The sequence below is a fragment of the Apteryx mantelli genome, chromosome 36 (genome assembly GCF_036417845.1).
Source record: "Apteryx mantelli isolate bAptMan1 chromosome 36, bAptMan1.hap1, whole genome shotgun sequence".
NCBI lineage: Eukaryota > Metazoa > Chordata > Aves > Apterygiformes > Apterygidae > Apteryx > Apteryx mantelli.
In genome coordinates, this window is record NC_090013.1 from 999323 (window position 1) to 1266731 (window position 267409).

At 61.8% G+C, this 267409-nt stretch overlaps 19 protein-coding genes across 37 annotated transcripts in view; 11 read left to right on the forward strand and 8 right to left on the reverse strand.

Moving 5' to 3' along the window:
- The window catches only part of EVI5L (ecotropic viral integration site 5 like), a 13830-nt gene extending 13250 nt beyond the window's left edge, over positions 1-580 (reverse strand). For both annotated transcript variants that reach the window (XM_067314668.1, XM_067314667.1), the window contains exon 1: positions 519-580. The gene's annotated coding sequence lies outside the window, so the exon portion shown is untranslated. The remainder of the gene's footprint in view (positions 1-518) is intronic.
- Positions 581-3631: 3051 nt separating this feature from the next.
- LOC106487485 (uncharacterized) lies at positions 3632-6256 on the forward strand. The gene is made up of 5 exons (XM_067314693.1): positions 3632-4294; positions 4683-4793; positions 4903-5001; positions 5091-5141; positions 5499-6256. The coding sequence occupies exons 1-5, from the start codon at positions 4105-4107 to the stop codon at positions 5729-5731; spliced, it is 684 nt and encodes a 227-aa protein (XP_067170794.1). The 5' UTR covers positions 3632-4104; the 3' UTR covers positions 5732-6256.
- A 1-nt stretch (position 6257) lies between these two features.
- LOC106487495 (C-type lectin domain family 17, member A-like) lies at positions 6258-8615 on the forward strand. Its single transcript, XM_013946261.2, has 4 exons — positions 6258-6327; positions 6410-6561; positions 7397-7503; positions 7980-8615. The coding sequence occupies exons 1-4, from the start codon at positions 6279-6281 to the stop codon at positions 8110-8112; spliced, it is 441 nt and encodes a 146-aa protein (XP_013801715.1). The 5' UTR covers positions 6258-6278; the 3' UTR covers positions 8113-8615.
- Positions 8616-9303: 688 nt separating this feature from the next.
- Positions 9304-16247, forward strand: LOC106487486 (C-type lectin domain family 17, member A-like). 5 transcript variants are annotated; one of them, XM_067314659.1, is made up of 10 exons: positions 9304-9352; positions 10701-10751; positions 11665-11790; positions 11918-11968; positions 12358-12483; positions 12976-13029; positions 13732-13821; positions 14417-14586; positions 15055-15164; positions 15610-16247. In XM_067314659.1, exons 1-10 carry the CDS (start codon positions 9349-9351, stop codon positions 15743-15745), a joined length of 918 nt encoding a protein of 305 aa, XP_067170760.1. In that variant the 5' UTR covers positions 9304-9348; the 3' UTR covers positions 15746-16247. The 5 variants fall into 5 exon arrangements, with proteins under 5 accessions (XP_067170760.1, XP_013801705.2, XP_067170759.1 ...); XM_013946251.2 differs by lacking the exon at positions 9304-9352 and adding an exon at positions 9916-10061; XM_067314658.1 differs by lacking the exons at positions 9304-9352; positions 10701-10751 and adding an exon at positions 10381-10618.
- Positions 16248-17724: 1477 nt separating this feature from the next.
- On the reverse strand, positions 17725-22191 carry LOC106487487 (adhesion G protein-coupled receptor E3-like). Its single transcript, XM_067314595.1, has 10 exons — positions 22149-22191; positions 21896-22068; positions 21480-21650; positions 21200-21394; positions 20412-20647; positions 20099-20165; positions 19680-19771; positions 19143-19311; positions 18880-18975; positions 17725-18538 (listed from the first exon to the last, which is right to left on the reverse strand). The coding sequence occupies exons 1-10, from the start codon at positions 22189-22191 to the stop codon at positions 18485-18487; spliced, it is 1296 nt and encodes a 431-aa protein (XP_067170696.1). The 3' UTR covers positions 17725-18484.
- A 4261-nt stretch (positions 22192-26452) lies between these two features.
- Positions 26453-41164, reverse strand: VAV1 (vav guanine nucleotide exchange factor 1). The gene is made up of 27 exons (XM_067314678.1): positions 39929-41164; positions 38570-38686; positions 38419-38477; positions 38025-38090; positions 37305-37398; positions 37108-37221; positions 36573-36641; positions 35881-35987; positions 34992-35088; positions 34349-34444; positions 34036-34104; positions 33316-33402; positions 32725-32810; positions 32024-32156; positions 31663-31772; positions 31475-31576; positions 30728-30825; positions 30319-30338; positions 30167-30212; positions 29795-29931; positions 29181-29246; positions 28957-28988; positions 28193-28309; positions 28000-28087; positions 27766-27880; positions 26786-26934; positions 26453-26668 (listed from the first exon to the last, which is right to left on the reverse strand). The coding sequence occupies exons 1-27, from the start codon at positions 40130-40132 to the stop codon at positions 26615-26617; spliced, it is 2532 nt and encodes an 843-aa protein (XP_067170779.1). The 5' UTR covers positions 40133-41164; the 3' UTR covers positions 26453-26614.
- C3 (complement C3) lies at positions 40702-60400 on the forward strand. Its single transcript, XM_067314597.1, has 40 exons — positions 40702-41297; positions 45060-45252; positions 45700-45859; positions 46408-46478; positions 46588-46682; positions 46760-46842; positions 47001-47091; positions 47185-47287; positions 47482-47602; positions 47800-47915; positions 48181-48327; positions 49003-49215; positions 49304-49498; positions 50134-50295; positions 50403-50532; positions 50642-50713; positions 50809-51009; positions 51127-51238; positions 51510-51595; positions 51937-52076; positions 52169-52381; positions 52672-52738; positions 53107-53193; positions 53286-53489; positions 53715-53790; positions 53913-54072; positions 54165-54260; positions 54378-54528; positions 54642-54805; positions 55780-55938; positions 56231-56381; positions 56580-56631; positions 57064-57151; positions 57250-57339; positions 57614-57719; positions 57969-58058; positions 58269-58352; positions 58619-58702; positions 59512-59647; positions 60228-60400. The coding sequence occupies exons 1-40, from the start codon at positions 40702-40704 to the stop codon at positions 60367-60369; spliced, it is 5487 nt and encodes a 1828-aa protein (XP_067170698.1). The 3' UTR covers positions 60370-60400.
- Positions 60401-70002: 9602 nt separating this feature from the next.
- On the forward strand, positions 70003-79394 carry ILVBL (ilvB acetolactate synthase like). Of its 4 annotated transcripts, XM_067314637.1 has the most exons (18): positions 70009-70081; positions 71436-71466; positions 71791-71935; positions 72526-72777; positions 72855-73056; positions 73657-73784; positions 73905-74043; positions 74846-74957; positions 75025-75124; positions 75222-75319; positions 76319-76455; positions 76548-76682; positions 76772-76886; positions 76966-77135; positions 77221-77291; positions 77362-77433; positions 78720-78825; positions 78910-79394. In XM_067314637.1, exons 3-18 carry the CDS (start codon positions 71816-71818, stop codon positions 79086-79088), a joined length of 2136 nt encoding a protein of 711 aa, XP_067170738.1. In that variant the 5' UTR covers positions 70009-70081; positions 71436-71466; positions 71791-71815; the 3' UTR covers positions 79089-79394. The 4 variants fall into 4 exon arrangements, with proteins under 4 accessions (XP_067170741.1, XP_067170738.1, XP_067170740.1 ...); XM_067314640.1 differs by lacking the exon at positions 71436-71466 and having other exon boundaries at positions 70003-70081; positions 72639-72777; XM_067314639.1 differs by lacking the exon at positions 71791-71935 and having other exon boundaries at positions 72639-72777.
- Positions 79395-79639: 245 nt separating this feature from the next.
- SYDE1 (synapse defective Rho GTPase homolog 1) lies at positions 79640-85994 on the reverse strand. Its single transcript, XM_067314641.1, has 8 exons — positions 85884-85994; positions 84080-84562; positions 82234-82950; positions 81946-82157; positions 81746-81872; positions 81506-81663; positions 80471-80684; positions 79640-79991 (listed from the first exon to the last, which is right to left on the reverse strand). The coding sequence occupies exons 1-8, from the start codon at positions 85969-85971 to the stop codon at positions 79681-79683; spliced, it is 2310 nt and encodes a 769-aa protein (XP_067170742.1). The 5' UTR covers positions 85972-85994; the 3' UTR covers positions 79640-79680.
- A 1553-nt stretch (positions 85995-87547) lies between these two features.
- On the reverse strand, positions 87548-91008 carry LOC136995044 (macrophage mannose receptor 1-like). The gene is made up of 7 exons (XM_067314726.1): positions 90947-91008; positions 90322-90591; positions 89907-89948; positions 89403-89798; positions 88485-88630; positions 87804-87913; positions 87548-87712 (listed from the first exon to the last, which is right to left on the reverse strand). The coding sequence occupies exons 1-7, from the start codon at positions 90999-91001 to the stop codon at positions 87586-87588; spliced, it is 1146 nt and encodes a 381-aa protein (XP_067170827.1). The 5' UTR covers positions 91002-91008; the 3' UTR covers positions 87548-87585.
- Positions 91009-93159: 2151 nt separating this feature from the next.
- Positions 93160-107637, reverse strand: PNPLA6 (patatin like phospholipase domain containing 6). Of its 6 annotated transcripts, none has more exons than XM_067314720.1 (37): positions 107579-107637; positions 106101-106170; positions 105933-105995; positions 105726-105813; positions 105539-105621; positions 105296-105393; positions 104934-105074; positions 104630-104789; positions 104450-104530; positions 104213-104341; positions 104048-104128; positions 103770-103920; positions 103601-103684; positions 103389-103495; positions 102944-103036; positions 102683-102760; positions 102188-102393; positions 101904-102035; positions 101677-101800; positions 101431-101544; positions 100573-100648; positions 100304-100444; positions 100025-100088; positions 99779-99947; positions 99519-99701; positions 99326-99444; positions 99084-99240; positions 98847-98963; positions 98694-98763; positions 97593-97709; positions 97173-97289; positions 96383-96531; positions 96156-96308; positions 95287-95403; positions 94070-94166; positions 93883-93986; positions 93160-93509 (listed from the first exon to the last, which is right to left on the reverse strand). In XM_067314720.1, exons 2-37 carry the CDS (start codon positions 106137-106139, stop codon positions 93444-93446), a joined length of 4068 nt encoding a protein of 1355 aa, XP_067170821.1. In that variant the 5' UTR covers positions 106140-106170; positions 107579-107637; the 3' UTR covers positions 93160-93443. The 6 variants fall into 6 exon arrangements, with proteins under 6 accessions (XP_067170821.1, XP_067170820.1, XP_067170822.1 ...); XM_067314719.1 differs by having other exon boundaries at positions 102845-103036; XM_067314721.1 differs by lacking the exon at positions 97593-97709 and having other exon boundaries at positions 102845-103036.
- Positions 107638-108251: 614 nt separating this feature from the next.
- On the reverse strand, positions 108252-115695 carry MCOLN1 (mucolipin TRP cation channel 1). The gene is made up of 14 exons (XM_067314581.1): positions 115650-115695; positions 115323-115522; positions 113111-113278; positions 112866-113025; positions 112676-112763; positions 111819-111915; positions 111625-111724; positions 111375-111481; positions 111063-111212; positions 110750-110851; positions 110349-110471; positions 109865-110071; positions 109636-109766; positions 108252-109241 (listed from the first exon to the last, which is right to left on the reverse strand). The coding sequence occupies exons 1-14, from the start codon at positions 115663-115665 to the stop codon at positions 109205-109207; spliced, it is 1686 nt and encodes a 561-aa protein (XP_067170682.1). The 5' UTR covers positions 115666-115695; the 3' UTR covers positions 108252-109204.
- Positions 115696-116646: 951 nt separating this feature from the next.
- CYP4F22 (cytochrome P450 family 4 subfamily F member 22) lies at positions 116647-122356 on the reverse strand. The gene is made up of 12 exons (XM_067314582.1): positions 122143-122356; positions 121113-121257; positions 120763-120816; positions 120555-120682; positions 119747-119868; positions 118815-119082; positions 118261-118327; positions 118046-118175; positions 117835-117968; positions 117690-117754; positions 117334-117416; positions 116647-116977 (listed from the first exon to the last, which is right to left on the reverse strand). The coding sequence occupies exons 1-12, from the start codon at positions 122314-122316 to the stop codon at positions 116746-116748; spliced, it is 1602 nt and encodes a 533-aa protein (XP_067170683.1). The 5' UTR covers positions 122317-122356; the 3' UTR covers positions 116647-116745.
- Positions 122357-124527: 2171 nt separating this feature from the next.
- On the forward strand, positions 124528-129477 carry PGLYRP2 (peptidoglycan recognition protein 2). The gene is made up of 4 exons (XM_067314681.1): positions 124528-124592; positions 126966-127805; positions 128830-129040; positions 129138-129477. Exons 1-4 carry the CDS (start codon positions 124529-124531, stop codon positions 129475-129477), a joined length of 1455 nt encoding a protein of 484 aa, XP_067170782.1. The 5' UTR covers position 124528.
- A 2805-nt stretch (positions 129478-132282) lies between these two features.
- RASAL3 (RAS protein activator like 3) lies at positions 132283-144873 on the forward strand. Its single transcript, XM_067314636.1, has 18 exons — positions 132283-132700; positions 133587-133711; positions 133803-133887; positions 135853-135932; positions 136052-136140; positions 136246-136378; positions 136634-136732; positions 138153-138707; positions 139428-139572; positions 139916-140060; positions 140678-140914; positions 141631-141832; positions 141984-142087; positions 142760-143069; positions 143149-143274; positions 143357-143556; positions 144392-144467; positions 144548-144873. Exons 1-18 carry the CDS (start codon positions 132283-132285, stop codon positions 144695-144697), a joined length of 3279 nt encoding a protein of 1092 aa, XP_067170737.1. The 3' UTR covers positions 144698-144873.
- A 9122-nt stretch (positions 144874-153995) lies between these two features.
- Positions 153996-203404, forward strand: WIZ (WIZ zinc finger). Its single transcript, XM_067314731.1, is given in 13 exon segments — positions 153996-154400; positions 178148-178208; positions 180988-183527; positions 183767-184132; positions 193884-194048; positions 195160-195669; positions 197619-198101; positions 199111-199647; positions 199886-200416; positions 201512-201952; positions 202750-202954; positions 203161-203185; positions 203187-203404. Coding segments are annotated over 13 exon segments (6324 nt in total). The 5' UTR covers positions 153996-154072; the 3' UTR covers positions 203319-203404.
- A 2424-nt stretch (positions 203405-205828) lies between these two features.
- Positions 205829-219257, forward strand: AKAP8L (A-kinase anchoring protein 8 like). Its single transcript, XM_067314555.1, has 13 exons — positions 205829-205907; positions 208103-208135; positions 208789-209029; positions 211385-211853; positions 212305-212428; positions 212600-212655; positions 213213-213249; positions 214713-214821; positions 215254-215395; positions 215882-215987; positions 216528-216658; positions 217487-217582; positions 218234-219257. Exons 1-13 carry the CDS (start codon positions 205895-205897, stop codon positions 218648-218650), a joined length of 1974 nt encoding a protein of 657 aa, XP_067170656.1. The 5' UTR covers positions 205829-205894; the 3' UTR covers positions 218651-219257.
- A 5943-nt stretch (positions 219258-225200) lies between these two features.
- On the forward strand, positions 225201-247404 carry AKAP8 (A-kinase anchoring protein 8). Of its 5 annotated transcripts, XM_067314716.1 has the most exons (16): positions 225202-225314; positions 229754-229792; positions 230857-230889; positions 231910-232005; positions 232680-232971; positions 234041-234303; positions 234406-234647; positions 235075-235216; positions 235646-235693; positions 238134-238230; positions 239058-239199; positions 239854-239947; positions 241335-241465; positions 242890-242985; positions 246356-246986; positions 247230-247404. In XM_067314716.1, exons 1-15 carry the CDS (start codon positions 225296-225298, stop codon positions 246962-246964), a joined length of 2343 nt encoding a protein of 780 aa, XP_067170817.1. In that variant the 5' UTR covers positions 225202-225295; the 3' UTR covers positions 246965-246986; positions 247230-247404. The 5 variants fall into 5 exon arrangements, with proteins under 5 accessions (XP_067170813.1, XP_067170814.1, XP_067170815.1 ...); XM_067314712.1 differs by having other exon boundaries at positions 225201-225314; positions 234041-234647; XM_067314713.1 differs by having other exon boundaries at positions 225201-225314; positions 234041-234647; positions 235649-235693.
- A 7130-nt stretch (positions 247405-254534) lies between these two features.
- BRD4 (bromodomain containing 4) overlaps positions 254535-267409 on the forward strand; it is a 62525-nt gene continuing 49650 nt past the window's right edge. For both annotated transcript variants that reach the window (XM_067314709.1, XM_067314711.1), the window contains exons 1-2: positions 254535-254583; positions 255249-255430. The gene's annotated coding sequence lies outside the window, so the exon portion shown is untranslated. The remainder of the gene's footprint in view (positions 254584-255248; positions 255431-267409) is intronic.

The window sequence follows — 267409 nt, forward strand, 5'->3', positions numbered from 1 at the left end:
CCCCCAAAGCCCATGGGGTGGCCACCCCCAATTGCTCCATAGCCCAAAAGGGGGGGGGCACCCCCAATAGTCCATGGGGGGCACCTCCAATTGCCACCCCATAGCACGGGGGGGGGGCACCCCCAATTGCCCCCGATAGGCCATGGAGGGGGTCACCCCCAATTGCCCCCCCACAGTCCATGGGGGGGGCACAGCCAGTTGCCCCCATAGCCCATGGGGGAGCACCTCCGATTGCCCCTCCATATCTCTGGGGGGGGCACCCTCAATTGCCCCCCATAGCCCGGGGGGGCACCCTCAATTGCCCCCAATAGGCCATGGGGGGGGCACCCCCAACTGCCCCCCCATAGGCCATGGGGGACACCTCCAATTGCCCTATAGCACAAAAGGGGGGGCACCCTCAATTGCCCCCCCCCAATATCCCATGGGAGGGGGAGCCACCCCCAATTGCCCCCTCCGCCCCCAGGGGCCCCTCCCCCCCGCCCCGAGGGGGCGGGGCGCCGCCGCCCGGCCCCGCCTACCTGCGCGGCGCTGCCATGGCGACGGCCGCTGCTCGCTGCCCCGCAGCGGGGGCCCGCAGCCCCCGGGCCCGGCGGCGCCGCCCCGCCGTCACCGCCTGGAGCCCAGCGGGAGCCGCGGCCGCCGCCGGCCCCGCCGCTGCCATCGGGGAGCCGCCGCCGCCGCCGCCCGCCCCGCCCCGCCCCGCCCGCCTGACTGACGGCCGGCACCCGCCAATCCCCGCGCCGCTCTCCCCGTGCTGCGCCCGCCTCCCGCGCCGCTTCCGCCAATCGCCGCTCGGAACCCTCCGCGGGGGAGGGGCTGCGGCGGGGCGGGGCGGGGCGGGGCGGGGAGGAAGCCCCGCCTGCGGTGAAGACGGCCAATGGGCAGGCCTGATACAAGTGATGGACACAGTCCTCGCCCTGTGGCATTCAAGGAGATGGTTTTCCCCCCCCCACGGTGAGAGGCGGAACACCGCCTTCCTCAGGGACGAATCGCAGATGCAGGTGGCTTTGATTGATAGGCATCGCAACCAATCGAATGCAAGGGCTCTTTGGGCGTGGTGTGCCTTGTGACAGGAGAGGGCAACAAACCACGCCCCTTTCTCAGAAGGCCAATAGACTCAGGGCTTGGTTTTGATTGATGGGGGACCTCACCCATTGCTTGCAGTGAACTGGCAGCTCGGTTAGCCAATGGGAGCGTGGTGACCGAGCAGACCCCCACCCCATCACCCTGGCAGCTCTTCCCGCCTCCCAGCATGCCTCGAGGCCTCTAATTGGCTGAGGGTGGATAATTGGCACAGACCCCCACCTATGGGGCATCGAGTGGCTGAACCCACCTTCCTGAAGTGCGGGGGGTGGCGGCTCCAGGGCACCTCGGGGTGTGTGTGTGGGAGGCTGGGATCCCTTGGGACGGGGGTGATGGGAGGGGGGGTCCTGGGATCTCCTGGATGGGGTGTTGGGGTGACAGGGGTCCCCATTTCCCCTAGGATGGGGTGTTGGGGGGGGTCTCAGGTTCCCCAAGGGCGCTGGTGTGGGAGCAGTGGGGGTCCCAGATCCCATGGGATTGTGGTGTCCCGGCCGTGGGGGTCCCGGGATCCCCAGGGCCCCAGGTTTGGGGACAGTGGGGGGGGGAGTCACCATTTCCCCACAGACAGGGTGTCAGAGTGAGGGGGCGGATCCCAGGTTCCCCAAGGATCCCAGTATGGGGGCAATGGGTGTCCCAGGATCCCCTGGGATAGGAATGTCAGGGGGTCCCAGCTTACCCGAAGATGGAAGAATTGGGGTGATGGGTCCCCCCACTCCCCAGGGATGCAGACACGGGAGGTTTGGGGGTCCCCAGGGACAGGGCAGTGGGGGCCACCTGGGGGGACTTGGGGAGGGTCCCCAAAGCCCTGGGGGTGCTGAGAAGGAGCTGAAGCATCAGCGGGGACAACCACGAGCTGGGAATTTGGGTTTTAATGCTTTTTTTTTTAATAAAAGGATAAATGTGTGAACACCAGTGAGGGGTGAAGGCTTGGAGCTGGCGTTTCAGTTCTCGACTTCCAACTCGGCCCTACCTTGGCCTTGCAGACTAAGCTCAATGCAGGGAGGGCAGAAAAATGAGAGGAAAAAACCTCCCTAAAGTGGAGCTGAGACCGTTGCGCCCCAGGACCGGGCAGTATTTCGCCCTGATGGTCTTGTCGCAGCGTGAACGACATGTGCAGAGCAAGGCTTGGTTGCAGTGACGCAGGTCCAACAGGAGGGGGAACAAGTCCTTCAGCTTAACAAGGGCCCCCCCTTGGATTTTTTAAGCTCTCCTTCCCCGGTAACAGAGACAAATCGGGCGAGAAGGGACTGGATGGGACAAATCGGTGGCGTCTCTGGCCGCGAAGCGTCCTGCCGACCAGCATCAGGAGCCCTGGCGGCATGGACGGCTGCTGCTCCGAGGATGGCCCCCGAGCCGGCCGGAGCAGAGGAGTTTTGCCTTGCCGACCGCAATTCCCCTTTGCTTGGGATGGGTTGTGCCCAGTGACAGGACTCAAAAAGGGGAAACCCGATGAAAGGAGGAAGCTTCTCATAGTCCCGAGCAGTGAATCTGGGAAGCTGGGTTGAACTCCAGCCAGGCTGGGCAAGGAGAACCAGCAGAGTGGGAAAAGGGTTTATGGGGAATGGGACTGGTTTAGCCTGGAGAAGCTCCTTTCCATCCTCATCATGTAGAGGATGAACGAGGCCAGATGCTTGGAGCCTAACGAAAGGAGAGGCAACAGGCACGAGCTGGAAATTCCCATGGGATGTAACGAGAAAAGAGCTGGGAGCCAGGCAAGCTGCGCGAGCTCCATCCTTGAAGATTTTCCCCATTTAGGTGGATGCGATCCCGAGCAACTGGCTTGAAACTGGCTCTGCTTCAAGCCAGAGGTCACACTGGGCTCTGCAGGTCCCATCGGGGGGGCTTCAAAATGGGTGGTATCACACCCACCTCACTCTTCATGTGGCCCATCGCGAGCCAGGGACTGCCATGCGCCAACAAATTTGGCTGGAATTGGTTAATGGTTTGGAAGTTGTTCACGGAAATGCCATCGGAAGATGTGAGTATTGTCAGGACTGCAAGCTTCTTGTGTGAAAAAAGGGCTGGAGACCTCGCGATCTCCTCGCTCCCAGTCGCTTCCACGGCTGGAAGAGCCACAGCCACAGCCCAGACCTCAAAGATGCCGGTGAACGGAGGGACCACAGTGAGAAATACCCATGGATCCCCATCCCGCCAAGCCTCCCTTTCCCCTCCCTGGCTCGCGGGATCTTTGGACTCGTGCCCTCACTCCGTCCTGGCTTTCCTTGGTGGCCACATCACAGCCGAAAGTGTTGGGACTGGCTTTGAGAGCGCTTCGTGCTGACCGTGTGGATTTGGCTCTCGTGACTGAAGTGAAAGTGCTGAGTTGTTTCCGTGTGTGACCGCGGATTCCTCCTTCCAGGGGCCTTTCTAGAGAATTTCGGGCACGAAGGAGAGCCACTGGCCACCTCCTCACCACCCTGCCAGCCTCGGGGGGCCAGGTGCCCCGTCCGAGGCTCTTGGCAGCTGGGCGAGAGGATTTCTGTGGCCCTTTTAGGCTGGAAAACAGGCTTTTGGCGTTCAGCAGATAGTAATCACCCTTCAGCTTTTCTCTAGGTAGCGCAGGAGATGTTCTGGAGGCCTTAACGGCAGACAGAGCAGGATCCAGCGTGTTCCCATCAGGCCTGAGAGGCCCAGAAGAAAGAAGGTCCAACCTCAAAGACTTCAGAGGCAAAACACACCCTAAAGTTTTCCTCAAGTGCTGATTCCTGCTCAGGGGTTAAGGTACGCGGGCAATAAATTCCCGCTGGAAATGCTAACAGCAGGTGCAGGAGCACGCCAGTTGCTGGAGGCCAGTCTTTGCTGCTTTGTTGTGAAGCCTTCAGCAGGTCCCATCTGGCGGGTCTTGGGCCTCGTCTCATGAGCGCGGCGTTTTTTTAAAGTCACCCCTGTAAAAATCAGCAGGGAAGAGTCTGAGGCCCACGGACCCAGCGCTGCAGGGTCTTCAGCTGTGAAATGACATTCACAACAGGCAGTCCAAAGCTCCTGAGTGTGCATTTTTTATTTTTTTTTTTAATATGAATTATGAAACACAAGGGTTCACTTCCCCCGGAAAGGCTGATGCACGTTCCTGACCGCATAAATTGGGACCATATCAAAAAAAACGGGTCAGAGATGTCACAAGCCGTAGACGATCACGGCTTCTACGAGGAATGGGAGACTGCCAAGATGATGGAGTTGCAAGATCAAGAGCTGAGGAGAGCACGTAAAGGAGGTAACAGTGAGATGATCTCGGGGATAAGAGGTCGAGGGCTGGAGACATATGAAACAGGAGGGCTTACAGCACTTCCAGAATTGCCTTTTGGTGAAATTATAATCGGATACTGCCCTAATCCATAGAAAGGCCTTAAAGCTCACGAGAGAAATGCTGCCATGTGGTAGCACTGTTGGGTTACGATAGATGGTTTCTACGAGTGAGAGGTCCGAGCACGAACGGGGCAGCAGGAGAGACCAGAACTACTTTAAAATATTATTCTGGGGGGAACCTGGCCTCTTTGTCCTCTTCCGGAGAGCAATGCTCAGGGTGTAAAATCTCTCTCCGTATGAAATGCTAACGGGGTGAGTTATGCCAAGTAGCCTAAACCTGCCGTCGCTTCCTCCAGCTTGGCGCCTCCCTGCCTCCTCCCAGGGGAAAGCCGTCGCGCTCCTGTACGTCCTCTCAGCCTTCTTCTTTGTGCTGCTCATGGCTCTCATCATCTCCAGTCTTCAGAAAAGTAAGTCTCCCCTCGGCTCGCATCGATGTCCCTCAGCACCGCCGAACCAGGGCTGTCGCCCAGGCTCCGGTGTTAACCCGAGGATTCCTTCTCCTCCCGTCTCCTCCAGTAACTGCCATGTGGGAGGCTCTGGAAGAAGCGAGGCTGAGGAGCGAGAAGGTCCACGCGGGTTCGTGGCAGAACCTGTCGCATGTCCAGCAGTTCATGGGTAGGAAGTGGCTGCCCCTTCCCGAAGTGGCCGCCTGGCTTCAGCGTGAGCCCCCGGCACGTCTCAAGCTCCTCTTCTTCTCCTTCCAGAAAAGCAGACGTCCGGCGAGTTCACGGCTTTTCGCAGGCATCTTCTTAACGGTACGTTCGGCAGAGCTCTCTCCCGCAGCAGCGCGTCCCACCGTCGGCACTGCTGTCAAAACTGCCGAGGCCGGGCCACCCATAGGCTTCGGGAGACGTGGGGAGCGCGTCCCGCCGTTCCGGGTCGCTGCGCCTTTAGTGGCGGCACTGCAAGGTGCGTCGCCTTTTCTCGGCGACGTTCGCAGGTCGGGCGCTCGCTTCGTCGCCAGCGGAGGCGAGATCCCGGGAACATGGCCTTAGGGAACCCGGCGCAATCCTGCGAGTCTCGCACAAAATAGCGGGAGCGGCCAACGTCGCCGCGGCCCGAGGCGCGATCGCAGCGCGAGCTCAGACGCTTCCTCCCTCTGGTGTTGGCAGTATCCAGAGAAGTGGAGAACATGAGGGCGAAGATGACGCAGTGTGAAGCGGATTGTGGGAAAGCCCTGTCGGATCGCCTCCGCGTCCTAGGTGAGAGATCTCCTCCCAGCGCCTGGCTGCTTCCTCTGATGGGAAATCCCTGGTTTGAGCTTTTTACGAAGCTGCAGAAGAAACAGCGCTCTTACAAGGCTGCTGTAAAAAGCCTCAGGCTTTGGAGAGCCCGATTTCGATGAATCGTGAGTTAAAACAGTGGCTTCAAGCTCTGAAGAGCTCAATTTTAATGAATTGCGAGTTAAAACGGTGGCTCTCAACAACTCTCCTAATACCCTACAGAAGGGGCATGTTATTGGGCTTTTCTAGACATGCCAAAGATGCCTAAAACATGCTGGAAGCAACAGGGGGGACTTGGGAGAGCCCCAACCAGGTCTTAATTAGTCTGATACGTTATTAGATATAATATATAGAGAGGAGAAAAGCCTTTATCAGTTACTTACCCTCTGATTGAGAAGCTGGCCGATACGCAGATGCGATTGTGGGGCTACCGGAATAAAAGATCGCTAAGCGTGAAAGTAGGGAGGTTTAATGCCTGGAGAAAAGGCTCAATAGGGAATAAAACCCCAGAAAAACCTCGGGCGTAGAATCGGGAGAGAGGGGCAGAGAGCTGGAGCGGCTCTCTGGGGAAGGGACGCGGTTCCACGCCGCCTGCCCCCTGCAGAGGAAAGGACGGCGGCGTGGCCGGCGCCGGAGGGTCTGGCCGAGCTGAAGCGCGAGCAGAGCACGATGCGGGTGCAGCTGGATGATGTGCTGAAGGAGATGCGCAACGTGTCAGGTGAGTGGACGCTGCCGGGGCTGGGGGCCAGGCTCTCGCCCCGCACCGGCTCTCTGCAAGGTGCCCTCTTCGCTTCCCGCAGAGACTATCTGCACGCGGTGTCCGGCTGGCTGGCAGCAGTTCTTGAGAACCTGCTACTTCCTCTCGACGGTCCGGAAAACCTGGCAGGATGCTAAGCTGTTCTGCGATAGCTACGGCTCTCACCTGGCCATCATCAACAGCGAGCAGGAGAACGTAAGACGAGCGCTCCCGCCGTGAATCCCTTGTGAAGGGCAAAGGCTCGAGTTGGGTGTCGTGAGCAGAAAGCGGAAGGCTAAAAACAGGCCATGCTGCATGCACCAAGACGGCCTGGGCAGCAGGGAAAAAGCCCTGAGGTCCCCGAATTCAAGGTGCCCTCGGGGTTCGGCTACAAACCTCGGCCAAATAGGGCAAGCCTGCCCCCAAAGTGCAGCTGCTGCCCTGATTTAAACCCTCTTTGGGAAACATCTGTGGGCAGCAGCGTCTGCAGGGTCTGTCCTAAACCAAGGGAATCCCAAACCCAAGGAAATCCCAAACCCAAGGGAATCCCTAACCCAAGGGAATCCCGTCCCCCAAAAGCTGCCCTGGCTGCTAAGCTACGGGAGCTCCTCGAAACGCAACCCAAACCGCACCCAAACAGGCGTCTCTGCCCCAATTTAGACGCTGCCCACCTTCCATTCGGAAAGGCATCCCTACCGACCCAGCACATAAAGCCTATCTGGTGTGGGAAAAACCTTCTCCCTCCAGATATCGGCAATTCCAGCAGCTCCCATCACTCCTGTTTCCAACCGGAGATGGGTTCCCCTTGTTACACCCGCCCTGAGCTCCAGCCTCGGCACCCAGAGGAGCTGGGCAACGCGGCGGGGAATCCCTTCCCGAGAAACATCCCAGCTGCACATCAACAGCCCCAAATCGCGATGACCGAAACACGGAGCGGGGAGGGGAAGGATTTGCCAACGCTGCTGTGGGCTGGCCGCAAATCCCAGCAGCTTCCTGCCCGCCATGTTGTATCACGATGCCTTTTTCCACCTTCTTTTCCTTCCCCATGTAGAAATTTCTGGCAAATCAGATCATGGACAGGCAGTTCTGGCTGGGCCTCACCGACATGCACAAAGAAGGGGACTGGCAGTGGGCGGACGGCAGCCCGCTCTCTCTCAAGTAGGTCTCGGTGGCCTTGCTGGGGGGGGGGGGAAATCGCCCTGCAGACTCGTGCCGCTTTGGCCTTGGCTCCCTTTTTGCTCTGGGGATGCTCTTAGCAGAGCATTTCGCCCCTATTAGCGCCGTCTCCTTCTCTGAGTGCGGTCTTTGCTCGGGGTCTCCCGCTGCCGATCAGCTCGAAACGGTTCTGGAGAGGGGAAGTGCTGGGTAGCACAGAAATGGGTGCGGAGCGGCCCTGGTGCAGGCAGGATTTGCCTCCGTCCCAAAACGCCATTTGGGAAAACCAAGGTGGAAACTCCGCACGAGCAACTGTGGCTCGTGCCAGGCCGCGTTCTCGGTTTGCCTTAGCGCGGTCAAACGTATCAAAGCGCCAGGGGATGCTGCTGGCACCCGGGCGAGAGCTTCCCCTGCCCCAAATCTCTGCGCGTCCCCTACCCGTTCGCGCATGGCGCTCCTCCTTTTTCCCCCTCTGCCAGGTTCTGGAACGCCGGCGAGCCCAACAACGTTGGCCACGAAGGCGAGGACTGTGCCACCCTCTATGGCAGCGGGCGCTGGAACGACATCACCTGCTTCGACACCAAGACCTGGATCTGCGAGCGGAGCTGCTAGCCCGCTCCCTGGTGCTGCCTTCGCATTTTGTGCATGGGGCCGCCAGCCTGGGGCCCCCTCCCTGTCTTTATGGACTTGCCAGGCAAAGCTGAGCTCGGTACCGGGCCTCTCTTGATCCGGAGCAGACTTTAAGCTTGAAAACCTGCAAAATGTGAGCACGGGTGGAAAACAGAGGCGCCGGGGCTAATGACAGCGCAGCGACAGGCAGCTACCGGTCACTGAGGAAGTGCAGCCTCACGAGCTGGAAAAAAAACACTTGAAATATGAGAAATGGAACAAAACGCTGCTAAGAAACAGGCTGAGGTGCCCGCACAGCCTGGATGCTCCAGCAGCTGGTATAGAAGGGCCAAAATTGGGTAATAAAGGAATCATGACGGGATTGCCCTGCGACCAGCCCAGGACCGCGCACCGCGCTGTGAACATTTCCTGCGCATTTCTGCCCCAAATTCTGTATGTTTCCCCCCCTCTAACCTCGCAATAAATCTGCATTGCATAGAAATCGAGTCTGGCTACTTACTGCCTTGGGTAAGAGCAGGAATTGGGGCTGCTTGCGGGCAGCTCTCGAGCGCATGGACTGACCTCGGAGGTGCAATAATAACTGCTGGACACGTTCCAGCGTTTAAGCCGTTGCTTATCCAGCGTCCTGGGGAAACAGCAGGGATTTGTAGGTGTTGGTCAACGTTTTGGGGGTGTTTAGTAGCGGGTTTTACCTGCTGCGCAGCTGAAGTCAATCCCGAACGCGGAGCTCCCTGCTTGCCAGTTGATTACGTCGGCAAGAATAAAATGCTTCGGGCGTGATGTCGTCGAATAGCTTCTCCCCGCGACGGCCGCTCCCAGCGCCAGGAAAAGAAAGGAAGAGAGAAAGGGGAATAAAACCCGCCCCCGTTATGCCGTGTTTTCCAGGGCGTGTAGGCAGATCGGCGGCTCGTGGGCACCAGAGCGTGATGGCACGCGGCTATTTTAGCAAGTGCCATGCAAACGCGTTTCCCTCGCTCCCCGGAGGAACGGGGGGGCGCTGGCCCGAGGCTCCTGCGCTTCCCGGCGGAGCGCTCGGCTGCCGGTGACCTGCGCGAACAGCACCCACTGGGCCTGGGCAGGGCGACACGGAGCCGGCGCCAGGAGGCAACGCTGGTGGGAAAGCACCTTGGGATTCGCCGAGGATGTTTTAGCGCCCGCGGATGCGCGCGCAGCTGCTGGCAGCCTCCTCCCTTCCCTCCCCACACTGCGGTTTGCTGCATGGGTGAAGCTTTTATTTATAGCACCTATAAACAACCTCGGCGAGGGGCACCCGCGGCGAATTCACGCCACCTTCCCAAGCCTGTCGCCTTCGCCGAACCGCGAGGGGGTTTTGTTTTATTTCCCCTTCTCCCGCCAGGGCACCCGCTCGCATCCCCCTTGGGCTCAATGAGGATGAGCGGCGGATTCAGCAGCGGCCGCTTCCGCGGATGCCTTTCGTGCTTCCCCGAGGCCCAAGCTGGCGTCGCTCCGGGCGAAGCCGCTCGCCCCAGTGCTCTTCCCCGCGGGAAACACTCGTGGCAAGCCGCCCTCGGGCCCGTCCTTCCGCTACGGATGGGCTCCGCAGCCCGAGGGTCCAGCCTCGGCCGGGCCGAGGGAAGAGCAGCGGGCACCTCTGGCCACCCGGCCCCCAGCGCCACGGCCGCCTTTCTCCGGTGATTTGCATGCTGCTCTTCACCGGGGCCCTGGCAAAGAGAGGAACCGAAACCCCGGGGTTAAACCACTGGCCAAAGCGAGGTGCCGGGAGCAGGCGCGGAGGGGGTGGACCACGCGGCCGGGGCACGCAACCCGGGGCCAGGTGACATAATTGCTCCCCGGCGCTGGCGAGCGCCCCGTTTCCCTGCCGTCCCGGCAAAGCATGGCCAGGCAGGAGACGTACGGGAACTGGCTGTGCCCGCCGCCCTCCCCGGCCAAGCGACTGGTGAGACAAGCAGGTAAAGACGCCTCCAAACGGGGTTTGTTTTTTTTTTTTCCTCCCGCGCCGAACTGTAAGGCGGAGGCGCCCGAATGGCTGCGCAGTCCCAGGGCCGCGGGTTGGCGATGGGCAGCAGCCGAAGCAAGAGCCGGGCTCGGCGTGTGTGATGAGTCTGCGGGTTTTTGCACACACACGCCTACGGCGCCGCGCAGCCGGGCGCCGCTTCCACCACGGGATTTCGTAGCCCTTCAGCCCTGCGAGTTTTTCTTTTCCCTCTCCGCCTCCGAGAGCCGGCGATCGGCAAAATGCACACGCAAGCCCTTTCGCAATTGGCACTCGCTTCCGCCTCGCGGCCGGGCTCCTCTCGTCCCTGCCTCAGTCCCGGCACTGCCGCAGCGGTCGCCGGCATGGCGGCGGTGGTGGCTGCCGGCGTGGGCGGCCGCTGGGGCCGTGGCAATACCAGTAACACCAGTTTGTACCGCCGCCAGCGGCCAGGTCGCGCGGGGCTTCACGCGCGCAAACTCCTTGCCCCGGGCCAGCCCCGGCGTCAGCAATTGCCTCCGAACTGCCGAGCAGGTATTAAGGGCCATCAAGAATCCTCTATTTCTCCTAAATCTTTTCCTTCTCTTTTCTTTTCTTTTTCTTCTTTTTTGGGCAGGAATTTACTCCATAGCAGGCAAAATGACCCCAGTGGGCTCCTTCCGACCAGGTAAGGCATCGTCTCCCCCTTTCGGGGCTTTTCAAAGCACGACATGCTGCAGAGCGCCCCGGGGCGCCCGCTGACGGAAAGCAGAACTCCCCGAGGTGCCTCCCTGGGGTTTTATTTTCGGCTCCGTTGCTAAAACGCACCTATAGCAAAAAACAAACAAAAAAATGGCCCTTCTCTCCGCCTCGCTCCGAACTTCGTTTCTGCTAGAACAGATCGGCTTGCAATGGCTTCCTGAAGATGCTCGGAGACCTGGCAGCAGAAGGCCGCTTTTTTTTTTTGGCATTTTTCGCCCTGTGCCCTCTTTTTGGTGTTTTTTTGCATCGTAATGGCAGCTCGAGGCGTGATGCCCTGCCGGTGCTAGCAGGGAGCAGCCGTTCTCACCGTCGAGGGCCGCGTTTGAGTGCCCCACGGCCACCAGCCCCTTGCTCAGGTGCCACCTGGGACCCTCCTTGCTCGCTCACGTGGCTTTTTGGCTTTGCCTTTCGAGCCAAACCCCCTGGCCAAGCCTGCTTGGATTTGCAAGGTTAGCGCGGCTCCAGGGTTCGGCCCTGGTGCTGGTTACACTGGATTCCCTCATCCGTTGTGTGGGGAGTCTGCGCCGGCCGCGCTTCATTCGCTCCCGCTGCTCCCGGAGAGCTTCTAGTTTCAGGGCAATTGCTTGGATTTGCACCGTTTAGTGGCGAGGAGAATCAGGCTCCTCAAGAACGGAGCTAGGAGAGTCCCCGAGGACCTCCGAAAAAGAAAAAGGGCGTAAGAGCTTGGCAGATGGGCTCTGAATTTACCAAAACCACAGGGAGAGCCACCAAGTAGGGGATGAGGACTCGCGTGCTCGCGCTTCGGGCAGGAACTGTCACGGAGCCGGCGCGCGCACGGGCGACAGCCCATTTCCTAAGGCGGCTCCTTCTCCGCGTAGACTCCCCCGACAGCTTCGTGGATGAGGACGACTACGACGATGTGTCACTGTCCGAGCCTGATCGCAACCACAGGAAGCCACCGGCTGAAGAAGACCTGCAAAGCCAGAGGAGCAAGGGAGGCACAGGTGACGCCCAGCTCCTCTGCCCTCATCTCGCGGGAAGCCGAGGGTCGCTGCCAGGCAGGATTCGGTTCCGCGGCCCTGGTGACACCGCCTAGAAAGGCCGCCGTGACACTTCCCTTCTTATCTCCAGGGGTTTACGTCCTAGCGGGGAAACCAGCATCTTCAAGTACCATGAGAATGCGTGAGTCCAAGTCCCTTCGGGTCCTTGTGCCCTGTTTCCTCCTCACACGGATTTGGGTGTCACACGGATGGATGTGAAGGTCACATGCAGGGACGTGGGGCTCACACACGTGGATACGGGGCTTCTCCACAGTGGTGGTGGAGCATGAAGCAGGAGGAAGGCCAACGAGGTCTTCAAGCACCCCCAGACCCGTAGCATTAAGGCTGCTCGGCAACGAGGTTTATCAGCCTCTTCCCCAATGAACCAGCAAGGAAGTCGCTGCCCGATTACACCAATTAGCTCCTTTGGGGGGAAGCAATGGGGCGTCATCTCCCACTCCTTCCTGGGGAAGGAAAGCAGAAGATACCGGTGGCCGCAGGCATGGCCCTGACGGATGCTGCTCTCCGCAGGCGACTCAGACGCCAGAGCCGGCGCGGGAAGAGGCTGCCGAGAGAAGCCGGTGGTGATCCTCTACGTCCTGGTGGCGCTGAGCTTCGCCATGTGGGTGGCCATCCTCTCGCTCGTCATGGTGAAATGTAAGTGCCGCCGTCGCGCACGTCGGCCCCGACGTAGAGGGGACCCAGCCTCCCTCGCGGAGGCAGGGGCTGAGGCCCGTCCTGTAGAGGAGCAGCCAGATGAAGGGGGTTAAACACCAAAAACGGGTCTTCCCTGCAATTAAAAACAAGGCGTATGTGTTCAGCTAGCGCCTAGGAGCCTTGAAGTTTAGGCACGGACAGAATGGGAAGTGTGTCCCTATCCATAAACCGGTTTTGGTTCTACTGTGGAGCAGTATGCATGCGTGACGGTATGATGACCCAATCGCCCACACGGCTCTATGGCTTGGGGACACCCGACGCAGCCGGTGATTTATCCGGCTGTAGCCCCACACGTTGCACCTCCCTGCTGAGTGTTATCCCAGCATCCGCGCAGCCTGAAGAGGCAAAATGGGACAAATCCGCTTTAGACGCTGCTCAGGGGAAGAGCCCAGCAGATCCCGTTCTTCCGATCTTCTCTGGTTTCCTCTCCAGACTCGGAGCTCTCGAGGGAGTTGAAGATGCTGAGCTCTAATTACTCTGAGAGTGGTAGGTTCTTGCGCTCTGACCTCCGCGGCCAAGGCGTTCCTGGTTATCAGTGGGAAGCACCGGCTCAAGGTGGAGGGTGGGAGGCTGGTTGGGACGTGCCGGCTCTTTCGGGCACCTTCCATCCCTGTGTTTTGTAAATGGAGAGGAAAAAAACCCATTAACCACGTTCTGCAAGGAAGAGCTGCTCCTTGCTCCGGTTCCTCTCTTACGGCAACAGAATGACACTGCTTCCAGCTGAATTATTTTTCCACCGAGCCATAGCTAGTCCAAAGTCATGCCAGGGCAGCATCGCAGATTGTTGGTGTCATACCGTTAAACCTGGCCACGCTCCCACGCAGTAGACTCCTGTGACACCCCAATCCCAAAGGAATTAGCCCCAAACGGTGCAAGTAGGAACAAATCAGGCATCAGGGCATCAGGGGAGTTAATCCTAATTGTACTAAGTGACGCGGAGCAGGGAATTAGTCCTGTTATCTTTGTTTGCTGAGATCCCGGGTTCCAGGAAGGGCTTAAGCCCAATGGAAAAATCTGCGGAAGTAAAACACGGTGGGTTGGATCCTCACCTAATGCAAAATGATCGGCTAGTTTATGTCGGATGAGGCACAGCCAGAGGACCCCGAACGAGGGGCGGGAGGAGAAAGCTGGGGCCGGAGACCGGGGAGGCTGGGCCAGGTGTCTCACCCGCTGCCCTGTGCTGCACAGTGCTGCAGGAGCTGGCGGACACACGACGGGGACAAGACCGCATGAGGACCAAGATGTCCACCTACTACCAAGAGCTACAGGATATCACGGGTAAGAGCCACAGGGCCGCCTCCGTCCTGACTTTTGGCCCCGTGCTGGGTGGGGGGAACAAAATTTTCTGTTTTTCCCTCGGAAAGTTGGCTGGTTTCTCGGTGATGGGGAACACAGGAGGGCTGCTGTAGATCTGCGTGACTGTGGGTGGTGAGGAGGCAGAGGTGTTGGACCATGCGCGGAGATGGGTCACGTGATGGACCAAGATGGGTTGCGTGATGGACCGAACAGCTCTTCCGGCACAAGAGGGAGAAAACCGGATAAGCCAGGACGCTCGTACGCCTCCTGGTCTGTCTCCTCTGTGGCTTCGGTGAAGCCGGCGAGAAACGGGGGAGTGAGAAACGCTTATGAGCTGTCGGTGCCACCACCAGGGAGGAGAAAACCCATCTAAAATCACCTAAACCTTCCCCATAAATCGGTGCCTAATGATTAAATGCAACAAAACCGTGGCAGAAATGTTTGACTTCCAGAAACAGACTGGATGCTACAGCCATCCTTGAAAAAAAAAAAAAAAAATATAAGATGTGTGGGCTCACTGAGAGGCAGCGTAAGCCAGGGGCTCCACCAGGATTTCAGGATGGATTTTGCCCTGCAGCGCTGATCTGCAAAGCCCTCCCAGATAGCAGGAGGTGCTCGGCCGGCTGGAAGATCTTCGAGAAGAGCTGCTACTCCTTCTCCACGGAGTCCCTGAGCTGGGAGGACGCCAAGCAGATCTGCTCAGATCAAGGCTCTCACCTGGTCATTGTGAACACGGAGTTGGAACAGGTGAGTCGGCCGGCGATCAGGACAACTGGGAAAACCCGTCGCGCCAGGGGTAGCGAGATGGACACAGTCCGGTTCCTGCTTTTTTGGTGTTTCTACTCTTGTCCACGTCGGACCGTCAAGAGCTCAATTCTTTGGGCAAAGCAGCCGAGATCGGAGCTGTTTGGGGGGCGGGGGGGGTGCGCAGCCAACCACTGAATTGGCTCCTGCATGGCTCCTTTTTGTAGGAAATGGGGCTAAAAGCGAGGCAGGAAGGGTCGGAACGGCTCATTTCCAGCAGGCTCTCCCACGCCTGGGAGACAAAGCCTGGAGAGAAGGCAGCGGAGCCGCGTTGCTCCCAAGCGAATGCTGCCGCTGGGCGCGTCCAAATTTCCGAATGGCCAGCGAGCCTCCTCGGTCCCTGGCTTGATCCCTTTTTATTTTTTATTTTTTTTATTTTTTTCGCTGTCTTCACGCGCGCTGCTCTTCTAGAAGTTCCTAAAAGACAATATTAACAGCAGCAGCACGTACTGGCTGGGACTGACCGACAAGCTGGAGGAAGGCACCTGGCTCTGGATTAACGGGGAACCCGCGAGCATCAGGTAAGAAGCGGCTCCCGCGCTCGGCTTTAAAGGGAAAATAAATCCCAGCAGTCGGTTCCATTGCAACGGCAAAAAAATAAAATAAAATAAATCAGCGTCGAAAGCTGGGAGGATTTTTCAATAGCCGCTGAGGGTGGAAAGGGGAGAATCAGCTCCGCGGTGCTTTATGGAGGTTCCCCCTGTTACACCGGACGCAGGTGATCATCCGAATGCGGCCCCGGCACGTTAGCAACGCCGAAAGCGCGGAAAAGGTCTGCCGGGGAAAGCACCGGCGCACCGCTTCCTTTTTAAGGGGAAACCAGCGGCCCCTTTCCCTCGAAATATGAACTTCCCCTCTTCCTTAGAAAAATTGGCCAGCGCTGGCGGCTAATTACCACTTAAAAAGGGAACGGAGCGAAGGGACGCGGGCGGGGGGAGGCCAGGGGTGACTTTTTGCTCCCGGCAGCTACTGGAACACCTGGAGGGAAAACAGAGACAAGGAGCAGCAGGACTGCGGCAGCATCGGGCCCGACGGCATCTGGACCGATGAGAGATGCTCTCGCGCCCACCACTGGATCTGCGAAAAGTCCTGGCACTGCTAGCTGGCGCTGAGTGACTCGTCTGGCGAGCGTGGCAGGAGCCGGCTGCTGGGGTAGGGGGGGCGAAAGGGGGAGCCGGCGCGTCCCGGCTGCACCTTGTCCTTGAGAGCCCTGGAAAAATTGCATTTTTCGGTTAAAATCGCTGGCGAGCTGCAGAGTTCAAACCCGCTTATGGCGCGTGCAAAAAAACCTCAAAAAACAACCCCCCCCCACTTTTCTCAGCATCCTTAAACCTCCGCTTTTGTCCCCTCCCCTCCCAAGCCTTTAGAGCCATGTAGCAAGCGGTCACGGCGTTGCATCACGATTTCTGCTAACTTCTCCGAAAAGCTGGTTTCCGTCAGATAATTTTGCCGCTTTAAATCCGCCCGGTTCTTCCTTATGTTAGCAGCGCCACTCGGTTGTGACTCTGCGGCAAAGGCCGAGCTTTGCCTTTTTTGGGGAGGACAAAAAAACCCCCAAAAAACAAAAAAACCAAACAATTCTCCTCAGTTGTAAATCTGTTAATTCAGCGAATTCTTATCAAATAAAACTTGTTTTCTTAAGAAACGCTGTGCAAACGATTTTTTTTTTTTTTTTTTTGGTCCCCACACTGTTCCTAAACAGATACGCGGAGCCTTCCGCCCTCTTCAAAATTCCTGGGTAAAATTGAAGCAGAGCGGAGTGAAAAATCGCAGTGCCCCCATTAATGTCAGTTAAGCACCAAAAAATACTGCTGACCTCCTGCAAAAACACCTTAAAATCCACAATTTTTTCCCCCTGTCACGCTCCCTCAGTCCATGGGGAAGGTCTCAAAGACCTTCTCAGGGTTTCTTCCTCGGCGCGGGTGGGTTGGGTGCGAGTTTAAAACGGGACGGAGGAAATTCCCTTCCCCACCCCCTCCCACCCCCAAAAGAGAAGAAAAACATCCTGATTTAGCACCAGGTTTGAGAAAGGCTGTTGCAAAATACGTAAAGAAAAGGGCCCCGCTGAGAGAAAGCGAAACTGGTTACAGCCATTTTCAGGGCCTCTGGCCCCATGGATGGGGGGGGGGGGGGCTGGGGAGTACTGGGAGCACTTGGGTGGGGGGTCTGGTCCCATGGATGGGCGGGGCTGGGGAGCACTGGGGTGGGGGTGGAGTCTGGCCCCATGGATGAGGGACTGGGGAGCACTGGGACAAGGGGGATCCCATGGTTAGGGGAGGACTGGGGAGTACTGGGATGGGGGGGGGGTCCAGCCCCATGGACACAGGGGACTGGGAGCACTGGGATTGGGGGGGGCAGGTCTGGCCCCACAGCTAGGGGGAAACTGGGGAGTACTGGGATGGGTGGGTCCAGCCCCATGGACACGGGGAGTACTGGGAGCACTGGGGTGGAGGGGTCCAACTGGAAGGTGACTGGGGGGACACTGGCGCAGGGAGGAGGCAGCTCTCTCCCATCCTCCCCCCGCCTAAAACCGGTCCCGGCACCGCCATCATCGCCTCCCCTCACCTCCCCTCAGCACCACCACAGTGCTTCCTCGACGCCCCATTGGCCGCCACCCCTGCCCCTCTGAGGCTCACAGCCAATCGCAGCCTTCCCCACCCTTGTGCTGGGGGCAGGCTTTCAGCACCAGGGCGGGCAGCCCAGTGTGAGGGGAGCACTGCCCATTGGCTATTCCTGCTGCCACTCAGTGGCCCCCCACATGCAATAGGCCACCACCTCCTCTGCTCCTGCCTGCCCTTCCCATAGGCTGCTAGCCCTGTCCGTCTTCCTGCTGCTCACCAATCAGACACCTCTCTAGCACTAGGGAGCAGGAGGATGCATGGTCAGCCCCATTGGCTGCAGTTCCTCTTGTCAATCAAGGGCTGGTGGGAAGCTAATTGGGCTCTGAGGGGAGAAAGGTGGGGCTTGGAGGGGAACCTGGGGCAGGGCCACACACCTGGGCCTAGTTGTGGGGGGAAGCCACAGCCCTGGGGGTCCCCTCCCCCCTTTCCGTGTCCCCCAGGAGTGGACTCAGGCATCTGGGACAGGCCATGTGCGTTTAATTGCCTCCTTTTAGCACAAAAAAATCCCCATGGGGGGCTGCGATGCAGCTGGAGACGGGTGGGATCCCCGTAGAAACATTGGGAATGGGTCAAATCCGTGTGGAAATGTGTCAAATCCTTGCAGAAACAGGTCAGATCCTCACAGAAGTGCTGGAGACTGGTTGGATCCTCAGGAAAGTGCTGGAAATAGGTCAGATCCTTGTGGAAAGTGGCTGGAAATGGGTCGTTCCTCGGGGAAATGCTGGAAAGGGGTTGGATTCTTGCAGAAGCAGCTAGAAACAGATCGAATTCTTGTGGAAAGCATCTGGAAATGGATTGTTCCTTCAGGGACATGTTGGAAAGAGGTTGGGTCCTTGAAGAAATGCTGGAAACGGGTCAAATTCTTGGAGAAATGCTGGAAATGGGCCAAATTCTTGTGGAAAGAAGCTAGAAATGTATTGTTCCTTGAGCAAATACTGGAAACAGGTCAGATCTTCATGGAAAGCGGCTGGAAATGGCTCAGTCCTGGGAGAAATCCTGGAAATGCTGCTGGAAATGGGTTGGCTCCTCATGGAAATGCTGGAATCGGGTTGTTCCTCAAGGAAGTGGCTGAAAATGGTTTGGATCCGTGCAGAAAATGGCTAGATATGGGTTGTTCCTCAGGGAGATGCTGGGAACGGGTTGGGTCCTTGCGGAAAGCAGCTGGAAATGGGTCTGTCCTCAGGGAAAGGCTGGGAATGGGCCCACATGGCTCTGAACCTTCATTCCTGCCACTTGCAGCCTTCGCTGCCCCGGGTCACGGGCCTGTCCCCTTCCTGGAGGTGAAAGGGCTGTGTCAGGCACTGAGGTCCAAGGGGAGCCATGGTGGAGGATGGGGCTCTGGGGTTTTTTTGCTCATCCCCAGCCCCACCACCCTCCCAGGGCTACTGGAGGACCCAGGTGTCTGGGCAACCCTCCCCTGGGCCACCCCATAGCCCCCCACCCCCTTTCTGGGGCCCCTGGAGGACCCAGGTGTCCAGGTGGCCCTTGCATCTCCTGGGGTCCCTGGGGGACCGAGGTATCTGGGCTGCTCTCGCAGAGCTGAGAGAGGACCCAGGCATCTGGGTCCCCTCCCTATACCCCAAGGGGACCCAGGCGTGTGGGCTGGTCACCGTACCGTGACGGAGGTGATGTTCATTGACGTCATCGTCAGCTCCGTGGTCTCCGTTTTGGAGCTGAATGCCTGTAGCCACCGCTGGTACTGCTCCATCACCTGCGGCCACGTGCACACGTGTCCTCGGGTGGCCGCTGACCCCCGGGACCCCCACAAACCCTCCCAGGACACCCCCAACCACTTTGACCAGCCCCAAACCAGTCCCGGTCACACCGAGGATTCCCCCACCAGCACCCCGGATGCTGGGATCCCACATGGCACCATACCTGCTGGTTGAGGAGGCAGTGCACGATGAAGATGAAGACTCCTTGGAGGCTGTTGAGGCCGGTGAAGAGGAAGGCCACGAGCAGGGTGCTGGAGCGTGTCTGCAGCAAGCCCAGGCCCCACGTGCAGCCCAGGAGGAGGACGTGGGCGAGTGCCTTGAACGTCAGCATCCTGCAGAGGCAAGTGCTGCTGAACCTCGCGCGGTGCTTTCACCGCACCTCGCCCGCCCCCAGGGCCCCCCAAACTGGACTGAACCAAATCGAACTGACTCAAATTGAACCCACTCAAGCCGAACTGATCTGCACCAAACTGAACCAACCCGAACCGAACTGAATCAAATTGAACTGAATCAAATTGTACTGAACCAACCTGAACCAAATTCAACTGAGTCAGACTGATGCTAATGAAACCAAACTGAACCAACTTGAACTGAACTGAACCAAACCACATCAAACTGAACCAAACCGGTGTTTCCTCTCCTTCATTGGGGCGAGAGTGTCCGTGGCAATGGTGCCGGCGGAGAAACCCGCTCGACCCACCTCGTGCTTTTGAGGGAGGAGACATCCTTGTTGAGGGTGGACAGCTTGTCCCGCAGGATCCAGAGGGTGGTGAGAAAAAACACCAGGTTAACCTGGGGAGAAAACGCCGCTTAGTGAGGCTGGGCACTACTCTAGCTGCTGTTGCTGCCTTGCTGGTAGATGGGTGCTGATGAACCTTGACGCCAACTTGAAATTCATCAGTTTTGGGGGAAAAAGGATATTTACTGCCTACAGCGCAAAAAATAGCACTAACGCAAAGGTGCACATCCTACGCGGAGCGGCTCTGTCCCATAAGACGTTAGCTTAAGGCCTTCCTGAACGCACATATCTCAACTTGCTCTTTTCTAACTCTTTTTTTCCTAGCTCCAACCTGTCGCAATCTGCCTAAGCTCCAAGAGAGGAGAAAGGGAAATACCCACCAGGATGATAGCACAGACCGGCCCAATGAAGCTCCACACGAATCCTCCCTCTGTGGTCAGCCAGCAGCTAAAAGGCGAGAGGGGAAAAAGGAGAAAAAAAAATAAAAAACCAACCACCGTAATGGTGGCGTGAAGAACCGGACCTGCTCCCTGCTCATGCGTGGCCATATTTGCATTTGCAAACGCTCTGAGGAAGGCAGTGCCTAGGGAAAGCAGCACCCACCCATGGCACCTTGAACCCTCTTCCCCAGGGTGGACAGGGAAGAGAAAAGCAGGCCGAGGAAGAGGAAGGCCGGCTGCAGCCAGCACTTACTGCTTGTCGGTCCCGTAGCCGCTGGGGTTGATGGCGATGGAGACTGCCACTATCAGGGCCGGCACGCCGTAGCCTGTGGGGTACATGTACCGCTTCTTGAAGCGGCTGGCACTGGTGTAGTTGACCACCCGTAGGTTCCTGACGGTGAGGAAGAGGTGCAAGCCCTCCAGGAACATCCAGGTGAAGCAGGCGAGGAAGAGGTAGTGGAGGAGGCTGGCCAACATGGCGCATGCCAGCTAGGATGAGAAACAGAGAGAGATGGAGGCTGTCGTGGTCTCCTGGAGAGATCTGCCTCGGCGAGGGTCCCGGGAGCCCCTGGCATCCCCATGCAGCTGCCTAGAGAAGTGGTGGCATCTCCAAACCATGGAGGAGTTGGACATGTGCCCAGATGTGGCCTTAGGGAACCTCATATGGTTGGACCCATGTTGAGTTGGGGTTGGACCAGAGACCCCCAAATGTCCCTCCAGTCCTGGATATTCCATAATGTAGTGCTCCACACCCACCCAGAGAGAAAAGGGTCCCCACAGCCCTGAGGAACCTCATGTGTTTGGACCCACATTGAGTTGGGGTTGGACTGGAGACCTCCAGACATCCCTCCAACCCCAGCTATCCCATAAGGCAGTATCCTGAACCCTCCTGGAGAGAGAAGTGACCCTCGACAAAGGGGCCAGTGAAAGTCCCAGGGCAGTGGCCAGAGCTGGACGCCCTCAGCCCCAGGTCCCTTTCCCCTGGAGCTCCCACTGCTTCAGGCCGGGGAGCCCCCAGAACCATCCCGGGGAGCCCTGTACCCGATTCCTGATGTGGTGCATGGCCACGAGGAAGAGGATGTCAGCCACGAAGAGGCAGATGCTGAGCTGCAGGTGGAGGGCAACGCTGACGTTCCAGAGGGAGCGGCACAGGAGGAAGGTGAGGATGGCAAGGAAGAGGCAGAGCACCGAGAGCGACAGCCCCACGTAGGTGACCAGTTTCAGGGCGAAGTCCTCCTGCAACGTGATGCCGTGTCAGCCGGTGGCCGGCTTCTCCTGGCTGCTGGCTCGGAAAATGCCGCCACAACAGAGAAGACCCTACCTGGATGTCGCTGACAGCCATGAGGATGGCGAAGCTGGAGAGATGCCAGCAGCCACAGGTGGTGTAGAACCGGTTGCCAGCCAGGCGCTCACAGTCCTTCTCTGACCAGTAGCCTTGGCCACCTGCCGACTGCCAGGACACGCAGCGCGCCTCCTCATCCTCGCGCTGCTCCTGCGAAGGGGACACGCGCCCGGGGCCGTCGCAAAACCCGCCGCCGCGCTCGCGTTCCCCGCCCCGGTGCCGAAAACGCTGCCACGAGCAGCTTGTGCACAGAGCAACAGGTTCAACACGGTTCCCGCACCCATTGCAAATCCCACCATGGTGTTTGGGCCCTCCCCGGTGCCGAAAACGCCTCCGCGAGCGGTTCACGCATGGAGCAACGGATTCGGCAGTGTTTCGGCAGCGCCGGCACCCACCGTCTTGTGCCGCAGGGTGAAGTTGAAGGGTTTGGAGAGGTTCGTGGGCTTGCCCACGGTGCAGCTGACCACGTGGGAGTTGAGGCGTCCTGGCGGCGTCCCCTCCTCGGTGCTGCCGACGTTGAGCACTGCCTCCAGCTCGCTGTAGGCGATGAAGGCCACGGCGCCGGTGCCTCCAGAAGAGCGGCGAGAGCGTTAAGCCAAGCGGCGGCCGCGATTTATTGCTTCTGGCGGCGCCGCGGGCGAGCCTCACCTTCCTCGACGTCGGTGAGCACCGCGTCGCAGCGGATGCTCATGGAGTCGTTGCTGGCCGTCAGCTCCAGGACCTGGCCGGCCAGCTGGCAGCCGTTGGTGACCAGCTGGGCCACGGCGCCTGCGGCGAGATGGGGGCTCAGCGGGCACCGCAGGGCCTTTGGGTGGGGGGCGAGGGGCAGCCCGCCGGCGCGCCACCTACTCAGGGTGTCCGTGGTGATGGGCCTGGACTGGCCGCTGCGCACGGCGACCTCCAGGACGAGGACCTCGGCCGTGTGCAGCAGCAGCTGGGCCACGGCGACGGCCTCAGGGTTGTGCTTGCTCTGCAGCTGGGCTGTCGCGTTGAAGAGCGGGGCGAGGGTCTCCTGGGGCGGCAGAGGGGCGCGCGTGGGGGGACGCACGGGGAGGATGCACGCGTGCATCAGGGGACACATGGAGCGGACACCCGCCCATGCATCAGGGGACGTTTGCATGCATCGGTGGACACACGGGGCAGGCGCATGAGGGGATGCCTGTGGCGGACGCCCGCGTGTGCGTTGGGGGACACCTGCATGCATCGCGGGACGCACGAGGGGGACACATGCACATGCATTGGGGATGCCCGCGCGTGCATCAGGGCACACCTGCAGCAGATGCATGCACATGCATCGGGGGACACATGGGGCAGGTGCACATGTGTGCATGGGGGGGGGATGCCCACGTGCATTGGGAGGGGTGCATGTGTCGGGGGGACCCACGGAGTGGACATGTGCATGAAGGGGGGGGGATGCCCATGGCGGATGCATGCGCGTGCATCAGGGGACACCCCGGGGGGGGGGAATGCATGCATGTGCATCGGGGGCTGCCTGTGGGGGATACATGCATCGGGGGGACACATGCATGTGCCTTGCAGGATGCACGGGGGGGGGACACCCGTGCGCATTGGGGGGACACATGGGGCGTACGCCTGCATGCATTGGGGAGACACATGTGCATGCATCAGGGGGATGCACCGGGGTGGGGGGGGGACGCCTGCGTGCATGGGGGGCCGGGGCGCCAGCGCTGACCTGCAGCTTGATGTCACCGCCGCCGCAGGCCACCTGCAGCTGCTGCACCGTGGCGTTGAACATGCGGCAGATGTCATCCGGGTCGCCCTGCCGGTGCCAGCTCTGCTCAGGCAGGCGGCCCCAAAACCCGCCCTTTCTGCCCCCAAACCCTCCCTACCCACCCCAAATGCCCGCTTTCCACCCAGAATGGACCCTTGCTGCCCCCAAATGGGCTGGCTCTGCCCCAAACGGGCCCTTTTCCACCCCGAATGCCCCCCTCACTGCACCAAGTGTGCCCTCCCCACCCCAAACACCCCCTTTTCCACCCAAAATGCACCCTCTGCGCCATGAACGGGCCTTTTTTCCACCCAAAATGGGCCATTTTCCACCCAAAACGCCCCCTCTGCACCCAAAGCGGGCCCTTTCCCACCCGAAACGCCCCGTTCCCACGGGGCCCACGTACCCCCGGGGTCAAGTGCTCACAGCGCCTCCGGAGAGCCTCAACCTGCGCAGTTTGGTTTTCGCAGACGAAAATCCGCTCTGGAAAAGGGGGACCTCAGCGCGCCAGGGCCGGACCCTGCACCGCACCCGGGGCACCGGGGGGGGGGGGGGGCAGATCCTGCACCGTGCCGCGGTACTGGGGGGGGAAGGGCGGATCCTGCACCCCGACAGGGTACGGGGAAGCCCAGGGGGCAGATCCTGCGCTGAACTGGGGGTCAGGACCTAGAGGCTGGATCCTGCACCAGACTGGGAACTGGGGGCCGGACCCTGCACCGAAATAGGGATCAGGGGAGTGGGACCTGGATCCTGCACTCCACTGGGGACCAGGGGGTCAGGGAGGGGATCCTGCACGCCACCAGGGGCTGGGGACATGGGGCCAGACCTTGCACTGAACTGGGGACGCGGGGCCGGATCCTGCACCCCACGGGGGACACGAGAGACGGGACTGGGGCCGGATCCTGCACCGAACTGGGAGGAAGGGGGCAGATCCTGCATTGCACCGAGGGGCCTGGGGGGCGGCGGGGGACACGGGCCGCATCCTGCCCCGGTGCGGCACAGGATCCGGCCGTTACCTGTGCAGTTGGGGCCGCTGTAGCCAGGCAGGCAGACGCAGGTGGCGGTGCCGGACTGGGGGACGCAGATGCGGTTGGGGCCGCAGCGCCCCGGAGTGACTTCGCACTCGTTCAAGGCTGCAAGGTGGCAGGCGTCAAGCGGGCTATCCCCCCCCCCCCCCCGGGGCGGGAAAATAACACCCCCAAGTCCCAAAATGCCAGAAACCACCCCAAAACAGCGGGCCTTACCGCGGCAGGCGTGCAGGGAGCTGTTGAGGGTCACCGATGTGAAGCCGGGGCGGCAGCGGCAGGAGTAGCCTTGGCTGCGCATCCCCACGCAGCAGGCGCTTTCGGCACAGATGTCACCCTTGTTGCCGCAGGGCACTGCTGGGGGGGGGCATCGCCGTGGGGCTGAGCCCCGCTGGGGGGGAGCACCGCCCAAATCCCCCCCAAGACTGCCAAACCCACCCAAAAGCCCCCAAACCTCCCCCAAATCCACCTGGAACCCAGGCAACCCCCACCAAACCTACCCCAAATCCAGCCAAAGCCCCCCAATCCCAGCCAAAATCCACCCGAAAGCCCCCAAACCCACCCGGAATCCACCCAGCACCCATGCAAAACCGCCAAAGCCACCCAAAGTCAAACCAGAACCTGCCCCAAAACACCACAAACTCACCCAAAATACAACCAAAACCCACCCAGAGACCTCCAAATCCACCCCAAATCCACCCAGAACATGCCCCAAAATCCCCAACCCACCCCAAAACCCCACAAACTCACCCCAAATCCAACTCAAACCCACCCAAGAACTGCCCAAAACCCACCCAGAAACCTCCAAATCCACCCAGAAACCCCAAACCCACCCCAAATCGACCCAGAACCTACCCCCAAACCCTACAAACTCACCCAAAATCCAACCTGAACCCACCCAAGAACTTCCCAAAACCCACCCAGAAACCTCCAAATCCACCCAAATCCCCTCCAAACCCAAATACCCACCATGAACCCCCCAGCCCACCCCAAAACCCACCCAAACCCCTCAACCCCCCCCCCAAAGCACCAAGCTGACCCCAGAACCCACCCAGAACCCCTCAAGGCCCCCAAAACTCCCCCTAGACCCCCTCCAACAGCCCCAGACCCCCCCAAACCTCCCCAAATCCCACCACCCCCTTCAACCCCCCAAATCCCTCCAACCTACAGCCGGCCACAGCTTCTGCCACGCGCAGGCAGCCCAGGAGGCAGCACAGACCTGCCCGGGGGGGGTCCAGGGAGTGTTGGGCCCGGTGAGGGGGGCACTGGGCTTGACACCCCCATCTGGGGGGGGGCTAAGACCCCCCCCCAGCTCAAGCCAACCCCCCAGACATCACCCCCCCCCTCCCCAAGGGGGTCCCAAACCCTCCTGGGCCTCAACTCCATCCCCAGGAGCTCCGGTCCTTCTTGCTCAAGGCTCAACCCCCCCCTCCCCCCCCCCGGCTCAAACCCCCTCATTGGGGCTGAAATCCCCCAAATCAGGGCTCAGACCCCTCCGTCAGGGCTGAAATCCCCCAAATCAAGGCTCAAACTACCCCATGGGGGCTGAAATCCCCCAAATCAAGGCTCAGACCCTCCTGTCGGGGCTGCGATCCCCCAAATCAGGGCTCAGCCCCCTCCGTCAGGGCTGAAATCCCCCAAATCAGGGCTCAAACTACCCCATGGGGGCTGAAGTCCCCCAAATCAGGGCTCAGCCCCCCCCCGTCGGGGCAGGCAGCTCTGGCACTGCAGTCCCATCCCGTGGGGGCAGGGGGGGCTGTTTCGGGGCCCTTATCGCCCCGCTGCACAACCAGTTTCCGCCGCGCACTTGGGCACCCAGCCCTCGCCCAGGTCGTCCCCCCCCCCCCTTCGCCCCCACCGTGCCTCAGTTTCCCCCCTTCGCTCCCATTTTGCAACTCACCCCCGAGGCAGCCGGCGAGCCCTCGCCGTCCCATGGCGGGACACCACCACCGCTCCCCCCCCCACCAACCGCTGCTTGACCCCAGCCGGCGGCTCCCACGGACGACACGGAGGTGCCGGGAGCCAGAGGGGAAGTGGCGCCCGCTTCCCCCCCGACCGCGGGACTGAGAACTGTGGCAGCTCGTGTCACGTAACACCGGGGCTGGCCGGCTCCAGCCGCGCCCTCATCCTGCAGCAGTTTGTCATCCCCCCCTCCACCGGAAAACTCCGACCCCACAGCCACTTCCCTCATCCTCATTTATTGCCCCTCCTGGGCAGGAGGGGGATTTAAGGAGGGTTATAAATTAATGGGGGGGGGGTGGTGGTGGTGATCTCCATGTCCAGTCCCTGATGTCCTCACGGGGGACGCGGTGCCGGGGCCCCCCCAATCCTTGGGGTCCGGGGGTGACGCGGGCTGGGGGTCAGCAATACTCCGAGTAATCTTCCTCCACGTAGTTTGCGGGAAACCAGCCGACCTGGGCAAGAGGTGGGGGGGGGGGGAAAAGGACATGGGGACATGTTAGGGGGAGGCCACATGCGTGCGCCAGGGCCCACACGTGTGTGGAGATGGGGGGGGTCCCGGCGGCCCCTACCCGCCCGTAGATCTCCCCTTTCCACCAGCCCGAGTGGCCCTTCTTGCTCAGGATGCGGATGACGTCGCCCTCCTTGAGCGTCAGCTCCGTGCGGTCCCGGGCGCAGAAGTCGTAGCGGACCTTGGCCGAGCCGAAGTAGCGCACAGCGCCTGTGGGGTTGGGGGAGGACAACTGAACCCCCAGGGCTGATCCCGCGGCCTGTCCCTGCACCCTGTAACCGTGGCCGTCCCCCTCAACCCGGCCCCTCAACCTTGGCTGGTCCCCTCAAGCTGTCCCCTTGGCCATCTCCTTGACCCATCCCTTGGCCATCACCCTTGACCTGTCTTTCTCAGCCCATCCCTTGACCTGTACCTCGGCCGTTCCCCTTGACCTGTCCCTCTTGGCCCATCCCTTGGCCGTTCCCCTTGACCCATCTCTCTTGGCCCATCTCTCAGCCCGTACCTTGGCCATCATCCTTGACCCGTCTCTCTTGGCCCATCCCTGGGCCATACCTTGGCTGTTCCCCTCGACACATCCCTCAGAGGTTCCCCTTGACCCATCTCTCAGCCCATCCCCTCAACCATCCCTATCCCTCCCCACCTCTCAACTGTCCCCTTGGCCATCCCCCTCAGCCCCATTAGCCCAGACCTGCCCTCTCAGATCATACCACAGCCGTTTCCCCTTGACCCAGCTCTCGACTGTCCCCTTGGCTGTCCCTCCTTGGCCAATTCATTCCCCTTGACCCATCGCTCTCAACGGTTCCTCTTGAGCCATCCCTTGACCATCCCACCTCAGCTGGTCCCCCTCGGCCATTTGACCCCCACAGCCAGTTCCTTTTGCTGCTTGTCCCCCGTGGCCCAACTCTTGACCATCCCCCTTGGTCATTTGTCCCACTTAGCTCCCCCAAACCCAAGGACATATTGAGACAAGAGATGAAGCCACCACATCCACCCCACCACCACCCTCATGGGATATCCCGCTGCAACCCCCGTGGGCCCTACCAGGTGGCCGGGGGCTGACCCGGTGCTCAGGCTCCTTGAAGGGGAACTGCAGGGCCGTGTCGAGGGCTTTGAAGCAGTCCTTGAGCGAGTTGCGCTGGTAAAACTCCACCAGCTCCTGGGGACGAAGCAGGAGAGGCACCAGGGTTGTCAGCAGCCCCAACCCAGGCTGGGGGGCTCCTCCCACAGGGACCCAGGCATCCGGGCTTGCCGGGGAGAAAGGGGATCCATGCTCACCACCAGCCCTTTGAAGGCCTTCTTCTCAGTGACACGATACAGCCCCTCCGCTGTCATGACCTTGATGTGTTTGATCTCTGCACGGTACCTGGACATGGGGACGGCAATGCCGGGCGCTCAGGCTGACCCGCCCCCCTCCGGCATCCCCCTCTGCCCCCCAAGGACATCCCCCTCCGGTCCCCATGGGCATTACTTGATACTGATGGCAAACTCGCCGGCGTCCTTCACCCGCTGCCGTACCAGGAAGGTGCCGTCTGAGCGGGACGTCAGCAGCTGCTCAGCCTCCCCACGCTCCATGGGGCCTGCGTACCTGGGGGGGCATGGGGTGGGGGGGCTGAGCTCCATGTCCCAGCCCAGGCAGGTGAATTTGGGAGGCCCCGAAGAGAAGGAGACCCTGTGGGAGGATTTGAGGGAGCCTGGGAGCTATGGGGTGATGCTGGGGAGGATTTGAGGGGCTGCATGAGGGATGGTGAGACCCTGGGGGAGGATCTGGGGGGCCCTGAGAGCTATGGGGCAACTCCAGGAGGGATGAGGTATCTTGGGGGGCTGTAGAGTGACCCCAGGAGGGTATTTGGGGGGCTCCAAGAGTGGCAGGGAGACCCCAGAGAGGGTTGGAGGGGGTAGAGGAGGATTCAGGGCCTGTAGGAGGGATGCAGTGCCCTGGGAGGTGATTTGGGGGGCTCCAAGAGGGATGGGGAGACCCTGGGGAGGATTTGGGGGGTCCCAGGACCTATGGAAAGACCCCAGAAGGGATGGTGGGGACCCAGAAAAGGATTTAGGGGGCTCCTGGAGGGATGGGAAGACCCCAGGAGAGATGGGAAGACCCAGGGGAGGATTTGGGGAGCCCTGGGAGCTTTAGGGTGACACCAGGAGGGATGGGGGGAACCAGGAGACAGTTTGGGGGGCCCCAGAAGGATGGGGCAACCCTAGAGGAGGATTTGGGGCCCCAGCACTGACCAGAGGAAGACAGAGAGGTCCGGGAGCGGCGTCTGGAGGCAAGAAGCAGAGCTGAGGGGTCAGGGTGAGGGGACAGAGGGTGTCCCCCCACCCTGGGACCCCCCACGTCCTCGCTGTGACCCAGGGATGACCCCATGGTCCCCAAGTCCCTCCAGTGGGATGCGGTGCCCCCCCCCCCCAGGGCGTTTTGGGGGTCCGCCCCCTGGCATGGGGTGGCTACTCACGCAGACGTAGGGCCGGACAGCTGAACAGGGGAACCAGCCGGCCTCACCGGTGGCCGCGTTCCTGCCCTGGGGATGAAGCACCATGGCAGCATGGGAGCCAGCACCATGGCCTCCTGCACCGCCACTCCCGGGGGACTGGCCGGGCACGACCACGGGGGTCCACATTGCCTCACGGGCAAGGCATGGCCATGGGGGACTGGCCCAACCCTGCTACCAGGGTCCGGCATGGCCGTGGAGGGTTGGACTGTCTCCATCGTGGGATCTGATCTGGCATGGCCACAGGTGTCCAGGATATTCCCATCATGGGGGTCCAGCCTGGCACAGCCACGGGGTCCAGGATGTCCCCATCATGGGGGTCCACAGGGCATGGCCACAGGCATCAGGGATGTCCCCATCATGGGGGTCCAGCCTGGCATGGTCATGGGGTCCAGGATGTCCCCATCATGGGGGTCCACAGGGCATGGCCACAGGCATCAGGGATGTCCCCATCATGGGGGTCCAGCCTGGCATGGCCATGGGGATCAGGGATGTTCCCATCACGATGGTCCAGTCCACCTTGGCCCCAGGGGTCCATCCCCACCATGGTGGTCCATCATCTTCACAGCAGTCCCTACCTGCCACCAGAGCTGCTCGACCTCTGCCTTCATCACCTCCACAATGTCCCCGGGACTGAGGCGCAAGGAGGGCCCTATGTTCCCCGGCGGTGGGGGGATGCCGCTGTAGGGCTGGCTCGCCTCCATCTTGGGCAGCCCTGAGGAGGAGGGGTCCCAGGCGTCTGGGTCAGAGACCCTCTCCCCACAACCACTCTTCCTTGGGAATGGCACCTCAGGGCATCCGGGACCCCCCCAACCCACCCCAGGTGCTCATAGACCAAGGTGTCCAGGAACCGACACCCCACTCCAGGCACCCATGGACCCAGGCGTCCAGGACCTGCCACACCACCCTGGGCAACCGTGGACCCGGGCATCTGGGTCCCCCACACTCACCCAGGTCACCCCGCTTCTTCTCCGGGCCCGGCCGCTGCAGCTTGTTCTGGGGAAGAGCGAGAGGCCAATAAACTCCCCAGGGAGGCAGCAACCTGCTGCCCCAGGGGGAAATTTGGGGCATTTTAGCCCATTTCGATCCGTTTCGCTGTTACCTTTCTGGCTGCAGCCGAATCTGGGGCAGGGAAGAGGAAAAGCTCGTTAGCGGGGGCTACTTAATTAATTTGGCCCTGATTAACACCTGGCCCTAACGGGGCCCATCTTGCCACATGGTTGGTGGGTTGCTACTTGTTAGCGCTGGCATCGTTAGCCAAAACTGCCAAGGGCATCCCACAATGCCCTGCTCTGCCATGGCCGTGGGTATCCCACAATGCCTTGCTCTGCCTTGGCCAAGAGTATCCCATTGCGCCTTGCTCTGCTATGGCCATGCCGTATCCCATAATGCCCTGCACCACCTTGGCCAGAAGTATCCCCCAACGCCCTGCTCCTCCTCCTCGGCCAAGGACATCCCACGGAACCCTGCCTATCCCGGCCCCGCTCCCTATCCCACAATGCCCTGCTCACCATGGCCGCTCTTGCCGCAGGGCCCCACGCGCCCTAGACATTCCTTGTGGGCCGGGGCCCGGCACCGGCTGCACCGATAGCCCTGGTAGAAGATGCCCCTGGAGGGTCCCGGGGCCGGGTCAGGGCGTGGGGTGCCCCCCAGTCCACCCTCGCCCCGACCCACCTGCCCTTGGCCCACCCGAGCCTCCACCTGGCCCTTGGCCCATCTTGGCCTCGACCAACCCAGCCCTTGGCCCACCCAGGCCACAACCTGTCCCTTGGACCACCCAGGGCTTGGCCCACACACCCTCGGCCCACCTGGGCCTCCACCCATCCATCGGCCCAACTTGGCCTTGAGCAACCCATTTGTCCACCCACCCAGGACTTGACCCACCAGCCCTCGGCCCACCTTGACCTTTACCCACCCAGCCCTCAGTCCACCTGGGCTGCAACTTGTCCCTTGGCCCACCCAGAATTTGGTCCACCCACCCTTGGCCCATCCATCACTTGACCCACCCAGGCCTTGGCCCACCTGGGCCTCAACCCACCAGGCCCTTGACCATTTCAGCCTTGACCCAATCCTCCACCCATCAGGGCCTTGACCCACCAAGGTGTCAACCCACCCAATTCTCAGCCCACTGAGTCCTCAACCCACCCCAGCCTCCCAAACATGCCAGAGACCCCTGAGACCCCTCTCTGAGGGCACCCCAACCCCTCCTCACCCCCTTTCCTCCCCCAATGCCCCAGGCCAGTTGGTGGGGACCCTACCGCAGCAACATCTGGCAGGCCTTGCAGGATGTGGTATCCTCGAAGGAGAACATCTGGAACTCATGCCCGTCAGCCAGGGCGTGCTCGGGGAAGATGTTGGAGCTGGTGAGAGATGGGACGGCCTGATGGGGGCTGTACGGCGCCTGGGGTGGGGCAAATCCTGCCCTCTGCCCAAGCTGGGGACCTACAGGGCCATCTCGAACTGCTCCATCCACTTCTTCTTGAGCTCGTGGGTCTTGAAGAAGAGCTCGTAGCCCTGCAGCCCAGCTGTGTCGATCAGCAGGAAGGTGTGGGTCCACTGTGGGCACAGCCGCACACCAGCGGTCACTGGGGGCCCGGGTGCACCAGGCCCAGATGCCTCGGTCCACCAGGGATGCCAGGGTTCGTTGAGGGATGGATCCCAGGGTCCACCAGCCCGGATGCCTACGTTTGTTGCGGCAGGGGCCTAGGCACCAGGTTTCCAGGGCAGGATAGCCCCGGACACCTGGGTCCCCTGGCCACCGGGTCCCACCGGGCTGGCATGGACACTTGGGTCCCCAGGAGTGGTACCTTCTTGCCATCGCGGGGGCCCAGCCCACCATCTCGCAGCTGGTGACTGTGAAGGTCCACGACGTCCTTCGCCTCGAACGAGTCCCCCCGGCGCTTGCAGATGATGAGGGCCTTGTCCAGCAGGAACCCGTACCTGGGTGCGGGGATGGGGACGTGGTCCGGTGTCCCCAAGGCCACCCGGCGTCCCCAGCATGTCCCCACCACAGCCCTGGCAAGTGCCCTGCCTTGTCCCCTACCCCATGCCCACGCTGGCCCTGTGTCTCTGGCCCCGTGTCCCCATCCCTGGCCGTGTCCTTGATGCTGTCCCCACCCCTGTCCCCTTCCTGTATCCCTGTGCCCCCATCTTCATCCTTGTGTCCGCATGATTGTCCCCACATGCTTGCGTCCCCATGGGTTTCCCTGTGGCTGTCCCTGCATCCTTGCAGGTGTCCCCACAGTTGTTCCTATGTCACCACAGCTGTCTCCATGTCCCCACAGACATCCCCACATCCCCACAGGTGTTCCCACATCCCCGTGGGTGTCCCCATGTCACTGTGGCCCCCTGGGTGTCCCTATGTCCCCATGGGTGTTCCTGTGTCTTTGTGGGTATCCCCATGGGAGTCTCCATGACCCTGCAAGTGTTCCCACATCCCCATGTCCCTGTGGGTGTCCCCATGTCCCCATAGGTGTCCCCAAGTCCCCGCATCCCATCCAGGTGCCACCTGTCAGCCTTGGTTCGCCTCTCGGTGCTGGAAACCTTCAACTCCCCGTCGATCTTGGGGCGCCCGAACTGGGCCAGCGACTGGGGCTGTGCCGGGAGCGTCAGTGGGGACACAGGGACACAGGGACATGGGACGACATGGGGGGATATGGGGAACACAGAGAGACACAGGGGCATGGGGGACAAGGAGGGGCACAGGGGGAAATGGGGAACACTGGGGGACGGGGGGACATGGAGACATGGAGGGACACAGGGGCATGGGGACATGGGGGGACAGGGGGACACAGTGGGATATGGGGTGATATGGAGGGGACATGGAGGGACATGGAGGGATGTGGGGTACATGGGGCCGGAGCGGGAGGACGTCACTGCCAGATGGGAGGACAAGGAGAGGGACACGCATGGGGGACTGAGGGAGGGATGGAGGGAAGGAGAGAGGGATGGAGGGAAGGAAGGAGGGGTGGAAGGATGGAAGGAGGGATGGATGGAAGGAGGGATGGATGGAAGGAGGGATGGAGGGAAAGAAGGAGGGAAGGAGGGAGGGAAGGAGGGAGGGAAGGAGGGAGACTGGGGAGGGGGGGCCGGGCAGCACCATGTTCTCGATGCTGAGCTGGAAGTTCGTGATCTGCTTCAGCGTCTCGTTGTCGCGCTTCACCTCGTTCACGCACTGCGCCAGGTCCTGCGGGAGCGGCCGTGGGCCAGGGACCCCCAAACCCTGGGACCCCCCAGGGACTCCCAACACCCCCCCCCGGGACACCTGGACCCCCCCAGGACTCTCCATGACCCCCCATGGTCTCCCAGGACCCCCAGGAACCCCTCAGAACCCCCCTGACACCACAAGGCCCTCCAAGACCCCTCTAGGACCCCCAAGACCCCTCCCATGACATTGAAGGACCCCCAGAAACCCCAAGACCACTCCAAGACCCCTTCCAGGACTCCCCAAGATCCCCCAAGACCCCTCCAGGACCCTCAAGATCCCCCCAGAACCCCCAATAACCTCCAAGACCACTCCAGGACCCCCAAGACACCCCCAGGATCCCTCCTATGACCTCCCAGGACCCCCAGGACCCCTTCAGGTCCCCCAAGACCCCCCCCCAGGACCCTCCCAGGACCCCCAGAACCATCCCCAGGACCTCCTGCCTTCCACAGCACCCTCCAAGACTTCCCAAGACCCCTGCAGGACCATCAGGACCCCCCAGGACCCCCCCCAGGACCTCACAGGACCCTCAAGACCCCTCCTTGACCCCTAGGACCCTCTCCATGACCTCCCAGGACCCCCCCAGGACACCCCCCTGGACTCCCCAGCACCTACCCTCATGGCATCCAGCGCGACCCGCAGGTTCTCCTTCTCAGTGGGATCCGGCGTGTGCTTCACCAGCTCCTGCCAGAGCCAGGTCAGGGCTTGGGGACCCAGGCATCCGGGATCCCCCACCCCCCACCTGGGACATGACCCAGGCATCCAGGCCCCCCATTCCTGCCTGGGAGAGGACCCAGGCATCTGGGAACCCCCATCCCCACCTGGGTGAGGACCCAGGCATCCGGGAAACCCCCCTCCCTGAAGGACTCAGGCATCTGGCCCCCCACCCGCCCCTGGCCCCCCGAGGGGACCCAGGTGTCCGGCGCACCTGGAGCAGCAGGTGGTACTTGAGCACCCGCTGCATGGGCACCATGAGCAGGTCCCGCAGCGAGAAGCGCCCGTTGTTGGCCCGCTGGGAGCACTCCTGGGGGGTCACAAGGGTCACAGGGGTCATGGGGGTCAAGGGGGGGTCATGGGGGTCATGGGATCCCAGGGGCCATGGGAGGATTGGGGTCATAGGGGTCATGGGGGTCAAGGGAGGACAGGCGTCATGGAGGTCGCAGGGAGTACAGGGGTCATGGAGGGGTCACAGGGGTCATGGGAGGGTTACAGGGGTCACAGGGTGCTCGCAGGGTCATGGGGAGGGGTCACAGGGGCCATGGGGGGTCAGGGGCCACATGGGGGTCACAGGGGTCATGGCGGTAGGGGAAATGGAGGTCATGGGGTCACAGGGACCAGGGGATCACAGGGACCCAGGGGTCATAGGGAAGGTCATGGGGGTCACGGGGGTCATAGGGAAGGTCATGGGGTCATACAGGGGTCATGGGGGCACACGGGGGTCATGGGGGAGGTCATGGGGGGGTCATAGGGCATCACATGGCTCCTGGAAGGCCCAGGGAGGTCGGGGGATCCTGGGGGAGCGTCGAGGACTCCGGGAGGGACCAGGGGCCCAGGCGTCCGGGCGGCCCCACCTGCAGCTTCATGCGGAGGTCGGTGGCGGTCGCCAGATGGTCGAGGCGGCGCGAGGCGGCTTCGACCTGGCTGCAGTAGCGGCCGTAGAGCAGGAACCTGCGAGAGACGCGTCTGGCCCAAAACCGGCCCAAACCGGCCGCCACCAGCCCCCAGATGCGCCTGGGCTGGATCGCACCAAAACCGGCCAAAACTGGCCCAAACCGGCCTAAACTGGCCCCCACCAGCCCCCAGATGCTCCTGGGCTGGATTGCACCAAAACTGGCCCAAACCAGCCCAAACCAGCCGCCACCAGCCCCCAGATGCGCCTGGGCTGGATCCCACCAAAACCGGCCAAAACTGGCCCAAACCGGCCGCCACCAGCCCCCAGATGCACCTGGGCTGGATCCCACCAAAACCGGCCAAAACTGGCCCAAACCGGCTCCCACCAGCCCCCAGATGCGCCTGGCCTGGATCGCACCAAAACCGGCCAAAACTGGCCCAAACCGGCTGAAACCAGACCCCAAAATGAGCCCCAAAATCCGAGCTGAGCCCAGACCTGAGAGGGGCCATGGCCCCCCCCAACGTGGGCCCCGAACTGGGACTGGAGCCCCCAAACTGGGGCCGGGACCCCCAAAGGGCTCTGGGTTTGCCCTGAAACCCCAAACTGCCCCCGGCCCCCCATTTACCCCCCATCGCCCTCCTTGGACCCCCCAGGGACCCTCAGAGACCCCCCAGTATCCTTCAGCCCCCCCAGGGACCCCCCAGGGACCATCAGGAACCCCCGAGATCTCCCAGGACCCTCCCAGAGACCCCCCCCCAGAACCCTTAAGGATCCTCAGGGACCCCCAGGGACCCCCCCCCGGACCCCCCCCAGCCCCCCCAGTCCTCCCGGTCCCCCCAGCCCCTCACCTCTCCTTGTAGGCGAGGAAGAGGGGGGGCAGCCCCTGGCCCCCCCCGGACCCCCCCAGCGCCGCCCGCAGCTCCTCCAGGAAGAGCCGGTGCAGCTGGAGCAGATCCTGGGGGGGGGGGCAGCGTCACCCTGGCACCCCCGGACACAGGGACCCCAGAGGACACTGGGACCCCCAGGGACCCAGGAACCCCCCCCCCCCCGTGGACACCGGGACCCCCCAGGCACATTGGGGACACCCCAGGGACATTAGGGACACCCCAAGGACACTGGGACACTCTGGGGATCCCCCCCAGCACCTCCCCAAGGACACTGGGACACTCTGGGGACACCAGGACCCACCCAAAGGACACTGGGATCCCCTAAGGACAGAGGGACACCCCCAAGGACATGGGGACACTGGGACCACCCCCCCCCGGGACCTTTTGGGCCCCCCCACCCCAGGGACCCCCACTATAGGGTCTCCCCGGGACTGGGGGCGGGGTGTTACTGGGAGCATTGGGGGAGTTACTGGGGGTGTTTTCGGGAGCACTGGGAGGGGTAACTGGGAGCACTGGGGTCACTGGGGGGGTTCACGGGAGCACTTGGATGTTACTGGGGGGGTTACTGGGGGTCACTGGGAGCACTGGGAGTTACTGGGGGGGTTATTGGGAGCACTGGGGGGTTACTGGGAGCACTGGAGTGACTGCGGTACCTCGATGTTGATGAAGATGCTCTCCAGGTCTTGGGGCTGCAGGAAGCGCCGGAGGGGCCGCAGGAAGTGCTGGGGGGAAGAGGGGGTCACTGGGAGCACTGGGAGAGGACACTAGGGGCACTGGTGGGGCACTGGGAGACTCCAAAGCCACTTGGAGGGGCAGATTGGGACCCCCCAAACTGCATCCCAGGCCTCTGGGCTGCTCCCGGGGGCTCCGTCCCTGTGTCCCCATCCCTGTCCCCATCCCCATGTCCTCAATCCCACCCCTGTCCCCTCTCCATGTCCCCATCCCTGTGTCCACATCCTCCCCATGTCCCCATCCCCATCACTGTCCCATACCTGTCCTGTCCCCATGTCCCCATCCCTGTGTCCCCATCCCCATTTCCCAGTGTCACTGTCACTGTGCCCATCCCTGCCTCATCCTCAACCCACCTCCATGTCCCCATCCCTGTCCCCACATCCCTGTGTCTCCATCCTTGTCCCTGTGTCCCTCTACCTGTCCCCGTCCCCCAGTGTCCCCACATCCCCATCCCACCTGGCAGATGGACTCCAGCGTCTCCGTGTACTTCTCCTCCGTCTGCCAGATCTCCTGGAGGCAGCAGAGCTGCTTGTCCACCCCGGGCGCCTTGTGCTGCGGGGACAGGGCAGGCTCGTGAGGGACCCAGGTGTCCGGGAGGGACTCAGGCATCCGGGGAACCCAGGCGTCCAGGCACTCACCGCCGGCCCAGGGGCCTCCGTCCGCATGAGGTCCTCATAGATGTCATCGCCGTCAGTGCCTTCGGCCTCGACGCAGTCGTAGAGATCGTCGTCCTCCTCCGCCGTGTCGCTGCGCCAGGTCCAGTCCTGCCCCGCTGCCACATCGCCGGGGCGGGACCCCCGAAGTACCCCGAGTACCCCCCGGTACCCCCCAGAACCCCAACATACCCCCAAGTACCCTCCAGTACCCCAAAGTGCCACCCACATACCCCCAAGTACCCCGTGGTATCTCAAAGTACCCCCAAAGAACATCCCGGAACCCCAACATACCCCCAGTGTACCCCCAAGTACCCTCCAGTACCCCAAAGTGCTGCCCAAGTACCCCCAAGTAGCTCCTGGTACCCCAACATGCCCCCCAAGCACTTCCAAGTACCCCCTGGTACCCCCAAAGTACCCGCGAGTACCCCCTGGTACCCTAACATGCCCCCTGAGCATCCTTGTGTACCCTCGCGTACCCCCTGGTACCCCAAAGTATCCCCAATGCTCCCTGGGCCCCATAATAGCCCCATAAATCCCTTAATGCCCTGTGTCCCTCTCTAATCCCCCTGGTACCCTGTAATACCCCCTAATGCCCCAGTTACTCCCTATTACCCCCAGTTACCCTCTTATACCCCTCAATGCTCCCTAATACCCCCGATACTCCGCAGTACTCCTCAATACTCCCCGGTACCTCCGTCCCCACCCGCCCCCACTCACTCGATGAGGTCTGAGAGGCCACTGTAGACGTCGTCGTCCCCAACGATGTCCTCGGCTGGGAAGGGCCTGCAGGTGGCGGGTGCTCGGATGCCTAGGTCCCTCCACGGGGGGGCGCTCGGACACCTGGGTCCCTTCGCGGGGGCACTCGGACACCTGGGACCCTTGCGGAGGCTTGGACACCAGGGTCCCTTTGGGGGTCAGACACCTGGGTCCCTTGGGGGGGCGTTCGGATGTCTGGGTCCCTTGGGTGGGGGACAGGGAGCCTGGACACTTGGGTCCCTCCAGGGTGCAGGGCTTGGACCTCCGGGTCCCTCTAGGGGAAAGAGGGGTCCCAGACATGTGGGTCCCCTGGGGGAGAAATGGGGTCCCAGATGCCTGGGTCCCCTGCACTCACGTGAAGCCTTTGCTCTGGGCGATGGGGGTCCATGACAGCGTTGAGAGGGTGTCAATCACCTGGAGACAGATGGGGGTCACGGTGGGGTGGGGCAGGTCCCGGACGCCTGGGTCCCCCGGGATGGGGGCATGGCCCAGACAGCTGGTCCCACCTTGCCGAAGTCCTGCACGTCGAAGAGGTCGAAGGCGCCGAAGAGCTGGTGCTTGCGGAGCCCGAACTTGTCGGCGCAGGCAGCCAGGAAGGTTCGGATGTTCTTCAGGCAGAGGAACTGTGGGCGGCAGCGTCACCGTCACATCACCATCATGGCACCATCACCATCATGGCGCCATCACCATCATGGTGCCATCACCATCATCATCACAGCACCATCACTGTCACAGCACCATCATGGCACCATCACCATCATGGCACCATCACCATCATGGCACCATTACATCACCACTACATCACTGTCACCATCATGTCACTGTCACCATCACTATCACTGTCACCAACACTGTTACCATCACTGCCACTGTCAATGACACCACCACTGTCACCTCCACTGCCACTATCAGTGTCACTGCTGCTGCTGCCACTGCCACTATCAAAGTCACCATCAATGGACCATCACCACTGATGTCACTGTCAATGGCACCATCACCACCATCATCACCACCACCACCAGCACTGTCCCCGCTATCATCACTAGCACCCCAGTCATTACTGGTACTGTTATTGTCACCGTCACCACCATCAACACCAACATCAGCACCGTTGGTGCCTGTCAGTGCCATCATCATCATCACCACCATCATCACCAGCACTGGCACCCCCACTGGCACCATTATCACCATAGTCACCCCCATCATCATCATCACCGCCATCACTACCATTGTCACCATCACCACTGTGACCATCATCACCATCATCACTGCCATTGTCACCGTCACCTCATCATCCCTGGTACCATCATTGTCACTGCCATCATCGCTATTGCCACCATTGTCTCTGTCACCAGCACCAGAACTGCCATTGTCATCATCACCATCACCTTCACTGTCACCACCAGCAGCTCCACCGTCACCGTCACCATCACCACTGCTCTCAACATCACCATTCTCATCGCTGTCATCATTGCTGACACTGTCACCACCACTGTCACCATCACCAGTGCCACAACCACACTGCAGCCCCCATGTCCCTGTGTCCCCTGACCACACCAGGGTCAGGGGTCGGGCTCCCGGATGCCTGGGTTCTCCGGCTCTGCAGGCCGATGGTTAGAGCTGGGGAAGCCCCGGATGCCTGGGTCCTCCCCCCATCCTGTTTCCTCTCCCCCAGCAGCGCTGCAGCCCTTCCCCCCCCCTTCCTGTTAACCCCGTCGGCGCCGCTGCCCCCTCCCCGGGCAATAACCCGGGGCAGTTACCCCTGTTGCCCTCCCTCTGGGGCAGTTACCCCTCCCTCCTTGGGGCAGTTCCCCCCCTCCCCCATTCACTCCCCACCCAGGGACAGTTGCCACCGCTGCCCCCACCTGGGACATCTGGGGCCGGGGGTTGATGTCACGGGGGTGCACGGCGTGGGGCAGCAGCGTGTTGAGGAGGTGGCAGAGCAGGACGCCGTCGCGCAGCGCCTGCGCCAGGTCCGACACCCGACCCCCGGGGCTGTTAGCCCGGTGGCCCGGGGGCAGCACCCGGGCGGCCACCAGCCAGTGGGTGCACTGGCGCCAGGTCTCCATGGCCCCTGGGGCGGAGGGTCCCCCGTGGCGCGGCCGAGTCGGGGGTGTGATGGGATGGCAGGTCCTCCCGGAGCGGTCAAGTCCTGGGAGCGGTGGGACAGCAGGTGCTCCTGGAGCGGCCAAGTCTGGGGGTGCGACAGGATGGAGGTTCCTCCTGGAGTGGTCAAGTTTGGTCTGTGGCAGGATGGCAGGTTTCTCCTGGAGCAGTCGAGTCCAGGGACCAACGGGACAGCAGGTCCTGGAGCAGCAGAGTCCAGAGTGCGGTGAGACGTTGGGTCCTCCCGGAGCAGCCGAGTCTGGGGAGCAGCGGGATGGTGGATCCTCCTGGAGTGGTTGAGTGCAGAGTGCAATAGGATTGTGGGTCCTCCTGGAGCAGTCGTATCTGGGCTGTGGAGGGACGGCAGGTCCTCCTGGAGCGGCCAAGTCCAGGGAACGTCAGGACGTTGGGTCCTCCTGCAGCGGTCAAGTCCAGGGAATGTTGGGATGGCGGGTCCTCCTGGACTGGCCAAATCCAGGGAACGTCGGAGCGGTGGGTCCTCCTGCAGCGGTCAAGTCCAGGGAATGTCGGGATGGTGGGTCCTCCTGGATTGGCCAAGTCCAGGGAATGTCAGGACGTTGGGTCCTCCTGCAGTGGTCAAGTCCAGGGAACGTCGGAACGGTGGGTCCTCCTGGAGCGGCCAAGTCCAGGGAATGTTGGGATGGCGGGTCCTCCTGGACTGGCCAAGTCCAGGGAACGTCGGAACGGTGGGTCCTCCTGGACTGGCCAAGTCCAGGGAACGTCGGAACAGTGGGTCCTCCTGCGGCAGTCAAGTCCAGGGAACGTTGGGATGGCGGGTCCTCCTGCAGCGGTCAAGTCCAGGGAATGTTGGGATGGCGGGTCCTCCTGGACTGGCCAAGTCCAGGGAACGTTGGAACGGTGGGTCCTCCTGCAGCGGTCAAGTCCAGGGAACGTTGGGATGGCGGGTCCTCCCGGAGCGGCCAAGTCCAGGGAATGTCGGGATGGTGGGTCCTCCTGGAGTGGCCAAGTCCAGGGAATGTCAGGACGTTGGGTCCTCCTGCAGCGGTCAAGTCCAGGGAACGTCGGAATAGTGGGTCCTCCTGGTCCGGCCAAGTCCAGGGAATGTCGGGATGGTGTGTCCTCCTGGACTGGCCGAGTCCAGGGAACGTCAGGATGTTGACTCCTCCTGGAGCGGCCAAGTCCGGAGACCGGCGGGACCCTGCGTCCCCGCGGGACGGCCGAATCCGGGCGCCGCGGCCGCCGTTGGGCCTTCCGCCGGCAGCCGGCCCTGGCGCTCTGCGCGGGGCCGGAAGCCGGGTCCCCACGGCGCTGCGCCTGCGCCCGGGGAGGAGCCGCCCGCCACCGGCAGCGGGGCCTTGTGGGTAGAGCGGGCCCGGATGCCGGGGTCCCTCCCGCAGGGCGACGGCGTCCGGGAAGGGGCGACGCCGCGGGGACGTCCCTGGGGCGTGACGGCGTCCGGGGCTCGCGGATGCTGGGAGGGACCCAGGCGTCCGGGCTGCTCCCGCCCCTGCTGACCCACCTGTTGCTCCCAAACTGGCGGGTTTTTGCCCCAAATCGCCCCCTCGGGCGGCCTCGGTGGGGCCAGCACAGCCCCTAGCAGCCCTCAGAGACTCCCCACCCCAGGCCACGCCCCCAGGCCTAGCCCCTCCCCTGTCCCTGCCCTCTTGTGTGGCCCCGCCCCCTGGTGCCACCCCCTTTTCCTCAACCACTCAGGCCCCACCTCTGCCCTTGGCCACGCCCCCAGCATGTCCAGGAGGGGGTGGAGCTATGAGGGCATGGCCTCATGGGAGGGGGTGGGGCCTCACAGGAAGAGCCCAGCAGGAGCCCCGCCCCCAAAGGCAGAGGGGGAGGGGCTTGAGGAAAGGGGCAGGGCCTGAGGGGAAGGGGCGGGGCCTGGCTCTGAGGGACATGGGGGGCGGGGCCAGACTCCTGGGTCCCCCCCGGGGCTGCTGGGAAGGGTCAGCACCCGCAGGGCCACCCTCGGCTCCGGCCCGTGTCCAGACATGTTCCCGTGTCCAGGCGTGATCCCATGGTCCCGTGTCCCACAGTACCAGGCGTGTTCCCGTGTTCCCATGTCCCCTGGTGCCAGGCGTGTTCCCGTGTTCCCAGTGCCAGGTGTGTTCCCATGTCCCCGTGTTCCCATGTTCCCATGTCCCCAGGGCCAGGCGTGTTCCTGTGTTCCCATGTCCCTGTATCCCCGGTGCCAGGTGCATTCCCATGTCCCTGTGTCTCCATGTTCCCATGTCCTCAGCGCCAGGCACGTCCCCCTGTTCCCATGTTCCCCTGTTCCCATGTCCCTGGTGCAAGGCGTGTTCCCATGTTGCTGTGTCCCTGCGTTCCCATGTTCCCGTGTCCCCATATTCCCATGTCCCTGGTGCCAGGGGGGTTCCCATGTCCCCATGTTTCTGGTGCCAACTGTGTTCCTATGTCCCCATGTTCCCATGTCCCCAGTGCTGGGTGTGTTCCCATGTCCCCATGTCCCCGTGTTCCTGGTGCTAGGTGGGTCCCCATGTCCCCATGTTCCTGGTGCCAGGTGGGTCCCCATGTCCCCATGTTCCTGGTGCTAGGTGGGTCCCCATGTCCCCATGTCCCCATGTTCCTGGTGCTGGGTGGGTTCCCATGTCCCCGTGTCCCCGGTGCCAGGCGTGTTCCCGTGTTCCCATGTCCCCCCATCAGGCGCCGCCGTCGTGTCGAAACGCCCTGGCCCCCCGCCAGGCTCCTTCCCAGAAATGAGGAAGGACCCAGGCGTCCGGGGGCCCCTCCCCCGACACCCTCCACCCCCCCACACCCCCAGCCCCAGGGAGGGACCCAGGCATCCGGGACCCCCCCCCCCATGACTCCCAACCTCCCCCCAGAGACGGACCCAGGCATCCGGGTTCCCCCCCCCCCCATGTGCTCCAGCCCCCCCAAACAGGTGGACCCAGGCGTCCGGGCCCCCCCCACCCCACCCCCGCCATGGGTCACGGCCTCTGCCAGGGTGGACCCAGGCGTCCGGGGCAGGCGGGGGGGGGCCGGGACCCCCCCCCCCCCTCGTTACCCATTAACTCGTCAGCGCTGGTCCCATAAAGAGTCTGCGGCCGCCCCGGCTCCCCACCTGTCCCGGACGCCTGGGTCCACCCTCCGCCTGCCCCTGCCACCATGGGGGCTCCGGCGCTCGCCCTCGTCGCCCTGCTGCTCCTGGGGGCCCCGGCCCCCGCCCCCGGGCAGATGTGAGTCCCCCCCCACCCCTGGGACCCCCCCCCACCCTTGGGGGTCTGACCCCTGGGCCCCCCCCCAACTCTGGGGTCCTCACCCTTGGCACCCCCAACCTTGGGTCTCCGACCCCTGGGACCCCCACCTATGGGATCCCCACCCTTCCCATTGCCATGACCCCCCCCCCACGACCAGGACCCCCCCCACCCCAGATGGGACCCCCCCCCCCTTGAACATGACCCCCCTGGACAGGAACCCCAGCCTAGATGGGACCCCCATAGCCAGGGACCCCCCCTATGGCTGGGACCCCCACCTAGACAGGACCCCCCCCCCCTTGATGGGACCCCCCCATGGCCAGGGTCTGCCATGGCCAGGACCCCCACCCAAACCAGGACCCCCACCCCAGTTGGGACCCCCTGGCCAGGACCCCCACCCTCGGTGGGACCCCCCTGGCCAGGACCCCCACCCTCGGTGGGATCCCCATGGCCAGGACCCCCATGACCAGGACTCCCACCCTGACTGGGACCCCCCCACCCTTGATGGGACCCTTCTTGGCCAGGATCCACCATGGCCAGGATCCCCATGGCCAGGACCCCCACCCAAACCTGGACCCCCACCCTCAGTGGGACCCCCCCCGACAAGGGACCACTCTACCCTAGATGGGACCCCCCCCCCCCATGGCTGGGACCTCCACCCTCAGTGGGACCCCCCTGGCCAGGGACCCCCACCCAAAGGGACCTGCCCCCCCCAATAGGTCCCCCATAGCCCGTCCCCCCCATGACCAGGCCCCCACATTTCATCCAGGACCCCAACCTACCCCCCACCCATATTAGCACCCCATTTCCCCCCAACCCCCCTGCAGCAGCGAGGGTCCTGTACGAGCTCAACCCCATACGAGCCCTTGGAGAATCCCCCACTCCCTCCTTGCCCCGTGTGCCCGCCCCCTCGGGGTTCCCCCCCCCCATCACCCTAAGGGGGGGCAAACCCTGCCCCAGGCCCTCGGACTTTGCCCCCCCGCCACCGGGGCCTGGGGCCATGCCAAGGCCAAGATGGCCGCCCTTGCTTGGGGGGGGGGGGGGTGCCCAGGGTGGAAGGGCTGGGGGGATACTGGGTGCCGGGGGGGATTAGGGGTCCCCAATGTGATGGGTGCTGGGGGGAATTGGGGGGGGTCCCTGGGCATTGGGTACTGGGAGATATCGGGGTGCTGGGGGGGATCAGTGGGGTCCTGGGATGGTGGGTGCTGGGAGGATATTGGGGTGCTGGAGGGGTCTCTAATGTGGTGGGTGCTGGGAGGATATTGAGGTGCTTGGGGGGATCAGGGGGGCCTCTGGGTGCTGGGGGATATTGGGATTCTGGGGAGCACTGGGGGGGGGTTCCTGGGTGCTGGGGGTAATGGGGGGTCCTGGGTGCTGGGAGGGATCGAAGGGGTCCTGGGGTGGTGGGTGCTGGAGGCAAAGGGGGGGGTCCTGGGTGCTGGGGATATTGGGGTGTCGCTGGGTGCTGGGGGCTATCAGGGTGCTGGGGGGGATCGAAGGGATCCTGGGGTGGTGGGTGCTGGAGGCAAAGGGGGGGTCCTGGATGCTGGGGATATTGGGGTTTTCTGGAGAACACAGGGCCACCCGGGGCAGTGGATGCTGTGGGGCACCCCGGGGTGCAGCTCTTCCCGGAGGGGACCCCCACACCGGCCCGTGTCCCCCCGCCCTTCCCCCCTCCCAGGCTGTCGATGGTGACGCCGGCGGTGCTGCGGCTGGACGCCGAGGAGCTGGTGGTGCTGGAAGCGCCGGGGCTGACCACTGCCACCGAGGCCACCGTGGTGGTGCAGGATTTTCCCCTCAAGCGCCAGGTCCTCTACCAGGTCCGCGTGGGGCTCAGCCCCGCCGACGGCATGCTGGGCAGCGCCGCCATCAAGGTGGGTGACACCCCCCCTGCCCCCCACCACCCCGGGGTGCCCGGCCCGGGGCGGGGGCACCCGGAGCTCAACCCTATACGAGCCAGCGGAGAAGCTCCTCAGAGCAGATGGGTCACCCCAGGGTGTGGGACATCACACGGGTGTCCCCAAGGTTTGGGACTGCCACATGGGTGTCCTCCAGGGTCTCTGGGGACTGTCACCCCTGGGTGTGGGGCTGTCACCCAGTGTCCCCATGCTCTGGGACCACCATTGCCCCAGGGTGGAGGTGCGTCACACAGATGTCCCCAGGGTCACCATCGCCCTGGGGTGCAAATGTCACCCGGCATCCCCCTGCTCCTGGGACACCGTCACCCCAGGGTGCAGGTGCATTGCACAGGTGTCCCCATGCCCTGGGGCCGCCCTTGCCCTGGGGCATGGGTGTCACCCGGCGTCCCTGTGTCCTCACAGCTGTCGGCCAAGGCGCTGCCACGGGAGTCGGGGAAGCAGTACATCTCGGTGCAGGCCCGCTTCCCCCAGACCACCCTGGAGAAGGTGCTGCTGGTGTCACCCCAGAGCGGCCACATCTTCGTGCAGACCGACAAGCCCATCTACACCCCCGGCTCCACGGGTGCGGGTCCCCCGCTGTGGCACCCCGGGGAGGACGGTCACTGCTAGGGGGGAGTGATGGGGATGAGTGTCTGAGCTGGCCCAGGCATGGGGAGCAGGGTTGGGGGGGGGAGAATCTGGCGTGGGGAGGCTGGAGTTGGGGCGGGGTGTCCCTGCTGACATCCCCGTTGTGTCCCTGGTGATGTCCCCCTCATGGGGTCCAGAGCCTGGGGTCAGGGTGTCCCCAGTGACATCCCCATTGTGTCCCTGGTCATGGCCCCATCATGTCCCCGGTGACATCTCTGTCATGGCATCCAGAGCTTGGAGTTGGGGTGCTCCCAGTGATGTCCCCAGCATGTCCCCTGTGAGGCCCTGCTCCCATCTGGGGATGTCCCCATTGGGGTCCAGAGCTGGGGCTGGGATGTCCACAGTGACATCCCCATTGCATCCCCATGAGGGTCCAGCTCCCATTTTGGGATATCCCTATGGCTTCCCCATAGGGGTCTGACACCTATTTCAGGATGTCCCCATCACGTCTCCACTCATCCTGTCCCCTTCATCCCTTCCCAGTACTCTGCCGCTTCTTCGCCCTGGGCCACCACATGGAGCCCATTCCCAAGACAATCATCGTGGAGGTCAAGGTGGGTCCGTGGTGGTGGCAGCAGGGAGATGGTGATCAGGATGGGGATGGGGACAGGGACGGAGATGGGGACCTGGCCTGTCATCCCTGACTGTCCTGTCCCTCCGCAGACTGCAGAGGGGATCATCGTCAAGCAAATGCCCGTCTCCTCGCCCATGAAGACGGGCATCTTCTCCCTCAACCACAACCTACCTGAGGTCGTCAGGTGCGTGGCCCTAACGAGGTGCCAGAGCTGGCTCGGGAACGTCCCCGTCCCGGCTGCTCACTCTGTCCTTTTTCCAGCTTGGGGACATGGACAGTGTTGGCCAAATTTGAAGACTCGCCAGAGCAGGTCTTCAGCACCCAATTTGAAGTCAAGGAGTATGGTACGGCGTGTTTTGGGGTGGAGGACCCACCTGGATGCCCGGGTCCCCTCCGGCGAGTTGTGATCTCCCAGGAAGGGTTTTTGGGGGAAACCACAGCACCCCAATCATGTGGGGGATGCCTCTCAATGCCATCCTCATCCCTGTGTCACCCTCCATAGTGCTGCCGAGCTTCGAGGTCATCCTGGAGCCGGAGGAGAAATTCCTCTACATCGACCGGCAGGAGGATTTCCGGGTGTCCATCACGGCCAGGTGAGACAGGGACCCCCAGTGTGGGTGATGGGACTGCAGGGTGATGGGGACGCCCACCCCAAAAGCTGACTCTCTCCGTTGGGGCTCCCGCAGGTACCTCTACGGGAAGCGCCTGCATGGCACAGCCTTCGTCCTCTTCGGTGTGATGGTGGATGACGAGAGGAAGAGCATCCCGCAGTCCCTGCGGAGGGTGCAGGTGGGCTGGCGCTGGCCCCCATCCCCATCCGCTGCTGAACCCTGCTGTCCCCTGTCCCCATCTCTGTCCCCCATCTGCATCTGTCTCTCATCCCTGTCCTCTGCTGAGACCTGCTGACCCTTGTCCCCATCCTTGTCCCCATCCCCTGATGAGCCCTGCTGTCCCCTGCCCCCCACTGAACCCTGTGTCTGCAGGTCACCGATGGGGATGGAGAGGCCGTGCTGCCCATGGCCGTGCTGCGACAACGCTTCGCCAACCCCCAGGAGCTGGTGGGCCACTCGCTCTACATCTCCGTCACTGTCCTCACCGAGTCTGGTGGGTCCCAGGGATGGGGGGGGACAGTGGGGACACATGGGAACACTCACTCTATGTCGCCATCACCATCTTCACCATGTCCACTGGGTCCTGGGGATGGTGGAACGGGGACAGCAGGGCACCCGGCCAGGTCAGCTGGGGCTGGGTTGCCCCATCCTGGCACTGGGTGACATCCCTGTCCCCGGGGCCACGCACAGGCAGTGACATGGTGGAAGCACAGCGCACGGGCATCCACATCGTGACGTCCCCATACCAGATCCACTTCACCCGCACGCCCAAGTACTTCAAGCCGGGGATGCCCTTCGAGCTCATGGTAATGGCACCCTGTGGTGGCCCTGGGGGACAGGGATGGGGATGGGGACAGGGACAGAGTCTGCCCAGACCTGCCACAGCACTGGGGTCCTGGCATGGGCTCGGGAACGAGGATGGGGTCAGCCCAGGCTTTGCAGGTGGAGGGCACCCGCGGGGACAGAGAGTCCATCCCCTGTACTGTGCCGTGTCCCCATACCACGTCCCTGTGCCGTGTCCCCATGGCATGTCCCAATGCCACGTCCTGTGCTGAGTCTGCTGCCCCACAGGTCTATGTCACCAACCCTGATAAGTCGCCGGCTGCGCGCATCCCTGTCAAGGCCGAAGGCTTCCAGGGCCTCGTGTCCACACAGCGCGATGGCACTGCCAAGCTCATCCTCAACATGCCGGCCAACATGGCCACCGTCCCCATCACCGTGAGCAGGGCCCGGGGAACCGGGGGACTGGAAGACAGGGGGACTAGGGTGGGCGGGATGGCCAAGATGTCCAGGGAGCTGGGGTGGGTGAGATGACCAGGGTGACCAGGGGACAAGGGTGGCTGAGGTGGCCAAGGGAGTGGGGTGGCCAAGATGGCCAGGGGACCAAGGTGACTGGGTTCAGGGGGGACCAGGGTGGCCGTGGAGCTGGGGTGGCTGTGGGACCAGGGTGGCCACGAGACGAGGAGAACCGAGATGGCCAGGGTGGCCATGGAACCAGGATGGCCAAGATGGGGTGGCCAAGGGACCAGGGGGCCAGGACATCTGAGACAGCTGGGATGGCCATGGATGGCTGAGATGGCTCGGGTGACCGTGAGACTGAAATGGTCGAGACAGCCAGGGTGGCCGGGGAACTGGGATGGCCAAGATGGCTGGATCGGCCATGAAACCAGGATAGCTGAGTTGACCGGGGGACCAGGATGGCCAAGATGGCCGGGGTGGCCAGGATGGCAGGAGGACCAGGATGGCCGAGACGGCCGGGATGGCTGGGGTGGCTGGGGGACTGGGCGGCTGAGATGGCCTGGGCGCCAGTGCTGGTGGGGGCAGCTGGGGGCTCCGTGGTGGCCACGGACCCCCTGCGAACACCCGCCCCGGTGGCCCCGGGATCCCTCGCAGGTGCGGACGGCGCAGCCGGGGCTGCCCGAGGGCCGCCAGGCCAGCCGCGCCATGCAGGCCGAGGCGTACCGCAGCCAGGGAGACTCCGGCAACTTCCTCCACCTGGCCGTGACGGCCACCGAGCTGCAGCCTGGTGACAACCTCCCCGTGAACTTCCACCTCAAGAGCAACAACCCCTCCGTCCGCAACGGCGTCACCTACTTCACCTACATCGTGAGTGCCACCTTGGCCCGCCCTGGGGACCCAGGCATCCGGGCACCTGCTGACCCCCCCCCCCCCCACCTTTGCTACCCTCCCACAGATTCTGAGCAAGGGGCACATCGTGCGTGTGGGGCGGCAGCGGCGCGAGGCCGGCCAGAGCCTTGTCACCATGTCGCTGCCCGTGACGACCAGCCTCATCCCCTCCTTCCGCATCGTGGCCTACTACCACGTGGTGCCGGGGGAGATCGTTGCTGACTCCGTCTGGGTCGACGTCAAGGACACCTGCATGGGCACTGTGCGTCCTGCTGGGAGGACAGCAGCGATGAGGAGGGGCTTGGGCATCCTGGGGAGCTCGGGCATCCTGGGGGAATTTGGACATCTCAGGGGGATCAGGCATCCTGGAGAGTTTGGTCATTGTGGGAGTCTTGGGCATCGTGGGGAGTCTCAGGTATCCCAGGGGGTTCAGGCATCCTTGGGGGGCTTGGACATCCCATGGGGTGCTTGGACATCCTGGGGAGGGGTGCTTGGGCATCTCAGTGGGGGCTTGGACATCCTGAGGAGCTCAGGCATCCCAGGAGATTCAAGCATCCTAGGGGGACTTGGACATCCCAGGGCATCCTGGGGAGCATCGGGCATCATGGGGGTCTTGGTCATCCTGGAAGAACTTGGTCATCTCCAGGGGTTCAGGCATCCTGGGGGACTCAGGCATCCCAGAGGGGCGTGGACATCCCATGGGGTACTTGAACATCCCAGGGGGTTCAGGCATCATGAAGGACTTGGACATCCCAGGGGCTCAGGCACACCACGGGCTCGATTACCCCATGGGGACTTGACCATCCGCATGGGGCTGGTCCAGGGGGAACTTTCCCAGCACCTGGAGACAAAGCCAGAGACAGTGGAGCCACAACTCTCCCTCTCTCCCTCCCACAGCTGGTGGTGAAGGGAGCCACGGAGGCAGACAACCGGGTGCACGAGCCGGGGACGCCCATGAGGCTCCGCATCGAGGGTGACCACAAAGCCCAGGTGGGGCTGGTGGCTGTGGACAAGGGTGTCTTCGTCCTCAACAGCAAGCACAAGCTGACGCAGTCCAAGGTGGGTGCCGGTGGATGCTGCAAGTGGGACTGGGTGGGATGCGGGAGCCAGGCTGAGCGCCTGGTGTCGTGGCAGTGGCTCTCACGTCTGGTCCCGGCTTGCTGCAGGTGTGGGACACAGTGGAGCAGAGCGACATCGGCTGCACGCCGGGCAGCGGGAAGGACAACGTGGGGGTCTTCGCCGACGCCGGCTTGAGCCTGGTCACCAACATAAAGATTGACACACCGCAGCGAGCAGGTAGGCGACCCGCCAGGGTGGAGATGTGACACCCCAGGGTGGGGATGTGGCACCTGGGGATGGAGGTGTGACACCCCGGGGTCCTCACCCGTGGCCCTTCTGCCCACAGAGGTCCAGTGCCCAAAGCGAGCAAGACGCAAGCGCAACTCCCTGCAGCTCATTGAGTACAAGGGCAACAAAGGTACGTGGCCCCACGTCCCTGGCAGCAGCCACAGCCACCGCCATGTGGGGTTGGGGGCTCCGCGTGGTGCCAGCTCCACGTCTTGGTGTTGGCAGCGGCCGAGTACGAGGATGGGCAGCTACGGAAGTGCTGTGAGGACGGCATGCAGGAGAACCCCATGGGCCACAGCTGCGAGAAGCGGGCCACCTACATCCTGGAGGGCAGCGCCTGCGTTAAGGCCTTCCTCGACTGTTGCAACTACATCAAGACCATCCGCGAGCAGAAGCAGCGTAACTTGCACCTCCAGCTGGCCCGAAGCAAGTACCGGGGCCGAGCCAGAGTTTTTGGGGGGGCGGTTAAGCCCCGGAGCTCAGCCCGGAGAGGGGCCACATGGCCAGGGCTGACAGGCAAACAGGCTCCGTGCTGTTCCCCAGGCGAGGTGGATGACCAGTTCTTGGCTGACGAGGACATCACCTCGCGGAGCCTCTTCCCTGAGAGCTGGCTGTGGCAGGTGGAGCCACTGACAGAGGCGCCCAACGAGCTTGGGTGAGCACCCGCTGCCGCTGACACCCGCCACCCACCCCACGGCTTGGAGACCCGCTGAGTCTTTCCTGGGTGGCTGAAGGACCAGCTATGACCTCCTGGTCCAGCTCAGGGACCACCTACAACCCCCATCCCAAGTCAGGGGCCACCTATGACACCCTGGTCCATCTTGGGAACCAGCTATCACTCCCCAGTTCAGCTCAGGGGCTACCTACAACCTCCTGGCCCAGCTTGGGGGCTGCCTAACCCCCTCATTGGTTCCTGTCCCCTCCAGCATCTCCGCGAAGACACTGCCCATATACCTGAAGGACTCCATCACCACCTGGGAGGTCCTGGCTGTCAGCCTCTCTCCAACCAAGGGTGCGCTATGGAGCTGTGGTGCTGGGCAGCGGGTGAAAAGGGGGGCCCTCAAGACCTGGAGGGGTCCCCTGGGGCTGGAAGGGTCCCCCAAGACCTTGGGGAGGGTCCATGGGACTTGAGAGCTCCCCCAAACCTTGCTGGGGGTCCCACGAGACTTGAGTGATCATCCAAAGCCAGGAGGACTTGCTTGGGACTTGAGGGATTCCCCCAAACCTTGGGTGGGGTTGCTTGGGAGATGAGGGATCTCCAATAACTTGGGGAGATCCTTGAGACTTGAGGGGCCCCCCAAGGACTGGCAAGACCCTAGCCTGGACTCTGCACGCCCCTTGGCCACACCACAGGACTCTGCGTGGCCGACCCCTATGAGATCACGGTGATGAAGGAGTTCTTTATCGACCTGCGCCTGCCCTACTCGGTGGTGAGGAACGAGCAGGTGGAAGTCCGTGCCATCCTCTACAACTACTGGGAGCGTGACATCAAGGTCAGCGAGGGCCATGGGGCCGGGGCTGAACAGGCCGGGGAGGTCTGAAGCCACCTGAGTGTCCCCCGCCAACGTCTCTTCGTGCCCCGTAGGTGCGTGTGGAGCTGATGCACAACCCAGCCATCTGCAGCGCCTCCTCCTCCAAGACCCGCTACCAGCAGATCTTTGTCCTGAAAGCCCAGTCGTCACGGGTCGTGCCCTTCATCCTCGTGCCCTTGCACCTGGGGCTGCATGATGTTGAGGTCAAGGCGGCTGTGTGGGGCAGCTTTGTGGCCGATGGTGTCAAGAAGAAGCTCAAAGTTGTGGTGAGCGGCCTGTCGTTGCATCTCGGAGACGTGGTGCCCGTCACCATCCCCCAGGATGCCCCCGTGGCATCCCCATCTCCACCTTCATCCTGGCGCTGTACCCAGGGATCAATGATCCCTTGACCGGGATGCCCAAGGAACCAAACTGGGTAGTCTTCTGGGGCTCTCCCAGTTCCTCCCATGACCTGAGGCTGCTGGTTTGCACTGGGACACATTTCCTGGATTGGAGCGGTTGGGAAGGGTGGCCCTAAGCTGGCCCAGCTTTGAGCATTGACATCTTGCCTCTGCAGGCCGAAGGGATGAAGCTGGAGAAGACAGTGAAGATTGTTGAGCTGGACCCAAAGTCGCGGGGAATCAGTGAGTGTCGTCCATCCCTCGCTGGGGATGTCTCAGCCATGTGGTGAAAACCCCTGTCCAAACCTGGGTGCTTGAGGCACAAGGACAGAGGGACATCTGATGGATCTGGGGCATCTCAGGGGGTGAGGGATGTCCTGATACAGATCTGGGGCATCTCGGGTGTTGAAGGATGTCCAACTATGGATTTAGGGCATCTTGAGGATGAAGGACATCCTGCTACAGATTTGGGGCAAGACTGGGACATCTCAGAGGGGGTGACAGGCATCCCACTGCAGACGTAGGGCAGGGCTGGGGCACCTCGGGGGGACGAGGGGATTTGGGACTGGGCTGGGGCCTGCTGGCTCCGTCATGGCCTCTCTGCCCCACAGACGGTGTGCAGGAAGAGAAGGTCTCGGCAGCAAACCTCTCTGACATTGTCCCCAACACCGAGTCGGAGACCAAAGTCAGCATCCAAGGTGAGAGCAGGGACCCAGGGATGCATGGGGATGCTGGGAAGGAGTGGGAGATGCTGCTCACCCCCAGCTTGATGTCATCCTTCCCTGGCCAGGCAACCCTGTGGCCATCATCGTGGAGAAAGCCATTGATGGGGCCAACCTCAAGCACCTCATCGTGACGCCGGCGGGCTGTGGTGAGCAGAACATGATTGGCATGACGCCCACCGTCATCGCCACCCACTACCTGGACAGCACAGCACAGTGGGAGACCGTCAGCATCGACCGCCGTGCTGAGGCCATTGCCTTGATTAAAAAGGGTAGGAGCACCCTTCGGATGAGCAGGGCATCTCCGGTCCACTCCTTCTTTCCCTCTGGGCATCCAGAGCTACTGGTTTGCACTGGGATGTGCTCCCTGGTCATGCTAGAGGAGTTGGTGGCCCAAAGCCAGCCTGGCTTGGCCCATGGCCAGGAGCTCCTTGCACTGCCTGTTCCCGCGCCATAGGATGTCCCCAGGTTTTGCTCAGCTGCCATCTCCTCAACAGGTTACACCCAGCAACTGGCTTTCCGGAAAGCTGACAACTCCTATGCTGCCTTCAACAACCGGCCATCGAGCACCTGGTGAGGGTCCTGGCTCCTCCAGCCACTGGGAGGGGGAACGGGATGGCGGGAATGGGATCAAACCCAGTGAAAGCGTGGGGAGGATGAGAAACAGTGCAGCTCTGAGGTCCCCGTGCCCCCAGGCTGACGGCGTATGTGGCCAAAGTCTTTGCTATGGCTATCAAGCTGGTGGACATTGAGCCTGAGGTGGTGTGTGGGGCCATCAAATGGCTCATCCTGGAGAAGCAGAAGCCGGACGGGATTTTCCAAGAGGATGCTCCTGTCATCCACAAGGAGATGGTGGTATGTGGGCACCCAAGCCTGGCCGCAAACCCTTTCCCCGCCAGGAGCCAAATCCCTGGTGCCAAAGTCTTTGCCCCCGTCTTGCCATGCAGGGAGGGTACCAGGGTGCCGAGCCCGAAGTGTCACTGACGGCCTTCGTCCTCATCGCACTGCAGGAAGCCCGGGAGATCTGCAAGGACCGCGTCAACGTGAGTGTCCCAGTGGGCACCACCAACCCCTGGAGTGGGGAGGTGGGGGGTGGGGGGGGAGATGCCAACCCTTAGAGCAGCCACCTGAGAATCCACATTACATTTCTCTGTGCCCAGAGCTTGGATGGGAGCATTGCCAAAGCCGCTGAATACCTGAGCCGGCAGTACCAGTCCCTGGCCAGGCCCTACACGGTGGCCCTGACCTCCTATGCTCTGGCCCTAACAGGGAAGCTCAACAGCGAGAAGATTCTCATGAAGGTCTCCAAAGGTGATGCCTAGGGGGGGTGGCATGAAGGCGGGTAGGGGGGGCAATTGTGAGGGGTGGGTCTTGGGGGCCCATGAAGTGAAGATGGTTTCCCCCCCCCCCCCACCCCTCTGTAGAGGGCAACCGCTGGGAGGAACGTAATGCCCACACCTACAACATCGAGGGCACGTCCTATGCCCTGCTTGCCCTGCTGCGTATGGAGAAGACGGAGCTCACAGGACCTGTTGTCCGCTGGCTCGCCAAGCAGAACTACTTTGGTGGTGGCTACGGCTCCACGCAGGTGGGCCATGGGCTGGGGGACGAGATGGGATGGGACAGAGACCTCCCTGGGGCACCCTGGTACCCCCCTGGTGAGATGGGGGGGTGAGCATCTGGGAGGAGAGATGGGTATTTGAGGGCTTGCTGGGGATCTAGGGGGGCTTTGGGGGACCCCTCTGGTGCCTGGGCATCTCCTCCAGGCTCTGTGTCTCCAAGGGATGTGGGGGACCCTTGCAACCCCTGGGGACCCACTTTGTCCCTGGGGACCCCCCAGGGCTTTGGGGGACCCTTCCTGTCCCTGGAGATCCCCTCCAGTCCCTGGGACCTCCAAAGACCCCTGCTGTCCTTGGAGGACTCATGTCCTGGGGATCCCCCAGGGCTTTTGGGGATGCCCTCCAGGGTTTTGGGGGACACCTCCTGTCCCTGGGGGACACCTCTAGTCCCTGGAGACCCCCAGGGATTTGGGGGAACTCATCTAGATCTTTGGGGGACCCCTCTGGTGCTTGGGGATCCCTTCCAGATCCTGGGACCCCCAGGGACCCCTCCTGTCTCTGGGGGACCCATATGGTCCTGGGGACCCCCAAGGCTTTTAGGGACCCCTGTGGGGTTTTGGGGGACACTTCCTGTCCCTTTGGGACTCCCCTAGTCCCTGGGACCCCCGGGGTTTTGGGGGACACCTGCTGTCTTAGGGACCCCTCCATCTCCTTGGGGCCCCTCAAGCTTCAAGGGGTCTCTCCAAGCTCCTGGGGACCCCTCCAGTACCCAGGTACTCCCCAGAGCTTTGGGGACCCCCCCGAGGGCATCCCAGATCCATGTACCCAAGCCCCCAGATGACATCACTGTCCCCACAGGCCACCAACCTGATGTTCCAGATGCAGATCCAGTCCCAGATGGCATCAGGGCTTTGAGGATCTCCGGGCTCAGGGATGTCCCAGGTGCTTGGGGACACCCTGGACCATGTCCCCAAGCCCCCAGGTGACACCATTGTTCCTGCAGGCCACCATCCTGGTGTTCCAAGCTCTGGCCCAGTACCAGATTTCCATGCCGCACCAGCAGGAGCTCAGCCTTGACGTGTCGATACTGCTGCCGCGGCGTGCCAGCCCCATCAAATACCGTATCGAGAACCGCAATGCCCTGGTGGCCCGCTCTGCTGAGGTATGGCCACCATCCCTGTTCCTGCCACCGCCACTATCACCATCACTGCTGCCATCACTGTCACCATCACGCCAGTGCTCGTAGGTGCCCGGCCGTGGCCTGGGTGGGGTGTTCCTGTCCCCTTGGTGTCCTGGGATGTCCCGGTCCCCTCCATGTCCCTCCATTCCCTGGATATCCTTGTCCCCTCTGGGTCCTGTGATATCCCTGTCCCCTCCATGTCCTGGGATGCCCTGTCACCACTGGATCCCCCCGGGGACATCTCCATCCCTCCCAATGTCCCCTGTCTCTGCAGACCAAGTGGAATGAGGACTTCACAGTGAAAGCTGAGGGCGCAGGCAAGGGGACGATGACAGTGGTGACCATCTACAATGCCAGGGTCCCTGAAAGGGACAACACGTGTGACAGCTTTCACCTGCGGGTACAGGTGGATGACGTGAAGACGGGTGAGTCTGTGCCATCACCCCCACTCCCCCCATGTCCCCTTGAGTCCCCAACATTCCCCCTGTCCCCCAGGGGCCCCCATGGCACTCCTGTCCCCCATGTCACCCTACAACCCCCATGACACCCCTCATTCCTCCCTGGCTCCCCCCATGCCCCCCATGTCCCATAAGGGTGACAGCATTGTCTCCCCCTCCCTCCAGGCAAGCAGCAGGAAGGGGTCATCCGGTCCGTCAAGATCACCATCTGCATGAGGTGGGGGACACCAGGGACACTGGGGCATCAGGGTCATTGAGAACATCAGGGATGGTAGGGAATTGGGGACCTGTGGAGCATTGGGGACACTGGGGACATCAGGGACATCGGAGATGTGAAGGAGGATGTTGGGACCAGGGATGGGGACACTGGGAACAAGGACATCAGAGATGGGTATAGGGAGGGGGACAAGGATGTTGGGGAAAGGAATGAGGACATCAGACACAGGGACTGTGACATGGACAGGACATTGGAGATGGGGGGGGAAGTTGGGGACAAGGAAGGGGACACCTTGGGGGGGGGGCACTGGGGACAGGGATGAGGATGGAGACATTGTCCCAGGGGGATCCCTGGGGACGGGGATGTCAGGGATGGGGTCTTGGGGATGTTGGGTATCTTGGGGACCTTGGGGACAGGCACCATCCCCCACAGGTACCTGGACAATGTGGATGCCACCATGTCCATCCTCGATATCTCCATGCTCACGGGCTTCACCCCTGATCTCGACGACCTGAAACGGGTGAGCACAGGGACATGGGAACAGGGGACACAGGGTCCCTGTGTGGCTGTGGCCCTGGTGTGCCCCATGTCACGGTGTCCCTGTGTCCCCGTGTCCAGCTTTCACAGGGGGTAGACAGATACATTTCCAAGTACGAGATCGACAAAGCGCCCTCGGACCGCGGCAACCTCATCATCTACCTTGACAAGGTGGGACAGGGACGGAGACGGGGATGGGGACATGGCTGGGATGGCCCAGGGATGGGAATGGGAACAGGGATGGGAACAGCTTGAGGTTTGGGGAAGGGGACACAGGGACTGGGTTGGGGACGAGGCTAGGGATGGAGAGGGAGCCAGGATGGGGACATGGATGGGGACAAGGATGGAGACATGGATGAGGACATGAACAGGCTTGTGGTGGCTGTGCAATGCCATTGTGCCTTGCTGAACCTGTCCCCATCCCTGTCCCTGTCCCCATCCCCAGGTGTCCCACCAGGACGAAGAGTGTCTCACCTTCAAGGCCCACCAGGTTTTCCAGGTGGGGCTGATCCAGCCTGCGTCTGTCACCGTCTACAGCTACTACAAGATTGGTGCGCCCCATGTCTCCCCATGTCCCCTGTGTCCCCCCGTGCCCCCCCAGAGCCCCTCCTCTGTGCTCCCCTCTGTGCCCCCATCTCCCTGCAGACCATCTCCCCCCATGTCCCCCCCCATGCTCCACAGTGTCACCAGGGTGTCCCTATGTCCCTGCCGACCCTCGCCCCCAAGTGTCCTCGATCCCCCATCCCCCTGCTGACTTTCTCCCCCGCCATGTCCCCCTGTGTCCCTGTGTATCTCCGTAGACGACCGCTGCACCCGTTTCTACCACCCGGACAAGAACGCTGGGCAGCTGAACAAGATCTGCCACGGGGACGTGTGCCGCTGCGCCGAAGGTGGGATAGGGACAGGGAGGACAAGGATGGGGATGGGGACAGGGACCATGACGTGGCATGATGGGACACATCCTTGCTGTGATGGGACGTGTCCCAATCATGATGGGGACATGTCCCGGTTGTGATGGGACGCATCCTGGTTGTGAAGGGGATATGTCCCTGCCATGATGGAGACTTGTCCCAGCTGTGACTCCCTCCATGTCCCCCCAGAAAAATGCTTCGTGCAGCACAAGGACAGTGCCATCACTGTCAACCAACGGATTGAGGATGCCTGTGAGCCGGGAGTTGACTATGGTAGGTCCCCAGGATGGGGGGACATGGAGGACATGAGAACATGGGAGGCATGAGGACATGTGAGACATGGGGGGATATGGGAGGACATGGGGGGGGGACGTGGAGGACATGGGGGAGATGTGGGCACAGAAGGGGACATGGGAACACCAGAGGGGGACACAGAGGGATCCAGGGGGAAGGGGGCAGCAGGGCCCATTGAGGGGATGGGCCCCGTGTGCCAAGGGGTGGCCCCGGTGCGGATGACATGGGGACATCCCTATCACCAGTGTACAAGGCAAGGCTGATGGAGGCGAAGGAGTTGCCAGCTTACGACAGCTACGTCATGACCATCCTCTCTGTCATCAAGATGGGTATGAGCACCCTAGGGTGCCAGTGCAGGGCCACTTGGGGTGCTGGGGATGCCCAGGGGGGCTGGGGACACCCAGGTGGTCTGGGGACACCTGACTGGGTTGGAGTCACCCAAGGGGTGCCGGGGACACCGGGGGCAGGGACATCCAGGTGGGTTGGGGTCACTCGGGAGGGGCTGGGGTCACTCAAGGGTGCTGGGGATGCTGGGGACACCCAGCTGGGTGGGTGTCACCCAAAGGCGCTGGGGGCACTCAGGTCAGTTGGGGGCACCCAGGCGGGCTGGTGACACTCAACGGTGCTGGGGACACCCATGGAAGGCTAGGGACACCCAGGTGTGTTGGGATTACCTAGATGGGTTGATGACCCCCAAGGATGCTGGGACACCCAGGTCAGCTGGGAACACCCAGAGGTGCTAGGGACACCCAGGGCAGGGACTTCCAGGTGGGTTGGGGTCACCCAATGGCTCTGGGAATATCCGGGAGCCGGGACACCAAGGTGGGTTGATGTCACCCAAGGCTTCAAGGGACACCCAAAGGTATTGGGGACACCCAGGTAGGTTGGGGGTCACCCAAAAGCGCTAGCGACACCCATACAGAGGTGGTGATCCCAAAGGGTGATGTCACCAATGTCAGGGCAGGGGACCCATGCTATAGACACCCATGGATGCTAGTGGCTCCTGGAGGCATCAGAGGTCCATGGGGAGAGGACAACCTTCATGGGGCATCCTGGGAGAGCTGGGCCGTGTCCATGGCATGTGGGAGGCATGTGGGTGGTGCGTGGGGACCATTTCACTTGCTGTCACCCTGAGCAGGCACTGACGAGGACCCGGCTGGGAGCAACCGGACCTTCGTGAGCCACTGGCAGTGTCGAGATGCACTGTCCCTCAAGCCGGGCAAGGACTACCTCATCTGGGGGCTCGGCACCGACCTCTGGAGCACTGGTGCCCAGTAAGAACATGGGACATGGGGACGTGGGACACAGGGACATGGGGACAAGGGGTGAGCTCGGCAAGGACTACCTCATCTGGGGACTTGGCACTGACCTCCGGAGTGCTGGCACCCGGTAGGGACACAGGACATGAGGATGTGGGGACACGGGGCATGAGGACACAGGGACATGGAGTTATGGGGACGTGGGGGACACAGGGACATGGAATATGGGGACACAAGGACATGGGACACAGGACAGGGACATGGGGACATGGCACATGGGGCCACAGGACATAGGGACATGGGACATGAGGACACAGGACATGGAGGGACATGAGGAGGACACAAGATATGGGACATGGGGACACAGGGACACATGGGGTACATGGGACACGGGGGAGGAGGACATGGGACATGGAGACACAGGAACGTAGAGATGAGCCCAGCAAGGACCCCAAGTGCCGAGATTCTCCAGGGTCTTGTATAGGGTTGTGCACCCCCGGTGTCCCTCACTCCCCACTCCGGGGCCACCCGTGGGTGCCAGGGCTGACACCCACAGGTGCCCCCCCCCCCACCAACGCACCCCTGTTTCCCGCAGCTTCTCCTACCTGATCGGCAAGGACACGTGGCTGGAGCAGTGGCCCAGCGAGGTCGAGTGCCAGGAGCCCGAGCTGCAGACCCTGTGCCAGGACTTCGTGGAGTTCGCCGAGGCCATGACCCTGTTCGGGTGCCCCACGTGACCGGGTGCCCCCCCACCCTGGGGACCCCCCCCCCGGCCTCCCCCCCCCCAATTTTTCTGCTATAAAAAGCTGCTTTCTAACAGCCTGGCTCTGGGGTGGTGGGGAGCCCCCGGAGCACAATAGGGGTGAGGGGGACAATGGGGACAACGGGGACAATGAGGACAATGCAGTGCACGGTGCTGCATGGTGCCACATGGTGCTCAGTGCACGGTGCTGCACAGCCCTCGGTGCTGCACGACACTCGGTGCACGGTGCTGCACAGCCCTCGGTGCACGGTGCTACAGGACACTCAGTGCACGGTGTTGCACAGCCCTCAGTGCTGCATGACACTCGGTACATGGTGTTGCACAGCCCTCGGTGCACGGTGCTGCAGGACACTCGGTGCACAGTGTTGCACAACCCTTGGTGCATGGTGCTGCACGACACTCGGTGCGCAGTGTTGCACAGCCCTCGGTGCACGGTGCTGCACGACACTCGGTGCACGGTGTTGCACAGCCCTCGGTGCACGGTGCTGCACGACACTCGGTGCACAGTGTTGCACAACCCTTGGTGCATGGTGCTGCACGACACTCGGTGCACAGTGCTACACAGCCCTTGGTGCACGGTGCTGCATGACACTCGGTGCGCAGTGTTGCACAGCCCTCGGTGCACGGTGCTGCACGACACTCGGTGCACGGTGTTGCACAGCCTGTGGTGCACGGTGCTGCTCGGTGCATGGCCCTCGGTGCACGGTGCTGCACAACCCTCAGTGCATGTTCCTACACGGGCCCTTGGCACAGGGTGCTACGCAGTGCCCGGTGCACGGCCCTTGGTGCAGGGTGCTCAGTGGCGGGTGCTCAGTGCAGGGTGCTCGGTGCACGGTGCTGCACGGCCCCCAGCGCAGGGTGCAGCACGGTGCTCGGTGCAGGGTGCTGCGCAGTGCAGGGTGCTCAGTGCAGGACGCAGCACGGTGCCGCTCGGTGCACGGCCCACCCCCCCCCCAGCAGCAGCAGCAGCCCCGCCGGGGGCGCGCATGGTGCTGCGCACCGCGGCGTTCCGGCCCGGCGGTTTCCGGCCTCCCCAGCCAGGCCCCACTGCGGCTTCGCTCCTACGGCGATTTCCGGTGCCTAATGGGACGCTCGCCCCCGCAGTCCCAGCACCCATGGGTGCAGGTGGGGGCGTGCGCGAGCGTGGGGCAGGGGCTGGGTCCCTCACGCAGTGGGGGAGGCCCCGGTTGCCTGGATCCCTCTCTGCAGGCCCCTGAGATCCCCTTCACCACCCCCAGCGAGCCCCAGGCCCAGGGTGGCACTCCGGGTGGATTCTCGGGTGGCTTGTATAGGGTTGTGCACAGGGCCTGACGCCTCCTGTCCTCAGGCCTGACACCCGGGTCCCTCTCTCTGGGCTTGCAGAGACCCCCTTCACCATCCCTGGCACCCCTAAGGCTCGGGAGAGGAGGGGTGGGATCAGGGTGGATTCTCAGGTGGCTCGTATAGTGTTGTGCACGAGGCCTGAACCCTCCTGGCCCTGGCCCTGACCTGCCCGGACACCTGGGTCCCTCTCTGCAGGCCCACTGGGACTCCCTTCACCACCCCCGGTGATCCCCAGACCCAGGGTGGAGATGAGGGTGGATTCTTGGGTGACTCGTATAGGGTTGTGCATGGGGCACCCATGGGCTGAGCCCCTCTCCACCCTGCCCGGACACCTGGGCCCCTCTCTGCAGGCCCACTGAGATCTCGCTCACCACCAAATTGGTGCAAATCTGGGATCGGGGCAAATTTGGGCATTTAGGGGCAAATGTGGGGGGTCAAAGGCAAATCCAGCCTCGGGGGGGCAACTGAGCCCTTTATAGCTCCCCAGGTTCCCCCATTTCCACCAGAAAGGGGAGGATTTAGGGTGGGAAAAGCTTGGATTCACCCCCAAAATGAGCCTGGTGACAACCTGAAGGGGGCTTTGGGGGGGGGGGTGTCGCATTTTTGGGGTGGGAGGTGAAGGACACCTGGGGCCACCCAGAGCCATAAATAAATTTATTAAGACAATAAATCACAATAAATAATGTACATTAAAGTGCCTGGCAATAAATTAGAGGGCCCCCCCCTCAGGCCTGCTGGGGGGGGGAGTCGGAGGATGGCTGGGGCACCCATGGGTGCAGGGAGGCTTTGAGGGTGGGGGCTGCTCAGGGTCCTGGGGCACCCCCAGATTTCCAGATGGTGAGGTCTCAGGACCCAAACTTCTGGGTGGGTGGGGTCTCCAGGGTCCCCCGATGTCTCTGGGGCCCCCCAAGTCACCTGGCAGGTGGGTCTCCAGCCCCACATCTCCAGGATGGTGGGTCTCCAGCCACAGATCTCTGTGCAGGTGGGTCTCCAGACCCAGATCTTCGGGAAGGGGGGGGTCTACAAGGTCCTTTGATGTTCCCAAATCTCCTGTCAGGTGGTCTCCAGCCCCAGATCTCCATACGAGTGGGTCTCCAGCCCCAAGTCTCCATTCGGGTGGGTCTCCAGCCCCACATCTCTGGGCAGGGGGGTCTCTGGACTGAAGTCTTTGTGCAGGGGGGGTCTGCAGAGTCCCTTGATGTCCCCACATCTCCATGCAGGTGGGTCTCCAGCCCCACATCTCCAGGAAGTTGGATCTCTAGTTCCGAACATCCAGGGACAGGGGTCTACAAGGTCCCTTGACGTCACCAAATATCCACGCAGCTGGGTCTCCAGGCCCAGATCTCCATGCAGGGGGGTCTCTGGACCCAAGTTTCTGGGCAGCGGGTGTCTCTGTCCCCTGCCAGCTGGCAGCAGGTGCTGGGCGTCAGTCGGTGGCGATGCGGATCATGCCCACGAAGTTGCCCTCACGGTCGTCCTGAGCCAGCTGCCAACTGTCCCCGGGCAGCTCACCGGCCAGCCTCAGCTCGAGGACATCACCGGTCTGCAGGTGCCCCACGGCTTGCGTCAGCTCCGAGTGAGCCGGCCCCGGCCCCGGGGTCAAAGTCAACGGTACGGCTAACAACGGCCGTGATGAGTTATCCCGGAGGACCTGGAGCGTCACGGCGCCGCCGGGACACGTGGCCTCCGTGCACGCCAGGGCGAACTGGCCGTAGAGGAGGTAGAGCCCGCCCGCATCCACCTGCAGCCCCTGCGCCACCGGCTGCACGTCCCCGCTGACGAAGACGCCGTTGATGCCTTCCTCGTACCGCCAGGCCAGTCGCGAGGGCACTGCCAGCGAGCCTGGAGAGAGCGGGAGAAAACGGGGGGGAAAAGGAAAAAAAAAGGCATCGTGAGCCTGGGTGGAAATGGGAAACGGTAGGAAAGGGGTGCTGTGATGCCCATGGGAATCATGGATGGGGCACCCAATTTTTTAGGGGGGGGGGGGGGAGCCCTGGAGACCATGGTATGGAGGATGCTCCATGATGGCCTGATGGACCATGGGATGGAGGATGCTCCGTGATGGCCCCATGGGCTGGAGGACACCCCGTGACATCCCTGGGGACCGTGGGATGGAGAACACTCCGTGACAGCCCTGGGGGCTGGAGGACACCCTGTGATGTTTCCACGGGCTGGAGGACACCCCGTGACGTCCCTGGGGACCATGGGATGGAGAACGCTCCGTGACAGCCCTGGGGGCTGGAGGACACCCTGTGATGTTTCCATGGGCTAGAGGACACCCCGTGACGTCCCTGGGGACTGTGGGATGGAGAACACTCCGTGACAGCCCTGGGGGCTGGAGGACACCCTGTGATGTTTCCGTGGGCTGGAGGACACCCCGTGACGTCCCTGGGGACCATGGGATGGAGAACGCTCCGTGACAGCCCTGGGGGCTGGAGGACACCCTGTGATGTTTCCGTGGGCTAGAGGACACCCCGTGACGTCCCTGGGGACTGTGGGATGGAGAACACTCCGTGACAGCCCTGGGGGCTGGAGGACACCCTGTGATGTTTCCACGGGCTGGAGGACACCCCGTGACGTCCCTGGGGACCATGGGATGGAGAATGCTCCGTGACAGCCCCGGGGGATGGAGGACACCCTGTGATGTTTCCACGGGCTGGAGGACACCCCGTGACGTCCCTGGGGACCATGGGATGGAGAATGCTCCGTGACAGCCCCGGGGGATGGAGGACACCCTGTGATGTTTCCACGGGCTAGAGGACACCCCGTGACGTCCCTGGGGACCATGGGCTGGAGGTTGCTCCGTGACAACCCTGGGGGACTGGGGACACCCCATGACGGCCCTAGGGATGGAGGACACCCCATGACAGCCCCGGGGACCACAGGATGCTCCGTGATGGTTCCGGATGAGCTGGCGCAGGGCCACCTTTTCCCCTCTGAGGTCGGAACATGGAAGGTGCCACCCTCCCTCCCCACACGGTGCTTTCGAGATGACTGGGCCAGGCGCTGGAGGAAGGACTGCTCCTGCCTGTCCCGGCGACCCCCCGTCCCCCCCTCTCCCCGTCCCCCCCCAGCACTTACCAGCGCTGAGCAGCACGTGGGCGGCCGTGGCACCCTGCGCGGAAGGAGAGCGGGTGTCAGCAGGAAGGGCCCAGGCGTCCCCAGTTCCTCCCACCCCCAGCGCAGGAGAAGGGGAAGTCTGGAACCTCTGGAGGGTTTCGGCTTGGGATTTGGGGACTTTCCAGAGCCCCCAGGGGGATTTTGGTGGGTCCCCGCCACCAGGATGGGGAGGGGACAGGGTCATTCGCCCCCTTTGAGGATGGGGAAACCGAGGCATGGGGGGGAGGGGGGGGGCACCAGACAGACAGACACCCCTTGGCCCCAGGGGACAGTCCCGGACAGGTGGACAGACATGTCCCTCCTGGATGGACACATGGACCCCCAGACGGATAGACAGGAGGCGGGAGGGATGGACACCCGGATGCACAGGTGGATGGACCCCTAGATGGACACACAGACCCCCAGATGGACATACAGACAGACGGACAGCTGAGTGGCTAGATGGACACGCGGACGGATGCACAGCCAGGCAGGCAGCCAGGCAGGCAGATAGATGGACTTCCAGATAGACAGATATGTGGACAGACACCTGGAAGGACAGACACTCAGACAGACACCAGGATGGATGGACACCTAGATGGACACCTAGATGGATGGACATCTGGATGGATACCTGGACACATGGACTCCTGGACAGACAGACACCTGGATGGATGGATACCCAGATGGACAGACATGAGGATGGACACAGTTGTGAGCAGCCAGACAGATGGAGGGACACATGGATAGACATATGGACACCTGGATGGACAGACACCCAGACAGATGGACACCTGGATGCATGGACATCTGGACAGAGAGACACCCAGATGGATAGACATAAGAACAGACACACATGTGCCGATGGATGAATGGAAACTGGGATGGACAGACACCTGGACGGACACCCAGATGGCTGGACACCCAGATAGACAGAGAGCCTGGACTGACACTCAGATGGACGGACACCTGGATGGACACCCGGACAGACAGCAGGACACCTGAGCGGATGGACGCTCAGGTGGACATCCAGAAGGACAGACACCCAGATGGACAGACAGGCACCCAGACAGACAGACACCTGGACGGATGGACAGAAACACGGACGGAAAGACAGAGACACGGATGGAAACACAGAGACACGGATGGAAAGACAGAGAAACGGATGGATGGACAGAGACACGGACGGCTGGACAGACACCTGGACGGCTGGACACCCGGACGGCCGGACACCCGGACAGCTGGACAGAGACCCAGAGAGAGAGAGAGACCCAGCTGGACGGACAGACACCCGGGTGGACAGACGGACACGCAGGCAGCCGCCCCGAGGGCCGGGCAGAGGCACGGACGGACGGACAGACAGACGGACGGACAGACAGACGGACCCCCCGACGGCCGGGCGCGGCGCCCACCTGCGGCGCGGGGGGGGCCCGCAGCAGCCCCAGCAGCGCGGCGGCGGCGGCGGCGGCGCCCAGCGCGGCGGCGCCCAGGGCGGCGGCGAGCGGCGGCAGCAGGCGGCGGCGGCGGCGGCCCCGCGGCTCCCCCGCGCTCTCGGCGTCGACGGCGGCATCGGCGGCGGCGGCGGGCGGCGGCATCGCGGCGGCGGCGGCGGCGGCGCGGGCGCCTTTATAGCGGGGTCGCCGCTGCCGGGCGGGGGGCGGGGCGACACCGGGGGCGGGGCGAGCCCGGGGGGGGGGGGACGGGGACGGGGACGGGGCGGTACCGGAGGGCACCGGCGACACCGGGGGCGGGGAGAGCCCGGAGACGGGGGACGCCGGGGGGAGCGGGGGGCACCGCGGGACACCGGGAGAGCTGGGGACACCGGGGACACCGGGGGACCAAAGGACACTGGGAGATCTAGGGACATCGGGGGACACCGGGGGGGACCAGGGGACACCAGGAGAACTGGGGACACCAGAAGGATCAGGGGACACTGGGGACACCAAGGGGCACCGGGTGACCGGGGACACCGGGGGGATCGGGGGCACCGGGGGGGACCAGGGGGCACCAGGAGAACTAGGGACACCAGAAGGATCAGGGGACACTGGGGACACCAAGGGACACCGAGGGACACCGGGGGGACTCCTGGGACACTAGGGGACACTGGGAGAACTGGTGACACCGGGGGGGACCAGGGGGGGACCAGGGGGCACCGGGGGGGACCAGGGGGACCAAGAGACACCGGGAGAACTAGGGACATCAGGGGACACCGGGGACACTGGGGGGGACCAGGGGGCACCAGGGACACCGGGAGAACTAGGGACATCGGGGGACACCGGAGAGGACCAGGGGGCACCAGGGTGACCGGGGACACTGGGAGAACTAGGGACACCAGAAGGATCAGGGGACACTGGGGACACCAAGGGATACCGAGGGGCACCGGGGTGACCGGGGACACCGGGAGGACTCCTGGGACACTAGGGGACACTGGGAGAACTGGTGACACTTGGGACACCGGGGGGACCAGGGGGACCAAGAGACACCAAGAGAACTAGGGACATCGGGGGACATCGGGGACACTGGGGACACCAACGGACACCAGGGGGCACCTGGGAGACCAGGGGACACTGGGAGAACTGGGGACACTGGGGGAGACCAGGGGGCACCGGGGGGAGGACCAGGAGAACTAGGGACACTGGGGGAGACCAGGGGAGACCCGGGAGACTAGGGGACACCAGGGGACACTGGTGGAGCTGGGGACACCGGGGGACACTGGGGAGGAGGGATGGAAAGAGGAGGAGGAGGAGGAGAGGGGAGGAAACCAGTGAGTGCGGTGAGAGGGAGGGAGGAAGAGAGGGACGGAAAGAGAGAGGGAGGGAGGGGACGGGGGGGGTGGAAAGGGGGAGGGAGGGAGGAGAGAGGAAGGAGGGATGGAAAGAAGGAGGAGACAGGAGGGAGGGAGGAGGAAAGGAGGGATGGAAAGAGGGAAGGAGGGAGGAAGAAGAGAGGGAAGGAGGGAGGAAGAAAGGGAGAGAGGGAGGGAAAAAGAGAGGAAAGGGGGAGGGAGACAGAGAGAGGGAGAGAGGGAGGGAGAAGGAGAAGGGAGAGGAGGAGGAAGGAGAGGGGCAGAAGGCTGGGAAGGGACCCAGGCGTCCGGGGCTTGCCCAGCTCCCCCACCAGGGCCGGGAAGGGGCCCAGGCGTCCGGGCGCTGCCCACGGGGACCCAGGCGTCCGGGAACTCAAAGCCCGGGGGGGGGGGGCGGGGTTGGGCTCCCGGACGCCTGGGCCCCTCCCGCCGTGACGTCCCCCCCCCCCCCCCCGGGGATTTCGCCTCCCCCGGCCCTGATGAGGCCTCGGAGTTTCCTACCCGGAAACCGCGGCTTCTCCCGGGGGCTCCGGGAAGGATCTGGCGGTGGCGGCGGCTGGGGGGGGGCCCGGACGCCTGGGCCCCCTGGGGGTGGGGAATATCCTCCTTCCCCCCCCCCCCCCAGCAAGGCCCGGACGCCTGGGTCCTCATTTCGGCTGGTGGGGTGGGGCCTGGACACCCGGACGCCTGGGCCCCCCTGGGGTGGGGGAGCAGGAGCCCCGGATGCCTGGGGCGGGTGCGAGGGTGCGAGCAACGGTGCGAGGGTGCGTGCGAGGGTGTGAGCCCTCGTGTGAGGGTGCGTGCGAGGGTGCGTGCGAGGGTGTGAGCCCTTGTGCGAGGGTCCGTGCGAGGGTGCGTGCGAGGGTGTGAGCCCTCGTGTGAGGGTGCGTGCGAGGGTGTGAGCCCTCATGCGAGGGTCCATGTGAGGGGCTGTGCGAGGGTCTGTGCAAGGGTGTGAGCCCTCGTGCGAGGGTCCGTGCGAGGGTCTGTGCGAGGGTGTGAGCCCTCGTGCGAGGGTCCGTGCGAGGGTCTGTGCGAGGGTGCAAGCCCTCATGCGAGGGGCTGTGCGAGGGTCTGTGCGAGGGTGCGAGCCCTCATGCGAGGGTCCGTGCGAGGGGCTGTGCGAGCCCTCGTGCGAGGGGCTGTGCGAGGGTCTGTGCGAGGGTGCGAGCCCTCATGCGAGGGGCTGTGCGAGGGGCTGTGCGAGCCCTCGTGCGAGGGGCTGTGTGAGGGTGCAAGCTCTTGTTGCAGGGGCCGTGCGAGCCCTTGTGCAAAGGTCCGTGCAAGGGTGTGAGCCCTCGTGCGAGGGTCCGTGCAAGGGTCTGTGCGAGGGTGCGAGCCCTCATGCGAGGGGCTGTGCGAGGGGCTGTGCGAGCCCTTGTGCAAAGGTCCGTGCAAGGGTGCGAGCCCTCGTGTGAGGGTCCATGCAAGCCCTCGTGCGAGGGTCTGTGCGAGGGTCCGTGTGAGCCCTTGTGCAAGGGTCCATGCGAGGGTCTGTGCGAGGGGCCATGTAAGGGTGCGAGCCCTCGTGCGAGGGTCTGTGCGAGAATCTGTGCAAGGGTCCGTGCGAGGGGCTGTGCAAGCCCTCGTGCGAGGGGCTGTGCGAGGGTGTGAGCCCTTGTGTGAGGGGCTGTGCGAGGGGCCGTGCAAGCCACCATGTGAGGCTCCGTGCAAGGGTCTGTGCGAGGGGCTGTGTGAGGGTCTGAGGGTCCATGCGAGCCCTCGTGCGAGGGGCCGTGCGAGGGTCTGTGCAAGCCCTTGTGCAAGGGTCTGTGCGAGGGTGCGAGCCCCCGTGCGAGGGCCGTGCCCGGTCCCGTGTGAGCCCCCGTGCAAGCCCTGCCCCTACCCCGTGCAAGGGCTCACACGAGCCCCCTCCAGGTCCCGTGCGAGGGTCTGTGCGAGGGTGTGAGCCCTTGTGCGGGGGGCCGTGTGAGGGGCCGTGCGAGGGTGCGAGCCCTCATGAGAGGGTCCGTGTGAGCCCTCGTGCGTGGGGTCTGTCCCCATGGTGTCCTCAGCATCAAGTGTCCCCTGCGCGAGGGCCGTGCCCGGTCCCGCGTCAGCCCCCGTGCAAACCCTGCCCCTACCCCGTGCAAGGGCTCACGCGAGCCCCCTCCAGGCCCCGTGCGAGCCCCGAGCCGGCCCTCGCACCGGGCCCAGCCGAGGCCCCCTCCAGCCCCCGTCCGGGCCCAGGCCCCGCTCCCGGCCCCACTCCCGGCCCCGTCGAGGCCGCCGCAGACCCCGCCCCGCTCCGGCCCCGCCCACGCACAGGCCCCTCTCCTTCCGCTTTGCCCCGCCCCGCCTCCCGCCGGCGGCGGCGGCCAATCAGCGCCCTGTGCCCCGGGAGGGGGGCGTGGCGCGGGCCGCGCGGGTCACGTGGCTGCGGCGCGGCGCGGCGCGGTGACGCTCTCGGGGGGCCGCGGCCGCTCGGGCCCGGCGCCCCCCTCCCCACCCGTTGCCGGTACGCGGGGGGCGGGGCCGGCGCCGGGGGGGCGGGGCCAGGCGGGGCACCCTCGGCACAGGGAGCCTCCCGCGGCGGGAGGCCGGGGGCGGGGGGGGGGGGGGGGAGAGGTAACGTGTGGGGGCGTGGCTGAGCGAGGTGGTGGGTGACGTCACGGCCAGGGCCGGGAGAGGCGGGGCACACGTGGGCGGGGGCGTGGTCCGGGTGGGCGTGGCCAGCCCGGGGCGTGGCCGGGCAGTGCAGGGCCTTTGGGGAAGGGCCGGGGGGGTGTGGGGGGACCTCGGGGCGGGGGGGGCACCGGGGGGGGCTACGGGTGCTGGGGAGGGTCATGGGATCGAGGGGGGGTTACTGGGGTGGGTCATGGGGGGGATTTGGGGACAAGGGGGGGGTCACCAAGGGGGTCTCAGGCACCAGGGGGGTCCCAGGGGGGCCTTTGGGGACCAGTGGGGTCACCGAGGCGGCCATGGGGGACTATGGGGGGGCCATAGGGCCAGGGGGTGGCCTTGGGACAGGGTGACCACTAGCACATGGTGGCCACAGGGACGAGGTGGCCACAAGGATGAGGTGACCTCAAGGACAAGGTGGTCACAGGAATGGGGTGACCACCAGGACAAGGTGGCCATGGGGACGAGGTGGCCACAAGGATGAGGTGACCTCAAGGACAAGGTGGTCACAGGAATGGGGTGACCACCAGGACAAGGTGGCCATGGGGACGAGGTGGCCACAAGGATGAGGTGACCTCAAGGACAAGGTGGTCACAGGAATGGGGTGACCACAAGGACAAGGTGGCCATGGGGACGAGGTGGCCACAAGGATGAGGTGACCTCAAGGACAAGGTGGTCACAGAGATGGGGTGACCACAGGGATGAGGTGACCCCAAGGCTAAGGTGGCCACAGGGACAAGGTGACTCTAAGAACAAGGTGGCCATGGGGACGAGGTGGCCACAAGGATGAGGTGACCTCAAGGACAAGGTGGTCACAGGGACAGGGTGACTCTAAGGACAAGGTGACCACGGGGGTGGAGTGACCACAAAGATGAGGTGGCCGTGGGAACAGGGTCACCATAAGGATGAGGTGACCCTCAGGAAAAGGTGGCCACGAGGATGGGGTGACCATGGTGTTGGGGTGACCACAGGGATGAGGTGACCCTCAGGACAAGGTGGCCATGGGGACAAGGTGGCCCCAGGGCTGAGATGGCCCCGTGACCACAGCGGGGGTGGTGGCCGGCCACCCACGGGGACAGCAGTGGCCTGGCGACCCCAGAGGGGCAGGTGGCCGCTGGTTGTGGGGACGCGGTGGCCTGGTGGCCCTGGGAAGCCACTGGCCCAGCCTGGAGCTCTCTCTTTTGCCGCAGGGACTCGCTGCCACGTTGGGACCACAAGGAGGTGACCCTGCGGTGTCCCCTGGCGTCCCTGGCCCCTGGCGTTGAGTGTCCCCCGTGTTGTCCCCAGCATTGAGCATTCCTCAATGTCCCTTGGCATTGAGTGTCCCTCAATGTTCCTTGGTGTCCCTGGGCATCGAGCATCCCCCAACGTCCCCCCTGGCATTGAGCGTCCCCCGATGTCCTCTGGCGTTGGGTGTCCCCCATGGTGTCCCCAGCATTGAGAGTCCCTCAATGTCCCCTAGTGTCCCTAAGCATCGCGTGTCCCCCAGCGTCCCCTGGCCTTGAGTGTTCCGTGACGTCCCCTGGTGTTGAGTGTCTCCTGCAGTGTCCTCAGCATCGAGCGTCCCCTGATGTCCCCAGCGTCGAGTGTCCCCCGTGGTGTCCCCTGGCATCAAGTGTCCCCCATGGTGTCCTCAGCATCGAGCGTCCCCCAACATCCCCTGGCACTGAGCGTCTCCCAACGTCCCTTGGTATTGAGTGTCTTCCATGGTGTCCTCAGCATCAAGTGTCCCCCGCGGTGTCCCCCAGCATCAAGTGTCCCCTGTGGTGTCCTCGGCATCAAGTGTCCCCTGATGTCCCTCAGCGCTGAGTGTCTCCCATGGTTTCCCCAGCACCAAATGTCCCCCAACGTCCCCCGGCGTTGAGTGTCCCCCGTGGTGTCCTCGGCATTGAGCGTCCCCTGACGTCCCCCAGCCTTGAACGTCCCCGCGTCGCGTCCCCAACCTCTGTCCCCACCCGTCCCCACATCCACCCCCATCAACCCTCCTTAACCCCAATTCTCCTTCCGTATCCGGCCCCGAGTGCCACCACTCCGGGCGCTTTTCCGGCCCTGGAAACCCGTGTGACACCGGCAGAGGACGCGTCTCCTCGGGGCCAATCCCGCCGACAACCTTGTTGGCCTTTAATTGGGCTTTTTCCCACGCCCGGGGGCCGGCACAGGAACGGGTTTTCCGAGTCGGGAAGCCGGGGCGCGTCCTGGCATGCTGCGGGGGATTTCGGGAACGCTGAGCAGAGGTCGCCTTGTTGCCTTCGCCTATTAATTATTAATCGTTCCTCCCAGCGAGCAGGCACCATCCGGCGGCTTTTTCCCCCAAAACGCAAAGGTATTTTCCCGCCGCGTTTCCGGCATCTAGGAAGGGTTTTGCGGGAGGGTTTTTTGCCTTTTTTTCCCAGGTTTTCCGGGGCTTTTTTAGCCCGCCGTTCCCGCATGGATGCCCTGGGTGGATTCGCTTGCGCCTGCGCCGGGCTCGTGCTGCTGCTGCTGCTCGCGGCCGCTCATCGCTTGGGTCTCCTCTACCAGCTGCGGCATAAGGTAGGAGGACACGTGGTTTTGGGGGGAAAAAAGCGCCTTTTGGGACAATTGGGACTTTCTGGTTCCTCGGTTCCCAGGTGGATCCCAAAAGCAGCCGGCACGGGGGCGAGCTGGTGGCGGAGGTGCTGAGGGCCCATGGCGTGCGCTGCCTCTTCGCCCTGGCCGGTGGCCACGTGTCCCCCGTGCTGGTGGCCTGCGAGAAGCTGGGCCTGCGGGTGGTGGACACCCGGCACGAGGCCACCGCCGTCTTCGCCGCCGACGCCGTCGCCCGCCTCTCGGGTGGGTGCGCGGGGAGCGCGTGGTCCCCGGGGTCACCCCCCGGCAGCGGGTTGTCCCCTTTCATCCCTAGCTGGGTGGGTTTTGGGGTGATTTCCCAGGGTTTTGGACCATCTGAGGTGGCTCCGCTCGGTGGTGGTCACCCAAACCCCATTAAATGGGGGGGTATCCGCAGCCAGGTGGGTTTTGGGGGGATTTCCCTGGGTTTTGGCCCCTTTGTCACCTCCCCAGGAGTGGCTCATCCCCTTTCATCCCTAGCTGAGTGGGTTTTGGGGTGATTTCCCGGGGTTTTGGGCCATCTGGGGTGGCCCCACTTGGTGGTGGTCACCCAAACCCCATTAAATTGAGGGTGTCCATAGCTGAGTGGGTTTTGGGGGGATTTTCTTGGGGTTTGACCCCTTCGTCATCCCTGGGTGATGTAGCTGGGTGGGTTTTGGGATGATTTCCCTGGGTTTTGGGGCATTTGGGGTGGCCCCGCTCGGTGGTGGTCCCCCAAAGCCCCATTAAACAGGGGGCAACCATCGCTGGGTGCATTTTGGGGCGATTTCCCTGCTTTTCGCCCCCGGGGGATGCCCCATCCCCACCGCCCGTGTGTCCCCGCAGGTCGCATCGGCGTCGCCGTCGTCACCGCCGGCCCCGGCGTCACCAACACGGTGACGGCGGTGAAGAACGCCCAGATGGCCGAGTCGCCCGTGCTGCTCCTCGGAGGGGCGGCCGCCACGCTGCAGCGGGTCAGTCCTGTCCCCAAAACCCCGGGGACAACTTCGGGGACAGAGGAGGAGGGAAAAACCCCTCTTTTCCAGGCGGCTTGAGCTGGATTTGACCTTTTGGGGGTGTTTTTTGTCGCGCAGGGGCGCGGAGCGCTGCAGGAGATCGACCAGCTGTCGCTCTTCAAGACGCTTTGCAAGCGGCGCACGTCGGTGCGCGCCGTGCGGGACATCGTCCCCGCGCTGCGCCAGGCCATCGCCACCGCGCAGTCGGGCACGCCGGGTAAGGGACGACGGCCCCGGGCGGGGGCGCGGGGGCCGTTTTCCCGCCGTTTGGCAGCTTCGGGGTGGTTTTTCCCGCGTTTTGGCCGCTTCGGGACAGTTTTTCCCGCGCTTTGGCCGCTTTGGGGCGATTTTCCCTGTGTTTCGGCCGTTTTGGGGTGGTTTTTCCCGCGGTTCGGCTGCCTCGGGGTTGGTTTTCCCACGGTTTGGCTGCTTCCAGGGTTTTTTTCCCGCGGTTCGGCCACTTTTTTTTCCCACAGTTCGGCTGCTCCTGGATGGTTTTTCCCACAGTTTGGCCACTTTGGGGCAGTTTTTCCCACGGTTTGGCTGCTCCAGGGTGTTTTTTCCCACAGTTTGGCCACTTTGGGGCCGTTTTTCCCACGGTTCGGCTACTCCAGGGTGTTTTTTCCCACAGTTTGGCCACTTTGGAGCAGTTTTTCCCACAGTTTGGCCACTCCAGGGCGTTTTTTCCTGCAGTTCAGCTACTCCAGGATTTTTCCCACAGTTTGGCCACTTTGGGGCAGTTTTTCCCACGGTTTGGCTGCTTTGGGGCAGTTTTTCCTTCAGTTTGGCTGCTTCGGGGTTGGTTTTCCCGCAGTTCGGCCACTTCCAGTTTTTTTTCCCGCAATTCGGCTACTTTGGGGCAGTTTTTCCCACGGTTTGGCTGCTCTGCGGTGTTTTTCCCTGTGGCCCGGATGCTTCTGGGCATTTTTTCCCACGATCCGGTTGCTTCCAGGGTTTTTTTTCCCCCATGATCCGGGTTTTTTTCCCGCGGTGACTGAGCCTGGCTGGGGGTCCGGCAGGTCCCGTCTTCGTGGAGCTGCCCCTGGACGTGCTTTACCCCTTCCACGTGGTTGAGAAGGAGCTGGGGCAGGCGACGAGCCCCGGCGGGCTGCGGCGGAGCCTCGTCCACTGGTGAGCGGCGTCACCGGCTGCGTCACCGCGATGCCACCGCCGCTGTGACGCCGGTGGCTCCTCGCAGGTACCTGCGCAATTATGTCCACAACCTCTTCGCCGGTGCCTGGGAGCCCCGGGACATGACGCCGCTGCCCGTGCAGGTGCCGCTGGCCACCGCGGAGCAGGTGAGTGTCACCACGGCCGTCCCCACCGCCGTGCCACCGTCACCGCCGCGCCGCTGCCGCGTCCCCGGCGGGGCTGACGGCGGCGGGGCGGGCGCAGGTGCAGCAGGTCGCCGAGCTGGTGAGCCGAGCCTCGAAGCCGCTGGTGCTGCTGGGCAGCCAGGCCACGCTGCCACCGACCCCTGTGGAGGAGCTGAGGTGAGCGGCCGCGGGCGCCCGGCCTCCTCTTCCTCGCCACCGCGCGCCCATGGCCGGGCCGGGGTGCTGCGAGCCGCAGGTGAAAGCGGCAACCGGTTTGCAAAAGCGGCGGTTGCATTTGCAAAAGGGGCGGCTGCAGTTTGCAAAACTGGTGGTTGCAGTTTGCAAAAGCAGCGGCCGCGGGTTGCAAAAGCGGCGGCAGCAGTTTGCAAAAGCGGCGGCAGAAATTTGCAAAACTGGCGGCTGCAGTCTGCAAAAGCAGCGGCTGCGCTTTGCAAAACCAGGGGTTGCATTTGCAAAGGCAGCGGCTGCAGTTTGCGAAAAACAGCAGCTGGGATTTGCAAAAGCAGTGGCTGCTGTTCGCAGGAATGGCGGCAGCAATGTGCAAAAGTGGCCGCAGCTTGCAAAAGCGGCGGCTGCAACTTGCAAAACTGGTGGCTGCAGTTTGCAAAAGTGGTGGCTGCAGTTTGCAAAACTGGCTGCAGCTTGCAAAAGTGGCGGCTGCAGTTTGCAAAAGTGGCGGCTGCAGCTTGCAAGACTGGCGGCCGCAGTTTGCAAAAGCGGCTGCAGTTTGCAAAAGCAGCAGCCGCAGTTTGCAACAGCAGTGGCTGCGGCTTGCAAAAGTGGCGGCTGCAGTTTGCAAAACTGGCTGCAGCTTGCAAAAGTGTCGGCTGCGGCTTGCAAGACTGGTGACTGCAGCTTGCAAATCTGGTGGCCGCAGTTGGCAAAACTGGTGGCTGCAGTTTGCAAAAACTGGCTGCAGCTTGCAAGAGCAGCGGCCACAGTTTGCAAAAGCGGCGGCTGCGGTTTGCAAAAGCAACGGCCGCCGTTTGCAAAAGTGGCGGCCGCAGTTTGCAAAACTGGTGGCTGCAGTTTGCAAAACTGGCTGCAGCTTGCAAAAGCAGCGGCCACAGTTTGCAAAAGCAACGGCCGCCGTTTGCAAAACCGGCTGTGGCTCGCCCAACCGGCCCGTTTTTTGCGGCGCCGTTGCCCCCGCAGGGCGGCGCTGGAGGCGCTGGGCCTGCCCTGCTACCTGGGCGGCATGGCGCGGGGGCTGCTGGGCAAGGCCAGCGCCCTGCACGTCCGCCAGAACCGCCGCGATGCCCTGCGCCAGGCCGACCTCGTCATCCTGGCAGGTACGCGGGGCGGGGAAGGGTGGGGGGCACCCACGGGGGAGGCGGGGGGCACCCCGGGGCGCCGCCGCTCACCTGCCGCCCCCCCCCGCCAGGCACCGTGTGCGATTTCCGCCTCTCCTACGGGCGCGTGCTGAGCCGCCGCAGCACCGTCGTCGCCGTCAACCGGGACCGGGCGCAGCTGCTGCGCAATTCGGACGTGTTTTGGAAACCCCGGCTCGCCGTGCAAGGTGAGGGGGGACCCGAAAAGCGCAGCGGGGAGAGGGGCGCCACCAGGATGCATGTTGGCACATGTGACGAGCTGCCCCGTTCTCTGCAGGCGACGCCGCCTCCTTCCTGGTGAAGCTTTCGCAGAGCCTCTGCGGCTATTCGTGCCCCCGCGAGTGGCTCGAGGGGCTCCAAGAGGGCGACCGGCGCAAAGAGGCGGCCAACAGGTAAGCGGGGGACATGGGGGACCCACGGGGGACGTGGCGAGGGGACGCGCTTGACCCCGGCGGTGGCCCCCTCCGGCAGGGAGAAGGCGGCCGAGCCGGCGTCGGCGCATCTCAACCCGCTGGCGCTGCTGCACCGCCTGGACGCGCTGCTGCCCGACGACTGCCTGCTGGTGGCCGACGGCGGCGATTTCGTGGCCACCGCCGCCTACGTGGTGCGGCCCCGGGCGCCCCTGGGGTGGCTCGATCCCGGTAAGGGCTGGCGGCGGCGGCGGGTCCCCGCGCTGGGGCACCCACGGGTGCCGGCGCCTCGGCACAGCCGGTGGTTTCTCCGCAGGAGCTTTCGGGACGCTGGGTGTCGGCGGAGGATTCGCGCTCGGCGCCAAGCTCTGCCGGCCCGAGGCCGAGGTGGGTTGGGGGGTGGCGGTGGCGGGGTGGTGACGACAGTGACGGTGGCGGTGACGGTGACGCCCGGCAGGTTTGGATCCTCTACGGGGACGGCTCGCTGGGCTACAGCGTCATGGAGTTTGACACCTTCGTGCGGCACAAGGTAAGGGCGAAGCGTGGCGGGCGGTGCCACACCGGGCCACGCTGCACCGTGCCGTGCAATGCCACGCTGTGTCGTGCTGCGCTGTGCTGTGCAATGCCACACTGTGCCGTGCAATGCCACGCTGTGCCATGCTGCACTGTGCCATGCAATGCCACGCTGTGCTGTGCCGCACCATGCTGTGCAACGCCACGCTGTGCCATGCTGCACCGTGCCATGCAATGCCACGCTGTGCCGTGCTGCACTGTGCCATGCAATGCCATGCCGTGCTGTGCTGCACCGTGCTGTGCAATGCCATGCTGTGCCATGCTGCACTGTGCCATGCAATGCCACGCTGTGCCATGCTGCACCGTGCTGTGCAACGCCACGCCGTGCCGCACCACACTGTGCAATGCCACGCTGGGCAATGCCATATCATGCTGCATCATGCCGCGCTGTACCGTAGCCATGCTGCACTGTGCTGTGCAAGGCCACGCCACGCTGTGCAATGCCACGCTGTGCCGTGCTCTGCTGTGCTGTGCTGTGCAAGGCCACGCTGTGCAATGCCTCATCGTGCTGTGCTGCATCGTGCTGTGCAATGCCACGCTGTGCCATGCTGTATCATGCTGCACCATGCCATATGCTCCATGCTGTGCAATGCCACGCTGTGCCATGCTGTGCCGCTCCATGCCGTGCAATGCCACACTGTGCCATGCCGTATCATGCTGCACCATGCCATATGCTCCGTGCTGTGCACGGCCACGCTGTGCTGTGCTGCGCCGTACTGTGCTATGCCACGCTGTGCAATGCCATATTGCGTTGCACCATGCCGTGCTGCACCACGCTGTGCAATGCCACGCTGGGCCATGTTGCACCGTACCAGGCGGCTGTGCTGCAACATGCTATGCTGCACCTTGCCGTGCTGCGCTGTGCCATGCTGCACCGTGCCATGCCACGCTTCGCCGTATGTGCTGCACACCATGCCACGCTGCACCATGCCACGTTGCTCTGTGCCATGCCATGCTACATTGCACTGTGCTGTGCCACGCTGCACCGTGCCACACCGTGCTGTGCCATGCCGTGCCATGCTGCACTGTGCTGTGCCACGATGCACCATGCCATGCCATGTCACACTGTGCCACGCCATGCGACATTGTGTCAGGCCACCACCGGTACCAGGAAGGGCCAAGCCAGGGCTGTGGCTACTAAAGAACTGGACCTGGGTGGCGGTGGGGGGGGAGGTTGCTCCCGGGTTTGGGCCACGGGCCGCCCCCGTGGGCCACCCCGTGGCTCAGCGCCTCGCTCCACAGACGCCCGTCATCGCGCTGGTGGGCAACGACGCCTGCTGGAGCCAGATCTCCCGCGAGCAGGTGGCTCTGCTGGGCAGCAACGTGGCCTGCGGCCTCGAGTACACGGGTGAGCCACGCGCGGCGGCGCGTCCCCGTGTCCCCCCCGCCTTCCCCGGAGGCGGCGCGGAGCTGAGCCGAGCCGTCCCCGCAGATTACCACGCCGTGGCGGAGGGCCTGGGCGCCAAAGGCTTCGTGGTGGGCAGCGACGCCGGCGAGGGGCTGGACGCGGTGCTGCGCGCCGCCCAGGCCACGTGCCACCAGGGCCGGCCCGTCCTCGTCAACGCCCTCATCGGCAAGAGCGACTTCCGCCAGGGCTCCATCTCCGTGTGAGGCCACGCGTGGCACCGCCGGCCTTCAGCGCCGCCGCGGTGGCCTGTCCCCCCCGTCCCTACCCCGGCGCGGTGACACGGAGGATCCCGGCGGAGCCGCTCGGCTCGGTGCCACGGGCCACGCCGAAGTGCCACGACCCCATGGCCGGACACTCGGGGACAGGACAGCCACCGGCACGGTGCGTAACCCCGCGGTGGCTTCGTCCCCGTCCTTTCTCCCCCTACTAATAAATCGACCCCGTGTGATACGTGGCCGCGGCCACGGCGTTGCCTCCGCGCACGGCCCCCGGCGCACGCGTTGAGTGCAGCTTGTGTCCTTTATTGCTGGTGATGGTGGTGGGGCCCCGGGCCCAGCCGGACGTGGCGGGCAGCCACGCGAGGCGGTCGGGGTAAGGCCGTGGCGGCGAAGCTCGAGTAATAAATAACAGCTCCCGTGCCGTGGGACGGGGACAGGCACTTGGCGGCGGAGTTTGGCCGTGAAAAGCGTCCCCCCCCCCACCCTTTCTGCGCGGGGCCACGTTTGTGGCCGGGGCCTCCCCGAACGGGGGCGAAGGCCGCGGATTTGGTCCGAAAATCTCGGCCGTGGCCGTGGCTCACAGACACACGTTGATGGGCTTGGCCAGCTCCCGCTCCAGGTCGAGGATGAGGGCGTCGAAGTCCTTGAGGTTGAGCCGGGGGCCGAAGGGCGCCTCGGCCTCCAAGTCGGCCACGAAGACGCTCGTGGCTGTGGCTGTGGCCGGCAGCACCTCCTGGCCGCAAATGCTCCAGTCGCCGGCGTAGCGGTTGCTAGGGGGGCTCTCGGGGCCCCGGGGACGGTGGCGGGCCACCACGGGCCGCTCGGGCGCAGCCGGGCCACGTTGGGGACACGGGCAGCCGGGCTGGGGGGCCAGATCCTGCTGAGGGGCTGCGGAAGGGAGAGAAAATAGGAGGTTAAGGCCACGGACCCGCTGCCGAAAATGGGTGGCCACGGGGAAGCCACGTGGGATAGAAGCCACGGATTGGATGATGAAAACAGGCCACGGACCCACTGCCAAAAATGGGTGGCCATGGGGCAGCCACGTGGGATAGGAGCCACGGATTGGATGATGAAAACGGGCCACGGAGCAGCCACATGGGGCTGGGGGCCACGGACCCACTGCTGAAAACAGGTGGCCACGGGGAAGCCACGTGTGGCTGGGGGTGGCAGGCAAAAACGGGGCAGAAATAGGTTCTTTGGCAGAAATGGAGCCACGGCACAGCAGCCCACGGACAACCTCGTGGCCCGTTCTTTTCCCCAAATCCCAAGAGCGATCCTGGGCCGGGAGCGAAGCAGCACCACGCGGATCCCCACCACCACCACCACCACCGTGGCCACGTGGCGTGGCCCGTGGCCGCCCCGCTCACCCGGCCAGGCCCGCAGCAGGTAGTGCAGCACCTCGAGGTGCCTCTTGAAGTCGACGGTGCCGGCAGGGTGCTGGGCGCGGGGCGAGCCGGGCTCGTGGCCGCGGCCCAGCAGGACGGGCCCGAAGCACACGGCGATGTTCTGCGGGTTCATGCGGTTGAAGGCGTGGAAGGAGGCCACGAGGCTCAGGTGGTCCAGGAGGCGCGTCAGCGTGGCCTGCCGAGGGGGGCGGCGTCAGCCATGGAGCGCCCGGACGCCGGGGCCCCCGGGAAAAGGGCGCTCGGGGAAATGGGGTGCTCACGGGACACGGCGCGATTCGGCCACCACGGGCTGCGGGCGGTGACGTGGGAGGGACGATGTCCCAGGAGATGGACCCTCCTTGGCCCTCCCCTTGGCCAACACCACTTCCTGGGTGCCAGCACCCATCTTCTCAGCACCATCACCCAACTCCTCAGTGCTAGCATCCACCTCCTTAGTGCTGTCACTCATCACCTCATTGCCAGCACCCACCTTGGTGCCATCACCCACCTCCTTGGTGCCATCACCCACCTCCTTGGTGCCATCACTCATCATCTCATTGCCAGCACCCACCTTGGTGCCATCACCCACCGCTTTGGCATCACCACCCACCTCCTTGGTGCCACCACCCACCTCTTCAGCGCCATCACACATCTCCTTGCCTTGAGCACCCACCTCCTTGGTGCTGTCACTCATCATCTCATTGCCAGCACCCACCTTGGTGCCATCACCCACTTCTTCAGCGTCACCACCCACCTCCTTGGTGCCACCACCCACCTCTCTGGCGCCATCACACATCTCCTCGCTGTGAGCACCCACCTCCTCAGCGCCATCACCCACCTCTTCAGTACCATCACACATCTCCTTGCCACCAGCACCCACCTCCTTGGTGCCACCATCCACCTCTTCAGCGCCATCACCCACTTCCTCGGCACCAGCACTCACTTCTGCACCAGCACCCACCTCCTTGCCACCGCCACCCACCTCCTCCGCACCCGCACCTGGCCACCAGCACCCACCTTCTCGGCGTCGGGCAGGCAGTCGAGGAGGGCGACGGCGTCCCGCCGGCCCGGCAGCACCCCAGGCGCCCGGGCACCCATGGCCTCCAGCACCACGCGGTAGAGCGTGGGCGTGATGAGCGGCGTGGGCAGCTCCCGCAGGTAATCCTTGAGGATGCCTGGGGGCAAGCGGCTGCCGTGTCAGAGCACCCAAGGGTGCCACCACCCCCCCACCCGTCACCCCAGCACCCCAGCGCTCACCCGTCACCACGTTGATGTCGGGGTAGAGGCGCTCCGAGAGCGTCACGGCACCGCTGTCCCGCTCGAAGGCGTCGCGCAGCTCCTTCTTGACGGCGGCCGAGCCACAAAGCCGGTACAGACCCACCACCTGGGTGCGAGGAGGGCGGCGTCACCGGTGTCCCCGAGAGGCCACCACCTCCCTCGCGGTGCCACCAACCCACCTTCAGCCCCCGCTTCTCGATCTCGGCCAGGCACTTCTGCATGAGCAGCGGCACCTTGGTGGCCGCCCGCTCCCGCTCCACCAGCCGCCGCAGCTCCACGCCGAAAACCTGCGGCTCCCGCTCGCCGCCAGCCCGCCGCTCCGCCAGGGTGACCTTGCAGAAGAGGACGCCGCCGGGGCGCAGCCGCAGGGCCAGCCGCCGCGCCTGGCCGCCTACGGGTGCAGAACGCCGCCCTGAGCATCGCCTCCCCCGGGCGCGCCCGCCGCCGCCCCGCGTCTCCTCGCTCACCCGCGAAAACGTGGGGCAGCCCGAGGGCGCCGTGGCAGCAGAGGCGGTTGCGGCCGGCGGCCGGGTCCCAGGAGAAGAGGAGCACCCGAAGGTGCTGAGCGCCCTCCAGCTCCAGGTTGAAGGTGTGGTTGAGGGTGAGGAAAGGCGCTTTGCAGGGCAGCGGCGCCGTACGGCCCCGCTTGGCGCCGTCCACCTGCAGCACGCAGAAAACCTCGCCGGCGCCCGCCGCCAGGTCCCGCACGCCGCACAGGTGCACGCTCAGCAGCCCCGAGACGGGCCGGCCGCGCCGCGCCGCCTCGTCCTCGTCGCCGTAAGGTTGGAAAGCGCCGGCGTCCAGGCCGCCCTCCTCTTCCTCGGCCTCGGCTCGTCGCTCCGGCGAGTCGCCGTCGCTCAGGTAGCCGCCCTTGGCGGCCGCTTTGGCGCGGGGCGGCGGCGAGGCCACGCTGCTGTCCAGGTGGTAGCGGCTGATGACGTTGCTGGATTCCTTGGCGGAGGGCGAGGCGAGGCCGGAGCCTTCGGCCTCGGCGCCGCGGGGGGGCCGGGGCCCGCGCAGGCTCAGCTTGCGCCGCAGCTCGGGCAGCTTCTTCATCTTCAGGGAGAGGCGGCGCACGGTGCCCGGCGACTTGGCCTTGCTCGGCGAGCGGCTCTTCTTGGAGGCGTCGGGGCTGCAGGGGGGCGACGGGGGTCCCGGCCCCACGCAGGGCAGCGGCACCTTCCCTGGGGGGGGGCGGGGGGGGTGAGTGGGTGCTGGGTGCCCCAGGGTGGGACAGGGGGCAGCGTGGGGAGCCGCTGAGGGGGGGGATGGGGACTGGGGGGTCTGAAGGACAGGGAGGAGATGGGGACTGAGGGGGCTGGGCAATGGGGTGGGGACAGGGACTTGGGGGTCTGGGGGACAAACTGGGCGCACCAGCCTGGGGGACGGGGACTTTGGGGTCTAGGGGACAGGATGGGGACAGGGACTGGGGGGTCTGGGGGACAGGGAGGAGATGGGGACTGGGGGGGCTGGGCGATGGGGTGGGGACAGGGACTTGGGGGTCTGGGGGACACTGGCCTGAAGGACGAGGTGAGGACAGGGACTTGGGGGTCTGGGGGACGGGATGGGGACAGAGACTAGGGGGTCTGGGGGACAGAGAGGAGACGGGGACTGGGGGGGTCTGGATGATGGGGGGGGACAGGGACTTGGGGGTCTGGGGGACGCTGGTCTGGGGGATGGGGTGGGGACAGGGACAGTGGGATCTAGGGGACAGGGAGGGGACAAGGACAGTGGGGTCTGGGGGACGCTGGCCTGAGGGATGAGGTGGGGAAAGGAACTTGGGGGTCTGGGGGATGGGGACTTTGGGGTCTGGGGACGGGGAGGGAACAGGGACAGGGGGGTCTGGGGGACACTGGTCTGGGGGACAAGGTGGGGACACCAGCCTGAGGGACGGGGACTTTGGGGTCTGGGGGGCAGGGAGGGAACAGGGACAGGGGGGTCTGGGGGACACTGGTCTGAGGGACAAGGTGGGGACACCAGCCTGGGGGACAGGGACTTTGGGGTCTGGGGGACAGGGAGGGAACAGGGACTGGGGGGGTCTGGGTGACGCTATGTTGGGGGACAAGGAAGGGACAGGGCCCTCGGGATGCGGCGGCTGGGGATGGGACAGGGATGGTGGCACCCGGGGGACGCTGTGCTCGGGGATGGGGACCTCAGGGTGCAGCGGATGGGGACGGGACAGAGACGTTGGCACCCGGGGGACATTGTCCTCGGGGATGGGACAGGGACAAGGGGACCTCGGGCGACGCGAGCAGCCCACAAACCCCGCAGGGGACAGCTGCCCGCCACCGTCCCCAACCCGTCGCCCCTCACCGCAAACAGGGCTCCCGCCGGCACCCGGCTCCTCTCCTCGGCCACCGGCGGGCGCCCGCGGCGGCTCGTGGGTGCTCTCAGGTGACACCGGGTCCCCACCCGGGGTCCGTGGCGGGTCCCGGGCGCCCCAGGGCCACGGCTCGTCCTCGTCCTCGGGGATGGGATTGTACCAAATCTCGCCGCCCGCCGCCTCGTCGCCCGCCAGCACCCAGCGCCGGCTGCTGGGCTCCAGGCTCTGCAGGTAGGCGCCGGCGCTTTTGCCGGAGCCTCCGGCCGCTTCCTCGGAGGGCGGCGCGTCTTCGGCGCCATCACCCTCCTCCTCCTCCTCCTCCTCTTCGTCCTCGTCGGTGTCCCCGGCAGCCGGCGGCCTCTTGGCACCGGGCTCCTCGCGGGCACCGCGGGCGAAAGGGGCCCAATTCTGCCGGCGGGGCGGCTCGGGTGCCGCGGCGGGGCTCACCGGGGGGGGCTCTGCCGGGGGGGGCTCTGCCGGGGGGGGCGCGGAGAGGGGTTGGGTGCTGGGGGGCACCCGGTGGTGTCCCCAAGCGCTTGGGGGGGGGGGGCTGTGTCACCCGGACCTTGCCGGTTTGCACGTGCACCCCGGACCCCCCCCCAGCACCCATTTGGGTCGTATGCCCCAAATCCCTGCACCCGTGCCCCCCCCCGGCTCAGATACCCATCCCGGACCCCCACCCGTGGGGACACCCCTGCTTGAGACCCCCACCTGGATCACCACCTTTGGGGACCCCCCTTTGGCTCGGATACCCACCCCGGACCCCCACCCATGGGGACACCCCTGCTTGGGACCCCCAACCCAGACCCCCACCCTTGGGACACCCCCAGGGGCAGAGAGATCTGGAGGGGGGAGCGGGGGGGGGAGCCCGTCCTTGGGGGACAGGGGGGACCCCCCCAAAGGGACCTGGGGGAGTCCTGAGGCGGGGGGGTCCCCAAAAGTCTCTCCTGGGGGGGGAAATCCTGAATTGGGGGGCTTGGGGGTCTCTCGGGGGGGGGCCCTGAGTCAGGGGAGCCCCGAGGGTCTTTCCAGGGTGGGGTCCTGAGTTGGGGGGGGCCTGAAGGTCCCTCTTGGGGGGGGGGGTCCTGCGGCAGGGGAGGGGTCTCTCGGGAGGGGGGGGTTCCTGAGTCAGGGGTCCCCCGGGGGGGGACTTGGAGGTCCCCAGAGGGTTCCTCCGGGGGGGGGGTCGCTGAGTCGGGGGTCCCTGGGGGGGGTCTGTCAGGGGGGTCCCTGAGTTGGGGGATCCTCGAGGGTCCCTCTGGGGAGGGTCTTTCGAGGGGGTTCCTGAGTCAGGGGTCCTGGGGGGGCTTGGGGGTCCCTAGAGGGTCCCTCTGGGGGGGGGGCCCTGAGTCGGGGGATCCCCAGGGGTCTCTTGGGGGGGGGGCCCTGAGTTGGGGGATCCTCGAGGGTCCCTCCGGGGGGGGGTCTCTCGGGGGGTTCCTGAGTCAGGGGTCCCTGGGGGGACTTGGGGGTCCCTGGGGGTCCCTCTGGGGGGGGTCCCTGAGTCAGGGGTCCCCGGGGGGGTTGAGGGTCCCCGGGGGGGGGGTCTCTCGGGGGGGGTCCCTGAGTTGGGGGTCCCCGGGGTCCCTCCGGGGGGGGTCTTGAGGCAGAGGGTCCCCAGGAGAGTTTGGGGGTCGCTCTCGGGGGGGTCCCTGAGCCAGAGGGTCCCCGGGGGTCTCGGGGGTCCCTCCGGGGGGGGGGGGTCCCCGGGCGGCTCCCTCTCGGGGATGGCGGGGAAGGAAGTGTGTGGGGGGGGGGTCCCGGTGCCCCGCGGGGTCCCCGGTAGCTCCGTACCTCGCTCGCCGCCCTCCGGCTTCTTGCCGCGCGGCCGGTCCCTGCCCCGCAGCCGCGAGAAGGTGCGTCGCAGCAGCGGCTCCGCCATGGCCCGGTAACGGCCGGGGGGGGGGGGGGCCCGGTGCGGCCCCCTCAGCGCCGCCCGGCGCGGCGGAGCCCCCTCAGCCCGGCGGGGCCCGGTGAAGCTCGGCGCGGCCCCCTCAGCCCGGTGGAGCCCGGCGGGACCCGGCGCGGCCCCCTCAGCGCGGCGGGGCCTGGAGCGGCGGCGCCGCCGCCATCCCGCTCCGCCGAGTCCTGCGATGGCGCCCGCAACGCGGCCGGGACGGGGCGGCCCCGGGACCCCACCTCCCCGCGGCGGGACCGGCCTCTTCCCGGGATCTCCCCGCGGCGGGACCGGCCTCTTCCCGGGATCTCCCCTCGGTGGGACCGGCCTCTTCCCGGGATCCCGGACACCCCCCCCTCCCCGCCGGGATGGGCTGTTCCCGGGATACCCCCCCCCCTCACGGCGGGACAGGCTGTTCCCGGGACCACGGACACCCCCCCTCCCCGCCGGGATGGGCTGTTCCCGGGATACCCCCCCCCCTCACGGCGGGACAGGCTGTTCCCGGGACCCCGGACACCCCCCCTCCCCGCCGGGATGGGCTGTTCCCGGGATACCCCCCCTCACGGCGGGACAGGCTGTTCCCGGGACCCCGGAGCCCCCCCCGGCCGGGATGGGCTGTTCCCGGGACCCCGGACCTCCCCCCCCGCCGGGAGGGGCTGTTCCTGGGACCCCCCTCACGGCGGGACAGGCTGTTCCCGGGACTCCGGACCTCCCCCCCCGGCCGGGATGGGCTGTTCCTGGGACACCCCCCCCCCGGCCAGGACAGGCTGTTCCCAAGACCTCGAACACCTCCCCCCCCGCCCCGGCCTGCGGCCACCGGGGGTACTTGGGGGGGGTGGGAGTTGGGGGTATTTGGCAGGGGGTTGGGGGTATTTGGGGGGATGTTGTGGGGATTTGGGGGTGATCTGGGGGGTATTAAAGGGTCGGGGGGGTTGGGCGAGCTCGGGGGGGGTATTTGGGGGCCTTTTGGGGGAGTATTGAGGGGGTTGGGGGAGCGCGGGGGGGTATTTGGGGGGGGTTGGGGGAACCCAGGGGGGCATTTGGGGGGGGCGGGAAGCCTGGGGGCAGTTGGGGGGGTCCCATTAACCCCAGCACCCCCCCTCCACCCCCACTGCTCTGCGGGGGGAGGGAGGGGGGGGGTCCCGGTGTCCTGCCGCCACGTGCACGCGTGTGGCACGACATGGCGTCACGCGGTGAGGCGTGAGGAGACGTGAGGCGACGCGACGTGGCGCAACATGGCGTCACGTGGTGAGGCGCAACGAGGCGTGAGGAGACGCGATGTGGCACGACATGGCGTCATGCGGTGAGGCGCGACGAGGCGTGAGGAGACGTGAGGAGACGTGAGGCGACGCGATGTGGCGCAACATGGCGTCACGTGGTGAGGTGCGACGAGGCGTGAGGAGACGTGAGGAGACGCGACGTGGCGCGACATGGCATCACACAGTGAGGCGCGACGAGGCACGACGAGGCGTGAGAAGACGTAAGGAGACACGACGAGGCACGACGAGGCGTGAGGAGACGTGAGGAGACGCGACGAGGCGTGACGCGACGTGATGTGGCGTGACGAGGTGTGATGAGGTTTGGGGGGGGGGGGGTCGCTCAGGGCTGCCCCTCGCACACCCAGGCCTGGGGGCTGCTGCAGGGCCGGTCGCCCCAGGCGCCGTCCACCCCGGCCACGGCGCAGTTCTCCCGGCGCCCGCCATCGGGCTGACCCACCTGCCACCACCTGCCACCCGGACACACGGACATGGGTGAGCGCGGCGCCCTGGCCCCCTCCGCCGTTCCCGTCCCCCCCCCGGCGCCCCGCAGGGCCCTACCCGGCCTCCGGCGACACCGCGCTGCCGTTGGCCCCCGTCCACACGCCCTCCGCCGCCTCGTCCCGGATGCCGAGCCAGGAGGGGCCGTGCACCAGGGTCCGCACGTGCTCCTGCGGACGGCAACCCCAGCACCCCAGAATTTAGCTTTAGGTCGAGATTAGGGCCCCATGGGCGTTCGGGCACGCTTAGAGCTCTCTTAACCCTATATATTTAAGGTTAGAGCTCTGTGGGGCTTTGGACTTGCTTAGGGCTCGCTTAACCCTATATATTTAAGGTTAGAGCTCTGTGGGGCTTTGGGCTTGCTTAGGGCTTGCTTAACCCCATAAATTTAAGGTTAGGGCTCTATAGGGGTTTGGGCTTGCTTAGGGCTCGCTTAACCCCATAGATTTAGAGTTGGGGGTCCTGTGGGGGTTCAGGCTCACTTAGGGCTCGCTTAACCCTTTAGATTTAGAGCTTTAGGCTTAATTTAAGAAATATTGCCCCCGGGGCATGCGTTTGGGGCTAAAGACGGGGATGGGGTGGGCAGCAGCGACGCGTGGGTGAGGGCTATGGGGGGCTGAGGACAACCTGGGGTTAGGAGCAGGGTTTTTTGGGGGGGTTTCGCAGGAGGCTTCCAGCCTCATCCCCCAGCCGGGCTGAGTGTCCCCTTCCCGGACGCCTGGGCCCCCGGGCGCCGCTCACCTGCTCACGGGGGCTGTCGACCTCGAGGAGGTGGGCGCCCAGGGCCGAGCAGAGGCTCCGCGCGTCCTCCCAGGGCAGCGCCGTGGCCGAGGAGAAGTAGCAGGAGTCCTCGAAACGGCTCCAGCCCTTGGCGCAGGGCAGGCAGTCTGGCAAGCGGCACCCGGGGGGGCTTAAGTTAGGGCCCCGTGGGCGTTTGGGCTAGCTTAGGGCTTGCTTAACCCCATAGATGTAAGGATTAGGGCCCCATGGGGGTTTGGGCTCACTTAGGGCTCACTTAACCCCATAGATTTAAGGTTAGGGCTCCATAGGCATTTGGGCTACCTTAGGGCTCGCTTAACCCCATAGATGTAAGGATTAGGACCCTGTGGGGGTTTGGGCTAGTTTAGGGCTCACTTAACCCCATAGATTTAAGGTTAGGGCTCCATGGGGGTTCAGGCTCGCTTAGGGCTCGCTTACCCCATACATTTAAGGTTAGAGCCCCGTTGGGCGGTTTGGGATAGCTTAGGGCTCGCTTAACCCCATATATTTCAGGTTAGGGTTAGGTGGATTAGTTTAGGGCTACCTTAACGCCATCTATTTAGGGCTCAGGTTAGGTGAGCTAGCTTAGGGCTAGCTTAACCCCATATATTTTGGGTTAGGGCTGGGTGGGCTAGCTTAGGGCTACCTTAACCCCATATATTTACAGCTAGGATTAAGTGGGCTAGCTTAGGGCTAGCTTAACCCCATCTATTTAGGACTCGGGCTAGCTTAGGGCTAGCTTAACCCATTTTATTTAAGAATTAGGGCCCCGTTGGGGTTTGGGACTATCTTAACGTTACCGTAACCCCACCTATTTAAGATTAGGGCCTCGTGGGGGTCGAGGCTAGCTTAGGGCTCGCTTAACCCCCTATATTTAACGCCCCCCCCCCCCCGACGCACAGGAGTGGGCGCAGATGTCCTGGCCGGTGTCGCGGTCCACCCAGCGGCTCCACTCGCGGTCGCCGCTGTAGAGCGTCACCACGCGCTGCTTGCTGTGGCCGTAGTTGAAATGCAGCTCGTGGCCGGCCAGGACGAGCAGGCCGTCGGCGCGACACTCCCAGCGCTGCAGCGCGCCGGGCGCCCCGCAGGGCCGCAGCTCCACGGGGCTCAGCTCGGCCGCCCGGGCCGCCGCCACGCACGGCCCCCCGGGCCCCCCGCTCCGCAGCCGCCCGCCCGCCGCCCACTGGAACCGCTGCTCCGGGGCGCCGGGCCGGCACGCCGTCACCGTCAGCTGCTGCCCGCGAGCTTCGGCGCATTTGGCGTGCGCTTTGTTGTACAGCAGGAAGGAGCAGGAGGCTGCGGGGTGAGCGGAGGCGTTGGCGGGCGGGGGAGATTTGGGGGGCGGATTTGGGAGTGGGGGGGGGGTCGCGCTCCAGCGCTGCGCCCCGAGATGCGGATACTCACCACCGGTCGGCTCTTGCACCGCCACAGCCGTCTCGTTTGTACCTGCAGGGTGACAACATGCTGTCACCTTAACTCTGCCCGCAGCACCATCACCTTAACTCTGCCCACAGCACTGTCACCTTAACTCTGCCCACAGCTCCATCATCTTTACTCTGCCCGCAACACTGTCACTGTAACTGCCTACAACACCGTCACCTTAACTCTTCCCACAGCTCCATCACCTTAACTCTGCCCACAATACTGTCACCTTAACCCTGCCCACAGCTCCATCACCTTAACTCTGCCCACAATACTGTCACCTTAACCCTGCCCACAGCTCCATCACCTTAACTCTGCCCGCAACACTATCACCTTAACTCTGCCCACGAGGGCAGCAACAGCCCCACAAGCACCCAGAGGCCCCTCTGATACTCACTCGGCTGCAGGTACAAGGCGAGGAGGAGCATGTTGAGGACCACCGAGACGCCCAGGGCCACGGTGATGGCCAGCACCCACCTGGACCCAGGGCTGCCGGATGGGAGAGCCTGACGCCCCCAGCTGGAAGCGCCGTGGTGTTGGGCCCTGCCGGAGCCGCAGCTCTTGGCTAGGGTGGGTGGCTCAGTGTCCCGCGGGAGGCTCGGCGTGGTGCACGGAGGGTCCAAGGGCTCGTAGGGGTTCTCCTCGGTGAGGCACAGGGTGCTGCAGGCTGGGGAGGGGGGCAGGGGGACGGCAGGGGTGGGGGGTGTCCCCACCTTGGTGACGTTGTCCACCCTGGGGACACCCTCGGGGACCAGGGGTGGAGATGGGGGATCACCTCTTGGTGCCACCATCCGCCCTGGGGACACCCCCTTAGTGACACTGTCCGCCCTGGGGACACCCTCGGGGACCAGGGATGGAGATGGGGGATCACCTCTTGGTGCCACCGTCCACCCTGGGGACACCCTTGTGGACACCAGGGATGCAGATGTCCCCCCCCGCTGCAGTCCCGGAGACCTGCATTGGGGCTGTGGCACCCACCAGGGTCACCCCCACCCCAGCCAGCACCCCGGGGTGCCCCGTACCTTCCTGCGAGCCGGGAACGGGCACCAGCGGTGGCCCTTGCCCGCGCGGGCCCATCGCCACGTTGCCGTACATCGTCCCTGTGGCCACCCCGCCGCCTGTCCCCGCCGATAGGGATGGGGACAGGAACAGGGGGGTGGCCCGGATGTGACGGGGCCTGCGTGGGGCCCCTCAGCACCCTGGGGCCCCTCCCCGCGCCCAGCCGCACTGCCTGGTGGGTGCAGGGCCCATGGGTTGCACCCATGGCAGTGCCTGGTGGGTGCTTGTTCTCATGGTGCACCCATGGCAGTTCCTGGTGGGTGCAGGGCCCAGGGTGCACCCATGCTAGCACCCAGCACGTGCCCATGTCCAGGGTGCACCCATGGCCACGTCCAGCACATGCCAATGTCTAGGGTGCACCCATTGCAACGGCTTGTAGCCGTGGGGCCCAGGGTGCACCCGTGGCCAAGCCTGGCACGTGCCGATGTCTAGGGTGCACCCGTGGCAGTGGCTGATGGGTGACCAGGCCCAGGGTGCACCCATGGCAGCACCCAGCATGTGCCCACGTCCAGGGTGCACCCATAGCAGCCATGGGTGCATGTTCATGTCCAGGTGCACCCACGGCAGTACCTGGTGGGTGCCCAGGGTGCACCCATGCCCAGCGTGTCCATGCCCTGGGTGCGCCCACCCCTGGGTGCGCCCACGTCCATCCCTCCAGCGCGCATGGGGGGAGCCGGAAGCGGGACAGCGGGAGGCCCCCGGTGGGTGCCCAGCCCCAGGGTGGCCCCGGGCGCGCAGGAAGAGCCGGGTGCTATCAGCACCCACCAGCCCCGGCCACAGAGCCGGGTGCCGGAAACCACCGCGGTGGCCGAGTCCCGGCTTAGCACGCTGAGCCTCGCCCTATGGGTGCTGCAGCAGGACCCGTGGGTGCCGTGGTGGTCCCCGAGCGCGTGCACGTCCCTGTCCCCATAGCCAGCCCTGTCCTCCCCCAGCCATTGCCACACATGTCCCCAGAGGTCCCCAGGCATGTCCCGGTCCCCGGGGTGTCCCCACCCATGTCCCATCCCCACACCCATGCCTGTCCCTTGGGGGTCCTCACAAATGTCTTCAGCCCCAGGATGTCTCTGCAGATGTCCCCATCCCCTAGGTGTCTCCATGCACAGCCCTGTCCCCTAGGGGTCTCCAGCCATGTCCCCATCCCCAGGGTGTCCCCCCAGATGTCCCTGCTCCCACACACAGGCTCATCTCCAGGGTGTCCCCATCCCTGTCCCCATCCCTGTCCCCTGGGGGTCTCCATGCACGTCCCCATCCCCAGGGTGTCCCTATGCCCATCCCTGTCCCCATACACAGCCTCATCCCCAGAGCATCTCCACCCATGTCCCTGTCCCCATGCCTGTCCCTGTCCCCTGGGGTCCCCACAGATGTCATCCCCACATGTCCCCATCCCCAGGGTGTCCCCTCCCATGGCCCTGTCCCCATACCTATTTGTCCCCTAGGGTCCCCACACCCATTCCTAGCACCAGGCATTTCCCCAGCCCCAGGGTGTTCCCAGGCTTGTCCCTGTCCCCACACGTGTCCCCACCGTAGTGTGTCCTGCAGCCACCAGGCGTCCTGCAGTGGTGGGAGCGGAGCCACCGGCGGGGCAGAGGGACCTGAGCCCAAGTCGGTGACCAGTAGGGCCCTGTCCCGTCCCGGGGTCCCAGGGATGCCCTGTCCCAGGTGCCATCAGGTGCCACCAGCTCACCCACCTCTCCCTGTGCCGCAGACTAGGAGGACAGCAGTGATACCCAAGTGACACCAGAGTGCTGGGACATGGCTGATGCCGGTGACACCAAGCCAACACCAGGGTGCCAGGACGTGGCAAATGCTGGTGACACTGAAGGGACAGTGGTGACACCAAACCGACACCGGGGTGGTGGGACACAGCAGATACCAGTGACACCAAACCGATCCCAGGGTGCTGGGACCCAGCGCGGGTGCTGCTTCGCCCAGCTGCAGCTGGCACCCATGGGGACAAGCACCCATTTGCTTGCACGCAGGGTGGGCGCCGCTACAGCCGCAGCTCGAACCTGCTGCTACACCAGCGCGTCACCTGACACTGCCGCCTGACGCCGCCTTGCTCCCGCAGAGCCCAGCGCAACTCGTGACACGAGTGGGCCGCAGGGAGGCTGCCGCCCCAGCGCACGCCGCCGCCAGCCTCGAAGCTTTTATTGCGGCAAGACAGGCAACCGCAAGCTTCCTTTTAAATAATATTAATATTAATAATTAATAATAAAAAACATACAGCAGTCATTTTCCCCCTCGAATAGATGGATCCCGCGGGAAAAGCAGCCCCGCGGTCGGCACCCGCCGGACGAGGTGGGCGCTCAGCCTTCGGCCTCCGAGGGGGAATTGGGCCAGTGCAACGGTGCCGGGGTGGAGGGGGAAGGGGGTCCCTTGAGCGTCCCCACCCCGGCTTGGGGACGGCGGCTCCTCCGGGCGGTCGGGGTCCCCGGGGTGCCAGGGCGGGTGCCGCGGGGCTCAGGCTTGGGGAGCGGAGGGTTCCCGTGCTGGGCTCAGCCGGTGCCGCAGGCTCTTCTCGTCCTCCTGGAGAGAGATGGGAGACGGGGGTGAGGCTGGGAGCGGGACCCGGTGTGGCACCCGCGGGTGCCAGGCTGTGCCTGAGCCCACTCGGAGCTGGGGGACGCGTGTGGGACTGGGACCATGACATGATGCAGCACCCATGGGTGCCAGGCCATCCCTGAGCCCACATGGAACCGGGGGACACAAGAGGTGGCTGGGACTGGGACACAACACAGCACCCATGGGTGCCAGGCTGTCCCTGATCCCACACAGATCTGAAGGACACGTGGAGAAGGTTGGGACCGGGACCTGCCTCCGCTGCGGGGCAGGACCTGCCCCACACACGGTCCAGGGGCACCCATGGGAGCCCCCAGCACCCATCCCCGGACACACTCACCGTCTCGGAGGCCCCGGGCCACTCGGCCGGGGCGAAGGCCTCCTCCTCGCCCCGCACCACCTCCGGCCCCTCTTCCTCGTACTCGGTGAGGTAGTCGGACTCCTCTGCGGGTGCGCGAGAGACAGAGGGTGGCGGGGTGGCTCCCTTGTGTCCCCACCCCTGTCCCCGTCCCCTGGTCCCCGCTCACCGTCTGCGTAACCGTCCGACAGGTAGCTCTTGGCGGGCTCGATGCGGGACACGATCTCCGCCAGGTCCGTGAAGCCGGCGCTGGGGCACGTCAGCACCTTCGGGTGGGGAGGAAAAGGGGGTCCCAAGACGCCCAGAGCTGTCCCCAAGAAGGGGATGGGGGGACAGAGAGGGGATGTGGGGGGGGACAAAGGTGGCATGGAGGACGCAGAAGAGAGGAAGAGGAGAGGGACGGGGTGGGGAAGAGACCTGGGGGGGGTGGAATGAGATGGGCAAGGGGATGGGGGCGGCATTGGGGACACAGAGTGGGCGAGGGGGGGCAGGAAGATGCTGGGGACGGCGACAGGGGGACAGAAGGACGTTGGGAGGGGGAGAGGAAGATGCTGGTGGGACAGGAGATGGACCAGGAGAGGACAGAAGGATGTTGGGAGGGGCAGGAGATGGACTGGGGAGGGACAGAAGGATGTTGGGAGGGACAGGAAGATGCTGGTGGGACAAGAGATGGACTAGGGGAGGACAGAAGGACATTGGGAGGGACAGGAAGATGCTGGTGGGACGGGAGATGGACTAGGGGAGGACAGAAGGACATTAGGAGGGACAGGAAGATGCTGGTGGGACGGGAGATGGACTAGGGGAGGACAGAAGGACATTAGGAGGGACAGGAAGATGCTAGTGGGATAGGAGATGGATGGGGGAGGACAGAAGGACATTGGGAGGGACAGGAGATGGACTGGGGAGGGACAGAGGACATTGGGAGGGGCAGGAGATGGACTGGGGAGGGACAGAGGACGTTGGGAGGGACAGGAAGATGCTGGTGGGACGGGAGATGGACTAGGGGAGGACAGAAGGACGTTGGGAGGGACAGGAAGATGCTGGTGGGACGGGAGATGGACAGGGGAGGACAGAAGGACATTGGGAGGGACAGGAGATGGACTGGGGAGGAACAGAGGACGTTGGGAGGGACAGGAAGATGCTGGTGGGACAGGAGATGGACTCAGGGGCGACAGAAGGACATTAGGAGGGGCACGAAGATGGACTGCAGGGGACAGGGCTGCTGCTCCCAGCCCCAGAGCTGCCTCCAGGACCAGGTACTGAGAGCAGCTGGGGTGAGAAAACTCAAAATCGGGGCACCAGGGCTGGGATGCCCTGTCCCGGGGGAGGGGGGCCTGGGATGCCGCGGCCGGGCCCCCCAGACCCGCTCCCCCCCTCCCCGCTCACGTCCATGCGCTTGCTCTCGTAGAAGTCGGCCGAGCGCCGGTCCTTCACCATCTTCTCGATGATGTCGCCGCGGCTCCAGCCGTCAAAGACCACCTTGCCGTGCTGGTAGCCCACGTCCTGCAGGGAGAGCGGGCGCAGCCCACCGCTGGCTGGGGCAACCTGACTGGGGGCCTAGGTACCCCACGCGAGGGCCGGGGCAACCTACACAATGATGGGGGCAACCTAACCAACGGCCGGGGTACCCCACACGACGGTCCGGGCAACCCAACCGTTGACCGGGGCAACCCAACCGATGGCCTCAGCACCCCCAACGAAGACCAAGACACCCTAAATGAAGACCAAGACACCCCAAACAATGGCCTGACCATCACAACTGATGGTCTAGGCACCCCGTTAATGGCCAAGCACCCCAAAATGATGGCTGAGACACCTCAAATGAAGGCCTGGACACCTCGTTAATGGCCAGGGCATAACAACTAATGGCCTAGGCACCCTGTTAATATCTGGGGCACCCCAAATGGTGGCCTGGGCACCCTGAAGGCCAAGACACTCCAAATCAAGACCTGGGCACCCCATCAATGGCCTGGGCACCCCAAATGAAGATCTGGCCACCCCATTAATGGTTAGAGCAGCCCAAACTAAGGCCAAGACATCCTAAATAATGGCCTGGGCACCCCATTAATGGTTGGGACACCTCAAAGGAAGACCATGACACTCCAAATGAAGACCTGAGCACCCCATCAATGGCCTAGACACCCCATTAACGGTTGAGGCACCCCAAACTAAGGCCAAGACACCCCAAATGAAGACCTGGGCACCCCATTAACAGTCCAGGCACCCTGCCACCACCCTCGCCATCCCCAACTCACATAGATCTCGTCGAACTTGCCGAAATCCATGGTCTTGAAGCGGTCGATGGGGGGCCGGATGTACTCGCAGTAGGAGCTGGACTTGACCACCTCCAGCTGCCGCACGCACGACACGTAGGCCAGGCGCGACTGGATCTCGGCCATGTCGGGGACCTGCGGAGCCACACGCTCAGCGGGGTCCCCCGTCACCCCAGGGGGCCCCCGATGCCAGACGCATCGGTCCTCACCTTGACTTTTTCGGCCCAAGGGTTGAGGCGTTTCCAGAGGAGCCACCAACCCGAGAGGCTGTCGCCGTAGTTGCACAGGTCCGTCTCGTCCTGGCTGCCCACGTCGATGGCGATCACCGTCTTGGCGCCCATGTTGCGGGCGATGTCGGCTGCGGGATGGGAGAAGAACAGGTGTCGGGGCAGCTCACCTCCCCCCCAGCACGGCTCGGCAGCGCCCCAGTTTCTCAAATTCCCCAAATGAGAGCGGAGCAGGGAAAACGGAGACTGAGCAGGCGGCACCCCAAGCCCGGTGCGGCCAGCAAAGCCGTGGTGGCACCCGGCGGGAGGATGAGCGGAGTCCCGCGGGTGCCAGCGCCAGGTGGTGGGATGCAGTGGCTGGGAGCAGTGATGCAACCCGGCGCGGGCGTGAGGAACACGGGGATGCATCTGTGGTGGGATGCACCTGAGCACCGAGATGCACCCGGTGCTGAAGATGCCCCAGGATGACACGCGGTGCCGAGATGCACCCAAGCGCTGAGGATACCCCAGGAGGACACCTGGTACCAAGATGCACCCAGCGCTGAGATGCACCTGAGCACCGAGGATGCCCCAGGAAGACACCCGGCACCAAGGACGCCGAGAGATGCTACGAGATGAAGGCGGCTCGCAAGAAAATGAGCATGGAGAGCACCCGGGTGCTGAGGACACCAAGAAATGGTGCAGGATGGAGATGGCTTAAGCGGCGCCGGGTGCCGCGGCGCCCACCCGGCCGCCCCGGTGCCGAGGGGGGCCGGAGCGGCGGGTTACTTGCCTGGCAGGTTGTTGATGTAACCACCGTCCATCAGCAAGTTGCCGTCCTTGGGGTCGCAGAGTGGCGGTAGGTACCCAGAAAGGGTCATGCTGGCTCGCACGTACCGCCAGAGCGAGCCTAGCCAGCGGGAACAAACGCAGTGAGCGCGGCGCCGGCACCCCGCGCCAGGGCGTCCGCACCCCGCCGGGGCGGCACGCGCACCCTAACCGGGCCTCACGGACCTGCCTAACCGGGCTTTTCGGCGACGGTGGCGGTGGTAGGGGGGAAACACGGTCGCGCCGGGGCTCGGAAGGAAGGACGAGAGCTCTGGGGCGGCTCGAGCCGAGCCGGGCGGGTTCTTTGGTTTTGGTTTTTTTTTTGGTTTGGGTTTTTCGGCGCCCTCCCGTCCGAGCGGCGGGTCGGGGCGAGCGAGATGCTGACCTGGGACATTGTTAACATAGCAGCCGTCCACGAGCCAGTGGCCGTCCTTGGGGTCGCAGAGCGGAGGCAGGTAGGGGGTATAAGACGCACTGGCTCGGACGTAGCGCCAAACGCTGCCTGCCGGAGGGAGAGGACACGAGTCACGGCGGCGGGGGGGGGAGAGGGAGGACACAGGGTGGTGGGGGGAGAGACGAGAGGGACAGAGGACACACGTGCAAGCTTGGGGACGGCCACCCGGCATGGGTGACGGAGACTGGAGGGGGTCAGCACCCAGTGCTGTCCCGGTGCTGGAGGGAACGTGCTCTGTCCCAGGCTGGGGAAATGCACCGGAGAAGGTGCTTCGGCCTCACCGGGAGGAAGACGACGGTCCCCACGGGCACCGGGGGTGGTTAAGAGCAGTAAGTCGAGGGTTAGTTGGCGTTAGAGGACGGCCGAGCAGGCAGAGCGAGAGCCAGACCCTTTACAAGCCGCCGCGTGCGCCCCCGTGGACGGCTCTCAATGTCCCAGGTGAGCTCCGACACCAGGCAAGGACGAGGGGCCCGTCTTCCCCTCCGGAGACCCCGTGCCACCGTGTGCCCGTCACCGCAGCCCCGTCACCACCGGTCTCGTGCACTCGCCACCGCGGCGGCCGGGCAGGGCTGGCACGGCCAGGCTGTGCCAGAGCCCGCACACCCATGCCGTGAGCAAGGGTTACTGGCGTTAGTGGTGAGCGGATACGTTAGAAGGAGAAGGTCCATGCATGGTGGACGCACACGCGTGTGGTGGGAGCCATCGGGGCGGCGGGACGCAGCCGCGCGCCCCAATTCTGCACCCAGGGATGGAGGAAAAGAGCCAGCACCCAGTCCCAACGCGGGACCCAGGCGGACCCCCGTGGTGGTCCCATCAGGGAGCCGCTCCGCCGCGAGCCACAGAGGTGGGCTCCAAACCCACGTGGCCTCCTGGGGCACATGGCGTCAGTGCCGAGCAAGGTGGGCTTGCGGCACCGTTTCGGGGTGCAGCACCCGCGAGGAGAGGGCGAGACAAATCGGTTGTGGTGCGACGGGGCTCGGAGAGGTCCCCCGCAAATCCTCGGGGCGCACCGGCAGCCTGGAGAGCTCTTACCGTCCGTGTGCACCCGCATGGCTGAGGCCGTGATGTCGGTCGTCACGTTGAAGTAGGGCAGCCACAGGTCCTGCGGGGACAGAGGGGACGGGTGAGCTCGCCGGGGGACCGCGGCTCACCCGAGGGTGCCCATCCCAGCCTCACCCAACGCACCTCGATCTGCTTATCCTGGAAAACCTTATTGATGCTGGCGTTGAAGGCCGAGCCCGAAAACATGGAGGTGATGGGATAGGTGAGGTCCAGGACGGTCTCGAACACTGAATTCATGCACTGCAGGAGGAGAAGGGGACAGAGCGGGTGGAGGGAGGCGTTTTTAGCAGCATCTCGGGGCAGGGCCGGCTGCCGACGGCGACTTTTCGGGCCTGGCGAAGGGGGGAGCCCGGCGCTCACCTTGGCCCACTCGCGGGCCCGCTGCTTGGTGCGCACGGCGCTGCGCTCCTCGGCGTAGAGCGCGCCGATGAAGGAGCCGATGGAGGTGCCGCCGATCATGTCGATGGGGATGCCCGCCTCCTCCATGGCCTTGATCACCCCGATGTGAGAGCAGCCCCTGACGAAGGGAGGAAAAGGAGGGAGGAAGGATCAGCGCCTCCGGCTGCTCCGCGCCGGATGCACCAGGACCGGGGGGCACCCACCTGGCGCCGCCTCCACCCAGGACCAGGGCGATGGTGTTGCCGGTGAGCACCCGCGCCAGGCGGGAGAAGTCGCTGTGCCGATCGGCGTTTTTCTCAAACACTTTCTCGTACATCTCCCTCTGCGGAGGGGAGAGCGGGAGGCTGGAGCGGCGGCTCCGCATCCCGGCGCCGGGCCGGCCGGAGCCGTACGTACCAGCTTGGCGGGGCTGCGGCGGGAGAAGACGCGCCGGGGACACTTGATGTGCAGGTGGCCAGAGCACCAGCTGCGCATGTTGAGCCACTCGACGGTGCGGCAAGGGCTGGCGCCGTCCTCGCGGTGCAGCAGGATCAGCTGCTTCAGGGCGCGCACGGCCGTGTTCTCCAGCATCTGCTCCAGCTGCCGAGGCCGTCAGCGAGGGACGCCCGCGCCGCCGGCTCGGCGCCCTCCGCCCGCATCCCGCCGGCGCGACTCACCTCTCCCAGCGCCGGCTCCTGCTCTCCCAGCCCCACGATGAGGATGCAGTCCGCCTGCCGGATGCAGCGCACGGTCCAGGGCGTCAGGGTGCAGTCGGTTTGGTAGAGCACGATGCGGTGGATGTCTTCTTGCTGGGCCAGCCAGCCCGACAGGCGGTATTCGTGGATGCTGCCGGGAAGGAGCCGTCGTCAGCCGCCGGCACGGCTTCCCCGGCACGTGCCGTCTCGCTCCCGCCGCTCTTTTACCTGTCTAGTGCCGATGAGCCAAGCCGGGCGCGGATGATATCGCTGGTGAGGAGCAGCGTAGGACCTGCAAGAGTTGGGGTTGTGGTCACCACCATGCCATGGTCATCACCGTGGTCACCACAGGGCTGTGGCCACCACTGTGGGGCCACGGTCACCACTGTGGTCACCACTGTGCTGTGGTCACCACCATGTGACCATGGTCACCACCGTGGTCACCACCATGCTGTAGTCACCACCATGGTCACCGTCATGCTGTGGTCACCACGGGTCGGCACTCACCGATGGCGTTGAGCGCGTGCTTGAGCTCCAGGGTGAAGGCGGCCGTGGGCACGTCGTCGCACACCGGCAGCACCGCCACCGTCGACAGGTTGCTGGTGGGGTTGGTGGGCTCCGAGCTGGAGGCCATGCCCAAGCTGGAGCCTGAAGGACAAGGACAGAGATGATGGATGCACAGGGGGACACGACTGGGGGTGTCCTGCCCTCAACGGGGACCGATTGAGGTGAGGGAACAACCGCGGCATGGCCGGCGAGAGCCCTTGGGGTCCCACCTGCGAAGGGGCCCCGGAGCTGCTGCAGGTTCCCCAGGATCTTCTGGCTCAGCAGGTGGATGAGGCGGGTGACGACCTGCAGGGACGAGGACAGGGACGGCCGTCAGAGCTTCCCAGTCGTCCCGCGGCAATGCTCCAGCTGCCGGATGCTCAGACACCCACCGGAATGAGTGTGGCTGGTGCCGAGACACCTTAACACCCCGGGACTAAGCCCCGTGTGTCTTTTGGGGTGCAAACCGCCAAGTTCTCCCATCTTTTGGGGACCTCAGAGAAAGACCCTGCCTTAGGGCATGAAATCTCGAGCTGGGTTTAATCCCTCGCTTTAATTTAAGCTGGTTTTAACAAGGGTTGCAGCCACTAGTGGGGGCTGGAGAGCTCCAGGGGGCTCCGGAAAGCAGGTGCAGGAAAAGGGACGGGGGATTTCCAGCCTTGGAGGTCTCCAAATTTGGCAGCAGTGAGCTGCAACCACCAGTCCTGCTCCTTCGCTCGCTGGCTCTATAATCTCTGCTCCGGAAATATTTCGGCTAGAGAGGTTTCGCGCCTTCACCCTCCGTGCTCAGCAACGGCATTCCCGAACTTTAGGGGATTAAATCCTGCTCCGTTTCAGTTCAGATGGAGCCAAACCTTCCCCTACGGCTCCCTCCAACCCCATGAAGCCCCCCCCAATTCCCAGGGAGCCCCGAACTCTCTTCCCTGTGCCCCTTTTCCCTAGCGCATCCAACTGCAAACCCAGCCCTGCCTGGCAGGAATGGTTTGCACAGAGGTTTCACCTGCGGAGTTTGGAGCCTCCCAGCGCAGCCCAGTTTGCCCAAACTGGAGCAGGTTTCCGGGGAAGGAGCTCGGGCTCCGACCTCGTACCTGGGGGTATCTGCGCTTGATGTTGTTCAGGGTCCCCTCGGGCAGCTTGGCCAGCTCCGTGTCCCGGACAGCGTGGACCGTGGTGGCTCGGGGCTGCCGGGTGAGGGCTTCCACCTGCAGAAGGAGATGGGATGGGTAGATTGGGGACCTCCCACCTCCGGAGAGGGGTGGGAACGGCTCCCGGCGGCCGCAGCGGAGCGGGCGAAGCCCCGGGGAGAAGGCGGAAGGTGCTGGCTCGCCGCTCACCACGCCGATGAGGTCCCCGCGGCCGTACTCGCCGATGAGCTCCTTCTTGCCGCTGCCCTTCTGGATGACGGAGCGGAGGCGCCCGTTGAGCACGATGTAGGTGCAGTCCGACTTGTCGCCCTGCCTGGAGGGAAGGGAAAAAACCCATAAAATCCGATGAAATACGGCATCCAGAGACGAGCCCCGCTGCAACGGGGCAGGGCGGCCGCCCGCCCCGCGTCGCCCACCTGTAGAGCGCGCGCCCGGCCTCCACCGCCATCCAGTCGATGGCGAAGTCCATCTGGCGCACGAAGGGCGACATGCGGGCGGCCACCGTGTGGGCGACACTCAGCACCACGCTGGGCTGCTCCCGCATGATCCTGTGGACAGGCGGCAGGCAGGGGATGAAGGTCCCCACGTGCCGACGATCCCCCCCCAAACGATGCCCAGATCCGGCTGGGTCGGGACTCGCCGGTTGCCCACGTTGGCCCCGGAAAAACCCTTTTCACCCCCCGCCGGCATCGCTACCCACTCGTAGAAGTCCGACTTGGAGATCTTGAGGAAGGTGCAGTCGCGGTTGGCCTTGATGGTGAAGATGAGGGGCTCGCCGGTGAGCACGGCCAGCTGGCCCACCATCTCGCCGGGCTGCGTCAGGAAGAGGCACACGTCCTCCGCCTTGTCGATCATCCGCTGGTAGACGTGCAGGCAGCCCCAGAGCACGAAGTGGAGGCTCACGTCCTGCGGGGACGGGGCCACCGTTGGCACAGCACCCTCAGGTGCCACCACCGGTCCGGTCCCCCCCATGGGTGACGCGTGCCAGCACCTCGTACACCCCGAAGGTGCGACGGAGCCAGCCGGCACCGTTTGGGTTTTGTTCTGCTCCTCTTTGCTGGTGCTTCGTGTCCTTCAGGACCCCAACGTGCAGCTCCGAGGTTCATTTTTACAACCCGCAGAGCAGAGCCTGGAGCAGCATCCTGGGATCGGGAGGACCAAGAAGCCACCGCAGCTCCGCAACGCCCAGACCCACCTGGTCCCCTTGACGGGCGATGATCGTCCCGGCCTTAGCGTGATGGAGCAAGACGCGGTTGTTGAGCAGTGACGGGTCCTGGAAGGAGGACGGCGGCGGCGTGTGAGGTGACAGGGGGACCCTGGCGATGGCGGCGAGCGCCGGTGGCCTCTCTGCCCTCACCTCCACCTTCATGAGCTTCACCAGCTCCCGCTTCGCCGCCTCGAAGATGGCACTGCTCTGACGGCCCTGGTAGGGCCCGAAGGGACAGTCGCCGCTCACCGTCTCATCCTCGCAGTAGTTGTAGTGGTAGACGCCCGATGGCTGCTCCTCCACCGTCACCGACTTGCGCTCCTTGGGCTCGTGGGAGATGGACTGCGGAGGGGAGGATGCGGCAGCTCCGGCCACCGGCCACCCCAGGAGAACGTCCCGAACGCCAACACCACCAGGAACGCGGGTGCTCAGAGGAGGAACGATTCCCTCCCTGGGGCAAGGATGGGTCCGGTTCATTGGAAAGACCCGTTGGCGACCGGAGCAACGTGGTCTGGCCGAGGCAGAGTCCACGCGGGCGACGCCAAGGCTCGGGGCAGGAGGACAAAGCGCCGCGTTTCACAACGTCCCTCACCCAAGAACGTCCCGACCGGCCTCTCCTCTGGGACGACGCGCCCCAGGGGAGCCCCGAAGAGGCTCGAGTGATTCGGGATCTCGGCAGGGCGCGGCGCCTTACCCGGGAGAAGGAGGCGAGGGCGCCGGTGCTGTCCTCCTGCAGCGACACCGAGATGCGGCCGCGCTCGTAGGCCATGTCGAAGTCGGAACGGGGACCTTTTTGGATGCCTGCACGGGACGAGGAAAAAGGGGAGAACCGGGCGCTCACCGGGGATCCCGTGGAGCCAGGATCACCATCCCAATGTGCCGGGGGACCACACGGCTCTGACGTACCGGAGATATCCACCGGCATCGAGATGCAGCGGCTCAGCAATGGTGGCGCGGGGGGGTCCAGGGCTCCTGCCTTCAGCGGGTCGGCTGCGGGGCGACACGCGGTCCTGAGCGCCACGGACGCATCCGGACGGCGGCGATGCCGGTGGGATACGGCCCCATCCCATCTTACCCAGGTCCCTGGCCGCCTCCGGCGTCCTGGCCGCGCTCTCCCTGCCCTCATCGGCGACGGCGGCGGCGCTCAGGACCCGCTTGCCGTGGCGCACGGGGCTGGTGCGGGTCGCGTGGCTGGGCTGAGCGAAGAGCCGCAGCGGCTGCATCTCCTGCGGCGGAAAGGAGGCGTTGCGTCACCATCCGGTCCCCGCTCTGAGCTGGGGACGGAGCTGCCATCTCCGGCCCTTTCCGGAGGGGGTTTGGATGCGAGGGGACGCGGCGGCGGTGGCAACTCACGTGGCTGAAGAGCTCGTTGGTGAGCCCCAGGTAGTTGTGCAGGGCCAGGAAGGTGACGCGCTGCAGGCGCACCATGATGATCTACAGGGGTGAGAAGTCGTGAGCGCCCGCGTGCCACCCCCCCACCGCGGTCGTCCTCGTCCTTGTCCTCGTCCCTGGGCTCACCTGCACCACCCGCACCAGGCTCTCGGGGTATTTCTCGAAGACGGCCGAGAAAGCCTCGACGGGCAGCCGCAGCACGGTGGAGTCCTCCGCCGCCCGGGCGCACACCGTCCGGTAAGGCCGCTGGTGCCCCTGCGTGACAACCGTGGCGTTGGCGCCCACGCAGGGGACACCAAGGCCTCTCCGCCGTGGGGTTCGGGAGAAGCCGGGGAAGGTTTGGGAGCGGCCGCGGCGCGGTACCGTGATGACGTCGAGGATGCTGAGCAGGCTGTGCACGCTGTCGCCCGGGAATACCTCCTTCATGACCGTCTCCTTCCCGTCCTGCGACACGGAGGGGCTTTTAGGGCATCGTTCCCCGCTTTGGGGACGTCCCCGTCACCCGCATCCATCCCCGTCACCCGCATCCATCCTTCCTCGTACCGGCTCCGTCAGGAAAAGCTCCAACTTGCCATCCTGCAGCACGTAAATGCTGGTGTCGGGCTGCCCGGGCCGGAAGACGTATTCTCCCTGTTGGAATTGCTGGAAGATCATGTGTTTGCAAAGCTCCAGAAACAACGGCTTCTCGAAGTGACCCAGCACCCTGCGAACACGGGAGGGACGGCGGGTGACCGAGCATCCCTGCGCCCACCGCAGTCACCCCTCACCCAAAAAAAAGGCATTGCCGCCTCCGGGGCGGAGCGGCGAGCCCCGGATCCCGAAGCCGGCGGGGGCGGAGGGGCCTCACCGCACGTTCTTCAGCATGTAGAGCACTTCGGAGGGCAGGTGGGAATTAGCCACGTCGAACTCGGTCAGGTCGGCTTCCAGCACGGAGGGCGGAGGCTCCTTCAGCTGCAGCGTCGGCAGCTCCTTCTTGATGCGCAGGAACCTGCGCGGGCGACGGAACGGGGGGAAAAGAGTGAGGGGACGCGGCACTCTGCCGAAACGCGCCCGCTTCCGACAAAAGTGGGGTAAGTTAAGGCTAAGCGAGACCCTCTCGCTCGCTCCGGGAAGGCCCGGAGGCGGATTTACAGCCCCCCGGCACCGTGGCCGTCCCCGGCGCCGTGGCCCCTCTCCGCCGGCGCGGAGGCTCAGGGCTCCGGATCTCACTTTTTAGCGATATTCAGCATCTTGAGCTTCTTCTTCATGCGAGGGCGGGAGGTGCTGGAAATGGTGGTGTCCACCAAGGACGAGGTGGACTGGGAGACCTGGTGGGAGAGGAGCCGGTGAACGCCCACCCTCCGCTGGCCCGGATCGCTCCGGGGATCTCCCCCTCTGGCTGAGCGCGGCGCCCATGGGTGCCGGAGCCCCCCACGGATCACGCCGGGGAGTCGAGACCCCCGTCATCATCACCTTGCGCATGATCTTGCGCCCGTAGAAGAGCATCTTGTCCCGCTTGCGGAAACGGTATTTGGGCGTCTCCTGAGCCGGCACCTCTAGAGAGCGGGAAGGGAAAGGGTCACCCCGGCACCTGGCCGGGTGCCACCAGCCATTGCCGTGAGCGCTGGGGAAACCGAGGCACGGTGTCCCCGTCACTCACTCTTGAGGCGCAGCCTGCGGACCAGCACCGCGATGGCGGCGGCGACGAGGACCACGACGAGGCCGAGCCCCAGCATCGCCCCCAGCACCTGCGGAGAGAGACGGCGTCCCGAAACGGCTCGTCGGCGCGGGGACGAACGCCGGGGCGGGGACAACGACAAGCCCGAGCGTCCCCAATGGTCCCCGGCGCGCCCGCGGGGCCGCTCACCGCGCCGGTCTGCAGCTGCTCCTCGGCGAACAGCTTGGGCAACGCGGCCGTCAGCAACGCGTCCTGCGGGGAGATGTGGGCTGAGTCGTCCCCCCCACCCCGCACGCGGGCGGCTCCGGGGATGGGATCCCACCGGATGCGGCCACGGGGTGCCGTTTCCCTCCCTACCTCCGTCTCCTCCTGCGGCTCCGACTCGCTCTGCCCCATGTCGGCCCCGAGGTCGAGCCCATGCAGAAACCTGGGGAGAAAACAGGGAGTTTTGGGGTTACCGGAATCCTGCGGCGCCTGGTGTCCGCCCCCGGGACGGGTCGGAGCGGGGGGAATCCATGCCAGATGCCGCCCGGCTTCGGCGATCCGGCTGGACACTTCCTCCCTCCGGCGGAGGGGAAGTGCAAGCAGGAACCCCCCCCCCCCGCAGCAATTTCAACAGAGCCACCGAAATGTCCCCGATGGGCACATGTCACCCCCAAACGGCGGCGGAGCAGCGTCCCCAAGGCCGGGTGACAGCAACCCCCCGGGAAGGTGTTTTCCCCCCCCCCTCGGCATCCCCCGTCCTTCCCAAGGACGAGCCCGGGGACACCCGATGCCGAGGGCGCCCGGAGGGATTTGGCACCGCCAGGGTAGTGGTGGTGGGGGGGACGTCACCGCGGCTGCCATGTCATGTGTGTCCCCCCCCCCACCCCGGTGCCACCCCGGCTCCGTCCGTAGCCCCCGGGAAAGTCTCGCTCCCGGCACCCAATTTCCAGCCCCCCCCCCCCCCCGAAGGCGTTTTTGGGTGTCGGGTGGCTTCGCCTGCACCGCTGGCGCCTAGCAGGCTTGGGGAGGGCACCCACGGGTGGTGGGGGGGGGGGTGCAGCCAGTATTGCCCCCCCTATAGCCCTTAATTGCCCCCCCCAGGCCCCCATTTCCCCCACACACACGTTGGCCCCATCATCCCCATGCCCAAATTGCCCCCATCGACCCCCTTCCCCCAGGCAAATGCTTCCCCCCCCCTCAGCTGTTATTGCCCCCCATCCCCTTCTACTCCCTCCATATCTGCCCCCCCCCGGGCTGCTACTGCCCCCCATGTCCCCCCTCCCAGGCCGTTATTGCCCCTCCATCCCCCCCCATCCTCTACTACCCCTTAGGTGTCCCCTACCCCCCCCAGGACCACTAATACCCCCACAGGCTACTATTGTCCCTCCATCTCCCCTCCCAGGCCCCTATTGCCCCCCCCCGGCCCCTGTTACCCCTCCATCTCCCCCCCCCAGGCCCCTATTGCCCCTCCAGGCCCCTGTTATCCCTCCATCTCCCCCCCCACCAAGGACCCTACTGCTCCTCCAGGCCTCTATTGCCCCCCTCTCCCTCCCCAAACCTCTAGTGCCCCCCCAGGCGCCTATAGCCCCCCCATGTGCCCCCCAGGCCCCTATTCCCCCTCTAGGCCCCTACTGCCCCCCCCAGGGCCTCCCCAGGCCTGTATTGCCCCCTCAGGCCTCTATTGCCCCCCAGACCCCTAGTGCCCCCCCCAACCGCTACTGCCCCCCATCACCACCTCCCCGACCGCTATCGCCGCCCCATCCCTCCCCCCCCCCCACACCGCTCCTACCCGCCCCCCCCGGCCGGTCCTGCCCCCCCCCAGGCCGGTCTCGCCCCCCCGCCGCACTCACGCGCCGCCGGTCGCCGCCCCGCCCCCCGCTCCGGCCTCCGCACCGGCGGCGGCGGCCGCAGCGGGGTCATGGTCCCTTTAAAGCGGCCCCGCCCCTCCTCCCTCCGCGCGCGCGTGCGCGCTGCCGTCATGCCCGCGGCGCGGAGGGGGAGGGGAAGGGGGAAGAGGAGGGGGCGTCGCGGCGCCGCCGCCATTATGGGAGAGGCCGCACGTAGCGGCGCAAGGGCGGCGGGCGGGCACCATCTTGGGTGTGGCGCGGGTTGCCGTGGCGTCACCGCAGGGCGCCGGCGCGCGGCTGTGACGTAAACGAAGCCGCCGCGGCGCCATTCTGAGAGTGGGAAGGGAGGACGGCGGGCACCGAGGGGGCGCCCGGTGGGTGAGGGGAGGCCAAGGCGGGGGGGGGGGGGCGAGGAGGGGCACCCACGGGCGACAGCACCCACCAAGTTCCTGCCCCACGGGGGGACAGCACCCATCAGTGCCCCATGGGCAGCAGCACCCACAGCCAGGCTCTCACCCCATGGGGTGACAGCACCCAGCACCCTGGTGCCTCCCAGGGTGACAGCACCCACCATCCAGCCCCTGCCCCACAGACACCCTGAGGTGCCGGCACCCACCGCACCCTCCACCCACCCCACAGGGGGCTGGGGCAACACCCCAAAAAAACAAAGAGCCGCTTTTCCTCCCAGGATACTTTATTCGCCCAGCGCAGCCCGGCACCTAGGTAGGGGCACCCTACAGGGCACCCTACTAGGGCCTGGCGGTGCCATCCGGCCCCATCTTCCTCCTCGACAGGGCCCCAAAACGGTGACCGAGGGCTGGGGCGAAGGGGCCTCACCTGCAGCGCCACAGCTGAGACCAGGCACAACTCAGTTCAGGAGTGAAAGGCAGGATTGGAGGAAACAGAGCAGCGAACACCCTGCGGCGGGGACGAATCCGGCCCAAGAGCCTGGTGCTGGCTCAGCCGCCCCTTTCCTCCGCTGGGAGGAGGAGGAGGAAGAGGCCGGACAGCCACTGGCCCCGCTCCAGCGGCAAACAGCTGCTCCGGCGGTTACAAAACCTGCCCTTCACCCGTCCGCGTGTAAACAGCCTCGGCGTTCGCCCGAGCCAAAACACAGAGCCACCAGCACCATCCGGGGCCACGCGGGGAGCGGGAGGTGCCAGCCCGCACCCGGCACGGGGCCGAGAGCGGAGGGGGAACAAAGCGCCCTTCAGCTCCCCGCCGGGAGTGACCCTGGAGGAAGCCATTTCGCTCTCGCCCCGGCTCTGCTCCGGGCTCCGGCAGCGACTCTGGAGGCACCAAGGGAGCCCCGAGAATGAGGCCCCCCCCCCCCCCCCAGCAGGACCCAGGGTCCGAGCCCAGGGGCTGCGTTTTGGGTGCCGGAGCACGGAGCCACCACATCCATCGCGGGAAAAGGAGGGGGGGAGCCGCAACCATCCCGGATTGCCGGCGCTTTGAGATCTGCCCCGGATAACGCGGGCGCCATCTCACCCCATCCCCCCGTGGTGGGGGGTGCTGAGCTCCGGCGCCGCTAAAAGCTGACGTTAAAATAAATAAAAGGGTGTGCGGAGAGAGCGGCCCCGGCATCTGCGGAGCCGGAAGGAGTCCGTGCGGCCAGGCCGGCATCCCTCAGTTCACGAGCAGCACGTTGTCCGGCAGAGAAGCCCTGTGGGAAAAGCCAAGGAAAAAAAATTATATCTATCTATCTATCTTGGATCCATTGGGAGAAGGAGGTTTCGGCTCAGCCCTGCTCCGACGGGACAGTCCCAACCCCCCCCCGAAACCAAACAGGATGGTCAAAGGGGGAAGCCGGCACCCAGGGCGAATCCTGGAGCCCCCAGAGGGTCCCCGTGGGCGCAGAGCCGCTTCAGGGTGCCAACGGGAGGGCTGGAAGTCCACGATCGGAGTGGGACCGTCCCGTAACGAGAGGAACCAGCAGCAAAACAACCCTAAATCATCTTCTTTTGGGCACGCGGGAGGGAAAAGTGCGGTTAACGGGGGCGGCGGAGCCCGGGCGGCTCCCGAGCGGATGCACGGCGGCTCCCGGAAAAGGCGCCCACCTCTCGCAGCAGCAGAAGACGGAGCAGGACGCGGTGCTCTCGCGGCGGTACTTGCCCGACTTGGGGCTGTCCTTGCACTCGGCGATGAAGGCGTGGAGCTGCGAGACGGGCGTCTCGCCCTCGCACTGGTGCTGCGGGGACACACCGGGGACGTTCAGGGCCGGATCGCGCTCCGGAAGCGAGCGATTTCGGCTCCGGGATTGAATCCCTTCACCCCCTGCGGCCTCACCTTGATGGTCTCGTAGGAGCCGGTGATGAGGGCGATGAAGAGGCTGAGCACCATGTAGATGAAGAGGCTGATGAAGGTGTACAGGTAGATCTGGCTGAAGAGCCACACCAGGTAGCTGTTCTGCTGCATCTCGGCGAAGGTCACGAACATGTCGTCGCCGTTGATGAGGGAGAAGAGGCACTCGGACACCATGGAGAGGGAGCGGAACTGGGACGGGAGGCGATTGAGGTCATCTCCGTCCTTTCCCGATAGTCCCCAGGGAAATTCCCAGCCCTCCCTCGGTGGTCAAGCGCTCCTCAACACCCCACAAACCACCTCGGTGCTCCGCAAGGAGCAAGAACTGGGGCCTCATCCAACCCAAGGAGCCAAGACGGGAACCAGCCCAGCTCCCATCTCCTCCCAAATCAGGAGAGGGAACCGTCCCGAGGCAGGAGCGGCCCCCGGAGGGGGGGCAAACCCCATCCGAGGAGCCCAGGAGCAGCACCTTGACGTGATACGGGCCCAGCACGATCCAGCCGCAGAAGCAGTAGCCCAGGTAGATGACGGCCACGCAGCAGCAGAAGCGGATGACGTTGGGCAGGGCCACCCGCAGCGTGACGATGAGGATCTGGCAGAAGAACGGAGTCGGGATTAACCCGCCGTCCTCCCTCCGCGGAGGGTGTCGGAGGGAGGGGAGGGGGACAACCCCAGTGAGGATGTGTGGTGGAAACACCTCGTGTGACTCCGAGGTCCTCAGAAGAGCAGGCTGGGAGCCCCAAGGTGCTGCAGTGGTGGGGTGGCCCTGAACCCACCTGGGCATCTCTATGTTCGGTGGCAGGCCATTCCCACCCTAGAAACTGTCCCCTGAGCTCAAGCAGGACACAATGTGTCCCCAAGGCCACTCACGTTGTACTTCTGGAAGAAGGTGAGGTAGCGGATGACCCCGACCCAGACCAGCAGCGTGGAGGTGCCCAGGAGGATGCTGCAGACATCATAGCTGGCAAAGTTCTGCGGGGACAGAGGTGGCACGGGCCTGAGCCACGGTCCCTCAGCCCCCGCTGGTGCCTCAGGTGGCCCTTGCCACCCCTCCATAGCCAGCCACGGGCTAGTGGGCCACCACGGCGGGCAAGCAAACGTCCCTCCCTGTGGCGGGAGGGCCCTCGGGGCCAGCAGCCCCGGCGTGTCCGGCATCCGCCGTGCCCCACCGCCGTCCCCGCACCTTGGACTCGATGCCGATCTTCATGATGGTCCCCAGCACGGTGAGGACGTCGCTCACCACCAGCAGGATGTACCAGCCGTTGAGGAACTCCATGCGGTCCGAGAGGCACACGCTCTGGTTGTAGCGGTGCCGGAAGAACCGGCTGAACTCCTGCGCGCGGGGAAGAAACCGGCTCCTCTAGGCACAGCCGTTAAGTCTCGCTCGCCCAAAGGGGGAGCCGCAACCTCGACTCAACGCCCGGGGCCACCTCTGAAACGCGGTGGCCCTGCCGCAGCTCAAGACCAGCCCGCTCCCGCTCTGCCCGTCACTCACGTGCTGCAGCATGAGGCCCCGGATGATGGAGCGGGCGCAGAGGATGAAGGAGAGCGAGCACACGAGGAGCACAATGACATCGAAGAAGAGCCGGAAGGAGTTGTCACCTGCCAAGACGCCCGGGGGGATCTTCTCAGCGAGCGACGCCGTGGGTTCCCAGGGCACATCCGGAGCCCTCGCCCAGTGCGCAGCACCCGCTAGGGAACAAACGCCGCGCTCGGGCTGGACCCACACCCTCGTGACACCCTACCTCGGCCGAAGACACTGGGGTCCTTGCACTCCTTGATGTCAGCCCGGTTGTCGAGGCGGATTTTCACCCGGCCGCTGTGAGCCTTGTTGTCGAAGGTGATCTGGGAGAAGGGAACAGTCGAAAACCTGCCCGGCGGCTCCCCGACGCCTCGGCTCTGCCCCCCTCCACCGCGCCGATCACCGCCGTGCACTCACGGTGATGGTGAAGGTGTAGCAGTCGGGGATCTCGTTGTTGATGATGGTCTGGATGTTGATGGCCTTCAGCTTGAACTGGATGGTGACGTTGATGAGCCTGCGGGAGGGGGACGCCGGTGAACGCTCCTTCCCAGGGCTTGTCCAGGGCGGGGGTCAACCCGCGCAGCCCCCACCACCCCGCCGGCAGAACAGCGGGAGTTATCGACCTCCTTTCTCCATGCTGGAGAGGCGCCTGGGTCCTATCCAGATCCCAAGTTGAAGAGGGAGGTGGAGAGACTGGAGGCAGTGGAAGCTCCCGGCCAGGAAATGTGTCCCACAAGGGGAAATAAAGGGGGATCTACTCCCTAATGGAAAAATGGGGAGGTGGAAAGGAAACCCCCCCCCCAAAACCCCAATCCTTCCTCAGAAAGCAGGACACAGCTCCGGTTTAAGCCCAGCAAGGGGGATCTCCGAGCTCAGAGGCACCAGTGTTTCGCAGCCGGAGCCTCTGGAGGAAGCAACCGCGAGCCACGTCGCATCTCTCTGCCTGGCACCGCCACCGGAAAGGAGAAGGGGAAGCGGAGCTGTGGCGATGCCCTGTGGCGGCACCAAGTTTTGGGGAGCCGGAGAGCGGCTGCGTCTCGCGCGACCAGTTTCACATCCCTCTCGGCACCAGCTGGAATCCGTCTCCGGCCCGCGAGCAGTTTTGATGCTAACGGATGCTTTTCCACTCCGAAAAGCGGCCGGGGCGAAAGCTGTTAGCGCGAGAAACTCCCTGCACGGGGATCCCTGCTCCGATGGCCCCGCGGCCGGGGTGGGGGAGCTGCAGAGGACCCGGACTCTACGGAAAAGGCTACGGAAGAGGCCACGGCGATTACTTGTGAAATTTGAGGGTGAAGTTCCTGTAGCTGCGGTCCAGCTCCGGCGGCAGAGGCTGCGGCTCCTGGGGCTCCACTCCCAGACAATCTGCGGCAGAGAAGCACCTTCAGGAGAACCCTCGGCCCCTCAAGAGCCCGGGAAGGAGGAAATACTCCCACAAAACACCCCACCGTGACCTCGAGCACCCACCGGTGACGATTTTGGGGTCGATGTTGAAGGTGTCGTTGGCCGGGTCGATGCGTCCCTTGCGGTAGAACTGCTGGCACAGCATGAGGGCCGAGCGGTTGGCCCCGTGCTCGCCCCGCACGTAGGCGTAGCGCCCGATGGTCTCGTTGGGAACGGCCAGGTACTGGAGGAGAGGAGACGCCCTCAGCGGCCGGACGCCGGGACGTTTCCCCCCCCCCGGCTTTTCCCCATCCGCCCGCGGCCCTCACCTTCTCCACGGCGTAGAAGACGCGCTCGTAGAGCTCGCGCTGCGTGTAGACGGCGTACGAGTCGTCCGAGCCGTCCACGTAGTCCTTGAGGAAGAGGTGCTTGAAGGCGATGGTGTTCTCCTCCTTGAAGGTCACCACCATCTGGTTGCTGAGCCCGAAGAGGATGAGCTGAGGGAGAGCGGGACTAAGATTTCCCCGTGGATGGGGCGGAAACCGTCTCCTCGCATTTCCCTGGCATGGCCAAGCAGCTTTTCCACTGGGATACGACCAGCGGAGCAGATGCTGCTGATCCTCTTCCTTTCTTTTGGGGTTTCCCCTTATCCTTATGCTGCTGCAATTCTTTTGCGGGAGCTTTGCCGGCCAAAAAAGCGTCTGGATGAAGCTTTTTCCACAGTCAGCGCTGCCCTGCTCCAGCCAGGGGACGGATAAGCCCCAGCGTGGCTCTTAAACGAGGCATTTCCCTACTATCTGCCGCTCTCCTTCCAAATCCGAGCGCCGTTTCCTTCCCCCCACAGCCTCGGAGGAAGCCGCCAAGGACGGTGCCGTCCCTCCGGCCAAGCGGGCGCTTCCCTTTCACCAGGATTTCGCCCTCCCTCCCCAATTCTCTGCGCCAGGAGAGGATCACGCGCCGGCAGCTTCCTCCAAACCTCGTGACGGGACCGAGCGCGGCCAGGTCGCTTTTTTCCCCCCCTCGGATAATTTTCCACCCCACCAGCCCTGCCCGGGACGGAGCCCGGCTCCTATCCGAGAGCGGCTCTGCTCCGAACGCGGGGAGCAGGATTCACCTTTCTCCCGGCTCCCTGCTTTTTTGCCCCCCCCCCCCCAGCGCCCAAGGCCCACATCAGCACCCAGACGCCCACCCCGAGGATTTGCCACCCTCCTCGTGTCCCCTGCCTTGTCCCCAGGCCGGTGACCACCCCAGAGGTCCCCTCCTGCGCTCAGGGCCCCCCCCAAAGTGCTTGTGTCTAAAGTTTTACCCCCCCCAGATATGTCCCCACACCCAGAGCCACCCCCCCCTCCAGCACCCAGGTCCCCCTCTCCATGTCCCCAAGCCCCCCACCCAGTCCCCTAATGCTCTCCAGTGTCCCCTCCCCCCCCCAGGAGTCCCAGTTCCCAGTGATGCCCCCTGCCCCAGTGTCCCCATAGTGTCCCCATACCCAGGACTCCCCCCCAAATGTCCCCATGCCCAAGCCCCCCCCCATGACCAGTGACACCCACTTCACACCCTGATGGGCCACCAGGCCCCATGTCCCCATCCGTCCCCATGTCCCCCCCCATCCCCTACCGTCCCTACACCCAGGGCCCCCCTCCGTGTCCCAGGGACGCCCCCCCCCAGTGTCCCCATGCTCAAGAGACCCCCCCCCCAAGTGCCTCAGTGTCCCCATGCCCTGTGCTTCCCAGTGTCCCCCCACAGGGTCCCCGGTGTCCCCGTGCTCAAGTGTCCCCCCACGCTCCAGCGTCCCTCTACTCCCCACCCTGGTGTCCCCATGCTCAAGTGTCCCCCAGGCTGGTGCTCCCAGGTGTCCCCATGCCCAGTGCTCCCCACTGTCCCTGTGCCCTGGTGCCCCCCTGCCCTGGTGTCCTCGAGCTCCCTGGTGCCCCCATGTCCCCCGTGCTCAGTGCCCCACTGTCCCCATGCCCAGTGCTCCCCAGTGTCCACAAGCCCTGGTGTCCCTGTGCTCCCCAATGCCATGTCCCCATGCCTCAGTGTCCTCATGCCCCTATGTCCCTGTGCCCCAGTGCTCCCCAGTGTCCCCATGCCCTGTTGACGCTGTGCTCCACGGTGTCCCCGTGTCCCTATGCCCAGTGCTCCCAGTGTCCTCGCACCCCAGTGTCACCATGCCCAGGGCCCCCAAGCTCCCCAGTGTCCCCATGTCCCTATGCCCAGTGCCCCAGTGTCACCATGCCCCAGTGCTCCCCAGTGTCCACAAGCCCTGGTGTCCCAGTGCTCCATGGTGTCCCCATATCCCTATGCCCGGTGTCCAGTGCTCCCCAGTGTCCCCATGCCCTGTTGACGCTGTGCTCCACGGTGTCCCCGTGTCCCTATGCCCAGTGCTCCCAGTGTCCTCACATCCCAGTGTCACCATGCCCCAGTGCTCCCCAGTGTCCCCAAGCCCTGGTGTCCCTGTGCTCCATAGTGTCCCCATGTCCCTATGCCCAGTGTCCCCAAGCTCAAGACAGCCCCCCCGGCGCCCCCCGGTGCCGCCGGTACCTGCACGGTGACGAGGAGGATCTTGGCGAGCTGCAGCCCCAGCTTGACGGGCCGCCGCCCGCGGGCGCGGTACTTGTCGCAGGGGCTCATGAAGAAGTACTTGAGGCGGCGGCGCAGCTCTTCCTCCTCCTCCTCCTCCTCCTCGGCCGGCGGCTCCACCGTGCCGTAGCCGGGGCCGCGGCCCAGCAGCCGCTCCGTCTCTGCGAAGGGGAGCCCGTTACCGGCGGCGACCGGGGGCCTCGGCCGGGAGAAGGGGGGTTCGGGCCGGTCCCCCCCCTCCCGGCCCCGGCCCCGCCGCTCCCCTCGCCTCCCCCGGGACCCGCTCACCGGCCGCGGCAGCCATGGCGCCGCCGCACCGCGGCTTCAAACAACCTCCTCACGTGACCGGAAGCGCCCGCCCCGCCCGGCGCCTGACGCCCCCTGCCCCGCCCCGTTTTTGAAGCCACGCCCCCTCCGGGAGCCTGACGCCCCGCCCCTACCCCCTCCAGGCGCCTGACGCCCCGCCCCTGCCCCCTCCGGCCCCAGACGCCCCCGCCCCGCCCCCTCGCAGCACGTGACACTGGCGCCCCGCCCCCCCCTCCGCGGCCCCCGCTGCTCCCTGGCGCCCGCCGGGCGCGGTGCATTGTGGGGGCTGCAGCGCCGTGACCCCTCTGCGCCCTCCGACCCCTGCCCTTGTCCCCTTCTCCCCCCTCCCCCCCCCGTGAACATCATGGCCGCCACTGCCATCACCCCCCCCAGGGCAGGTGACACGGAGCCCAGGGGATGTGGCCGTGACGGGAGGAGGACGTGTGGACCATGGGGACATGTCCATGCAGGGATGGTGACACCTGGCCCAGGGGACATGGCCATGATGGGATGGTGACACCTGGGACAGGAGCTGTGACCAGGCCATGGCAGCAATGTGTGGCCTGGGGGGACATGTCCTTGCCTGGACGGTGCCGTGTAGCCTAGGAGGACATGTCCATGCCCAGATGGTGTCACGTGGCCTAGGGGGACATGTCCATGCCCGAACGGTGTCACGTGGCCTAGGGGGACATGTCCATGCCCGGATGGTGTCACATGGCCTAGGAGGACATGTCCATGCCCGAATGGTGTCACGTGGCCTAGGGGGACATGTCCATGCCCAGATGGTGACGTGTGGCCCACAGGGACGCGTCCATGCCGGGATGACACCGTGTGGCCCAGGGGGACATGTCCACACCAGGACGTTGCCAGGTGGCCCAGGGGGACGCTTCCACATCCAGACGGCACCATGTGGCCCAGGGGAACACGTCCACGCCAGGACGTGGCCCGTGGGGACGCGTCCATTCCCGGGCAGCACCATGTGGCCCCACCGCCGTTTCCCCCCCGCTGCCCCACGCCACGGCGACGGCAATGCCACGCCGCGCCACCACAGCCACCGGATGCCACCGTGCCGACCTTTTTATTCGCCCGTCCCCGCCGCGGTGGCGCCCACGCCGGGGCCCCCGCGGCCTGGCCACGGCGCCTCGGCCAGCGGCTCGAGCAGCAGGCGGAGGCCGCCCTCGGGGCGCAGGACGAGCTCGGGCTTGCGGCGCGCCGGGCGGCGCTCGGCCGGGCGCAGGGCGAAGCGCCGCAGCGTCAGCGCCGCCACCACCTTCATCTCGGCCATGGCGAAGCTCCGCCCGATGCAGTTCCTGCGGCCACCCGCGTCCCCGCGTCACTGCCGCGTCACGCCGCCGCCACGCCGGGGACGCTCGCGGACCCCGCCGTGTCTGAGCCCTCTCTAAGCTCAGCCGGACGCCCCCGTTCATGGGCTGCGTTGGTGGCCGCCCAGAGGGGTTGGGGCACTCGTGGTGGTGGCCACGGCAGGTGACATGGGACAGCAGGCCACGGGGTGACGCGGTGGATGGCGGAGCCTCATGGAAACGCGGGGATGGGGCCAGTGTGGCCTTCGTGACGCCCCAGCTCGGTGCAGGGATGACTAACCCCCCCCACGCGCGTGCCCGGGAGGGGACATGGGGACACACGTGTCCCCCCCCATGGGGCTTACCTGGGCCCAGCAGAGAAGGGGACGAAGGCCAGCGGGGACTGTCCCTGCGTGTTCTCCGGGCTGAACCGCAGCGGGTCGAAGACCTGGGGCAACACGGACGCCATCACATCAGTGGGGGACACGTGGCACAGGGGACGTGTCTGTGCCAGGACAGCCACGCATGGCCCAGGGGGACATGTCCATGCCAGCACAGTGCCACGTGGCATGGGGTCAACATGTCTGTACCGGGACGGCGACACATGGCCCCAGCCCACAGTGACAGGGACGCTGCCACCTTGGGGTGCCCAACAACCCCATGATCGTTCCCTGGTGGGTCCTGTGGCAGTGCCACCAAGGCCGGGTCACCGGGGGTCTACCTGGGGCTCGGGCCAGATGGACGGGTTGTGGTGTGTCCCGTAGATGCTCAGCAGGCAGGTGGTCCCTGGTGGGACAGAAACGGCCACGTTAGGGACGGGGGACAGGAGGGACGAGGCCGCGGGGGGCCACGTGGGCGAGCCGTACCGCTGGGGATGACGTGGCCGTCATGTAGCGCGATGTCCTTGGTGCAGCGCCGCGACACGGCGGTGACCGGCGGGTGCAGCCGGAGGCTCTCCTTGATGCACATGGTGGTGAAGGGCAGGTGGGACAGATCCTCCCTGCGGGGACCACGGTGTGAGGGACGGTGGCCCTGGCATCCTTAAATTGGGGGTGGGGGCCACAGCGGGTCTCTCACCATTCGATCTCCTCCACCTCTCTGTCCTTGAGGAGCTCCCGGACCTCTTGGCGGCACCGCTCTTGGTGGTGGGGGTGGCAGGCCAGGTTGTAGAGCAGCCACGCCAGGCCGCTGGCTGTGGTGTCGTGGCCTGCAGGGACAAGGGGTGAGCACGGGGACCCCCGGCTCTGAGCACCCACCACCCACCCCACTGTGGCACCCCAGGACCCCCTCACCCTCGAACATGAATGTGTCGGCCTCAGCTGAGATGTCCTCGTCCGACAGGTCCCTGCCGTCCTCGTCCTGCAAAGGGAGCGTGGCAGTGGAGGGGCCACATGTGGCCACCACTCTATGGCCAAGTCTGCCCATGGCCACCACCCTGCGGCCAACCTTCCCCATGGCCAACTTCTCCATGGCCACCACTGTCTCCCATGGCCACCACCCTATGGCCAACCTTCCCCATGGCCAACTCCCCCCATGGCCACCACTGTCTCCCATGGCCACCACCCTATGGCCAACCTTCCCCATGGCCAACTCCCCCCATGGCCACCACTGTCTCCCAAAGCCACCACCCTATGACCCATTCTCCCCACGGCCACCAGCATCCCCATGGCCACCACCATCGCCCACAGCCACCACCCTATGGCCTACCCCTTCCCATGGCCATTACTCCCCACCATGGCCACCACCCAATGGCCAGCCTTCCTCATGGCCAACCCCCCCCATGGCCACCACCCTATGGCCAACCTTCCCTGTGGCCACACCGTCCCTGTCCCTGTCCCGGCGCTACCTTGGCGAGCAGCAGGAGGTCGATGAAGTCCATGCTCCGGCCCTGGTGGCCCTCCAGCCAGGCCTGGTGGCCCAGGCGCTCGAGTTCCCGGCGCCGGTGCTGCACCACGGCGGCGGTGAAGCCGTGCACGGCGGCGCAGGCGCGGGCGAAGTGGCGGCCGTCGGCCGAGAGGCGGTAGAGCCAGTCCGGGTGATGGAGCAGCCGCTGCTGGCGCCGCACCACCAAGGCGCTCAGCTCCAGGATGGCCGCGATGTACTTGCTGGGCCGCCTGCGGGACACGGGGTCACTGCTGGGGACGGGTGCCGCGGGCCACCGGATGCGTCCCCTCAGCCCGGACACCTCCTAGTCGGTGTCAGGCTGCCGTGGGGACATGGGGTAGTTCTTCTGCTTGCAAGGATACGATGGGCCAGGCTGGGTCTGACACCGCAGGGGGAACCAGGTGGGGACAGAGCTGGGGTGTTGGGGGACACTGGTGGGGACAGAGGCGAGGGGGACCTCCAGGAGCAAGAGGGGGAGGCTGGAAAGGGCAGAGTTGGGGTGGGGGGACCCTGGTGGGGACTGAGCTGGCACCAGGGGGACCCTAGTGAGGGACAGACCCAGAGTAAAGGGGGGACCGTGTTGGGGAGGACCCGAGAGGGACCCCAGCTGGGGCAGGGGGGACACTGGCAGGGGACAGAGCTGGCTTAAGGGGGGACCTTGATGGGTGCAATGCCTGGGGGACACCCTGGTGTGGACCAAGATGGGACAAGGGGGGACCCCAGGATGGGGGAGACCCCAGTGGAGGACTGAGCCAGGGCAAGGGGGGACATCGGTGGGGACCCAGCTGGGGCAGGGGGGACCTGGCTGCAGGACCGTGGGTGTGAGGACCCAGGGGGGGACCCGAGGGGACCGGGGTGGACGCGGGGGGACCTGGGGCCCCTGGCGACGCTCACTCCTGGCAGTGGCTGTCGTGGCTGAAGATGCATTTCTGGAGGGTGTCGAGGGTGAGCAGGGCCAGGGGCTCGAAGATGTCCAGCACCACCGGTGCCCCCGCCGCCTCCTGCCACCACTTGGCCTGCGGGTGCGGGACAGGGTCTGGGTGTGGGGAAGTGGGTGGAGGTTGAAGTCCAGGTCCTGGTTGGGGTCTGGGTGTGGGTCAGGGTCTGGGTGTGAGTTGGGGTCCGGGTGCAGGGAAGTAGGTGCAGGTTGAAGTCCAGGTGCTGGTTGGGGTCCCAGTGTGGGTCAGGATCTGGGTGTGGGTTGGGGTGTGGGTGTGGGGAAGTGGGTAGAGGTTGAAGTCCAAGTCCTGGTTGGGGTCCCAGTGTGGGTCGAGGTCTGGGTGTGAGTTGGGGTCCAGGTGCAGGGAAGTGGGTGCAGGTTGAAGTCCAGGTGCTGGGTCCCAGTGTGAGTTGGGGTCCCGGTGTGGGTTGGGGTCCAGGTGTGGGGCAGTGGGTGCAGGTCGGGGTCCAGGTGCAGGTTGGGGTCTGGGCACAGGTGAGGGTTGGGGAGCAGGGTCCGGGTGTGGGTCAGGGTCTGGGTGCGGGGCAGCGGGTGCAGGTCAGGGTCTGGGTGCAGGTTGAGGTCCATGTGCAGGGTCCATGTGTGGGGCAGCGGGTGCAGGGCAAGGTCCGGGTGCAGGGCAGGGGGTGCAGTTCGGGGTCCAGGTGCGGGTTGGGGTCCAGGTGTGGGTCAGGGTCCGGGCGCGGGGTCTGGGTGCAGGTCGGGGTCCGCGCGGGGGCACCGCGTGCCGAGGAACCTCACGTGCATGATCTCCGTGCTCCGGTTGAAGATGCCCACGTAGGACTTGAGGGTGTCGGGGTGAAAAGCCGGCGTCAGCAGGCGCCGGTGCCAGGCCCACTTGCGCCCGTGGCTCAGCAGCAGCCCGTCCCCTGCGGCGAGAGACCCGCGTCCAGGCGGGCACCCGCGGGTGCCACCGCGCCGCCGACGCCACCCGCCCGTCCCCACTCACCCAGCCAAGGCTTGAGGAAGCCGTAGAAGAGCTTGTCCTTGGGGGCGACGAAGGCTGCGAGAGAGCAAAGCCGGGTGTTTGGGTGCTCGCCGGGCCGACCGTGGGGGACGCTTTGGGTGCCCCGGGGACCCTCGGTGCAGGACTGAGGACCACCCCGTGATGCCACCGTCCCCCCGCACTGCAGCGCCCTGTGCCACGAGAGCATCCGTCCTCCGGCCCCGAGTCCCCAGACCCCGGGGTGGGACATGGGCCAGCTGGGGGATGCTGGAAGAGCCCCATCCATGTGTGGGTGGCCTGGAGACCACCCCAGCCTGGGGGGAACGAGGGGGACAGGAGCACCCCGAGGCTACCTGAGGCCAGGAGCACGGGCCGGAGGGTGTCAGGGTGGAAGAGGCGAAGGACGGGCTGCCACGGTGCGATCCACCAGACGCAGCAGTGGTGGTATTGCCCCACCAAGTTGTCCACGTTCTGCAGGCCTTCCTCCGTGCTCTTTGCCTGCAGCATGGGCACAGGTTGGCCAAGGTCGTGGGTTCATGGCCACCTTGGGGACACACTTGGGGTTCGAGGCTGGTTTTGGGGACATGCTCACACATCCATGGATGGGACACGTGTAGGCAGATGGGGCACGTGTCCATGGATTGGGCATAGGGACCATGGTTGGGACACATGTCCATAGATGGGACACGTGTCCATGGACTGGACACGTGTCTATAGATGGGGCACGGGGTCCATATATGGGACACAGGTCCATGGATGGGACACCTGTCCATGGATGGGACATGTGTCCATGGATGTGGCACATGTCCTTGGAAGGGACACGTGTCCACAGGTGGGACATGTGTCCACAGACGGGACACGTGCACAGATGGGGCATGAGGTCCATTGATGGGACACATGCCCATGGTTGGGATATGGGTCCATGGATGTGACATGGGGTCCATGGGTGCGACATGGGGTCTGTGGATGGGACGGGTGTCCACGGATGGGACAAGGGGTCCATGGAAGGGACACGTGTCCACGGATGGGATACAGGGTCCACGGCTGCATCACGTGCCCACGGCTGGATCCTGGTGCCGCAACACATCCAGCCAGGACACCCAAACCACCCTTCCGACGCCAGACCCGCGGTGGGGGGGTGCTGTGGCTCTGCTGTGGGGTCCGTGGGCCACCACCCCCCCCATGGCCACCTCACCCTGGAGGCCATCTCCCACAGCTTGGCCACGTGGGCTCCTTCCCCACCCCAGTGGCTTTGGTGGGGTGGGGGGGAGGCGTTGCCACAGCAAGCTGAGCCCCAACGCACTCACCGCAGCGATGGGCACCCGAAACGGCCCCCCCCCCACCCTCCGGGCGCCCCACGGCAGGTGACACGCGTGCTCTTACCATGCCCATGTGGCCCAGCAGCCAGTTGCGCCAGGGCGGACGGGGGAAGCGGCGCAGGTGGTGCCACGCGCCGTGGACCCGGCGCCCGGCCACCGCCGCGCGCCGCAGCCCGCCGAAGAGCAGGGCCACGGCGGCGAGGAGCAGGGCCGGGGCTACCCACGCCGGCCACGGCATGACCGCGCACCTCCAACCACGGCCACGGGCAGCTCCGGTCCTCCCCCCCCACCCCCGCACCCCACGCTCACACGTGACCGGTGATGGACTTTGCGCCGCGGTGGCAAGGTCGGGTGTGGGCGTGTGGACGTTCCCGGGGAGGTGCCACGGTCACGTGTGCTGGCGGCGGTGGTTGGACCCGTGTTTTGGTGGCGGTGGCACCTCCTCCAACATGTGTCTCCATCCTATCGCCCCTCCAAACACGTGTCTTCACGGTATTGACCCCCCTCCAACACGTGTCCTGGTGGTATCACCCCCTCAACACGTCGTGGTGGTCTTGTCCCCCCCCAGTGTGTGTCCTAGTGGTCTTGTCCCCCCCAAAATGTATCTTGGTGGTATCACCCCCCCTCAACATGTGTCTTCATGATATTGCCCCCCAACACGTGTCGTGGTGGTCTTGTCCCCCCCAACATGTGTCTTCATGCTATCACCTCCCCCAACACGGGTCCTGGTGGCATCGTCCCCCCAACACGTGTCTTCATGATATTGCCCCCCAACACGTGTCTTCATGGTCTTGCCCCCCCACAACATGTGTCCTGGTGGCATCACCCCTCCAACGCATGTCATGGTGGTCTTGTCCCCCCCAGCACATGTCTTCATGGTATTGACCCCCCAACACGTGTCCTGGTGGTATCACCCCCCCAACATGTGTCTTCATGGCATGGCCCCCCAACACATGTCTTGGTGGTCTTGTCCCCCCTCAATGTGTGCCCTGGTCGTCTTGTCCCCAAAACACGTATCTTGGTGGCATCACCCCCCCAACACATGTCGTGGGGGTCTTGTCCCCCCCAACATGTGTCTTCATGGTATCACCCCCCCAACACGTGTCTTGGTGGTCTTGTCCCTCCCAAAACACGTCCTGGTGACACCTCCCCCCTCAACATGTGTCCTGGTGGCCTTGTCCCACCTAACATGTCTCCTGGTGGCATCATGCCCCAACACGTGTCCTAGAAGCTTTGGTCCCCAACACGCATCCTGGCAGCGTGTCCTGGGCGCTGGGCCACCCATGGCGCGGTGCAGCCCCGTCACCCCACCTGTGGGTGCTGGGCCACCCACGGCGCGGTGCAGCCCCCTCACCCCACCCGTGGGTGCTGGGCCACCCACGGCACGGTGCCACCCCACCAGCAACCTCCAGGAGAGGGAGCACAACCCTTACGAGCCGCTGGAGAAGGCACCCCGGGGTGGGGGCGGGGGCCACCCAGGGCTCCCTGCTGGAGAGGCGGGGCCGGGAGAAGCCACGCCCCCACGTTAGCCCCGCCCCTGCAGGGGACCCAGTTTAACCAGTCGTGCGGGAGTTGCGATAGCCGGGAAGGAGCCGGGCTGGGAGCGGGGCGGACGCACACGCGTGTGCACGCGCACGGACGCCTCTGCACGGACACGCACACGCGTGTGCATGCACACACACCCACGTGCACGGAGGCGGGTGCCTGTGCATGCACACGCGGGTGCGTGCGCCCGTGTGCACGGACACACACGCCCGTGCACGCGAACGCGCACCCCTGTGCACGCACACGGGTCCTGTATGCGCGCACACGCCACTGTGCGTGCACACGCGTGTGCCAAGCCGTGCGCACGCACACACATGCAAATGGGCACACACACACACGCACGTCCCTGTGCGCGCACATGCGTGTACACCCGTGCACACGGCGTGTGCACACGTGCACCCCATGCGTGTACATGCGCACACACCCCGTGTGCACGCACATGCACCCCGCGCACACGCGTGCATGTGCACCTGCGTTCCTGCGCACATGCGTGTGCGCACACCCCCTGTGCACGCTCGTGCACATGCACACCCCGTGCGTGCACACGTGTCCCCATGCTTGCACATGCACACCCCATGCATGCACACGCATCCCTGTGCATGCACGCGCACGTGCATACATGCACATGCACGTGCATACATGCACACACGTGCATACATGCACACACGTGCACACGCATGCACACACACCCCATCCGTGCACATTCCACACGGAGCCACGTTGCAAGCTCCGTCGCACACGCCACGCACACGCCTGCGTGCACGCCGCCTTGCACACGCAGCCACGAGTGCCACCCACCCCCCCCCGCGCCGAGGCCTCGCTCCGGTGACGTCCGCGCCGCCGGGGAGGGGACAAAGTCCGGCGTCCCCCCCCGGCACGCGTGTGCTGGCGCCGGCCGCGACGACATGCTGCCGACACGCGTGCGGTGTCTCGTCCTGCTGCTGAGCCTCTGCACCCCGCCTGCGACAGGTACGGCACGCCACGTCCCGCCACGTCACGCCACGTCACGCCATGTCACGCGTGTCATGGCGCCTGCCGTCTCCGAATCCCGTGTCCTGGCCGCGCTCAATCCCGGTGGCACTGGCAGGTGCCCCTGAACACGGCATGGCTGCATCACGCATGTCCTTAGCGTGTCCTTAGCGTGTCCTTAGCATGTCCGTGTGCTGGCTGGACGCTTTCTCCCGCCCATAGCCTGGCACTTCCAAAAATTCCCACTGTTTCCCCACGGTTCGCTTTATCCCAGGCACCTCCGGCCACTTTTTTCCCCCCATTTGCGGGAAATCGGAGGTGGAATTTGCACCCGGATCGGGGCCGGTGTTCGGGGCCGCGGCCGGGAGGTCGCCGGGACCCACCGTGCCGATGCCGTGCGCACGGTCGCCTGCTCCGAGCCCGCTTGTCTTGCTCCGATCCCATTTATCTTGCTCCAATCCTGTTTTATCTTGCTCCGATCCCACTTTATTTTGATCTGATCCCATTTTATCTTGCTCCAATCCTGATTATCTTGCTCCAATCACAGTTATTTTGCTTCAATCCCATTTTATTTTGCTCTGATCCCGTTTATTTTGCTCTGATCCCTCTTTATTTTGATCTGATCCCGTTTATCTTACTCCGATCCCATTTTATCTTGCTCCGATCCTGATTATCTTGCTCCAATCCTGGTTATTTCGCACTGATCCTGTTTTATTTTGCTCCAATCCCACTTTATTTTGCTACGATCCTGTTTTATTTTGCTCCAATCCCACTTTATTTTGATCTGATCCCATTTATCTTACTCCGATCCCATTTTATCTTGCTCCGATCCTGATTATCTTGCTCCAATCCTGGTTATTTCGCACTGATCCCGTTTTATTTTGCTCCAATCCCACTCTATTTTGCTACAATCCTGTTTTATTTTGCTCCGATCCCATTTTATTTGGCTCCAAGCCCCTTCTTTTGGCTCCGATCCTGTTTACCTTGCTCCCATCCCGTTTACCTTGTTCCTGGCACGTACGTTGTTTTTCGGGATGTGTTCCCCTTGCTCTGGGCACGTTCGCTTTGCTCCGGGGGTTTTTACCTTGTTTTGGAAGCCTTTGCCTCCCTCCAGACATTTTTGCGCTTGCTCCGGGCTCGTTCGTCTTGCTCCGGACACGTTTATCCGGCTTTGGATGAAGTTGTTTCGCTCCGGGCGCCTTCGCGGTGCTCCGCACGCGTTTGTCCGGCATCCGGCGTCGGGTGCGTTCGCCTCGCTCCGGTCGTGCGGACGGGCTCCGGAGCGCGCTCGGCCTGGTTTGGGTGTATTTACATTGCTCCGGGTGCATTTGCCTTGCTCCGGGTGCACCCACCTTCCTCCGGGTGCACCCACCTTGCTCTGGGTGCATCCACCTTGCTCCGGGTGCTCTTGCCTTGCTCCGGGTGCACCCGCCTTGCTCCGGGTGCACCCGCCTTGCTCCGGGTGCACCCGCCTTGCTCCGGGTGCATTTACCTTGCTCCGGGTGCTTTCGCCTTGATCTGGGTGCACCCACCTTGCTCTGGGTGCATTTACCTTGCTCCGGGTGCACCCACCTTGCTCCGGGTGCACCCACCTTGCTCCGGGTGCACCCACCTTGCTCCGGGTGCTCTTGCCTTGCTCCGGGTGCTCTTGCCTTGCTCCGGGTGCTTTCGCCTTGATCTGGGTGCATTCGCCTTGATCTGGGTGCACCCGCCTTGCTCCGGGTGCATTTACCTTGCTCCGGGTGCACCCACCTTGCTCCGGGTGCTCTTGCCTTGCTCCAGGTACGTTCGCCTTGCTCTGGGTGCACCCACCTTGCTCCGGGGGCATTCGCCTTGCTCCAGGTACATTCGCCTTGATCTGGGTGCATTCGCCTTGCTCTGGGTGCATTTACCTTGCTCCGGGTGCACCCACCTTGCTCCGGGTGCACCCACCTTGCTCCGGGTGCACCCACCTTGCTCCAGGTGCACCCACCTTGCTCTGGGTGCATTTACCTTGCTCCGGGTGCACCCACCTTGCTCCAGGTGCACCCACCTTGCTCTGGGTGCACCCACTTTGCTCCAGGTGCTCTTGCCTTGCTCCGGGTGCACCCACCTTGCTCTGGGTGCATTTGCCTTGCTCCAGGTGCACCCACCTTGCTCTGGGTGCACCCACCTTGCTCCGGGTGCACCCACCTTGCTCTGGGTGCACCCACCTTGCTCTGGGTGCACCCACCTTGCTCCAGGTACTCTTGCCTTGCTCCGGGTGCATTTGCCTTACTCCGGGTGCACCTTGCTCCAGGTGCACCCACCTTGCTCTGGGTGCCTTCCCCTTGCTCCGGGTGCACCTTGCTCCGGATGCACCCACCTTGCTCCGGGCACCTTCCCTCATTCCAGGTCACCTCCCGCGCCACATGGACACGCTGGTGCAGATCGTGGAAGCCCTGGAGGCCACCAACGCCACGGAGGACTTGGCCGGCGGCGCACCGGAGCTGGGGCGGGCGCTGGGCGGCGGCGGCACCCCGCTGCTGCGCGCCGTGCTGGGCGTCCCACCGGGTGTCCCACCGGGTGTCCCGCCAGCCCTGGACCCGGAGCAGCGGGCGCTCCTCGCCGAGCTCCTGCACCCCGAGGCCCCCGAGCGCGGCGTGGTGCTGGCGCCCGACGGCTCCACCGTGGCCGTGGCCCCTCTGCTCGCCGGCCTCGAGGTCGGGCTCAAGCGCGCCGCGACGCCGGCACCCGCCACCGCGGCCACCCCGGCGCCCGTGGACCCGCTCTACGCCGTCACCCTGGCCGAAGCCTTGGGCACCTCCTACCTGCTGGCCCGCGCCAACGGCAGCCGGGCCACCCTGGGGCCCGACGGGTGCTGGGACGACGTGGAGGACCCGCAGGTCTTCACCCTGGCGGGTCCTCCCTCGCCCGTCCCCGACGCCGTGGCCAACGGGGCGATGGACGGGGTGCTGCTGGGCGCCCGCCTGGCCGAGGAGCCGGCGCCGCTCGCCGTCCTGCTCCGGAGCTACTACTACGCCGGCGCGGCGGGCGAGCGGGCGCCCAGCAGCTTTCGGCGCGGGCGCTTCGGCGCCCGCACGGCGCCGGAGAAGCTGGAGGAGGAGGTGGCGGCCGCCTTGCGCCTGCTGCGGGTGCTGCCGGCCACCCGGTCCCTCCTGGAGGACGTGGGGGACGAGGAGGTGGCGGCCGTGGCTCGCCGGGCAGCGCGGGACTTCATGGACGCCTACGTAGGTAGGGAGGCGGCGCGGGGCCGCCGGGGTGGAGGAGCGGGTGCAGGGTGCTGGGGTGGCATCGGGGAACCCGCTTGGGTGGGTGCGTGGGACGCCCTGGGGACACCCGGGAGCTGGTGCTGCTGGCGGGGAGTCGAGCTCCGGGCAGCGATCGGTGCCACGTGGTCTGGGATTGATGGACATCGGGGTGTCCCCTAGATGGACACTGGGATGTCCCCTGGATGGACCTCCAGATGTCCTCTAGATGGACACCAGGGTGTCCCCTGACTGATGGACATCGGGGTGTCCCTTGGATGGACAGCAGGGTGTCCCCTGACTGATGGACACTGTGGTGTCCCCTGGATGGACACTGGTATGTCCCCAGGATGGACATCAGGATGTCCTCTAGATGGACACCAGGGTGTCCCCTGACTGATGGACACTGTGGTGTCCCCTGGATGGACACTGGTATGTCCCCTGGATGGACATCAGAATATCTTCTAGATGGACACCAGGGTGTCCCCTGACTGACGGACATTGGGGGTGTCCCTTGGATGGAGATTGGGATGTCCCTTGGATGGACATCGGGGTGTCCCCTGACTGACAGACATTGGGATGTCCCCTAGATGGACCTCAGGATGTCCCCTAGATGGACACCGGGGTGTCCCCTGACTGACAGACACCGGGGGGTCCCCTAGATGGACACTGGGATGTCCCCTGGATGGACATCAGGAGGTCCCCTGGATAGACACCACCGTGTCCCCTACACAGGCACCGCTGTGTCCCCTAGACAGAGGGTCCCTGGGCACCAACACGTCCCCTGGCTGGACACCAACGCGTCCCCTAGAGAGACACCACCATGTCCCCTGGACAGGGGGTCCCCAGACACCAGCGTCCCCTAGACAGGCCCTGCCGTGTCCCCAAGCGGGTCCCCGGCCACATCTCCACGCGTCCCCAAAAGGCGTCCCCAATCCCAAGGGTCTCCCGGGCGGCTCGCGGCGCTCCCGCCACCCTCTCCCGCGTGTCCCCCCCCCCACCCCCCGCAGAGTGCCCGGCCGTGGTGCCGCGGTGCATGTGGGGCGCCCGTCCCTACCGGGGCACCCCGAGCGCCCTGAAGCCACCGCTGCCCTTCGTCTACATCCACCACACCTACGAGCCGGGCGCCCCGTGCCGCACCTTCGCCGCCTGCGCCGGTGCCATGCGCGCCATGCAGCGCTTCCACCAGGACGCCCGCGGCTGGGACGACATCGGCTACAGGCGAGTCCCAAGGTGCCGGGGGTCCCCCCGGGATGGGTGGGGGGTCTCCTCCGCGGTGGTGGCACCCACCCGGTTTTAACGCCGCCACCTCCCGCAGCTTCGTGGTGGGCTCCGACGGGTACCTCTACGAGGGCCGGGGTTGGCGCTGGGTGGGCGCCCACACGCGCGGCTACAACCGCCGCGGCTACGGCGTGGGCTACGTGGGCGACTACACGGCCAGCCCGCCCGACGCCCACGCCCTGGCCCTGGTGCGCGACGCCTTCCTGCCCTGCGCCGTGCGGGCCGGCCGCCTGCGGCCCGACTACGCCCTGCGGGGTCACCGGCAGATGGGGCGCACCGAATGTCCCGGCGACTCGCTCTTCCGCGAGATCGAGACCTGGCGGGGTTTCCAGGCGAGCGGCGCGGCGAGTTCGGCGCCCGTTCACTCTGAAACCTAATGATGGCAAGTTCAGCACCCGTTCACTCTGAAGCCTAATGATGGCAGCCCGAGCTGAGCGCTGCGGGAGCTGAGGATTTGGGGACGGTGGGATGGGGATGCGGCGTGCCAGGACCGACCGTGGCTTCTTTGCTTCGCAGTGAGGATCGGCCACACGGATGCCGGCTGGGATGGATGCTGGCCCGCATGGATCCTAGTCCGGATGGATCTTGGCTTGATGGGTGCCAGCCTGGACGTATCGTGGTCTGGATGGGTCCTGACCTGATGGATCCCGGCCTGGATGGACCCCGGCTTGATGGGCACCAGCCCGGATGGACGCCGGAGCTGTCCTGAACCCGGAGCGGCCAAAGGGCTGGAAAACTCCCGGCAATAAAACCGGTGCCAGGACAGCGGCTTGGGAGAGCCCTGGGGGAAACTGAGGCACGGGGTGGGGGTGGGCGCCGCCTCCGTGCGGTTGTGGGAGAGGATTAAGCGAGGGACCCAGGCGTCCAGGCCTGCTCCCAGCTGCTGGGCTCGGTGCTCCGTGGCATGTGTGTTTGCACACGTATGTGCACGCGTGTAAGGGGGTGTGTGCACGCGCGGCAGCGTCTGTGCACGCGTGTGTGTGTGTGCACATTTGTGCCCGCCTGTGTGTGCATTTGTGCCCATGTGCACGTTCACGTGTGTGCACACATGTGCACACTGCACGTGTATGTATGTCCATGCACACGTTCATGTGTGTGCACACGTGTGCGTGTGTGTTTAAGCACGCGCGCACACGGCACCCTCACGTTGCCGCGAGCCACGTCCCCGTTCACACAACCCCCTTCCCCAACGCCGTGAGGCCCGGGCGCTCCTTTCCCCGCCGCCCGTTCACTCTGAAACCTACTGACACCCACCGACCTGAGCACACGGCGGCAGTGCGTGCGAGCCGGCCCGCCCGAGCGCGCGGAAAAAACATCGGCGGGTGCAGAGGCGGAGGTGAGGGTGTGCCTGAAACTCCTGCCTGGTCACATGGGGAAGCCGCGGCAGGAACCGGGGCGGCCCGAGCCCGGGTGCCGCGGCAGGCAGCGAGCGGCCGAGGTACCTCCCGGGGCGGGGGGGGGGGGGGAACACGGCAGCGGGTGGCACCTCGGGGTGATGCTCCGCCGACGGGTGCACCCGGAGGACGGGGTGGGGGGGGGGGTTGCTGGGGAGCACCGGGTGCAAGGACGCCTTGGGGGGACGGGGAGGTGACACCGGGGGTGAAGGGAGCCCCCGAAAGCGCTGGCACCGCTGCACCCCCCCACCCCAAGGCCTGGGCGCCCACCCCGGCTCGGTGCTTGGGTGCCGGGATCCCCAATTTGGGTGCTGCCGCGGTGGCACCCGGCTCACTTCCACCCCCGGGGACAGGCCCGGAGATGGGGGTGGTGTCACCATGAGGTGGCCTTGGGGTGCAACCTGCTCCCCCCCCCCCCAACTGCACCCACACGTGCACCCTCGGGTGGGGGGGGGGCGCCCATCACCAGGGCCTTGCGTCGGAAGGAGCAGGTGGCGGGAGGAAACGCGGCAGCGGCGGTGCCGGGGGGGAAGCGTGGCGGCGGCGGCGCCAACGGAAGCATCTCCGGCGCCCGCCTGCACCCGGGGCCAGGGCGGCTGCAGGCCACCACCCGCCCCCGGTGTCACCCTACGCCGGGGCCACCGCACCCCGGTGTCGCCAAGCCCCGGTGCCGCCGCGCCCTGGCGGGGCCACGCGGAGAGACCGGTTCGGCGTGGGGCAGGGGCCGGCGTGGGCACCCACGGGGACGGGGAGCTCCTGGGTGGGCATGGACACCTCCGTGCCATGAGCACCCATGGGGACGGGGAGCCCCTGGGTGGGCATGGACACCCCCATGCCATGAGCACCCATGGGGATGGGGAGCCCCTGGTGGGCATGGACACCTCTGTGCCATGAGCACCCATGGGGATGGGGAGCCCCTGGGTGGGCATGGACACCTCCGTGCCATGAGCACCCATGGGGACGGGGAGCCCCTGGGTGGGCATGGACACCTCCATGCCATGAGCACCCATGGGGACAGGGAGCCCCTGGGTGGGCATGGACACCTCCATGCCATGAGCACCCATGGGGACGGGGAGCCCCTGGTGGGCATGGACACCTCCGTGCCATGAGCACCCATGGGGACGGGGAGCCCCTGGTGGGCATGGACACCTCCGTGCCATGAGCACTCATGGGGATGGGGAGCCCCTGGTGGGCATGGACACCTCCGTGCCATGAGCACCCATGGGGATGGGGAGCCCCTGGTGGGCATGGACACCTCCGTGCCATGAGCACCCATGGGGATGGGGAGCCCCTGGTGGGCATGGACACCTCCGTGCCATGAGCACCCATGGGGACACCCCATCCTGAAGGGACCCTTTTCCATGCCACAAAGCCCGGGGTGCTGGACAGGGGTGCCTGGACGTGGGTGCCCCAATAGGGGTGACGGATAGGGGTGTCTGCACGCGTGTTCCCAGATACGGGGGCCTGGATGTGGGTGCCTGGATAGGAATGTCTGGATATGGGTGCCTGGATAAGGGTGCCCAGATAGAAGTGTCTGAATGTGGGTGTCAAGATATGGGTGCCAAAATAGGGTTGTCTGGATGGGGGGTCCCTGGTTATGGGTCCCTGGATGTGGGTCCCTGGATGTGGATGCCTGGATGGGGGTGCCTGGACATGGGTGCCTGGACAAGGGTGCCCAGATAGAGGTGTCCCAGCAGGGGTGTCCCACCACCCTGCACCCCTGGCTCCCATCCCGTCCCGTGGGCACCCTGCAGTGCCGTGGCCACCACGGCTGTCCCCATCCCGCAGATGGAGGTGGAGAAAGCCCTGCCGGGAGCCGAGACGCTGCTGAAGACCTACAAGTGGCGAACGGCGGTGGCGGCGGGCGAGCGGGAGCCCGAACGGGCCACCGCGTCCCCAGGCAGCCGCCGCTGGGCCCGGCTCCAGGGCTGGAAACGTTCCTACAGCCAACCCGAGTCCGACAGTGCCGAGGATGGCACCGGAAAAGGCAGCTCCGGCACCAGGACCCCCAGCCTGGCCAAAGCCAGCGCCCGGCGGTCCCTCTTCCAAAGGGCTTTTTCGGCGCCCTCCAAGGTGGCCAAGGAGCCACGGGGTCCCGAGGGTGGCAAGGCCACGCTGCAGAAGTACCTGCGCTCCATGTCCAAGAGAAAGGGCCCCGTGGAGAGCGGGGCCAGGGCTGAGCGGGTGCCCCACGATGCGGCCCCAGGTACGGGGGCGTCAGGGGGGACAGGGCCTGCTGGGCTAGGGGTGGTGGGTGGTGGGTGATGATGGAGGGTGATAGTGATGGATTGGGGGTGATGGTGATGGGTTGGGGGCAACGGGTGGTGGGTGATGATGAAGAGTGATGGTGACAGGTTGGGGGTGATGGTGATGGGTTGGGGGTAATGGGTGGTGGATGATGATGAAGAGTGATGGTGACAGGTTGGGGGTGATGGTGATGGGTTGGGGGCAACGGGTGGTGGGTCATGATGAAGGGTGATGGACTGGGGGTGATGGGTGGGGGGTGATGATGAAGGGTGATGGTGACAGGTTGGAGGTGATGGGTGGTGGGTGATGATGCCAACCGTGGCACGACTATGGCCACGTGTCCCAGCATCGCCACACTGATGGTGGCATGGCCACCACCATGCATCCCCCAGCACCATTGCTCCAACCGTGGAACAATCGTGGACACATGTGCCCCAGCATTGCAGCATTGATGGTGACATGGCCACAGCCATGTGTCCCCTATCACCATTGCTCCAACCATGGCATGACTGTGGCTCCATGCACCCCAGCATCGCAGCCCTGATGGCAGCATGGCCATGGCCATGTGTCCCCCGGCACCATTGCTCCAGTTGTGGTGTGACCATGGCCACATGTGCCCTGGCATCTCAGCCCTGATGGTGACACAACCACGGCCATGTGTCCTCCAACACCAATGCCCCAACCATGACAAGGCCATGGCCCTGTGTGCCCTGGCATCACCGTGCTGATGGCGACACGACCACGGCCACGTGTCCCCCAGCCCCACCACGGGGACCAACGGCATGGTCAGGCCTAGCAGTGCCACGGCTGGTGGCCACCCGTGACACCCTGCTCCGCGCCCGCAGCACCAGAGAGCAGCCACGGCGTGCCACCCATCCCGCTGGCTCCCGCGCCTGACGCCCAGGTGTGGGACGTCTCCAACTTCTCGCTGGTGGATGGCCAGCTGGTGCTCGTGGGCAGGGACGAGGAGGTGAGGCTGGTGGCACTGTAGGAGGCCCCCGGGCACCCTGGGGCCACCGAGGTGGGTGCCGTGGCGGTGCCTGACCCATCTCTGCCGTCAGGTTTTGTTCAGGAGCAGGAACCGGACGGGCAGCTCCATCTCCGAGAGCACCAGCCTGCACCCGGCGGGTGGCAGGAGGGACCCCGGTGAGAGAGCCCGCCACAGGACGCCACGCGCCGTGGGGGGTGTTTGCACGCGTGGGTGTGGGCCCCGTGCGTGTGGGTGCACCAAGGCAGGTCCAGCACCATGGATCGTGGCTGCACGCTGTCCCGGGCCACACGTCGCGCAGCGTGCTGTGCCGCGTGCCGCGTTGTGTCCCTCGCCGTGCGCCGTGCGTGGTGCACCGTGCCATGTCCCATGCTGTGCACCGTGCCGTGCACCACGCCATGTCCCATGCTCTCCACCAGGCCATGCGCCATGCCATGTCCCACGCTGTGCACCACGGCAGGAGCAATGCTGTGTCCCATGCTCTCCATCAGGCCATGCACCATGCCATGCACCATGGCATGTCCCATGCTGTGCACCATGCCATGTGCCGTGCTCTCCACCATGCTTTGCACCATGCCATGTCCCATACTCTCCATCGTGCCATGCACGACGTCATGTCCCGCGCTGTGCACCATGGCATGCACCGTGGCATGTCCCATGTTGTTCCCCATGCCATGCACCATGCCGTGTCCCATGCTGAGCCCCATGCCCTGCACCATGTCACGTCCCATGCTGTGCACCATGTCATGTGCCATGCTGTGCCCCATGCCATGTGCCATGCCATGTCCCATGCTCTCTACCATGCTTTGCACCATGCCATGTCCAATACTCTCCATCATGCCATGCATGATGCCGTGTCCCATGCTGTGCATCATGGCATGCACCATGGCATGTCCCGCGCTGTGCACCATGCCATGAACAATGCCGTGTCCCATGCTCTCCATCATGCCATGCACCATGCCATGCACCGTGTCATGTCCCATGCTGTGCACCATGCCATGTGCTGTGCTCTCCACCATGCTTTGCACCTTGCCATGTCCCATACGCTCCATCATGCCATGAATGATGCCATGTCCCGTGCTGTGCACCATGCCATGCACCATGGCATGTCCCATGCTGTGCCCCATGCCATGTCCCATGCCATGTCCCATGTTCTCCACCATGCTTTGCACCTTGCCATGACCCATACACTCCATCACGCCATGCATGACGTCATGTCCCATGCTGTGCACCATGGCATGTCCCATGCTGTGCCCCATGCCATGTGCCATGCCATGTGCCATGCTCTCCACCATGCTTTGCACCATGCCATGTCCCATACGCTCCATCATGCCATGCATGATGCCGTGTCCTGTGCTGTGCACCATGGCATGCACCATGTCACGTCCCATGCTGTGCACCATGGCATGTCCCATGCTGTGCCCCATGCCACATGCCATGTCCTGCACCGTGCTCTGCACCACACCACGCACCGTGCCGTGCCCTGCACACCCTGCTCCCCACCACACCATGTCCCACGCCACGTCCCGCGCTGTGCACCGTGCCGTGCCCCGCGCTGTGCAACGTGCCACGCGTCCCGCCGTGCGCCGCGGTGCGCCCCACGCCATGCGCCGTGCCCTGCCCCGTGCCGAGCCCGGCGCGCGGAGGAAGTGCTCGGCGCGAGGTCGCCTTGTCACCGTCACCGCTTCCTCCGGGCTGCTGCGTGTGCTGATTCGGGCGATAAGCGTCTTCGGCTTCCTCCCCGCCGCCCGGCTGGGGCAGCGCGGGCGGACGGTGCCACCACCAGCCATGGGGCCCCGGCGCTGGCTGCTCTGCGCCGCGCACGTAGGTGAGTTACCCCCTCGCCGGCCCACGGCGTCCCCTGCCACCGACCCCGGCGTCGGGACGCGGCGGTTTTGTCACCGGGATGGGCATTGGTGCTGCCCATCCCTTTGCACGGAGCTGCAGGATGGAGCCGTGCGACCACGTTCTCGGGATGCAACGAAGCACGGGCAGGACCTGGAGGACACGGACACTTGGGTCCTTCCTCGGGCTCCGGCACGGCGGGGAGGGGGGATTTGCCCGGATTTGCCCCCCCCCCGTGGGCACAAGGGTCTGATCCAGCACCCGCTCCGTCCTCGCAGAGCCTCCCACGGACGAGCGGAGCAGCCGGACGGCGGCGCGAGGCGCCGAGAGCGAATCCACCCAGTTCGGGAACGTCAAGGTGAGCGTCGCCCGGCCGGTCACCCACCCCGGAGCCGGCGCTGCCGTGGGGGCGCTTGGCACCGGGGGCGTCCGCCACCCCCAAAGCATCGCAGCTGCCCCCCCCCTTCCCTTTCCCAGGGGCTGCTATGGAAGCGCCTGCGGGAGCGGAAAGGCCGCGGCGGGGCCAAAGCGGAGCCGCCGGCAGCTCCCAGTGCCGACGGTGAGAGGTAGGTGGGTGGGTGGGTGGGTGATGCGGGCGTTTTGGGGGGGGGGGGGTCGTCGGGTGCAGGGTGGGGATGGGGGGACGCCCGGTGACATCGCCGTCCCCGCAGGGCCCCGAGCCGGACGGGTTCCCGCGAGTCGCTGCTGCCGCCGCCGAGCGCAGCCGAGCTGGATCTGACCGGGGACAACGTCATCGTGCGGCCGGTGCACGGCAGCATCGTGGGCGAGAGGTTCTGCTTCCAGGTGAGGGCACCCACCGGGCGCCCAGGGCACCCAGCACCCCCGGCACAGCCCCATCCGGGCACCCAGCACCCCCAGCACCCCCAGCACAGCCCCGTCTGGGCACCCAGCACCCCCTGGCTGGGTCCACTGATGTCTCACCATGGGCTCCCCTGGCACAGCCCCCATGCCAGGGTCCCCCCCCCTCCCCGGGCACCCTTGGGTGCCCCCGGCACCCTGCGGCACCGCCACGGGCCTCCCCGCTCCCCCCCCCCCCAGATCATCACCGGCGAGGGCAGCCGCTCCTTTGGCTGCACCTCCCTGGCCGAGCGGGACCGCTGGATCGAGAACCTACGCCGCACCGTGCAGCCCAACAAGGTGGGACCGGCACCCCCGGGACCACCCGGCACCCTCGGGACCCCCCTGGCACCCCCGGGACACCCCCGGCACCTGATCCCTCCCTGCCACCCCCTCCCGTCACCCAGCAGGCAGCACGAGCCTCCTTTAGACCCAGCGTGGGGAAACTGAGGCAGGTCCCCACCATCCTGGGCCTGGTGGCCCTCCAGACCTCGTGTCCCCTTGTGTCCTGCTGCCCCCCGAAGGGTTTGGCTCTCCCCTGTGTCCCCTCTGGGTTCTTGGCCATCCCATCGTGTCCCCTCCTGTCCCCCTGTGTCCTCTCCTGTCCCCCTGCGAGTTTGGATGTCCCTTCCTGTCCCCCCCACCACCACCACCAAGTCCCCTCCTGTCTCTCCATCCCTCAGCAGATTTGGCCATCCCGTCCTGTCCCCCGGTGTCCCCTCCTGTCCCACCATCCTCCTGAGGATTTGGCCATCCCCCCATGTCCCTTCCTGTCCCACCATCCCCCTGAGGATTTGGCCATCCCCTCCCACCCTTCCATGTCCTCTCCTGTCCCCCATGTCCCCTCCTGTCCCACCATCCCCCTGAGGATTTGGCCATCCCCTCCCACCCTCCCATATCCTCTCCTGTCCCCCATATCCCCTCCTGTCCCACCATCCCCCTGTAGATGCGTCCATCCCCTCCCATCTCCAACGTCCCCCCCGTCCCCTGGTGTCCCCTCCTGTCCCTCTGTCCCCTTGCAGATTTGGCCATCCTCTCCTGTCCCTCCATCCCCCTGCAGATGTGTCCATCCCCTCCCATCCCCAAGGTTCCCTCCCGTCCCCTGGTGTCCTCTCCTGTCCCTCCATCCCCCTGCAGATGCATCCATCCCTTCCCATCCCCAACATCCCCAATGTCCCCTCCTGTCCCCTCCTGTCCCTCCGTCCCCTTGCAGATTTGGCCATCCCCTCCTGTCCCTCCATCCCCTTGCAGATGCTTCCATCCCCTCCCATCCCCAATGTCCCCTCCTGTCCCCTCCTGTCCCTCCGTCCCCTTGCAGATTTGGCCATCCTCTCCTGTCCCTCCATCCCCCTGCAGATGCGTCCATCCCCTCCCACCCCCAATGTCCCCTCCTGTCCCCTCCTGTCCCTCCGTCCCCTTGCAGATTTGGCCATCCTCTCCTGTCCCTCCACCCCCCTGCAGATGCGTCCATCCCCTCCCACCCCCAATGTCCCCTCCTGTCCCCTCCTGTCCCTCCGTCCCCTTGCAGATTTGGCCATCCTCTCCTGTCCCTCCACCCCCCTGCAGATGCGTCCATCCCCTCCCACCCCCAATGTCCTCTACTGTCCCCTCCTGTCCCTCCATCCCCCTGCAGATGCGTCCATCTCCTCCCATCCCCAACGTCCCCTCCCGTCCCCCCGGGGCGCTGACGCCGTCCCCTCCGCCCCATCCCCTGCCCCAGGACAACTGTGAGCGCGTGGAGCTGGCGCTGAGCCTCTGGGTGTACGAGGCGCGGGACCTGCCGCCGCGGCGCCGCCTCCGCTGCCAGCTCCACCTGGACGGGACGCTCTACGCCCGCACCACGGCCAAGGCGGCCGGCGCCGGCGGCGAGCTCTTCTGGGGCGAGCTCTTCCAGCTGGCCGCCCTGCCCCGCGCCCGCACCCTCACCCTGGCCCTGTGCCGCGAGGACGACGGGCGGCCCCGCGAGCCCCTGGCCTCCGTCACCGTCCCCTTGAGCGAGCTGGCGGCCGCCGCGCGGCAGCCGCTGGAGCGCTGGTACCCGCTGAGCGGCCCCGGGCACCCGTCGGGCCGTGAGCGGCCACCGGCCGTGAGGGTGCGCGGGCGCTACCAGGAGGTGCGGGTGCTGCCCATCGTGCGCTACAAGGAGCTGGCCGAGTTCATCACCTTCCACTACCGGGAGTTGTGCGCCCACCTGGAGCCCATCATCGCCGTGCGGCACAAGGAGGAGCTGGCCGGGGCCCTGGTCCGCGTCCTGCAGAGCACCGGCAAGGCCAAGGTAGAGCGGGTGCTGCCATGGGTTGGGTTGAGTTGGACATTTCCCAAGGTGGCATGGACATGGTGGGTTGGGGTGGGATGGGCATTGCTCAAGGTGAGATGGGCATGGTGGGTTGGGTTGAGCTGGACATTTCCCGAGGTGGCATGGACATGGTGAGTTGGGTGGGATGGGCATTGCTCAAGGTGAGATGGGCATGGTGGGTTGGGTTGAGTTGGACATTTCCCGAGGTGGCATGGACATGGTGAGTTGGGGTGGGATGGGCATTGCTCAAGGTGGGATGGGCATTGCTCAAGGTGAGATGGGCATGGTGGGCACTGTGGATTGGGATGAGCTGGACATGGCCCAGGGGGGCATGAGCATGGTGGGATGGGCATGAGATGGGTTTTGCTTGGTGGGTTGTGCATGGGCACAGAAGGTTGGGGGTACCAGGAGAGTCAGACACTGTCCGGGCAGGGATGTTTTGGGATGGGAAAGGTGATTTTGGGGGGTGCCAGAAGAGCTGGAACTGCCCAGATGGGTTTCGAATGGGATGGGATGGGATGGGATAGATGAGTCATGGGAGCCAGGCACCACCCAGGTGGGGATGGGATGAGTTGGGACGGGACGTGAAAGGCAATTCAGGGGGTCCCAGCAGAGCCAGAAGCTGTCTAGGCCAGGTTGGGCAAAGTAGTTTGGAGCCACTGGGTGCCCCTAAGCCCACCGATGCCGTCTGCCCCACAGGCCTTCCTCATCGACCTCGGCGTGGCTGAGCTGGACCGCTTTGATGACCGTGAGGCGCTCATCTTCCGCGAGAATACGTTGGCCACCAAGGCCATCGATGAGTACATGAAACTGGTGGGGGGCAAATACCTCCAGGACACACTGGGTACGGGGTTTTTCGGGGCTTTACAGGGTGTTATGGGGTGTTACGGGATGCAGGACAGGTTGGGCATAGCCCAGGTGTTACAGGATCTAATGAGGCATTACGGGGGCTGCAGGACATGCTGGCCATGGCCAGGACATTAAGAGATGGTACAGGGCGTTATGGGCTGTTATGGGGTGTTATGGGGTGCAGGACACGTTGGGCATGTCCAGGGCATTGCAGGGCACCGTGGGGCATTACGGGGTGCAGGAAACCTCCAGGACATCTGCAGGAATGTGGCGTGGGGGCTTGTGACCCATGGCGGTGGCCGGGTGATGTCCTCACGGGTTGTCCCCGGGGCGCCCAGGCGAGGCCGTGGCCCAGCTCTGCACCTCGGACGACAGCTGCGAGGTCGATCCCAGCAAATGCGCCGGCCCTGACCTCTCCGACAACCAGAACAACCTGCGGCAGGTCTGCGAGGAGACCTTCCAGCGTATCGCCACGTCCTGCGAGTGAGGGCTGCGCTGCACCGGCATGGGGATGGGCACCGACATGGGGACGGGCTTGGGGACGGGCTTGGAGGTGGCACTGGCACAGGCAACGGGATAGACATGGGGATGAGCTTGGGGGCCAGCACTGGGACAGTAATTGGGATGGGTCCCAGCACCAGGATGGGCGTGGGGACATCCCCTACGTGCCATGGCCTGGCCATGGGGCAGCAGGGCCATCTCCTACGGGGGTATGGGGTCAGGCACGGGGACAGGCAATGGGACCGGCATGGGGATGGTGTTGGGGATGGACACCAGGTGGTCATGGGGATGGGCACTGGCACCAGGATGGGCTTGGGGACAGGCACAGGGATGAGCTGGGGGACAAGAACCATGACCAGAATGGGCACAGGGATGGGGTTGGGGACAGACACCAGTACAGGGATGGGTTTGCGGATGGGCACCAGCACTGAGACGGGCATGGGGACATGCACCAGCACCAGGAAGGACCTGGGGACAGGCATAGGGAGAGGCACAAGGATGGGCATGGACACAACACGGCACGGTGGGCACCACGGCGCATGGAGGGTCTCCGGGGACGCCCGCCATCCCGGCACCCCTCGTGGCTTCGCTCCCCACAGCGCTTTCCCGGCGGAGCTGGGCGAGATCTTCGCGGCGTGGCAGGAGGAGTGCGTGGCGCGGGGCAAGGAGGGCATCGGGCAGCGCCTGGTCTCGGCCTCCCTCTTCCTGCGGTTCCTGTGCCCCGCTGTCATGTCGCCCAGCCTCTTCGGCCTCATCCAGGAGTACCCGAGCGAGGCCACCGCTCGCACCCTCACCCTCGTGGCCAAGGTCATCCAGAACCTGGCCAACTTCACCACGTACGTCCCAGCACGGCACCGGTGGGGAGGGGACACCCGCTGTGCCTGCCGCAGCGGGGCTGGGCACGCCATAGACCACCACGGGACAGCAAGGATGTCCCCTATGTGCCATGGGGCAGGCGAGATGTCCCCGATGTGCCATGGAGCATCGGTGACTTCTCCTATGCCTCATGGGGCAGCCAGGGTGTCCTCTACACTCCATGGAGCAGTAGGGATATCCCCTACACACCATGCAGCAGCAGGGATGTCCCCTACATGTCATGGGGCAGCAGGGACATCCCCTGTGTACCAGGGGACAGCAGGGACGTCCCCTACATCCCATGGTGCAGGAGGGACTTCCCCCACATACCATCAGGCAGCAAGAACGTCCACTTCACACTATGGGGCAGCAGGGATGTCCCCTACATGCCATGAACCGTCCATGGGGCAGCAGAGGACTTCTCCACTCCCTGCATGAGGCTGGCATGTTCTCACCAGCAGAGCCTCGTGTGTGACTTGTGGTGGCCTGGCCTGTGGGCATGGTGGTGGCTGGCCCAAGGACATGGCAGTGTCCTAGCCCATGGGATGGTGGTGGCTGGCCCAAGGACATGGCAGTGCCTTGGCCCGTGGTCATGGAAGTGGCTTGGCCCGTGGTCGTGGTGGTGGCTCGGCCCATGGCTGTGGCAGCACCTTGGCCCGTGGCCTGGCCACGGGTGACCAAACACCGTGGTCCCCAGGTTTGGCGAGAAGGAGGCCTACATGGGCTTCATGAACGAGTTCCTGGAGCACAACTGGAGCACCATGATGGCCTTCCTGCAGAGCGTGGCCAACCCTGAGAGCAGCGCCCACATGGCCACTTATGACGGCTATGTGGACCTGGCCCTGGAGCTTGCCACTCTCCATCTCCTGCTCTGCGACATTTTCTCCAGCCTGGACCAGGTGCCACCTGATCCCGCATGTCCTCAGGGGTGGCCAGCGAGACCAGCTGGCTCCTCTTCCTCATGTGCAGAGCTGGGCACCCACTGCCACAGATGGTGCCCACTTCATGGCCACCTGCCAGCCCCATAACAGCCCTGTCTCGCCCTGGCAGGCCACGCAGGAGGAGCTGGAGCCACTGCCCACCATCCTCACTGCCATCAGGGAGGGCACCCCCGTCCCCGTCTCCGTCCGGCTCAGCTCCACCACGGAGCGAAGGTACCAGCGGGGGGACACGCAGGGCTGGGGGATGTGCAGAGACAGGGCAGTCTGGAGGGGCTTGAGTACAGGTGACACCAGGATGGGTTTGGGGATGGTTCTGGTCCCAGGTGGGTTCAGAGGATGGTTCTTGTCCTGGCTGGATTTGGGGTAATTCTGGTCCCATTTGGGTTCAGGGGATGGTTCTGGTCCCGGCTGGATTTGGGGTAATTCTGGTCCTAGGTGGATTCAGGGGATGGTTCTGGTCCTGGCTGGATCTGGGGTGACTCTGGTCCTAGGTGGATTCAGGGGATGGTTCTGGTCCTGGCTGGATTTGAGGTGACTCTGGTCCTAGGTGGATTCAGGGGATGGTTCTGGTCCTGGCTGGATTTGGGGTGACTCTGGTCCCATTTGGGTTCAGGGGATGGTTCTGGTCCTGGCTGGATTTGGGGTAATTCTGGTCCCATTTGGGTTCAGGGGATGGTTCTGGTCCTGGCTGGATTTGGGGTGATTCTGGTCCCATTCGGGTTCAGGGGATGGTTCTGGTCCTGGCTGGATTTGGGGTGACTCTGGTCCCATTTGGGTTCAGAGGAGGATTCTGGTCCCGGTTGGCTTCAGGGGATGGTTCTGGTCCCACCTGGGTCCGTTCCCCACCCGATGCCCATCTGTGCCACCCTCCACCTCCCCGTGCAGCTCGGCAGAAGCCTCCAAGCCGGGCTTCGTGCCACCACGGGACCTGAGCAAGCACAGCCCCCTCATCAAGAGCCAGTCGCTCATCAGCATCCGCCGGGTCCGGAGCCGGGAAGACGGACCGGAACCGGAGCCGGCACCAGAACCGTCTCCACGGCCGTCCCGGGAACGCAGGAACGTGCAGCGCACCCAGAGCGTGCCGGCGCAGAGCAAAGCCGCCCGGCGCCTGCGCAAGCAGAGCAGCGCCGAGCACGTGGCCGAGCCGCCGGGTGAGGACGTCGCCTCGGGCGCCTCCGTCCCCCGCGACGCCCCGGTAAGGGAGCGCCGCCGAGCCGACGCGCGCCCGAGGGTGGCCGAGCCGGGCGGGCTGTGACGGGCGCTGCCCTTCCTAGGGCCGCTCCAAGCTGCGGCCGTCGGCGTCGCTGCCCCGCAAGTCCACGGTGCCGTGGCAGCGCTACGCGGAGGAGGCGGCGGCGGCGGGGCCGAGCGAGCTCTACGCCATGCGGCCGCTGGAGAAGGTAACGCCGGCGTCGCCTCTCCGGGTGCCCTCCGCGGGCGGCGGGTGCCGCCGGGCGCCACCGTTCATGCTCGTCTCTCCAGCACGGGCGGCTCATCGAGGCGCTGCGGAAGGAGGTGGCCGAGAGCCGGGAGAGGCAGCGGGAGGCCGAGGCCCGGGTGGACGCGGCGGAGGCTCAGCACCGCAGCCTGCGGCAGGAGCAGGCTCAGCACCGCGAGCAGCTCGAGCATCTCCGGCAGCAGCTGGAGGAGGCCAACGCTCGCTTGGCCAATCTAGGCGCCAGGTAGGGACCGTGGGGGACGTGGTGGCCCCGGGAAGTCCCAGCGCCGTGGGGGGTTGTGCTGGGCACCCAACTCTGGGTGCCTGGTGATGGTGGGGTCTGCACCATGCACCCAACTCTGGGTGCCTGGTGATGGTGGGGTCTGCACCATGCACCCAACTCTGGGCACCCAGCGATGGTGGGGTCTGCACCATGCACCCAACTCTGGGCACCCAGCGATGGTGGGGTCTGCACCATGCACCCAACTCTGGGCACCCAGCGATGGTGGGGTCTGCATCATGCATCCAAATCCGGGCACCCAGTGATGGTGAGGTCTGCACCATGCACCCAACTCTGGGCACCTGGTGATGATGGAGTCTGCACCATGCACCCAACTCTGGGCACCCACTGATGATGGGGTCTGCACCATGCACCCAACTCTGGGCACCTGGTGACGATGGGGTCTGCACCATGCATCCAAATCTGGGCACCCAGTGATGATGAGATCTGCACCATGCACCCAACTCCGGGCACCCGGTTACGATGGGGTCTGCACCATGCACCCACCTCTGGGCACCCACTGATGATGGGGTCTGCACCATGCATCCAAATCTGGGCACCCAGTGATGATGAGATCTGCACCATGCACCCAACTCCGGGCACCCGGTTACGATGGGGTCTGCACCATGCACCCACCTCTGGGCACCCACTGATGATGGGGTCTGCACCATGCACCCAAATCTGGGCACCCAGTGATGGTGGGGTCTGCACCATGCATCCAACTCCGGGCACCCGGTGACGATGACACCAGGACTGCAAGCTGCAGGTTGGGATCTTGGTAGATCTTGGTCTGCTCTAGGTTAACATCTGCCGAGGGCGCCCGCAAGAAGGACCTGGAGAGGCTGAAGGCCAGCGAGGAGAAGGGCAGAGCGCTGGTAAGAGCCGGGAGGCGGGGAGGTGTCTCGCCCCGGGCACGGGCAGAGCCGGGCGAGGGGCTGACGCGGTGGCTTCGCAGGAGAGCCGGCTGTCAGCGCTGGAGCGGGAGCACGGGGAGCTGCGCGGCGCCATCGCCCAGCTCCTGGGCCACCCCGGCAGGACGGCGCGCCGGGCGCTGGCGCTGAGCCGGGACGAGAACGGCGACGATGCCCAGGCCACCAGCGTGTGACACGGTCCCGGCGCTGGAGCCGGCACGGCTCCACTCCCTTCATCCCCCTCGGTCCCCACCGCGTCCCCATTGCCCGTCGGTGGCCTGGCACCCGCTGTCACCTTCGCCAGCACCCGGAGCTGCCTCTTCCTGGGCCTTTCCAAGGGCTCTTTAACCCCCATCTCATGGGATCTCCTGTCCCCAGGCAATAAAGTGTCGGTGTTGCTGCAATAAGGTGCTGGTTGTGTCCTGCCACCGCTGCAGGCCCCTTGTCCCCAAGCCCATCGTGTCCCATGTAAACACTTCTGGGGCCACCGGGCAAGAGCTGAGGACATTCATTGAGCTGGTGGCTTTTGTGCCTGGTCGGCAAAAGTCAGAGACCGCTGAAAAATCCCACCGCTAAGCCCTCAAACGGAGTCACCGAGGGGATAAGCGGAGCCAGAGTCACCCGGTGAGGGCAGGGGACCGTCACCCCTCGGCTCCCTGGCGTCCTGCACTGCCCCAGAGCAGCGAGTGGCACCGTGCAGGGGTGACCGAGACCTGCAGGCTCTCCTGGGCTGCAGGGACCCTGGAGGGGTGGTCGAGTCCCCCCTGCTCTGAGGGAGAGAAACGCCAAAGCCGGGGCACAAGCGGCAGGGCCAGGGGGACCTGGAGAACCGGAAAGGGACAGAGGTGGCAGGGCCATGAGGACCTGGGGGTGGCAGAGACCTGGGGAAGGGACGGGGATGCCTTAGCTGTGGGGACCCCGGGCAAAGGCCACGGGGACGCCAGGGCAGGGAGAGGGATGGCAGGGTCATGGGGACCCAGCACAGGGCCATGGGGCAGGACCAGGGCAGGGTCATGGGGACCTGGGGCAGGATCGGGGATGCCTTGGCCATGGGGACCTCAGGCAGGGTTATGGGGACCCAGAGCAGGACCATGGGGCAGGACCAGGGCAGGACCATGGAGATACAAGGCAGGACCATGGGGCAAGACCAGGGCAGGACCATGGGACAGGATGAGAGAAGAGTCATGGGGACCCCAGAGCAAAGCTAGGGATGGCAGGGCCATGGGGACTTGGGGAAGGGCCATAGGGACCCAGAGCAGGACCATGGGGCAGGACCATGGAGATACAAGGCAGGACCATGGGGCAGGACCGGGACAGGACCAAGGCAGGACCATGGGGACCCCAGAGCAGGACCATGGGGCAGGACCAGGACAGGACCATGGGGACCCCAGAGCAGGACCATGGGGCAGGACCAGGACAGGACCATGGAGACCCTGGAGCAGGACCATGGGGCAGGACCAAGGCAGGACCATGGAGACCCTGGAGCAGGACCATGGGGCAGGACCAGGGCAGGACCATGGAGATACAAGGCAGGACCATGGGGCAGGACCAGGACAGGACCACGGAGATACAAGGCAGGACCATAGGGCAGGGCCTTGGGGACCCTGGAGCAGGGTCGGGGATGGCAGGGCCACGGGGACCCCACGGCAGGGTCGCGTGGCCCCGGGGCCACCCCACCGCCGGGCCGGGGATGGGGACCTTCCCCCTCAGCCGCCCCTAAGATGGCGGCAGCCAGGCGCCGTCGCGCCGCGATGACGTAAGGGGCCGCGCCGCCCTCGCGCTCCCCCTCCCGTCTGGAAGGTCGCCCGGCACCGCTGCGCCCCCCCTCCCCCTCCCCCCCGCGCCGCGCCGCGCCGCTACAGCCCGGCCGCGCCACTCCCAACATGGCGGCGCGCGTCGGGCCGCGACGTCATCGGCGGCGCGCCGCGCGGGGCGAGGCGGCGGCGCAGGGCGGGCGCGGCGGCCCCTCCGCCGGGGCGGGCGCGCGGGGAGGGGCGGGGTGGAGGGAGGGAGGGAAGGAGGGAGGCGGCGGCGGCGGCGGGAGAGGGGAGGGGGGGGAACATGGCGGCGGGGGCGCGCGGCGGCCGCTTGCCGCCTCCAAGATGTCGGCGGCGGCCTCGTCGCGCGGCGCGTGACGTAGTCAGGCCCCGCCGCGGGGAGGGGGGCGGGGGAGCGGCCGGAGCGGCGCAGGCGGCGGCGGCGGCGGCAGCAGCGGCGGCAGCGGCGGCGGCGGCGGCAGCGGCGGGACTGGCCGGGCCCCCGGGGGGGGATTTAAAGGGACCATGTCCCCGGCGCGGCGGCCGTTGCGGAGGCCGGAGCCGGGCCGGAGGCGGCGGCGGCTGCGGCGGCGCCGCTGCTGTTGCTGCTGCTGCTGAGGAGCCCGGCGGGCCCGGCCCCGGGGGACCGGCGGGGTGAGTGGCCGCGGGGAACCGACCCGGCCCGGCCCGGTGGGGAGACAAAGCGGAACCGCCGCCGGTGGGGGGGGGACCCGCGCCCGGCCCGGCCCTGCCCGGCCCGGCCCTGCCCGGCCCGGCGGGAGGCGGCGCGGAGCCCCCGGCAACGGCCCCGTCCGGGGTGCTGAAACGTGGGGGTGCGGGGGCCCAGGTGTCCGGGGGGGGCCCAGGTGTCCGGGAGGGCCCAGGTGTCCGGGTGGCGCAGGGACCCAGGCGTCCGGGGCGGGGGGGGGGTGGGGGCAGGCGGGAGCTGTGGCGGGACGGGGACCCAGGCGTCCTGGGGCAGCACCCGGCTGTGTGTATGGGGGAGGGGGCAGTGTTGCGGTGGGGGCCCAGGCGTCCGGGTGTGTGTTGGGGGGGGGGGAAGTGCTCGAGTGGGGGCCCAGGCGTCCGGGTGGGCACCGGGGTGGGTTTCCACACGTGAGGACCCAGGTGTCCGGGCTGTAGCGAGCCGGGGGCTGCGTCAGGCTGGGAGCCGAGCACCCAGGACGGGGAGCAGCTGGCCCATGCGTGGAGCTGGGGGCCCAGGCGTCCGGGCTGGAAGGAGCCGGGACGGCCGCGGGGTGAGCAGGGGCCCAGGCGTCCGGGCTGGAAAGAGCCGGGACGGCCGTGGGGTGAGCAGGGGCCCAGGCGTCCGGGCTGGAAGGAGCCGGGACGGCCGCGGGGTGAGCAGGGGCCCAGGCGTCCGGGCTGGAAAGAGCCGGGACGGCCGTGGGGTGAGCAGGGGCCCAGGCGTCCGGGCTGGAAGGAGCCGGGACGGCCGCGGGGTGAGCAGGGGCCCAGGCGTCCGGGCTGGAAGGAGCTGGCATGGCCGCGGGGTGAGCAGGGGCCCAGGCGTCCGGGGCGAGCAGGGGCCCAGGTGTCCGGGCTGGAAGGAGCCGGGACGGCGTCCGGGGTGAGCAGGGGCCCAGGCGTCCGGGCTGGAAGGAGCCGGCACAGCCGTGGGGTGAGCAGGGGCCCAGGCGTCCGGGCTGGAAGGAGCCGGGACGGCTCCGGGGTGAGCAGGGGCCCAGGCGTCCGGGCTGGAAGGAGCCAGGACGGCGTCCGGGGTGAGCAGGGGCCCAGGCGTCCGGGCTGGAAGGAGCCAGGACGGCGTCCGGGGTGAGCAGGGGCCCAGGCGTCCGGGCTGGAAGGAGCCGGGACGGCCGTGGGGTGAGCAGGGGCCCAGGCGTCCGGGCTGGAAGGAGCCGGCACAGCCGTGGGGTGAGCAGGGGCCCAGGCGTCCGGGCTGGAAGGAGCCGGGACGGCCGCGGGGTGAGCAGGGGCCCAGGCGTCCGGGCTGGAAGGAGCCAGGACGGCGTCCGGGGTGAGCAGGGGCCCAGGCGTCCGGGCTGGAAGGAGCCAGGACGGCGTCCGGGGTGAGCAGGGGCCCAGGCGTCCGGGCTGGAAGGAGCCGGGACGGCCGCGGGGTGAGCAGGGGCCCAGGCGTCCGGGCTGGAAGGAGCCGGGACGGCCGCGGGGTGAGCAGGGGCCCAGGCGTCCGGGCTGGAAGGAGCTGGCATGGCCGCGGGGTGAGCAGGGGCCCAGGCGTCCGGGGCGAGCAGGGGCCCAGGTGTCCGGGCTGGAAGGAGCCGGGACGGCGTCCGGGGTGAGCAGGGGCCCAGGCGTCCGGGCTGGAAGGAGCCGGCACAGCCGTGGGGTGAGCAGGGGCCCAGGCGTCCGGGCTGGAAGGAGCCGGGACGGCTCCGGGGTGAGCAGGGGCCCAGGCGTCCGGGCTGGAAGGAGCCGGGACGGCGTCCGGGGTGAGCAGGGGCCCAGGCGTCCGGGCTGGAAGGAGCCGGCACAGCCGTGGGGTGAGCAGGGGCCCAGGCGTCCGGGCTGGAAGGAGCCGGGACGGCGTCCGGGGTGAGCAGGGGCCCAGGCGTCCGGGCTGGAAGGAGCCGGCACAGCCGTGGGGTGAGCAGGGGCCCAGGCGTCCGGGCTGGAAGGAGCCGGGACGGCTCCGGGGTGAGCAGGGGCCCAGGCGTCCGGGCTGGAAGGAGCCAGGACGGCGTCCGGGGTGAGCAGGGGCCCAGGCGTCCGGGCTGGAAGGAGCCGGGACGGCCGTGGGGTGAGCAGGGGCCCAGGCGTCCGGGCTGGAAGGAGCCGGCACAGCCGTGGGGTGAGCAGGGGCCCAGGCGTCCGGGCTGGAAGGAGCCGGCACAGCCGTGGGGTGAGCAGGGGCCCAGGCGTCCGGGCTGGAAGGAGCCAGCCCCCTCCCGGACCCGCGCTAACGCTTCCCCTCGGCATTTCTCTCCACTGCTCCAGCTCTGGCGCCGTTCCCACTGTTCCGAGTCGCAGCGACTTTTCCAGCTCCGGCGTCTTTCCCAGCCGCTCTGGTTCGTCTTGCCCGTGAGCGTGACGAGTTGCCGGGTCTCTGCGCGCTTCCGTGCCCGTGCCGGGGGGGAGCTGGCGGCAGAGCCGGAGGTTTTGGCGGCAGGTAGGGATGATCCGTTGGCGCGTGAGGCTGTGCTGGGCTTTGGAGCCGGGCGCTTTTCCTCTTCCCGAGCTTCTCCGTGATGGAGAAGGGAGGGGGGGGAAAAGCGGGTCGGAGCCTCCGTCGTCACCCGGCAGGTTGCCGGAACAACTGCGCCCGGATTGCCGCGCGGGATACCGAGGCGCTGGCGTCTCCGCTGCTCTCTTGGAGCGGCCGTTCCGGCTGCTCCGAGCCCAGCTCGAGGTCGGCCGCATCCCTGTATTTAACGGAAGCGGCTCCAGAAAGGGCCTGGGGACACCGGATTGGGCTCGTGCCGGTGTGTGTTGTGGCGTGACGGTGTTGGAGGACCTCGCTCTGGGTGTAGCTCCCTACCCTCGCTTTTCCCGCCGGACCGGCCCTTCCCATCCCGCTCATCCCGCTGCCGCTCTCCGGAGGAGAAACCCCCCCCCCAGCCGCCATCGCCGTCTGCAGCGAATCCATCGGCGTGCAGCACCCTGGAGCTGAATTCCCAAGGGATCCCGGCAAAGCCTGGATAATCCGAACACCGACGGAGCCCCACGGAGCCGAACACTCGGCGCCGGATTCGCCTCGCCGCCATGGATTCAGAAGCGAAGCACCAGCTTCCTGGCGGATCGTTCCAGCTCTATGCGGAGAGGAAGGAAAAAAAAGCCCCTTTTCCGCTCAATGTTCCCGTTAACGTGGCTTTGGAGGAAGTTTCCCGCTGTTCGGGCGCTTGCTTGGGACGCGGATGGGAATCTTGCGGGATCCCAGCTCGGCCCACTTGCGGAGCAGCTCCGCCGCCACGGGAGCTCCGCCGGATTCCTCCCGGATCCGATTCCGGCACGACGGCTCCCCTTTGCGATCATCGCCGACGGAGAGCGGATTTTTCCTTCTTCGGCACGTGAAGCCGCGCCGAGCCCGGAAAAAACAGAGCGAGATCCGGCACTGTCCTCCCGCTTCCCTTTTTCCCCTGCATCCCTCCTTGACGGAGAGGGGGGGGAAAAAAAAAGGGAAAAACGGACCCACGCGCCGAGCCAACATGTTGCGAAGCTTTTCCCGGCTCCGATGTGGCTTTTCCCAGCTCGGAAACGACCCCAGCCGAGAAGCGGGAGCACGTGTGGCTTTTCCATCCTTCGGGAATCCCCCCCCCCCTTTTCTTTTCACCCGGAGCAAGAGGCTATAAACGACTCCGGGAGACGCCGGCGCTTTTGCGAGCTGGAGTTTTCCGGCTCCCGGCACCGATCCCCCTTTCCCTGGCTTTCCAGGGAAGGAAGCAATTGTCCCCACTTAACCGTTTTTGCATTTAAATCGTCCCGAATCCCGCTCCGCCTTCCCATGGCTCTGGGGCGATGGGCTGGGGGAAGGGTGGCCGCACTCCGGCTCCTCCGCTTGACATGAGCGGCTGCTCCTCGGCTCGGCGCGCCGGTAAGGCACGGCTTTTCCCTCGGCTTTTCCCGTGGGAAAACACTTTTTTTTTTTCCCCCCCTTTTCCTTTTCCCTCTCCGACGGCTGTTTTTTAAGGCAGGAGCAGCAGCTCCGCGCCCGTGGGGTTTTTTTCCGCCGCGGAGGAGGAGCGCGGTGGGATGCGGAGGAAGGGGGAGGCCCGCGGCATCCCGGTTTCTTTATTTTTTTGGGGAAAAGCCACCCAAAAAAGCGGGTGTTGGTAAAGGAAGGAGTCGGGATGGTCGGGAAGCTCCCGGTTGGAGCCGGGGGGGGAACGTCCTCGCCGTCCGGCGGAGCGCGAGGCTGAAGGAGCCTTTTCCCCTGCGGGCCGTTTCTCCCCAAAATCCCATTTTTTGGGGGGAATCCGCTGGGAAAAGGGGGGGGGAACATGGCGACCCCCCCGGCATCGATGCCTCCGGATGATCCGGCTTTGCCGGAGTCAGTTGTCGCCCGAATGGGGAAGCATGGGGGGGTGGGAAAAGGGATCCGGCAGCTCCCGCACGCGGAGACGCCGGGGGGGGTTGGACTCGTTCGGCCCCAAATCTGCTCGAATTAAGCCTGTTCCGCCCCAAAAAAGCGACGCGGTTTCGGAGCATCGTGTCCCACTCGGTTAGCGCCGGGATGCCGCAGGAAGGGCTCGTCGCTCCCGGCTTTTTTCTGCCCCCCCCCTCTGGCACGCTGGGCATCACTGGATTATCCCAATCCGGTGCAAAATGTGGTTATTTCTGTTTATTTAATTGTATGTTTTTAATCGCAGCCCCCAGGGCTTCCCCCTGCGCCGAAACCTCGGCATGCCGATGGGAAGGAAGGCCGGGATCTCTGCCGGCTGCGCCAGGCTACTGCCCGGTTTCCCAAAAGCCGGGATTAGAAAGGGAAAAAGCTGGCAAAGCTTTGGGAAAAGCCTTTTTTTCCCGCTTGGCTAAACGAGGGTCCCGTCGCCGCCGGTCTTAACGTTCCTCCTCCGTCGGAGCTGAGCCGGAGCGGACGCGGGTTTTTTTTTTTGGGAGGCTCCGGAGTCGGTGGCGGAGTCGGAGCCGGGCTTTTCCCGGCCTCCGGCTGGCGGTGGAGCAGCTGGTCCGTGGGATGCGCTAGCGACAGCAGCCCCGCCGGGCTCGCTCCGACGCCGGTTGGGAGCCGCCGGCAAAGAGGCGCCGGGCGGCTTTGGGAGCCTTTGGAGCCGTTCCGTGGCCGCCCGGATGAAACTGAAGCCTCCTCTTGGAATAAGAGGTGGGATTTTATTTGAATTTTGGCTTTTCCTGCTCCTCCGCGCCGAGGTCGAGCAGCCCGGTCCTGCTCCGGCCGGAGGAATTCCCATGCTGATGCTGCCTCTGCTTTCCGAGCTCTGCTTCTCGCTCCTTCCTGCGCCGCTGCGTTCCCGGGATGCTGGATGAGCCACCCGGAGCCGTGGTGGTGGGACGGGAGACGGCGGAAAGGGAAAAGCCCGCGACGGAGGCGGCGGTTGGTCCCTGCCGATCCGGCTCGCGAGCCGAAATGGGAGGAAGGAAAGGAAGGCGCGAGCAAGGCGCCTGCACACGGAGACAGCGCTCCCGCGTTGAAGCCGGGCTCGGATCGGACGTGCTCGGAGCCCCATTTGCCGGGATAGCCGGAGACCGCTTCCTCGTGCGCACGGAGAGGGGAAAAACTCATCCCAAGCGCTGTGTCCAAACCCCGGTGCCGGGATGTGCTCCGTCCCCAGCCGGGCGGCGGGAAAAAATCCCGCGTCCCAGCCCTCGTTGGGTGGCAGCAGGGCGGGGGAAAAAAATCCTTGGGAAGGCTCCGGCTTGCAAAAAGGCACGGAAAAGCCTTAACGAACGATTCGGGGCGACAGCGCTGCTCCCGAAACCCGCAGGTCCCTTGGGAAAAAGCCAGCAACGGATCTCTCGGAGCGAGAGCAGGGAGACCCCGAAGGCGGATTCCTCCCTTCTTCTTTTTTTTTCCCCCCCTCCCCGGCTCCGGCTCCCGGCTCCGGCTGGGCTTTGGGTGTTTCCCTTCCTGGGCTCGTCTTCCTCGTGCCCCGGGGCTCCAGGCGGGCAATCGGAGAGCGGGAACGATTCCCTCTCCGTCTGCATTGTTACCTTGGAGGTATTTATAGTCTCCCGCGCCTTCTCCTTCCTCGCCTCCTGGGTAAATTTAGCTCCTCCGGATTCTCCTCCCGTTGCCGTTCTCCTCCGGCTAGCTGATAAGCTCTGGCTTTTTAGCTCCTATTCCCTCTTTATTTATTCTTTTCTTCCCACCCGGATCGAGGGAGCGGGATGGGAACCGGCTTGTCGGCCCCACCATCCTACCGGAGCTCCTAGAAATATCCCGTTTTTTTTTCTCCACCGCTTCGTCCTTTCCGCTTACGTCTTGGCAGCATCGGGGAGGCGCGGAAAGGCTTTCGGGAAGGTGGTTTTTTTGGCGGCTGCTCCCGTCTCGCCATCCCGGATCCGGCGGGAGAGCGGATTAGGGCGATGGTCGCCTCCGGCGTGGTTGCCACCACGGTTGACGTCTCTCTTGCAACGATCCCGGTCAAACCCTTCGGAGATCCTCCAGCAGCTTTTGCCACTAAGTTGTTGCTCCGATTGGGCCGGTTGAGCTCATCCGAGTGAATATTATGGAATTTTTCCGACTTGTGTCCGCAGGGATGGTGGCGGTGGGCGGGAGGAGAAGGTTTCTTCAGCTCTGGGGCAGAGGATGGTCCCATCCGGGCAGGTTTCTGCTTCAACTCCTGGCTCCGTCCCGGCGGTCCATGCTTGCGGCCGGGATGAGCCCGCGATCCGGCTTTGAGCCTGGTGGCGCCGGAGCACTTGGAAGCTGGGAGGTTTTGGAGGGAGGGGGAGCTGAATCCTGAGCTTTCCCGGAGCGCGTCGCGGGGATTCGGGGCAAGGAAGCGGAATTAAGGGTCGGCGAGCGAGCGACTCGCTTTGCTGCCGCCCCGATCCATGCGGGAACGTAGCAGGGGATGGATAAGGGTTGCTCAGTCCGGTCCCAGCACCGGCGATCGGATCCCAGGATGGGAAACTCTTGGTTTCGAGGCACTCGAGGAGCCGCTCTCCGTACCGGTCCCACTCTCCGCTCTCCGTACCGGTCCCTCTCGGATATGTCTCGGAGCGGACGCGTTCAGGATCTCCTCGGAAGAAATCCGCGCTCCTCTAATTTTTTTTTTTTCCCCTCTTATCTGTGTTTCTCCTAGATTTTTCCGGCAGTCCCCGGCCGCCAACCTTCCCGAGTGCCGGCGCGGTGTTTTCTTGCGAGTGACGCAGCACAATCGGCGAGGGATGGAGAAAACTGTCCCCGCTCTATCGGAGCAACAGCGGGAACGCCGGGGAGACGGAGGCCGAGCCGTGCCGACGGCTCCGGAGCCGAACAAGGAGCCTTTCGCCGCCGTCGAGTGCCCCCAAGGCGAAGAGCGCGGAGCCGCTTTTGTCCGTGATGCGAAAGCGCCTCGGGAAAGCCCGGCTCCGTCTGGGACGGCGGCGGAAGCGGGATCGGAGCCGGCGATGAGCCGAGGCGCCGAGGCGGGCGCCCCGGAGGAGGATCCGGCCGCCTTCCCGCCGCTCACCCGCCGGGAACCCGACGTGGCGCCGGAAGCCCGCGACACGGCAGGTGGGTTCCCGCGTGGATGCCGAGGTCCGTCCCATCCCATTTTCCCCCCCAGTCCCGTTTGATCGGCTTCCCGGGAGCCTCTCGCTCGCCCTTTCCGCGTGCGCTTCCGGAGCTCTCGGAGCGTTGGCCTGGTGGGATCTCCGTGTGGTTTCTCCGGCTCCGTGGTCCCTGCCGAAAGGGCTGGAGAAAAAGCCGGTGTTTCCCGGCTCCTCGTGCTGCCCGGGGCACATGCGGTTTCCAGCGGCCGCGCGTTTGGTTTCTCCGCTTCCGGAGGGATTTTGCCATGAACGTGAGTGCTTGGGAGCCGCGGTGGGAAACGCGGCAGCAGGTAGTGGGGGGAAAACGGGAAAGCGGAAGGAATTGCTGGGCCGGGATCTCCGCTGCGGTGTCCCAGTGTTCAGCACCACAGACAGGGATGCAAAAATCCGACGACAGCGCGAAAATCCCACGGATCTTCCGAGGTCCCTCGCTGCACATGGGGCTACCCGCTCCCGGAGCAGCTTCCCGAAATCCCGGTGGCTTTGGCTGACGCTCCGGCCGGACGCTCGTGCCGCCTTGTTTCGTGGCGCGTCCTCCGGGCCCTCCAACGCGCGGGATTTTGGGGTCGGGATTCCGGCAGGAACGACGCCAGCAGGACTCTCTGTGCCGACGCTCCGGCTTTTGCAGGGAGACGCCGCGCGGCTCCCGCCGTCTCCCGTTTTTCCCCCCAAATTCCCATCCCAAGTATTCGTTTCCTTCCCCTTCTGCAGCAGGGAGCTCTTGCTCCGTGTGTTTGGCTCCGTGCTAGGAGCAGAGACAGGCACCAGCCCGGGAAATCTCCTCCTTCCTAAGATCCTCCTTAATATCCGCTTCCCGCCTTTCTCGGCGGAGACGTTCGTTAGCGCGACAAGCGCCATCGTGTCGACGCCGTCGACATCCTTTCCTGGAGCTTTTCCCATGGGAAAAACCCGTAACGAGCTCCGTGATGGATAGCGGGGCGGACCGGGATCTCGGCACGCTGCCGGTCTCCGAAAGCATCCGCCGGCGGAGACCTTCCGGCCTCCCTGCTTTGCTGGGTTGTTTTTCCCGCTCTGGGCAGCGTGGCGGGATCCTGGTGGGATGTCGGAGGCGGGCGAGCCGTACCCGGAGCCGCTCCGGCGGGCGCTCGGCTCGCACCGGAGCAGCCGCGCGGCACCGACTTCCTTCCTGCCGCCGGCACCCGGTTCCTCTTCCCGTCTCACCGCGGGGCGCGTTGCCGCCCGGCACGGGCCTTCCTCCCTCGGCATCCTCGGCAGCGTGCCGGGAAGAGCCTTCCTCGGCACCACAGCTCGAGGTCCGGGCTCGGCTTCGCTCTGCCGGCGCCGCATCCCGATGCCGCCGGTTTGCCGGAGCTGCTTTGCAAGGCAAATCCCGTTTCGGTATCGCTGGCGGCCACGGGAACCTCACCGAAATCCCCTCGGCGCTTCCTTCCCCGGAGACGCGGCGCTGCTCCGACTCGGTGCTGCCCGGCGCCGGCTGCATCCAATGTCCCGCCGGTAATGTCCGTGCGGGAACTGACCTCCTTTTCCCGCTTTTCCTCCGCTCCCGGCGAGGACTTGGCCAGCGGCGAGTTTATTTGCACCCTTAATTAAGGGGAGCAGGATGAGCGGGAGCAGGATGAGCGGGAGCGGGAGCAGCTGCCGAATTTTGGGCTCCGGCCGTTTCCCGCGGCAAGTTTACCGGTGGCGGCGTTCCGGCGCAAACCTTATCCGCCGGCGCTTTGCAGGGAAGAGCCAGTCCCGCTCTTATCCGCCTCGGTGGGGAAGGGCGACGGTGCATCCCCGTCGGCTCGCGGGGTTGTTTCATCCCCAGTGTCGGGGGGAAAAAGCCTGGGAAAAGGAAGATTTAAAGGTCGGGTGCAGCGGGGGATCCCGCGGGAAGTTTAGGGATCGCAGCCTGGCGCCTCGGCAGGATGTTTTAGTGCTCCGTGGTTTTCCTCCCGGCTGCTGGAAACCGGAGAGGGGGGAATCTCATTCCAGCAGAGGAATATGCCGGCCGCGGAAGCCTCGCCGCTCCGTCGGAGGCGATTCCACCTTTGCGGGAAGCGCGGGTCTCGGGATTCCCGTGAGCGGCGCCGCTTGGCTCCGGCGTGCCCGGGAAAAAACGGATGGCGCAGGCAGAGAAACGTAGCCTGGAGCCGTGCAAAAATCTCCCAGCGCTGGAGGCGCGCGGGAGAGGGCCCGGAGCCAGGAGCCGGCGCGAAGCCGGAGGCGGCTTTGGCAGCTGCTGCAAGGTGGTGGTTTTGTTTTGTTTTTTTTTTTTTGGGATTCGGGCAAAGTCCGTGCTCGTCGCGGAGAGGTCGGCAAGCGGCGGGCAGCCGGATCGCCGGCTCCGCGTCTCCGGCCGGCGGCTGCTTTCGGAGGGGAGGTTCCCCGCTGCGCCCGGCTTTGGGCTTTGCCGGAAAAAGGAGCTCGTTTCTGCAGGGAGCTCGCTCCCTCCGGAGCGGCGAGTCCGGCGAGACTCCGAGCGGGACTCAGTGGCCGGTTGCTGCCGGCTCTTTTCGAGGCGACGCGCTCCGGATGCCTGGAGCCAGGAATGGCGCTGCCTTTTTTTTTTTCCCCCTCTCCGTCTCCTCTTGCCCAAGCTCCCGGCTCCGTCGGCTCATCCGCGTCGAGCTAATTCCCCGCGCCGGCGGATCGCGGGAGGAAAAGCAGCCGCACGGCTGGAAACCCCCCTCCTGGGACTCCTGGAGGATGGTGGAGCGGGAAAGGAGCCGGAGGAGCTTTAGGAATTGCCAAGTAGTCCTTGCCTGGGTGCCAGCTCGATGGGAAGTGGCCGAAGGAGCCGGGATGAGGCTCCGGAGTGGATGCAGCCCAAAGCCCGCTGGTGGGGGCTTGTTCCCGGCGGAGCGCTCGGGCAGCTGCCTCCTTGTGCCAGGCTGAGCTTGGAGCCAGTGCAGAGCGGCAGAGGCACCTGGGAATTCCCATCCTCTGGAGACACCCACTGGATCACTCCCCGCCGGAGCCCTTCCCGCGTCCCCAAGCGGCTGGATGCGCTGCCTGTAAGCGAGCGGAGTGGGAATCCCCCCCTCATCCCTGGGCTTGGGGCCGGCTCGATGCCGCTTCCGATGGGAACCTTTCCCACGTCTTCCCGCAGCCTTGACTCCCTTCCCTGCTTCTCGCCAGGGCGTTCGGAGCCGCAGCCGGCTTTCGGCCGGGATTTGCCAGGCCGCTGGGCTCGGGAAGGGGGCTCCTGAAGCAATCGGGATAGTTAGTGGGTGTAATCCAAGTTTTCCGGCCGCAAAGCGGCTGGCGCCGCTCTCGTCCTCGGCCCTTTCGTGCCCGGCTTTCCCGCGGGAACGGCGCTCGGCGCCGCCCCGGAGGTCTGAATCCCAAAGCGGTTTTATCTCCGCGCTGCATTTTTAACAGCTCCCCGCCGGCTTGCCGGAGGGCAGGGAAGTTTTATCGGCCCCGACGCGGGATGCGGAGCGGAGGAAACCCCCCCCCTTCCTTCTCCTCCTCCTCCTCCTCCCTCCGGAGGCATCGGAGCGGGTATCGGAGCGGGTATGGCCGGAGGGCAGGCGGAGCTGGCGGTGGGGGCTCGGAGCGGGCGGCCGGAGCGTTTGCCCGGAGGTGAGCGATGCCGGAGGCGGGCGCCGGGAGCGGGAGCACCCGGCCACGCGTCGTGGGGTGGCACCTTGGGGCGGCAGGGGACAGCGCCTGCTCCCGTCCCGTCCGTCCCCCTCCGTCTCCGCCACCCCGGCCGGCGCGGGATCGTGCTGCGTTTGGGAGCGCCGCAGCGGTTCGCGGTGCCGCCGGGTCCCCCGAGGTGGGGACGTCGTGCTCTGGGGGTGTCACAGCAGGTGGTGCCACCAGGTCCCCAGTGCAGGGACGTTCTGTTATGGAGGTGTCATAGCAGTGTGTGGTGCCACCAGGTTCCCGATGCAGGGACATCCTGCTCTGGGGGTGTCACCAGGTCCCCAACGTAGGGATGTTCTGTTCTGGGGGTGTCACAGCAGGTGGTGCCACCAGGTCCCCAGTGCAGGGACGTTCTGTTATAGAGGTGTCATAGCAGTGTGTGGTGCCACCACGTCCCCGATGCAGGGATGTTCTGCTCTGGGGGAGCCACCAGGTCCCCAATGCAGGGACGTTCTGTTCTGGGGGTGTCACAGCAGGTGGTGCCACCAGGTCCCCAATGCAAGGACGTTCTGTTCTGGGGGTGTCACAGCAGTGTGTGGTGTCACCAGGTCCCCGATGCAAGGTCGTCCTGCTTTGGGGGTGTCACCAGGTCCCTGATGCAGGGATGTTCTGTTGTGGGGGTGTCACAGCAGTGTGTGGTGCCACCAGGTCCCTGACGTGGGGATGTTCTGTTCTGGGGGTGCCACCAGGTCCCCAATGCAGGGATGTTCTGTTGTGGGGGTGTCACAGCAGTGTGTGGTGCCACCAGGTCCCTGATGCAGGGATGTTCTGTTCTGGGGGTGCCACCAGGTCCCCAATGCAGGGATGTCCCACTCTGGGGGTGTCACAGCAGTGTGTGGTGCCACCAGGTCCCTGATGCAGGGATGTCCCGCTCTAGGGGTGCCACCAGGTGCTCGATGTGGGGACGTCCCGCTGTGACGCAGACATCTCCTCCTCTGTGGATGTCCGCCTCAGTGCGCGGTGCCGCGAGGTCCCCGGCGTGGCTCGTCCTGCTCCGTGGTCCCCATTGCAGGGGTGTTGGCCAACGGGGACGCCGCGGTGGCAAAGCCGTGGGCTGGAAGTGTCGCCGGAGAGGGCGGTGGTGTTGCCTCCGAGGTTGCCCAACTTCGGTCGCTTGGGTTGGTCTTTGCAACCAAGAACTCGCTCAGGACACAGCCGGCCGTCGTCTACGTGGACATCGCTTGAAATTGGGGTGAAAACATCCGGAACAGTGCGTTTTGGGGACGATGTGGGAGCCAGGACCGGAAATGAGATTGGGAAGAGCTTGGAGGGAGTCGAATAAGCAGCACAAGACCGGGACAAATATTTGGGGGACGGGAAGAACGGGGTCGGGACCTGGCACAAGGGGACGTCAAGCCACCTGGCAGAAAGTTCGATTTTGGGGCTAAATCGCCCCTTTGCAGCCTGGCGGAAGCAGCAGCTCTCGCGCTCCGGTTGAAAAAGGTCATTTTTATCCCCAAATCACTTTAGTGACCTGCACCGGGCAGCCCGGCAGGAGCTCGAAAGCGCGGGATCCGCACGGCTTTGGCATCCCGGAGTCGTGTCGTGTGCCGACAGCGGTGAAACCCCAGTGCCGCGTCGCTTATTCCCGTTTCAGATGTTTTTTGCGGCAATTTTGCTCGCTTGTTGCAGCAGGGAAGTCTCGCGCTCCGTTTAATTTTGGGGGTCGTTTCTCCCCGCGCTTGGGAAGAGCGGAAGGCAGGTTTCCTTTTAGGACGGGAGCGAGCGGATAAATGCACCGTGTCTTTTTGGGAGGCCCTGCGAAAGGCCCGGCTGAATACCAGATCCGTGTGGGATTGGGGTTTCTAGGCACGGCGGGAAGAGGAGGAAACAACCCCCCCAAAATCCTCCCGCGTGGGGGACCTGGTCCATCGAGGTCTCCAAAGGATGCTCGGGGTAGTGATGGGCACCGAGGCAGCTTGGAAAGCCGGGGGGAAAAAAAAAAGCAACTCCGGGAGAGGGGGAAAAACTTCCCGTTCGGGAAGACGAAGCAGCCGCCGTGGAGAGGAGGCAGGGGAGGCGCTCGCGGCGTCTCCGTTTAATTTATACGGGTCTGACAGCGCGGACAATACCGGAGATGGACTGCGTGCGGCAGGGGCTGCGGCTCGGCCTTTGTGCCACCTCCGTTGGCTTTTTGTTCCTCCACCTTTTTTTTTTTCCTTCTTTTTCCTCCCTGTTTTAATCCCTTCTTCCGGGTCCCCTCTCCATCCCTCTTCCCTTCCCCCCTTCTTCAACTGGCACAAATCGCCATCCCGGACTGAGAGTGATTCCTCCCTCCAAGCCCCGTCGAGGCGCTTGCTCTTCGAGTCGACGGCGTTCCTGGGAAAAGCCGAGCCCGCCGCTCGGAGATCCCATCCCCGGCTCCATCGTCCGCGCGCTGTTGCTTTTGGGTTTGTTTTTCATTATTTATTTTTTTTCCCCACTTTCTTTCTGCCACTGGAATGAAGCTCAAGAGCCCACTCGAGCCCGGAGTCGAGCCCCAAAGCGGACGCTCGGAGCCGTGTTTGCCTGGGATAGGCTGGGGCGGCGTAGGGGCATCCCGCTGTTTTAGGGAGAGAGCCGGGACTGAAGGTCTCAGCCTGCCTTCGGAAAGGTCTGTGTCCTGCGCGGGCTGGTCCGTGCCCATCCGACACGGTCCCTGAGGCGTAAAATTATCCCCTTTCCTCTTCTAAAGCAATCCCGAGCCATGGCTTGGTTTTCCCTGCGGAGCGCTCCCCTCCTCGGGCAAATTCCCACCGCTGCAAAGGGAAACCCGGCGAAGTTTGGGAGAAAGCCTGCGGGCTCGGAAAAATCTTCCATCCCAGCCTCCGAGATGCCAAAGCTGAACTCGTCGGACACGGCCGGAGCTTCCCCGCGGACGAGGGAGCCGCGGGAAACGTAAGGAGCCGCAGGGATGGAGTGAGGCGCCGGGTGGCCGCGCGGGGACGGTGCCTCAAAGCGCCCGAATTTTGGACCGCTCTTCCGGGCACTGGTGAGGAATCGCCGCGGCTCGATCCGGCTGCCGATGCGCCCTGGCTTCTCATCCGGCTCGATCCATCCCGTCCAGGGCATTGCTTTTACCCCAAAACCTGCCCGGCTCCGCTGTTCTTCCCATGCCGCAGGGAAAAGTCGGAGTATCCTCTTGGCCCGCAAGGATGGGAGCGAGGTGAGCAGGAAGGGGAGCAAAGGTGGTTTTCGTTAGGAAGAGCAAAGTCTGCTTGGCGCTTAAATTGCTCGGCTTCCTCGGAGCGGCCGGCGATAAGGAAGAAACGGTTGGAAAAAGCGGCAGCGCTTCATGCAAGTGGCATCCAGGGTGCGGTGGCAGCTCTGCCGTACGTTGGAAAGCGATAAATCATGCCGGCGCGGGAACGGGAGCCGCGGGCCGGAGCAGCGGCGCAGTGGCACCCAAGCTGGCTCCGCGGCACCCGCTGGGGGTGTCGGCTTGGATGCGGCATCGCGGCCACTCCGTTGGGTACAGAAGAGTCAAGACGGGGTTGCGTCCAGCTCAAAGATTGGATGCGAGCTGGTTTGCCGTGCAAAGACGAGAGACTTCCCAGGTAGTCCGTGGATGCAAAACGTTGCAAAATTCCCATGAAATTCCACCTGGCAGCGCTGATCCAAACGGATCTACCACCCCCCCACCCCCCAAAAAAGGAAAAATTGCCGTTTTCAAGCAGTGTTGTGCAAGTTTGCGTGAATTGCTGAAAAGCGTCTGCACCCACAAGGGCACCCGGCTACTGGGGACAGGGCGACTGGAGAAAGGGAGATGATGGAGAGAGACCATCGGAGAAGGTGAAGGACGCGTGACCTGCAATGCCGGTCGCTCAGAGCCTGTGATAGGCACCTCCAATGGAGCGCAAAACTCGGAGCACCGCTCCAGAGGCATGCACCGGACGGCAGTGTGCTATCGCGGCCGTGCTTGGTGGTTGTGGTTCAACACTCGGCTCCGGGGAAGGTAGACCTTCCTGCGCACATGCCGGAGATGGAGAACTTGCATGCGGAAATTGCGCAAAATTACCGTTTTTTCGCTGCAGCTGAAGGAACGTCCGATTCTTGCTTGCTTTGCACTTGCTGGTGTCCCCCGTCCCTGAGCAGGTCACCGATGTCTGGTTTTTGGGGTGTAGCGTGGTTTCCATTCGTTTCCAACAGCTGTGCGCGGTGCAGAGAAATGGAAAAAGGAAACTGTGTTTGAGGCTTGCACAAAGGTCTCTAACGAACTGCTGTTTCTGAAGAGCAATTACCGCTGTTGCTCAACTGTTGGTCACATCCGTGTCCCTGTCTTGGTCTAAGCTACCCTGGCCTGGAGGTAGTACAACCCATGCCCAGAGAGCTCGTTTGGAAACCCCAGTGCCCAGGTAATGAAACCAAAGACACGGAGATATTAGTGTAGCCTTGGTTGCGTGGTTGCTTGGGGAAGGGGTGTAGGAATCTGCGGGAAATGTGTTCCTGGAGGAACTACTCCTCCAGGAACAGCTGAGCTCTTCCACCCAAAGCTACCTCTGTCGAGCCCTTGCTGCCATCTCAAGCGTTTTGCTGCTAAATCTCGGGCTCGTCAACGTGCTCGTCTCCACGAGCGGCTGTTGCACCTGAGCGGTTTTTCTGTTAAGCTGGTTTCTTGGAGGGAGGTTTGCTACACTCAGCAGAGCAACGGTTAAATGTTAAACCAGACTGAGTTGGAAGGAATCGCGGACGGGGTCGGTGCACGTTGTGATGCCGGCAAAAAGCACGGCGATTCATTGCACGCCCTCCTCTTTGGAAAAGAGCATTTGCTTGCACGTGAACATGACCGAATTCATCCAGGTCCTTGAAGTCATCTGGTAGGAAGACGTTAATGTGTTTTACAAGCCGATGGTGCAGCCGATTCACGCAACGTGACCTCGGCACGGTTATTTCTGTGGTGAAGCAGCAGCCGTGCTGGTGGCAGACCTTGCATATGAAGGCAAACGTGGAAAGAGAGGAGACATGGGGCTGGATGGTGTTTAAGATCAGAAGGGTGCGTTGAATCACCGTGGTCCTCTACGGAGTCCACATCCTTAAACTCTCCCTTGAAAGAAGACTTGATGGCTTGAATTCTTCATCGCCGAGTATGTGTGTGCAGGTCTTAAAATGCTGCTGTTTGTCCTATGTCTTCCCCATTTGCTGTTGCTCTGGAGATCATCCAGCCAACTCTCCTTGGAGGTAGGAACTTCCAGCCGAGAGGCAGGAGGAACCAGTCGGAGCAGCTAGAAAACAAAATTAAAGGCCGAGGAGGCCAAAATACTCTCAGCCCTTGCAACGCCAGGGACTGTCCTAGGGGAGATGTGTGTTTAGGTGGAGAGATAAGGTGTCACGTTGCTGTTGTGGTCTTAATTGGAAAGCATTGGAACTATTTTTAGGAGCACGTTGGGGAAAACAAAGTCATTTTTGCCGGGTGGATCCCCACGTGAACCGCTCCGGTGTTGGAAGCAGTCTTGGTTCGATCTCGGGCCAGTTGCCCTCTTGCTCTGGACATGTGGCAGCAAGGTGGAAGAGCCCTGGGAGATGAGAAAGCAGAGAGATCCAGCCACCTCCAGACCTTTTCTCTGAGCTGAACAGCTTGAGTTTTCCCGTCCTAAGGCATGTTTGCCAACTCCTGGGCCACTTTTATGGCCCTCCCTTGAACTCCTTCCAGGAAAGATAGGAAAGTCATGAGATAGACACCCGAACGAGGTGCAGCTCTTGATAATCTCTTGCAAGGCAGTCCCTCACGTCTACATCCGTTGACTGTTAGTCTTCTCCGAGTTTTTCTGTATGGGTGAGGGGCTATGCTGACCCCCTAAAGCATGGGGTGGTTGTCTCCCAACGTTATCTCCTAGCTTGCTGCTGCAAGCTCATGTTAGGCTGAGTTTAAACTTATCGGATTTCAACCACTCTTAACTGGAGGCTTGAGCTCACAGTCCCATAACCTCCCTCACTAATTACTGCTCCCTCAGCCTCGTAGCCTGCGAGTGTTGCCAGGAAAGATGTCATGTTGTTGCCTAGCAAATAAATAATTGGATACTTGAGTCCAAGACAACAGCCAGGGTTTAGCCTGGGACGCGGAGCCTAGTTGATAACCCTAAAGTTGCACAGAAAAACGTGCGTCCTTCTAACGAAGGGGTAACAAAACCTTCAGCTGTGAATGTCTTCCTGAAGGCGTTTGGGGTTGGTGGCTATCTGAGCGTGCCTTGGGCAAGCGTCAAGATCAGGATTCGGCATCAGAGCAAGGGCGGGATTGAGCATGGTGACATCCTCGTGAGATGGGAAGGCGGGTTGCGCCGTGACCCTCAAGCATCGCCACCAAGAGAGCAGGGCAAGCGTCGATCGAACGTTTGCTCAGTGCTTGTGGTCTTTGGTAACCCGGAAATTGGGGCTAAATGCGCAAAAACTTGCGGCGACCCCGCTGTGGCAAGGAGGACGTCCATGCCATGCTCTCCTCCCGTGGCTCAGCAGCACCGGGTACAGCCGGGCTCTTCCTCCGCATGGAGAGAAGAGGTTTTGCCCCCGTGGTTGGTAGCGCTTCTCCAAGCTGAGCACCTGCCGTGCCAGTCTTCTGGCGTCTATAAATAGCCGCCCGAATCCAGCACCCCAGAGCAGCCTCTCTCCATTGCGCCGTCGCTCGTGTTAACCAGGCCACGCTTTAAAAATAAGCTGGGGCCGTTGTGGGAAGAGCCGTGGAGTCTCCTGCTGCCTCTCAAACTAGGACACGTCCTGCTCCCTCGCCCAAGGGGACAGCGACGGGAGCCTGCGCCGTCGTTCCCCTCCTGCCGGGGAGCTGCCGTTGGGAGGTATTTCCGGATGGGAAAGGGGCCGTGGCCGTAGCTTGGTGGCTGGGTGCAAACTCCAAGGCTGGAGCATCCACTTTGCTGTGCAGAATCAGGTTCTCGGGTTGAGCAAGGCTCCTGCTCCCATGTAAATCCCACGTGGCACGGATGCGCGGGGCCCGTTGTGCGTGCACGGGTGGCTTGAACATGGATTGACTGAGTCGTGTGCCATGGGGGAGTCTCCACACCCTGGGGTGTCCCCCTTGGCCACGGCCGTTGTCTCCTTGACCATGGCCATTGGCCCCTTGGCCATGTTCAACGTGGTCTCCTGCCCCATCCAGGCTGCCAGATGCCTGGAAAACCCAAGCAAGCGGCCAAAGTCCATTTTCCAAATATGAGGGGTGTTAAAAATTGTCCAAGGGCACGTGAGGAGTAAGAGGTTGTGGCAATGAGCTATTTTGCAGGAGCAGAACCTGCAACGCTGCTGCATCAGGCTGGGGACGGAGACACCATAACCTTCTCCTGAACCCAGCAGAAACGGGGCTGACGCTTCGGCACGAAGCCCCGTCAATCCTTTCCGCCGTTTGCCGTTGATGAGAAAACCGAAGTCTTGCTTGCGCTGTGCCTCGCTCGTGCTTCGTGGCGACTCTCGGGGGGAAAATAGCTGCTGCGAGACGCATGTGTCTCGCCGCAGGAGCAAGGCACTGCGTGGTGTCCTTGCTGGAGGAGATGTGGTGGTAACGGAGCGTTTATCCCCTTTGGGCTTGTCCCTAGGGTGCAATGCAGAGTTGTCGGGTTTGTCCTTTTTTGTAACTGTGTTATCTGGCGCATTACTGGAGTTCTGGGCTGTTTGCATGGCCAGAATCGTCCTTTTTTTTCCTTTTTCTCCCACAAATTGGGACCATGTGTATCTGTAGGCAACACCTTCTGGGGCTTGGCCTTCAAAAATTCACAAGTAGCAAAAAAGGCTGGTCTAAGGACGAAGGAGGCTGGGAAAGCATTTCTTCCCCGATTTGTACCCTCCGGTGGAGCAGGGTAGGAGGAACTGTTGGGTGAGGGCAACTTGCCCCAGCTCGTCTGCAGGTCTCCCAGCAGGATAACACGTCGCAGCACCCTCCGGGATGGTCGGAGACAACAGACAGCGCCCAGATACGTGAATGAGTTGCAACCGGGCAGAAATAGTTAACGTAGAGTTAACGCCGAGCCCCCCCCCGGCTCTTCTTGTAGGACGTTCCAGTGGAGAAGGGATCTCGGCAGCCTTTCGGGTCTCCTCTTGGTTCCTCCTCCTCCTCGCCGCGGGAGCCTGACGCTCTTCTGGCACCCAGCACACGAGGCGAGACGCTGCCAGATGAGGCCATGCTGCATTTTATATATATATATTTTTTTTCCTCTCTGTGCCATGATAACCTGGAGCCGTTTTGCGATGCCAATGCTTGGCACCTCGGCGGTGCCAGGGCAGCCTGGAGGGACCTGCGGCGAGCCAAGGAACGGGTCCAACCTCCCAGCTCGACTCGGCAAAGCCCGCGGGGATGAAACCTCGCTCGGCCATCGACCTCGGAGGTCCAGAGAGGAAAGATTTAACGGGGGCGAAGAGATGCAAAGGGAGCCGGAGAGACCCGGAGCGCAACGGGACGGGAATCTGAATTGCCTGCATTCATCGCCGGTAAAACACTGCCACTTTTATGGGAGCAGCCCATGCGCCGCGATCTGCTGGCGACTTAATAGAGATGGATCCAAACAAGATGAGCTTGCAACAGAGGCTGGATGAGTTTCAAGCAGCTTGGAGAGAAAATGCTCTTTCATTCGACGCTGGATGTGTCCTCTGCTGACGAGGAAAGTTTCTGCCGCGCGTCACATAAATCTTGCTTAAAGCTGGATGGAGCAGCGCAAGGTCCAGAGGATCAACTTGCTCCGATCCCTGATAACTCTTTAATGGAAAAATTAAGGGTTTTTTTTTTTTGCAACAGCCAGCTAGGAATCAAGGCCGAAAAAGCTCAATTTTGGCTCTCATCCACAGGTAAAAGACCTGAAGTGTTGTCGCTGGGGCTGATGCTGAGAGGTGGCAACCGTGGTCCAAGCACGCCGGAGGCGGCAGCAGCATCTTCCTCCCTTGCTCGATGCGGCTCCTCCCGGCCGCGGTATCGGCGCCGGGTGTCTGCCCCTGCCGCGTGGTCCGAGCCCGGTATTCCCCCCCGGGAGCCTCGGCTATCCCACCAGAGGCAGAGCTCACAGGAGCCTCGAGCAGCCAGAGTCGCGCTTCCTGCTCCCGCGGGAAGTCCGTGCGCCGCTGAGCCTGGGAACAGCCCTTGGCAATCGGGCTCATACCGCAGCCTTATTTTTTTTTAGGGAAATGCAAGCCGAAGCTTTGCTCCCTATTGCCTGGAGCTTCACGGGCGTTCCTGGCATCCGCATCCTCTCCCGCGCCGGATCTCAAAGGGGCAGCGGTGCATCCCCTTGCTCCGGACTCCCTGCAAAAAAAAAAAACCCCAAGGGACCGAGCGTCCCGGGGGGGGAAAAAGAGCTCGGAAAACCTGAGCGCGACCGCGAACGGGCTGGAAAGGAGAGCGCGGCTCCTCGCTGGGAAAGTGTCGGGTTCCCTCTCGGCCGTGCCAAGCCAAACAAGCCGTGCTGTTTGTCCGCTCGCGGCAGAAGAGCCGCTCGGGTGTTTTTTTTTCTCGTTTCCCCCCCTCCTGGCTCCGCGGTCGCCCGTCCTCACACCTGTTTCGCTTTCGGTTGATCTCGCGCGGGACCGAACCGAGGGGAGCCAGTGCGGCGGCGGCGGCACCCCCCCGGCCCCGGCGTGCACGGGCTTTCCGGGAGGAACTGGGGATTTTTTTTATTTTTATTTATTTATTTTTTTTCCCCAACCTCTTTAGACTTGCAGATGGCTGAAGGTTTTCCAGCAGGGAGCAGCTGCCTGCGGAGCCAGTTGAGGCTGCTGACAACAGGCTGGTTTTTCTTAGCTGCCTCTCGCAGGCCTTTTTAAGAAGCCGTCCGTGCGCCGCAGGTTGCAAACCACAGTTAGGTGTTGGTGTTTTTTTGGTGTTTTTTTTTTTTCTTTTTTCCTCCTTAACCACACCGTCGGTGACTCACAGCTCCCGTGCGATCAGCTCTTGCAGCAAGTCCTCCACTGTCCGGCTCGCGAGCTTCCAGCCCGCAGCAGTTGCCTTCCCTTCCGCTCCGTGAAATTTTTATCCCCGTCTCCCGATTTCTGGGGTCGCCTGGCTCTTCCTTCGCAATACCCCCGATCCTTTTCCAGCTGGATGCTGTCACCTGACTTCTCCCCGGGGCATCGGTGGACGTCTGTTTTTTTTAACGCAACCTTCGAGGTCAGGAGCTTGCATGGGAAACTGCTGGTGGTTCTCCAGGAAACTCCATCTAGCCCGAAGCTTTCGTTTTAGTGCTATTCCTCGACGATTTCTTCTCGGTTTAGTCTTTGCACCCGCAGCCGGTTTGCTCCTCAGCATCCTCTCCTCCGGATTTTGTCCTCGATCCGTGGGGCTTTTCCACTGCCGAGATGCTGCTCCTCTACCTTGCGTAGATCGATCCCGCTCATTAGTCTGCAAAGCTGATTTTTTTTTTTTTTTTATTACAAGCCTCCGTACGAGATGGTGAGTCTGGCCGGTCTGGGGACCCTCGGAGGGCCCTGGGGCTCGCGGGATCGGCTCGTTTTGGCCCAAACGGCATGCAAGGGTGCGGCCCTTCCTGCAGGCAGCCGGCGCGTCCTCTTCTGGCTCCGCTCTTTGGCTCGCGAACCTGCAGGTTGGCCTCTTCCTCGGAAAAGAAACAGCGTTGCTGCGCAGCCGTTTTCGGAGGAGAAAGCGCCCAAACGGGTGAGCCGGTCCGCGACGCGGGAGCGCCGGGTTTTTAACCTCCTTTCCTGGCTGCCCTCGAGCACCGAGCTCCCGGCCGCTCGCCGTCCCTGCGAAGCCGCAGGCGGTCGGGCGCAGCTTGGCCTCGGCAGCGCCCTGCGTCCAGATGTTTATCCGAGTCTCGCGAAACCGTGGCGGCTCCCGCTGACCAGAAACAGCCCGGGGAGTCGAGCCAACGTGCAGAGATGTGTCATGCTTCCTACGTTCCTGGCTCGCAGCGGCGCGTGTGGGGCTTCCTGAGCTCTCGCTCCGACGCTGGCCCGAGCGTGCCGGCCGCTGCTTTTTCCGCAGGCTCCGTGCTGAACCCTGGGATTGCTTCCCGCAGGAGGGCTCCGGCACGAAAATTTGGGTCTCCGTCTAAACTGCAGAGGGAGATGGGCTGCTCTTGCCACTGAGCCAAACGCGGGGATCTTCTCGGATGACAGAGATGAGCTCGTGCATGGAGGACGGAGCATTTCTGCACGTCCCGTTTGGGTTGTTGCTCTTCTTGGCGCACCGGCGCTGCAAGGGAAGAGGAGCTTCGGTGCCGTTCGACGCCAAACCTCCGTGGCGGAGGATGGAGAAACACCATCGCCCATGCCGAGAAGTGGCGCCACGGCTCTGCTTTCGTCACAGGGCCGCTGTAGTGCCTGGGGGACCGCGAGACGACACAGTGGTCCCTTCCCAAGAGGTTTGAGCGGGTGTTTGTACAGTCGTGCAACAGGCGCTGATCTGCCCGAACCAGCAAGAGCTGCTGGAGGGAGCGTGCCCAGACACAGCCAAGCACCGTGCCAGGATGCCGGGCCCACGTTTCAAGGGCAAGATTTAAGCTTGGGTGTAACAGCAATGGCAGAAAATCCCGTATGGCAACAGCCGAGCAAACGAGGGCCGCAGGTACAGCTGGTGGCATCCGGAGCCCTGTCCGGCCAGTAGAGACACGACCAACTTGGAAAAATGGAGCCATAGGCGTCTTGTTGGCCGCTTTTGCAGGTCCGTAGTGGTTTGGTCACCCTTGATGCCCAAGGAGGACACTGGAGGGGGACGGAGGTGGCTCATGCACAGCCAGGTCGCCAATGCCAGCATGAAACTTGGGCAATCCAGCGGTCACTTGCTGGTGGAGCAGGCCCATCCAGTGCCCTCCCCTTGCCGTTCCCCACCACCTCCAGCCATTGGAGACTGCTTCCCGAGCCGGCGTCACCTTTGCGACCGCTCGAGCGAGAGCAAGTTGGGGTAGTGGAGATGGGATACACCGGGCTGCTGCTGCGGATGGAGGGTGGAGGGATCTGCTCATCCCCATGCGCATGGTAGGAAGCGGGGCCCCGAGCGAACCGTCGTGGGGGCTGATGTGGGATATGGGGTCTACAGCATCTGGGCAGGGTGAAAGCAAATCTTTTCTCGCGATCTAGCAGCCGAGCGGTGGGAGAGGGGACCAGGGTGGGATCCTCTCTGCAAGGCCGTGGTGACATGACTCGGAGGCAAGAGCTGGAGGCTGAGCTGGTGCTCAGCCCACGAGCCGTTGCCTGCCCGAGAGCCCGTCCGTCAGGAAACACGGGTGCTGCAGCTTGAGTGGTTGCTTCAAGGTTTCCTTGCGCCTGTTGAGACCCGTGGCGCGTTGCTGGCCAAAGGGCAATGCGCGGCCCAGAGCCAAATGTTGGCCTTCATAACTTTGTACCACGGGTAGCGTCCGAGCGGTTGTCCTTGCTCAGTGGCCGGTGGTTGTTTCAACCTCTTCCAGGAACACCAGGACTGGAACGTTGTTGCTGTGGTTGTGCCTATCGGTCCTGATTGCTGGGCTCCGGTGCGGTCTCTCTTATCGAGAGCTCTCTGAGCTCTGGATTTAGTGGGATCAGGATGTTGTGTCTGTCCAGGGCTTCTGGCTGTCTTGGTGTCTCCCATGGTTTTTCTGCAAGCCCCATGGGGCCGGGAGGAGAGCTAGTCCCTGCCCCTTTTGGCATATGCAGATTCATGGTCTCACTGGGCTCCAGCTGCCAGATCCTTCGTAGATCCCCAGCTCTTTTCCATGCTGCCATTTTGCATGATGCTCCCAAGCTCATGGGGCTTCCCGAGCAGGGAGATCATTTAGGAGATGGGAACAAGGCTGGATTTTTTTTGCTCCCCGAATCAGCCACGGGCCAGAGCTGAAGCCCTAAGAAGAAGGGCAGGAGACTTTGGCCCGCTCGGCACAAGGTTCACTTTTCAACATGGCACGGCATTTTCCTAGGAGTTGGGAGGCCAAAACATGACCTCATGGTGATAAAACCAGGCAGGAGAGATCTGAGCTTGCCTCCCAGTCCTTGGCAGCACCCTGTAGCTACCTCTTGAAGTTCAGTTGAGTAACGCTTGTTGGGTGATGGTTCGGTTGTCTGCACCCCGGGAGATACGGGGAGCAGGCAAAGAGCAGCAAATGCAAAGCCTTGATGAAGCTGGTTGAGGTGCTTCTCTGTTTAGCGTTGAAGTCTTTTCCCAAGAAAGAGGTGTAGAAACAGAGGTTTCTGACCTATTCCTCTGGCAGCCAACATGGGAAGAGACATGGAGAAATCAGGCAAACCTTGGCAAACCTTGCAAGATTTACCCAAAGGAAGGAGAAAACAGCCCCAGCAGGGCAACATGGGGCAGTGGTGGTGGCCGTGTTTGTTCTCAGATCCTCAGCTGCGACATAGCCTTTCCACGGGCTTGGTGAGACATGATAAAAAGGAGCCACAGCCCCAACCTGCAGTCCTGGTCGCTCCTGTCTGCCTTGGTCCTTGCTTTTGAGTCCGCTCTGGGCCAAGCGGCCACGTCCTGCCCCAGTCGGCTCCTCCCAGGCCAGAGGGTTAAAATGGGCAGCTCTGAAAAGTGCCGTGTTCATCCCACCGCGATGAGCCGATCCCCTCGCACGTGAACCCACAACGTTCATCTCCTAGAACTAGAGCAAGCGTGTTGGCGTACGAGCGTGTCTCTGCTCCGATCTTCATGGCCTGCGGTCGCTCAGCCCCTTTGCAGAGTCTTTCCCTGCCCGTGCAAAGTCCAGCGGGCAGAAGTATTGGCATTTGTATGGCGGTTGCACAACCCTGGGGCTTTGCAGCCCTTAAACGCGTGAACTTCCATCACCCTATGCTTGCAGAGGTATGGTTAGAAGGCGCAGAGGGACCCGTGTTGCTCCCCTGTCCTCTCCTGGGGACAACAGACCTAGATGCAGCATTGCAATGTCGAGGCAACGGCCCCAGCTTCGTCAGCAGCCAACTAAGCCCGAGTCAGATGAGACGCGATGTGCTGCCAGCACGCTGTGCTTTGAAGAGCTCCCGTCCTCAAGGTCACCTGCCTGCGGGCTTAGGAGCGTCCTTAAATACTGCCCTGACCTGCCACAGCACAAAGGAGACGGAAATGTGCCTCATCGCCTTCTGCAAATGGCTGAGAGCTTTCATCGGCGCCGGGCTGGGAGCTGCGCTTGGCTTACAAAAAAAAAAAAAGGACCGCGAGCGTTTCCACGTTCAGGAGGCAACGTGAAGTTCACGTCTCCGGCCAAGTCCTGCTGCTGGGCCAGCTCCTCATCTGTATTCAGTAGCACGAGCAAAATCTTCAACTTGCTTTTGGCAAGCACCAGCGAAAGGAGAGAGCGATCGTCTCGTCCGGCTCCAGGGAGAGACTGGAGCAATTCAAGGTTTGGATGCTTGTATGAGACCGTGGGTGAAATGACTTCTGCTGCAGGAACGCGTTTGGGAGCAGGGCAGCAGTCGCAGGATGGGGCAGCAGCGTCTTCTCTGGCAGTTTTGGGGGACTTGGGGCAGAAATAGCATCCAAGGGCTCAAATCCGGGTTGTCCAAGCAACTCTGAGCTTCCTTCCAGAGGCTCTCAGTGGAAACAGGGACGCTGGGGTCTTGCAAGTGCTGCCGGGACTCTCTCAGCCTCTGTTTCTTCTCCTGCAAGGCGGAAAGCGCTGATGCATCTTGCAATGCTTGCAATAGGTCTGCCTTCACGTTGGGATTGCAGGTCCTGTTGGAGAGGGAACAGCCACCGCCAAACTGGCGGTTGCGCCCTTTGCAGGATCGCGGCGTTTCGGCTCTCGTTACCTGCTCCTAGCCCGCTTGCATGGGAACGTCGGGATCACTGTGCTGGCGAGCCAGTGGGCAAAGTGCTGACGGCGCGTTTGCTGCCGAACGCTGCTTGTTTGCACTGCAAACACCAGCCCAGCCCAGCTCGGGGAGGGAACGGCCGCAGCTCCGCGAGCACAACCGCCACCGTCTTGGAGAGCTCTGCCGCTCTGAGCTTGCTTTTCCCGCGCTTGCATCGGGGGTGGCCGCGTGCTGAAGGGAAACCGGCGTGGGCTTTGGTGCGTGGGCCGCGGACGGGTTGGGGAGCGTGTTTGCAGATGGCCTGGAGCGTGGGAAATGAAGGTTCGAGCTCCTGCTCCGCTGTGTTTCCAGCGAGTCTTTTGGGAGTAGGATGTGATTTTTTTTTTTTTTTATTTTTTTTTTAGAGAAGGGTAAAATGGGCTGTGAGCTGAATTGCTCTGCTGGTGGCTGGAGAAAACCTGGCCTTTCGGCTCTCCCATAGCCATGGACAGCTGATGTTTCCAGTGCAGGGATCCTCATTGCACTGGGAATAAATCAAAGCCTGTGCTGTCCTACACGGCACAAATCCCTATGGTTGGGTTGACTTGTAGCATGTGGGTGACTGCTGCGTTGCACTGCGCAAAAGGCCTCCGTAACCTTTGCGTCATCGGGACGCAGCGTTTTCCTCCTTCCATTTGCGGCCCCAGCAAGCGTTAATCCCACTGGGTGGGCCAATCTGCTGCTTTTTCGGTCCCATGGGATCCTGTCGTACGTTTGGCTGCAAAAGGGCCACACGTGAAACCAGTTTTTTCCAAGCTATTTACAGTGCAGAAGTAGTAGCAGCTGCAAGCGCCAATGAGCAATTCTTCCGGTACCTTTTGCTCTCAAATTAAACGCCAGAGATTAAAGAATTAGCCTGAGTAGGAGCTAGTCTTTAATTCCAGAGCTAAATCATGCCTTGCGACATCTCGCATTACTCAGAAGATGATGCAATAACTCACCCCTTGCCTAATACGTTGCTCAAATGGCAGGGTACCTCCGCCTGGCTGCGGAGGAGCTAAAATACATCTCTTGCCTTTTCTTCCGTTCATTTTGGGTAGCCAGGAAAATGCAATGCCTCGGAGAACATGTGTAGGCTCAGGACAGGCTTTTTGGAGATCATCAGCTGGTTTGGGGGGGGCTCTTGGAAGCCCTCGAACCGCTCAGCGAAGTGGCATTGCAAATTCCCATCCATAGACTAACTTTGCCTAATTTTTGATTTCTGAAGAGTATGGTTTGGGTCTAAACCGAGTCTTCGCTCTTTGGAAGAGCCTGTTTCTCTCCCTTGAGACCAGCTCGTCCTTGGGCCAGTGTCCTTTGGAAGTGTCGGTTTTCTCTCCAGCGACTGCAACCCAGTTGCCTCGCGTAGATTCGGGACCTGCTGGAGGGCTGAAGTGGGGGCTGAGTCTCCCACCCCACCCCGTGTCCCTGAGATAGGAGCTGGAGACACTGAAGGCACATGGAGGTCAGGTAGGCTTCCTCCCTCTCTTGTGTTCATGGAGGAGCGTATGAAGGAAACCTCCTTCTGTTATATTTGGGGGGAAGATTCTTATGTGGTTGAAGAGCTTTTGATGTTTAGGAAATAATTTAATAATAATGCATTTTAGAGGGTTTTTTAATCTTCGCTCCTTTGCGCTCTTTTAGACTGTTGCTAGACACCTCTTTGGGAGCTGGGTAGAAACCTTTCAGCAGAATATAGTTTCTTGGTCAAATTCTTCAGAAAAGAGGATTTCTCCCTGTTTCTAGCTGGCGTAGGGTCTTGATGGAAACCACCACCCATCAAAACTGCTTTTTGCTTAAGACTCTTGGATTTGTTTGTTGTTAAATTTTAGAATCGCAGAATAACTGAGGTTGGAGGGGGCCTCCAGAGGTCTTTAGCCCATCTCTGTGCTCAAAGCACAACCAACTTCCAAGTTACGTTGAGTTGCTTAAGCCCCATCCAGTTGGGTTTGGAGGATCTCCAAGGATGGAGATCGCCCACATCTCTGGCCTGTTCCGCTCTTGCAGGGAGGAATTTCCCGTGTTGTAACTTGTCTCGTCCTCTCGTTGCACGCCTTCAAGAGGAGTCTGGCTCCGTTTTTCTCTACGCTCTCCCATCCGTAGCTGTAGACAGCCCCTTCGCTCTCTCATCTTGAAGCCCCGTTCCCTCAGTCTGTCTTCATATGCTGTGTCCTCCCATCCCTGACCATCGTGGTGGCCTTCGCTGGACTCCCTCCAGCGTATCGATGGCTCTGCAACCTCCTGGCAGTTGCTAAAAAGCCCAGCTACCGTTTGTCGTGTCATGGCGTGGCCGTCGTTAGTCTTAAAATACATACTGGAGGGCGTAAACAGAGACCCTTTGCATAGGAAGCATCTGTTGTTCGAAAGAGCCACGACTTCTTATGTTTCAGAAAAAGAGGAACTCCCCTGAGTTGCATCGTGAGCTATCGGGGCCACCAGCCATGCAACCGGGGGGGGTCTCCGCGTGGTGCATCTCCACGCAAGAGCTAAGTGGCATGACGTTTCTCCAAGCTCTTTCAAGCACCTGGTGCCATCATCCCTGCTGAGATTGGAAGCGACTTTTAAAGTCGTTAGGGATTTTTTTCCCAAGTTTTCCCGCATGGTCTCGTCGGCTGGCTGAGACGCCCCTTCTCCTCTTGCTTTGCAAACTCTTTGCGCCCGGGAGCTGCAGCTAAGTTGGCCCAACTGAGCTGACAGGCGGTAGGGGTGTGTGTGTGTGTGTCTGCCTGTTCCAGTATTTCCCAGGGTGGCTGTGAAGGATTAGACAAAATCGTTGCACTGGGATATGCGATGGTGCCTCTTGGGCGTGCCGTTAACCTCTGCTTATCAACCCTGCACGTGACAGCCTTGACAAGCCGGAGCTCTTTCAGCTCTTCTAGAGGTGCCAGTATTTCTCAATCGGCGACCTTTGAAACGCGTTATATAAGTAGCCGTCGCCGAATGCATCTAGAACCGAGTCCACCGCCTCTAGGAGGACTCCTGGGCTCCGCGTAGCGCCTCCCGCGCTCGGAAACGCGAGGACTTTCCCTTATCTCGGGGCTCGGTGTGTGTTTTGGCCACCGCTTTGCTTGCAAGCTCATGTGATGTCTTGATTTTGAAAGTGTCTTGGTGTCCTGGCTGGTCTGCTTTAACTCTTGGGATATGGAAAAATGGAGAGGGGAGACCCACGGCGCTGGGACGAGGGCATTTTACCTCTCGGCGAGACCGTGAACTCAAAACCGAATGCAGATTAGCGGCACCGCTCTCTCTTGGGAGAAGCTGTATCTACGCTCTTGTGGTTAGAGGAGCAATCCTTGCTGGATTACCATAGAGGGTAAATTCGAGCCTGCTAAGTCCAAGACATTCAACTCTCTCATCTCTTACTGTTTCCAAGAAACCAGGATTTGCAGGGAGTGCAGCTACGTGCTCATCAGGAGAAAGATAAATCACTGCATGTTTTCCTCTAAAGGAGACAGTTTCTAAAAATAGGAGCCATGCTGGAGCTCTGGAGAACAAAAGAGCTCCTGGAAGGCTCCTGCCACCGTCCTTTCTCCGCGATCTGCACCCTCTGCCCCTCCTTCCTCCGTCGTCCCTCTCCCCGTCGCTCAGCCACGCGCTCCGTGTTTTTGGAAAGATTTCAAATCCGCCACTTTGGGAGCGTTGTGTTTTGCAGGCAACAGCTCCCATCCCTTCCCCCTGGCATGCCAGACCAGGCTGCTTGGTGACTCAGGCTTTCCTGAATGAACGTGGCCCTGTCTAGCATGACCTCGACAGCTTGGCCCTGCATCTCTCCGGCCTTTTCCAAAATGCCTTTGAAGCCAAGAGGAGCCAGGAACGCTGTCCTGCCAAAGCCACGTTTCCAGGCCAGGTTTTGATGATGCTATGACGGCGATGGAGGGTAACCCTGGTGTTTTGTCCCATCCCAGCTCTGTGCCTAGATGAAAGAGCTCAAAATCCACCACCTTGTTGCAACAAGACCTACAACTTGGAGATGCTCAGCCTTAAAAGTCTCACCTTAAATGTGTCCAGAGCCTAAAATGTTGGAAGGGCTGAAAACCTGCTTGGACTCTTCATGTTCCTCCTCTGCTTGTGGGGCAGGTCCTGCCCTGCTTTGCCCATCTCCAGAACCAACACGGTGGCCTGAACCCTGTGTTGCTCAGGCCACCGTGCTTGACTTGAGGGTTTTTATGGCATATAACCAGCAGCCCCTAAAATAAATGCAAACTGTGAGCAGATGCATCCATCAGGGAGAGGATGGCAAGGCCAACTAGAGGTCAGGGTTGGGCAGTTTGGGCTATAAGGGCTCTCATGGGCTGAGCCCACAGGCTGTTCTAGCAAAACCTGGCTCCTTGGCCATATGTCCCCAAGGGTGAGTCCCAGGCAGTTGTGGGGCAGCCCATGACCCAAGATGATGCCAGGAGCAGGGACGTGGGACAGATCCTTGTCCCAGCAAGAAGCTTTCTCACTCGGGGCTGGGCTGCAAGAAGCAGCTGCGCCGCAGCTTCCCCAAGCTCCTGGCCTCATTTGCAATAATGAGCGAGTCCCCGTTTTCCATCCACGTGGCTGGACCAGGATGGGGGAGCTCTGCACGGGCGTGAGCGACGGCAGAGCCGTGAGGAGCGAGGCTCATGTGTCCTGCTCCGAGCTCAGCCTTGGCTGACCGAGTTTGCCCCGGGGCCGACTCTTACAAGTAAGACCTGGGCCAGGTAGGTTCGATCGATGCGTCTTCATTGCTGATGTCCGGATGGAGCCGCAGACTTTCCTCCCTCCTATTTTTGATGCGTCTGGCTGTGATATAGCTTGGTAGACCCTGCAGACGGGCTTTGCAGGAGGCATTTGCCTGCCTGTCCTCTCTGGCTGGGACACAACCCCGTCTTGCATCTTCTTGCGAGCAGGGTTGGAGGTGGTTGACCTAGCTCAGGAGCCATCCTGGTGGTTCACCCACCACCAGCGCGAAGCAGAGCTCCTCTGAGCTCCCGGCATGCACGTGGGCATCTGGAGAAAGCCACCAGCACCTTCGCGCACCAGTCCAAGGGCAGGGAGGCACGGGGGATGCTTGTGAGCCCCACGTGTAGAACCCGTGGGAACCGCTCTCCTTCGCAGGGTGGACAAAGCCAACTGCTGTCCGGCCGCTTGGCCGCGGCTCCGCGCTGGGTACCTCTCTGGGGCGGCGGGAGCGTGGCCGGAGGCGTGGGCATCTCTCCTTTAAACTGCTTAGCTGCAGCAACGGTTATACATCAAATAGTTGCGCGCGGGATTAAACCCTCTTAAGTGTGGCTTGGAAATCCTCCCGTAATCCGGACCCAGCTGTAGGAGGGAAGGACGGGCAGCCGGAGCAGAGGGGGTTTATCTGCTGGGAAAGCTTTTTAACGCCAAATCACGTTATTGCAAATTGCGCTAAAGAAAGCCTCACTTCAGGCACTGACCTTGAAGCTTTCCTCTCTGTTGCAGATGAGCCTGATCCTGCCCTCTCCGGTGCTGTCCCAGCCACAGCTCACAGGACCGAACTCGGGTAAGTTCCCAGGATCCGTCACAGAGCGGAGAGCATCCGGGAGCCGGTCTCCCCTTGTTGACAGTGCTCCGGTTGCTAAAACCCCCAAATATCTGCCCGCCTACCCCCAAAGAGGGTTATCCCGGTACCAAGGATGTCAGCAGCCCCCCTGGAGCCGGACAATGCAGTTGCCTCGCTCCAAACCGACGCTGGCTGCTCTGCTCCATTTCGTTTTTCCGCTTCCCGGTGAACCGCCCTGCTTTCGCCGCCCCCAAATAGCCCCTTGGAGCATCTTCCCGCTGCCAGGGTTGTCCCAGGTGCAAGGGAGAGAGACGGTGGGAGGTGGATGCTTGACCTGGCTGTGTTGGGCGTCCTGAGGCTGATCAAGCAGCTCCGAGCACGCTGGAAAAGAAAGATGTAGAGGTGGCAGCGCCAACCTCGTGCAGAGAAGGGTCCGCATCCTTTCTCGTGGCACCAGGGAACTGCGTGCGGACCCGCGCTTGGCTCAGACTCTCCCTCTTGGCCCGTCTTGCAGTGCAGCCGATGCCCAGCGTGTTCTAACGGGTTTATTTTAGTAGCTGCTGTTGACTGATCCTTCCTGGGCCAGCGGTTTCCTTAGCGAGTTATTTTTAATAATGTTTGCAGGGTTTACGGTGCATATGGGAATCGCATTTCCCCGCTATCGTGCCACAGACGATGGAGCGAGCCCGTCCTGCATTCAGCAGCGATTTCTCTCGAGTTAAAAGTAGGGAACGATTTTGAGTCAAGACGGGCGAGCGCAGCGTGGTGGGGGGCTCGGTTGGCGCCCAAACTTTGCTTTTCCAGAAACGACTCGGAAATAAATAGGTTTAAAAAGAGAACGAGAGAGATAGAGAGAGAGAGAGGCAGCGCGTGGAACTGGCAGCCCTGCCGCCTCCGACAAAGGCGCTTTGTTCTCCCGGCGGTGTGACTTGACCCGTGAGATAGCGTTGTGCTGTCCTGGAGCAGCTCCTTGCACGAGGACTCGAGCTCCTCCGGGTGTTGGGCTCTGCAGCCCGGCAGGTTCCTCCCCGGGGATGATTTGGTGGGGGTAGGTTTGGATGCAGAATGGGAGGTTTTGCATCCAAAGTGGCGAGCGTCTGCCTGGCCGTGCCGCGTGTGCTGCTTAGAAGGAGAAGCTGGGCATGGAGTTGGCTGTGGAGGACAGAGGCTGGGTTGTATCCTCAGGGCAGGGTGCGTGGAAGAGCCTTGCCTTGCTCTGCAGAGGCTCCAGATCTGCTCAGCCCTGGCCCTGGAGACCTTATCTGCCGAGCATGCCATCTGCATGGCATCCCCACTTGAAGCTCCTGTTGGAGGCCACCTCTGCCTGCTGCGTGGGGCCCCCTTTGCTCCATTGACCTCTGGTCATCCTGGTGGGGCAGGTAGCGTCATGGCGAGTAGGCACAGCCCAGCTGAGCAATGTGCCTGGAATTGCTTGCAGGGAGGGCCTGGAGTCAGGTTGGAGTCACGGCTGCTTTCTGGGGACACCGGGTCATCTGGATCTCTTGGAGACTGGTTTGGAAGCCTCAACGTGGCGATCTGGTGCCAGTCGAGGCTCTTGGCATTCCCACTCGGCCTCCTGCCAGCCCTGCAGAAGGTCTTGGGGCTCTTGTAGGTCTTGTGTCACAGCTGCTGGTCTCATGCAGATGTCTCCAGTCTCCCAGGGCATCTTGGAGAGCATCAAGTGCTTTTGCTGCATCCTCGTGGCCCTGAGCATGTCCCTTTTCCTTCCAGGAAAAAGCCTCCAAGCCCAACGTAGGACTTTCAAAACCTCCAGGGCACAGGCTGGGATGCTCACGGGCATCTTCACCCCCTTTCTAACACTGACCTCATCTTCGGTGCTGTGAGGCCCACGGCAACCCGCTCCACATGGTGTGGGTGGCGTGGAGCCACCCAGTCCCACTGTGGAGCTTGTCCCATGGAGGCACTCATTCTCCAGCCACATGATGGGATCTGCCCGGGTTTGGGGTCCATGTAGAGGGTCTGAAGGAGCACCGGGAGGAACCACCTTGATCCCGTGTGCTCTGTGTGGCTTGGGGTCTGTGCACAGTGAAGAAAGGAAGATGATGGTCAGCATCTCCCACTCTCGCTATGGAGAGTGACCGCCCAGGGACCTCCATTTACCCGTGGAGGACATACCTGGATCATCCTTTGGTGCCGGAGACCTTTGCTACGGTCCACGTTGGCACTTAGATCTGTTTTTATGCAACTTTGAAGTCTTCCGTAGCTCGTTATTTGGCCTGACAGTAGCAAGTGTCGTTCTTTCGAGTAAATATCCCTGTTCAGTGATATATAAACTGTCCAAGCCTGCGGCATCCCGAGGAGTTAGCAAGGGAAAGGGGAGGAGAAGCAGAGAGTGGGGTGGAATAAAGGGAAGATGGTTTTTTTGGCCCAAGTAGGAAACCACAACAGGAGCGTTCAGGTTTCCAACAAGGAGGACGCTCCTGTCGTGCCTGGCACAAACACGGAAGAGCCACCGTAGGGAGCAGTTACAGCCGTCGCTGAAACAAGCCCAGGAGAAGACGCTAGGACAGATTATAGCTGTACGTGGCCGAGGGAGGATGGGAAGGGACGAGCGGTCCTTGGGCTCCGCGTGCCCTAAATTTTTAATATTTGGATACAGGAGCTGCTGCGAAATCCCCAGCCTGCGTTGTGCCAGCGTGCAGCGTCACGCGCAGGCGCTCTCTGGTTCCAGGCTGGGCTTTTCGTAAATGGATTTTTATTTTTTTATTATTTAAACTATCCTATTAACTGGCTAATAACCGTCAAAACTTATTTGCAGCTCCACGAATGAAGAGCATTTGGAGTTCAAGAAGGCTTTGTACAGAACGGACGCCAGGAGCTCCATAGACCTACGAAACATGACTGTATCCGGCAGCGGGGCCTGGGATCCCTCCGCCCTGGAGACGCGAGTGGGCGACGGGAGAGAAGAAAGCACTTTAGAGAGACTCTCTGGCTTGAAGGACTCGAAGGACGGGCGGTGCGTAAAGGAGTCGGCGTTCGCCGTGGAGCCCCAGCTTGTAAATACTGTGCAGGTGGATCCTGAGCAACTGGAGAGTGACCCCGAGGACCTGGACTCCGGCAAGGCGGCAGCAGAGACGCCCAGCCCTTGTCCGGGGGCACCGGCTGGCAGCGGAGAAGAGAAATATCTTAAAAACGAACCAAAGCAACTTGAAGGCCTCAGCAAAGAGCACTTAGATAAAAGCAAGAGGGGGATCCAGAGGGTCGACTGGATTTCTAGACCCAATAAAAGCCCGAGTCCTCACTACAAAGACGTAAGCAAGCCGACAGATGTAGCAACGAGCTTACCCTTTCGGGGCCAGGCCATGCGCGAAGTGCCTCCTCCGCTGACTCCGACGGTGTTCAGAAAAACGCTAAACCCCGTCCTCAGCAAGCCCAAAGCCCTCGAGAGCTCCTCCTCGCACAGGAAGGGGCTGGTGGTCGAGGCGGACTTGGGCGACATCAGCCCGCTCGGCACGGCCGAGTGGACGATACAGAAGCCGGGTCTTCAGCTCGGCGCTGACCTCGCCGTCGGCAAACAGTCCTGGACGGTAAATGCCGAAGATTCAGTGGAGCGGATCCCGCTGATGTCTCTGGAGCCGGCTCCCTGCAGCTCCTACGACATTGAGATGAGGCCCTACATGTGCAGCATCCTGCTGGAGGAGCAGGGGAAAGAAGAGCTGGGCCCAGAGGAGGACCCGACGGTGTACACGTGCATCGAATGCAGCATTTACTTTAAGAAGAAGGAACATTTGATGGATCACATGCTTCAGCATAACCGCGGACCAGGGAGGGACCAAGACAGAGATGCTTTGGGAGGGCAGTGCCAGTTCTGCTGCAACGAGTGCGGGTGGGCCTTTGGAGACCCCACGTCTCTGGAGCAGCACAAAAGGCTCCACCAAGAATCCAGGGAAAAAATTATTGAAGAAATCCAGAAGCTGAACGAGTTTCCGGACGAAGGCCGGGAAGCCCGGCTCCAGTGCCCCAAATGCGTCTTTGGCACAAACTCCTCCAAGATCTTCGTCCAGCACGCCAAGATGCACGTCAAGGAGAGGAAGGACCAAGGCGCGAAGAACGTGAATCTCTTTGGAAGCGCCGGCAGTGGAGAAATGCGGGACAGCCCGGCGCACGGCATCTACAAACACTTCAAACCAAATGAACACGTGGCCCTGCAGGTGCAGGTGCCTCCTCACGGCAGCGGCAAAGGGCTCAGCACCTGCATGCTCTGCAGCTTCCCGGCCCCCAACGAGAACATCCTCAAGGAGCACATGAAATACGCCCACTCCCACCTCTCCTGGGACGCGGAGGCGTTTGAGGAAGACCCCAATCAGCCTGGAACTAGTCGAGATGCCTACAGCCCCGCTCGGCCAGGGCGGTTTGCCGAGCCGGATTATTTCGGCAAAGCAGAGCGGCTCTTCTCTCCATCCCACCGCGAGAGCGCGTCGCATTACGAAGCCGTCCACGGCTTTGCCTTAGCCCACCCACGGCTCGACAAAAGCAACGGGGCGAGTAAAAAGGACTACCAGACGTCAGGGTATCACGCCAGGAAGGCAGCTCCCTACGCTGCCCCGCACAAAAACCTGGGGCTGTCGGGCCACCCGTCTGCGAAGGCCTATTCCCAGTTTGCTCTGCAGCAGCTGAAAAAAAAAGCGGCAGCTCAGCACCTCGAGGCAGAAGGCGACGGTCTCAGGAGCCACCCGGCGGGGCTGGAGGAGCTCAGGCACAGATGGACGGTGGCCAACGACGCCGGGAGCATGGAAGAGGAGATCTCTCTAACCGCAGAAATAGACCTGACCGAGAACAGAGGCATCAAACCTGTTGCCATCCCTCAAGCTGCCTTGGACCTCAAGAGGACGTTCAGAGACACCTTGAAAGCCACGGACTCTTCGATAGCCTCCGAGGAGCAGCAGCAGCAGCTGCGGAAGATGGTGCCCATCGTGCTTCTCGAGGAGGCGAACCTGCATCCCAAAGCGACCAAGCGGCCCAGGGGGAAGCCGTTCAAGAAGAAAGCAGCAATCCCGTCCCGGGAATTCATGATGGAAGAGCCTCTCCCGTTGGACATGCTCCTGCTGGACTCTCCTCTGGAGGGTCCTCTGGAGCTTGACGACCTCTTGGACTCCGACTCACCCATGCTGAAGAACGAGGAGCGGAAGTGCCCCTACTGCCCGGACAGGTTTCACAACGGCATCGGGCTGGCGAACCACGTGCGGGGTCACCTCAACAGGGTGGGGGTGAGCTACAACGTCCGTCACTTTATCTCGGCGGAAGAAGTGAAAGCTATTGAGCAAAAATTTTCCTTCCAAAAGAAGAAGAAAAAAGGTAGTATGTATTCAATTCACCGTGCTTTCTATTTTCTTGTTTTAAGCGGCGGGGTTTTCTCCTCCCGCTGACGATGGGTACGTATGTTACCGCGGCCAGCTCGAATCGCAACGGCCGTGGCCTCGCCGGCACGTCTCCTTGCCACCGCTGCTCCTCTGCAGCGCGGCGGCCGGTCGTGTCAGGCACCGTAAAAACCCGCTCGGGTTTATCAGCCGCTCATTCGCGTGTCGTTCTCTCCGCAGTTGCAAACTTCGACCCGAGCACGTTCAGCCTGATGCGGTGCGAGTTCTGCGGGGCCGGCTTCGACACGCGCGCCGGCCTCTCCAGCCACGCCAGGGCCCACCTGAGAGACTTTGGTATTACCAACTGGGAGCTCACCATCTCGCCCATCAACATCCTCAAGGAGCTGCTGGCCAACTCGGCCGAGCACCCCATGCTGCAGTCGGCGGCGGGAGCGGAGCCCTCGTCCCCGGGCCGCGAGAGGGAGGCGCACGGCTTTGTGTCCCGCAAGAGCATGACGCCCATGTCCGAATGCAGCATTCCCCGGTCTCCTCTGTCCCCGTTCCCCCCGGCCTGGGGAGATGAGTCCCTGCAGTCCTACAGAGACGGTAAGTGTCCCCTGAACACCCTGGGCGAGCTCGAAACCCTCTTGATAGCCCCAAAACTGGATCCTCTGCTCCTTCTGCTGAGCAGAGCCTTGCTGGAGGGGGGTTATTTCCAGGGAATGGTTTAATCGGCAGAACCAGGTGCTGGTTTAGCCATTTCCACCGTTTGTCCTCTGGGTTGGACGTCCGGTGAAAACCGATCCTGCTTTTGGGCAGGCGGATGGAAACGTTGGTTGACAGAAGAGCCTGGTCGCTCCCTGTGGGCAGCCCGGTCTCTCAAACGGCGGGCGGAGGCATCACCGTCTGTCTGGGCGCCCCGCGTTGCGTGTTTGGGCTTTGTCGTTTTAAACAAAAAGCGCCGTGCCCGGGAGCGGGGCGGTTTCCACCGGGGAAAACCCGATGAACCCGGAGCCCCCGGCAGCGCGTTGCCGAATCACGGGGCAGAAGGCGGCTGGAGGAAAAGAGCAGAGCGCGGTCACCTTTTGGCGACGGGTCGCGCATCGGGGAAGGGGTTAATTCAGTTCTTGACCTGGTGCGTCCCCTAGCCAGAGGTGCCCGATTTTAAGTCATTTAAAAAACAAAAAAAAAAACAGGCCACAGCTTGAAATCTGGGCTTGCTTATCAGTACTGGCAACATCGCTCCCTTTTTTTTTTCCCTTTTCGGCACGAAACGCAGACCCGGGGCTGCTGCATCTCCCGCTGTTGCTGTGCCCGTCTCCGTAACTTGGCAGGCTCTGGCTGCCTCCAAATGCCAACTGCTTTCGCTTAGAAATCGCTGGAGAGGATATCAAAGTCCCAGGGAGGGGGGGGAAAACCGATTAGCGCTGCTCTCCCGCTTTTGTGTTTCCTACGGGCGATGGTTGCACCGTGCCCGCATTTGCCTAAGAAAAGGATGCTGATGTGCCCCCAGCTCCCAAAATGCGACCTCCCCCCCGCTGCCCCCGGGCAGGTCTTTCGGACAAAGCCGCTCCGGCAGCTGGGAAAACGCCGGGGGGATTCGGGAGAACCCTCTCGCGTCGGCGCGGGGGGATGTTAGCGGCGCGGCTTCGGCGCCGGAAAAAAGGCAGAAAAACCCGCGCCGAGCGCGGGATGGAGACGGGGCATCGGGAATCCGCGGATGAGTCGCGAGCGACCAGCCCACTTCAGCCTCTCGTTTAAACCCCGATTAGTTTGAGGGTGGACGCTTGAAAGCAAACGGCGGCTCGGAAAGCGGAGCCGGAGCTCAAACCGCCCCCGTCTAAGGGAGCGCCTGGATTTAAACCTCACTCGCTGCGTATTTCCTTACGAGTAGCCTCTTTGGGAGAGAATGCCAAGAAAACGGGTAAGTCTGGAAAGCCAAAAAAGAAGGAAAAAAAAAAAATCCCCGGCGAGGACTGTGCTGGGCCCAGCGACCTGTTGTGTAACCGAAGCATGCGCAGCGCGTCACGTGGAGATAGCCATCAGCGCTCGGTAACCCGGCACGGCTTTTGTATTTAAATCCCCAAATGAAGTCTCTTAGTTACGCGCCTGCGAGGAGCTGGGAGTGCAGAGACGGGCTTCCTGCGGGCGCAAAAACCCTCCTCGCTTTGCTTTGAGCCCAAAACGGCTCTTTCGGGCCGCCTCTGGCTGGGCGCCGAGCGCGTCTGTCGCAAGCGATTTGAAGAACGAGGCAGCACGTGTTGCATGCAATATTTATTTAACTCTTGCTCTGGGTACGGCTGCGGAAAAGCAGCTGAGCAAACAAGTTATCGGGTCGCGTTTGCAGACGAGGAGGGGGCCGAAGCGGCAGCGAGAGGATTTTCGCCCGCTTCGGAAGCCGGCGTCTCCTTAAACCGCTCACCGCGTGAGCCGTCCCGGCGCGGGGAGCTGCCCGCTTCCACGCGGGTCTCGGTGGCCTTGCTGAACCCTCGACCGCCGTTCCCAGACGGGAGCGAGAAATGGCCTGGGGGCACCCGCTCCGAGTCACGTTCCCTGCTCCCGTTTGATGCCCCTTCAGTGATTTACAGCTGGTTTTGGGCAATGGGAATGAGACACAGGGCCGTTCCCGGGTTATAACGGCAGGAGGTGGAGAGAGGCGCCGCGTGGGCTGGTGGACGTTCGCAGCGTGGGTGTTTCGAGGCGGCGCTCGCTCCGTTCGTGGAGGTCCCCTCCGGGCTGGTGCTCCTGGAACGGAGCATAAAATCCCATCTGAAGGTGGCCGCTCGCAGCCCTCCGTCTCGCGAGCTGATGCAACTTGCCAAGACCCGCTAAAAGCTAGCGGTGCCTGTGGTTAGATCCGATGTTATCTCTCAGGCTTGCAGCAGACCGGGATGGACCGAAAGCGGAGGGATAAAGGACGTGCGTCACCGTCGCCGGCCCGGCGTGCCGGGAGCGTCCCGGCGGCAGCGTGGGAAACGCGAGGCTGCGATGTGCCGATCGCGCCCCGGGCCGCTGGCGGGGCTCAGCACCTGCGCGCAGCTCTCCGCCAACCGCTTCCTTCCTGGCCGCTTCCAGACGGTGATCGCAAAGCACCAAACGGTCTCTGCCCAGGGCGCGAGGCGCCTCCGCGAGCGGTTAATCGCTGAGAATCGGGTGCTAGCAGACCCTAAACCGAATCCCCGTGCTCACGGGGGCAGAACCGAGCGCTCCCGCAGGGAGAAGTCCCCTTTTCGGGTAGCGTTTTCACGAGCTGCTTTCGAGGTTGCCTGTGGTTCGCGGTTTCTAATCGGGACGCGGCGGGGAACGAAGGCAGAGGACTCCGCTCCGTGTGCCATGCCGGGGCGATCTGCCAATCCAAAGAGCGCCGTTGCGCTCTCTCCTTGACCTGGGCTTATAACCAAGTTACCGCAACATCGGATGCGAGATCCCGGACCGGTCCGAATCCTCGTAGGGCAAAGCTTCCCATCGCAGAGCAGCCGGCGAGCGGGATGCACGGCCAAAACCGAGGAGCGTTGGGAAAGGGCTGCGGTTTTAACTGCTGCCCTGCAGCGCCCCAGGAGGAAAGGCGCTGGGGGAGCCCCTGCCCGTCTTGCACCCTCGAACGCGTGTTTAAACGAGGAGGGGAAAAGGGGAAAAAAAAGCCTTTAAGCAAAGCTAAAAGTCAAAGGGAGGAAGTAGGCGTTTGGGTCTGTGGCAAGAACTCGACTGTGGCTCCGCGGACCAGAATTAGGGCTGGTTACTCAGAAGGGTGCCCGTGCGGCAAAAACAGGATGTTGCGAGGCACTGAGGGACCTCGGAGGTCCCCCGCGTCCTCCTGCTGCTCCAAAGCAGGTCTGCAGTACCTAAACCAACCTTAGCTTGCCTGCTCCGGTCTCCGGTGGAGCCTCTGCTGCCTCCTGCAGCATCGACGCTGCTGCCACCTATCCTCGCCCCTAGAAAGTTGACGGGGTCTTTGGTGTTTTTAGTATTTAAGTCCCTCGCTGCTCGTCTTAACCGTGCTAAGCGGAGACAACGTCTTATGCTCTTCTATAGACTGGTACCAAGATCTTTAGGTATGTCCTCGTCGGTCGTGCTTTTAGACCCTCGATCATTCGTGATTCCTGCTCCTTGAAGTGCTGCTCTTAAAATCGGACACGGCCCTGTCGCGGAGAGCACCCCGTCCTGGGGCTGGTGGCTGCTGTTCCGGGTGGTTCCCTGCACTCGCCCGTTGCTTTCCCCGCCTGTCGTGACGGGCAAAAGTGTGCCCTGCTGCTGCGAGCGCCTCCTTAAACCCCGGCTTGGCTTTCTACAGAGACTGTTTGTGTATCTCCTGCTCCAAACCTTTTGGCAGCCGCCTCGGAGAACACGTGGCTCCTCTTGGCAGGCGCTGGGAAGCGTTAGGCAATGATATCCTCCCCAAAACATCCCGCGGCTCTCCTCCCTTTCAGCCTGCCTCACCTTGCTCTGCCCCCGAGATCGCTTCCGCTGGCCTGGCGGCATCGTCCTCTGGTTTTTCTCCTCCCTTTCTGCAGATCTAACACCCCCCTTTGCCTCCCTTATCGGCCCCCAAATTCTGCTAGGCCTAGACTTCTCCTCTAGATCTGCTCCTGCACAGCAACGGCGTCACCAGGTCCAGTCTGATGGGGGGAAGAGCCACGGGAGCAAACGAGCGTTTGCTCGCTGGCCCTCAAACGAGGACGCAGAAGCGGGGCTGCCGCTGCAATGCCTAGACCCTTCCTCAGCTGAAGAGCATCGTCCCCCTCTTTAGACCGTAACCTCTGTTTCGGAATAAAGCTGCATTTGATGGTGCCGCAGGGTTGTTCTCACTGTCCGAAGGATGCTGTACGCAAGCTCTGGCACCATCTCCCGCTTCCTGCCAGGAACGGAAAGCTAATCCAAGGGCGAGGAACCACCTGAACCATCCCGTCAGCCCAGCATCCACCAAAACACAGCACGCAGCAACCTTTCAGGGGGGTGTCTGCCCGTGGAAACGTCTCTCTGAGCTGATCAGTCTTGAGAAGAAGATTGGAGGGGTGAAGAATCCCCCACGTTCCCAGCAGACGTTGACCTTGGTGGAACTCATTTCCCCATCCAGCCGTTGCCTTATGCGCTGCCTGCGAGGGTCTGGCTCTCTGAAAAGCTCCTTTGATGGGCTTTGGTGCTCTTCCGAAAGCCTGTTCGCACTGCCCTGAGCGTCGGAGTAGCTCAGCTTCGTCCAGACCACGTCACGTTGAGCAGCGTATCCGTCCCGTGCTGCGCGTTCTCCGGGTCTTCCATTAACAAGTCTGTAACAGCAGAAATACAAGTTGCATCAGAAAATTGCTAACCAGTATTCTGCATTCTCATTAGCAAAGAAAGTTCTTTGCTATAGATCTAAAAATGCTCGACTTGGTTGCTTACAGCCTCTTCCCAGATACTTGGAGAAAGTAATTTATCATTGTAAGAGACCATTTCTTTGCTTCCTTCCAAGTACAACACAGAAAATTTACTGAATTCCTCTAAACCATGATTATTGCCACTGTCCAGGCCAGATGCCCACTGGGGTCATTTCCCGATGGACCTGAACAGTTTCCATCATCTTTTTGGCCAGAGGCATTCTGCGTGTTACTTTGGTTCTCCTTGTTGCTATTCAGTTCCCAGCTGGGAGTTTGTACTCATCAAATTAAGTCCTTTTTTTCCTCATTTGTTATATATTTTTGTGATATTCCGCTTGCTGATTTCGTTGTCCTTTCAGCCAAAGAAACCTCTCTGCCCCACTCACCTGCGTTCTGCGGTGGGCTGTTCCTCTGAGATGTAGCACAACACTTGTCTCTGACTCGTGTCCATCCAGGGAGTAGGTCAGATTTGGGGATTTTAGGTCTTTTTCCAGCTTTCTCAGGCCAGTTTGAAATTGTCTGCTGGCATCTTCGAATCCTTCTAGGCTGCGGCGCTTTATACGCTGCACGAGGCCGCTGCCCCATCCGACCCGTTAACGAAAACCTAGCTCAGAGCAGGTTTAGGAGAGCTCGTGCTGAACTCCATCCGTCTCCCGCTTCCCAGGGCGCCCTTCGTAACCGCTCCTTGAATTCGGCTTCTTAGCTACATCCGCATCCAACCTGAAAATAATATCTAGGTCACACATTCATGACTGCTTCCGAAGATGAGGCAGCCTCAGAAATCTTATTAAAGATGAGAGTCGCCATCCCTGACTTTTTTCCCCCTTATCTGCAAGGGCTGGCATAGGTTTTTCCTCATTTTTCAGGCACTGGCCCCAACCCTAACCAAAGCATCCTGGATGGCACAGGGCTACAGGAAACGAGGAGAATAGGGAGCTCAATCTGGGGGGCAACTAATGGGGAAAAAAAGGGGTATGAAGATCAAGAGCTCAAAAATTAATCATAAGGGCATCTGGGAGGACCCTGAGGTGGGTGAGGGAGTGGACACAGGCCATCCAGGTGCTTTGATTCCTCTCCCTGGTTTCTTTTATCCCTGGTATTAGAGGTTGGAGGAGATCACGGTGGCGGGTGGTGGTTTCTACGTGGCTTGTTCCCAGCTATCTATTCCTTGTCGTCTGCCAGGTGCTTGCGGTTTCAGAGCCGTCGAAAGGAAAGGCACCGGAATACAGCTGGGCTGATGATCTGACCAGCCCCCCGTCTTCCTCTTCCAGCAGCACAGCTTGGGCTGGAAGAGGACGTTTCTTGCAGATTTTTCTGAGCTTTGTTTCTTTCTTGACGCTTTGATTTGAGAGCGAAGGGCTCGGCGTAGCCGAACAGCCTCTGGCCTGCTCTTATTTCCATTCTGACCTTGGCTTCCTCCGGTTAAGTGTGGTCACCCCTCGGCAAAGGGGAAGAAAAGGAATCAAAGCCGTTGAGCTTTGCGGACGTGGCCTTTAGTTCTCCCTCCCGTCGAGGAGTCTCCGTGCATCCCACGGCAACCGTGTTAATCACGGATGAACGCAGGTCGGAAGAGCGTTTTGGAGCTCTGTATCTGACCCCGGCTCAGAGCAGGGCCAAATTCAAAGTCAGGGCAGGTTGCTCGGGGGCCGAGTTTGGGGAGGGTGGAGATGCCACCACCCCTCTTCCCAGGCTAACGTGCTCTGAGGACCCCCCTCGTGTTGCAGTTCTCGGGGCACAGCGCGGTGTCCTTTTTGTGTTAGTCCTTCTGATTTTCGTCCCTGCGTGCTCATTCTGTGCTCGCCTGCAGCCTGACCTACTTTCCGCCGTCTTTGATTCCCTTCTTGAGTTCCAGGTTACTGAAAAGCTCGTGTTGGCCTCCCGCTTCGCTTCCCTCCTTTCCCCGCGCTGGGATCGCGCGCGCCGTTGCCCTTGATATTCTCCCTTCTGCTCTCCGAAGGTTTCCGATGGTAGGCAGCACCACAGTTGAGTGAAGGGAAGCTGTACGCTGGTTCCTAGCCTGAATTTGAGCTCCGTTTTCCCCTTGGCAGGAATCTGCTTCCACGGAGCGCTGGATGCCGTCGGGGACTGGCTAGGCAGCCAAGGCAGGTGCTTCCATCCCTACCCCAGCCCGAGTCCTTTAGCAAGGCAGCAAACACAGAGTCCTGCCTGTCCCAGCATTTTCGGTGTCCCTTGTTGCCTTCTCTGTGTCTTCCCGAGGCGGTAGCAAGATCCGGCCCCGATTTGGGGACTTCTTTCCCCAGATCACGGCGCAAACTTGAGCGTAGCCCGCAGCTCCGAGGTGGCACCATCCGCTCCGTGGACCATCCCTCGCGTCCAGGTTAAAGCAGCAGGTTGTCCAAACTGAGCCCTTTTTCGGGTGTGACGGATGTGGCCGGGACGTTGGATGCTTCCAGGAGCTTTTCTCTCCCGTGTCCTGGGAGCGGTTTGTCGAGAACTCGTGCTGGGATCCTTCACGGGGTGTTTGCAGTCGTGGTCCATAGGTGAGCACGTGTCCTCCCAGCACCTCAAAGCTGTCCGGAACGACACAGTCCGCGTTGTTGCTGCACGGAGACCGTGAGGGGCCTCCAGTTGCTGCTGCGGGCTTGGAAAGCTCCTAAAACATCAAGATTTGGGCTGTCGTTGTTTCTTTAGCCTCTCGGAAGCTGGTGCCGTTTCATCCACCGACAGCCCCTTTTCACGCGGTTCGTAAGGAGCAAGAAGGGTCTTCCGATGGGGAAGGAGGTAGGAATCTGAACCTCCAAAACTTCACCGCGCTGGAAAAAAAACGAGTGTCAAACGTGGATCCGCGTTTGCTGTAGCTGCGGGTTTTTGTCGGACTCTCCCCTCTCCCCCGCTGCCCCTTCTCGGTTTGGTTGTGTTTGCGTTTATTCTCAGCGCGCTCTGCGAACGGCAGGTGGGTTTCTCGCGGGCCATGGGTTTTTCTTGGTGTAATTGTAGCCCGGCTGCGGGCCGTTGAATTCGGATCCTTGCCTCGTAAGCCGAGAAACCCCCCGGCTTGGGAGCCCGGGGCTCCGCGCCCCGGCTTTCACCCCGCGGGTTTGTTCCTCCGCGCGGCTTTGCCGTTGCTTTGGGGTTTTGCAGCAGGCGTTGGCGATGCAAGGGGGGGAGGTTCTGCTTCCTCCGTGTGTTTCCACCGCATTCCCGTCCGGTCCCAAAGCCGCAGGAACACGGAGCGCCCTTGCGCGCGCCCCCGCCGCCGCTTCCCTTTTTCCTGCGGGGCTTCACCGCCAGCAGCCCGCCCGGCTTGGCCTCCCATCCCCCCGCTCTCCCAGGGCAGCTCCCTGCTCTCGTTTTGGGATAATCCTGCCTAAAAGCGCGAGCGTGCGCCGATGGCGCTTGGTGGCCGGTTTTCCCCCCCCCCCCCCGAGAGGAACGTGGGGGTTTAGGGAGACTTCGCTGCTGTCGCCAGGTTGGGTTTGAAGCTGTTTTGGTGCGTTTTGTGCACCCCCTGCTCGACGGAAACACTCGCCGGGGTCTCAGGAGCCTGGTGGGGCCCCGTATCCCTTCTCCCGACAGCAAATCGCTTGGGTGTTTTTTTTTGCTTTTGGTGGAGTGGTTTGACTAAAATCCCACCGGCGCATCCCAAATTGTGGCAGGGATGCAGGCAGAGGGTCAGAGAGAGGCCGGCTCCCGTCTCCCCGCCTGGCGGCGGGTGCTGGGCCGGGCCGAGCCCCGTTACCGGCGAGGAAGGCTCAGCCCGGCCAAGCCTGGGCCTCGCACCCCGCCATGGCGCCCCCTTCTCCTTCCCCCCCACCCCAGCCCGGCGCTCGCTAGCTCGGCGCTCCGCGCTCCGGCCTGGCGCGGCCTCCCGCGAATCTCTGCCGCTCCCGCCTGGCCGGCCGGGGGCGCCGATTGCTCGGCAGGCGGCTGCGTGGCCTTGAGGCGGCGCGGCGCCCGCCGCTGCCCGCCCGCCGGCGCGTCGGCGCTCGGCTGCGCGGCCTGGGCGGGCGGGCCGGGAGGGCGCCGCGCCTCGGCGCTCGGCTGCGCGGCCTGGCGGCCGCCCCGCATGTGCCGGAGCCAAGATGGCGGCCTCCACCTCCTCGCAGCCCAAAGTGACAAAAGCGGCGGCGGCGCCGCGGCCCCGGGACCGGGGCGGGGACGGCGAGCCCGAGCCCGAGGCGGCGCCCGAGCCGGGTGAGCGCCCCCTTCCCCCGCCGCCCCCCTGGCCCGTCGCGCCGGGGCCCGGCCGCGGCCCCCTCCCCCTCTCCCCCCCCCCCTCAGCCGCCGCCGCCGCCTCAGCGCCGGGCCCGAGCGGCCCAGCCCGGTTCGGGCCCCGCCAGCGGGCCCGGCCCTGACAGGAGCGGCCCAACCAGGGCCGCTGTCGCCGAGTCCCGGTCCCCGCCGCCGCCCTCCTTTGTCCCTACCGGAGCCGGCCTCCCCCAACCTTCCCCCCCTCCCCGGGTCGGGGCTACCGGAGCCTTTGCCCCCCCCCCCCTCGCCGCCGCCGCGTCAGCACCCGGTTCCTGTCACCATCCCGGCGCCGCTCGCCAAGCGTCTCCGTCCCCCTCACCCCCATCCGCCTGGGCGGCTCCGAGGAAGCAACCGAGCCGGGAAAGCAAAATCCCGACGGATCGCGCCCCCCTCCCCCCCCGAGCACCGGCGTTGCCCCCTCCCCGGTGCGGGACGAGCCCGCCGCGGCCCCCCATCCCGCTGGATACCCGCCAGCCGGATGCCGGCAGGGCTGGGCCTCGCCACGGGGAGCTGCCACCGCCGCCGCCCCCGAGTCCTGCCGGGTTCCCGTTGGTCCCCGCCGGCCCGGCCCGCTCGGAAAGCGTGAAAACTTCCGCAGGGATTCGCTCTCCAAAGGGACCGTGTCAGCTTTTTCTCCCCCTGTAGGTTCCCCCCCACCCCGGGTTTAGCCGCCAACATCTGGTTATGGAGTAGCTTAAACATCTGTAAAGGGAGCGGCCGTCTCCCCTGGGGTTTCCCCCCCCTCTTGGCACGTCCCCGTTCCGGAGCTCACTGTCTCCTTCCTTTGGCAGTCCTGGCTCCGGAGGAGGAGGAGCTGGTGGCCATGGAGGTGGGCTCGCCGCCGCTGCCGAAGAAAAGCGCTCCCGCCGGGCAGCTGGATCAGCCCCCGAGCAGGATAGGGACCAAACTGTCTCCTGAGCCGCCTGGGAACAAGCCGGAGCCTCAGGATTCCAAAAGTGAGTACCGTCCCCGCGCCGTCTCCTTCCTCGGATGGCCGATCCGCGGGTTTCCGTCGTGGCGAGGGAGAAACGAGCTCCCGTCGGCGCCTCGCTCGTGGCTTTGCAGCAGGGAAACGGCGCTTGGGAAGCTGCTGTCCGGCTAGGCCGGACTTGAATCCGGTTGCAGCTGGGATTAAAGACGCTCCGGAGCTTTTCTCTATGAGCCTTGGCGTTTTCAAGGCTCGATTCCCGCTTCCGCCACCAAAGCCCGGGTGGCGGCCAGCAGCGATCCGAGGCCGTTGTGCCTCGGCAAGACCCGCTGAGCTGTCGGAGCGCGCGGGGCCCTTCCCTTCGGCACGCGTTATATCCTAGCCATGGGGATCCGGCACTGCGAGGCTTTGGAATCGCGGAAAATAAAGCGGGAGAAACCACGTCCGAAGGGTTCCCCGTGCTGGGCGGAGTTGGGGCTCCGGACAGGGGGTGGTTTGACCTGATCCAGGAGGATTTTCAGGCACTTTTGCTGAATTCCCCTCTGGAAGAGCCCGGTCGGGTTTTGCTCTTGTATCGCTGGTTTAAGCCGCCCTTTTTCCCTGGCACCAGCAGCTTTCCGAAGCTCGGTAGAACCGATGTGAGTTTTTAATCCTCCTTAGACCCCTTCAGTCGCTCCCTTCTCAGCCTTCTATTTTATTTGCCAGGGAAAAAGATTCCCAAAAAAGCTGTGGGGGTCAGTGAGGCTCCTCAGACCCTCGCTGCTGGGCTCCAGAGCCTGCCCACGGCTCGCAGCCCCCCCGGCACCTCGAAAACACGCCCAAAAATGTTCCCTTGAGCGGCGATGCCGGCAGAGTTCTCTGTCCTTCCGCGGCTCCGCTCCGCTCCCTCTTCCCTAATTTATCCCTGGCTGCTGCGGTGGCGGGAAGAGGAGCTTTCCGCACGCAAGAAGGCGGATGGGGGGCGGTTAAGAAAAATCTCCGCTCGGACGGACGCCGTGCCCGCAAGGAGCTGGCCGGACGCTGTTCCTGGTGCCTGCTGCCGCCTCGCCCTGACTTTCTCTCTCTTTTTTTGTTCTTTTTCTTCTTTTTTTCCCCTGTTTTTTCCCTGTTTTTTCCTTTTTCCCCCGCCCCAACTGCAGCCCAGAACCTCACGACGTGCGAGGTGTGCGGCGCCTGCTTCGAAACCCGCAAGGGCCTCTCGAGCCACGCGCGCTCCCACCTGCGGCAGCTCGGCGTGGCCGAGTCGGAGAGCAGCGGGGCCCCCATCGACCTCCTCTACGAACTCATGAAGCAGAAGGGCAAAGGCGACGGCGGCCCCCTGCCGCCCGCCCTCGCCAAGAAATCCGGCTCTCCCAAAGACGCTTCCGCCGCTTCCGCTTCGCCCCGGCCCTCCCTGCTGGCGCTCGGCAAAGGCGGCGACCGCCCGCCCGACGGCCCCGTCAACAAAGCCATCAAATCGCCCCCGGGTTTCTCCAAGAGCCTCTCGCAACCGGGTTCCCCCGTCCTCAAGAAGGTGCCGGCCGCCCTCTCGGGTTCCCCGTCTCCGAAAAACCCCGAGGACAAGAGCTCCAAGCTCTCCCTGAGCCCGCTGCAGAGCTCGCCCAAAGCGCAGTGGCCGCAGGCGGACGAGGAAGGACCCCTCAATTTAAGTGAGTTTGGTTTTTTTTTTTTTGGTTTTAAACCTTCGCTCTTTCCCCTTAGGCCTCGAGCAAGGCGGTGGGTTGGGGGACGCCGGGCTTTTCCGGCGCGCTCCTTGGCAGCCCGGGCGGCCCTTCGCTCGGCGTCGGCGCCGTTTCCGGGCGTGGGAAGGCGATCGTCGCCCCTGCCTGGCTTCGACGGGCGCTCGCGGTCGCCGCCCGCCGTGATTTCGGTAAAACTGTTCCTCCTCGCTGGCTCTTTCAGCCCTCCGAGCTCTTTGCGCCTCCCTCTCCGGCCCGGGATCGAGCGGATCGTCTCCTCTTATGAATCCCAGTCTTTCCACGGCCACGCGCTTGCACGCGGATCCCTCTGCTTCTCTCTCCTCGCTCGGCAGCCCGTTCCGGCCTGTGGCGTTACCCTTCCGGGCTGGCGGAGAGCACCGTGCTTCTCCCGGCACCATCCCACGCCCGCTGCGTCCCCCGGAGAGGCCAAGGGCTCTCCGGGTGCAGCGGAGAGCGCTAGGAAGCTCCCTGCGGAGCACGGGAGGCTTTTCCCGGCACTGCGGCGGTGCCTTTGCGGCCGAATCGGTGCGGTGGGAGCCTCCACGGTGGGGAAAACCCGGCAGCGCGTTGAGGTGCCACCTCCAGGCAGGACGCGCTCGGAAAGGCGCCTCGGGACCGGGATCCTGGCGCTCTCCCTCTTCATCCATAAGCTCCGCGGGGAACTTGTTCCGATACGCTGAGACCAGAACGACTTTCCGGCAGCAGCCGGCTCTTGCCCCCCTTTATCCCAGAGCTCAGTCTTGCCGGGAACCTCTTGGTAAACGCGCTTGAAAGGGCGTTTGGCCTCTCCGGCCCGTTCCTTCTTCATCCTCGTCGCCGGGCCTTCCCGGCAGAGCCGTAACGCTGCTCCGCGAGCCCCATCCGCCTCCGGCAGAGGGAACGGCCCACATCCGGGTCGGTACCGCTGCAAACGGCTCGTCTAAGCGCTCGGAAGATGCTGCCGCGGCCGGAACTGGGGCTTTGCGGTTCGGCCGTGGGGTGAGCGAGTCGGCGGCGAGCCCCAACGTCCGCTCTGCCGCCTGCCTCCATGCTTCCTTGCCCGGGCCGTGCCAAGACGAAACCCGGATCGCCGGATCCGAGCCGCGCTCGTGAGCGTTTGCGCGGCGGCGGTATCCGCACGCGGATTTCCCCAGCTCGCCCGGCCTCGCACGGAAGGATCTGCGCGCGGGTGGTCGTGGCGTGGCGCCCGGCTCTGTCCGTGCTCCCTCGCGGGGTCTCCACCAGCCGGGCCGGCTCCTTGGGAAAAGCTGGGCTCCTTGGGAAAGCTGGGCTCCTTGGGAAAAGCCGGGCATGCGGGACAGACCTTGTGTGTCGTGCAAATCGCCTCGCTCCTGGGACGCTTCCCTTTAGAAATCGCCCCTGCGTTCGGCTGGCATGGAAGTGAGCGTCCCGGCGTCGGCCGCGTTCGGGCCTTCCCTTGTTACCGGAAGCGCCGAGCGCGGCTTGACGACTCCGAATCCCTCGGAGGCCGGGGATTCGCTAAACCCGCCGGGTTTCTCGCCGCTCTTCCGCGAGCCGTAAAGGGGCTCCGTGCCGGGTAGCGCCTCGCTTCGCCCCCACCTGAAACCCTCCGGCGTCACCGCTCGCCGACGGCTTCCGCCAGCAGCTTGCCGGGAAAGGCGTCCGCTGGAGGATGCGGAAAACGCGCCGCCCGGCCCCGCGGCTGCTCTGCCCCGTTTCTCGCCGCCTTTTAACGGCAGCCGTCACCCTCCGGCGAGCCGAAACGCCGGCAAAGCAGCCCGCGCGGCCCCGCTCCCACCCGCCCTCCTCACCCTCAGGGCCTCCCGTTAACGAAGCCGCCGGAGCGCCAAACCCTCCGTGCGGGAGCCGCGGCGCCCGGCCGAGCCCGGCTCTTCGCTGACCGTACGTATTGTGATAAATGTGTTTTCTTTCCGCAGCTGTAGCTAGCGACTCGGGCAAAGACATTGACTGCCAGTTATGTGGCGCCTGGTTTGAAACCAGAAAGGGCTTGTCCAGTCACGCTAGAGCCCACCTGAGACACCTGGGAGTGGATGACCCAGATGCTAAAGGATCGCCCATTGACGTGTTAAATGACCTCGTCAAAAGCGAAGACTTCAAAAGCCGCCTGGCCTCCCTCCTCCCTAGCGCGAGGAAAGCGTTCGGCGAGGCCGGCAGCCCCCCTAAGCCCGGCTCTAAGAGCCCAGCTGCAGCGGCTCCCACGGCGCGGGCGAAGCCGGCTTTCCCGCCGCGGCCTGCGCGCAAAGAGGCCGCCCGGCTCCTACCTCCTTCCCCTCCGCCGGCCAAGAAAGCGAAGGCGCCGGCGCGCCGTCTCTCGGCCGGCGTCGGTCCGCACGGCCACCGGGGGCTCGCTTCCAGCGCCTACTGGGCTTCGGACGCTGCGCTGCCTCCGCTCGACGGCTGTAGGTTCCCCCCCTTTCTCGTCGCTGCCTCCTCTTCCCTGCCCTTCGCCCTTCCCGGCCTCGCTCTCGCGGCGCCCGGAAACGCGGCCGGCTCCCTTTAACGCTCCCGTTAGGCCGCGGCAGGGATTAAACCGGCTTCCTGCCCCCCCCCCTTCCCTTTCCCCCTCTGTTCCTCCTGCCGTAAAAATCCGCCTCGAGCATCTTCTCGCTCCGCTCTCGCCCCGGCGCCGTCCGCCGCCGCGGTTCCTTCCTCGGTGCCCCGAAGCGGCTGGGAAGGGCCGTGCGCGCTGCTCTTGTCTCGCCCGGATATTATCCGCTCTGTCTGAGGTCTCCCTCGTTCCCTGGATTCAGGCCAACGGGCTGGCAGCAGGGTCTAACCCCTCTTTCCGGGCAGGGATCCATCTCAATTTGCCCCCTGTCCCCCGTCCCAACGCGGCAAGCAGGGACCTTCTCCCTTCCCCTTTCCCGAGGGAGGGCGGATAGGGACCGGTTAAGCCGTGTGCTCTTCTCCGGGAGCTGCCGGCGCCGAGCGCGCGAGTCTCGCCGCTGTGCAAGCTTTTCCCGCTGGGATGTTGCATGGCTCGGCCCGCAGCTTGCTTCCGGTGGCCGCAAAGAAAAATCTCGCCCCGCTTCGCCGGCCTCTCCGGCCTCGGAAATGCACCGCGCGGTCGGGGCCGGCCCAGATGGTGGCGGCGCTGCCGGGCTCGGGTGCCCGCGGCGTGAGCGGAGCTCGCCTTCTCCGGGCGGCACGCGGGCCGAGGCTTAACGGAGCAGCGCGGCTCTTCCGCCGGGGCTTGCGCCCTTCCCGGGGAGGGGAATCGCGCTACGGTTTGAAGCCGCTCGCTTCCGAGCCGGCTCGGGGCTCGGCTTCGCGTCGGACACGCCGCCTCGGCTTCGTGCTTCTCCCCGTTCTCGCCGGCGCCGCTGGGCTGCATCCGTCCATCCGTCGGTCCGTCGCGTCTCCGGCCCGCCGGCGGCGGTCAAACCCGAGTCCCTTTCCTCGTTGCAGCCTCGGGGTCGGAGCCGGTGCGAGACATCCGCTGCGAGTTCTGCGGCGAGTACTTCGAGAACCGCAAGGGCCTCTCGAGCCACGCGCGCTCCCACCTCCGGCAGATGGGGGTGACCGAGTGGTACGTCAACGGCTCGCCCATCGACACGCTGCGGGAGATCCTCAAGCGCAGAGCCCAGCCTCGGAGCGGCGCCTCCAATCCCTCGGGCGCCGGGCAAAAAACCATGGCCAAGAGCCTCTTGGGCGGTGTGGGGTCCTTGGAGCCTCGCGGGCCCGGAGAGCTTCACATCCCCACCATTGCCAAGAAGGTCCAGCAGCCGGGCAGCCCCATGGGGCAGTCTCCTACCTCGTCTCCACCTCCCACTGCCCGGAAGATGTTTGCAGGCCTTTCTCCTCCCTCGTTGCAGAAGAAGCTCAAACAAGACCAGCTGAGGGTGGAAATCAAGCGGGAGATGATGTCGGGAGGGCTCCACGGAGACCCCCACCCGTCCGACCGAGCCTGGTCCCCGCGGGAGGAGATGTCTCCCCTGAACCTCTGTAAGTGCCCGGCGGCCGAGCGGGACCCGGCTCCCTCGCAGCCGGGGAGGGGACGGGGGCTCCGCGTCTTTCCGAAACGGGGGTCCAACCCTCTCCCCGGCGTTTCGGGTCCGTGCCGGGAGGTTCCCGGCGGCCAGACGCTTTCGGCCGGCGGGTGGCACCGGCGGCGGCGGCGGCGATGGGGGCCCGCGGGCGGAGGCCGCCTCTCCCCGACGCCGCCCCTCTCCCTGCCGCGCAGCCTCCCGAGCCGACCCGGTGCGAGACATCCGCTGCGAGTTCTGCGGCGAGTACTTCGAGAACCGCAAGGGCCTCTCGAGCCACGCGCGCTCCCACCTCCGGCAGATGGGCGTCACCGAGTGGTCCGTCAACGGCTCGCCCATCGACACGCTCCGCGAGATCCTCAAGAAGAAGTCCAAGCCTTGCGTCATCAAGAAGGAACCTCACGCCGCCACCATCGAACCCCCTAAATCCTTGGGCGAGGACGGCACGGACCCCAAATCCCCCGGCAAGATGTTGTCCTCCATGGCGTTGCCTCCCCTGAGCGGCCGGACGGGCAAACCGGGAGCCGGCGCCTCCGGCGTCGGCCGGGAGCTCTCGTTGGCGCCGCTCTCCGGCAAACCCCAGGGTGGTTTCCTGACGCCGTTGGCCACCAAGCGGCCGCTTCCGGATGACCGGCTGGGCGGCCACGGCGAGCTGAAGCACAAGGCCTACATCCAGACGGAGCTGCCCTTCAAAGCCAAGGCGCTGCATGACAAGCCGGCGCACACGTGTAAGTAGGGAAGGAGGCTCGGGAGCGAGCCGCGGATGGGGGGCTCCGGGTGGCTCCGCGGGGCGCCTGGGAGGAGGAGGAGGGTGGCATCGGGTTGAAGACACTGAGCGGAGCAGCCGGGCGCTGCCCCGGCATCTCCTCTCCACTTGGGAGCGAGCTGCGGAGGGGGCTCCTCGCTCCGGGGGGCTCCACGGGGCACCTGGGAGGAGAAGGAGGAGGAGGAGGATGGCATCGGGTTGAAGATGCCGAGCGGAGCAGCTGGGCACTGCCCCAGCATCCCCCTTCCACTCAGGAGTGAGCTGCGGAGGGGGGCTGCTCACTCCGGGGGGGCTCCTTGCTCCGGGTGCCTCCTCACTCCAGGGGGCTCCGCAGGGTACCTAGGAGGAGGAGGAGGATGGCATCGGGTTGAAGATGCCGAGCAGAGCAGCCGGCTTGGCCCGGCGTCCCCTCTCCGCTTGGGAATGAGCCATGGAGGGGCCTCCTCGCTCCAGGGGGCTCCTTGCTCCGGGTGCCTCCTTGCTCCAGGTTCCTCCTTGCTCCGGGTGCCTCCATGGGGTGCCGGGGAGGAGGAGGAGAAGGGCAGCATCGGTTTGAAGCTGCCGAGCAGAGCAGCCGGCTTGGCCCGGCGTCCCCTCTCCGCTTGGGAATGAGCCATGGAGGGGCCTTCTCGCTCCGGGTTCCTCCTCGCTCCGGGTACCTCCGCGGGGCACCGAGGAGGAGGAGGAGGAGGAGAAGGAGGGCGGTATCAGCTTGAAGCCACCAAGCGGAGCAGCCGGCTTGGCCCGGCATCCCCTCTCCGCTTGGGAATGAGCCATGGAGGGGCCTCCTCGCTCCGGGTTCCTCCTCGCTCCGGGTACCTCCGCGGGGCACCAGGGAGGAGGAGGAGGAGGAGAAGGAGGGTGACATCGGCTTGAAGCCGCCGAGCGGCCGTCTTCACCCAGCTCCTTGGAGCGTTTCCCCTCTCCCTAAACCCAGCCGAGTCCTGCGCCATCCCACGGGGCGAAAGGGGGAGCGCGGGACGGGGGCAGGGATTCGCATCCGGTGGCTGCGGGTGGCATCGCCGCCGCCGCCGCTCACGGCCCGCCGTGCCCGCAGCGAGCGAAGCCTGCTGCGAGCTGTGCGGCCTCTACTTCGAGAACCGCAAGGCGCTGGCGAGCCACGCGCGCGCCCACCTGCGCCAGTTCGGCGTCACCGAGTGGTGCGTCAACGGCTCGCCCATCGAGACGCTCAGCGAGTGGATCCGCCACCGGCCCCACAAAGCCGGCGCCTACCGCACCTACATCCAGGGCGGCCGGCCCTTCGCCAAGAAGTTCCGCAACGCCGCCCGCGACGCCGACGCCGCCCGCCGCCTCCCCCTCGGCCTGCAGCCCGCCGGCGCCGCCCTGCTCGGCAAAGGGCTGCCGGCGGCGGCGGAGCTGGCGCCCGGAGAAGCCGGCAAGCTGCTGGACGGGGCGAGCGGCGGCGGCGAGCGGCCCTTGGTCACCTCCCCTCTGTCGCTGGTGAAGCTGGAGGAGCATCAGCGGCCCAATATCCACAGTGAGTTGGGAGCAAGCCCGGAAAGGGTGGAAGGAAAAGGGGGAGGTTGGGGGGGAGTCTCCGGTGCCTCCTGTCCTCCGGTGGGGTTCCTGCAAACCAAGATCCCCCCCCAACCCTCCTCGGCGCGATCCGGCTTCCGTCAGCGAGAGGCGAGCGGGGGGCTGCTGCCCTTTTGGGGCCATTTCTTCCCGCCTTCTTCTTCCCCCCCTCTTCCCTTCTTCTTCCTCCCCTCTTCCCTTCTTCTTCCTCCCCTCTTCCCTTCTTCTTCCCCCCTCTTCTTCTTCCCCCCTCTTCTTCTTCCCCCCTTCTCCTTCTTCCCCCCCTTTTCTCTCCTTCTTCCCCCCTTTTCTCTCCTTCTTCCCCCCTTTTTCTCTCCTTCTTCCCCCCTTTTTCTCTCCTTCTTCCCCCCTTTTTCTCTCCTTCTTCCCCCCTTTTTCTCTCCTTCTTCCCCCCTTTTTCTCTCCTTCTTCCCCCCTTTTTCTCTCCTTCTTCCCCCCTTTTTCTCTCCTTCTTCCCCCCTTTTTCTCTCCTTCTTCCCCCCTTTTTCTCTCCTTCTTCCCCCCTTTTTCTCTCCTTCTTCCCCCCTTTTTCTCTCCTTCTTCCCCCCTTTTTCTCTCCTTCTTCCCCCCTTTTTCTCTCCTTCTTCCCCCCTTTTTCTCTCCTTCTTCCCCCCTTTTTCTCTCCTTCTTCCCCCCTTTTTCTCTCCTTCTTTCCCCCTTCTTCTTCTTCCTCCAGGGGGTTCTTGTCCCGTCCCCCTCAACCGCACCCTCAAACCTTCCTCTTTTCCCCCCCGTCAGAGTTCGAGCGGCGGCAAGCGCGGCCCCTGGACGCCTCGCTGCGCCGGGACGCCGACGCGGCCGACCTGCAGCGGAAGCTGGAGGAGCCGCGGCAGGCGCCGCCGCCGCTGCCGCCCCGCGTCCGCCCGGTGCCCTCGCTGGTCCCTCGCCCGCCGCAGACCTCGCTGGTGAAGTTCGTGGGCAACATCTACACCCTCAAGTGCAGGTAGGTCGGCGCCGGCGCCCGCGTGCCCCTCTTTTCTTTTTTTCCGGCTTGGCTCTCCCTACGGAGCCGCCGGCCCGAAGCTTGCCGAGCCGCCTCTTCGCTCAGGGGAGCTCGCGGGTGCCGTCGCGGCGGTGCCCGCGTCCTCCCCGTCGTCATCGTCATCATCGTCATCCCGTTTTTTCCCCCCTCCTCGCTCCCGGCCGCAGGTTCTGCGAGGTGGAATTCCAGGGCCCCCCTCTCCATCCAGGAGGAATGGGTGCGGCACCTGCAGCGCCACATCCTCGACATGAATTTCGCCAAAGCGGACCCGCTGCGGGCCGAGCCGCCGGCCCCCGAGGCGCCCGCCGTGGCCGAGGCGCAGTAGAACGTCGGAAGCACGCGGAGGCGGCCGACGGAGCCGCCCGAGGAGCGCGGGGCGCCGCTTTTTTTGTTTTTTCCCTCCCTTTCCCCTTTCCTCCTCCTCCTCCTCCTCCTCACTCCGAGCCGGGAATCGCGAGGGAATCGCTGCTTTTCGGATCGGAGCAGCTCCGGAGAATCTCCTCGCCACGGCTTTTTCCCCCCTCCTCGTCCCGGCTCCGCCAGCGACCGGGGGGAGACCGGGGAAGCCCCCCTCCAAGCCACAAGCACTACATGGATCAAGCCGAATCCTCCGTGGCCGCCGGAGCTCGGATTGGCGCGCGGAGCCGGCGCCGGGACTCGGAGGCTCCTTTCTCGGAGGGGGAAAGCAGGGGGAGCCGGCGCCGGAACGGAGGCGCCTCCTTCTCCCGTCGGCACCGGTTTAATCCAAAGACTTTTGGGCAGCACGGGATGAGCCGCGGGATTTTGGGAAAAGGGAGGGGAGGATTATTTTTCTTTCCGCTCAGCGGGAAAGGAGAGGCCACGCCGGCTCCGCCGGGCGAGCGCTGCCCTAAGCGTTGGCGTAGATTCGGCTTTGCCGGAGGCGGCGATGAATTTGTAGCTCCCGGAGGCAGCGGAGCCCGTTGTTTTCCAGGTTGCATGTTGCGCCCCGTCTCCCTTTTTCCCATAAAAAAAAAAAGCCGCCGGCGGTTCCCTCCCCGCGCGGTTTTTTTTGTTTAAATAATAAAAAAAAAAACAAAAACGAGGCGCGGGTTCGCGCCCGGCAAGCGGCATCCGCTTCCCGGGGCCGGGAAGGGCGGGAAGAGCCGGGAAACGGCTTCGCCGGCTGCTTTCCCGGCCCGGAGCGGGAGCGCTCGGCCCTCTTTCTCCCTCCCCACGCAGCCCCGCTCACCGTTGCTTTTTATGTCTAGCTGCGTAGCCCTTTTTCCCCCCCTTTTGCCCCGATCCTTGACTTTTTTAACTCTAGTTTTGGGTAGGAATAAAGAGCGTTCGTTTTTATTTGAAGGCCCGAGCTCGGAGCAGAGCTCGGAGGGAAATTTGCCTTTTAACTGTAATTTTTATTTTTTTTTCCACCCCTTCCTCCCCCCCCTTTTTTTTTTTTTTGTTTCCTCGGGGATATTCGGGTTCTCGATGTACCCGGGGATCCGGCCGTTAGATTAAACTCTTCTGGAAACGGAAGCGGCCTCCAGCCGTTTTGAGTTGGGAAGCCGGGATGGGGGGGGGGGGCGCACATGCGTGTGCACACGCAGACACGCGTGGGCACATGGGGGGGATGCGGAGGTGTTTCCCTGTGCACACGCGTGTGCATGGGGCTGCGTGTGGGCGTGTGTTCTCATAGGGGTGCACGTGCACACGTGTGTGCGCACATGCATGCATGGGGGCGCCAGTGCAGAGCTATTACATGTGTGCACACGCGTGTTCATGCGTGTGCTCAGGTGCTCTCACAGGTATGCACATGTGTGCGCACACATTTGCAGCCAGGGATACTAATGCAGACATGTTATATGTGCACACGCATGTGCACACGTTTGCACCCAGGGATACTAATGCAGACATGTTATATGTGCACACGCGTGTACACCCATGTTTGCACCCAGGGATACTAATGCAGACGTTACACGCGTGTGCACGCATGCATGCATGGGGGCTGCAGGTGCCCACGTGTGCGCTCAGGTGCTCTCATGCATGCACATGCCCCCCCCACGTGTGCACACGCGTGGACCCATGCTCATGCATGTGCTCAGGTGCTAACGCCGGGCATTGCGCACACACGCGTGGCTGTGGGGCTGCGTGTGCACGCGTGTGCGCATGGGGATGGTGCAGCCCCGTTGCACGCGCGCGACTCCCCTCCACCACCCCCCCCACGCGCGGGCCCGGCCACGCGGGGGCGCGCACCTGCCCCCTCCCCCCCCCAAACCGGCGCGCGGGTTGGGCGCGCGGGCTCGGGCAGGGGCGGAGCCTCCCCGGGTGCAGCCAATGGCAGCGACGCGGGGGGGCGGGGCGGTGAGTCGTTCCCCTCGTGCGGCGCCGTAGCTTCGCGCTCCCATGAGGTGTGTCCTTCCTGGGGGCCCGTAGAGGGGGAGGGGGCGCCGCTATGGCGCTAGAGTCTCGAGGCGGAGCTGTCACGCCATTGGGCCCGCCCTGTCCCGGCTGGCCAATCAGAGAGCACCGCAGTGATGGCACCGCCTTCTCGTGAGCTGACAATCGTAGCATCCAATCATCGCTCGGCTTCGCCGGGGCCATTGAGGAACGAGCCCACCCTTGGCCAATGAGCAGCCGGCGCCCATTCGATTGCCATCCGCTCCCGCCACTGGGCGCCGGGGCTGCGGCCGATTGGCATCGAGGGCGCCCTATGGAATGTAAGAGAGAAGGTGAGCGACGGCCGCCAGCAGCCAATGGAACGCGCGAGCCCTTGGGCGGCGCAGCCAATGCCGGCGGCGCGGGGGCGGGCGGCGCGGACCACCCGGCCAATGAGGCCGGGGGAGGCGGGGGCGGCGCGGCCAATGGGGTCGGGAGGCGGGGCCGGCGCGCCGCCGTTACCGTCTCGCGCAGGAGGCGGCGGCCGGCAGCGGCGCCGCCATCATGAGCTACTCAGGTGAGGGGCGGCGGGACAAGATGGCGGCGGGTGGGGCGGCCCCGCGGGGGCCCCGGCGCTTCGCTGAGGCGGCGGGGCGGCTCCGGCCGGTGCCGCGGGGCTCGGGCGGGCGCGGCCGGTGCGCGGCTGAGGCGGCGCCGCGGGCCTGGGCGCCGCCTCCGGGGGAAGAAGCGCTGCGGGAGGGGGGCGGCGGCGGTGGGGCCCGGCCTTTCCGCCGCCCCGCAGGCCCGGGTGGGTGTGTTGGTCAGCCGGCCCCGCCGCCGCGGGCACCTGCTCGCCGGGGCTCGAGCTAACGGGTTGATTGCGGGCGGGGCCGTCAGCGGGCTCGGCACGGAGCCGCCCCCCCCCCCCCCCCCCCCCGCGCAGTGCCCGGTTTGGGGGCAGGAGCTGCCCTAAAACCCGCTGCGCCCCGACACTGACACTTCACCTTTCCTTAGCCGTGAGTCTTTCCCAAGCGTTGGCCCAGAACCCCTAAAAATCCACCCAAAAAGCCCCTCACCTTGTCCCAAGCGATCCCAGCAAACCGGGCGCACCCCGAGGCCGAGCGGCGCCGCGACCTTTGCCAGCCCCGAACGACCCCGGCGGCGCCGGGAGCTCCACAGAGAAGCTCCGGTGCCGAGCGACGCTCCCCTGCTGCTCCAAAAACGTGGTATCGCCGTCGTTTGGCTTAATTAGCTTCTCCCCGATTTATCGATTTTTAATCCAGCTGCCTCTGGTCGAGGGGAGCTTCGCGCGAGCGAGCAGGTTGCGTCCGTAACGCTCCTTTCTGACTTAATTCAAGTTCGCAGTGGGTCTGCCGCTTCTCCTCTTATTTTGTACACCCTCATTCGTTCTTTTCCGCTGGCTCTCGGAGCAGCGTCCGGGCTCACCTGTGGAGCGATAAGTAGTAGCGTCCGTAGGGAAGGTGCTCCCTGCCGCGTTTCCTATCGGCTCCGTTTCTCCTCCGAGCGCCTTTTGCCGGAGCCTGACACGCCTAACTGCGAAGGTGAAGAAAAAGAGCCACCTTCCGACAAGGGGAGTTTTCGTTTTGGAAAGGGGGCGGAAAAAAATAGCCATGAATATCTGCAAAGCTAAATCACTTTCCCGAAGGGCGGTAGCGCGTGTTTGGATTCGTAGGAGCGGAAACGATGCACTCCAGCGCCCCGGTTCGCGGGACTTGTTCCCAAACGAGCGTCGGGGTGACGGCGCCTAGACTCCAACTGAAGCGCCCCCGAGTCACGGAGAACGTGGGATGGGAATGCCTTGTCTGTGGCCCCGCGCAGGTGTGGATGCACCGAGATCTTGTCTTTCCGGCCCAGTCTCCGAATCGTTCCAGGAAATTTTTGGCCTCAAAGGGCAGCTGAATGTCAACTCCAGGAGATTCCAGGCTGGTGTGTGAAGGGAACAGCTTAAAACTTTCTCAATGAGTTCCAGCCCCTCTGGAGCGGTTTTGCTTCCGAGGGATGCGAGATCTCCTGCACCTTCCTGGACGTGTTACCCGCACTGGCAAAGCGCTCGGTGCCGGAACTGGTGCGGGTAGTGGCAACGCCGGAAGAGGAGGGCGTGTGCGTTTTGAGCGCCCCAAAAAGTGCCTAGCGTTTTCTGAAGCACTTCGGAAGCCGTCGCTGAAAGTTACGGGAGACAAACGTACTTCGGAAGCGATCGCGGACGCGCGTTCAGTCATGGGTGGGGGCTCGGAGGGATTCGCGTGACAAAAAGCGCCCGGTGGGGGGACGCGAAGCGGAGGCCATGTGTCAGTCGACGGCTGGATTGCGGCACGTCGAGTCTCCGGCGATTCCTTCTTTCCTGGCCAAGGTCAAGCTGTGCGTTTGTCTAGAGCTCGGGTCCCTGGCAAAACGGTTGCGCTTCCCACTGCTTTTCCCGCAGGTGCGGAAATCGTTCTCCCCCTGGATGGCTGTTTGCGGCCATCGATGCCAGGAACTTCATGAAATAAAATGCTGGGGGGGGGGTTTTTTTTGCACGAGCCGGGCAAGGATGTCGCTCTTCTGGCCGCGCGTCCTGCTTGTCATTGCTGGGGCGACGTTACGGCCTGTTCTGTCCGACTGTTTGGCGTGACCCTCTTGGACTGCAGAGGGTGTTGCTGACTTCGGATGCTGGGTAGCAGAGGACTCTCTTCAGCCGCAAACGTTGGGATTGCGCTAAACTCGGCTCTGACTGCTTTTTCTTTTTTTTTTTTTTTTTTGGTCTCTTTCTAGGTTACGGAGACTGGAACTCTGGGACGAACCGAGGCAAGTACATTAAAAACTCGAGTAATTTTCCGTCGGATTGATTTATTAGCTTCCACATCCCGGCTCCCGTGAGTTTCCTGAGCCCCAGGGAGACGTGCCGAGGTCGGTGACGAACCAGCCGTGTCTCTGATGCGGCGTGGAGGCTGCGCGGCCTCTCGCTATTCTGCTCCTGCAACTAACTCACTCTTATTTTAAAAACCGTTTTGTTGGAGTGAATTGGTGCTTCTCGGCCTCCTGAAATTCAAAAAAAGCTTAAAATTTTCCAGAGTTGTTTAATCTTTGTGGCAGAGTGGGAAAGGACTGATTAGCTGATGAGTCTCGTGTGACGGGACCGGCTCCTAGTTTTATTGCAGTAAGAAGGGCGGTGGAGATTCGGTCCGAGGGTTTGTTTGGATGCGGGTATGCTTTGGCAGAGAGAAACCTATAGGTCCTTGCTGTGTTTTATAGGATTTATACAAGCAAATTGTTCTCTTAAACCTTTGTGGTCGCCACAGTTAAAAATTGGCAGGTCGCTTAAACAGAACTTTGCGCTTGTTTTAATTCCCCTTGCTGTGACGACCGCTTGGGGCAGGGAGATTTTTGCCTCTGAATTCACATCCGAACGTTCTCTAAGCCCTATAACAGGAAATAAGAATGGCTCTTTTTCATTCCAGGCTATGAGGGATACAATTACGGCTATGGATATGGTCAGGATAACTCGGGCAGTTACGGATACGGCATGGCAGCTTCCAACTCCTGGGAAATGGCCAACTCGGATGTTGACATGAACCCCGACGCCTCCGGTGGCGGCAACGCCGACGCCGTTATAGCAAAAATGAACCAGCGCTTAGACATGGTGTCGCACCTAGATACGGACACGATGCAAGGAGGACACTACGGCTCGGGTGGAGACAGGTGAGTGCGGAGCGTGAGGAGACTCGGTAACGGCCACGCTGGAGTCGTTGCCACTCGTTTTTTCTTGGCCAGCCTTGTTTTTTTGGCCTTTTCCTGTATTCTGACTCAGCTGAGCATCCGGAATCGGCTCAGCTGCCCCCTTTTCCTCCGCTTTAACTGTACAATATGAATTTACACCATGTCTTGAGCGATGTCTTGCGAAAAAATCCAACTTCAGTACTTAGAGCGCAGCGTTTCCATCCGTGGCTGAAATTATTTGGCCGCCTTCGGTAAAATAACAGTAATAAGGAATCGTTTTTGCCTGTTCTCGGGAGCTTGCTGATGTACTTGACTTCCAGAGCAGCGTTAAGGAAAATAAGGAGCTACTTCGTATTTGATCTGAGTTTAAATTATTAGTTTAGATTTAGAGACTGACTGCTGCCGCTTAAACGCCTTTTTTGTAGCCAGCGTCATAGTAAATTTCTGGATTTACAACGCAGTTTACTCCTTGCTGATCTTTATTAATATTTCAGTACTAATAAACAGCCCCAAAGACTTCCTATGTATTAACTTCCGCTGTGAGTTTTTAGCCAGGACTTGATATTTCTGCAGGGTAGCTATTTAGTCCATTTTTTCCCCCTAAATCTTAGGCAAATAAAATACCACGGTGCGTTGTCCAAAGTAAAGTTCAGGAATAAATACTAGTCAGGCGCAACGTACCGATGTGACCGTTTCCTCCTCCATTCCTGCGCGTGCGGAGCAGCAAGTTGGCAAAGCGTTCGCAGAGCTGCGCGTCTCTACTACTAATTAAACTATTACTAATTGTTTTGGCGGGTTGCTCGTTTTAACGGCGCTCAGCGCACGGTATTTCTAGAAAGGGGCTGTTAAACTCTTCCCCCGGCTTCCTGCCTCTTTGAACCCAATTTGGGGCTTCCCGGCTCTGCCGCTTTAGCTCGCGGGTGGCTCGGAGCTGGCGGTTGGCCGCTCGTGGGCGCGATGCTGCCCGCTACGTGCGTTTCTACTGATAGTTGGTGTTGCTGGGCCGGATGGGAGCGGAATAGCAGCTTTGCCTCTATGAAAAGGCAAGAAGCCCCAAAATTCCCGCTCCGCGCAGGAAATGATTAAAACCGCCACAAAAGAAAGTACATAATTTGGAGAACGTCAGCTCCGTTTTCTAGTAGAATAAAGGCGCTGCTCAACCTCTCAGCTGCTCGGGCTTATTTGCAACTGGACACCGGTCCCTTTGCCTTGGTGACGGACTTTGTAGCCTGAATGATTCTTCCTGTATTGAGTTGGGGTGATTTTCTTCCGACCTTGGATTCGGGGTGCCATCTTCTCCCCAGCTGGCTTCCTACCTATTGCCTCGCTCTCGAGGCCTCACCCGAAAACCCGACGGGGGACGGCGCAGCGCTCCGGCATTGCCTTCTTGCGCAACGCGGAGCTGAGCGCCGGGGTGGGTGCGGGGTTTCTTCCCGGCTCGGCTCCGCGGTCAAAGCAGAGCGCCGTGGCGAAGCCCGCGACTCTTCCGGTGCAAAGTACGTGCCGCAGTCGCTTGCTGAGGAACGTAAGGCTAAATAAAAATCCTCCGCAGCCTTCTTCCCCAGAGGGAAAAAGGAAAAACTTGATTAAAAACCATCCCAACCATTTATTTATGTTGGCTTTTCCACCCAGAAGAAGTTTCTTAGAGGACGCTTGTGCCTGCAGGAGTGGGAAAACAGGGTCTGTGACCGTAAGTCTTTGATAGCGCCAAGATAGTCCTTAAGCAGATGAGGGCCAAACCGCCCTGTTCTTGGAAGTATTTCTGGACAGAGCTGGGGAGGAAGTGGAACTCGCCGCGTGGCCAAGTCTTCGTTTCACTTCAGCTTCTCCCAACGCTCCGTTTGAAGCGGATGCCTGGGAAAGGGGGGCGAACGCTTTCAAACGATCCGTGTCCCTGCGCGTCTCAACCGATGAAGGAGCTTTTGCTCAGCTTGGTGACTCCCTGGCGTATTAAACGGGGCGTATCGCGGTAATTCTCCAAGAAACGCGTGGTTTGAGGGGCTCCCTGGTGGCAGGTGTATCTTTAGTTTTCCCGTCTCCGAAGATCTCCAGTCCTTCTGCCGTGTACGGAGGTAGAACCGAATCCTTGCAGCTCCGTCGCCACTAAGCGCCCTTCCGCTGGCCCGTGCCCCGTCCTGACCCCCCATCCCACGCGATAGGGGAAAAACTCCCATGTTGAGTGCAACATCTAGTGATTTTTTTTTAAAAAAAGAAAATAGAAACGGTTCTGTTTTGGAGGGATTTGTTTGCTTAACCTCTGCTGCCGTTTCTCGGCAGGCTCTAACGCGGTGCCCGATGCGCTCACTGACCCGATCGCTTGCTGTGCCGCTCTTGCAGGTACGATTCCTACGAGTCCTACGACTCGAGGTCTTCGCTGAACGACCGTGATCTGTACAGATCCGGCTACGATTACGGCGAGGCCGAACACGACAACGACAACGCTTACGAAGGCCACTACGACAACTTCTACGGGAACCGCAGGGACCAGTACCAGAACCGAGCGCGGGACAACTTTGGCCAGCGGGGTCAGAACTGGGCCAGAGACGGGCGCAATAACAGACCCATGGCGTCTTCGTACTCCGGGCGCATGGGCGGACAGTGGAACGAGCCGCCGCAGTCGATGGGAGGCCGGGGCCTCGGCCCCCACGGCTCCTCTAGGCTCCCGTCCCTCTTCTCCCACAACATTATCCCCGAACTCAACATGTTCCAGGGAATGCGAGGTTTCTCTGGAAACATGCGCTTCGGAGGAGGCATGATGAAACAACGAATGAGGAGGAACTGGAAAATATGGGACTCGGATTTTAAAGTAAGTGCTCGGGCAGTACCCTCGCACCCGTTTAGCTTGAATAGACGCTCAGCGTTTCCCAACAGACCCGCGTGTCCAGCCGCAAAGGACGCGCTGGGAAGCGGTAGTACATAGTTCTGTTCGTTATTAGCTTGGCATCGTGGTGTGTTTTCTCCCAAGCAGACCGAGGAGGCCACGCTCGGTCGCAGAGCGGTATTCGTATGTGGGATGTTTTAATCAAAAAACCCTTATTTTTTTTTTAAAGGTAGGAAAATATTGCAGTCTTCTGTGGTGCAATGTGGTATTTTATAGGGCAGAAGTGGTGGTACTGTCTTGCGTGACCAGCTTTGCCTATCAGAAACGTACCTGTGTGTGCAAACGAGCGTCTAGAAATCGCGCAAATGAGCAGCTGCTGGCTGGAGGGGGGGCGTCTGCCGCTATTGCGAGGATTAACCTTCCTCTTCCCTCGCAGCTGCAGAAGAAGAAAATCAAAAAGGACCCCACCGCGAAGAAGCGAAAGCAAACAAACAGCTCGGATGAACCTGACAGCAAGGCGGCGAAAACCGACGGCTCCGATAACTCGGATTCTGACAACGGTAAGCGCGGGGCTGCTCCGCGACCGCGTCCCTGGTGATAGAAACCCGCCGGTCGTTACTTCTGGCGGAGTCGTCTCGCTTTGTTGCGAGCGTGGCGCGGCGATAAATCTGCTAGTGTTGATCTCGGCCGGATTACCGCCCTTCTTGTGCTGACTGTGCCCTTCCTTTCAGAGGAGGGAACCGAAGGAGAATCGGGAGAAAAAGAGGAGAAAGAGGGCTCCAGAGGTGTAAGTGACTCCCGAAAACTTGCGCTTTCTCGCGGCTACGCTGTAGTTCTGCTTGGAGGTGGAGCAGTGCTGGAGCTAGTCAGGAGGCAAAGCCTCGATGAGGGGGGGTGGATGGCAGCAAAATATTCCGTTGAGGGAAGTGTGGACATTACGGGGGCTTCCTGACTACACCCGTCAGGCGCAATATTCAGGTGTCACTGCAAGGCACCCAAACTGTACAGCGTTTAAAAACACTGTAAGATACCCACGTCCAAAGAGCTCTAAGTGGCGAGGAAAAACGAATCAAAATGGCCGCGTCGGAAAGACGCAACGGAGGGAACCGAAGCGTGGGATTATGTCGCCTCTCTCTATATGGCGGCTGGAGGGTTTGGTTCCGATGGCAACGTTGGCACCGGAGATGGCTCCTACCGCCGCTCTTCCGTGCGGCAGTACGAGCCTCTGGGGAGGGGTTGAGAAGCAGCATGCCGGTGAAGATGTCCAACTAGCTCCAGGCGCTCGTTTTCTAGAGGCTCGCGCGTGACTCGAGATGGTCTTAACTTACCGCCGTTGCGTTTCAGGAGGGGGAAGATGAAGAAGGAAAAGATTCGGAGAAAGGTGAGTTGGTGTGCTTGCGTGTGACAGCTCGCAGAAAAGAGAGCAGAGGGCTTGTTCGCGCTCCGAAGCTCTGCACGGAGCATAACCCGCCTCCAGTTGAGCACTCTGACATGGCCAGAAGAGATCGAACGGTTAAATCTGACACCGAGGGTTCCTCGATCCTTATCGAATCCACTTGCCTTGTGGCTTCGCTGTCCTCTTCTGGCTTGTTGTGCCTCAGAGACCTGAGTTAGCTGCCACACCTCCATGTCAAAGGGCACTTTGGCTTCTGCGCATGCCCTAAAGTCCCCTGGGGACGCTGGTCTGGTGCTGTGCTGGGTATCGGAGGTGGGACACTACAAGCGAGCACAGGCAGGACTGGGCCAAGCTCTCGGCTGGTGCCGGCAAGTAGTTGCGAGGCTCAGGTGGGAGCCGCGTCGCCGTAGCCAGTGGAGAAAGACGGGGCCCTTCTGGGGCACGACTGAGCTGCTCCGCAGGATGAGACCCGTCAGATCTGCCCCGACTGAGGATGGGGACTAGCTCCGCCGTAGTGTTTGCGTTCAGTTGGGTGAATCCCGTCCTTTGTGTCTGCTCAGGGATAAGGAAAGGCTGTAAAAGTCCTGCTAGGGAGGAGCTGGATCCCTTGGTCAAGGTAGGTTGGCCCTTTGGTGAAGCTACTAGCCTGGGGCTTCAGGGAACCGGATTCATTTGCCTGCTGTGCCGCGGACTTGATTTTTGGGGGTAAGTTGTGCAGCCTGGGCCCGTCTGCCTGTTACAGTGCTCGGACAGCACGGGGCTAGTCGCCAAAACGCTGTGATACCCCGGGACAGCTTAGAGCAGCAGGTAGGGAGAAGGTCCTTAGAGAAGGGCTGCAAAGAGACCAGCCCGCACGACGCGTAGTGAGTCGTTGCTGCCCGTCACGCTGATGGGAGCGTGAATTTAAGCCTGCACGCGTGCCGGGGCAGGCGGCCAGAGAAGCTGCTTCTCCGCCTTGAAAATAATGGCGGTGTAAACTCGTTCCCCTTATCCGAGCTTTCTTAATTCGTTGCCGGTTTTTATTTTGAGGCCGAGCAGCTCAGAGTGGGCATGTCTTAAAATCAAGCCTGTAACTAATTAACTTAGAACCTTATAAAACCAGAATAGTAAACAGAAATTAAAAGAAAGGTCTGGGAAACCACATTCGATGCATTTTTCTCCTGTGGTCCCACCATCTTTCCCCCCCCCTAGTTGTCCCAACGCAGCTTTTTCTGGAAAGCTGAGCCAGGGATGGATGGCGCCGCCGTAGAAATCGGAGGCAAATCTTTAATTGGCCAGCAGGAGGCACTGCAAGGGAGCAGCTTCTGCTGTTGCTTCTTGAATCTGCGGTATTTCTAGATTGTGCGGGTTGGTCAGGCTGCCTACTAAAACTTGTTTAGGGAAATTCTCTTTGATCAGGTGGTGGCCTCAAGTAGTGCCCTGAAATACAACCTGCTTTAAACACTTAGGTGCTTTAACAATTCAAGAAGAGATCAGTCAAATCAAACGCAAATTGCAGGCGGGCAAGAAAACTCAAGAGCGGCAAAAGAAGAGGCATCGGGATCGCATGGTAGAAAGGTAATGTCTCCCTTTTTTTTAAGTGATGATGCATGCTTCCTCCTCTGGGAGGACGATGGTAGCCACAGCCTGGGCCCTTCTTTTTGTTCCCGGTTGTCCTGCTGCTCTGTCTATTCCTTGGATGAGTTGCTGTGCTCTCCTGTCAATCCTGACTGTAATGTTTGATGTGCTGTCATGGAGGCTAGTCTTGGAAGTCCGTTTGCATCTGTCCATCCTTAAAAGAAGAGGTAGATAAAGATGGGAAAGTCTCTAGGAAGTATCCCACAACTGCTTAAAGGGTTGGAGACCTCCGAGTAGTGGTTTATCTGTCACCCCTTAACTGTAGACCAAAGGAGTAGATCTAGTGAGCAGGAAAGTGGTACCCTGTAGAGCAGGGAGCTGGAATGGATTGGTTTGAAAATCGCGTCCGTTCACATCCAGCTGTCTCGACAGGATCCAGTTTGTGTGTTCGTTATGCAAATACCGGACCTTCTACGACGACGAGATGAACAGTCACCTGGAGAGCAAATTCCATAAGGAACACTTCAAGTTTGTTGGGACCAAACTGCCTCAACAAACAGCTGACTTCCTCCAGGTGGGCGTCTTGGCGAAGTTTCTGTCCTCTAGATTGTTGCAGTGCAGTCTTAGTTGATAAGACCTTTATTTAAGAGCTCCTTTCTCTTACTTTTATTTCTCCATTTATTTATGGAGCTGCTGTAAAGCCCCTGAACTGCCCCTCCAAATAACTGGATGGGAAACTACTAGAAAAGGTGGAGTAAAGTTGGGTACTGAAGCATCAGAGCTGCTCTTCCAGCTCTGTTGTAGCTGCCCTCTTCCTTCCAAGGTTGCTTAACCTCTGTGGTCTTACTGGTCGTAATGGCAGGAAATAGAGACTATTTGCCTGCCGTAGACTTTGTGCCTGGGACGGGTGGCTTAAGCGCTCAAAGGAGTGGCAGCGTTTCCCGTGATAAAATGCACATGGGGCTTTGCAGGACTTTCAGGTGCATCTCTCTAGTGTGTCCACACTGAGCGTGGAAGCGGGGGGAAAAAAAAGGTTCACAACAAATCTTCTGCCACGCAGGAATACGTTGCTAACAAAACTAGGAAAACCGAAGAGCGCCGTAAAGCGATTGAAGACATTAACGCAGTCATTCAACAGATCTATAGGGACCAAGATCTTACGCAAGGTAAGAGCTGCTACCCCGGTACGAGGAAGACGGTTCTTTTGTAACGTGTGATGGCTGCCTGGTCAAAAAAAGTTCCACTGCGCGAACGGTATAAACGGAAGGAGGTGAGCCTGCAGGAACCCGCTGGGGCGTTGCTGAAGAGGGAAAACCTCACGTATATTCGAGTGCGCCATCAGCCGCTTCAGGTTATTCCCCGGCTTTGTTGAAGCTACCTAGATGATTAGCTGACTGAAGAGACTTTTTTTTTTCCTTCTTTTTTTTTTTTTTTGCATAGCCGCAGTGCTGATGCAGCTGCAGCTTGCAATTGCTCATCTTTGCAGCGCGCAGCCAGGCTTGTATCTGGGCCACCAGCGTCGCGTTAACCTGTCTGCCTATAACGCGCGTTTCCCTTGGCTCCTGTCCTGCGCCCTGCGAAAACCGTTTTTGATGCAGGCGGAAGAGTCGAAGATGAGTTTGTTGTTAACGCAGGCTGCGCTAAACTCCGCAGCGCGGTTCCCTGAATTACGTTCCAGTTAATGCCGCTCTTATCTTCCTTTTCAGATGTTGGCATGGAGCATTTTATTAAGAAGGTTGAGGCTGCTCACTGTGCTGCTTGTGACCTCTTCATCCCGATGCAGTACGGCATCATCCAGAAACACCTGAAGTCCCTTGACCACAACCACAACCGCAGGGTGAGTACGCAGCCTGGCAGCGCTCTGCCTGGCTGAACGAATGCGCGCAACCTTCTCCCTACGATGGGAATCCCGTTTCCGCGGTTTTGTAGGATTCAGCCGTGCAGAAGCTGGCCAGTAAGGGGTCAGCAGGATTTGAGCGACTTCAGCAAAGCCTCTACCGCTCGTCCCAATCCGAAAATCTCGTGTCTCTTACGCTGTTCCTTGCAAAAGCTGTGTCCTAATAGTCTGGCTTTCCCTCTTGCAACAAAATCATCTTCTATGTACAGATAAGCTTTACTACAGTCGAGTGATCCAAGCTGATGGCTGTCTGTTGTTCAATCACCTAGAGGCAGCAGCTCTTTTTGGTTATAAAGTACACGTGTTGGCATTTAGATCTTATTGACGCGTTGCTGTGGCAACATTGAGCAGACTGTGTTACCATCTGTGGTACCGTTCAGCTGTTCTTTGGGGCTTACATGTCAACACAATCAGAGCCTACAAGCTGCCTTTAAATTTCGGTGCCCAGAGACTGAAAGATGAAACAATCGCGTTTGTGGAACTGGGTAAACCAAACCACGTGCCCCTGCCAGGCTGTTGTTCACCTCTCCAAAGCTTTGCACATCCAGCACAGAATCCAATAATGTGTAGAAGACTGCAGACTTCTTAAAAGTGAAGAACTTCTTAAATTCTCAAATATCTTGCTACTCACCTGAGTGCCTAAGTGTGCTCTGTGCAGGTGCCACTGTAGCCTGTCTTCAGCTGTTGAGACACATGGCTCTAATTACTGGACTGGTAAGTTAATTCAGGACAAGTATCTAAGTGTGCTTCTTTCATACTCCCGTATAGGCCATGATGGAGCAGTCCAAGAAGTCGTCACTAGTAGTTGCAAGAAGTATTCTCAACAACAAATTAATCAGTAAGAAACTGGAGCGCTACCTGAAGGTAGGTGTCCGCAGAGCAGCTTGGTGTTGGGTCGAGCGGGTTGCAGCGCTAGGTGCTCTTAACTACAGTGGTCGTTAGCTGAACCTCAAGGCAACTTGTAATGTTTCAGTAACACGTTGGGTTCCTGGTTGCTGTCGAGTTTTTCATCATCGGGTCCCTACAGTGTCAGGTGACTTCATCTGTCATCTCCTGTCCCATGTGTTACTCCTAATCCTGAGTGAGCAGGATGAACAAAGCCTCCAGATTAAAGGAGGGAGGTTTGGCTAGAGACCCTGACCCCTGTCTTGTGCTGTAGCAGTCGCTGTTAATATCAGCATCCGCTTCCCAGAGCTGCTCACTTGACTGCTTTTGGTGCCAAAGCAGGAGGCCACCGTGAGCGGGTTGGCAAGAATTGGATTGATTATTTGCCGTGTTTGACGCACGTACGTAGGCAGAGCTTGGCCTGCGGTTGCCAGCATTCGAAAGGACCATCGAACTCCTGGGTTTGGTACTGCTGTGTCCTGGCCTGCTGAGTAGCGATGAAACTAAACTTCTTGAGAGGGTTTGCAGGTAGCTGGCATGTCCCTAGTGTGAATTCCTCAAGCGCGAGGATGTGAAGCTAGCAGCAACTCGAGACGGACTCGGCGACCAAATGTTTGTCTTCTCTTGCAGGGTGAGAATCCCTTCACAGATGACCCAGAAGAAAAAGAGGAGCATGAGGAAGGAGAAGGGGGAGCCAGTGGAAATGCGGAGGAAGGTACAGCTGAAGGGGCCGATGAAAACAAGGATGACGAAGAAAATCAAGAGGAAGAAAACCTGGATGATGAAAACAAGGATCGTGAAGAGAACCCAGAAGCGGAAGGAGCTGAAAATGAGGGGGAGCAAGAGGAGACAGGGACAGAGACAGAGGTAGAAGCACAGCCAGAAGCACAAACACCAGCGGAGCTGGATGCAGAAGACACAGAGGAGCAGACTTCGCAAGATGCAGAGGAATCTCTCCCCGAGGAAGAGGAGCAGCAGCTGGTAGAAGGCGAAGAGGAAGAAAGCCAAGAAGCAGCTGCCGCACAAGAGGATGAGGAGGCCGAGTAAACTCTGGGGAAGTTGATGTGTATAAGACCTGACATCCATATTTTGGTTTTTGTTTTGTTTTTTAACATAACTGTACCTGTGAATTTCATAGCACATGTTTTGGGTTATCATTCTACTAAACTCACGTAGGCAGCGGAAGCCTTTACTGTAAAGTGATTTTTGGAAAATAGATTTTTTTTTTTAAACACACCAAATCTTCATTTTTTAGTAGCTAGGTTTTGTGCGGTCTCTGTTTTTTTTAGATGGCTTTGTACTAGGAGAATTTCCTTTCGAGCATGTGTACAAACCAGTGCTACATCACAATCTGGCAAATTAAACCTCACCTCTTCCCCGTGAAACTTTTATATATTTAACAAAGATGTGGTTTGTCCCCTTAGCCTGTTTGTCTGGAAACATTCGGAGTTCAGTTCTGGGGTTTTAACTTCTGCAGTGTTCGCTGTAAGGTTCTGCCTAATTTCCATGTGCCTGTACTGCTCCTCCCCATGTTTCGCTCTTTCGTTTACCGCGGAGCAAAACTAAGTGGTGTCAACGTTGTGTTGTTTGTAAAATGCTTTCATTCAAAGGTGAATGTTTTGGTGGGCGGAGATAAAGGACTACCTTGAGCTTACCCATGCCTGCGCCTTAATTTCTGAAAGCGGAGGTGAGTAGCAAGTGGCCTGGGAAAGGCTTGTAAAAGGCGGAAGCTTAGGACCGACGTAGGAATGCTGCATTTCCACGCTGCGGTTCATTTTTTGGGGGGTTCAGCTCAGCTTTCCCTTCTTCAGCGCTGCAGTTCTTCACCCTGTAGACGAAGCTAATTTACTCTCCTGCGAATTAACAGTTAAAGCTGTCATCGGCTAAGCATCACCTGAAGTACGGACTCGTTCTTGAGGGAGAGGTAGAAAGTTTGTTTCTGTGACGCTTCAGGGCTTACTCCAGCAAAGCGGCCGTAAGCTTTCCTGCCGGAGGGGTTTGCAGGGCTTGATGCCTGCCAGACGAGGACGCTGTTTGCACGGCAATGCACACGCGTAGCGTTGAGTCACGGGAGCTTCCTCCACCTCCTCTAACTTTGCGTAAACTGTTGGCACAGGAGAAGTTCCCCAGAGTGGGGGAGTGAGCGAGCTGGAAGTTTCGGAGTGAAGACAAAGTGCCGAGACCGCTTCTGCGCTCAAACCCTTTCCTCCAGTGAGGATCCCCGGCGGCAGGGACCACTGGGATGCTTCAGGCGTGTGCCGATGGAGTCGGATACGGGCTTGGGAGGAGATGGAAGAGACGAGTTCCTGCGAGCCTTTAGACTGCGCTGTGCTGGGAGGACTTTGTGCAACCAAAGAGGTCAAGCTCAGGTCCCGAACTGCAGACTGGCCGGGGGCAGGTTCCCGAGCGGTGAACCCCTTTGCTGCAGGTGGCATCTCAAACGTCCACCATTTGCGTGGTTTTAATCGGGATCAGGCCGGTCTGGCAAGGTACGCCGGTCTCCGAATCCCCCCTTCGGCTTGCGGTAGGGCTTGGAGCGACGTAGTTGATGCTGAATGCTCTTAACGTGCTGCTGCGTACCGTGGGAACGAAGTGGGCGCCTCAAGGTGAGACGGTAGCTGAGCTTGGAAGCCGTTAGCATCACTTCAGGGTGACCAGAGGAGTAACCGAAGGCTGCAGAAGACAAGACGGGGAGTGCAAGAAAAGCAAACTGCCTCGGAAAGGTAGGCCGTAAGGAATTTGGGGCTGTGAAGGCAGATGGACATTCAGCTAGCCATCGTTATCGGATTACATCTAGGCTATGCCAAGAGGCTTGATTCCGTGGCATCCTTTTACGGCTGCTGGCTTTTATTCCTTGCTCTGTGGAGCTCTGCTGTGATTTCCAGGCTTCTTCCTGCTTTTCTCTCCACAGAAACTCTCGAGATTTGATTAGCCGTAAGGTGCGGATGCCATCGCATCCTGATGAAAACAATTGGACTTGGCTTTTGTTAAGTGCTGCTGAAGGAACCGGCCCGTGCTCTGCTTGCGTTTTCCTGCATTCGAAGACTGGCGTCGTAATCACGATGGGCTTTCAGAAAGCGATATAAGGAAATACCTCGATTTAAGGTTTGCTTAAGAGCACTGAGACTTCCTAACCTGGGCGGGCTGCCTGTGACTTTAATCAGGGTGCTCGAAACCCTGTGTTAAGCGGTGAGATCTCCAAGAACCAGCCGTTCTTTAAGAAAAAGGGGGGGGAAAAAAAGGTTTATACGCTAGTGAACATAGTTGTGCCCTGTCTCCTATCTCCCTTCTACTTGCAGCCTGCGCTCCCCCCTCTACTTTCCCCCTTTTCGGTGTCTCCGCTCCTCTAACCCACTGTTGTGCTGGCTGAGAACTTGATTTCAAGATCCAGGGGCGTAGGATGCGCGTTAGACGCACTGCTTCCCCGTCCGTTGCTTTGGGAGGAGACTCTTCGCCTCCCCGGCAAGCTGGGGCAGCGGCACTGCTGCAGCTCGTCCCGTTCATCCCTTTGCTCCGTAGGAAAGGAGCAGCCGGGTGCGCGCGCGACAAACAACCCCAGCTAAGGGCAGGAAAGGAGCCGCTTATGACTCGATCGCGCTCAGTTTGCAGATGGAAGAGCCCCGATGGCTCGCTCCAGGAGCGCCGGGCGTCTTTCTGTAGGACCTTTCCTAGCAGGGAGCAGTAAGTGGGGTCCTGTGCTGCTTGCTGCACTTTTCCCCCTTTTATCCATTTTTTTTTTTAGCCTGTGTATCGGCAAGGCGGGGAGGGACAGGGCTGCGTATCTGCAGTCGGCATGAAAGAGCAGCTCGATTAGCAATTAACTTTTCCTTCTTGTGCTGCCGGGCCATCGCGTCGCCCAGGCTTGAACGGGAAACACCTCGGCTCTTCTCTCGCCCCAGGAGACGAGCATCCCTCCTGGCACCGTCTCCTGCTGCTCCTGCGTGTCCGTGCAGCAGCAGCTTTCCCGTTCCTGCCGGCATTAAATTCCGAACCGCTATCGCTGAGTATGCTGATGTAAAGAAAACATCCGGGCTCTTTAGGAGACAGAGAGGCCGGTAGCAGTTACGAGACACATCCCGAATTGCACACGGATAATAAATGTACTTGCATATGACCGAGAGATCCATTCGTGGTCTTCTAGCTTGTGTGGGCAATCGTGAAGTCCAGGTGCTCCTGCTTGAGTTCATGGTCCTGGAGGACAAAAGTAGTACAGTAATATATGTAACTTTAGCAGAAGCAACTCAAATGGGAGCTGACAACTACCGAAGCAGACGGTGGACCAGCGCTAGCCGAGAGCGGAACCCAGCTTCCAGTTGCGGAGGTGCCGTTTATCCATCCCGCCAACGCCTTTTTGGTTGATGAATGGATGTATGGGGCTTTCGGACGCTCTTCCGCGCTGTCCCGCCAACCTTTCTACACACTGTGGGCCAGATGGTTGCACACCGCCGCTCCGCCCGGACTCCGCTCCCTCTTCGAACAAGGGGCTGACCCGATGCCGAGGAGCGAATCCATCTCGGGAAGCAGCTGGCCCGCGAGGAGCTGCCGTCGGTTTTGCAATATTGCTGAAGCCCGTGGAGCCGTTGGGAGCGTTTAAGCGACGTCTGCAGCGCGCGCAGGTCCTTAGGCGCTAAATATTGCGGTGTTTTTTCCGTTCTGACTCAACATCCTTGAATCAAGCGCACATTTTTGTGTGTACAGCGTGTACCGCTTCGGGTAGGAAACGCTTAGTGCCTGCACGCACGGAGTTTGTTCACTCTGTGCTTTTCCAGGATGCAGGCAATAAACTTAATTTGCGTTTTGCAGGTTGTTCGAGGTCACGAAACCTTAAACCCCCTCGAGGACTGTCCTGAGCGGAGCAGGCTGGATCTCTGTGTGCCGTTGACCCGCAGGCTTATCCTGGCCCCTCGTCCCTAGGGATAACGCCGCGTACGGCAGACCCGGAGGTGGAGCGAACCGCCAGGAGCGGCTAATGCGGGTCAGCTAGTGCTAAAATTATTCTGCGCTGACTTTCCCCTGTAAATGTTTTACCCGAAAAAGGAAAACGGTGCCAAATAAGTGCTGCTTATTGCAGCTATCCCTTCGTATTCCCTGAAGGAAAAATAATCCCTTGTGCCGGCAGCTCCTCCCATGCTCTCATTGCAAGCGGAGCAGGCTTTAGGAAATAGGGGCTGCGTGGATAAAAACCCCCAAAAAACAGAATTGCCGCGTGCGCCACCCAATCCTGCCTGATGACCTCCGTGCCTGGAGTCTCCTGCCTCCCCCTGCCTGTAGAGGGGCACGTTCGTGGGGCCTGAAAAGAAGGATCGGGAGAAGAGTGCAGGAATTTCGAAGCGGGGCATCGGAGGGGGGTTCGAAAGCAGCAGTGCGCAGCTCTGTTCCCCGGCGGGATTTCCTGAAGACGGACCCAGCCTCGGCACCACGCTTTCTTCCTGGCTCTCCGGCGCGGCTGAGATGGGGAGCGCCTCTCCCAGGCGAATTTTGGAGCGCGCTCTGCCTTGCGGCTTGGCGGAGCAGCTATCTAATAACTCGCCGGTCACCGGGAACGGGGATGAAGGTCTTGCAGGGCTTTTGGTGGCGTTGGATAGACATCCCGATAACGCCAGCGCTCGTTTGACTCGTTAGTCCGAACATGAAGCTGTCGGCAGATCCGTGCGCGTTTGCTTCCGTTGGTTTCGAATGAGAATCATGTGAGCAAGGCTTTAATCGGTATCATATCGAGGATTTTTCCCAAGGAAACGTCCCCCCCAGAGCATGTTTCGGAGTTTGAATGTTTCCAGGCTAGAAATCCGTATGCGCATAGTCCTTTCTCAAGGTGCTTAATTGCAGGATCTGGTGAGTCTCTCATCAGGGCGTGCGGCTGAAATGGCCGCGCGCTGTTCCCGCAGCTCTTAAACCCTCCTGGTTTGCATCTATAATCGGGAAAATTTCCAAACAGCAGGTGAAGCCGGGCCAGCGGAGACCGACGCGGTCCAACCCGTCTCCAAAACCGAGTGGTGATGCTCGTAGGAAACCCTCCCCAAGCTGTTGAGAGCTGTAAGTGGAAGCTATTTGCGCCGGGGATAGTTGTGGCTCCGCACCTCCGAGGATTTTAGCGGCTCCCCGAGTCGCGGGTGCTGGAAGGCATCGGGATTTCTATCACATCTTTGACGAAGTGCGTTGAATTCGGCGCTGGCAAAAGTCCTCGCTCGCCCTCTTCTCTGTAGCACCTAGTTATCTGTCAATGCTGAGAAAATGATATAAGACAACGGGATCGGAGGGTGTTTTTTCTTGTTTTTCGTTTCTGGAAATGAGAATAACGCTGGTGATCCGTATTTCTTAATGCTGGTACAGCTGAGGGTCTAGCAGCTGGCATTGGTGCTTCTCCTAATGGCTTTTAATCTTTAACAGCTTCCGGAAAGCTCTACAGCTTACGTCCACAGAAAAAACGGGGCAGAGACTCAAGGTTTTTATTGCTCACGCGGTGCCGTGCTCGTAGCCCCTGTAGCCTGTCAACGCCAAGAGTAATTCGGCGCGAATCCACGGACGTGGCTGTGAGATCTCTCGAAAGCCGGAGTTTTCTGTGATTTCAGAGGCAGGTTGATACAGTCGGAGCCTGTTGTACGGAGGCAGCTGCTGCCTGAAATACCACCGTACTGGTTTCCCACACCCATCGAGCAACAGCTTTAATCCGTTAAGTTTCAGAGCATCTAAGAGCACTGGCTCACCGGGGGGGGGGGGGGGTCAGGGCAGGGGTCAAAGGTCAGGGCGGGGTCAAGGGTAGGCAAAGACCTGGTGTCAAGGCTGGGGCCTGCTCTGTGCCACCGGGGGGGGGGGGGGGTGAGGGGTCAGGGCCAGGCCCGGAGTCACTTCTGGGGCCCCTAGTTGGGGAGAGGAGGGGTCAGAGGTGAGGGGTCGAGGGTCAGCACTGGGGTCAAGGGTCAAGACTGGGCAAAGACCCAGTGTCAAGGCTGGGGCTCACTCTGTGCCACGGGGGTCAGGGGTCGTGGCTGGCCCCATGGTCACGGCTGGGGCCCCTATTTGAGGAGAGGAGGGGGTCAGAGGCTAGGGGTCAAGGCTGGGGTCAAGGGTCAAGGCTGGGGTCAAGGGCAGGCAAGGACCCAATGTCAAGGCTGGGGCCTGCTCTGTGCCACCGGGGGGGGGGGGCGTGGGGGTCAGGGGTGAGGGGTCACGGCCGGGCCCAAAGCCATGAGTGAGGCCCCTATTTGGGGACAGGAGGGGTCAGAGGTCAGGGCGGGGGGCGGGGGTCAGGAGCCCCGCAGAGCCCCCCCCGCCCCGCCCCCCACACAATGCACCGGCGAGCCCCCACGATGGCGGACCCGCGCCCCCCGCTGCCGCCCAATCAGCGCGGGGCGCGGCCGTGATTGACAGGCGAGAGCGCGGGAGCCGGCCCATGGGAGGGCGGTAGGTTGCCACGGGCGAAAGCGCCTCCGCCAATGGGATCGGGGGAGTCGACGCTGGGCGGGGAGGGAGGGGGGACGCTCTGTCCAATGAGAGCAAGGGAGGGGGTCGCGCCTCTGGGTGAGTGCGGCCAACGGCAGGCGCGGAGGGCGGGGCTTTGGAGAGCGTCCAATAGGGGGCTTCGTGGGCGGATCCCTGCGGCGGGAGGTCCCAATGGGCGGTGGGTCCCGCGCGCCTGCGCACTGAGCGCCCAAGCGAGCAGTGCGGCGCCGTTCGCCGGAGGCGGAGGGAGACATGGATCAGGGATACGGCGGTAGGTGCGGGGCGGCGCCGGGGCCCGGCTGGGCCCGTTCGGGCGGCGACTCCGTCGCTCCCCGCGTCCTCACCGCGGCCGGTGTCGCCGCTCCCCGTGAGGGGGGGGATCAACCTCCTGCGGGAGGCGTTGGGCCCGCCTCCCGTGTGGAGGCGGCGCCGCTGATTGGCGAGGCGGCGCGTCCCTCAGCGGAGACGCGCCGCGGATTGGTCAGGGCGGGCGGTGCGCGGGGTGGGGGAGGGGCGGCCGCTGGCCGTTCCCCGCTGTGTGCGGCGACCGGAGCGGGGGGGGGAGGGAGAAGGGAGGGTGAAGCGGGGGGGGGGGACGTGGGGAGAGGGGGGAGAAGGGTCCGGCCCCACCTCCCCTCTCCCCCCCCCATCGGGGAGGGGGCGGAAATGGAGCCGGTCCCATTTCTGAAGACGACACAAAATGGCGGCCGCGCGGGCCCCTCCCCCTCAGCGCCGCTCCGGCCCCGCCGCTCTCCCCCGACCCTCCCGTGGGGGGGGGGCACCGGGCGGGCCTCGCCCGCCCCTTCCTGAGGGAGAAGCCCCCCCCGGCTGCCTCCAGCCGCTCCCCGGGGCCGGGTAGCGCCGTCCTGAGGGAGGGGGGCCGCTGCCGGCCCCGCTGCTTTGCCCTGAGCCCGGGGGAACGTGAAGCAGCGAGTGAAAACGCCGTTCAGAGGACCCAAAAGCCCTGGAAACCCCCCCAAAAACTCGTCAGGATCTGGGGGACAGCGCTTCTAGCTGCGCGCGTCTAACGGATCGAAGCGCCGCGGCAGTAAACACGCCGCAGCGTCTATTCTGCGAATATCTTCCCCTTTACACGCTCTTCGGATGCACAGATCGATTTAAACAGCTATTTCTATACCAGCTAAGCTGCTTTTCCACCATAGCCCCTGGCGTAAAGGTGCAAAATGAAGAGAAAAGGAGTCGATGAGCCCCCCTGAAAAGCCGGTGACTTCAGAAACGGTGGGAAAAGTGCTGTTTTCCGCCAGATTAGCGGAGCGTCGCATGCTCGTTATGAAGCATCGCCGTTCTGCGCTGGCGACCCGCGGGGGAAAACGTTGTTCTCCACTGAAGCAGCAAACATTGGGGTCGCGTTGGTTGTTTTGATGCCTGCTTTGCTCTTCCGGCCTCCGCCTTAGCGTCCAGGCAGCTAAGCTCGCAGAACCGAAAGCACAGTGTCAAAATAGAAATGCCTTCGTCCCTGTCTGAGTTTGACAGCTTGATTATCTCACCGGTTGTTTAAAAGTCCTTTATCTGAGTTCGTTTAGATGCCAGCCAGTCCACCGGTTTGGAAGGTGAGCGCTCCCGGATGCAAAAACCCCAGGCAACCCGGGAATCGGGCTGCCTGTTGCCCGTCTCCTCTCCCCCCTCACAGACGCACGCATGTTTGGAGCCCTCGTTCCGCCTTTATTTCAAACTTGGCTTCCGCCGTTGCTCGCGTTCGAAGACGCGGCGGTCCCGTGAGGACGGTTTTTGCCTCGCTGTTCGAAACGTTTCTGTGGTTGCGTGGCGTAATTACAACTGCCGCGGAATTTTATAAATGATACAATATGCCTGTTCTGTGTTTATTTTATCAAGCTCCTCGTACCTAGTGCGTCGCTTGCTGCAAAAATCATACATAATACACGCAGACCTCTTGTTCATCTCGAAGGCAGACCTGTTGACGAGGTGCTCTTTCCCATTTTCTCCTTTCTCCGTCTGCCCCCAGCTTTGCGGCGTTCCGATGACATCTCTCTCATCATAAATGACGCCTTAAATGCTTTTGGACTGTTTTACCAGTTTTTCCGGCGTAACCATCGCACCAGCCGGAGCTCTCAAGTTGGCGTCAGGATTAAAGACGCGCAAAACGCATTCATTTTGCATCTCTCTCTGGAGAGAGGGATTTGTCCTGGGTGGCTGCAGCCCACCTGCTGCGAATCCAAAATGCCAAAAGGATCTTTGGGCCAAGAATATGGTGGTTTGGCTCCTGAATGCCTGTGATATGTTTATTAGCCAAGATGAAGTGTAGATATCTGCTTCTGGGCTAGTCACCTGCTCTTCTTTATAGCAAAACAGGCGCTTCTAGGGTGCATTTAATCTCCTCTTAAGGTAGATGCCTTAAATAGGACGGTGAGTCACGGTCGAGAAGTGTCGGTGTCTCTCCGTTGACAGCAGAGCGAGTCTGGATGACTGGCTCAAAAGAGTTTGTGTTCAGCTGTGTGAAAGTTACTCTAGAGACTTCTTTTGCCTGCTTCTGGCTCCCTGAAGTTAATTAGCTGTCTAAAAAAGGCCCAAATCTTCCTTTTGGCTTGTAGAAATCATAATGTGTTAAAAAACACTAGGTACGTGGCAGCTTTTCCAGAAGTCTGACGCAAATGTCGGTATTCAGGTTATAAATTCATGATGTTTTTCTAGTTCTTGCACGTCCGCGTTTTCGCAAATAACCTTCAGGCGCGGGGACGTCAGCCTCTGCGTCCCCTCTCTTTATAATTCGTTACGCTTGCTTTACCCGGTGAGGCGTATTTTTGAGAGTTGTACGCTTCCAGCTGGACTTGGTTTTGAGAGAGAGCATCCTCTGCGATCCAGCAAAAGGAGACCCCCGCGCAGCACGCGGTTTGTAGCTGCGATTTAAGCGCTTAGCGATTCCAGCAGAAGAGGAGCTTTGTTCTCCCCCCGGGGCAAAGTCTTTGTCAAAATCAGCGGGGCGACTTCGAACCAGCTCTGTGGAATTCCAGCTTTCAGAAATAATTTCCTGCTGTTCGTCCTGGGCCCCAACATCTTTATTATTATTATTTTATTTTTCCTGTGGGTGTTAAACTTCAGCCCCCGGCGTTTCAACCGCGCCGAACAAAGTGAACCTCTGCTGTTGCTCCGTGGTCTCTCGGTACGCGCTGTGCTTGCACCAGCGCACCGAGTAAAATGTTTCCCACGCTCTTTTTCCCCACTTCGGCCGCCTTTAGGGAGCGTTTTCGGGGAGGATCCCTCGGGGAGCGGGACACGGTGCGCTCAACTCCGCGACGTTTGTTGCTCAGGCCCCCTCGGTGCTTCTGAATCCCCCCGGGTGCTTTGCAGTGCTTCTGCCGAGCTGTTTTCCTTGCGCTTTATTTTTGCTGCTCGTTTCCCAAGGGAAAACAACGGCGACAGCGGTTTATCGCGTGAATTCTTGCTCTTGGGAACGCGCTGCGCCGCTGCAGGGGCGGCAGATACCTTCTCCACTCCTTTGTGCCGGGTCGTTAATACCCGAGCGTTTTATCTAGTGGTTTCTTTTTTTGCGTTTCGGTTTCAAAGGTAGATGTCCAACTTTAATCCCCGCCCTCTTAAATCACCTTGACGAGAGAAAGCTTGAGAGCCTTGCTTAACCCAGATTTCTCTGTTCCTATAAAAGAAAATTACCGTCGTGATAATACCTGTATAGATACAACATGCCCTACGTATTTGCAAGCAAGACACCAAAGCGTACGGGTGCAGTTAAAAGCCGGGCGGCTTTTAGTATCCGTAATCTGGAGGCGCAGCCCACGGAGAGCCCGCAAACGAAGCGGTCGGGCTGTTTTCGCCGAGGTTACAGACCGCGTAACCTCCGTCAACCTCGACGCAGCGGGGCTGAGGCCGTATTGTGGTGCCGCTTGGCTGTTTTTTGCCTCCTGCGGTTTTTCGATAATGCGGAGAGAGGCCGAGGGGAGGGAGGGGAAAAAAGGGATTTAAAAAGCGCACATGTGCTGTAGATCCTTGGTCAGCCCGGAGCAGGTTTGCGCAGGGATACGTCTGCAGGATAAACGTTTCGCGAAATCGGGGCGTCTTGTATTTTAAGCGCTTTCAGGGAAACACCTGAATATGTTGCTTTAGTCTTCAAAATTCATTTTAGGAGACGCTCCCGTGGTTTCGTTGCTGGTTGGGGAAACACGGAGCTTGTTTCTATCCCAAAGCTGGCAGATGCCCTTCCAGCAGCTCAGAGTTTGCCAAGCTCGTTGCAGGTCTTTTGGGGTGCTCGAATGTCCATGCCTTTCCGCAGCTCGCCGATGAGTATAATTTTACCGGCAAACGCAGCCATCCTAGGAAAAGGCAACTTCCGCTGGTGCAGCATCCTCTAGACTCGACGCCTCCGCTGAGGTAGTTTGCCAGAGGCGATGGCTGTTCGCGTCTTGGCTGGATGTAGCGATGTCAAGTACCTTTAAAACTGATTTTTTTTCCTTCGGAAACGCACCACGTTTTTTTCAAGTCTCTGTCTCAAAGCGTCTTGTTGCGCTTTTAGACTGATTCAAACCAAATTTCATCTGGAACAAAGCGTTTGTTGCTTCAGGCGCGTCTCCCAAACAACAAGAGAACAAGCGCAATCAAGGACATGGTGGGTTTTAGGGTTAATTAAAGGAAGAAACTAAAACCGTTGGAACGCCGTAGGTGACTGGAGAAAACCCCCGATCCTTATAATAGCTCGATTTTTATTTTATTTTTTTGCAGGTTATGGCACCTGGAATACTGGGACCACCAATACTCAAGGTAAATTCCATATATGTATTTATATAAAACGTATCCGGGATCTATTTTAGGTTATAACTTACTTCTCTCTCTCCTTCTCCCTAGGATTTAACTTTTCTTTCTCTTGGGGCAGAGTAGTGTAGTATTGTACTGCTTTTTGTTGACGTGTAACCTTCATTCTCCTCTACCTAGTAACTCTATGCTTGTTTTTCTGGGTTTTGGGGGTTTTTTTGTTTGTTTTTTAAAAGCTTCATCCCATCATCTCACGACACATTCCAATTTCCGCCTTTTGAGGGTTGTCTGTTGGAGGAACTACCTTAGGACCGGCCTCGATCTCACGTACGGCAATAAAGCGCTTTGTTTTATCGCTCGTTAGCGTCGTAAAACGAAGCGTGTCCTGAAGCGTTTGCCCCAGTGGGACTCTCGGCTTTGAACTTCTTTCCGGCCCAGACAATCGGGGAAGAAGCAAGACGCTTCCATGAGTAATATAATCTTCCCGAACGCCTTTGCCGCAGTTTCGCTGCCGAGCGCGCGTTGAAACCGAAACCGTTAATACGAAATTGCAGCCTGGGTTCCGTGTCCTTGCTGCTTCGTGGCTCGGATGTGGAAAAAAATAAGAGCCGACTGTGGTCGTGAACCGTTGTGCGGTTCCTCCGGGTGTAGCTCGAGGCGAGAGCGGAACGGCAGGTGGTTACGGTCTCCCGTAGGCTAAGAATAGCGCTTCAGTACCGAAACGCAGGAATTCGGACTCGGCCCGGGTACTATGGGACGTGTTACTTGAGATTTTTTTAATTTGTTTATCTATTTTAATGGAATCATTTGCGGGTTTGAAACCACAAATGTCAGGTTAGATATTTGAAAGTGTTACAAAGAGGGTCTCTATCTCTCTATCCATATATATAAAATCCATTTCATTTTCATAAATAGCTCTTGGAAGTACTGGCTTCTTTCTTTCCCGATCTGTGCAAAAAGCTACATAATATTTACAACCATTATCCGGAATTCTGTATGTTTAGTCGTGAGCTCACGACTTCTACGCCCGGTCGCTTTTAGCGCTGAAACGGTCTTTCTTTTGCCCCGTGCAGGTACCTACGCGACGAATGCGACGAGCTGGCAAGGTAGGTGTTAAATCCGTTGTGCTGTTTCCGCGCTCTCCTCAGCCTCTCGCGTTGGCCTGAACACGCGGAGCTGTTTTTTCCGCCTCGCGGGCTGCCTCCGCTTGGGAATTAAAAGTAAGCGCGGATGTGCTTTTGAGCGGCTTGGCCTCGCTCCTTCCTCGTGGCGCGCGGTTAGAGCATCCGAAGCGCGGAGCGGCTTCCGGGAAAAGCCCTCGATTATTGTCACCTCGCTCCGTGATCACGTGCGTTTTGGTTTTCCCTTTTTGCTGAAGAGAAACTTTATCCTGACCAGAAGCCGACTTACACTTGAAACGGAAGAATTAATTCGTGGATTAGGAAAGCTCGCTTATCTTACGCCTCCGCTGCTCGTTTGAGCTGGGATAGCCGGATGTGCGGGTTAATAAAATAATACCGACGAGGTTTTATTCCCCCCCTCGCAGCCCTTGTTACGCCAACATCTTGACGGTATATAAATGCAGTTGTCCGCTAGCGCTTGCTCAATAAACCGTCTTTTGCATTTCTCTAATAAACCTTTCCTCTCGGAGCAGCGTTTAGTTAATTAGCCTTCGTTTGAATAGTCTGGCTGGTTTCGGCTATTTTTAACGCCTTCCCCGGGGAAGAGCTAATGCCTGAGATCCTTTAAGGAACTATTATTTCCTTGGTCCTCGCAGTACGGAATTAAATATCGCACTGCACGTTGGGCTGTGGATTGCAACCTCCCAGGCCAAGTCACGTGTAAAAATGAGGTTTTTTTTCTTTCTTCTGTGATTTCTCTCTGTCTTTGTAAAGCCTGGGATGCGGAGGCGAGGACTAACACCCTGTCGCGCTAGGTCTTGTGCAAATACAGACTAGAAACGCGGTCCCCGCTGCGCAGAGCTTACGACCTGAATCAAACCAAAAAGTCCCCAGATGGAAGCGGGCAGATGGGGGGAAAACGCGACGGAACGGCGAGGCAGCGGGGCGCCGCAGGCGGCGGGATCGGCGCCCCGGCGGCCTTAACCGTTGTCAATTTTATTGTAGGCGCCGCGGCCAAGGAGAATTATGAGGGATCTTCGTGGCACTCTTGGCAGTCGCTTTACGGGAGCCCTAGGAGTGACGTAGCGAAGGGTACGACAGGTCAGAAGCAGCAATCGAAGAGCTGGGAGAGGAAACTCGCTTTTTTTTGTTATAAGCTCAGCTTAAGACGTGTTTCTCTTAGAGCAGGGCCCCTCCGGGTGGCGGTTTGGCGAGCGGGGAGCGCGTCGAGGTGTTTCGGGTCTCGGCGGGCGCAGGGGCCGCAAGCGCGGCTGCGGCGCGTTGCTCTTCCCTTGACGTCGCGCTGGCTTGCCGCTTTATGCTCTTTATTACTCACCGCTTTGATTTTTGTTTTTTTTTTCCTGGTTAAACTTCCTAGCTTCGGTCGCCTCGGCCGGATACGCGGTGACGCGCCCGGCGGCGTGGTCCCCTTCGATATTTTTGTTGGGCCGCGCGCCGCGGGTGGCTTAGGCGGACAAAGCGCCCAGTGACGCGCGCTGAGCTTGTTGGAAAATCCCTAGCGGGCACCAGTAGCGCTCCGTTTCCTAGCGGTGAAAATTGCCGGAAGGAACCTGGAGCTTTTAGGGTTGGGGTTGAAGGCGAAACTTCGGACTTTCGATTGACACGTTTCATTTTAAGAAAGCGGATTTCCTTTAAGGAGCAAAGCCCAGCTGCAACCTTGCCTGGTGGGGTCCGTAGCATCCAAACCCTTCTTCCAGATACCCGTGTCTTTAGGATACTATATTTAAATTGATATTTTTCCCCTTTTCTGCCAGGTTATGAAAGTTATGACTATTACAACACCCAAACCTCCGCCGCTAACACAGCGGCCACGTACAACTATGGGGCGGCAGCTGCTGCCACCTCCAGTACTTGGGAGACTCCCAAAACTTCCGACATGAGCATGAACGCCGACGTCAACACCAGCATGTCCGTCGCGTCGTACGGCACCGAGACCGGGCCGAACGAGAACTCGGATTCCATCATAGCCAAAATTAACCAGCGTTTAGATATGCTGTCGAAGGAGGGCAGCGGCGGGACGGGCGAAGGCATGGAAGACCAGGAGAGGTGACCGTTAGGCTCGTTTCTTTTATAGTAAAAATTAACGTTCCGTCATCGCCGTAACTTCAGATTAAGCCGCTCTAATTGCATCGGCGTGATTCAGCGTTTGTTTTTGAGAAAACAAGCTCGATTGCATGCTGTTACTTTATTCTTTTTACCTGTCCTGATTTTCTTTTTTAATTATATACGGGTATGTACGTATCGGGCATTAAAAGCCGCTTCCATCGTTGATTGAATTAATGCGTTTTTACAGGCAGTTTTTTATTTACATTTTTCCCGTTTCTTAAAGTATCTTTTCATATGCGTTTTTTTTTATCTCTCACGTCTGTCTAGTACTTTTTTTTTTCTTTTTTCCTCCCGCTGTGTTAAATTATGCCAGTCTGGAGAGCTGTCGCCTTTTGGCGCACGCTTTGCTGCTCGAATGGTAACAGGCGTCCTGGCAAGAGTTACCGAATAAACGAAGCTTCACCTTTCCCCGCCGTTTGATGCTTGCTGCTTTGGTCAGCCGAGGCGTTGCCGATTAATGCTTTATCTGCGTTAATTCCCTGCCCCGAGGCACGGCTCGGCGTTCCCTCTGAAGGACGGGATTGCCCGTTTTGCTTTGACGTCCCCTTTTTCCGCGGCGGAGGTTCTTTGCTAGGCGGCACCTCCCCTTTCGCTTCTAAATTGCTGACCCCGAAAATGAGAAACGGCGTTTTCTTTTGGCTTTGCCTCCGCGCGGGTCGCCGTCGGGAAGCTTTTGGGACACGCTTTTTGACGAAGGAAGCGTAATTCGGACCGATTTGATGCTGTAGTGCTATATAGCTAGTAAGGTTACGACGTCCCCAAAGGGTTTCTGATTGGATATTTGTGCGGAAAGCACAACTTTTGTTTGGTTGAGGTTCTTTTTTTCCCAAGCTATCCAGGACTAAGGAAAAGATGACGTGGAAGAAAAGTGGTCAGTGAGCAAGGTTTAAATAATTTTATTCTGTTCTAGCTAAGAGCATTTGGATTGTGATAATAAATAGGTACAAATGGTTGTATGACGTGTGGGACCGTTGTTCTAGCTGCTGACCGTTCCCTCCTCGCTGTGCAGCTCTTTCAGATTCGAGTCTTTTGAATCGTATGACTCGAGGTCTTCGATGAATGACCGCGACATGTACAGATCTGGCTACGACTACGGGGAAGTGGGAAGCGATCGGAACGATTCCTTCGGCAGCCAGTTCGACGGCCGCCGGGATCAGTCGCGCAACCGAGGAAACAACTACGGCCTCATCCGAGGCAGGGGCCAGAACCGCGTGCAGAATCGGGGGCGCCTCAACGCTTTCAATCGCAGCGACCACTTCATGCCCTCCTCCAGTACGGAGCGCCTGTCGGCTCGCTGGAACGAGTTGAACTACATGGGTGGGCGCGGGATGGGTGGGCCCGGTCCCAACAGGCTCCCTTCTCTCTTCTCCCAAGCCCTTGTCCCCGATTACGGCGACTATGGCGACTACGGTGACTACGGCGACTATGGCGATTACGGAGATTACGGCGATTATGGCGACTACGGCGACTATGGGGACTATGGAGACTATGACTATGGCATGATGGGCATGTCGGGCATGGGAATGGGACGGTACGGCAACGTGCCGTACGGCATGGGGCGGCAACGAAGCCGAGACAGAGTGAGTACGGTGCCGTGGCACCTGAACACTCTCACGGTAAGTCGTCGCCGTTTTTCCTGGAAAACTCCGCTCGGCTTGTTTTTTTGCTCCCGCAGTTGACCTCGGCACCAGGCTTTGCTGTTAATCCGTAGAATTCAGGGTGTTTTTTTCGCTTCCACTGCGGAAAAATTTAAGTCCTCCCAGATGGAGCAAAGTGTCACCGGCTCATGTGTACCTGTGTTTTTTTTTGGAAATAAGATAGAGCCTCTGAATGCTTCCCCGGTTCAGAATCGGCTCCGGAGGGTGGCGGGACGCTAATTTGTTCGTTCCACTTAGCTATAAGCAAGGCGGCAAATCCTTTTGTAGCTAAATAAAAGTCTCTTGGGTCAGGCGGGCTTAAACTCTTCGGGGAGCTGCGGCAGAGGGGTGGAACGTTTTGCTAAGTTCTCCGGCACCCGGAGCTGATCATTTCTTCCAACTTTAGCCCAAAAGGAGAGGTTTCCGCAACCGTTCAGGAGGGCGATCGGATAGCGAAGGAGGCCGCAAGCGAAAACAGTCCCAAAGCGGAGATGAGCCAGAGAGCAAACAGGCAAAGACCGACAGCGAAGGAGACGACACTGAGAACGGTACGTGCCTGCCTTCGTACTCTGATATTAGTCGCTTTTTTCCCCCTGCACACACGTTTTTGAGCGTTTTCTCTTTCAACTGACTGTTGTTCGTTAAATTTCGACGCTGTTGTACTCGTTAGTCTCTGGCGTCGCTAACGTCGTCGTACTCCTGTAAGTGCCGCCTTGTGCACTGTCTTTATAGTAGTGTTTTATGGCCTGGAACAAAATTAATGCTCGAGGTAGGCGCCATAAAAGTAATGACAGTTTGCAGCAGCAGCTGACGGGCAAGGAGGAAATGGGACGTCGAGCAATTTGACGTCTTTGCTAGGGTTTTGAGCCGTTATCCCAGGACTTGGCGACTTGCTGGATACCAGCAGGGCCCCTTGCGGTCTTAAGCGGGAGAAAAGACTTCCCCCAGCACCAGCTAAATGATTTTTTTGTGTGCAGCAGATGAGGGCGAAGGAGAGGAAAAATCGGGAGATGAAGCTGACAAAGGTGTAAGTAACTTTTTGTTTTAGTTTTGTGACAAATGTGGGAGCATTTAAAGCACTATAGCGGTTTCCTCCGTTCCCTTGACAGTGTCGTAGGCAGAATTGTTAAAACGATCCAGAACTAGTGTTCTGAACACGTATATATTCTGAAAGTTCTTGTTTTTCGTAATTAAAGGGTTACTGGCAGGTTCCTTGGCGCGGAGGTGCTTTTGCCAAGGTCCTGAAAGCGCCGTAGCGCGAGACTTAGGGCCCCGCACCCGTACTCCTGCTCCTGGCTCTACCGCCGAGTCTCGTTAGGGCTAAGTTCCAATTAGGGGTTGGCTGCTTTACTGCCTTTGGTTTGTTTGCCGGGTTGGATGGGGCACGTTGTCACTTGTCCTCCGTGACTTGTGACCGGACGCAGTCTCTAGCAAGGTGCTACGTGAAGGAGTGACTTCTGTGAAGCGTTTCAATTCTGACAGAAGCGATATGGTTACGCCTCGCTATTATTTTGTAAATGTTGTGATTACAAGTGTTGACATTTAATGCCCAAGTGATGCAACCCTTCCTCTGCTCTGCCGTCCTGCTGGTGGCAGGATGGACTGTGACGCTTCCAAATCATGATAAATGACAACGGTGTCCTTCTTTTTTTGTTGTTTTCCAGGAGAATGGGAGTTGTGGCGATTTGGCGAAGGAAGGTAGGGTGGCTCCGCCAGCGCACGGGCTTCCTGTGAACCGGATACACTCCAAACCGGTGTGCTTTGCCTTTTGGCACTATCTAGAGGGCTTTTTTTGGTCCAAAACCGAGGCAGCTCCTGCTGTGACCTGTTACGCAGTCGGTCCAGGGCTCCAGTAGATGTGCCGCTGCCCATGGGGGTTGTTTTGCGGGGTAGTAACGAAGTGGCCGCGCTCCTAGGCTGCTTCGTACGGACGGTTGCTGCCCGTACGAACGGATAGGAAGAGAGGAAGTATTAGCCGTAACATCAGTTTATCTTCCTGCCCGGCTTGGATGAGGTTGGTGAGGAAGCACAGATCTAGCCGCGGGGCAGAAAAACACCAAAATCGTCCCAAAACAAATCACTTTCGCTGGTGACTTCGCTCAGTACCCTAAACCCTGGGTTTTTTATCAAATAGATGGGACTATATCAAAGTATGTCAGATATTTAAAACCTGGATGGTCTAGAGTAGCCGAAACCACTTTGGCTGCTTTGGGATTTAATTCTTTGGTGTTTGGACCAAGGGTTGTGCCCCGCTTGAAGGAGTTGGGTGCAGGGGGACGCCGCCTCTGTGAGTTCTCACACGCGTTGGCGGTGGTTTGCTCTCAGGAAGGACTTAGCTCGAACGTCGTCGATGACGTTCGCTTGGCCTGGTTGGGTCTTTGCTTTAGGACTTCGTTCTCTTGGCTCGAGGATTTATCTAGCTCTTCTGAGCTCCGTAGCTCCCTGCATGTTTGAAGTTACGATTGTTCTCCACGCGGAGCAGAGGAGTCGGAGCTTGTTAAACGCTGAAGTGGAGAGGCACGCGCTAAGCGGATTATACTTTTTAGTTTAGGACACGTCAACCCCAAGCATATTTCGCCTTTACGGAGTGACCCGGGGGAACAGCGTGAATAGCTGCTGTTGCCTCTTTTAGATTATTCTCAGGATTGAACCCGAGGTGCAGCCGGATGTTCAATTTTTGTAGAAGCCTCTGATAAGCGGGTCTTGTCCTACAGTGGAAGTTCTGGTCTCTGCGCTCCTTCGCCTGGAGACGTTGCGGGCAAATTATTACCCGAGCGTGTTCCGTGAGGCCGATAGACCTTGCACCCAGTTCTTGCAGCTTCCTACCCTAAAATACTGCGGAGATTGAGCCAGTTAAATCCCTGCTTCTCTGCTGCTTTCCCTGTAATTACCAAAGCTATTGGGAAGGCAACGTAAGTAGACCTAAAACCGTCCTAAAGAAGCAGAACTGCCGCTCGGGCGCTAATAACATCTGTGCTGCCTTTTTTTTTTACTGAACTTTCCTAAGTAGCTTTTTCCAGCCCTGTGGAAAAACAGATAAAGAGGAAGAAAAGAGAGCGCAGGGAGAAATAATAGCTCTTCCCGAGGAAGTGAAAGAGGGAGGTGTCTTTGCAGCAGGGTTTCTGGGGCACCGCGAAAGTCGGGACTCTCGTGACCGCTCTTTCCGGTAACCGCGTGTCTTGTCGCTGTCTACAAAGGCTTAAGTTACTGTGGGAACTTGAGGGAGTTGGAGGAGGATGGTTTTATGCTGGAGACCTGAGAAAAGAGGCTGCCGCTTACCTGCGGTCCGGAAGCTGACTTGTGGGAGGGAGGGAAAAACGGAAGAGCTGCCGGAGACCGGGAGAAGTTACGACTTCCTGAAGCCAAGGGAAAATAGGAGGCTGAGGAACTGGGCTCCCGAAATACCTCGGCCAGCAAAGTGTGTGGACGCGAGCTGTTGCACAGCAACTCTGAATTTTTCCCTAGCATCTGGAGATGGCTGTGAAGATGATGATGAGGAGGTGAAGAAGAAGAGGGAGAAGCAGCGGAGGAGAGATAGGATGCGTGATCGGGCGATGGACAGGTAAGAGGAGTGACAGGCCGGTCCCTTGCCAGCACTTTTGTGAAGAGTCACTGTAATATTTGAATTATCCTTATAATATTTAGCCAGAATATTCCTCTGGGCAGACGTGGGAGAAATCTGAAGTGCTAGAGGATCATGTTTTGGGGCTCTGCATTCTGATTTTGGCTTTTTTTCCCTTTTTTTTTTCCCCTCTTGTGTGTTTTATGACCCCTCTAAAATGAGGGGAGTAACGTGCTGTTTAAAAAAAGAGATGAATGTAGCGTTAGAAATGCCGAAGGGTGTAATAAGCGGCTGTAGATGCAGCCTTGCCGTTTAAGTAATACGGCAAGTGGTTTAAAGACAGACTAACCAGTTCGCGGTCTTCTGCGACGTCTTAAAAGCTGCGTTGGATCACACAGGTTGTCCATCTATCCCAGTATCCCACCTGGGAGCGGCCGGTGAAGGGTGCCAAGGGAACCCGGTAGCGATACGTCCCCGAACGCTCAATCAGCACCTGGGGTTTCCGTACCTCAGGGGTTTCCCAAACCTGGGAGAGCATTTTCCTGTTTAAGAGGGTTGAACTCCTCTCTTGCCCTGTGAGTTTGTCCCGTTTCTTTTAAACCCGTGCAGGGTTTTAGCGTACGCTGCTGAAGTGCAGCTTCCTCTTGTACGGAGAAGTAGCTACTGTTTAATCCCTGTAGGTTGCCAAAAAGGTTGGGAAGGTGCGCTGGGAAGTAGAATCATATAATCGGAGTAGAATGGTGCTTTGAATCTTGAGGAAGAAGGTGATAGGTAGAAAACTAAAAGTCTAACTTGCTCCTGATTTGTGGTACGATCGCTCCGCGTAGAATCCAGTTTGCCTGTTCCGTGTGCAAGTTCCGCAGCTTTGAGGAAGACGAAATCCAGAAACACCTCCAGAGCAAGTTCCACAAAGAGACCTTGCGATACATTGGCACCAAACTTCCCGACAAAACCGTGGAGTTTCTGCAGGTACGTGGGCAGCCCGGCGCTGGTTTAACCTTTCGGCGACTTCTCCGCGCGACTGCTGGCCCGTTTTGGGATCTCCCCGCTCTCGGGAGGAGGGGAAGGGCTTACGAATCCATCCGCGTGCGGCTCCCACTTTGTCGGCTCGCGTCACGTGTTGGCGTATCCCCTGATGACGTCGGTTGACGCGATGTGGGTTTCTCATGTGTCGTCGGACAAATAACCGTTTCCCTCCCAAAGGGAATTTCAACGGAAAAGCCGGGAACGAACGTTTTGTCGATTGTCCTCTCCTTCCTCAGGCGTAGCTGCGTAGATGGCGCAAGAGAGGAGGACTGGGGTGTTTTATTTCCAGCGTTTGGGTTTGGGGGCTGTTGAGTGGCATCTTTCAAGCACTGAGGAAGACTTTAAATAAAAACGCAAACCTGACGGTGACAAAATAGGCTTCGAGGAGGTGCCGAGTTTGGCTCCGGCTTGGATCTTTCAGGCTCTTGCTACGGTCGAGATGACGGGGACGAGAAAACGTCTGGGCTCGCCTAGTTGGTCCGCTAACGGCGGTCTTCCTTGCGGGTTTTCTGCAGAGCTCTCGTTTCCCTTTTGCGCCGCTCGACGGTCTCGGCGAGTTGCGCGGGGGATAGTGAGTCCTGTCCCCTTCCCCTCTAGGAATACATCATCAACAGGAATAAGAAAATCGAGAAGCGGCGTCAGGAGCTGACGGAGAAAGAGGGCACGAAACAGAAGCCGGATCCGTTTAAGGGTAAGGAGCTGGTCTGGTGTGCGGAGGCCGAGGGCGGATGCCTGCGTACGTGAGGAACCGCTGCGGTTCGGGGCTCCCGTGTGGGCAGGCCCGGACGCGGGGCGTTTGCAGCCCGTTATCCGTTGCTAATAGCAGACGGATGCTACGTTAAGCGGGTCCTCAGATGCCCAAGTGCGGCCATCTCCTTCAGCAGAACGCAACCATCTTGCTCTCATCTTGCGCAAGCTGAGAAAGGGGGAGGTTTCTCCCCAAAATGTGGGAGTGGGGGCGGGCTGATGGGTAGGATTTAATAGCCTGACGGCAGCTAAACCTACAAAATTCACCAGAACCTCACGGATTCGCTACTGACCTTGAGAACCGCTGCGTCTTGCAAGTTTTCCAAGAAAACAAGCGCGTAGGGCTTCCAAAGGGGCTCTGTCCCTCTGCCTTTGTGCCGTCGTAACTCTGTCTGGGCTTCTGGGTGTGAAAATCTGGCCGGTTTTGTGAAACGAGCCATCTTTGGGGAAAGAGAGGACGCCCGTCCTCGCTGTGGCTTCTCCGACAGTTGGTTCGTGAGACTGTCGCGATGGTACAAATGCTAAAATAGGCGGAAGGTGAAAAGCAGCGCCCCAAGGATCGTTGGGTTCGGGGTCGTTCAGCTAACGCGGCTTGGTCCCGCGTTCGCTTCTAACGTTAAAAGAAGCTTTTGAGAGCGGCGAGGTCGATCCGCGTGGGCTTTGGCAGAAAGCGAGACGGGGGGGAAAAAATCCCCTTCGGCCGGATCAACGCGCTTATCTGCCGTATCGTCCGCACCCCTCGGCCGCAGAAGGACGCTTGGTCCGAGCCTGGGAGGCCGGTCCTGTCGCGGCGGGCGTAGTTTAGCTAAGCCGCGCGTCGACTCTAAAACGAGTGGCCGGGCTTTTAGACGGAGGATCTGAGCCGAGGGAGAAAGCAGGAAGGATCCGAAAGCTGGGGGAAACTCAAGTTGCCCATTGCACCCTTGTGACTTTTAAATCGGATAGAGGCTTGGAGAGGGCAGGCTGGTTTCGACCAGGACTAGAGGAAAACGGGATTCGGTTCCCGGCTTTGCCTCAGGTAAGTCGATTGCTTCGGACCTTGGGCCGTTACCCCGAACAACCTCTCTCCCTCGCACGCTTGCGTGCTGCGTTGGTAGGCTCCGTTTAAGAGCGGAATTATCCGTGGCTTCTCTCCTCCTTGCCTTAGAATAAAGTCCGTGATTTTTGTCCCCAAAGGGAAGGCGGAAACGGCGAGGAATACGGGCGCCGAATTAGCCCGTTGGCTGTGACGCGGGGAGGAGAGCGTCACGGGGGCGGGGGAGCCGTGACGTTTAGCCGGCAGAACGTCCGACGCGCTTTGCCTCTCGCCTGACGTCTCGTCCTCGCCGTAGGTATCGGCCAGGAGCACTTCTTCAAGAAGATCGAGGCAGCTCACTGTATGGCTTGCGACATGTTAATTCCCGCCCAGAACCACCTGCTCCAGAGGCACCTGCGATCCGCGGATCACAACCGAAACCGCAGGGTAAGCAACCGCCCCTTCGCTTCCGTTCGCTTCCGAGCCGGAGCGTTCCATCTTTGCCGAGAGCCTGGGTAAGGGGACGTCAGTCGGGGCTTGAGGTTTCCGTGTGGCTTTGGCTCCGCTTGCTTCGCAGCCTCTTAGAACGGAGCGGAGCACAACGGGATGAGTTGGGGAACCGCAGGGCGGTTGCGGGACGCCGGTGGGCGGCCTGCGCGGGCTCCGTTCTTTCGTAGGGAGACCCGAGCAGCCGAGCAAACGAGAAACGCTGGGATGCCGCTTGGAAGCGGGAAGGACGGTGAACAGAAGAGGTGGTGCTGCGAGGGAGACCCGGGTTTTCATTTGCGTGTTAGCGGGGCACATCGGTGGTTTTTTGGTGACGCTAACCACCGGCAGGAGCTGAAGCCGTCGCGCTCTCCCTGGCCAGGCTCGGGAGAAAATCCTCTGGGGGCAACGGCGTTTGGGCTTCGCACGTTCCAAGCGGCCGGGGGTCAGATCCGCCGTTACGATTGACCGGTCTGGGATGAGCGCAGCTTCACGGAAATAGCCGATACCCTTTTCTTTCCTGCTGGGGTCGGAGCGCTTGAAGTTCAGAGCGCTTGAAGTTTGCAGGTGAAACGTTCCTCCTCCATTTGCGGTGCTTTCTAGGGCTCTGAAAATCGCCTCCGAGGGAACGTTGAGGGCGCTTAGGGAATTCGGATATAACCAGCGTCTTAATTTGGCGCAGGCTGTAGAGAGGCTCTAAATCGAACGGATCAGTCCAGTCCCAGGTCGAGGAAGGGCAGCGGAAGGGTTCCGCTGGTAAAAAGAAGGAAGCAGCAGGCTTTTCCCGCTGCACGGTGTAATCGCGGATCCTGGCTGTCCAGCTCCAGCCCTTCCGTGTCTTTGGAGAAAACGTTACAAGCTCTGCAAAACCAGCCAACCCCTCCGGAAGCTCTTCCGGGCACGGCTCCAGGCTCCGCTCCATGGCGGTTGCGGAGCTGTCTGGAGCGCGGAAGCCCGTGAGGGTCGTCGCCTCCCGACGCGAGCGCGGATCGGGGACGGGGCGAGGTTCAGTCGGAGCGGCAACGTGCCGGTCACGCGGGGCGGTCTTCATCTCCGCCGTCTCTGAACGCGTGACGTGCGCCTTGCTCCCTGCGTAGCTATCCTGGACTCTTCCGCGCTGAGGATCCGTTGGATATTTGGGCGATATTCCAGCTGCCGGTGCCGAAATGCTTTTTATTTTTAGGTTTTTCCCAGGGCTCGTGTTAGCAGACGAAGTGCTGGGGCTCCCTTGCCTTGGCGTCCGCTTTTTACCACCCGCTCGGGGGGAACCGGGGTTTTCCGAGCCTTGCCGAGAAGGAGGGAATATAGCGTCTCGAGCCGAAACCCTGGCAGGGAAACCCTTCCCCTTCCGGACCGGCTAACCCCCACGTTCCTTTGCTTTCTAGATGGCTGCGGAGCAGTTCAAGAAGACCAGCTTGCACGTCGCCAAGAGCGTCCTCAATAACAAGCACATCGTCAAGATGCTGGAGAAGTACCTCAAGGTGAGGGAGCGCCGAAGGCGGCAAGTCGCGCGGAGTTGCCGGAGCGGCGGGGCGTGGGCTCCGCCTCGGACGCCGGAGGAGCGCGGAGCCGAGTTGCCGCCGCGTGGGCCGCGCACGTGCGCGCGCGACGCCCTGCTACGTACGATGGAGAGAAGCGTGGCTTCCGCTCCGCTCTTATCCGGAGGCGAAATCTTGGGTCTGGTTTCTATCTCTGAAGGCGGTTTACCACTTCTCGTGTTTTTTTGGGTTTTTATTTTAACTTGCAGACCGGAGCTACTGTAATTCCCAAGCGCGTGTAGCTCAGTTATGAAGCCATCCAAACGGGAACGTAATTAAGAGGCAAAAAAATAGCGAAAGGAATTCCGGCGCCCTCCCGCCGGCCCTTGAGCAGCGGCCTGGGGGCCGGGTTCGCCCCCGTGCGGAGAGCGAGCGTCACGGCCTGGGTAGCCGCCGGTTGAGTCCCATAGGACTTGAACCGGATCCGGAAAACTCCCGGGTCACCCGCTAACGCCACCCGGCAGCGGGGTGAATATTCCCCGGTGTGAACAGCCGGGCTCTGCGGCGTTCCCGGCGGCTCAACGGAGTGCCGGGGGGCGTCCGATTCCCGCGGGCCGAAACGCTCCCGCTAGCCCCCTTCCTCCTTCCCTTGAGATCCGAGCTGGGAAGCGGCTCGGAGCCTCCCCGGCCGATCCACGCTGCCGAGACGGAGCCCAGGAGAGGGCAGGCCCTGCGCCGCGTAGGGTTCGCTTAGGCCCGAGCCGGCGCTCGGAAGGGCGGAAAGCCGGAAGCCAGCGCGGTCTTCAGAGCATGGTGGTAACACGTTCCATGCGGAAGCGCCGCTGAGCGAGCGGGGCGCTGGCGCCTCCCGCCGCCTCCGTTTGCCCCCTTTCCGGCGGCGGGGGGGTGACGCCCGCGTAGAGCGCGGCGCCGGACTGCGGCCTGGAGGCGCGCGGGCGCCGCAGCGGAGAGGAGAAAAGCGGCGCCAACCTCCTCGCCGCGCGAAGATGCGAAGGAGCGCCGCTTTGGGGGGCTACCGCTGTTACCTGGAAGTCCGGGAGCAGCCCAGGATCCGCCGGGACCCCCCCGTTGCGCAAACGGGGCAGGCGCAAACCCCCCCCCCCTTCCCCTCGCCATGGGGGTGGGGGGAGCGGACGCTTCCCCTTGTCCCAACCGGCGTCACTTTTGGTCTTGCCCGGATTGAGCCGCTGCCGGCTAAGCTCTCATCGGGCCCGGTCTCTGCTAACCCCTAGCAAAACTGCGACTCCCCCCTCCAGGTCCGGTGGGAGAGACTCCGAGCCGAGAGTTGTCCGCGTGCGACGGCGCTGCAGCCCCGGGGGCCGAGGCCAACTTTTCTTCCCCCCCCCCCCCCCTTAGCGGCCTCTCATACACGTTGAACAGGAGGGTGACACCAAAAAACGCCAAAAAACAAACCCTGCGGTACCCTCCCCCCCCGCCCGAGAGAGCCCTCGGGGGCAGGCGAGCCTTTGCCCGGCACTACCCTCGGGGAATCTCTCGGAGGAGGAAGGGAAAAAAAAACACAAAACACAAAAAACCCCCCCCAAAAACGGAACCGCTCAAGTGCAAACTCCGTCTACCCCCCGCCAGGGTCCGCAGGCACGTCAACGCCACCTCATGATCAACGGTATCAAAGGCTGCCGGCAGATCTAAATGAATCGGCACCGGGCGCCCGACCTTTGTCCGTCGGCGGGAGGAGAGCTTCGACCCGTGCCAGCCTGGGCTCCGTACCCTTCCCAGGTGCAAAACCAGACTGAAAGGGGTGGAGGAAAATCTGAGGATTGCAGGTAATGCCAGAGCCGCCTCGCCGAAACGCTCTCGGCAACCTTCCCCGAGAAAGGAAGGCCGGAGCCAGGGGCGAGGATTGACGAGACTTGTCAGCGGCAAGAGACGAGTTCTTGAACGTGGGGCTGACAATTCCTCCTCGGAGGGACGCTGGGCACCTCGCCCTTCCGAAGGGAGGCCGTGACAGTCTCCAAAAGTGGACTTCAATTCCCCCCGTAGATTTTTTTTTACCAGCGATACCGGACGTGGGTCCAGATCGCGAGGTATTTAGCCTGAATTTGCCCCCCCACTAATCCTCCAGAACCTCGATAGGGAACGCCGTCTGGCTGACCCGTCAGCCGGAGAAGACGTAACGTTGCGTTTGTCCTCCGCCTGCATGGAGCTGCTCTCGTGGAGGCAGCCAACCTGGTCTGAACCTTCTGATCGATCCGGGCTGCCAGGCGGAAAACCGCGCGAAACCTTTCAGCTAGCGAGCGAGCGGAGGCAGCCTGGGTTTGCCGGGCCCGGCGGCGCGTGCCTCCGCTCCTCGGGACATCCCGGATGCTGCGGTAGATGGAGGAGAGCTTCTCCTTCTCTCCTGGCCTCCAGTGGGAGAGTCGAGAAGCTCTCAGTCCCGGTCGATCAGACGTCAGGCGAGGTTTCTGCCGCTGGCATGCTGCCCTGCTCCCTTCCCGTTTCATCTGTTGCAGGCCGCCCGTCCGCGTACCTCGGGGACCCGCCGGGAAGGGAGCGGGATTTTAGCACCCCGCTTTGTCCCCGGTGGCCGCGCCGGGCTGGCACCGGCACCGGCACCGGCGGCAGGGTCGCCGCTAGGGTGCAGAGCCCGTGCGGTGCTCGTCCCCGCGTCCCCGTCCCCGCCTAAGTCAAACGCACGCGGAGCCAAACGAAACGGGCCCCGCGGCGGCCCGGACGCAGGTAACGAGGCCGAAGCCTCGGCGCCTCGATCGCTCCGAGTCGATCCGCGCCGGGGCCGCGCGTCCGCCAGGTTCACGCAAAGTCGCGGCGCCTCCTTAACGTCCGGATTTCTCGCTCTCCGGAGAAAGGGTGCTAGGAAAGCCTGGAGTTCGCTGCTCGTCCCCCGCCTCTCCCGTTGCCGGAGGGGGGGAAAAATGCGGTGCAGCCAACTGGGACCGGCCAGAGGTCGAGGAATTTGGGGGTTTAATCTTTTTTTTTTTAACGATCGTGAGCTGAGTTCTTCCCAGCGGAGAGCGCGGCCGGCGGCCCTGGCTCGCTCTCGCGGGCGTCGCGGCCCGCGCCGTCCGTCCGTCCATCCTTAGCGTAGCGGCCGTGCCCGCCGAGCGGAAGCGGGACGCGGGAGACTTAACGCGCTCCGAGACGCGGGGTCCGAGCCCGCTCCCGGGGCGCTGCTCTCGCTGAAGGGGTAGTGCCGCGCGGCGTCTCTAGCAGCTCCGGGCCTTGCCCCGCCGGCTTTGCACGGTTGCGAATCCGCCGTTTCCGACAGAGGGCGGTTCCAAAAAAACAAAATAAAACCTCTGCTTTTCGTGTCTGAGATTCCTTCCGCTTCCCTGCGGTCCAGTGACTCCTCTCTTCCCTTCTCTCTCTCCGTCAGGGCGAAGATCCCTTCACGGACGAAATCGCCGACCAGGATGTGGACGAAACGGAGGCCTTGGAAGGCGGAGACGGAGCGAGCGAAAACGCCGCCACGGAGGCGGCCCGGGCGGAGGAAGGAGGAGGAGGAGGAGGAGGAGCGGGGCACGCGGACGAAGGCGCCGACGTGGCGAAAGCCGGCGAGGGAACGGAAGGCGCTTCGGAAGAATTGTCTAAAGACGAGGAATTCCTTAAACACGTGGGCAAACAGGATCGCCCCAAGCAGCTGCTGATGCCCCCTTTCCTGCAAGACGAAGACCAGCTGGAAGCGGAGGACGCAGCCGAGGACGCGGCGGAGGACACGACGGCCGGAGCGGCTGCGGAAGCGGCGGCGCCCTCGGAAGCGGCCGTTGAGGCAAGTCCGGAGGAGCTGCCTTCGGTTCCAGAAACTCCCCAGGAGCCAGCAGCTTCCCCCAAAAGCAAAACTGACGGCTGGGCAGCCAAAGAGGAGGAGGAGGAGGAGGAAGAAGCTGCGAGCAAGGCAGCGCCAGCTGGATGCAGCGAGCAGGAGGAGGAGGAGGAGGAGGAAGAGGAGGATCCACCAGCAGCTGCTGAGCCGCAGCAGGAGTAACTCCGAGAACGTTGGTGCGAAGGTGATTGTCCCGCGCCGTTGTCTAATCCACAATTTTGATTTTTTATTTTATTTTGCTGTTTTTTCTCCTGACTTCTCGACCGCGGAACGCGCAGCGCCGGCAGCGGCGCCGGGTTCGGTTTTCATTCGAGGAGGGGGGGACCCAGCCGCTCCGTCGCGCGCTTGACTCGTCTCGTTCCTCGTAGACTCGCTCAGTTCTGCTTTCGACGTCCCTTTTCCCTCTTTTTTTTGTTTTCTTTTTTAGGTTGAAGACCGCAGGAAGCCGTACATTCCCCCGGAACCACTCGAGCCGCCTCGCCGCCTCTCTCGAATTTTTCTAGGATCGGAAAGCTGGGTTTAGCGAAGTAAAGCTGTGATTCGAGCCTGACTGCTGTTTGGTTTTTAAGCGCAGCAATAAAGCTGTACGATTTCTTGTGTGACGGAGGCTTGGTCCTTTCGTGCTTTCCCGGCCTGGTAACGCTTAGGAGACCGTATTCCTCCCCATAGGGAATATTTATGTTTATTCCCTGGAAAGGAGATGGTTGAGGGGGTTTTTTGGGGTCAGGAAAAGCATTAACTTCATCTACCTCCGCTACTGCATGAGAATTAGGGTCCGTAATCGGGTTTTTCCGCACCGACCTGATTAGACGTAGAAATCGGAGCGCTGGTTGTGCAGGGAACCGCTCCGGAGCTTTACACGGAGCGAAGCTTCGGCAAAGCCCCTTTGCCCCGACGGCAGTTTTAAGGTCTCGGTCGAGCGCCGAAGCCGCTTTGCCAACCGCTGCCGCGGGATTAACGAAGCAAATGGGCGCTGGCTTGTTATCGAATGTCGTTCCTCGGGCTAGGAAGCGGTTGAAGTCGGAATCAACCCGGAGCTGAGCGTTGCAATAAATTGCCGACTCTGAAACTCATCTCCGGGTGTAATTGAGTTGCCGACGAGGCGGCCGCTGCAGTGGCGCTCAAGCGTGTGCCGAAACGGGAGCTCCGGTGCCTAACGAGCCACCGTGCACTGCAAACGCGCCCCAGCGTTGCTAACGAACCACCCTGCACTGCAAATGCACCCTGGTGCTCCTAACGAACCGCCCTGCACTGCAATTATGCCCCAGTGCTGCTAACGAACATCCCTGCACTGCAAATGCACCCCAGTGCTGCTAACGAACCGCCCCTGCACTGCAATTACACCCCAGTGCTGCTAACGAACTGCCCTGCACTGCAATTACACCCTGGCAGTGTTAATGAATGACCTCAGCACTGCAAATCCACCCTGGCACTGCTAACGAACCGCCCCTGCACTGCAATTACGCCCCAGTGCTGCTAACGAGCCGCCCTGCACTGCAATTACACCCTGGCAGCGTTAATGAATGACCTCAGCACTGCAAATCCACCCTGGCACTGCTAACGAACCGCCCCTGCACTGCAATTACACCCTGGCAGTGTTAATGAATGACCTCAGCACTGCAAATCTACCCTGGCACTGCTAACGAACCGCCCCTGCACTGCAATTACGCCCCAGTGCTGCTAACGAGCCGCCCTGCACTGCAATTGTACCCCAGTGCTGCTAACGAACCGCCCTGCACTGCAATTACACCCTGGCAGTGTTAATGAATGACCTCAGCACTGCAAATCCACCCCTGCACTGCAATTACACCCCAGCACTACTAACGAACCACCCTGCACTGCAATTGCACCTCAGTGCTGCTAACGAACCGCCCTGCACTGCAATTATGCCCCAGTGCTGCTAACGAACATCCCTGCACTGCAATTACACCCCAGTGCTGCTAACGAACCGCCCCTGCACTGCAATTACACCCCAGTGCTGCTAACGAACCGCCCTGCACTGCAGTTACACCCTGGCAGTGTTAATGAATGACCTCAGCACTGCAAATCCACCCTGGCACTGCTAACGAACCGCCCCTGCACTACAATTACACCCCAGCACTGCTAACGAACCACCCTGCACTGCAGTTGCACCCCAGTGCTGCTAACGAACCGTCCCTGCACTGCAATTACACCCTGGCAGTGTTAATGAATGCCTCAGCACTGCAAATCCACCCTGGCACTGCTAACGAACCGCCCCTGCACTGCAATTACACCCCAGTGCTGCTAACGAACCGCCCCTGCACTGCAATTACACCCCAGTGCTGCTAACGAACCGCCCTGCACTGCAGTTACACCCTGGCAGTGTTAATGAATGACCTCAGCACTGCAAATCCACCCTGGCACTGCTAACGAACCGCCCCTGCACTGCAATTACACCCCAGTGCTGCTAACGAGCCGCCCTGCACTGCAATTTTACCCCAGTGCTGCTAACGAACCGTCCCTGCACTGCAATTACACCCTGGCAGTGTTAATGAATGGCCTCAGCACTGCAAATCCACCCTTGCACTGCAATTACACCCCAGCACTACTAACGAACCACCCTGCACTGCAATTGCACCTCAGTGCTGCTAACGAACCACCTTGCACTGCAATTACGCTGCAGTGCTGCTAACGAACATCCCTGCACTGCAATTACACCCCAGTGCTGCTAACGAACCGCCCCTGCACTGCAATTACACCCCAGTGCTGCTAACGAACCGCCCTGCACTGCAATTACACCCTGGCAGTGTTAATGAATGACCTCAGCACTGCAAATCCACCCTGGCACTGCTAACGAACCGCCCCTGCACTGCAATTACACCCCAGTGCTGCTAACGAACCGCCCCTGCACTGCAATTACACCCCAGTGCTGCTAACGAACCGCCCTGCACTGCAGTTACACCCTGGCAGTGTTAATGAATGACCTCAGCACTGCAAATCCACCCTGGCACTGCTAACGAACCGCCCCTGCACTACAATTACACCCCAGCACTGCTAACGAACCACCCTGCACTGCAGTTGCACCCCAGTGCTGCTAACGAACCGTCCCTGCACTGCAATTACACCCTGGCAGTGTTAATGAATGCCTCAGCACTGCAAATCCACCCTGGCACTGCTAACGAACCGCCCCTGCACTGCAATTACACCCCAGTGCTGCTAACGAACCGCCCCTGCACTGCAATTACACCCCAGTGCTGCTAACGAACCGCCCTGCACTGCAGTTACACCCTGGCAGTGTTAATGAATGACCTCAGCACTGCAAATCCACCCTGGCACTGCTAACGAACCGCCCCTGCACTGCAATTACACCCCAGTGCTGCTAACGAGCCGCCCTGCACTGCAATTTTACCCCAGTGCTGCTAACGAACCGTCCCTGCACTGCAATTACACCCTGGCAGTGTTAATGAATGGCCTCAGCACTGCAAATCCACCCTTGCACTGCAATTACACCCCAGCACTACTAACGAACCACCCTGCACTGCAATTGCACCTCAGTGCTGCTAACGAACCACCTTGCACTGCAATTACGCTGCAGTGCTGCTAACGAACATCCCTGCACTGCAAATGCACCCTGGTGCTGCTAACGAACCGCCCCTGCACTGCAATTACACCCCAGTGCTGCTAACGAACTGTTCCTGCACTGCAATTACGCCCTGGCAGTGTTAATGAATGACCTCAGCACTGCAAATCCACCCCGGCACTGCTAACGAACCACCCCTGCACTGCAATTATGCCCCAGCACTGCTAACGAACCACCCTGCACTGCAAATGCACCCGGACAGTGCTAGCGAACGGAAATGCAGTGCTAACGAATCACACTACACTGCAAATACACCACTGGCACTGCTAACGAACCACCCTGCACTGCAATTACACCCTTGCACTGCTAACGAATGACCCCAGCACTGCAATTATGCCCCAGTGCTGCTAACGAACCACCCCGGCACTGCAAATCCACCCTGGCACTGCAAATCCACCCCAGCACTAACAAGCCAGCTCTGCCCCACCAAAACTCGGGCAGCGCACTGCAGCCGTGCCGGGGCACTGCTAAGGGCACCCTGGGTGCTGCTAACGCACCCTGGGCGCCCTGCGGGTGCAGGGAACCCACCCATTCCCGCACCGAGTGCAGCCCCGGCCTCAGCGCCTGCCGCCCCGGGGAGCTGCGGGGCCGGAGCCCAGCAACATCCCCCCGTCCGTCCGTCCCCTCCGCTAACGGGTCCCCGGCCAAGGCCTGGCCGCCCCGCGGAGCCGGAGCTGGGTCTGGGCCAAGGGGCGAAGGCCGGCACGGCCCCGGAGCGCCGGACTTTGCCCTCAGCACGGGCCCTGCCGATAGCGCGGGGCCAAGGGTCGGGGCGGGGGCGGCAGTGGGTGCAGTGCGGCCTGTGGCCCCTGCGGGCTGGGGCATGGGGAGGGGGACGGGGGGGGGACGGGGACCTGCCTGGGGCGGATCTGTCTGCCCCCATGCAGTGCGTCCCCGTGCAGTGCGTCCCCCTGCGCAGTGCGTCACCCGTGTGCAGTGTGCCCCCCCATGCAGTGTGTCACTCACATGCAGTGTCCCCGTGCAGTGTGTCCCCCTGTGCAGTGTGTCCCCCCATGCAGTGACCCCCATGCAGTGTGTCCCCCCATGCAGTGCGTCACTTGCATGCAGTGTGTCCCCCCGTGCAGTGTGTCACTCACATGCAGTGTCCCTGTGCAATGTGTCCCCCCATGCAGTGTCCCCCCATGCAGTGTGTCCCCCGTGTGCAGTGTGTCAGCCCCAGTGTGCCCCCATGCAGTGTGTCCCCCATGCAGTGTGTCACTTGCATGCAGTGTGTCCCCCCGTGCAATGTCCCCCATGCAGTGTGTCCCCCTGTGCAGTGTCCCCATGCAATGTGTCCCCCCATGCAGTGTCACCCATGTGCAATGTGTCCCCCCATGCAGTGTGTCCCCCAGTGCAGTGTCCCTCAGTGCAGTGTGTCCCCATGCAGTTTATCGCCCTGTGCAGTGTCCCCCATGCAGTGTATTCTGCTGTGCAGTGTGTCCCCAGTGCAGTGTCCCCATGCAATGTGTCCCCCCGTGCAGTGTCACCCATGTGCAATGTGTCCCCCCATGCAGTGTCCCCCCATGCAGTGTGTCCTCATACAGTTTATCGTCCTGTGCAGTGTCCCCCATGCAGTGTATTCTGCTGTGCAGTGTATCCCCAGTGCAGTGTCCCCATGCAGTGTGTCCCCCCGTGCAGTGTTCCCCTTGTGCAATGTGTCCCCCCGTGTAGTGTCACCCATGTGCAGTGTGTCCCCCCATGCAGTGTGTCCCCCAGTGCAGTGTGTCCCCATGCAGTTTATTGCCCTGTGCAGTGTCCCCCATGCAGTGCCCCAGTGCAGTGCATCCCCATGCAGTGCCCCCATGCAGTGTCCCTCTCATGCAGTGCCCCCCCCGTGCAGTGTATCTCACCCCCATGCAGGGCCTTTCACGCCCCAATGCGCAGTGCAGTGCAGTGAAATCCCCCCCCATGCAGTGTATCCTGCAGTGCACCCCGGCGACAGCCCCCCCCCATGCCAACCCCCATAGGCAACCCCCAAATCCCCCCCCGCTGCACCCATAACCCCCATTCCCGGTGCAACCCCCCCCCCCGTGCATTGCACGCCAGGACAGCCCCCCCCCCCCCCGGTGCAAGACCCCGTGCACTGAAAACCCCGGCACGACTGCCCCCGGTTCCACCTCCCCGTGCACTGCAACCCCGGTGCAAAGCCCCCCGTGCATTGCACTCCGGGACCATTACCCACGGTGCAAACCTCCCCCCCGCCCCGGCAATGCACCCCGAGATCACCCGGTGCAGACCCCCCCCGTGCATTGCAACCCCGGTGCAGCGTCCCGCCGTGCATTGCAATCCCGGTGCAGTGCCCCGCCGTGCATTGCACCCCAGGACTCCCGGTGCAAACCCCCCGTGCATTGCAACCCCCGTGCAACCCCCCCGTGCATTGCACCCAGGACTCCCGGTGCAACCCCCCCGGTGTATTGCAACCCCGGTGCAGCCCGCACCGTGCGTTGCAACCCCGGTGCAGCGCCCCGCCGTGCATTGCACCCAGGACTCCCGGTGCAAGCACCCCCCGTGCATTGCAACCCCGGTGCAGTCCCCCGCCGTGCATTGCACCCAGGACTCCCGGTGCAAGCACCCCCCGTGCATCGCAACCTCGGTGCAGCCCCCCGCCGTGCATTGCACCCAGGACTCCCGGTACAACCCTCCCGTGCATTGCTACCCCGGTGCAGCCCCCCGCCGTGCATTGCATCCCAGGACTCCCGGTGCAAGCACCCCCCGTGCATCGCAACCTCGGTGCAGCCCCCCCCGCCATGCATTGCACCCCAGAATCCCCGGTGCAATTCCCCCCCCCCCGCCCCGTGCATCGCACCCCCGGCGCAGCCCCCTCCCCGCTCCCCCCTCCGCGCGGCGGCAGGAACGCGCGCCGCCCCGCCCCCGCGCGTGACGTCACGGCGCGGCCGGGCGCGCGGGCGGGGCCGGCGCGAGGCGCGGCGGTTGGCGGCGGGGGCGGGGCGCGCTACGCCGTGACGCCAGGCGCAGCGCGGTGAGGTCAGTGCGGCGCCGCTGTCGGACCCGCTGTCCCTCGGTGTCTATCTCCCCCCTCCCCCCCCCCGCCGAGGCCTCCCGGCCCGCGCCCGCCTCCCCCCAGCCCCAGCCCCCCTCAGCGAGCGGCGGAGGAGACGCCTCCCCCCCTCCGGGCCCCGCGGGACCCGGCCCCGGCGGGAGGGCGGCTCGCAGGGCCTGGCCCGGCCCCCTCCCCGCTGCCGCCTCAGGTAAGGGCCAGGCCGCGCGCGAGGGGAGCGGTTGCCCGGAGCGGGGGGCGCGGCCGAGGGGCGGTGAGGGGGGGGGTCGGTATTCCCCATCCTCCCTTACGTCGCCCTGCCAGCGTAACCCGCATTGCGTAATGCGGCCGCTGCGTCAGGGAGCCTACGCAATCTGCGGCAGGGCGCCCGGCTGAGCCTGAGGCCTGCTGCGCAAACGGCGTAAGGGGAGGCGGGGGAGGGAGGGCGCCCGAGGAGGGCGCGAGTGGGTGCGGGGGACGCGGCCCTTGCGCTATGTGCGTAGCGGGACGGGACCCTCAAGGCCGTGGCTGCGTCGCTGGCGTAGCGCTGGTCACGCGCCGGCTGCGTAGGCCGGCGAGCTGCGCAGCGGCGGGCCGGGCCGGGCCGAGCGGGGGGGGGGGGAGGGAATCGGCTTTCTCTGCGCGGCGTACGCATTTTGCGCAATCGGCGGCCGGCCGAGGGTGGCCTCCGTGGGGCCGGCGGGCTGTCGGTGCGCGCCGTGCGGGGCTCGGGGAGCTCTCCGGCTCGGCTCGTACGCTGTGGGCGGGAGTGTGTGTGTGTTGGGGGGGGGAGCGCCCTCCCCGGCCGTCTCCTCCCTGCGCTCGCTAGGGTACGCCACTTGCGTAAGGTCAGCTTCCCCCGCGCGCAGCGCTGCGGCTTTTGCGTAAGGCGGCGGACGGGAAGGGCGGTGGGGAAGCGGAGGGGGGGGAGGTGCGCCGTTGGCGTAACGGCGCGCTGCGGCCGCGCCGCTGGCGTAACGCGACGGCCGGAGGGGGGAGGGCTGGGCTCCGCTGCCGGCGCTACGCTGTTGGCGGGCCGGTACGCAGAGTGCGGGAGCGGGCCCTGGGGCGGGGCGGGGCGGGCGGAGCTGAGGGCACTTCCTGCCGCCGCCATTTTGTCATCGAACAGGAGGAGGAAGCGGCGGCTCCTGTGCGGCGGCGGCGGCGCGGCGCGGCCCCGCGGTGAGTGAAGCGGCCTCGGCTTCTCCCCCTCCACCCGGCTCGGCGTCCCCCGAAGCCCTTCGCTTCCCTCGGCGGCTCGTCTCTCCGCGGCCGCCGCGCGGGGAGCCCCCCCAGGTCCCGGCGGGCCGGGCCGGAGTGAAGTGGCTCCCGCTGCGCCGTTAGGCCCGGAGCCGCCCGCCCCCGCCCTGGGCCTGCAGCCGCCCGCGGGGCCCCCGCCGCGGGCACACGGCCCCGGCGGCCCTTCGGCTGGGCCAAGCCCGGCCAGAAGCGCTCGGCTCGGCCCGGTTTGGCCTGGCCTGGCCTGGCCCGGCCTGGCCCGCGGCGGAGGCGGCAGCGGCCTGGGCCGTGCGCGGTGCTCGCCCGCGCCCGGGGCTCCGCCGTCCTTGGGGGTGGCGGTGCCCTTCTCGGCGGCAACTTCGGGAGCGGCCCGAAGTTACCGGGGCCTCTTACACAACTGCCTCGTTCCCCGCTTTCGCGCTGAGTGCCGAAAAATGGGCATTTTAGCGCGTATTCCCGCCACCTGCGAAGTGCCTCATCGCTTCCTTCTAAGCCGTTTGGCTCCACGGTGGAATTATCTCCTGGCCTGGTTTCTGCTGCTCTCGACTCCCGTGGCTAGCGCGTTTTCTTTAGTTTTTCCCAAGTTAATCTTTCGGGTTTTGTTTCAGATCGTTTTCTGGTTTGTGGAACTTGTTTGCAAAGTCCACGCAGGAGTAGGTCTGCTCCTCGAAGAGCTTTGGGAAGGGGAAATTGCTGCGAGTCCGCTGCCCTTCCGCATTTTGGCAATCTGTTTTGGGGGGAAGGAGAAACCTCTGTGCTGCTAGAAAGGAAAACCGGAATTTACTGCAGAGTGAGTAATTTTTCCATGGGATTTTGCGATCGAAGGATTGTTACAGATGCCAGAGCACCGAGAGCTGTTTACGCTGTTGAGATGTTGGTTAAAATGGACACTGAGTTCTCGCAGCGCTGCGGTGATTCGCTGCAGCAATTCTGTTACATTAGCTGTTCGCATGAAAGAGAGGACTGTTCCTACTCGCCTTAAATGCCTGTTGACAATGCGAGCTACAACTTTACATGGCTAGTTAGTAGCAGAAAAGAACGGTCTGTTATAAAGTTGGATTGCTCTGTTGATTACGAACACATCCTTATTGCCCCGAGTCCTGGCGTGTTATTTTCTTCGAATGTTGTTTTTTTTTTTCCTGCAAGCGTCTTTCAAACTAGCTACAAGCAATTGTAGCTAAGCAACTGTAAAAGCTTCCTGTAAACCCGGTGTTTGACTGAGGTCGTGTTTAGCAGGAGCTTTCCGAAGAAAACTCTTTAAAGTTCTGGTGCTGTTTAAATATTTACTGCGCACTTTATCGGACAGATTATGGCGCGGCTTAACAAAATCTCGGGAGCGCTGGTGCTCCTAGTTTTTTTGACCGGGATGTATATTAAATTGGGATGTAAAGAATTAAGCTGACGAATGCGTAGTTAGTAACAAATGTTTATCAACTCATAGCTTTACCAGTCAGCAAAGAGTGAGGCCGATAGCCAGTGACTGCGTAAGATGCCTTCGTTACGGGGCTGCTGTTTTTAAAACTTTGATTATTGGCTTATTTTACTGTTGTTCATATCATCTGCGTGATCCTTCGAAGTATCAGAGTAGTTCGAACGATTTAAAATGCTTGTAGTAGTTTTACAGAGACTTGGTCTTATGTTTATGGTGCACCGACTTCAGGTTAAAACTTGTTTTTAGCTAAGCACTTTATTTATACTTTTGGGTAACTTTTGGGTAGTTATCTTGCCTGAATCTAGCTTAAACTGCTTCAGGCAAATAAAATATTGAAAGTTAAATTTCTTTCCAACGCTTAAAAGCAGCTATAACCTTATGGCATGCATAAGTCTTGTTCAGTGAAATTACTACGAACACAAGTGTTTGCAGAGAGTAATATGAATTAAATTTACGTTGGTGTGAGTTTCTAGCATTAAACTTCGTGCGGTGTGAATTAAAGGTCACCCTGAGCTGTTTTCTGTTGCAAACTGAGGGCCCTTTAACGTTTTAAAACATTAGGAAAAGAAACATTGCAATTCTACGCACCTCTCAGTCGATTAACCGTGCTCGGTGATAGTGATTGTAAATAAAAGTCCCGTACTGGAAGAGCACCAGCGTGAGGCTGGTTGTTCCCACACAGCTTCTCATCTTTGCACCTTGGCAAAAGATGAGATTACTCATTTTAAAAGTAGTAAAGCGCATAGTATGAAACAGGTGAAACATGACTTTCCTGTTTTCTTTTGTTGTGTTTTTTTTTTGTTTTCTTTCCCTGACGGCATTAATTACTTAAGACTGCTACAGCTGAATAACTGTTGCTGTTATATTATCTGATGACACGCTGGTGAATGGGACTTAAATGGAGGTGACCAACTGTTAGCTAAATTACTGCTGGCAGAAAACCCATCCTTAGTATAAATCCCATCTACGTTTCGAAGAGGAAAGGTGGGTTCTGCTTTGATTGGAAAGCAGCGTACGTAGGAATCGATCGTGTTCTAGCAAACGATCTTATTCTAGCAAATGACACGATGGTCACCACGATGCTTTTGTTCCCTAATTGCTTTTTGGTGAGTTATTTTCAGTCTTCCACACTTGAGCAACTTCGGTTGGAGCGTACTTCTCTGCACGTAATCAAATGGCCTTGCTACGGGATATTTGGAACAAATTTCTCGGAGTAAACTTTTGGCCTGGTAATTATCTGCTGGCAAACAGCATTTGGAGAAAATTCAAGAATGTCAACCATTTGTTTGCAGGAAGATATTCCACCTTGCTCTTTGAGAAGTAAATACGCGACCGTCTCTCTGTTAAGAAGATATCGAGTGTCCGGCTGCAGAAGAACTGCATGCGATTCTGCAACCGAATCTGTGGGTGGATCCCTGCGTCGCGTGAAAGCCCGGTGCAATCCGTGGGATTTGACTCTTGAGATTGCGTTATGCGGAATACCTGCAGTCCCTGTCCTGTAAGACGGGGTGTGAGGGTAGACGTGAAGAACAGCCGCTTTATTTCGCTGTCGTCTTTTGTCACTGCTGCTGTTTCTTGTTATCCATTAATACGTTTGGGTGCCTGCTGGTTTCAATGCCTTAGTGTAATTGTATTTCCTTTAGTAGTTACTGTTAAACCGGCAGGTTCCTTGCAGACGTCGCATCCCTAAATGTACAAAGGGCTTGGAAGTTAAAATCTTGTTTTAGGAAACAGCGATCGGATCGCGGTAATCTGAACACATCTGCTGGTGATGTTTCTGCAGAGTATAATTCCCGCAGAAAGGCAGCTGCTTTTCTTGTGGCTCTGACGTTTCCTCGTGGCCTTAAAAGTAAAAACGGGTGATCTGGCATGTGAGCTGATTTATTCTGCTTTAACTCCTCTTCCGTACGATGCACCAATATCTCACAGAAATAGCAATAGAGGAAGGAGTGCAACCTAAGCTAGGGGAGACCAGAAACGGGTGAACAGGGATGTTAACGCGTACGCAGGGAGGGGTGCAGGGAAGGAAAACAAACCACGCAGGCTGTTAGCAGTGCTTTCGTCTCCTCTCCTGGGCTTTGCTGGAAGGCCCAGCTCTTCCCTCGCCTTAAATCTGACTTTTGGCCAAGGATGAATTGCGTCTTGGCGTTTGGCTTCAACCAAAGCAGTAAAGCGCACGGCGTGCAAGAAAACATTTGTGCTCTTGTGCCTCCTCTCGCTGGAGGAAACTTTGAGTCCAGGGGGTTTGAAGCTGGTTATTTAGCTTACTGGCTAGGAAGAGGAGGAGGATGATGAAGTATCTGTCACTCTGTAAGCAGACGAGAAAGTTGGTAGGTTTGGGGGGGGGGATTGAGTAATAGAGATGTTCAAACTCTAATATTGAAATGGGGAAGCCTGAGGAGCAGTACTGGCAGCGGTGCTTGCTCTGCTGCTCTTTTTTGGGGAGTTGGTATTAAAGTGGGATTCAAAGAACAGCCCCGAACCGGAGCCGTTGCGCAGGGCGGATACGAAAAGGGAAACTCGAGAGTAGCGAGGGAATCCTGAGTGCAGGGCGCTCGCGTGAGAGCTGTGCGGACGGAGCTTCGCAGCACTTTCCAGGATTTAACTGGGGGGGGATGAGTATCCTGGCTGACTCCGAGCTGTTCGAAGCCTTTTGTTTTGACTGTTTAAAGAAGTATGTTGAAATAAGATTAGTGAGTAACTTGTCTTGACCGGGATTAAGCCCTGGCTGTATACCAGTGATAAAGGGGGGAGTGGGCTTGCTTTAACGCTTTCAGGACCGAGGTACAGATAATTCCGTGAAAGAACGATGGACCCGGGTTCTGCTGGAACCACGCGTGGGCTCGTCTGTGCCTTATGGGATCAGCTATTTGGAAGCGTGAAGGTTTTGCTGTCGTCACGCTCCGGAATGTGATGGTTCCTGGGGTGCAAGTTGTTTCTTTAACACGTTACTTTTATTAAGTGGCTCCAAGCAGCTTGATATTTGTTAAATGACGGTTTGGCGAGATGAAGGCTTTGGAGAGCTCTCTGTTTGTAAAAATGCAGTGCAGATCTCCAAACCGAGGGTGTGTTTTTCGCCGTACGGTTCTCACGAGAAGATACCGAAAGGTCATTTGGGGTCGGTCGTTTGACTGTTAGCTCTGGTGGTGGAGGTAGCTGTTTGCAGGTGTCAAAAAGCAGCATCGCGTTTCTCGTACTGTGCTTTGCCAACCAAGAGGATTAGAAGCATTTCGGTGTAAAAACAGGCTTGCGCTTCCAGAAACCGCGTCTAGACTGTGTCGAGTTCACGTCTCCTTCCTTACAGCTGATAGATTAGCTGCGAAGCCAGCTTGGGGTCCGTATCTCTGTGCGGTTAGAACAACGCGTTTCTGTTTGGCTCTAGAAATTGTGAAAATATCAGTGAAAAAAGGTGTCCTGCTAGCTGTCGGGATGCAATCCCGCTACTGAAATATCGAGCAATAAGAATATGAAATATCGATCGTCCGGTTGGGAACTGGATAGAAGGGCAGAAAAATGCAAAACCTGTTTTGATTCTTGCATCCGTTTCATCTCTCTTGTGCGACTTGCGATTTTTTTGTGCGTGCGCAGAATTTGTCCCGCGGTGACTCGTTCGTGCTAAGGCAGCGACTTCTTAATCTGGAGGTGGAGCGAAGTTAAGACTGGTAACGTCGGTCAAATCTTTCCTAACCCTCAAGTAACTGTTTAGTCTCAAGTATTTTGGAGCTGCCAGAGTGCGTTTGAGTTGCTTTGTGTCGCTGCCTTTGCTCTTGAGAAACGATACTTGCCTCAATTTTTCTTTTTTCCCCCCCTCTGGTTCTTTTTTTTTTAATGGAATCGAGCAGCTTCGTTACCGTTTCTAGTATTTTGCTCCAGGGCGGTGGCGGCAGTGGGGAATTCTGTCACTTCAGTAACCGCTTACAGCTCGGCTGCATCTGCGTTACTGTCTTCCGTGCGGGAGAAGGGTTGCTAATTATAACTTTGCTAAAAGGCTTGGAACGGTCCCGTCCTCATTGGCTGCTCTCGTTCAAAGCGACTGCGGAGCCCGAAGGAGGAGCAAAGTGGCACGGATCCAGAGAAATGTAGAGCGGCGTTAAAAACCGAAAACAGGAACTGCTCAGTAGCGGCGAAGGCTTAGGCAAACATCCTGAAATCAGAAACTTTCTAAGCGAGATCCCGGAAATAGGAAATTACGCTGCGCTCTCAAATCGGACGGGTTCGTATTCATTTGCTGCCTTCGAAAGAAGGGTTTATTTGTCCTGCCGAGCAGAATGGGTCGTGTTTGTTACTGGCCTTCCTCTTTGCAGATGCACCAGTGCCCGTGTGCATGCACGGAAATCTAATCTTTCTAAGAAACGCTGGACTTAGGAGAGTGGCGGTGCTTAGGCTTGTAAAATGGTTTGCCTGCTGAAACTCCTTTCTCTGCTTCCTTATTGAATATGTGGCAGTTTTACCCCTTGCCCTAAAATAGATTAAGGGAGAAGGTGATGGCTGGATGTGTTTGATACAAGTAGTGATGCCATCCGGAGCTCGAAGCGTCCTTTGGCAATAACCAAAACTGGGCAGAGCTATTTGTGTTTGAAATGATGCAAGTGATAAAGCTGCGGCATTGGAAGATGAACTCGTGATATTAAAACGCTGCTGCAGCTTTGGTCCGTGGGCCATAACACTAAATAATTAATACTAAAAATACCAAATAACATAATACTAAATAACGCACGGCGCGTGCCTTTGTGCTTTGTTCTTCTTGCCAACCTGTGCTTCAGCGACAGCTTCTTACTGCCGTCGCGGTCAACGGCAGGGTCTGCTCTGCGGCGACGTTTAAAACGCACGGCGAATGTGGGTATTCGGAACAGGACGCCACAGAAGTGAGCTGAGGGTATGTGGATTAATACAGTCCTTTGGTGTGTGTGACCTGTTATTCAGAGCTTAACCCGAGCGCTGATTTTGTTCTGCTCTGAAGTTGGTGTAACGCATTTCAAGCCAGATGAGAGTCTTCGCAAGCTTCTAATGTGGTTTGGGCAAGTTTCTGTAACAACAACATCTTTCCTAGAAGGGAAAATTCTCTAGTTCAAAGAAAAAACACCCCCCAAACTTTGCCTTGGGAGACAAGGTGGTGGATACGAGCTGTCCTAGTGTCCTGGGCGAAGCAAAATGGTCTTGGTGGCTTCCAAGCCGATGCTGAATGTTGTGGTCTATGTTGTGGAGCAAAGGGAGACTTTCCCCGGACAGGTTTATGTTCCTCAGCTGCTAATTGTTCTCCTCCTGATCAACTTTTCCCATAATATTTTCTCTGACTAGCAGATAGGTTGACGGTATGCCGCAAGAAGATCCTTCCCTTATCGAATCAACCAGAACTTGAGATTTCGACAAAGCGGTCTGAACTCAAACTTTGCGAATCGTGGGTGTCCGCCCGGATCTCGAGGTGGCGGCTGCCTTGTAGCACGTTTCGAGGGTTATCGAGAAATTCTCAGGCAGAATTAGCGACTGGCAGAGCCGTAATTGAAATAAGCCTAATTTTAGTCTGAGCGAGTCAAAAAAATGTGACAGAGCCGTGCGCTCGCAGAAATTACACTCGGGAGAGAGTTGAGACGTGTTGTGGGGAGGGGAAAAAGCTTTAGAAATAATAATTGAGCGAGGATGAAGTCGGACAAACCCAAGCCATGAACTTTCTGCTGTTAAAAGGAGCAGTTCTGCCCCTGTTGTGGCTCTAACCCGGCAGAAAACCTACGGCGTTTTGCTGGATTGACTTTCTGAAAGTTTAGCGAGCTAATTTGGCACGCGAAGGGGTCGGACGGGGGCGAGAGCCGCGTGGAGAAGGCGGCGGTGGAGTTTGCCTTGTACTTGAATGGAAATTGAATTAAGTTAAAACTTGAGATTTATCCGTAAATGGGAAAAGTTGACCTGTGGTAGCGAATCGGGCGCTTAATCTGAATGATGCTAAATGCATACGTACGTAATTAAGCAATTATATGTTTAAGCAAACTTAGGTACTTCTGCAATTAAATAGTCTTTTACAGTATCGTGTCGACTTGTTTTAATTACTGCCTGCCAGCATACCAGCCTTTAAAGTTTAATAACTGCGAAAGAAATGGGAAAGGGAGCTTGAAAACTTGAACCGGTTTCATACTTGCTAATTAAAATCGTGTTTAAAACTCATTTGAACTCTTCTGCGTTGGTGAGGCGCTCTGGGAATAGTCAGCCAGCAGGGTTACGGCTAGGGCTGTAATATTACTTCAAGAATAATCCTGAAGTTCGTAGTAAATGAAGGAAAACTGGGCGGCGTGATGAGTGAGCAAGCTTAGATACAGTCTTTTAATCTGCTGAGCTATCAAAATACTCAATTTGTTTTTCTGTGTTATGGACACTGCGATTTCTGGTGCTGTAGCACAAGTATTAAATAATAATTTAAAAAAAAAGGTGCTGCAGATTATATGGGAAGCAGCTGAAATACGGCGAGACTCAAGTGCCAGGTTTTTCCTGCCACCGCTGCTGCTGGGTGGAAATAACTGGAATTGTTCTGTCCGCTCTGGCTTATTAAACATGTCTTGATGTTTAACCTTGCACTTCTTACCTCTCGCTTGTTCCCTACCAGTAGAAGCTGTTTTGGGGGGGAGCAGAATCGTTTCAGCGGCACTAACGGAAACGAGACTGCGTGAGGAAAGGACGAAGGGGCCGCAAACGCCGCGCCGGTGCTCGGAGCCGTCCGAATTGTGTCAGGAGCTGCAGGCTCTTTGGGAAGTCCCCGTCTGAAATGGAGCAGAAGTGGCCTGGCGTGAGCGTCGCTTCCTTTTGTGCTTGGTGGAGCCGCGGGCCCGGTTCACTCCGTGTTCAGATAGACATCCGCAGCGGTTGAACCCGAAAAGTTCTTATTTATCTCACTGAAATACAAAAGGAGCCTACGGGAATCTCGCTCCGGCTGCGCTGCCGGCAGCGGTATCCGCCTGCCCTGCCATAAAACTGATCTGTTGCCATTTGTGTAAACAAAAAGCGTGAATTTGCAGCAGTTTAAGTCGTTACTTGGACCGAAAGAACATTTTCTCTACATTTTCTCTTCGTGTGAAATGGGAACTCTTCTCTATTGACCGTTTATCTCGTGATTGGGGCGGGGTGGAGGAGCTGAAATACCAAAGGGTGTTTCACGCTCTTTTTTAGTGCCTCCTCTTGCTCTGGGTTGTGGTTTGTTCTCTCTCGATGTGCTGTTTTCCCTGTTCTCTCAAAAACACTCGCGCAGCTGCATGGAGAACTATATATATATATATTTGGGGCTATATATATGTTTAGGGGCTGGAGCAGGGCGGCTGAAGTGGCTTGAGTGCAGTCAAACGAGGAAGCGGGGCCTTTCTTTGCGCCAGCTACGAGAAAAAGTCACTTTTACCTCGTTTTGGCCTCGGGCAATTTGCCCTTCTAAAAAAGCAGCTTCCTTTTTCGTGCATGTACCTGTGTGTATCCCGTTTGCAGAATATTCACACGTGCTGGTTTTTTTCCCCCCGCTCCCGAGCGATATTTTCAATTTGCAAAATCGCCGTGAAGAATCGGAGGCGCGCGTGGCTTACGGAGGTGGCGACGTCGCGTTTCAAAACCCGGTCGGTGAGGTTGGGCGGGTGCGTTCAAATCGCTCTCGCTCGGTTCGCGTTTCGCGCGCTGTTGCTCCTTTCCGGACTTTTTGCAGGGAACGTGCGGCGAAGCGAGTGAAAAGATGGAGCGGGCTGAACCAAGCCGCGTTCCTAAAGCACCTTAGTTCTGGAAAGTCATGAGACACAGCTCTTAATTGCACGGTAGCCGCCTTATGCAAATGTGACAGGCTAAAGAGGTATTAAAGCGAGGGGAATAACCCTTAAGAAAATATCTTTGGGGCAGAAAGCTTTGCTGGGCTAGACAGCCTCGACTGAAGTGCTGCGAACCGAGAGCCGCTGCGACACTGGCCGCAGGGACTTAACCCCGTTTGCCCTAGCGCTAAGGCCTGGCTTAAAAGCCACGGTGCAAAGTCCCCTTTACTCTGCCCCCGCCCTGCTCCATTTCCTTGTGGTCTGGGGTAGGGCTGGAGGAATGGGAAATCGGGCTCAGAGAGCTGCTTTTGAGTTGTCTTTAATTTGTATATAAATATCAACAGTCTGTTTGGAAGATATTCAGAATAATCCTGTATTGGGCTGTCCGTGTGCTTCCTAAAAACCGGCATCAAATAACCGAGGCGAGACCGTCCTCTCGGCTCCAGCCTTCCTGAACTCTCTGCACCCTTTTTTTTTCCAAACTAGTTGTAAACGTTCGTTGTTCATCTTCTACGTACGTGCCGTGCCGTCGTTTCTTTCGGAAGAGCATAATTTGGAGGCGTTCACGCTGGCGAGCCTTGATTGCAGTTGATTGCGGGCAAGTCGGCGTTGAAGCCGCGGCAGATGCATGAAACACGAAAATAACTGCTTGTCGTGGCTCCTTTTTTTTTTTAACGCGCTAGGTGCTAAGTTACGGTTCGGGCGAGGACGTGTGTGATGGCTTTGCGTCCGGCAGAGAGGAAGCTCTTCGGTCGCCCCGCGACTGCTCTGAAAACTGTCGGCGAGTCTCATTTCTCCGGTTGTCCGATGGGCCCGGGGGAAAGGTAGCTACCGAGGTGGAGTAATCTCGGATTCTCCGCGTTTCTGTGGAGTGTGATGATGAAATACGCAGCAATAGCGCCGGCTTCGCAAACATCTGAGCTATTAGTGCTTAATCAGCAGCAAGGTGGCTGATACCAGGGTTATCTTAGCGCTATGACTTAATACAAGGCTGCAAACGGAGTTTCTCCCTCCTCGTAACAGCTTCTCTGCCTCCTTCTCGCTGGACGCTACTGACAAAGTTCGTTGCGCTCTTACAGGCGTTGCGCTCGGTACGTAAGGCCCCGGTTTCTGGCAGAACGAAGGTTTTGGCTCTTGTTTGCGAGATCCTACTGCGGGATTGCTGACGGGAATCGAAAACGGCCGCGTTGAAAATCGAACCGTGTGCGAAGGCCTCTTTGTTCCTCTCGTTTGAAAGTCGCCTTTGTTTCCGTCAAACTCAGTTGCGCGGCTGAGCCCCGAGAAGCGCGGTCGCTAGTTCCTCGCGTTTCGAAAGTGGCGGCATCTCTCCGTAGGAGCGATCTGCACCGAGTGCCTGAAAGATCCTCCGAACCCCCGATGCGTTTCTGGCGTCCGACGGGTGAAATTTAAAACAATTTGTGCCCCGAAGAAGCAAGAACTTGTCCTGCTCCTGGTACCTCCGTGTGTCATTTTTGTTTGTATGCGGTGCAGGCTGTTAGGGGTTAAGATCTCTGTCCTAGAACCGAGTCTTGCGTTTTTACGCCCTGCTTGCAAAAACTCGGCCAGCAAAACCCTCTGTCCGTCCGCTAGACTGACGGCGGCGGGAACGTCGTTGCGGAAAGACGGACCCCGGACCCTTTGCACGCGACGGTGAGCTCGTGTCGAATTTACGGACGCTACGAGCAGCCAAGCTGTATCTTTACGATGTTGCCGAGCGCGGGCAAAGTTGGTGTTTGCAGTCCAGAGTTTAGGAATATGACGCCGATCCGAACAGGGATGGGAAGGGATTAGAGTGCAAATCGCTAGTCCAAAGGTTACCCGGGGTGGTTGTGGCTTGTTTCTTTTTGAATTTGCGGGCGGGTTTCCGGCGTGTCGCCGTGGTGCCTCCGCCACCAGAACGCCTGCCTGTAAAATCCGATTGTTTGGAGCCTAGGTGCGCTTAATCCTAAATATAGCGCTTGTGCGTAGGTAGCACAAATAGCTCGCGAACAATTGTATAATGGATTTTAAAATCAATGCCGGAAGTGCTGCCTGGTGATCTTCCCTGCTAGCTAAATGGGACTGGTACTTGTGATCGGTTGATGTGCTCACGGAAATAACCGCAAGGTTTTATGTTGCGTCTGCTCCCTCCCAGCTCCAGAATCCCGAGAGCCGTCCTTTCCTGCCTCTCCGAGTTTGGACGTAATTACATTGGCGTTACGTTGGGCAGAGGCGTTCAAAAACAGTGCGAAAAAGAGTAAGAGCCGTTGCTGAACTCTGTTTAGCTACTAACAAACCTTAAAACCTGAATTTGTAAGCCAGGACAGCCGTGCCTCCATCGAGCACAAATCAGGCAGGGCTTTGGTGGCAGAAAGGTAGTTAAAAAAGCTCATTCTTGCTTCCGCTTGCTTGCGTTTGGGGTTAGGCACCATCCTGGAAAGAAATATTCCCTGTAAACCGTATCCCGTTGCAACAAAACAACGTTGCTGCTTATTCCCGGTGCTCGTTTGGAGCCGTGTATTTACAAATGCTGCCGACCTTGCGCGTGTTGACAGATGTTTGTTTGCAGAACTTCGGATGAGCGCTGTTCTAGCCGGGGGAAAATTCCAGCCGCCTGCACAGTCGGAGAACTAAAAGGTGAATTTTCAGCACTTTCCCGTTCGGTAAAACCTCTTTTCTTCCATGCCCCGAGCAGCAGCAGAGTGATCGGAGTCTCGGAGAGCCTCGCGTGTCGTTCTTGGTCTCGCTTTTAAGTTGGGCCCTTCGGAGGGTGGTTTTTAGGCGCTGACCTTCCAGGAGTTAAATGAACTGGCCTGCGGGGGTGCCTGTTTCTCATCAGCGACTAAGAAGGGAGCTTAGGGTGTTAGGTCAGGCTTAGGCATCCCGAAATCCTCCTGGAGAACTGGGCAGGACCGATAGCACCGCGTGCTCGGGAGCCGCTTGCTCCGATTCCCAGTTGCCGTCCTTGAGAGGCTGCTGGCGCCAGTATTTCCCGTTTCCCGACGGTCGGTTTAACCCTTTTACACGAGGCTGCCGGTTTTAACGCGATGCAGGTTACACGGAGGAGTTTGGCGATGTTTTATTTCCCGTAGCCGTGCAAAAACGTAAAGGTTGGTAAACGGTTGTGAAAGCAGGTCTTCACTGCTCTTGTTTAATGGGGCGTAGAATGACTTCGATGTTTAACGTATTTTAGATGTGAACGCGCCATCCTTGTTTCCCGAGTCTGTTGGGAAGTAGGGTGCGTCTTAGCTTGCTTTCGAACTCATTTAACTGCCCTGCTGGACTCGCTTGGTTTTTTTTCGTTGTCTCAGGACAAATTTCGCTGCTTAAGCACGCCGCATTTTTCACGCTTGCAAAACATTTTCGTTCTGCCTTCGTGTTTGGTCTGCTTTTTTCCGCGTGTTTTTTGGGCTGACCTTGGGTTGTCCTTTTTACCTCCGAGTCCGGTTAAGCTTCTCCAGGCAGCGCTGCTGTTTGGGAGCCCGTGTACTTGCTGACTGTTGATCGTGCAAAAAAAAAATACATTGCTGAGCAGTTCTGGTCTCTCTGAAGATCTGTACTAGAAGAGAAGGGGGCCGAAAAGGACGTGCAG

Excerpts from the sequence above, each read along its gene's own strand:
- MCOLN1 (XM_067314581.1), bottom strand. Across the intron at positions 111,482-111,624 it reads CCCCAGTGTCTTCGGCCGAG|GTGACAACTCCTTCCGGCTC; the intron begins GTAGGGTGTCAC and ends GCGTCTTGGCAG. Across the intron at positions 109,767-109,864 it reads GCTCCTACGAGACCATCAAG|CACCAGTGCGAGGGCGAGAC; the intron begins GTGAGGCCGCAG and ends GTGTCCCCGCAG.
- LOC106487486 (XM_067314658.1), top strand. The coding sequence starts at position 10,450 with ATGGCGGCGGTGGTGGCTGCCGGCGTGGGCGGCCGCTGGGGCCGTGGC. Across the intron at positions 12,484-12,975 it reads CTCGCTCGTCATGGTGAAAT|ACTCGGAGCTCTCGAGGGAG; the intron begins GTAAGTGCCGCC and ends TTTCCTCTCCAG. Across the intron at positions 14,587-15,054 it reads TGAACACGGAGTTGGAACAG|AAGTTCCTAAAAGACAATAT; the intron begins GTGAGTCGGCCG and ends CTGCTCTTCTAG.
- RASAL3 (XM_067314636.1), top strand. The coding sequence starts at position 132,283 with ATGGAGGTGGAGAAAGCCCTGCCGGGAGCCGAGACGCTGCTGAAGACC. Across the intron at positions 136,141-136,245 it reads CCCAGTGCCGACGGTGAGAG|GGCCCCGAGCCGGACGGGTT; the intron begins GTAGGTGGGTGG and ends CCGTCCCCGCAG. Across the intron at positions 140,915-141,630 it reads AACCTGGCCAACTTCACCAC|GTTTGGCGAGAAGGAGGCCT; the intron begins GTACGTCCCAGC and ends CGTGGTCCCCAG.
- PNPLA6 (XM_067314719.1), bottom strand. The coding sequence starts at position 106,139 with ATGGGGCAGAGCGAGTCGGAGCCGCAGGAGGAGACGGAG. Across the intron at positions 103,037-103,388 it reads CCCTCGCCTCCTTCTCCCGG|TCCATCTCCCACGAGCCCAA; the intron begins GTAAGGCGCCGC and ends TCCCCTCCGCAG. Across the intron at positions 101,545-101,676 it reads GCGGGGACCTCATCGGCGTG|GTGGAAGCCCTCACCCGGCA; the intron begins GTGAGCGGCGAG and ends CTCCTTCTGCAG.
- VAV1 (XM_067314678.1), bottom strand. The coding sequence starts at position 40,132 with ATGGAGACCTGGCGCCAGTGCACCCACTGGCTGGTGGCCGCCCGGGTG. Across the intron at positions 28,310-28,956 it reads GACCTCTCTGTCTTCCTCTG|GTACGCAGGCCCCATGGAGC; the intron begins GTCAGTGCTGGG and ends ATGCCCCCCCAG. Across the intron at positions 27,881-27,999 it reads AGGCCTTCAAAGGGCTGGTG|GAGCTGGTGGAGTTTTACCA; the intron begins GTGAGCATGGAT and ends CTTCGTCCCCAG.
- ILVBL (XM_067314637.1), top strand. The coding sequence starts at position 71,816 with ATGTCCCCAGCGTCGAGTGTCCCCCGTGGTGTCCCCTGGCATCAAGTG. Across the intron at positions 72,778-72,854 it reads TCTACCAGCTGCGGCATAAG|GTGGATCCCAAAAGCAGCCG; the intron begins GTAGGAGGACAC and ends CTCGGTTCCCAG. Across the intron at positions 78,826-78,909 it reads CTGCGGCCTCGAGTACACGG|ATTACCACGCCGTGGCGGAG; the intron begins GTGAGCCACGCG and ends CCGTCCCCGCAG.
- C3 (XM_067314597.1), top strand. The coding sequence starts at position 40,702 with ATGGTGGGTCCTCCTGGATTGGCCAAGTCCAGGGAATGTCAGGACGTT. Across the intron at positions 47,603-47,799 it reads CACTGTCCTCACCGAGTCTG|GCAGTGACATGGTGGAAGCA; the intron begins GTGGGTCCCAGG and ends GGCCACGCACAG. Across the intron at positions 54,806-55,779 it reads GTGGCTACGGCTCCACGCAG|GCCACCATCCTGGTGTTCCA; the intron begins GTGGGCCATGGG and ends TTGTTCCTGCAG.
- LOC106487495 (XM_013946261.2), top strand. The coding sequence starts at position 6,279 with ATGCGGGTGCAGCTGGATGATGTGCTGAAGGAGATGCGCAACGTGTCA. Across the intron at positions 6,328-6,409 it reads GGAGATGCGCAACGTGTCAG|AGACTATCTGCACGCGGTGT; the intron begins GTGAGTGGACGC and ends CGCTTCCCGCAG. Across the intron at positions 6,562-7,396 it reads TCAACAGCGAGCAGGAGAAC|AAATTTCTGGCAAATCAGAT; the intron begins GTAAGACGAGCG and ends TTCCCCATGTAG.
- AKAP8 (XM_067314712.1), top strand. Across the intron at positions 238,231-239,057 it reads CGTGATCGGGCGATGGACAG|AATCCAGTTTGCCTGTTCCG; the intron begins GTAAGAGGAGTG and ends CGCTCCGCGTAG. Across the intron at positions 239,200-239,853 it reads AAACCGTGGAGTTTCTGCAG|GAATACATCATCAACAGGAA; the intron begins GTACGTGGGCAG and ends CTTCCCCTCTAG.
- LOC106487487 (XM_067314595.1), bottom strand. The coding sequence starts at position 22,191 with ATGAGCATCCGCTGCGACGCGGTGCTCACCGACGTCGAGGAAG. Across the intron at positions 21,651-21,895 it reads TCACCCTGCGGCACAAGACG|GAGCAGCGCGAGGATGAGGA; the intron begins GTGGGTGCCGGC and ends TCCCCTTCGCAG. Across the intron at positions 20,166-20,411 it reads GGCTACGGGACCGACAAGCA|CTGCTGGCTGACCACAGAGG; the intron begins GTAAGTGCTGGC and ends CTCGCCTTTTAG.
- PGLYRP2 (XM_067314681.1), top strand. The coding sequence starts at position 124,529 with ATGCTGCCGACACGCGTGCGGTGTCTCGTCCTGCTGCTGAGCCTCTGC. Across the intron at positions 124,593-126,965 it reads CTGCACCCCGCCTGCGACAG|GTCACCTCCCGCGCCACATG; the intron begins GTACGGCACGCC and ends CCCTCATTCCAG. Across the intron at positions 127,806-128,829 it reads CTTCATGGACGCCTACGTAG|AGTGCCCGGCCGTGGTGCCG; the intron begins GTAGGGAGGCGG and ends CACCCCCCGCAG.
- AKAP8L (XM_067314555.1), top strand. Across the intron at positions 215,396-215,881 it reads AAACAGCTGACTTCCTCCAG|GAATACGTTGCTAACAAAAC; the intron begins GTGGGCGTCTTG and ends TCTGCCACGCAG. Across the intron at positions 215,988-216,527 it reads GGACCAAGATCTTACGCAAG|ATGTTGGCATGGAGCATTTT; the intron begins GTAAGAGCTGCT and ends CTTCCTTTTCAG.
- CYP4F22 (XM_067314582.1), bottom strand. The coding sequence starts at position 122,316 with ATGCCGTGGCCGGCGTGGGTAGCCCCGGCCCTGCTCCTCGCCGCCGTG. Across the intron at positions 120,683-120,762 it reads CTTCCTCAAGCCTTGGCTGG|GGGACGGGCTGCTGCTGAGC; the intron begins GTGAGTGGGGAC and ends CTCTCGCCGCAG. Across the intron at positions 117,417-117,689 it reads CCATCTGGCCCGAGCCCCAG|GTCTTCGACCCGCTGCGGTT; the intron begins GTAGACCCCCGG and ends GTGTTGCCCCAG.
- LOC106487485 (XM_067314693.1), top strand. The coding sequence starts at position 4,105 with ATGAAACACAAGGGTTCACTTCCCCCGGAAAGGCTGATGCACGTTCCT. Across the intron at positions 5,002-5,090 it reads GCATGTCCAGCAGTTCATGG|AAAAGCAGACGTCCGGCGAG; the intron begins GTAGGAAGTGGC and ends TTCTCCTTCCAG. Across the intron at positions 5,142-5,498 it reads TCGCAGGCATCTTCTTAACG|TATCCAGAGAAGTGGAGAAC; the intron begins GTACGTTCGGCA and ends TGGTGTTGGCAG.
- LOC136995044 (XM_067314726.1), bottom strand. The coding sequence starts at position 91,001 with ATGGGCCCGCGCGGGCAAGGGCCACCGCTGGTGCCCGTTCCCGGCTCG. Across the intron at positions 90,592-90,946 it reads CGTTCCCGGCTCGCAGGAAG|CCTGCAGCACCCTGTGCCTC; the intron begins GTACGGGGCACC and ends CCCCCTCCCCAG. Across the intron at positions 87,713-87,803 it reads GCGGTGTCGCCGGAGGCCGG|GTGGTGGCAGGTGGGTCAGC; the intron begins GTAGGGCCCTGC and ends TCCGGGTGGCAG.
- SYDE1 (XM_067314641.1), bottom strand. The coding sequence starts at position 85,971 with ATGGCGGAGCCGCTGCTGCGACGCACCTTCTCGCGGCTGCGGGGCAGG. Across the intron at positions 81,873-81,945 it reads TCGAGAAGCGGGGGCTGAAG|GTGGTGGGTCTGTACCGGCT; the intron begins GTGGGTTGGTGG and ends CCTCGCACCCAG. Across the intron at positions 80,685-81,505 it reads GCCTGCCCGACGCCGAGAAG|GCCACGCTGACGCGCCTCCT; the intron begins GTGGGTGCTGGT and ends CCCCCTCGGCAG.